Source organism: Phoca vitulina, unplaced genomic scaffold, assembly GCF_004348235.1.
Source record: "Phoca vitulina isolate PV1807 unplaced genomic scaffold, GSC_HSeal_1.0 scaffold67, whole genome shotgun sequence".
Lineage (NCBI taxonomy): Eukaryota > Metazoa > Chordata > Mammalia > Carnivora > Phocidae > Phoca > Phoca vitulina.
In genome coordinates, this window is record NW_022589770.1 from 6,938,115 (window position 1) to 7,226,472 (window position 288,358).

The 288,358-nt window shown below is 38.1% G+C and overlaps 1 protein-coding gene and 1 pseudogene across 12 annotated transcripts; both read left to right on the forward strand.

Annotated features, from left to right (window-relative positions):
* The first annotated feature begins 22,133 nt into the window (after nt 1-22,133).
* On the forward strand, nt 22,134-182,915 carry MPDZ (multiple PDZ domain crumbs cell polarity complex component). 12 transcript variants are annotated; one of them, XM_032392440.1, is made up of 48 exons: nt 22,134-22,370; nt 48,739-48,815; nt 51,182-51,348; nt 74,285-74,494; nt 74,906-75,045; nt 75,699-75,912; nt 76,640-76,768; nt 78,765-78,974; nt 81,520-81,634; nt 82,183-82,271; nt 89,769-89,952; nt 90,947-91,036; nt 92,698-92,807; nt 95,262-95,408; nt 96,278-96,442; nt 98,261-98,446; nt 99,796-100,005; nt 101,721-101,837; nt 104,195-104,362; nt 111,328-111,612; nt 111,870-111,993; nt 121,614-121,812; nt 127,786-127,890; nt 130,139-130,231; nt 139,278-139,455; nt 142,444-142,554; nt 147,082-147,180; nt 147,917-147,988; nt 150,471-150,636; nt 152,398-152,594; nt 153,933-154,024; nt 154,247-154,337; nt 156,461-156,541; nt 165,542-165,634; nt 165,720-165,794; nt 166,984-167,143; nt 169,121-169,266; nt 170,221-170,304; nt 170,448-170,641; nt 172,718-172,865; nt 173,775-173,861; nt 174,680-174,770; nt 175,664-175,707; nt 176,568-176,690; nt 177,911-178,015; nt 178,577-178,689; nt 179,495-179,618; nt 181,499-182,915. In XM_032392440.1, the coding sequence occupies exons 2-48, from the start codon at nt 48,800-48,802 to the stop codon at nt 181,643-181,645; spliced, it is 6,294 nt and encodes a 2,097-aa protein (XP_032248331.1). In that variant the 5' UTR covers nt 22,134-22,370; nt 48,739-48,799; the 3' UTR covers nt 181,646-182,915. The 12 variants fall into 12 exon arrangements, with proteins under 12 accessions (XP_032248331.1, XP_032248333.1, XP_032248334.1 ...); XM_032392442.1 differs by having other exon boundaries at nt 90,947-91,018; XM_032392441.1 differs by lacking the exon at nt 22,134-22,370 and adding an exon at nt 22,940-23,241.
* On the forward strand, nt 112,060-116,263 carry LOC116624436 (annotated as a pseudogene).
* Nucleotides 182,916-288,358: the final 105,443 nt, after the last annotated feature.

Here is a 288,358-nt window from a genome sequence, read left to right on the forward strand (position 1 = left end):
GTTCCCTCTCTCATACTTTCCAATATAGTTCAATATTCAGGGTTATATTTCTCTAGCTATGCAACTGCCATTCCTATGTAAGCTATGTGAACAATCATTTTTAATTCACACACAAACTTGCTTGTAGAAGTGTTAATCTTCTCTCAGTCTGTTTAAATACATTGTCTTCAGTGAAGGTTGCTTTTTTTTTTTTTTTTTTTTTTTATGGACTGTCCTCTAAGACAGGTGTCATCCCGGAGTCTCCCTTTGCCTCTCTTAACCAATCTCTAGCTTTCTGGCTCATATGTCTTATTCTTTCTTGATTTATTCCTTTATTCTGCTAAATGGAAGATGATATTTTGAAACACTGCACACTTGAAAAAATATTGTTAGATACCCTTAGTTGTAATAGAGAGCCGAGTTTAGATTTTTAAATTGGAAATCTTATTCTCTGGGAATTCTAAGACAAATCCCCTTTGGCTCCTGGCTCCCAATATCATTATTACTTAAGTTCAATGCCTTTGTGCTCCTTGATCTTTTATATGAAATATGTTTTTCTCTTCAGGGGCTTGTGGGCTTTTATATTTTCTCTCAAATGTCTGAAATTTCATAATTGTGTGCTTTAGTTTAAATGTATTTTGATCCATTTTGCTGTCAGAAGACTTTATAGTCTGAAAACTCATGACCTTTAGTTCTGGGAAGTTTTCTTGAATTATTTATTTGGTGATTTTTCCTCCATCTGTTTCTTTTGTTCTTTGTCTTTGCATTTCCGATTACTATGAATTTGGAATTCCCAGCCTCTAATTTTCTCCTCTTTTCTCTATTAGTTTTCATTTTATGCCTTGTGCCTTATCTCCTGACAGGTCCCAACTTAATAATCCAAAATTTCTTTTTTCTTCTTTTGGTGTAATATTCTTTTAATTTAATTTAATTATATTATGTTAATCACCATACATTACATCATTAGTTTTTGATGTAGTGTTCCATGATTCATTGTTTGCGTATAGCACCCAGTGCTCCGTTCAATACATGCCCTCTTTAATACCCATCACCAGGCCAACCCATCCTCCCACCCCCTCCCCTCTAGAACCCTCAGTTTGTTTCTCAGAGTCCATTGTCTCTTTTCTAATGCAGTTTTTCATTTCTATCATTGTTTTTAAATTCTAAAACTTTTTAAATTTTCTTTTGTTTTAAATCATGTTATTTTTTGTGAATGAAATCTTTTCTTTTTTCCTCTACCTTTAAGTGGTTTTTTGGTTTCATCTTTTGTTTTTTTCCATTTTCCTTTTCTTGTATATTTCTTCCAAGTTGCTTCTTATTCTATATGTTTAGGGTTCCTTTTCCTGTTCAAGGCTTTCATTAAACACCTGATATTTCAGGGGCACCTGGGTGGCTCAGTCATTAAGCGTCTGACTCTTGGTTTCAGCTCAGGTCATGATCTCATGGGTTGTGAGATCAAGCCCCAGGTCAGGCTCCGGGCTCAGCAGGGAGTCTGCTTGAAGATTCTCTCCCTCCCCTTTTGCCTCTCCCCCTACTCATGCATGGGTGCACACACACTCTCTCTCTTTAAAATAAATAAATCTTAAACACCAGATGTTCCAGATGTTTATATTAGCAGACTCTCCAGTGCTGGATGGTATGACCATTAACCAAAACTCCTATTTTCCCTCCCTTTTAATGTAAATGGCTTCCAATGACAGCTGCCAACATTTTTTTCCCAACCTTGTCTCTTTCTCCTCCCTTGAGTATGTATTGACCAACAGAGTCCATCAGAATTGATGCCAGTTCTAGGCATAAGCCTTAAGTGGCCTGACCATTTCCATTTTGACTGTCTTGAATGCTCTGACAACCATATAAATAAGCCCAGCCTCGTCTACTGTATAATGAGAGACCTCATGAAGGAAAACCATGATGATTTACATGATACCAACTGTCAAACATGGGAAAGAGGCCATATCGTGGCTGTTTTAGCCTCTGCTAAGTTCTTGGTTGAAGTCAGCCCCCTCAGTGAATCTGGCTTACACCATAGAGAAAAATCACCCAAATGAGTGCAGCCAACCTTTAGAATGATGAAAAGTAATACATCAATATATATTGTGTTAGGTCACTAAACTCTGAGGTAATAGATAAGTGAGGTAAAGGGTACTATATATCTCTATTTTATAACATTAGGCATAGCCATGTGATATGCTATAACCAAGGAAATGTTAGCCAAAGTGATGTCTCTCACATCTGAGCTTTAAGAGTCAGTGCACAATTTGGCATGCTCTTCTCAATCTGCAAAAGTCAGCAATATTCCAGTTAGAGGTAGTCCCCAGTAGCCTTATGTCTCATATCAAAGTTGACTTTGAGCAGAGTGTGCATTGTTATAAACAATTGCCATTTGGAGATCACTTGTTACTCCAGCATAACTTAGCTTTTCTTGCCTGATACAGACACTAAATAGCCAATGGGAAACGTGTGCATAAGACAAATGTGGGCAAAGTCACTGTAGGCAATCTAGCAGGTGTTCCCAGCTCCTTCAAAACCAAGGGTTTAATTTCCTTAGCTGTTAGGAGTGCCATCAGTTGACAGTCACCATCCGGAAGTAGCCCTCTCTGGAAATTGCCCCCAGTTGAAAAAAATTTCCTCATCAAAGTCATGCCCCCTTCTTAGGGGCAACCTGCATCCAATGATTGATCCACATGAAGGCATAAAAGCCCATAATGTAGGGCAACTCTGAAAGACCATCCCGGCTTCAGATCTCCCATGGCATCAGCTTGAGATGTGGTCTTAGCCCAACTCCCTCCCTCCGATCCTGCTTCTTCCCTTCTCTTCCTTTTATAGATGTGGTTCCTGTGAGCACTCCCTAGTTAACTTCCTGTAAGCTAATCTCCATTTCAGAGTCTATTTCCTGGAGAACCTAACCTATGATCTTTTTTTTTTTTTAATTTTTATTATTAAAAAAATGAGTTTAGGGAGCATCTAATATCAATATCTTTAAGAATTTCATCTTAGCTTGCTTTGATTCATCGATAAAGAATTTTCTAATGCCAAACTTAAGAGTGTAGGTCAGGTTGCTATTGCTCTGTGAGCTGAATTGAAGAGGAGACTATTGGGCATTATCAATTACCTTCTCACTACTCATATTCAACATCCCTATTTTTCAGTACAGTACACTGGCCCTCAACTGTGCCCAATATTCCCCAGGCCAGAGACCTTTGGTTTTTCTCATCAGAAAGAATAAACCCCCAGTCTTTTGTCACGATGGAAAAGACACAACAATCCAGGTGTGAGGAATGGGTTAGGGAATCTTGGGGTCTACTTCTGCTTAAAGATACTTTCAGCCAATCTACTATTTTTCCACTTTTCTTTTACTCTCATTTCCAGAACTACCTAGCACCATCAATTCTCAACTCCACAATGCAAATCGAGTGGTTTTGCAGCTCCCTATCTCTTTCCAACATTACAAATTTGTTACTGTGGATTCCTTTCCCAATATTGTTACCCTTGTTTATCTATGACTCCTTTTTATATGGTCATATCCATTTATTCTCATTTAAGAGGGGCTCAGTAGCAGAGGGAAATATGTATGTTTTTTATCAACCATCTTTAATCAATTAGAAGGTGCATGTATTTGTCCTTCTAAATATGCATTTGAATTATTGGATCATTTCCCCCCTAAAAACTTCTATGCAGATCTTTATTAGAATTACATTTAAATTCTGGTTTAACGTAAGAGAACTGACATGCTGCTCAGTCTTCTTCTTTAACAACAAAGCATACTTCTTCATTTATTTGAGTCTTTTTTGTGTGTGTACATTGAGTAACAGTCTTTTTAATGTGTGTCCTATGTTTTGAGAAGTTTATTCTTAGTTTTTTTATTGTATTGATTTTATAAATGGAATCTCTTCTTCCATAATATTTACTAACTATATTTGTTTACAAATAAGGAAAAGATTGAACTGATTAAATTAATTTTGTAGTTAGAAGTCTTACCGATGATGATTTGTTCTGTAACTGGAGTGTTTTCATTGGAGGGATGGCAGAACTCCCTGTCTCAGGGACAATACAGCTGACATCTAAGAGATGGCAGATAAGTCGTAGGGGTCACATTAGATGTGTTCCTACATGCCTCCATTTCTAACCCCTAATCTAAGATACTAGAACTCAGTCACAGGATTCCACTGTAGTCCATTGATTTTTACTGAGTCTAAGGACTATGGCTGGGGAGTATTTGGATCTTTCCACAGCAGCTTGCTATAGCTTAAATGGAAACTTAGGAGTACCCAATATTTCCACAAAAGAAAAAAATATTTGCTTCTTCCTCCTAGCCTACCTGTGAAAGCCTTCTAACTCTCCAATATAAGCCAACCAGAGATAAGAAAACTGTAGTCAGTTGTTTCTGAAGATTGACACAAACATCACCCCATATCACATGACCTATGTCATGTGAACTTCAAACTTCTCCAGTAAAGAGGTGGAGTCTCTTCCCCTTGTCTCCCAGTGCCCAGGCCATACCACTTGTTAAACATTTTGAATAGACTTCTGCTTAGTCTCCTATTCAGCCTCAATCAGTTGCTGATTCTGGATCATTGTGGTACATAATCTTCCTTTACTGGAAGGAAATGTAGCCATTGTAAATGGTTCATGAAAGCATCCTTTCTGGTAGCTCCTTAGGTAAGAAATAGCATTATTGTCCCTGAAGGATTTTACTAGATCAAAATTTAACTTTTAATTTTTATTTTTATTATTTTTTAAAGATTTTATTTATTTATATGACAGAGAGAGAGAGCACAAGCAGGGGGAGCGGCAGGCGGGGGGAGAGGGAGAAGCAGGCTCCCCGCTGAGCAGGGAGCCTGATGTGGGGCTGGATCCCAAGACCCTGGGATCATGACCTGAACTGAAGGCAGACGCTTAACTAACTGAGCCACCCAGGCCCCTAGATCAAGTTTTAAAAACATTATTGTAATTTTGAAAAACATTTACTACTCAAAAAATAGATAAATAAACAAAAATTTTAAAAAAGGAAAACATTTACTACTCAAAAGACATCTTGGTGCTTTCAACTTAAGACTAGCTAGTATGTTGTGTAATTGCTTCCCATCTCTCATTACTCATATTGGATCTGAATTCAAAATAAATAGGTATATGACTGTTTTAAATAAAATAGAACCAAATCATATTCTGTTTCATTTAGTTAGCATCTGAAAAATCTTTTGTGTTTGTTTAGGCTGCTATGTATTTTATCAAAGTTTTGCTGTGTTTCGTATGGTAAAAGCTGAAGCAGTTGTTATAAGATTGTTTTGTGCAATAGTAAAAGTATTTTAATGTGTTGTAATTGCAGAGTCTTCTTAGCAGTTGTTAAAAAAAATTCAAAAATGATAACATTGTAATCCCTGGTTCTACATTAAGCGCCATACTCATCCCAAGATACTAATGCATAAAATAGAATAGTAATAATAGGTACTTGAAAATTGTACTCAGGGAAGAATATAACCTTTTAAAATTACTTACAAATGGAAATCCATGCACTAGGATTGCCAAAACACATTCCATCACAACTAAAACTAATTTTCTATTCCTGCAAATACAATTATAAAATATCAAATGAATTCCAAATAGTAAACTTAAGATAAAGTTTTCTAATTTCACGTTCACGTAATAACATGGATGGTGTTTTATAAACTTTAGCTACCACAGTAGTTTCTAAACTTTCTTATAGAGCTGGAGTTTTTCTTTAAATAAAAACTTATCCAGAAGACCAAATGATACAAAACAGATTAGAAATAAGTCTTCTCTAGTTAAAGTGATGGAGGAGGGACCCAGAGGCCTGCCCAACAGACTCTCTGACTCCCAATTCTACTGATCGTTTTTTTCAGACAGGTCTATGAGGCACTTCTCAGAAATTTCTTATGCTTTTGAAACACTTAAAACCACCGGTATCTCATTTATTAGGCGTTCATAGCATATAAAAATTCTTTAATAATTTTGAAAGTAGGGGACCCCCCAGTACTGTAACAAAGACATAACAATTTATTCTCTCACCAAATATAACCATCTAGACAAGTAGGCAAAAGTCAGTATGAAAACTCCATAAAGGTCAGCAGGGACCTGAGCTGCTTCTATCTTTCTGCTCTGAAATCCTTGGTGTAGGCTTCTATACTCAAGATCACTGCGTGGCCCAAGATGGCTGCTAGATATCCACCCGTCTTACTTTATTCCAACAATAGAAAGGAAGAGGAGACAAAGAAGAACAATAACAACAGAAGCACACTCTTGCTGTCTATCTCCCTTTAGGGAAATTTTGCACAAATTCTTCCCAGTAATTTCTACTTATGGATCCTTTGCCAGAATTCAAGTACCTGGTCATATCTACCTGCAAAATACTTTTCCATAAGTCAAATCTGGAATTTGATTTTACCTAACTTACAAGCCATTAAATTATCCTGTTACTATTTCATGGATGCTGACAGAAGACAAGAGGCTTTTGGGTCTTTATTAATCATTACACAGCATATTTGTATAGATTACGTTGGCCCCTAGGTCCCATGGGAACGATGCCATGGGCTTGGATGACAGCCTGCACCTGCAATGGGTTGTATTACAGAAGAAGAGCACTGAGTTTGGGGAAACACAATGTAAGCAAGCCTGTTCTTGGTCCTGCTTGCTGCAAAAACAACCTTAAAAAATGGTTGGGGTCAAGAGCAGTCAGGACCTTGCATCCTTGGCACACCCAACAAGAAAATGCAGGCATGCTCAGGGTCCATGGCTCTCCCAACATACATTACCACCCTGAAAAAATTCAAGATTCCTTCACTAAGAAGGGAAGAATAAAATTGTACATAAAATGAGTAGTCTCTGTCACATAATCTTACTGTATTTTGTGAGATTTCTATTATATATATGTAAATTTTATTTTAGTGAAGCTTTAAATAACCCAATATATTCTAAGGTATTAAAATAAGGTATTTTATTATAATCTAGTGTTCTGGCTAGGTTGCAACTGGAACTTGGATATTTAGGGTAAAAATGTAGAAGATACTCCTTCCCAAAAAATCCTTTGATTCATGAGTTCTTTGATTTTGGATAAGAAGTTTTTTGTGCATTTTTCACTTATTTTGTGGGAGGGGATTTTTGTGGTGATGTCTTTGAGGTGAGCAGAGCAGAGCTGAGCATCATGGAGAAATTGGAATGGCATCTTTTCATGTACCCAGGCTCACTAACTGGCTTAGTTTCTCTAATCTTCAAGGTATCCCTACTGACTAATTATTGTTTATTTATTTATGCCATCTGTTTCCTACTGGAACCATGACTGATGCATTTGTCAAACATATTTCAGTTTTAGGGCCTTTCTTTTGGCTGGTCTCTCAACCTGGATATCTACAATATTTGTTTCCTTAAGTTATTCAGGTCTCTGCTCAATGTTATTTCATCCCAAATGTCTTCCAGACCACACTATCAAAACAGAGAACTCATGCACCCCTGCCATTCTTTTCTTCCTATCTTGCTTTATTTTTCTTCATTGCATTTATTACAACCTGAGATTTTTAAAAATACATATATGTTTCTTTATCCATCTCCCCACACAAGGGTGATCATATCTCAAAATGCCTGGGATTTGTCCAGTTTTAGTGCTAAAAGTCCTACATCTGGAGAACCCTCTCAGTCCTCATCAAAAAGGGACAGTTGCTTCTCCTATCCCACAATAGAATACAAGCTCTATGATAGCAAGACTTTAATTTTTTCACTATTGTATCTATCCTCAGCACTTAGAACAGTGCCTAGCACTTGGTAGTAGCACAATAAATATTAGTGGAAGGAAGGAAGGAAGGAAGGAAGGAAGGAAGGAAGGAAGGAAGGAAGGAAGGAGGGAAGGAAGGAAGGAAAGGAGGAATCAGTGTGCAAGATCACAGGGAAGGTGTGGTGGGACATAATCCCCAATAAAAGAGTTGAAAGGACCTTAGAAGTCAGTGCAAGCCTCATTTTGTGTAAGGGGACCAAAAAATTAGTGGGTATATTAAGTTTCAGGCAGAAAAATATAGCCTATGCCAGCTAGTTTAATAAAAGGAATTTAGCATGAGAAATGACCTACAAATATGTTGGAAAGACAGAAAAACCAAAGAGGGGATGGTGAGACCTCCCAGATAGTAGCTACAGCGGGAAGCCAATAGTGTCCTCAGTAAGGGATTAAGGAACAAAGGAATAATGCAGATTTACCAGAACTCAAGAGCAGGGTGAATGGAAGCTCATGGATCAGTCCAGAGGGAGCAGAAATCTCCAAGGAACAAGGCATTTTTAGATGCTGCCCAAAGCAAAGAGAAAGAGGTCAAAAACAGATTTCTCCCTTTTCTTCTGTCCTTTTGTGGAACTGAGCAGGAAGCCAGTTGGCCAGGTAGCCTGAAAAAAATGTTGTTTTCCGAGATAGGTAAGAAATGCCTCTTTTGTGGTTCCACACAAATTTTAGGATTGTGTGTTCTATTTCTGTGAAAAATGTCATTGGAATTTTGATAGAAATTGCCCTGAGTATGTAGATTGCTTTGGGTAGTATGGACATTTTAACAATATTAATTCTTCTAATTCATGAGCATGGAATATCTTTCCATTTATTTGTGTCTTCTCCTATTTCATCAATGTCTTACAGTTTTCAGTCTTTCATCTCCTTGGTTAAACTTATTCCTAAGTATTTTATTCTTTTTATGCAATTGTAAATAGGATTGTTTTCTTAATTCCTCTTTCTGATATTTTATTAATGTATAAAAATACAACTGATTTTTATACATGGATTTTGTATCCTGCAACTTTCCTGAATTGACTTATTAGTTCTTACAGTTTTGTTTTGTTTTGTATTCTTTTATTGCTGGAGTCTTTAGGGTTTTCTACATATAATATCATGTCAGCTGCAAATAGTGACAGTTTTACTTCTTCCTTTTTGATTTGGATGGCTTTAATTTCTTTTTCTTGCCTAATTGATCTGGCTAGGCTATGTTGAGTGAAAACGGTAGAAGTGGGCATCTTTGTCTTATTTCTGATTTCAGTTCAGCTTTTCACCATTGATTATGATGTTAGCTCTAGGCTTGTTATGGCCTTTATTATGTTGAGGTACATTCCCTCTATACCCACTTTCTTGAGTGTTTTTATCATAAATAGATGTTGAATTTTGTCAAATGCTTTTTCTGTATCTATTGAGATGACTATATGATTTTTATCCTTTATTTTGTTAATGGGGTATATCACACTGACTGATTTGCACATGTTGAACCAGCCTTGCATCCTTGGAATAAATCCCACTTGATCAAGGTATATGATCCTTTTAATATATTGTTGAATTCGGTTTGATAATTTTCGTTTAGATTTTGTAAGGATTTTTGCATCTGTGTTCATCAGGGATATTGGCCTGTAATTTTCTTTTCTTGTGGTGTCCTTGTCTGGTTTTGGTATGAGAGTAATGCTGGCCTCCTAAAATGTTTGGAAGTGTTCCCTCTTCTATTTTTTGGAAGAGTTTGAGAAGGATTGGTATTAATTCCTTAAATGTTTGGTAGAATTCACCAATGAAGCCATCTGGTCCTGGACTTCTGCTTGTTGGGAGATTTTTAATTGCCAATGTAATCTTATTACTAGTAATCAGTCTGTCCAGATTTTCTATTTCTTCATGATTCATTTCTCATGAAATAAACCCAAATATTAAGAAGTCTCCTCTCTTTGTGTCCTTTTAAGCCATACTAACAACTTCATACACTAAGTATTCAGGACTAAATGACCAACAAAGGCAAACTGTGGTCATTGGGTGCTATTTGTAGCAATTGCTTTGTTTTTGACCTACTCTTGCACTGCTCCAGTTTCTTTCCTGCTCCAGTTTCGGTCCTGATCCTGATACCCAACTACCTTTCCTGTTTGTTAGTTACCCTGTTTCTGCCTTTAGACTTGACCTTTATACTTGCTTTCCCAGGCTTGAGTCAGTCATGCCTTTGTTTCCTTCCACTTGAGAATACTTCGATGTGCTGACTGTACCCTAACCTTGCTGTAATCAGCACTGCATTTTTTTGTACCGTACCCTTGTGTGTGGAGACAAGGAGATGTGGGCAAAACTCCCTCAACATAATTAGATTTTATATGAAAAACAACTATAGAATTAGAAAAATATCTGGGAAAGCAAATTGTTTAAGCAAAGTCCACAAAGATATAGGCAAGGATGATGTTGTTGAAACAATCTTTGGGAATAATGTTTAAAAAGTTAGGCAAATTTCATAGACTTATAAAAGGCCAGACCACTTTCTTCAAGGTGGGACAACTCTAAAGGGCCATCTTAGTTCCAGAATTCCTGTAGGATCTGCTGAGCGCTTTGCTGCAATGCTGTAACATTCTACACCTCCCTTTTCCCAGTCCTACTACTTTCATGATCCCCTCACCTAAGTGTTGATCCCTAGGGCATTCCCCAAAAACTTCACACTTCCCAGGGAATCCAAGTGATGACAAAATGTATAAACTTAAATTTTACTTTGATAAGGAGCTACAACCAAAAAGTCAAAATTTCAAAGTACAATCATTTTGATAGGGAAATGGCTTGTTTTTGTGTAAATATTTTGGAGACACTGATCTCTAGAAAGAAAAACAATACCGGTGGAGAATAATTAAAAATTTTCAACATTTTTTTTATAGAAAAAAGATTGACATGATCAAGAGAGAAGAATTACATGAAATCCAAGAGAAGAGAAAGCTTCAGGAAGAAGATATTCTCTGTGAATTTTTGTTGGATCTGAACTAGGTCAAGTCAGGCCATTTAGCGCAGAAGTCAGTTGGATAAAAATGGCTATAGGACAATTCCAAAAGTGTAATTTTGGTGGGCGGGTCAGAGTTGGGGGTTTTCTATGATCCATATCACTCTGCAGAGATGTTGGACCTGGAAAAGAAACATGACATCAAAATGTGTCAAAACGCAAGGAGATAACTAGAAAAGAAAGGAAAAAATAAATCAGGTTGGAGAAGCTCAGCAAAAAGAAACTGTAGCCAATTTCATTAGTTTCTCTGTTTTCAAGGAGGGGAAAGGAAATGTTCCAGGATTTGATTTTTGGGGTGCATATGTCCAGTTCACACTGCGTGTGTGTATGTGCACAGAATGCCATTCGGCTATTGTCCAGACACACAGTCACTACCCAAACCAGGAAGTCATGCAGGATGCTTGTGGGGGTGGGGGTGGTCCTGGGGTTGACCTTGGTGGTGTGGGGTAGTGGATGTGATTGTGAGGCTGGTGCTCATTGCGGTGTCGGTTGCAGCAGTGGTGGTACGGGGAAGTATTGACAGTAGGGTCCTTGTACATAACATGTGTGGGTATTAGGAGATATGTCAATGGAGTCCCTGAGCAGTTTTGCTGTACATATCACCCCCAGGTCTGTAGTCAACGCTCTGTGGTGGGCTCATAGCTTCCCCTTTTCCCTCAGAACTTTAAGTTTGGATAAATTTTACCTTATGCTAAATATACTAAATATTATACTAAATATTATTCATGTAAGCCCACTTTTCACATATTATCATTTATGTTACATGGAATATAATTGCAACATAAGATAAAAGAGAAAAGCCTCAAAATTGAACTGCTGTCAAATATAAACAAACCCATACTTTTTGAGTAAACTAGAGCAAGCTTCTCAAGAATTGAACTATTTCAATAGTTCAAGACCATGGCATATAATTGCAGAGATAAAGAACCAAAATTCAGACACTATTATGATGCGGCAGAGCCCTCCAAAGTAGAAACTCAAATATTCCCTTGAAATTGTATTACTGATGTGTTAGTGTGCTCTTATCAAATTTTTCACCTTCCCCTTTTCCTTTTCTTTTAAAATATTTTATTTATTTATTTGGGGGGGGGAGAGAGAGAGAGAGAAAGAAAGAGCGAGCATACAAGTGGGGGCAGGGGCAGAAGGAGAAGCAGACTCCTGGCTGAGCAGGGCACCCAAAGCCAAGCTCAATCCTGAGACTCTGGGATCATGACCTGGGCTTAAGGTAGACACTTAACCTACTGAGCCACCCAGGCACCCCTTACCTTCCCTCTTTTCAATTTTGCAATCAGGTTACTGAACTAAGATACTAAGAATGCACCATGTTTGTTAATTTCATGCTTTTTTTTTTTTTTTTTTTTTTTTAGAAAATACAATCTCTACCTTCATTAAATATGTAATTCTCTTGCAAAAAGAAAGACCTTTCAAAGGTGAATTATTTAGTGTATGGATAATTTGAATCCTACACTTTTGTATACTTGATCACTCACTTGACACCTTATCATAAAGTAGGTTGATACGTAGCCTCTGGCTAACTGACTGCATTTTTAAAGGGAATGTCATGGAAAGAAACACATCTCAAAGCCACCGCTCTTATTGCTCTTATGTATTTGCCTCTAAAATATAGATTCCATAAAATCTGCAAATGTTGTTACCTGCAAAAAAAATACAAATAACTTTAGATTCTATTAAAAGAAAAAATAAACTACAAATTCCATTTGGATTGACTTTGGATTTTCTAATATTCTTAATTTCCATAAATCTAAGTAATTTTTCTATTAGCTAAGAAAAGCTATGAGAATTTTGAGGAAAAAAAATAGTAGTGAGAGGCCACCGGTTATTACAACCTATTACAAAGCAATAATAATTAAAACAATGTGATATTAATGCAAGAAATGAGACAGATGGGACATGATCCGGGAACAGGCACTATTATAAATGACTTTAATCTACAATAACAGAAGTGTTGGGTTGTCTGGCTGGCTCAGTCCTCAGTCGGTAGAGCATGTGACTCTTGATCTCAGAGTGGCGAGTTTAAGCCCCACATCAGATGCAGAGCCGACTTAAAAAAATGTTAAAAAAATTAATAAAAGTGTTAGTGATGTCAATTGGGGCATTTTTTGTTGTCTTGAAGCTTTGATGAAGTCCTAAACCTCAGGACCCAAGGGATATTTGCTCCACATATTCTAAACAGAGAAACTAGACACATGCCTACCAGCTTACTAGGAAACAACATGGATCCTGGCACACTTTCAGGCTACATTAAAAGAGAGTAGGATTTCAAACATTGCCTTCAAAGTGAGGCTTCCTTTGGAGAAAATTGCACACTTGGGAGAGAGTACTATGTTTTCCTACCACTCTTCATAGTAGCAGAATCTTGCTTCTTCACCATCTCCCCATAAAAGTGAGGGAAGCTTCAAGAGAATCACTCACCAAGTCTGGTTTGACTGATAGAGAGGAGGCATTTCATCACCCAGCCTGGATGCTTGCTGAGCTATAAAACTTAGGTCTTGCCTGGTGCTGCTATTAAAATAGAACATGGTAAGACTGTCTTAAGGGAAACTTGTTCTGGGTCATCTGGAGTTTGGGGAGCATAGAGAACACTGTTTGACTCTTCCATAGAAAAGTCTGGATATGAAAGGCTGTCTAGAATTGTCTTGATGGCAGGGCCAAGAACAATCTACAGATATGCAGTCCATAAAGACAACTTGGATGTAGTGAGTCTAGACTGCTGCCATTTTGAAAAAAATTCCCAAAAGAACTGCCTGCTTGGATAAGTTGACCCTAGCAGGAAGAGGCTGCGTGAGGGTGTATCAGGAAAGCAGGAGTTGAGGGAGAGTGTTACAAGGTCACAGAATGTACACCATCCCCATAATGGACAGAGGGCTGAGAAGCCAGAGTAGAGGGGGTCTCCAAATAATTCACTAAATCACCCCCTAAAAGAGGGAGTTGGCCTTTGGTTATCTGCCCTTGAAGACTCTTTTCAACATTCAGCCAAGTAAAAAGATGTTTTTGTTCCTTTTCATCTTATCCCCAGCTTCTTACTCTTGGATGAGCCAAAAAAGCAGTGAGTGAGTGAATGGAGAGGAGGGAGTAAATGAAACCAACAATATCCAGTTAAACTTGGGGGCAACGAGGAGACACTTGAAATTGAAAGGAAGATGAATTTTTAAAAATTTTGTTGGGATAGGATTTTTTAATACTCAAAAATAAGGACTATTCACTATTATCCAAAAATGGCTATAAAAGCAGTGGGATCCATGGTGGTTTAAAAGTACATCTGCAAATTTTTTTTTTTAAGATTTATGTATTTAAGAGAGAGACAGCACAAGCTGGGGAGGGGCAAAGGGAGAGGAGAGAGAGAATACTCAAGCAGACTTCCCACTGAGTGTAGAGCCCAACACGGGGCTCGATCCCATGACCCTGAGATCATGACCTGAGCCAAAATCAAGAGCCAACCGCTCACCAACTGAAAGCCATCCAGGCACCCCTTCTGCAAATTCTTTGACACTCCTTCTTTCAAGAGACAGAGTCTATGTTTCCTCTCCTTGTGATCGCTACAGTGAATGAAATATGGCAGAAGTTGCCCTGGGTGACTTCCAAGGCTAAATCAGGTAAGAAATAGAGCTGGCCTGCTGGCTTCTCTTAGGTACCTACTCTGGGAGCCTTTAGCTACCATGTAAAAAGTTCAGCTATATTGAAGCCATCATGTGGAGAGATCACGGGCAGAGATCATATTAAGAAAGAGACAGAGACAGAGACAAAAACAGAGGCTCTTTGACGGCAGGACAGCAGCTAGGGAGATTCAAGTAAGGTGAGTATGGCATTTGTCTTTTAAGATGGAGGACATCAAACAACAACAACTAGTAATTAGCATAAATCATATTTTAATGCAATATTTTTCTTATAAGTTAATGTACATGCTGAATAAAACATCAATATTTTACAGAAAGACAGGCTCAGTATTCCTGATTGTTCTTTTGGCTTCCAACTCCACGAGGGCTCAGCAGGGCACTGTTACTCATCTGATTGACTGGAAAGGACACAAAGCAACTTTCCAGGGCAATGGACATATTCTACATCTTGGTTTGGTTAGTGTCTATGTGGATGTATGTAATTGTCAAAACTTAATGAACGGTGCTCTTAAGATCTACCCATTTTATCGTTTGTAATTACACCACTCTATATGTGTATACATATTTAGAAGGGGCATGTGATCCAATTCAGTCTAAGGAATGTTGGAGGAAAGTTGCTGGAGGTTTGAGGGACAGAAGTTTTCTTACTGTGAAAGAGAGCAGCGGCAGCTCATGGTCTCTGGGGAGCACTCCATGGGAATGCGAGAGCTGGGACTGTGGTGGTCATCCAGCTGCCGGCCTGAACAGGATGCCGATGCATGGAGATGGCCGAGCTGAAAGAATCGGAGAGAAAAAGGGCCAGAGCCGTAAGGGAACTGTGCCTGACCACTGCATTTACTCTGAACCTTTCTAGTTATATAAACCAGCATCCTTTTTATTTTATAAGCCAGTTTGGGTTGGGCTCTCTGCTGCAAATTCAGAGGGACACACAGAGAAAGCAATAAACACAAGCGGTGAAGTCGTAGGGGCCCGGAGTAAGCAGAGTCATGAAGTGAATGGAAGCAGAGTGTAGACAGTGCTTGAGTCGCACCCCCAAGTAGGCACTGAGCTACCACTGGATAAAGGACAGGGGATGAGACAGATAAGATCTCTGATCTCATTGAGTTCACATTCTAGCTGGGCTGAGTGTGGGGGGGGGGCAGGAAGGGGTCAACAATAATTTTAGATAGCGATAAATACTATAAGGAAAATAATACAAGGTAATGTGATGTGGAAGAGGCTACTAATTTTACTGGAGAGCCAGAAAAGCCTTCTCCAACAGAGGTGGACATTTGATCAGTGACATGAATGAGGAAAAGATGCCAGCAGTCTGAAGCTCAAAAAAAAGAAAGAAAAAAAAAAGTTTTCTAGGTAAAGACATAGCAGAACATTCCTGGAAGACAAAAAACAGATGAAAGCATAGAAAAGATCCCTAAGATCTTTAATGTGTATATAAATCACCTCGACATCAAGTTAAAATGAAGATTCTGATTTAGTAGTCTGGGGTGATGCCTGAGATTCTGCATTTCTAACTAGCTCCAAAGTGATGCAGATGTTTCTGGTTTATTGACCATACTTGGAGTAACAAGGCCCTGGGAAATTGCTTTGTGGACAGCCTGGTCCACAAAGAAATTAAATGTTTCTTTAAAAATCTTTATAACAATGGAACACTAACCCAACATTCAGGCATCTAATTATTAGTAATTAATTTTAAGTGCATTGGTCAATGATACTTTGGAAATTAAAAGCAAAAGACAAAAAACCCGACTCTTCACAGGTAGTCCAAGAAGCACTGCCTTAGGGCCTAAAATATTACAGCGATGGAGGGGACTATACCATTCACTAAAACTGAAGAGAAGCTGGGAACATTGAAATATCAGGTATAAGGAAGAGCTAAAATAAAATTTCAGGTACAAAACATGGGGATTAAAAAAAACTGACATCACCATCATCACCACTACCGTGTACACACATGTTGACAGGCACACACACAAATAAACACACACACACATACGCATGCATACACACACATACGCATACACACAGGCAATTTCCATACAGAACTCCTGGTCACTAGGAGTCTATTTCTCAAACATCCCCAAAATACCCTCTTTAAATACATCCAATGGTTCTGAGCAAAGACTTCTTTTTCTGGAATTTAGGGGCTCCTGAATATAATGCTGCTCCCTTAAAAGTGAAGCCCATAAATCAACAAGCCTTCCTCTGTGCATAGAACACAGAGCTGTTCACTGCCTCACTGTTAAACAATAATTGTTTAAATTGGTTCCTTGAAAATCTGGTGATCCTTCATATTCTGGTTGTGCTGAATCATAATTATGGTAGAAGTGCAAAATCTCTAAGAAAACCTGGTCTTGAGATCTGCATCATCTGAACTGACCTTCCACTTCTCTCTGTGTGCTTGTGGTATAACCAGAAAGATGTCACATTTCTCCATTTGTTTCACCTATGGAAACTCTTGTCTTCCTAATAATCCTAGCTATTTTTTAACAAACTCCCTCCAACTGAGGTAATTTTATTGTGTTCCTTGACACTTGAAAGTACCTGTCTAGTTCACTGTGAATGGCTGAATATGTATATTTCATCAGCTTAAATGATTTTAGTTGCAAATAACAGAAAACCCAATTCAAATTACTTTAAGAACTAAAGGTGATTTATTGGCTCATCTAAATGGAAATTCAAGAGATGGGGTGGGCTTCAGGTAAAATGTGATCCAGTGACACAATGGTCATCTCAAAAACTCAGTTTCTTTTCTATATTCTTATAGAACATAGAGGGGTGTTACCTAAAAGCCAACTTGAACAAATTTTCTCATTATTGTTAATTGCTTGTTAATTGCTTATTTTTCTTGACCTTTATTTGAACAACTGACTTACAGTCCTACTTTGTAGGAGAGATTCCAAAATGTCATTCTAGCTTACATGAACTTCAGTCAGAGATTCTGGAACAGTATTTGGATGTATTCCACCCAAAAAATAACCTAGTCCCAAACTTTTTGCCCAGGATTTCCTCACTGCACCAGAATTCTGTGGGTATAAAAGCAAATTAACTCAAGGTCAGATGGTCATGACCTCCCAGTGCCCTTTCTTTCTTCCTCAGAGAGATGAGACTCAACCGGACACATTGTAGGTTTCACTGTCTCTATTCTTCTATAAACAGTTGTTACACAAAGAGAGACAGATTATTCTACATGTTCTCAAAATAGATATAATTTTGCATTTTTCTCATGCCTGGGATTCTTTCTTAGCCATTCCCTCCTCCTAATGGCTTTCTCCTAGACACATATATATTCATTATCCTAACATTCTTTCCTTTCTTCTCCATATTCTCTCCTTTCAATCTTGTTTGTTTTCAATGGTGAAAAAAAGTTAAAGATTGTTTCAAATGGTCTATTTTTTCTAACATTAAACAGACTGGGAAAAAAAAAGTATTCTCCTTTATTTGAGAAACTAGAGGCCAATTAAAACTATAAAATCAGTCAGCCAGTAGACAGAGGATAAAAATCGTTCTGCAAAGTGTAATAAATTAGAAATGGGTATTTGTTACATAGCTGATAACCCTTAGGTAGAGGGAGATGCAAACATGCCACCTACTTTGCACTTAAATGAAACATTAATAAGAGTCAGAGCTACTTAAGGTCTGGAAAGTCCATTGTCCCACAATTAGAATTCCCCCAGAGTCACTTAGTCCTTGGGAAAGGATTCGGTTTATATGAAGCTTTGACCCTGGAGCCCTGCAGGTATACCGACCAGTAAGGGACTGCCCCTCTTCCATACCTAGGCTATCCACTGTTGGACTGTGTGCTTGAAAGGCAACTTAAAGAGTCCTTCCTCTGTATCCCCATGGATCAAAAATTGAATTTCTACGATTTAGCTTTCTAACAGACATTAAAGATTTTTGAGCAGACAACTTGGGCCTTTCACCAGTTTTAGAGCTACAGAGGAGGAACAACAAATGGAAAATAATATTATGTATTTATGTTTGTACTTGTTGAATTTAATACAAAATAGTTTAAAACAATCCTGGAAGTCCCCCAAATCTTTTTCCTTGCAAACATGGTCTGAACATTACTCAGAATTGAGAAAAACAAATAGCTGTAGAGAATGCCTCACTGAGGATATACCTGGGACGCACACAACGTTCCTAATTCCTTCATCTTCAGATCCCAGAGGCCATGACCAACACTAAAGAGAAAGAATTCTTAATCTGTGGGTTTGGGGTGAATTTCAACCTACCCCATAGAGAAGGTCAGCTCTATTTTATCTTTCTATTTTGGCTTTCTTAGTAAGATTTTATTTAAACCTCTTGAATTTGTTCTTAAACAAGAGGAATACTGTCTTGTTACTTCTAGAAAAGCTTGGGCCCTCTGGCTTAGAATAAGCAGAAGAGAATAGAGCAATAAACTATAAGGGTTAACCTCAAAAGGGGAAGCTCCCAGGTGAAATCATCCCCAAGTGCGAGATAATTTTGTGGAAGAACTAACCTAAACAAGATGCATTTTTGTCCTCGGATAACCCTACTCTTTAAAGTGGGCATGTAGGGGGTGCCTGGTGGTTCAGTCAGTTGAGCGGCTGCCTTTGGCGCAGATCATGATCCCAGGGTCCTGGGATCGAGCCTACATCAAGCCCAAACCGAGCCCCCCATCAAGCCCTGCATCAACTCCCTCTGCCTGCCGTTGCCCTTGCCTGTGCTCTCTTTGTCCAATAAATAAATAAAATCTTAAAAAAAAAAAAAATAAAGTGGGCATGTAGGATTTGCTTTGCTAAATGAAATCAGAACAATAGTGTCTTTTTAAACAAGGTAGAATCGTTTGTTTTAATCTCATTTATACACTTGCATTAAATCAGAGAATTAAATTCCTTAAACTTGCCTCTCATTCAGTGTTACGGGCTTTTCTATAATTCAATGGAACAGACACCATTTTACCTTTTAAGACCCTCAGAACACCTGTAGTAGCTAGTTACGGAATTGTTCTCCTCCCGTGCTTTCCTAGCAGCTAGCATTTCATGCACTTACTTCCTTTGCATTTGAGAATGACCAGATTTGGAAAATGACAAATGGAAATGCTTTGCTATTCAAAGAGGAATCCTTTGGAATTTCTAAGGAACAAGGGATGCTTTGAGATGAGTCTATGGCAAGAACACAAAAGTTCTATTGATGAATTGTTCATTCTTGCAGTCATATTTGTCCCATTCCATTTGAAGACGAACTAGTTATGAAACATTTTGCTAGGCTCTGGGGATGAGACTGTGACTTGGTCCCTGCTCTCCTGGAGTTTGTGGTCTTAAGGGGCAGAGAACCACTGCATAAGTCATTATAAAACTAAATATATAATTACAAGGTAGGACGAATACTATGAAGCAATAGTTTAGAGTACAATGAGAATGTAGCACAATCGTTTTATACTAATTTTTGGAAATCATGGAGTAATCTGAGTTACTGGCCCTCCTTAAGTAAGTTCATTTTCCCCTCCAGCTAATCATGGATTGGGTAAAGATACCTAAAATTTTATCTTCAATCTAGATTTCTCTATATATCTGAGTGTTTATTTGACTTCCTTGTTTGCCTGACTCAAACCTAGGTTATCCAAAACGGAACCATGATCTTTCTGCTCAAGCCTGGTCATCTTTCACAGTTCCGTGTCTCAGTGTATGGCCCTACCATGGACATTACTTGAGGAGCTCCATCATTTAAAGGGTAGGGAGTGGAGGTTAGTTGGCAAAGGAGATTGAAGAGTGGCCTGATGTCAGGGGCAGATCTGTCTTGAAGCTAGTGAAGCTTAAGATTCTGGGTATTTGTCAGGGATGCCTGGCTGGCTTAGTTGGAAGAGCATGTGGATCTCGATCTCAGGGTTGTGAATTTGAGCCCAACGTGGGGTGTAGAGATTACTTAAATAAACAAAACTTAAAAAAAAAAAAAAAGATTCTGGGTCTTTCTTTTGCCTGGGAGGAGCCCTAGCAATGTGTTTACATGGTCACATATTTCTGTAAAGTTTTCAAAAGAAAGATATCTTTTTCTTTTCTTAAACCAGAGCCCCAAATCGTGTAAGCTTCAGGTCCCACACACTGGCCATTCAGTAAGAAGAAGGAGCAAAACTGAGGGTGTGATTATATGGAATTATGGGGTGGGGGGCAACACTTCAAGGGGGTGTTCAATAGTTACGAATGCATCTGAGAGGACAGAGAATATAGGGAGAGAAACAATTCCATTGGATTTAGTTAAGGGGAGATTATTGGTGTCTAGCAAAAGCCCTTTCAGTGCAGTGATGGGGCAGGAACCCAAGATGCAGGTGGTTGATGTCAAGAAATTTAAATGTGAAGAAAAGAGGAGAAAATGTAACTGGGGAGAGATGGGCTGGGGAGTAATGTTATTGCCTGCTTGCCTTCCTCCGTCTCTCTGTCTCTCTCTCTCTCAATGGGGAGAGTTGAGAGTGCTGATTGAGAGGTTACACAAGACAGAGATGTGTTGAAGATACAAGGGATGAGTTTTCCCTTCATCCTAACTTCACTTTCATTTTCAAAGGACCCAGAGGAGATGAATATCCACAGATGGTAAAGAAATCGAGTGAGTGCTTTTATTTCCCCAGTAGGCAAAACTACACTGATGCCTATGTTTGAGAAAGCACAATGGGTCTTGGACTGAGGACACTCTCTCCACCCAGGGCACTTTAGCTCATTTTACTCCCAGTCATTTGCAGACAACTGATCTATTTTGAAGCTTTCTGAAAATATCCATTTAATAGCTCAAATCAGCTTCCCTCTGGAGCCTCGTATGTTTTAAAAACTGTATTTCCCCTTAAATATTTGGTGAATATTGGAGAAATACACTTTTTTTTAGTAGACAAAAAATTTTACAAGTCTGCCAAAGAAATCAGAACTTTTAATTCGGGATATTAAAAGAAATTCTTGTAAATATTTTAAATTGGACTTCTGAGTATCCTTTGATGTATACCCTAATACTAGACGTATGTACTGTGAGAGGAAGCAATTTTCTTCCGCAGAAAAGATTCCTGGGACTCAGGAATTGAGGGTATCAGAAACACAATCTTAAATGGCACAAAATAGAAATGAATATGTTTCTCCTGGCACCATGCAATTCTGAACCCTTCTTTCATGTTTATTGTTTCCGTCTTTTAATTGGATATGTCTGAGAAGCACACTAATGTTCTAAAAGTTACTTAGAATGTGAGATTATTAAGCCCCCACTCCCCATGCCTCCTCATTAAAGCGCTTCTCATCATCTTCCCATACCACTTAAATAAGTTACCCGTACAGAAGGCATCCACAAGGCAGTCCACATAATGAAAAAAAAAGAAAAAAATTAAGTCCTCAAAACTGGAAATAGCGGCTACCAGTTCCCACAGGTTGCCAGATTTAGAAAGGAAAAATACAGACCCCCAGGTTAAATTCGAATTTCAGATAAACAATGAACAATTTTTCAGCGTAAGTATGTCCCAAACATTGCACGGGCCATACCTGGCCAAAATAATTATTCCTCATTATTGGACATTCCCACTTAACGGGGCGCCCTGTATTCCCCCAAGGCAACCTCACAGAACCCACGCCCCGCACCCCAGGCCCAGCGGGCGCGGAGCTAGTTTAAAACCCAGGACCCGCGGGCTGGGCCGCGCCCCCTGATTGGCCGAGGCGCGCCCGCCGCCCCGCCGGCCGCAGGCGTCACGCAGCCCCGGCAGCCCCGGCCCCGGCGCCGCCGCCGCCGCCTCCTCCTCGGCGGCCCCGGTCGGCGCAAGTGCGGCGCGCGCGGGGGGAGGGGGCGCGGCGGAGCGCGAGGCTGGCGTCGGGCCGCCGCCGGCCGGGCGGGATTAAGTTTCTCGGTCGCGCGTGAGTGTGCGCGTTTATCCCGAAGCTCCTCGCCGGGCCGTTACTTCAGGAGAGAAGAGGGCGAGCGGGAGCGAGGCGAGGCTCTCGAGTCCCCGGCGACCCCGGCTCCCCAGCCCTCCTCCCCCTCCGCGTACCCGCCCGGGGCGGCCGCCGCTAGCCGGGTAAGCGGCGCCGGGGCCCGGGCCAGGAGGCCGGAGCGCGCCCCCGCGCTCTGCGCGCGCGCCGGCAGGGAAGGTGCGCGGGCGCTGGGGGCTCGGCGCGCGGGGCAGGCGGGCGGGCGGGGTGCGTTCGCCCCACCCCGCGCGGCCGGGCGGTACCGGGAAGCCGCTGCTCCTCTGGCTCTTTTAAAAGGACGGGGTCTGGAAGTTTCCTTCGCTACTTGCATGGCCCCCGAGCGCTAGTCCCAGTCCTTTCAGCCCTCCCACCCCCCCTCCCCCTTTGCCCTTGCTTACTCTAAATGGTTTAAAAGTTTTTTTCTTTTCCTTCGCCTGGAGGGGCACAGGGATGGTGCCGGGGAGGAGAACCGCGGGCCTGGCGCGCGGGCCGGCGCTCCGGGGCGCAGGAGCCTGTTGCTCGCCGCTGGTGTGGCCGCGCCCCGGGCCGGACGCCCCCTCCACCGTTACGCTGGGCCGGGCGCTTGGGTCGTGGGGAGAAAGCCCCCCCCCCCCCAGACTGGCGTCTCTAGCCTTGTCTGTCGGACCCCGAGCGCGCCGCTAATTGGTACCCGCCCCCCATCCCCCGCGGCGCCTGTGCCCTTTCATCCGCTGCCCCCCATGGTGGGAGCAGTTCGCTCTCGCCACCCTCTTCAACTACCCCGCGCCGATGGGGCGCCTTTGTCTGCGATTCGCAGCGGGGGGGATGCCGGATGTTCCTCGGGAAGCGCTGTTCGGGAGACGCTTTGTGTCTTGGGAGTTGTGTGTGTGTCGGGGGTGGTGATGGTGTACATTTTTGCTTGCGTTCTCTGCAGAGGCACAAAGGCCGGGCTATTCTTTCCCGCAGATCACATGGAAATTCAAGCTGGGACTGCCTAACGTAGGAGGGGCCGGGCGACAGCCGGGGGGAGGGGGGCGGGTGGCGGCCGCTGCGCAGTGGCTGGGGGCGAGTCGGGGGCGGCGGGACGTCTCCATCCGTCTCCGCGGGTGGGGCTTGCAGAGCTTGCTCAGCTGGCGAAGAACCCGAGCGTGGGCGCTGCGTGCCTTGTGTGGGGAGGGTGCGGGTGGCAGCTAGTGTTTCTTAGGTAGCATCAGATAAGAGGACCATGACTTCAGCCTAGAAAGAATACTACCCATGTTCGTTTGATGTCCAGAGGGGAAGAATCTGAAAAAGTGTCTAGACGCTGTCACCCAGCTTTGGTGGACAGCTGTAGTGTAAACATCCCTTTTGTGTTTCCGTAGACATTCCTCATTTAGATTACCTTTAGCAGGATTAAAAGAAAAAACACGATCTGAAAAACTAACGAGGTGATGGTTTAGGGCTTGGGAGTTTTTACATGCTGAATTTGGGTATACGTGACTACAATGAACTTTTTTAAAGGGTCGAATCAACTGTATTTAATATACGCTTTACCGCCTCGTAGAATTTAGATTAAACCCAACAAAACTTAAGGTTCCTAGGTTTGAGCTTCTAATACAGTGTTAAGCTCTGGATGGATGCACCTGTGCCCTTGCCTGAAGGAGGGACTGAGGGTTTAGAGGGTGGTGGAGATAATCTTGTCTGGGATGCCCAGATTTCTTGCTAGCTAATGAGCTAGTTTACAAATGGGCGGGTATATCTAGATGGGACTCTGTCCTTGCTCAGTTCATATTAGGGTCTTTGAAAGTGGAGGTCTCTAAATTTAAGGGCCATGGGCCAAATTGGCCAGCAGCGCCTGTTTTTTCCTCAAAGTGTAGGAGTTATAAGTGTTTTGTGCATTTTTATATGGTTAAAAAAATCAAAAGAATAGGGGCGCCTGGGTGGCTCAGTCGTTGGGCGTCTGCCTTCGGCTCAGGTCATGATCCCAGCGTCCTGGGATCGAGCCCCGCATCGGGCTCCCTGTTCGGCGGGAAGCCTGCTTCTCCCTCTCCCACTCCCCCTGCTTGTGTTCCCTCTCTCGCTGTCTCGCTGTCAAATAAATAAATAAAATCTTTAAAAAAAAATCAAAAGAATATATCATGGTATGTGAAAATTATTTGAAAATCAAATCTCAGTGTGCATAAGTAGAGTTTTATTGGCACACGGCCACACTCACTCCTTTTGTGTATGGCGGATTCTTACTGTCTTTGGTTGCTTTAACAATAGCAGTGGGAGAGTTGAGTGGTTGCATAGTTGAGACATGGATGCATAGCCTTCAAAGTATGGAATGTTTACTCTCTTTTTCTTTACAGAAAAACTTGCCAACCTACAGCAGGCTTTAAAAGTATTGCTTAGGGTGCCTGGGTGGCTCAGTTGGTTAAGCGTCTGCTTTCCGCTCTGGTCGTGATCCCAGGGTCCTGGAATTCAGCCTGGGGTCAGGCTCTCTGCTCAGGGGGAGTTTACTTCTCCTTCCCCTCTGCTTTCCGCTCCGCCTACTTGTGCGCACGCTCTCTACCCCAACCCCTTTCTCTCCCTGTCAAATAAATTAAATCTTTTTTTTTAAAAAGTATTGCTTAAATGCCCCTTCTTTTGATGGGTGCATTGTTTAATTTCATTGTCTTTCACGCTGTTTCTGGTGTCCCCTGAACTGGCTGAGTTTTCCCCAATAGGTAGACAAATTAAGTTAATGTATTGGATTTTCCCATTTCGAAGTTTCACCCCTCAAAAAGATTTCTTAACCTTTTGGTATCTTTCTTTGTCAGAATCTAGGATAAAGTGGGTTTTCTGATTGGCAGAAATTACATGCTTAGTTACTTTAATATAGATAGCCACATTTCAAGGTGTTCTGCGGCGAGTTCTAGTGACTTCTTGCCGCCCTGCTACTTGAGCAGGTTTGAGAATTACAGTTTTGTTTATTTAGGTAGAGAGTAGCTGGGGCTAGGGGATGTCATGGATTCCCTTTTGCAGGGAAGCACTTGAGGCAAAGCTAGTTTGTGGGGGAACTTGACTCTTCACCATTCCTCTTCCCTAAATCTTTGCTAAAACAAAAAATGGTGAAGTTTATTCTCCACATATTACTGAATTGATCACATGTGTACATGCCTCTAACATGTGTTCCTTTTCTTTCTTTAGCTCCCATTGGTATTTCTTCTTTTCATTTCCCCTCTCATTTCTGATTTTCTTTCTCACTTTACTATGCTCCTTTTATCACATAAGCCTGTTGCTTGTGGCTTAGGCAGAGCAAGATGTCAGTTACAGTGTTTGTCTGCTCCAAATTCCTATCACATAGACATTGTCCTGCTTGACCCTTAAAGACCTCTTTGCATTTCAGATACCTTTTAAATGCACATATGTTATGAAGGAGTGAAGGCTGTCCTCAGAGTTAACTATCTCTCTGCAAGGTGGGGGTACTCAGATTTGTGGAAATCCTTGGAATGTAATTTTGCATTAATGCAGGCTTTTAGCCTTCAGCTGCTGTGGTGTGGAGGCTCTGCTTTACAGAGGAAGTGGACTCCTTGTCTAGAGTTAAGATTAAGGGACTTAGAAGCTGGCTTGCAACAATGATTGCCTGGAAGATAACTAACTGCCCTGAGTTAAAGGCAGATGATTTTCTTCAGATTACATCCCAAGTCTGACATCATAGACTTGACTCCCTTAGGTTAAGTAGCAGGTTGGCTCCATTTTGTATATTTGTAATATGTACACAGTACTTTGTGAATTTCATAAAATATCTTGAAGAAAAGTTGATATATTGGACTGGAAATGTCCCCATACGTGCTGGAGCAAACAACATATCTGCCAGAGAAAGATCCTATACTTCAAAATAAAGAAGCAGAAAACTTCCTATAGAATTCAGCACTGCTTGATGGCACATATGAATGATGATATATTTTATCATTATTATATTTCCCAAGCAGTTGTATGTGATTTTAAAATACATTTAGCCTGAAGTAGGAATTCATTTGATAGAGTTACATTGTTATGTACATTATCAACCCCATATTTATAACAAGAAAGGTACTATTTTCTCTTTTGAAATAGTGTCATGTGTGAGAGAGCCTCTATATAAACACAGTTGGGAAGTGATGGTTAGTATGGTAAAGTTGATATACTATGATTAAGTAATTATAGTGGGGTTCCGTGTGGGCGAATAAGAATAAGGAGATGAAGAACTACTTCTACTTATATAATCTATTGCCTTCCTGTGAAATATTTTCTGAGTAGATCTGAGGTAGTTGTTTATTTAGTAGATAATAATAGATGGATTAGGAGGTATGTTGCATTGGGTTAAGCACTGGGGAGAACATAAAATAAGATATTGCCCTAGAAACTTACTGTCTTGGTTGAAAAAAAAAATCCCACAAAGGAAAGAGTATGAAAGTTTTACACTCGGTAAAAGTTATACCATTTCAAAGAAATTAGAGATCAACAGAGGACTGCTTGCTGGCAGTTTGTAGATGGCCATCTCCCTGTGTCTCCCAGTCCTATTGGAGTAGGGGAGCCCCAACGACCTCATTTAACCCTAATTACTTCTTTAAAGACCCTGTCTCGAAATACAGCCACATTCTGAGGTACAGGGGTTAGGACCTTAACATATGTATTTTGGGGAGGTAGAGAGGAGGACACAATTCAGCCCACAATGAAGTTCTTAAAGAGACCTAGGTTATAAACTGGTAGAGACCTTGAAGAATGGACTGGTGTAGGGTTAGGGAGGGAGGTCATATAGGAGGCTCTTGTGTTAGTCTAAGCATTACTGTGGTAATTTGATGTTTGGGAAAAGAGAAACTGCTATTTGAGGAAAAAGATACTTTATCTTTGGCCTGAAGCCACTTGTTTTCTTTTTCCTGGCTTTCACTGAGAAACTGGCCCTTGCTTTTTATGGACAGAGCATTATGTTAGTTTCCTTTTTAAGTGTTTCACAAAAGCATTACTTTTTAAAGATATTTCTTATATTTCTTTAAAAAATCAGTAAAACATTAAATTTGGCAAAAATGAAATGTTAATGTTTGTAAACATTTCGTCTGAAATGTTTTGTCTGATTGAAACAGCAAAGCTTATTCTTTAAATTACATTGACCTGAAAACTGTATATACTATGCATGTTTTGTGGGCAAGTAGTTCGCATAATCATTTTTTTCCCCAGAAATTTCTTTTTTTGGAAAAAATTAGGTTAAAAAGGTAATTTATATTGTATGTTGTAAAATAACAAAAACTTTTTTAGGTTGTTGAGATTAGTTGAGTTAGAGAAATATTAATGCAGTTTTTCCAAATATGGCCCGCTGAATTAAAAAAAAAGTAAATTGAGACTTAAATTCTTCCTTATTTTCTTCTTGTTGGTGGTGGTTAAATTTGTTTAGTATAGAGAATTCTGATCTTTATTCTCCTTTTAGTTTTATTTATATCTTAGAAAACAATATTCATTGTTACTTTCTTGTAAAGAACTCTACCTTCAGATCTAAGGTGCTATACATAAATGCATGAGGGGAAAGTGAAAAAGGAAACTCTTAGAAGAAAAACAGACATTAGCTACAAAAACAATTAGGAAAAACCTATTTAGGTGTGTTGATAATTTAGTGTTGATAATTTGAATATGTTTTGGGATACTTTACCATTTACTTTATTATTTATATTTTAAAACTATATAGTAAAATCCATAAGATAGTTATTTTCTTGGTAACTTATTTAATAATAAAAACACATTTTTTTAAAATATGGAAGAGGTAGACAAGTGCAAAGAAGCAATAAACTTGCCTGTGATTCTGTCACCCATATATCAGCCCCCCCATAATGCACATGAATAAACAGCACTATTGATCACTGATTGCTCTTTTTCTCAGTGAAGATAATATGATCTGAGATTATTAAACATCCATATGTAGAATTGAAACTGATACCATCTTTGTGAACCAATGTCTGTTGACTCTTTTGAGGAGATGTAATATGGCTAACTACAATGTGGCACATAGGACACCAGTGGAGAATCAGTTGTTTAATCTTGATCTCTGCTTGAAAGTTAATGTTACAGTCTTATAGTTAATTTTGGAATAACTTTACATTATGTAATTGGGTGGCCCCTATCATGTCTTGCTTTGGGGAACTGGCTATAGAAAATGGTCATGAGGATCTCTCATTCTGTGCTCTTAAAAGACATCACAGACCTAACAAAACTGTGATGACAGAATCCTAAAGATTAAAGGTTATTTTGTAGTTTAAAAGGATCCTCTCTGATCTTTATAAGGTATGCCCAGCTTCCCTTAACCTTTGCTAGGCCCCCTTCACTGGTTCTGTTTGTCTAAGTTTGTTGTTGCTGTGTAGAGTTCGTGAAGCTCTAGGTTAGCCCCCCCACCTTCTTTGCTAACCCCATTCTTCCAAGGATATTTCATTTTAGTAAGTCAGGCATGAAGTCTGCCTCTGGGCAGCATTTATGTCCTTCCTACTGTAGGACTGCAGGGGCCTCAACTATGGGATTCAGTGGTGTTTTGTGTGCACCCCCCTTCCCACCACAGTCATGTTTTTCCTGGAAGTAGTAAACAGTCACTCTATTGCCTTTTAGAAAAGCACAACATGAGAAATGTCTCTTTGTTCTGATATAATCTGCTGAATGTATATTTTGTATCAGGCTAAATCACAGGGTATTTTTAGATGTTTTATGGCTGTGGTAGGAAAACAAAAGAAGAAACAGCCCCGAGGTCAGGCTTATTGATCCCTGGCCTGCTCTGTGAAGTTCAGTGAACATCTTTTAGGTGTTAAACTAAGAACTTTCAGACCTCACCCTTTTCTCAGGAAGGGAAGAAGGATCATTTATTTTACTGATGTGTAATTTATAATTGACATATGATAAACTGCACATATTGAGGGTGCACAATTTGTTGAATTTTGGCCTACATGTAACCATATCCATAATCAAGATAGTAAACATATTCATCACCCCTAAAAGTTTCCTGATGACTGTATGTCATACTTTCCTGTCTCTCCTACCTACCCATCCCGTCTCCAAGGAACCGTTGATCTTTCTGTCAGGATAGACTAGTTTGCATTCTCTAGAGTTTTAAATAAATGGAATCATACAGGATATTCTCTCATTTTATCTGACTTCTTTCACTCTGTATTTTGGGATTCATCCATGTTGCTTCTCTTCATAACTTAATAATGTTTATTGCTGAGTAGCTAGTTCATTGTACTGAATGGATATACCATTCAGAGGTTTTTTTTAAAAAATAGTTTAGAATTCTGTTGCATTTTGTCCATTGTCTTGTATTTATTCTTGGTTTCAACTTTGTTGTGTCAGACTTCTGTATTTGACAGTATTATTTAGTCTTAAATTCATGCCTCTTGGATACTTAAAATTTTTTAAATGCCCTTACATAAGGTTACTTGAGGTTTCAAAATATGTAAATCATATATAATTTTTTTAAAAAGCTAACAAATGTAAAATAGAGATTTAAAGTTTCCTGATCTTTAAAGATGTCAGATGATTATGTAAAAACAAAACAAAACAAAACAGACAAAAAAAAAAAAACCAGTCATGTGAGTGTTGAGGCTTTCTGTAAACTTTTGTATCCTACCTTGTGAAGTCAGCTTCAGTATTGAGCTCAAAGCTTTAAGACTGCTTGGCTAATTCTCTGACTTACTTGCATAGTTTTTATAGTCTTTATAGTTTTTGATAGATTTATCTGTCACTTCTTGTGACAAATTTATGTGACAATCATATAGTCAATATGATAACTTAAGTTGTAATTTGGTGCCTGAATTATCCAAATAATTGCCATTCATTATCTGTTACACCTAAGGTCGTCAAACATATCAAGAATTGGAGAGAAGATGATCATCATATTGTGAAGACATGTTATTCTTGTTGGCATCACTCAGATATTTTGGGCCATTTTTAACACTTAGATGTTTGTCTGTGCTTGCTAATGACTTAACTGAAATTAAGTGGCAAAACAAAAAACCAACAACAACCAACCCAAACAATGTCAGTTAAGGCAGATGTGGTCTCTGGATTATTACAAAAGTAAAAGTTGGTTTATAATCTTAATATTAACAGTTAGTCCTTTGAGTACAATAGTAAAATACAGTTAATGAATGTAGTTAAATGGTATATGAGTTAATTAAGAAGCAAATAGTCATGTTTATTGAAAGAAAATAAGACCTCTTAAAATGTTTTCAAAGAGAAAATACCAGTTATCAAAGATAGCCCTAGTGAGTCCTATGGAATTATATGTGGTAACTAAATAGTATAGCCTATTACAACTATCTGTGAATTAGTAATTGGGGGGTTGAATTGGTGCATGCTTATTTATCTTATATGGCAAAGGTTCATGTTTGGATAGGTTCTTATGAATTTGGATTTCTATATATAATTTCCCCTTGTCTGTACTACTTGGAATCTTGCCAGCAGGATGTAAATTGTCATCTCTTTTGCTGACGTTCCTCAGTGTATTCTCAGGAAGGTAGACTCTCACTGACTGACAAGCTTATCTGCTGATTTAGACAATGACATCTCTTGGCCGTCAGGAATACAAGGTTCTCTCTAGCAGTTCTTTAGTACAGATTATGTAAAACATTGCTTTTATAATTGTGAACAAATTTTATTTTCTTCTTGAGTGTATGCATATTCAATTAACAGAAGATCCAAAGGTGAATTTGTTTTGGTTTAGTATGAAGTAGAATAAGAGAGGATCATGGCTGATTTCATATTTTTTTAGATATATTCTTCTCCCTATATGTAGACTTTATTTCACCTTGGTTTTGATTCTATTGGGATTTTTAATTTACTTCACAGATGATTGTTTGATATCTATCTAAGATATTTTGATCTTAGGGTGCCTGGCTGGCTCAGTTGTAGAGCACGTGACTCTTGATCTCAGGGTTGTGAGCTTGAGCCCCACGTTGGGTGTAGAGTTTATTTAAAAAGAAAAAAAAAAGGTATTTTGATCTCTCCCAATTTTTTTTTTTAATTTTATATATTTGACAGAGAGAGACACAGCGAGAGAAGGAACACAAACAGAGTGGGAGAGGGAGAAGCAGGCTTCCCACCAAGCAGAGAGCCCAATGTGGGGCTCGATCCCAGGACCCCTGGGACCATGACCTGAGCCGAAGGCAGACGCTTAACGACTGAGCCACCCAATCTCTCCCTATTTTTAATTTGACCTTATTAAGGTTATCTTCCATAAGTAATTTGTTTTCACATTGGTCTAGGAGCCAAAGTGATGTCAAATAAGCTTTATTTAGTGTCGATATCATAAATAACCCTGCCTAGGGTGTTGGCTGTAGTGGGTGCTTTATCAATATGGTACTTAGAGTGATCAAGCATGAAGGGTTGGTCAGTCCTTCTTTCCTTCTTTCCTTCCTTCCTTTCACCCTTGTTTGTTCCCTTGTTGAAGGGCTTTATTTCTAATTGATTTTTACCTAAAATAATTCATATATATTGCATTATACTTTAAAATGTTCATGCTCTCCAGGCTTCCAACTTCATTTCTCCCTTCTTGGCAATCCGTACCTTCCTTCTGATTAATCCCCTTTATCTTCAGCAACACCTAGAGGCCAGTGATTGCCTACTCTTAGGTCTTCCAAGTTATTTTCTCCTTAGATGCACATGTGTAGTTGATTCCTTCTTTCAGCAGATATTTGGTGAGTGCCTTATCTGACCCAGCCACTATTTCTGGTTCTGGGGATATAGCCCTGGAAGAAGAAGGGACCATCACTACCACAAAATAAAACAAAACAAAAAAACCAACAAAAATTCCTATCCCCATGGAACTTAAATTTTAATATTTCCTATTTTCTAGAAACAATTCAAACTGGATATGTTCACAAGGAATGCATTTCTACCCGTTCCTCTAAAAACAAAAGACATTTCTCTTTCTACTGTTTAAGCTATGTCCTGGTATTTCTTAGTTCCCCAAATTAGAAACATTGGAAGTCAACTTCCATTGCTGTTACTCACTCATTCTGCCTGCCCCCAGCACATATCTAGTGGTCATTGAATTTTTTCGATTCCCTCTGATGAATGCGTGTATATTTCCTTGTTTTTCTGGTATCTGCCTTAATCTTGGCTTATATTATTTTTTGATTGGCTTGCTTTAATAGCCTACCATCTGATTATACTATCATAGTTCTTTCTCTTTTTCATGAGTTATTTACCCTATTATCATGATTGTTTTTACAGAATATGAATTTCAGTTACCACCTTTCCCCCCGACCCATTCCACATGCACTGCCATGCCTTCAGGACAAGGGCCCGAGGAGGCCATGAAATGTGGCTTTCCTAGCTCCTGTTTAGTTTGGTAGCCCAGTGCAATAGAACCCCCGTCATTTCAATTCTCTGGTTTCTTTATGACGACACTGCCTTAGCAGATGTCCTTCCCCCAGCAAGACATGCCGTTCCCTCTCCTGGCTGTCTCCCACATTCTCTTAGATTGTGCATCCTTTGGGACAATTCACATGGCACCCCTCCCAGTTCTTTCTGATGCATGCTGACAGCATTGGATTTCTCTGTACTCTCACAGAATTTAGCACATCATGTTGCAGTGTAATTACTTAACTGTTTTCCATTAAATTGAAAGCTCAAAAGTTAGGTACCTGTCTATATTCTGCTCTACCATATGCTTCAGTGATAGAGGCAGATACAGACTTTGGGGGCCTAAAGTTTGTAGAATTTGGGATGTCCCTCTTAAATTAAAAAAAATAAAATTATGAATACAAAATTAGATGTGAAAGTGCCTATTTATTTGAATGAGAATAGAAGGATGCTGTGCAAGTATTTCATGTTAAATCTGCTTAGGGGAATAGAAGTGTGTAGTTAAAACTTGCTGAAATAATGCTGTGTATTTATGTAGTTTTATTTCGCTGTTGATTTTCTTAAAATTAGGAAACATTATGAGTTAGCCATTCTGATGCTAATACTGCTGTTAATAATAATACTGCCTAATGCTCCCACAGCACTTCCATTTCTACATACTTACACATACTTTATCTTACGGGATTTTGACAACTGAGTCACAAGGAAAGTGACTCAGACTTAATGATCTTTACTGTGTTTGGCTGCTTGGTGGGTGACAAAGATAGAGTTGAAGTTCTTCCTTTGAGATCGATTTCACTTTGGTGGGGGAAATGATTCAGTTCTTCCTGTGCTTTTGTAACCTCAGTTAACACCCTGCTCCACCTCCTGTTTGGCTGGTGAATGTTCAGGACTTTTCTGAGAGTTTTGTAAATGATCTTGCTGCCCCTCCATCTTTTCTATTTCTTCCATTTCAGCTTCCTCGCCTCATTATTTTTTCTTCCTTTCCTGCCCTGTTTGTTTATCTGTGTCTTGCCATACATCAAACCTGTTTTCTCTCCATCTGTCTTTTCTGGTAGATAACATAATACTCTTAAGTGTCAGTTCTTTGACTAAGCTGACTTCTAAGACTGCAATGTTTGGATTCATTTCTACTCCTTTGAAGTACTGTAGGGGGTGATTTTGATTTTGGGTATTCAGTAGCACAAAAAGTGCATATAGTTTTCAGCAATGGGAACATAAATGTTCTAAAAGCTATGTACTTTCTTTACTGCATTTTGCAAGTCCCAAATCAGAAGTGATCAGTTTTCATTTGTGTTGAGGATTTACTGATTTAATAAGCCTGATTAATCTAATAGCAAATTGGAAATAGCAAAATGGAGAGATTAGTGTCCAGACACTAATAGAAGACCAAATAATAATAGCAATAGTTTTTGGTATGCTTATTGTTTCCAGGTGCTTTGCATGTTATTGTTAATGCCCACTTTACAACAGCCGCTCAGGATCTCACAATTAGTAAAATGGTAGTTTTTTTTAAAGTGAACTTTATAAGGCAGTCTAGGAACTCTGAAGGCATAGGTGCTTGGGGCTACATAATCTGAAGGTAAATAATTATTTTCTTACCTGTAGTAGTAGTATTAGAGTACAGAGCTATGTAGTGGAAAGGTCTTGGTTTTGCTATCAGTCAGACTTGCGTTAACTTTAAATAATAGCTTTGTTGCTGACAAGCTTTGTAATGTGGGGGAAAACAGTTTATCTTTCTGATCCTCAATTTTCTTAAAAATGTGTATATCTAATAAGAAGCTCTTGGCAGATTAAAGGAAAGGCATGTGTGTGAAGCATATATGCTCTGTTTAAGAACACAGATATAGGAAAACTATTTCATAAATGGTTTCATTTCATACAGTAGAAATAATGCTAGTTCATTGCCTAAAAAACTCACTCATGGAGATTATTTAATTCCATGGAAGAATTACTGTTATAGTAGATGCAATAGCACTCAATTCTTATATGCAGTTTTATTATTAGTTTTTACTGAATAGCATTTTTTAAAGCCCCAAATAACAAATTATTGCTTTAATTTATAGATTACGACCAAGCTTACATTTTAGACATCAATGGTGAATATATATTTGGAAACTTTGTCTCTTGAAGGGAGCATTTGATGGTCAATTTATATCTGAGGAATAAAGTTGATTTTTTTTTTTTAATCAGCAAAATGACATGGAAAATTAAACAGTTTGTTACTTAGGGAATCTAGTAACAGACATCCAATCTGATTGAATAAGGCTTTTAAGCCTATTATTTCTTCCTTCTTCTCTGTCCCCAAATCCTCTTGTAACTGAATTAGATTACTTTTGGCTGATACTTTCAGATAATTGTTGATGTTTTATTACATAGACTTTTCAGTACCCCCACATAATAATGGCTATAGAAATATGATTGCTTAATAAAAGTCTGAGTTATGTGACCTTGAGAAAGTTAGTAATCTCTTTGGCCTTCTGCTTCCACATCCATAAAATGTGGTGTTAGAAAGTTATGGGAAGAGTAAAAGCTCACGAAATTTTCTTACATCTTCAAATAAGGTATTTGAAATTATAAAGCATTAATAGTTGCAAAAAATGGATTGATTTCTTCTTCCAGCTGAATTTATGGGTTCTGAATTGCTCCATGAAAAGAATTGCATAACTGGGCTCAGAGAAAGCATGCTCTTTCACCAGCCCTTCTCAATACATGCATGGTACTTCTCTGTGCAAAGAGCTGGCAAACAAACCAACAGGGGGTACCGACTACTAGTCACCCCGAGTGTAGTATAGGAGAGAAAAACAGCCACATTAAATATCACTCCAATATGCTATTCTCTTCCCAGAGGATTTCCTATCAGGAACTTGAGCCTGCCCTTTTCTGAGTGAAGTTTGTAATCTTTATCTCTATTCCTATCCAAATTCAGCAGAGGGAATTCATGAGGGCCACAAACTGAATTTAGGAGGCACTGATTGATGGGGAGGGATAAAAATAATCTAATTATGTATAGTACTTAAAGCTCTGTAACAGCCAAGTAGGCAATATGATAGATGACAGTCCTCATAATTTTTGTAGAAAAGATTCCAAAACAGAAGAAACAATTAGGAACAATAATGGGGAAATGGCAGAAGTAGAGTTATTGAAAAGTTATGGGGAAAAACCCTAGAAAATGGATGTTGGGTGAAGAGGATGAACTTGAGGTAGTTGGCTGGGGAGATAAGTTGAAGCAACAATGAGGTTATAATATTCTGTGTGTCCTGTCCCCCCACCCCTCTCGTCTCTATATCGTCCTTAAGGGCTTTACCCTGAGGAATTGTTCCATTACAGTTGACAAAGCCATGTATTGTCCTGTCTCAGTATCATCACTGAGATCTCACAAACTCAATGAAAGTCCTATCTCTGATAGGGCAGACGAGAAATGACAGATATCTTCTGTACTGTCACCTCTGTGTTTCAGGGTCCCATGGGGATGCTTTGAGTATCCATGCTTTTTCTAAGCACCAAGGATACAGTTTGCCCCGGGCTCCCTGGAGAATTGCCTCATTCCAGGCAGGCAAAAGGGCAGGAGGCAGGAGCCCAAAGTAATTTCTTTGGAGAATTTGTTGCCGGTGTAGGAATTGCACCCGAGAATTCTGTGGCACAAGGTTAATCCTTCTGTGCATTTTTGGTTTCCCTCAAGAAAATTATGTGACTGGAGTGAGTGCTTTATGAGCGGCAGCTGCCTCTGGAGTCTGATGCCAACCCATTGTTGTTCCCCTGCAAGGGCAGCCCTTGGAGGGGTCCCCCTGCCTGGTTCTGTCCCAGAAATACGCTAGCCTGTTGCATCTTGGTCCTTAACACTGAACATGTGGTAGCAAACAGTGGCAAACTGCCCAACAGTCTAAATTCCTCTGAGCTTAGCTAGGGAGTGAGAGAACAGAAGAGGCTACATGTGCATTCTCGGGAGCATCGGAATCTTTTCCCCGAGTCACCATGTTTGGTGTGAGTTAACAATTGGGGGAAGGGTCCCTGTCCTTATAGGGATGTACTAAGAGAGAACATTATGGATGGAAAATATGTAAAAAAGGGTGCCCAGAGAGAAGGTATTGTGGAGTCCATAGTTCTGTGTGTGTGTTTTCGTTGTTTTTTAAAAAAATTGTGAGTGAGGGTAAGGAGAAAGGAAATAAATATAATACAGTGGACTATAAACAGAATTGATTTGTCTAATATATTTAAAAAGAAAGAAGGTTAGGGGGCGCCTTTGTGGCTCAGTCGGTTAAGCATCTGCCTTTGGCTCTGGTCATGATCCGGGAGTCCTGGGATCGAGCCCCGCATCAGGCTCCCTGCTCAGTGGGGAGTCTGCTTCTCCCTCTGCCCTTCACCCCACTCATACTCTCTCTCTCTCTCTTTCTTTCTCACTCTCTCTCTCAATTAAATAAATAAATCTTTAAAAAAATTAAAAAAAGAAAACAACTTACGGGAGAGCCTGGGTGGCTCAGTCAGTTAAGTGTCTGCCTTCGGCTCAGGTCATGATCCCAGGGTCCTGGGATCAAGTCCTGCTTCGGGCTCCTTGCTCCTCGGGGAGCATGCTTTTCCCTCTGCCCCTCCCCCTTCCTTGCTCGTTTTCTCACTCTCTCTCAAATAAATAAATAAATAAAATCTTAAAAAAAAACAAAAAGAAAGTTCAGCCTTTCAGATAATCAGTTGAATAATAGTAGCAGCCTAAGGTTCTCATCCCAGACACACCATTGATTTGTTAGTAACCACACCGTCGTGAGCTTTAACGTGTCTGTGAGCTGCATGTTTTTTGTTGTTCCTTTCAACACTAACATTGACTTCATACCTGGGTGTGAGCAGTAAATAGGGGAGATTAACTCAAAAGCATCACAAAATATAATTTGTGTGTAATTCTGGAAGTGGTTATGAATCTGGTAAATGTCTTTATAAAGTAAGTGTCTGTGTACTTTAGGGAATCTGCAGTTAAGGACAGAACATGCATACTTTTTGAAAGGACAATGAACCCTTTACATCCGGCCAACAGTCTTAAAAATAAAAGACAGTAGCTTTCAATACAAAAAAAAGTTTAATGAAAATGTTTGTTAGTATAAATATATTGTTGTGTAAGTATATCAAAAATAAAATATTCCATCTTATTTATTATATGTATTTTCCTATTCAGTAGTTTTTTTTTTTTTCTCTATTAGGAAATTACTATGCAAAGGAATGAGATGATACTATTTTCACCAAAACTTGTTTAGAGTATGTGGATTCTTGGTCAAAGGAATGATTTTGATTTATGTATGTCTACATAATTGTGGATTAATTTGCCATTTCTCCATTTTATAGTATTAGTTTAGATATATTATGTGACTATTCATTATTTTGAATTGTTATTTGAATATACATGAAAGATAAATAAGTTTTCTCTTAATTGGAACATTTATATTTATGTGTACTCTCTTGGGTTCACCCATCATTTCCAAAGGTGGGGATTTTGGTTTGTACTGTATGTACTTTCAGAAGTAGAACAGCTACGGTCATCTATCACTTTCTGCCCTGCTGCTCTCTCTTTCACACAAAGTTGGCTAATCCAGAGCCATAAGCTTCTGCTTCTAAGGCTCTTACCTAAAACAGCTTGGTAAAACTAGCAGCTGAGTAGCCATCAGGAAATCAGAATAAAGCTTTGTTTTTAAAATGAAAATTTTAAAAATGAAAATTCCTTATGAGATATTAATTTTTGAAGAAATCTTTTCATAATATTTCAATTCCTTTTGCTGGAGTTAAGTAATCTAGCCTGAACCAATTATTTTTCTGGCAGCATTTATCAATGGCAATTTTTTTTTTTTTTCCAAGTAACTTCATAGTTTGAGGTGAAAAATTTTTCCCCCCCCCCCCGAGGAAGAACGATAGGATTTCAAAAACTTTGTGAATTATAAAGAAGGAAATGATTTAATCATCTCTAGTTCTATCCTCTGTGATTAGATATTAACATTTTCACATGTTTACTGCCATCTGTTATTTTTCTAATTTTTATTATGAAAAATTTCAAATGTATGTTTTATAATGTACATATTACAATAAATTATTATTGTAGAGAATCCTCATGTATCCATCATTCATTTTTAACAGCCTTTTGTTCATGGCCAGTCCTGTTGCTTCTGTCCTCTTCCATTTTTTGGAAGCAAATCTTAAACATTTCACTGTTTTATCCATAAATATTTCAACCCATTTACTTCTTACATATATACTTTAAAAACATTCTAAAAGTTACAGTTTCCTTAAAAAAATAGAGAAAGCTAAAGTTCCCTTTTGATCCCTCTCTGATCTGAGATTACCATTTTCATCTGTCTGCCCCTAAAAGTAACTACTACTGTAATTGATTTTAGAATGTGTCCTTTTAATTCATTGTTGAATATGATGAAAATATGTGTGTATATATATATATTTATAGGTAAGCATATATTATATATATTTTAAAATACAGGTAAACAATATCAAACTATTCCTCAACTCTCAATTTCATTTTTGAAATCTGGATTGTGAATTTATTCTTAATAAGTGAGTCTAACCCATTCATATTTATTGTGAATACAGATGTTTGGATTTATTTTAGTCCCTTTGTTTTATATTTTTTGTTGACTGTGCTTTTTCCTTTTTTCTTTTTTTCTCTGTTCCCAGCCTCTTTTAGATTGCTTGAATATTCTCTGTTGCATCTTTTTTCCTGGTTTATAAATTATAGATTCCATTTCTGGTTGTTATTTTTTTTTTTTAGTGTTATTTTAAATCTTTAATGTGCATATTTGGCTTGTTTTTCTAGTGGAGTTTGAAATGAAAGTATTGTTATTCTCCTGTGACTGAAATTTGTTAGCTAGGAATATTTTAATTATTTGTAAATGTTTTTCACAGTTACTGTGGTTTCATTGATAGAATGGAACCTTGTCAGTTAGGTCTCACAGGCCTTTTTCAACAGTGGATTTGTTTTGTTTGGTTGGAACCTAGTGGCTTTTCTCCAGCTTTGATTAAAACTGAATACTTCATATTATTTTATTCACCTGCCATAGTAGCTGCTTCCCTGTGCCTTGTTTTTCTGATGTCACTATCCCTCCTATAAGGTTCTTAATTATTTCAGTGGTCCTGTTAAACTTGCCTTGGTCTGTAAGCTGCCTCAGATCTTTATTGGAAGTAGAGTGTCCAAATGAAGTAGTTAAAAGAGCAAGGGTACTTCTACAGCAGGATGCTTGAAGGGATTGGTTTGTGTGGGGTGTGGTAGTGTGGTGCTCTGCCCAAGCAGGCTGTGGTAGTTAGGTGTGTTTGAATGGAATAAAGAGCCTCTTACAAATTATCTCTGTCAGAATGGGGTTCGCTGTAAGAATGGATGTCAGTGACTCTGCATCTCAGGGACCAGTTATTCTGTTTACCACTCATTGGCTATGTTGGATCTCCCCAAGGAATACCTGCCGCTCTTACAATGTCAGCTGTGTTCTGTCTCTCTCATCTGATTTATTTTGCTCTCTCATAAATCAGGCTTGTACCTTATCTTAGCCTTTCATCCTTTACTTATCTTCGGTTTATTCTTGCAATGTTTCTCTCCTTCAGTTCCCGAGAGAGAGAGTCTAGCCTAGTTCTGCCTTTCCAGTCAGCACTTGGATTGTCTTCCTTTGAGTGAGGAGCCCAACCCTTGTTTTCCTGGTTATGGTTGGAAAAGAAGGACGTAGCATAGTGTGTAATAGCGTATTCCTTGGAGCAGGGGCAGTGGGAAGGTTGAAATCTGTATCCGTCACTTTGGGCTACCATAACAAATACCACAGATAGGGTGTCTTAAACAACAAATTTAATTCCTCATGGTCCTGGAGGCTGAAAGTTGAACATCAAGGTCTAGCAGGGTTTGGTTTCCGGCCTTGTCAATAGTCAGCTTCTCACTGTGCCCTTAATGGCTTTTCTGTGGAAAGGGGGAGAGAGGGAAGGAGGAAGGGTTAGATAGATAGCTCTTCCTCTTCTTATAAGGCCATCAGTCCTATTGGATTAGGACCATTCCCTTATGACCCCATTTAACCTTAAGTACATCCTAAAAGCCCTATCTTCAAATACCATCACATTGAAGGTTACAGCTTCAACATGAATTTTGGGGGGATACAGTTCAGTGCATAGCAGCATTGTAAGGTACGAGAACTCAGCCTTTTAAACTCTTGCTCAGGACACATCTTTATATCTGGAATAATATATTTTTTTTAGTGGTATGACTATTTCTGGCAGTCATACCATTGCCCTCTTCTTATATTCTCTTGGTGATGGGTATTCCCATCCAGTCATAAACTCAAGCAGAAACCTGGGGCTCATCCTAGACTCATCTTCCTTACTTCCACATTACCAGGTCCTGTTGCTTATAGCTTTTCATTCATTCTTGAATCTGTCTTCCATTTTCATTTATTCACTTTCATGTCTGTTTTTGAAAATACCTCTTACCTGGCTTTCTTATTTCCAGTTTCTCTTGTTTTTATAGTCTCCCACACCATTACCAGAGTGATGTTTCTAAAACAAACTTTGACCATGTCACTCACTACACCAAAATAAACTTCAAAATTAAATGTCTAAACTCCTTAAGAATGGTATGCAGGGCCCTCAGTAATTTAGCCTGTACCCACATCTCTAGCCTTATCACTTCCGACTTTCCTTTTCTCCATTCCCAATCCAGGAATAAGAAGCTCCCTGCAGTGCTCAGAAGGAGCTGTGTGCTTATTATGATGATAATGATGATGATGATGATGATGATGATGTTAATCACCATACATTACATCATTAGCTTTTGATGTAGTGTTCCGTGATTCATTGTTTGCGTATAACACCCAGGAGCTGTGTGCTTTTGCTTCCACGTGGGGAGCTCTCCTCATTCCTGCTGTGACTCCGACCTGTTCTTCAGGACACTCTGCAGGGGTATTTGCCCCCAGGAGCCTTCCCCTTTCTCTTCAGTTTGAGTTTGGTGCCCCGCTTCTGTCATTTGTATTTTTAAGTGTCCGTTCACTTGCCTTTTTCTTTTATTTCCTTGGCCCATGAGTTCCCAGACTGTTTCTTCCTATTTCTAATTCCGCCACCAACAATATGCAGGTCATGTAGTTGCCCCAGGTATTGTTGAATCGGTAACTAACAGAATTTGAGTTCTTTTCTCACCCCGTGGCCCCTGTAGCATTTTTTACTTTCGGCAGGTAATTTATCTTCCTGTTTTATAAAAGAAGGACAAGACTGTCAGTTGGTATTTCAAGTATGTTGGAAAGGTAAGGTTATTTGATACTTGATTTTTTTTTCATTCTGGGAAACAGAATAGAATTAACAAATTCTATTATTATTGAAGGAATTCAGAAAGATTCATAAATATGAACTTGAAAATAATTTTGTTCACGAATACTTTTTGAATCAAGCCTGTAGAAATGAAGGAGAAGTTCAAAAGAACAGATACTAAGAAGAGGTGGAGTGTTTTCTGTTCGAAGAGTGCACTAACATTGGTGCCTAGTGTGATGTTTCTTTTAGAGTACTAGTTCAGTAACATTTCCCTAGATTGTGAATTATGATTAGAAGTGTAAGTTTTGCTCTCATGGCCAATTGACGTTATGACAAACTACCTGCAAATGACTACAGCCTTGCATTTGTCTAACTTTCAGGTAGTGCTGAGGCAGCTGTGAACGAGACAGATGTGAAATTTAAATGCAATAAATAGGGGCGCCTGGGTGGCTCAGTTCGTTAAGCATCTGCCTTCTGCTCAGGTCATGATCCCAGGGTCCAGAGATCGAGCCCCTCATCCGGCTCTCTGCTCAGCGGGAAGACTGCTTCTTCCTCTCCCTCTGCCTGCCATTCCGCCTGCTTGTGCACACACACTTCTGTCAAATAAATAAATAAAATCTTAAAAAAAAATGCAATAAATAGATGCTGAGTGACTGTGACCAGCCACAAAGCATTGCAGCAAACTCACTTAAAGGTATACCCCTTTTGGCCATAGCAACTTTTTTCTGGATCTCTCTTGAGGCAAGGGAAACAAAAGCAAAAGTAAACTATTGGGACTTCAACAAAATAAAAAGCTTCTGCATAATGAAGGAAACAGTCAACAAAACAAAAAGGCAACCTATGGAATGGGAGAAGACATTTGCAGCTGACATATCTGATAAAGGGTTAGTATCCAAAATATATAAAGAACTTATAAAACTCAGTACCCTAAAAAACAAAAAATCTAATTAAAAATGTGCAGAAGACATGAACAGATATTTCTCAGAAGAAAACATCCAGATGGCCAACAGACACATGAAAAGATGCTCATCATCACCCACCATCAGGGAAATGCAAATCAAAACTACGATGAGATATTATCTCACACCTGTCAGAATGGCTCAAATCAACAACACAAGAAACAACAGGTGTTGGTGATGATGTGGAGAAAACACTTGTGCATGGTTGGTGGGAAGGCAAACTGGTGCAGCCACTGTGGAAAGCAGGATGGAGGCTCCTTAAAAAGTTAAAAATAGAAAAACTTTACCATCCAACAATGGCAGTACTGGGTATTTATCCAAAGAATAAAAAAAAAAAAACAACACTAATTCTAAAGGGATACATCCACCGGCTGTTTTTAGCAGCATTATTTATAATCGCCAAGGTATGGATGCAGCCCGTCAAGCCCAAGGATTGATGAATGGAGAAAGAAGATGTGGTATCTATATACAGTGGAATATTATTCAGCCATTAAACAGAATGAAATCTTGCCATTTGCAATGACATGGATGGAGCTAGAGAGTATAATGCTACGTGAAATAATTCAGAGAAAAATAAATACCATATGATTTCACTCATATGTGGAATTTAAGAAACAGAACAAATGAGCCAAGGGAAAAAAAGACAAATCAAGGAACATACTCTTAATTGTAGAGAATGAACTGATGGTTAACAGAGGGGTAGGGGTGAGGGAAGGGTTAAATAGATGATGGCAATTAAGGAGTGCCCTTGTCCTGGTGAGCACGGGGTGATGTGTGGAATCACTGTATTGTACCCCTGAAACTAATATAACACTGTATGTTAACTAACTGGAATTAAAATAAAAACTTAAAAAAACACACAAAAAATAAAGTTGTACCTCTTTTACAGTTAGAATTGTTTAAGATAACTAGAAAATTTTATGCATTTGGGACAGTTTCTCTTTCTGGGTTATTTTTAGCAGAAAACATATTTTTACTTGTTAGTTGCCATATAATCTGCATTGGACAGAATGATCTGTTTTATGTTTGAAGCACTGATTCTTTACTACTTACAATCTGTGCCCACACATTACCGGTACAACTTGTTGAAAAGTACAACGATTAGTCAATTAATCAGTCCCTGTTTCTAAATAAAACCAAATTTGACTTGATTTTTATCCCCTTCTGAAACTGGAATTGTCAACTAGTTGTTGGACAATCATTGGGTCACAGCTAAAATCTTTAGAGCTTTGGGGCACCTGGGTGGCTTAGCCGTTAAGCATCTGCCTTTGGCTCAGGTCATGATCCAAGGGTCCTGGGATTGAGCCCCGCATCGGGCTCCCTGCTTGGCGGGAAGCCTGCTTCTCCCTCTCCCACTCTGCCTGCTTGTGTTCCCTCTCTCGCTGTCTCTCTCTCTCTGTCAAATAAATAAAAATCTTTAAAAATAAAAAAAACAAAATCTTTAGAGCTTTGCAAAGGACTTGGCAACTCTGTCATTGCATCAATGTTCTACAAGAAGCATAAAGGCCTTAAATTAAAAATGATTTTTAAAATTTGATTTTTTTCCCTAAGGCAATATATACATAAGTAGGGTTGCCATATAAAATAATGGATGCCTGGTTAAATTTGAAATTTAGATAATCAACAAATTAGTGTTTAGTTATAAGAATGTCCCAAGTATCGCACAGGATATGCTTAGACTAAAAAATTAATTCATTTATCCAAAATACAAATTTATTTGAATTTTTCTGTATCCTGTATTTTTACTTGCTAAATGTGGCAATGTTATATTGATATAAAATTTAAAAAACCCAAAAGACGGGGCGCCTGGGTGGCTGAGTTGATTAAGCGTCTGCCTTCAGCTCAGGTCATGATCCCAGGGTCCTGGGATCAAGCCCTGCATCGGGCTCCCCACTCAGTGAGGACCGTGCTTCTCCCTGCCCCTCTGTTTGCTGCTCCCCCTACTTGTGCTCTCTCTCTCTCTGTCAAATAAATAAATAAAATCTTTAAAAAAATAAAAATTAAAAAACCCAAAAGAAATGCAGTGCAAAATGTTTCTCTTAGTGTCCCGTAGCCCCCCACATCCTACTATTAGTGTCTTTGGAAAGCTTGCAGAAACAGCCTGTGCTTTTATAAACATGTACATATTAATTTTATTTACGCAAGTATTTCCCTTCCCTTTTATACAGATACTAACAACTTAATACATTGTCTTACACAGTCCTTTTTTTTTTTCATTCAACAATGTATGTCCACCATATGATTTTTGCAGTACAATATGGAAAGCATGGTGTGTGATAGAGTGAGTGTGGGCTTTGAATTCAGGCAGCGTTGGATTCAACTCTATGCTCTGCTTACGAGCTATATGACCTTGAGTAAGACCTGAGTCTCTCCCTTCCTCTGTTGTTCTCTGGAGGATGGAGAGAACAATATGCGAGGCAGTGGAGGATCCCGTGGAGAGCGTGAGGATCAGGGTCCCTGCTGCCGGGATGTCATGTGTGCAGCCTGCCCTTGTCCAGCACTTAGGGCTTCATCGGCACTGAGGTCACGGAGCCACTCATGGTGTGCGTCCTGTAGTTGTGAGCATCACGGCTGCTGTAACAGCTTCAGCTATACCCACATAGTGATGTATCAACAGGCAGGAGTACATGGGCAGTAACCACACGGGCTCGTGTACAGTGGCTCTATTTTTGAGTCTATTTGAATACGCCTATTTCCATTGTGTTGAGGAATTTAGCACCTTGAAATATAACAGCCATGTTTTTTAATGTACTTTGAATATTAATATAAGGAGGCTTATCTTTCTTGGAGATTTTTCTTAAAATCTTGGGTTTCAAAGGTGATTTATTTAAACATATGAACTTTATATTAATGGTGACTATTACTGATCTTTCTTTGATGCACCTACCCATAGTTTCTAAAATACTTAGTTTTGAGTTGTTCATACCTTTGTATGGATTGTTGGTTGTGTTGTCTACACCAGTCCATTCAGACTTCGTGCACATTGGGTCTGTTTCTTCCTCTGGTTTCTCCTTGTGTAGGGCAAAGTCAACACAGTTTTGAACTTGGAAAGAGGAAGGAGAATGGTAAGGTGAATCTTCCTCCTGTTGAGAGGCAGCATATTGTAGAAGTTAAATTGTTAATTGGCTCTGGAGCCAAACTGCCTGGTCCACATATACTGGTGGTATGACCTTGGCAAGTTGTGTACTCTTTCATTGCCTCAGTTAACTTGTTTGTAAAGTGAATATTAAAGGCCTTAGTTGGATAATATGTTTTGAGTGGTGCCCAGGATGTGGTAGCTGTTGAATGTTTGCTGTTGTCACCCTTGCTTCTGCCCTGGCATTAGTGCTGCTACTTGTCCACATCTCATTTCCTCTCTTTACTGCCCTTCTGACTCACCATCTTCACTGCTAGCCTGAATTGTCCAGAAGAGCCCTGAGAACTTGGCATTTCTTAGACATGTATTAGATTTTCTTTACATCTGACCCATTGGCCATGACCCACTGTTGTCACCCAGGTACCCTTCTGTTTCCACACGGTGTTGAGGGGGGTGAAGAGGGAAGGTTGATGGTGGGGTGAGAAGGAGAACTCATGCAGTTTGATGCATGTGGATTCTATCCCTCCATATCAAAACATCTGTGGTTACAAGTGAGTATCTTTATACTTAGAGCTGAATCCTTGGGATGGGGTATAGGGCATGGAAAGGAACAGTTGTTTTTTTTTAACCTCTTGTCTCTTTGTCATGGCTACTAATTGTAAAATCTGGAAAACCTCAAAAAAGCCACATGTATTTATTTTAACGGACATCAGAGCAGAGAAGAGAAACTGTGAAACTCATTTTTTTTTTTAATCTCTGAAATCCAGAGGAATGGAGCTCTCATGTGGGAGCTAATTAATGTCTGACTTGCAGTTGAATGGACCTTTTTTTTTTGAAAAAAAAAAAGACCAAAACCTTTATGATAAGAGTTTCTCTGGGGAAAAGAAAAGTAATTCTCTTTCCACATAACTGACTTGTAGGTGAACTTTGGGATGACAATATTTTTCTCAGTGGGGAACTGCTTACTCTGTACTTTCTCTGCAGACTCCTCATAAATCAGTGGGTCTCTAAATCTATAGGCTACCTCCCCCTCCAGGTCATGAATATTGCTTGTCTTTCCAAGTTAATTTTTCAAAAGGGGGAGAAGATAGAGCTGACTTTATTGTGCCTAGCAAGCACTGATTTGTATAGTTTTACCCTTCTAAAACTTTGAATGTCATTCATTTGTGGTTAGAATTTTCTAGTTTAGGAGAGACAGACAGTGACTTCACAGGGCATTGCGGCTAATAAAGGGGCCAGCTGAAATGTTCCTTCAGGTGATCAGACTCCCTAAGTTATGTTCTTCCATTGCTAGCATTCTTCCTGCTGGGCATATATCAGTTACAGACCTTCCTTTTATTGGGGTATCTTTACTTTTATTTTTTAACTGTCAGAAGTTAGTAATTTTTTGAGGGGGACCTAATAGTATACTGTCTTATGAAGTGTCCTTGTCAATAAGAATAAAAATATGACTAGTTTATTTTAAAGATCTCCCTGTATTTTTCCCCATGAAACCATGCAATGCCTGACATTGAAATGCACATCTGTATGGGCTCAGTGTTAATTCTGAATATATATTTTACAGTGTGAGTTATACTACGATCTGGAAATTCGTATACTCTTTCTCATTTATTGCAATATACTCAATGAGTAAGTTTTCTAGGAAACTAAGGTTCAGATGGTATGGCCCTTTGCCCATACCTACACTGTTATTTAGGTTTCAATTCCAAGTTAGAGCTCGTGCCCTTTTCTTGACACGAGGGCATTTTATAAAACAAGTGCCAGTAATAGAGTTGTTTGACTATTTCAAATGGAGTTGATGTTTTAAATAGTGTATTCTAAATCAGGATAAGGAAAGTCAACAAGAACTGTTCTCTGTTATTACACAGAGCTAATCACAGGCATTGATGGATAGTCAGTGCATCTGCTTATATACATCACGGATTTCCTATTGTCCCAGATGCATTTTCTGTTAAAGAGACAACAAGGGCAACTGTTCCTTCTCAGACAAATCCTATTTTGTCTTTCAAAAGTGAGGAGATTGGGTGTGACCTTTTTCCCGCCATTGAAGCAATGACTGAGGTTTTTCTGCAAGGCAAAGGATGGGTGTGACTAGGGAGAGGATATATAAATTGTTGGACAGCAAAGATTAGGTATGGTTAGTGATTTGGACACTGTCATTGGAAATCTGTAGCTGGTACTTTAAAGAGTCTGGATAAGTATTGTCAGAGAAAGATGAGTCCGTGTGAGTCGAAGGAGTTGAAAAGGTTTATTTTGAATGAGGGAGAAGAGAATATTATAGTCAGGAGGGTATTTTGAAAACCTTTGAAAACCCTTCCTTCATTTAACATTATGTTTTTATTCAGTTTTTCATCCTTGATTTAATGTATTAGTTCCCCGTGGTTCACATCCTGCACGAGTGTCATAGTTCGTTTCTAATTGATATGTGTGTATGGTCTCCCCAGTTAGGACTGTGAGCAGTCAAGGGCAGGATCACATCTTCTGCTTTTTACGTTTCAGTGTTTTTGCTCACTGAATTTCTCATGCACAGTCAAGTAAGTTCCTTACTCTGTGGGTGAGAATCTGTACGTGAATCTGAGATTATAGTGGTCTGTGTTGAGAAGTTCTTAAAGAAGTATTTTGGATACGTCTGCCATCTTATTTAAAACAGATCGTATGCTTTTTACCTTACTATGCAGGTATTACTTGCAAATATAAGATAATTTTGAGTAAGTCCTAAAATGATTCCTTTTTTTTTTTTTTGCGTATTAAAAAAGCTATTTTAAGTTAAATCAACAAGATTTTAATGGTCAAAGGAATTATGGTAGCATCAAGTACTTTTTAGAGTATATAGTTTTAATGTTGTGATAAAACATAACTATTCCATTTTATTTCTTTTCTTCCCAGAGTTCTGTTTTAGCTGCTGTTTAAAATCACTGTAGTGAAGAACACTGAACTTCGGAAAAAAATGTTAGAAACTATAGGTAAGACCTATTCCTTCTTATTTTTCTAAGAATCAAAACTTTTTCCATTGGGATCTTTGAAATGGTTTTTCTACATAGCAGGATTTCGTCTGGTGGCTTAGTTTTTAAAAGTTTTTATCCATTAGCATTATAGCAGGGAAATGTGTTTCTGTATTTGGATGATTTAATCTGAAGTGTTATAAAAACAAACCATTTGTAAGCACAAGATAAAGACATATGAAATGTTCTACCAATTATGAGTTTTAATGAAGTTTAATGTAAACCTTATTCTAATTTATGGACCCACTTCTGGTTAATGGGTGTTTCTGGACAGCACCAGAAAGCTTAACAGTATTTTTAATACTGAAAGAAGCTCATTGCCTTCTTTATTTGTGGCAGTTGAAATACTACTGAACTTTGCTTTTAAGTTGATGATGAGCCATAACAATAATAAACATTTAGGCTGACAAACTTCAGTGATGATTTAAGGCAGTTTGATTTTACATGAGATAATGTAGGTTGAAGTACCCAAATTCACATGTTAATCTTTTTCCCCTGCTCTTTAGTTTTAGAGGAGCTGGTTTATAGAACTAGTTCCGGGCATATCAGTACACCCATCCCTCTCCTGGTGGCCTAATGCCTCATGTTTTCCCTGGAAGTTTTGGGTATGACTACTGGAAGGTATCTGGATTTCACCTTGGTGCCTTGATGATTGTGGCTGGTGCCTTAATACCTGCGTGCTTTGGGAAGCAGGATGAGAGTAGGTGGAAGGAAAAGGAAAAGGAGCTGTTTTTGTGATGGTGGGGATCATTACTCTGACTTTTCTTCCTGGTACAATGTGCATGATAAAAGTACATGGGTGTGTGTTACCTTCATCCCCCATTTTATACTAAAGTCCCATGCCACAAAGACTACTACTGGTCCACAAAGCAGAGTTCCTCATAAGAAAGTGGACAGCAAAGGGGAAATAGAGAATTATTGAAACTGTCACCTTCCAATCTTTATTTTGTAAGTTATTACTTATGTGTACACCTTCCAAGAATTGACATGGAAATTAATACTAGATTTGTATTCTGAGATACCATGGGAAATAAGACCCAGAATAAAATTCTCATGTTGTTATCATTATTTACTTTTAAAATTGTGCTTATGATGGGGCGCCTTGATAGCTCAGTTGGTTAAGCATTCAACTCTTGATTTCTGCTCAGGTCATGATCTCAGGGTCGTGAGATTGAGCCCCGCATTGAGCTCCGTGCTGGGCTTGGAGCCTGCTTAAGATTCTCTCTCTCTCCCTCTCCCCCTCCCCATTCATGCTCTCTCTCTCTCTCTAAATAAATAAATAATAAATAAAAATTGTGCAGATGAGTAAATTCTGTTTGTTTAAATGTGTGTGAACTCATGGTCAACGTTAATTCATGCCTTAATTTCCCCATTTCTATGTCATCCCACATTTGGTTCTATAAAAAGTGTCTGTGGTGATAATTCCCACTCTTTGGTTACTATAATATGGCAAATGAATGTTAATAGATGGCCTTATTACCATGGTGAATCTGTTAGAACATGTATTTGAATGGTCTTCATTCCTTTGAAACGAATTTGGGTTCACTTGTGAGAGAGTGAGAGAGTTTTAGGGAGATGTTTTTAACTGTGACTTGTCATAGAAAATCACCATCTGGTGGAAACACGCATGTAAGATGCTAGGATTATTAGGGATACACTTACTCAAAATACTTACTTTTGCAACTTTTATGCCTGATATATAAGGTGATCAATAAATATTTGAATTATTTTGGTTTGATGCATATATAGACATGCTATTTAATTTTGGGGAAAGACATTTAAAGTATTAAGAAGTGTTTTTGAAGGGTTATACATTGTTGTGATATATTTTCAAGTAGATTCTCAAGTATAGAATGTTTGTTCCTTAATATATGAAATTGTATTTTGGATGTTATGACTCATCAGTGACATCATCCACATCCACTTATTAGTGAGTTATATATCTAATTTTTCTTAAATGTAAATAAGATTTTTTGAAAAGTGAATATATCAGCATTTACAAGATCACGAAGTGTTTGGTTTTCAATAGTTTTTATATAAAAGAGTTGACAGCTGGCGTTGGAATTCAAATACAAGCCATCTGAGTTGGAGCAACACTTACTTGCATGTGGCGTATACTATAACCAGTTCTCTGCTTTCAGACAGACTCTCTCACCAGAGACTCCAGGGTCTGAGGGACCTATTTATAGGGACATGTTACAGTCCTTTTTTCTCTGAGTCAATTTTATGCTCTCGAAAGGAATAGTTTTAGGATTTCTATTCTGTAAGCGGGGTTTGATGTGTGTCTTTTGAGTCCTGTTCATGACCAGTGCTGCTCTTTGGTTTAGACAAAAATCGAGCCCTGCAGGCAGCAGAGCGCTTGCAAGCCAAGCTGCGAGAACGTGGAGACGTAGCCAATGAAGACAAGCTGAACCTTCTCAAGTCAGTCTTGCAGAGCCCGCTCTTCAGTCAGATTCTGAACCTTCAGACTTCCGTACAGCAGCTGAAAGAGCAGGTAGGACACGATTCTCCCAAAGCCGGTGTTCATGGCATGGCATAGATCTTGTGGAGTCTTGCGTTTTTCTGAAAGGCTGATTTTTGTATGTGTTAATGAATAGTTAATGAAGTCATTTAAACCTCCAAATGAGACATTCAGATTCACTGTGACTCCCCCCGCCCAGTTATTTTTGTAATGGTTGTTGCTGTATATTGTAGATGATATGACATTGTGTTGAAAGCTGTGTGGATGCTGAAGTGTGAGTCCCTACAGGATATGGGGATGATAAAAATAAGTTTAGGGTAGATGGCTGTAGGCTTGGTTTACATCCCTGCTAAGGCTCATTGTTCACGTGATCTTGTGCATTCAGATTCAGACATTCAGCACGCTTATAAAATTTCAGATAAGCCTGGATCTGCATGTGTAATCATGTGTGTGAGGAAGGGAAATCACCTCTATTTTGACAGTAAAAGAAATAATTACATTGTCATCAGTTAGAGAAATTGCAATTCTCACTTCTTAAAAGAGTGTAAGTAGCAATTGCTTCCAATGACAGCATCAGATGGTGATAAACATTAGAACTTCTAAATGTAACAGTGTTTTTTTTCCTGTAAAAATTAAGAGCATTAAAATTTCCTAGCATTTATATTAAAATTGAAACATTGCAATGACAGAACAAACACTCAAGTTAGATGCTCTTTGAACTAACTTAATTTAATCACATTTCTCAGGTTTTTAAAAAAATGTTTTTAAAATGGTTGTTATCCTTACAAGGCTTGAAGTCAATCTCATTTATGCCTTCAATCTAAGTTAGTTCTCATTCTAATGTTTTTAGCATTAATTTACTCACTATGGATGACTTGCTAACAAATATTCTGCCTTAAAAGGTTAAAAATGAATTTGAAGACTAGTTTCATAATTCAGTGAAAGAATAGCTCCAATTAAAAAAAAATGTGCCAAATGCAAAAAGAACAAATAGTGGCGATAGAGAAGGAATTTGTTTAATGCACATAACTTCTTAATCTAGATATTTTGGTAGCAAAAAATAAAGAAGAATTTTTAAAAATATTTTTCTCTAGTGAATTTTTACTTAATGATTTTAAAAATTGTGATGGTGAATTAAGAAAAAGAGTTGTTTTTGTTATATGTAGTTGTGTTTGGGTTTTTTTTTTTTTTGCAACTTATTGAAAAGATTGGTTTTAGGTACTCCTTTTTAGAATGAATTGACAAGAGTTTGGAGAGATCAATGTTCTGAATATAAGTATAATTATGATGTGGAAGATTATTTGGTTTTTCAGAGAGAGTGAAGAAGTTGAATAGATGAATAAGGGGAGCCCTTATTAGATTATGTGAAAATATGATTAGAATGAGAGGAAAAGTTGAAACAAAAAGTGCTAGTGTGTTAGGAAATACCACTAAAGAGATAACTGGAAATACCCCTTCTAGCCCTGAAAGCAGGGGAGACATAAGTTTACTGGTTGTTGACCTTGTTTTACCATTTCCAAATGGAAGTAGGATATGGGCTCTAAAACTTTGGGTCCCATGTGATTCAGCTGAAATCTCCTTGGAAACCCTTGAGCATAATGTTATCAAGCCAGGTAGTCTGTGACCAAGTACAGTATTAGTGATAGATGTTGATATATTTCAAGACTTGGTACATTGTGAGGTTTGGGTATTCTCTAGGCATGTCTCACATGTCTTTGGACTTTTGGCTAGTTGGTCACCTCTTCAGATACTGAAAAGGACCAAGAAAACCAGCTGGCTCACACCCTGTTTATTGCAACTACTTAGTGAGTTTGAGTGACTTGTTTATAATAAGGGCAGAGCCAGAACTGGAACTCGGGTTTCTTGGCTCCCAAGGCAGAGTCTTTCCCCTTTTGTGATTCTGCAGCCTGTCTCTCATCGTTGTCGTCTTGTTTTTTTTTCCTGAGGATAGAAACTCGGCCCCTAGAGGTCAGGAGTTCAATTTTGGTGAAAACCATCGATATCTCTCCTAGTTTCTGTGACTCTTCACTTTAGTCTTCATTCTTACTGACTCAGTTACCTTTGTTTGTTGAACCGTGTTTTTCTTGTATGACTAGACTACATTTCAAAACCTTGTATTATTTTCTGTTTTAAAGTTTAAACATAAATATTATAGACTTACCATGTTAGAATTAGATATTCTATGTAGTTTACTACCTATTAATTTGTTAATATTTATAATTTAATATTTACTTAATGAACCTAGGAGTGAAATTTGTTTTGTGCTTTTAAACTAGTAGCTACACCAATCTGACCAGTGGCTAGCTTTTATTTATATTCTTTTACCTGTGTTGTGTTTTCAGATATGTAATTTTATATGCACAATGGGTACAAGTTAGTGTCTCCATCTTTTTTAGTATTGGTAATACAAATTTGAGTCCTCCAACTTTACCATTACTCTCCTACATTTTAGTAAGTGAAAGGAGTGAATAATTGAAAAGCCTGAGGTAAATGCAGCATATTGGAGAACGTGATCATATTGTTGCATTAATGACAGATGCTGACATGCCATGTTGAATTAAGCTGACTATTTTCCCCCCTCAGATCCTTCTCATTACTTCTATTCAATAATGCGTAATTTTTCCAATTTGCTTCTTCAGTATTAAGACTGCCCTTAGAAATCAAACTGTTTCCCTTTGGCAAATTAAACACTTGACAGGTGTGTAACTGAGAGGGCAAAAAAGCCATGCCCTGAAGGGATGTGCTATTTAAATATTGTCAAAAATATTAACAGGTCTGAGAGCATAATTGATGCCTCTGTTTAACTCTGCCACATTGTGTATTGTTCTAACCGCCAGCTAAAAGGATGTGTGCTATTAAACCTGAATAATCTCTAATAGCTCCAGTTCCTTTCCTATTGCATGATTCCTGTTTAAGTGAAGAGAAGAAAAAAAAGAACTGTGACTGTGTGTCAATGATCTGTCAGATGCAAAGTCTCAAGTAGTGTCCTCACTGTCACCTCGTCATCACAGCTAATAACTGCAGGGCTCAATGCGTATTCATGACAGAAATCCAGCTATTGTGGAGGAAATAAACACGTTAGCAGTTTAATAATAGAAACTTGTCAGCCATGAGGATATTGGATTTGCATATTTATTCTGTGATGTTTCTCCAGTCCAGTAGAGGTGGATACGACTTTCCTGATTAATTAATTGGCTTGTCTTATGAATTGACCAGAGACAAATTAAATGTCTTTTTACCTTGAGTTATTTGTAGGAAAACTGTGAATTAAAATTATTAATTTCAGTAGAAATTTAGGACTAATACTTAGAAATTGACATCGCTGAGATTTTTTCTTTTTTAAAGCTATGGCAACCTAGACCAATTCTAAGATTGAAGAAATAATGTACATAATTCAGTGCTGACGTGGGAAACAAGCCTCAGGACTCAGCATATTATGGAGGTTTCTCCATGTCTGTGATTTCTGGCCTTTTTGGAGTATGATATTCTATTATTTTGCTGTTGTTCTTGTTGTTTGATATTTCCAGGCTCCTTGTTCATTCACCTTTTTCCCAGAAAAGTGTTAGCTTATATGCTTATTATCCAAATGCACAATGTATACATATATACATGCAAATTTAAGCCAGATTTTTTTCTAAGTTTCTCTTTGGAAATTTTATGACCTCTCTTGAAGTAATTGGAGAGATGTTGACTTAACGTAGAATAAGTTTGGAAATTATTGTTCATGTTGATTAGAGTAAGTGGATCCTTCTTTTTTTTATTTTGAAATACAGTGTTCATGGTATAAAATTTTTGTCTTGTATTTCTATGCTTTTAAGTTTTACCTGTTCACATTCCCAAAAGAATTTCAAACAACTTCTGAACATATGGACTAGTGGGCGATTCAAAGGTAAATCTAAACAAAGACTAAATAAAAATATCAGAGAACTGGATATTCCAAGGACCTTGGGTTACTAAAATTGAGTATTATCATTTAATTTCCATTTCTCAGGAGCAAAGTCAACAATAATTATATAAATATAAATATGTATATAAATATACACATACACGTGCACAGAGAGAGAGTGAGAGAGTGCTGGAGGGTTATATATTGCTCAGTGTGAGACATCATTCAGTGAGCCAAATTTTCCTTGGCAATGGGAGGGTTTTCTCTTGGGTGCTTTTTTAGAAGGCTTATAATCATTTATTAATAAAGTCGATAAAAATACTATGAATAAATAGGACAGAGGTTCTCATTACCTAGAGGAGGAAAGAGAACATACATTTGTTTTATGTAACTAAGTAAGTGAGTGGGATAAGAAAGTGAGCAGGATAAGGAATTATTAACTTTGACTACAAGAAAACTTTACATTGAAGGTAACATATAAGATGGGTCTTGAAAAATGAGTAGGGGGCACCTGAGTGGCTCAGTCGTTAAGCGTCTGCCTTTGGCTCAGGTCATGATCCCAGGGTCCTGGGATTGAGCCCCGCATCAGGCTCCCTGCTCGGCGGGAAACCTGCTTCTCCCTCTCCCACTCCCCCTGCTTGTGTTCCCTCTCTCGCTGTATCTCTCTCTGTCAAATAAATAAATCAAAAAAAAAGAAAAGAAAAAAAAAATGAGTAGGACTTTTCTGCAGTGAATGGGGAAATTATTTCAGGTAGGGGAAACAATGTTTACGAGGAGAGAGAGAAGTTGTTCTCAAGTGAAGGTGACTGGGGCATATAGCAATACGTGGATACATTTTTGACTGTTGTAATTTGGGGGTGGTAGGGGCCATGCTACTGGCATGTCAATGAGTAGACACCAGGGATATTGCTAAACATGCTCAGTGCATAGCCCAACCTCCTAAAGCAAAGAATTATTGGGTTCATGATGTGTGTTGTGCTGAGGTTGAGAAACCCTGATACAGAGTCCCCTCCAGATCTGTGTTATCAGGGCAACAGCTTGCTATGTGTGGGTTCTTGGCAAGGGAGGAAACTTGGGAGCCAGACTGTGAAAGATTTATTAAGGTAGAGTTTTTTTGGTTTTTCTGGGGGGGAGGTTGTGTGTGTGTTTTTCATCATTCCTCTTTTGCATTCAGCATTCTGTATCAGACTTTATTGTATCAAGTTGAAAGTTGTATCAACTTTATCTTTGAACACTTCTATTAAATACAATATTTAACAGTCATTTATTTTGTTTCTCTCCACATTTTAAAAATTATGGTAAAACTGCCTAACACAATTAAGGTGAATTGACATTTTGATAGATAAGACCTTTAATTATAAGCATAAAATACATGAATTGTTCTTCAAAGAAATGCTTCTTTCATCTTTCTACGAATGAAGTATACTGAGAGTCCACACTAAGAATACAGCATCACATCCTAATTTAGGGATGACTTTTCTGCTAAAGTGTACTGTGCACCATGTATGTTTTTCTGATGCTCTGTCTTAAAAGAGGAACAACTTTCAGAGAGCCTGGAGACATAAGTAGTCGATGTATATTCCATAGGGTTACTTTCAAATATCAGATGTAAGCAGGGGCGTTGGCTGGAGCAGCACTATCCAGGGCCATGCCTGAAGAGTCACTCTTCTGTGGGTACTCATTGATAAAACTGCTAACTCAGGTTCATAGCCAAACTGTTGAGCTATGTTGCTTTTAAGCAGTGGCGTTAGCAGCACTGGTAATTTTTTACAGTTATATTTTGTAGATTGATGGAAAGATGAGAATTTTGATAACTGGGCATGTTGTTGCTCTGTTCTGACTTTGGTAATCAGAAAGATACAGTTTTGTAGGATTCGTGGTAGGGAGCAGAAATGCCTGTGTTTCCTCAGCTTTATTTCTTATATAAATGGACAAAAAATCACCCTTCTCTCTACGGTTTCTAATTTGAGACTGAAATGGAAAAGATTCATCTGTAAGCATGCTATCAGTAAAGGGGGAATAACTCCTGTCTTTCAAGAATGCCTCGGTTAAATTATGACTTGGCAGTGGTGGGGGGAAGAAGTACAGAGAGAAAGAAAAACCTGCCTTGACCCCATTAACAGGAATTATCTAAAAATGGAATGGAATTCTTCCAAGTTGATGTTGCTTGTGAAAATGAAAAAATATTTTTCTTACCCCCAAAATGTTTTTTCTTTTATGATAGAGCATTGCAACTGCCTGACAGGAAAGTATCTGTTTCTTGAGACTTTAACATACATTATCTAGGAGAAGTTAAAAGAGAAGGAGTGATTCTTATGTTTTTACATTTACCATAGAGTTTATTTACTGTAGGAATTTCAAATACTTTATTTTTGGTACAATAACAGCTTTTAAATGTTTGTTCCTTTAACCAAAAGTTTGTAAATATAGAGCCTTTGAGGGACTAAAATTCTTGTTTTATCCTGGGCAAGAAGGCACTGTTCAGGCTTTTTATACAGTGCTGGATTAAAATGCAACACCATCTTGCTATTGGGTATGCATGTGTGTCTAAAACAGCAAATGGTGCTAATTGTATGGTGTTTTTGTGACAAACTTAAATGGTCTTTGGAGAAGAGGGAAAAAATGTGAGATTTACTGGGTATAACCTACATGAGTTTTTTAACCCAAGAGTTTAAAAACAATAGAGGTTGATTTACATCTGAAGCTATATAACAAAAATAACTACCATCACCTTTAGGAAGCTCTCATGTGCTGTGGACGTTGTCCCATTTCACTAGTCCATCAGCTACATGAGGTGTGCATGATCCCATTCTGTCCATGAAGAAATTGAGGCTGAAATGTCGTGTAACTTAATCTGGAGCATACAATTAGTCATTGGTAGATTTAGAAGAAGAATATACGTCTGTCTGACCCAAAGCCAGTGCTTTTTTTTACTTTTAATTTACACTGTTTCTAAACCCTTGGTTCTCTGCTATAAAGGAACAAATAGGTTGGGAAAACCGTTATTAGCATTACTAAAGAAAAATGCACTTAATGTTTAGTAAATTCAGGTTCATTAAGATTTGCCATTTCCCTTAAATTCTCCCCCAAATTTTAATCAGAGGACCTTTTTAGTATAAACCAGAACTTTCATTCTGCTTTTTAAATAATTATGCTAGCTTTTACAGTAGATGTGAACTGAGTAGGATAATAGTGGAAGGAGAGACAGTGTGACAAAGTACCATCAGTCTTCATGTGCCCATTTCTGTATATTTAAACTTGTCTGTAAGGTTTGGTTTTATTTTTCTCTAAGCAGACTGTGAACTGTGAATCAGTTTTATTTGTCTTCTGGAAATGTGGGACTGATAGGAAAAACACTACAAACACTCTAACATGTTGTTCATCTAAGTTTCCAATTTCTCTCTTTTTTAAAGATTTTATTTATTTGAGAGAGAGAATGCGCGTGCAAGCTGGGGGGAAAGGGCAGAGGGAGAGGGACAAGCAGACTCCCTGCTGAGCTCAGACCCTTCCCCCACCCCCCATTCACTGCTCAGTCCCAGGACCCTGAGACCATGACTTGAGCTGAAGTCAGACACTTAACCAACTGAGCCACCCAGGGGCCCCTAAGTTTTTAATTTTAAATTTCTATTTGTCTTGGCATTTAAGGTATATTAATTTACTTAATTTGAATACTTTCACCCCTTTGATGTAGAAAGTTTCAGCATGCTTTGATAAGAATATTACTTTTGGTCAATCTATGTTCTTTAAATTTTTTCTCTTGGAAGTTTTGCTAAGAAAGCACAGAAGTGTTGAGATTTAAATAAAGAAAAGACATTCTGCAAATACACATCAACACACATGCCTAGACCATGGTGTGTATGCGGCGTTCCACTTGCCATTTGTTCTTACCAAGCACAAAAAGGAGTTTTAGAATTAAGTGCATTTCAGATTTGTTTGAAAACCATTTACTACTTTTGGGATAAAATCATGCCATATTCATCTTTGCCTACTTTGTACCTAATCTGATATTTTACTTGTTAAATGATTGTTTAATTAAGAGATATGTAAATATTCATGAAAATTCAGAACTGTTGTGCATCAGTAGTTATCTTTTCTTGCCAGAGAAATGATTTTTAGTATAAATAAATTAGCCAAATAACTGAAGTTACTTTGAAAACCTTGTGTTTTTCCTAGTAAACGTATTGGAAAGAAGCGCCACTCATCACCATCATCATCATCATGGTGATTACCACATATGAAATTCTTACTGTGTGCCAGGAACTATTGTCTCTGTTTCATCATTGCAACAATACTCTCCAGTGGTAGATAATAGTAGATAGATGTACTAGATAATGTTATTTTCCTTATTTTATGGATAGGGAAATGGAGGCACAGGGAGGTTAAATGCTGGAGCTAGTATTTAAATGTAGGCTGGCTGACTTCAGACCCCAGGTCTTAATCATAGGGCTCTGTAGTTTTTGTTTCACTGGCCTTGTAAACAGCGTAATGAACATGATTTCAGGATATCCTGGTGATTTGAGGCCTTCGTTATGATCTGATCTCAGTTGCTGGCAGTGTAGTCTAATATGATTTGGAAAGAGACACAACCCAGATTTGTGTTGTGTCATTGATATTTATTGGTAGGTGACTCTATTTATATATGTATTTAACTTCACTGAACCTCTTTTTTGCCTCTCCATTAGTTGTAATGTGGGAACTAAATAACATGGATCTAGAAACTCTAAGGCATAAGCTGGGTGCTTACCAAGCACTCAATAAATATTGATTCTCTTCTTGGTGCTTCTTCCTCCTATTGAAATTTAATATTCTAAGGCAGCAGATCTCAAATATTTTGGTTTTAAGACCCCATTACATTCTTAAAAATTACGGAAGACCTCAAAGAGCTTTAATTTATGTGGTTTTATGCATCGATATTTTTCAGGTTAGAAATTAACATTGAGAAGTATTTTAAATATTTATTAATTCATTTGAAAATAGCAGAATCCGTTGCTTTAAAAATTAGAAGAGTGGCACTGTTTTACCTTTTTTCATATCTCTTTAATGTTGTTTAATAGAAGACTGGATTCTCGTATCTGATTCTGCATTTGATTTGTTTGGATTTGTTGTTTTAGTTGATGTATATGGAGAACATCTGGCCTCATGTAGCTGTTTAGCTGGCAAAGGGAGGAGGATAGCATTTTTGTGGATATCCTTCTTTGATAGTGCACCAAAACTATTGGTATTTTCTTTTTTTTTTAAGATTTATTTGAGAGAGAGAGCATATCCGTGTGAGTGGGCAAGCAGACAAGCAGAGGGCGGGGGTAGGGGCAGAGAGAAAGAGAATCTCAAGCCGGGTCTCGAGACCACTGAGCATGGAGCCCAACATGGGGCTGGATGCAGGGCTTGCTCCCACGACCCTGAGATCATGACTTGAGCCCAAACCAAGAGTCAGATGCTTAACTGACTGAGCTACCCAGGCACCCCTATTGGTAGTTTCTTAAAATTAAGTTATAAGGTGGAATCAGAAACCAAATCAATGAACATTTTGTACTCTATTACAGTAAAATCTATCTTGTGCTTTGAATTTTTTTTTAAACATGTATAATTTTGTAATAAATTGGTTGTCTAGAAAATTTGAAAAACAGGAAAATTAAGTTTCACATTTCATTATATATCATAAATTTATACTTGCTAATACTGCTTCTGGTATTATCAATAGTCTTTAAATTGTGGAAAGGTGTCAAGCTCAGAGTGGCAGCTAACAAGTTTTCCAAAATTCTGATTGTCACTTGAAACCTCAGATTTTACTATTGGCAACAATTACTGTCAGTTGTTTTCCTTGAAATGAGAAGCTTACTTTATTTTTGAGAAATTATCTGCCATATATCAAGTTTGTACAATCATTTTTTTGACTTTCATTTGCTTTTTCAAGTAACATGGCGCTCATGAGGAAAGTAGCTAGTTCCGCTTGCAACTCAAACAATAATACTTTTCCTCTAGATGAGAGTTATATTTTTTTTCTTTTTTAAAAGATTCTATTTATTTGTCTCAGAGAGAGAGAGAGAGCACAAGCAGGGGGAGCAGCAGGCAGAGGGAGAGGGAAAAGCAGGCTCCCCACTGAGGCAGGGAGCCAGGCACAGGGCTTGATCCCACATCCGGAGATCATGCTCTGGAGGCAGACATGCTCAACCAACTGAGCCACCCAGGCACCCCGACCAGAATTGTATTTTTTATACACCAGAACTGTGTTATGTTCACTTCTCATTTTGAATCACAGAATATTAAAAAGATGTATACCCAAGAGTCAAGATTGAAAAAAACTAATTTTAACTACTGCATCAAGAACTTTTTTTTTTAAGATTTTATTTATTTATTTATTTGAGAGTGAGAGTGTACCACAAGCAAGAGAGCACAAGGCAGGGGGAGGGGCAGGGCCAAGGAGGGGAACAGGTGGGGTGGGGCTGAGGGGGGAGAGGCAGAAGGACAAGCAAGACTCCCCACTGAGCAGGGAGCCCAACCGGGGCGGGGGGGGGGGGGCCCTTGATCCTAGGACCCCGGGGATCGGGGATCATGACCTTAGCCAAAGGCAGCTGCTTAACCAACTGAGACATCTAGGTGCCCCCTTCATCAAGAACTTTTTAAAGTGACTTGGGGGGGGGGGTAATAGACTATTGCTCTTGATGAGAAGAGCTGATAAGAATAGTGTCTTTTTCTTTCAGCCTATCACAGACACCTCTCCCCTAATAACAATAAAAAGTAAAGTACTATCAAAAAAGATCAAACAAGTATGAAAAAGAAACCATTGCTTTTGAAATTAGAGGACTTTAATTGGAATTTCAGGAACTCAGGGGATAGGTTAAAGAGTCCTGTAATATCTTACTTCATTGTAGAACCTAACATTTTTTTAAATGGTAAACTTAAAATTTATTATATAACAATAATGAAAAAAGTTTAAAGCAAAACTGACTGTTTTAAGTTCAGGTTATTTTGCAGTCTTGATACTCAAGTATTCATATGCGTTTTAAGGAAATGGGGGGGGATTTGAATCTTTTCAACTATGAGTATTTCTATAGATTTTAGTGAAATTCAGACCTTTAAAAAATTAGTTTATGGAGGCGCCTGGGTGGCTCAGTCATTAAGCGTCTGCCTTCAGCTCAGGTCATGGTCCCAGGGTCCTGGGATCGAGCCCCGCATCGGGCTCCCTGCTCAGCGGGAAGCCAGCTTCTCCCTCTCCCCCTCCCCCTGCTTGTGTTCCCTCTCTCGCTGTGTCTCTCTCTGCCAAATAAATAAATAAAATCTTAAAAAAAACAAACCTTATAAAAAAATTAGTTTATAAAATACACATGGAATACTTTGCATTACGCTGACTGAGCCTGACATTTTAGTGCATTATGTATTGTGTATTAATTCTAATTATGATGTAATTTTAAGAATAAATAAAATTTTCATAGATGCAGCTCTGAGTGAAGACTAGAACATTCTAAAATAGCATAACCTGCCATGTGGCCATTCATTTAACATGATGACATCACTTACATTGTATAGACTTTACAGTTTTGTACTTGATCTTGTCATTTAATAGTCTATGACAATAGGCATTGCTTTAGGTAGATTACTGGTCATTTATATATGCCTTTCTAAATATCAAAAGGGAGAAGATAAGAGTCTTAGGTACTCTTTAATTCATTTTTTTCTTTGCCTTTCATCTTGAGTTTCTTGGTTGATCATTTATCCTTTTTATTTAGCACGTGGGAATTTTAGGACAAATGTGCCACTGAAACTTTACAGAGACAGATGCAGAAAATTTACATTTTATTACTCAGAATGACTGCTTAACCATCCTTGGGTTAAGGAATTATTTTCTAAATTCAATAACCTTATATTTTAAATTTATCAGCCAATGATCTTCAATGGCTACTTTAAGAATATCCACAGATTCTCGTCCACTATCTGCTTTGCTATTCAACAATTCATAGCTATTAAAAGAAAGGTATTCTATCTTAGTAGGTGGGTGAACTATGCCTGGTGGAGCAATTTTATAGGATATCTAACATATTAGTGATTATGCAAAGCATTTTATCTCTTTAATTACTGTCCCACCCCCTAGAGCCCAATGTCTTGGACATTTGAAGTGCTCAGTAAGTATTTGAATGAATGAAAAGAAATTCACATGGACAATGTGAAATTATGCTTATTCCATCAGAAAATGCACCCCTTCCCGCCACCTTATAATTTGCTGCTCCATTTTCTATCGTGTTTAGTTCAGGAGCTGTGGAGGTACTTTATGTCCAAAATAGTCTCGTCACATTAAGCTAATCCCCTTTGAACATGCAACTCAATTTCTTTAATTAGCTTTAAAAATAAGGATCATTAAATCAGAGTGCCACCATCAATTACTGTGTAAGGGTTTGCCTGTTCAATAATGCATCAGAGTTGTGCTCTAATCAGTATTTCACTGAAAGATTTATGGAAAAGGAGGCCTCCCTTGCTTCCAAACTTGAAATACAGTTCTATTATGTATAAAAATTTTTTTCCTGTGATTGCTACCATTTTAGGTGCTGTATTTCATTGAATACTCTTGGTATCCTATCCATCTTTGCATTTCATATTTGGGATCAGTTCCAGAGAATGTTTTACAGCATTTTTGTAAATTCACAAGAAAATAAGCACTTTTCTTGTTCTGCAAGAAGAAAAGACAAGGTGCAGATTAAAAAAAACAGTCTGTATTTCTATGAGGTGCACCTGTTACGGCAAATTCCCCAGAGAGTGCCTTATTTCTTATTTCTCATTACGTTAGGGAGTAACAAACAAAAAACTGGGAAATTGAACTAGCAATATATGTTTATAAATTTATTTAAAGTCTACCAAAACTAGGATTGTAAAAGCAGTGGTCATTTTTCTTGCTTAATGCAAGATAATACATATTTTAGCTTTGAAATGATAGAAATATCCATCAAATTATATAAGCATTTGGGTCACTTTATTGTCATTGCTATTCTGTGCTTTCAGAATAGGTCAAAATAACAGGACCAGAAAACAGGTTTTGATAATCTGTATAAAAATGCTTTAGGAAATTCAGTTTGAACATAAGCGATCATTTTTCTAGACAATTATACAAGTACTTCTGGAAAGATTGATGTTAGCCATTAAAATAGAGCTAATAATATTAATTTCCTTTTCAGTTAACAACCCAGAAGGGATAGATGAAACATAAGAAGTCAATATTTCAATATTTTTAGCAGATTTAAATCGTTTAGCAAATCTATATATTTGAAGACGTTATATTTGGTTAAACTTAAGTACATAGGTTATATGATCAAAATATTTAAGACATTGATCTTTTCAAGTAGTTTTGGAAAGAAATTAATTTTATATAATAGGTATTGAAAAAATTTATAATTTTGAAATCTCAGATATATCAACCTTGTATGAGGGTGGGTCAAAATACTTCAGTATAAAAGTATTAGATGGCATAATGATTATTTTTTTCTTGTTGTTTGGTGTGCAATTAAATGATTACAAGTTGTAAAAACTCATAATCTTTGAGAAAGAAAAATCTATGTGTGCTGCAGAGGTTAAAATGCACTTGCTGAGGATTCATCTTGACTTGAGCACTTGTTGAAGGATTTATTCTGTGGATGGGAATTAGCCAGTTGAATCCATATCAAGCCTGCAGAGAGTCATACATCACAGTAATAGTTTTGGCTTCATCTTCAGATACCCAGTTTCTATATTCTCTTTCACTTAAGGTGAATGCCTGGTAATTGAACTTTAAATTCTGAGTTTCTGTCAGAAGATTTAGCTTGATAATACAGAGGCTGTTCAAAGCACCTTCTTTCTTTCAGAGAAGTGTATGTTTTATCAGTCATTGGAGTGCCCCAGGTTCTCTGCTCTGATTTTATCACTTACCTTGCAAACTTCAAAAAAAAAAGAGAGAGAATTAACATACAGTAAAGGGCAAAATTATATAGTTCAAGGATTTTGTATAAATTGAATGTACACATATAACTCTTCACCTAAATCAAAGTATAGAAAATTATTAACACTCCACAATACTCTGTATCCCCTTAGTTGATCCTCATCCTCTCCCCAAAATATTCACTATTTTTTTCCAGCCTGTGTGAGATAAAATTGACATATAACTGTGTAAGATATACAAAGTGATATTTGATAAGCACATATACAGTGAAATTATTACCGCAGTGAGGTTAGTTAAGATATGTCACCTCAGTAATAATGTGTTTTTTTTTTTGTGTGTGTGTGTGTGTGTGTGTGTGTGTGATTTAAACATTTAAGATCTACTCACTTAGCTTTCAAATATACCATAGAGTATCTTTAACTATAGTGACCACATTGTATGTTAGATCTCAAGAACTTACTTATAACTGGAAGTTTGTACCCTTTGATCAACATTTCCCCACTTCCCCTAAGCTCTGGCAACCTCCAGTCTACTCTCTGTTTTTATGAGATTGGCTGTTTTAGATTCCTTGTAGAAGTCAGATCAGACACTGTTTTGACTGTTATCCCATAAATAAGTATTTGAATTTTATTTAAATGCAATCTGAGTATACATGCTTTGTTCTTGGCTTTGTCTTCACTTTGTGTCTGTGATATTCCTTCGTGTTGTTATATGTAGCTGTAGTTCTTTTCCATCTTTCATTGTATGAATGTACTAGACTATATCTGTACTTTATTGATTGTAATCGTTTACTAGTTTTTGGCTATTATAAACAAAACTGCCATAAACGTTCTAACACATGTCCTTTGATGTTCATAAGTGTACATTTCTCTTGGATGTTTACTTAAGAGTGAAATTTCTGGGTCTTAAGGTACATATTCAGCATTTGTAGATTCTGTCAAATTGTTTTCCAAAATAGTTGTAGGACTATGCTCTCAATATAATGTAAGAAATGTAAGAAAATTCTCATTGTTCCACATCATTGCTTACACTTGGTACTGTCAGCTTTAAATTTCTCTTTTTCCAATTCTAGCCACTCTGGGGGGTATGTTGTAGTATCATAAGATGATTAATGATACTGAGCACCTTTTCATGTGCTTATTGATCATTTGGATATCCTCCTTGGTGGAGTTCCTGTTTTAAGTCATTTGCCATTTTTTCTATTGGTTTTTCAGTGTTACTGACTTACGAGAGAGTTTTTTTTTTTTTTAATTTTCTGAATAAAACTTCTTTGCTGGACATTTGTATTGCAACTGTCTTTTTCTGTTTTGTGTCTTGCTTTTTGACTCTCTTAGTTACATGTTTTGATGACCAGAGGTTTTTTTTTTAAATTTTAATAAAGTTCAATTTTTAAAACGTTTCCTCTATGGTATTGCCTTTTTTGTCCTACTTAAGAAATTATTGATTATGCCAAGGATATGTAGATTTTCTCTCAGAAGCTTGCTTTAGCGTCTAAATTTCAGCTGTGGTATGAGGTAAAGTGTGTATGTTAGTTAATTTTCCATTTGACTGTCCGTTTGAACCAGAATCATTTATTGTAAAGATCATTCTTTTCTCCCTTACATTGGCACACTAAATCATGTGGTCAAATATATGTGGCTCTGTTTCTAAACTTTAGGTTATTTTCCAGCTTTTTAAAATAATTTTATCATATCTTAGATGCAACTTTTTTTAAGTTTTAGTTTGTGGTTGTTTTTTTCTAGGAAATAGAGCTGCTTTTTTATATTGACTCTATCAACTTTATTTAGAATGTTGTTCAGATCTTTCATATCCTTATTGATCCCCCCATTCTATCAGTTACTGAAAGAGATAAATTATAATCTCTACTTATGTTGTGAATGTGTCTGTTTCTCATTTAGATTCTGAGTCCTTTTGCCTTACATGTTTTGAGATTATATTTTTGTTTTTATTTTATTTTTTTAAGATTTTATTTATTTATTTGACAGAGAGAGAGAGCACAAGCAGGGGGAGTGGCGGAGGGAGAGGGAGAGGGAGAAGCGGGCTCCCTGCCAAGCAGGGAGCCCTATTTTGGGCTAGATCCCAGGACCCCAGGATCATGACCTGAGCCAAAGGGAGACGCTTAACCGAGCGAGCCACCCGGGCGCCCCTGAGGTTATATTTTTAGGTGACTAAGACTGTCTTGCCTTTTACTGAATTAACCCTTTATCTATATGAATTGTCCCTCTTCATCTCCAGTAACGCTTCTTGACTTAAAGTCCACTTGTCTGATACTAGGGCAGGTGTACCAGGCTTCTTCTGGTTAATGTAGGGTGGATCTCTCTACTTTCATCTTTATCTTTTTTATTATTAACTTGTATCTTTGGTATATAGCATGTATTTGTGTTTTGTTGTATTATATAATCTGAAAATTATAGTCATTTAATGTAATTATTGATAAATTTTATTTTAATTTACCATTTATTGTTTTCTTTTTGTCTTGTTTATTCATTTTTTCTTTTTTGTATTAGTTCACTTTTTATTTTATTTTGTTCTGTTAGCATGCTATTATTCTTTTAGTGGTTACCCTAAAGATAATAGTAAGTATCCTTGGCCTATTTGAGTCAACTTTTTAAAAAAATGTTTTGTAATTTTGTAATAGTTTATTTTGTAATAATGTAGTAATAATTATAGATTCTCAGTAATTTTTCAATATTGTATAGAGAGGTCCTATATGTACTTCACCAAGCTACCTCCAGTGGTCACATCTTGGTAATTAAAGGAAAATATCAAAACCAAGGAAACTGATAATGGTTCAGTGCCTGTCAGTTTTTTTCAGTCTGTGTCATTCTTTCTTTTGCATAGATCTGTGTAATCACCATCACAGTCTAGATACTGTCCCATCACCACAGTGATCTCTCTGCGTTACTCATTAATCGCTATACTCTGTTCCCTCCCCGCCACCACCCCTGTCTTTTCTGTCTTTATAGTGGAATAATTTCAAGAATTTTATAAAAATATAGTCATAATGTATGTGCCCTTTAGAAATTGTCTTTTTTTCATTCTGCATAATGCTCTTGTGAACCATCCAAGTTGGTGTGTCTATTCAGTATTTTGTTCCTTTTTATTGGTTAGTATTATTCCATGGTATGGACACACCTCTTAAGAGACTCTTTGTTTCTTTCCAGTTTTTCACTCTTGTAGATAAAGCTGCTGCATGGTTTTGTGTGTACATAATTTTCATATCTGTATAATAAGTGCCTAAGAGGTAATTGCCATGTTGTATGGTAAATGCATGTTTAGTTTTTTTCAGAAACTGCCAAACTCTTTGTCAGAGGGGCTCAACCATTTTACATTCCTGCCAGCAGTGCATGAGCAGGCCATTTTCTCCACATTCTCACCAGCATTTGGTGTTATCACTTTTTTATTTAGTAATTCTGATAGGTATATAGTGATATTCTTTGTGCTTTTAATTTGCATTTCTCTAATAGATAATGATGCTGAACATTTTCTATGTTCTTATTTGCCATCTACATATCCTCTTTGGTAAAATGTCTTTGTTCCTTTTCTAATTGGATCTTCTTTAACATTGAGGTTTGTGTTTTTTTCTTTTAGGCCAAACATGAGTCTTTTGTCAGATATATTACCCTTAACTTATTTTGATTTTACTTTAATTGGAACTTTTGCTACTTCCTGGAAAATGAAAGGAACTTAGTACAGTTCAACCTTCTGTACCCTCCTTGTGTCTTTTGTGTAATTATTATGTACTTTCTTTCCTGTCTATATTTAAAACTCCACAGATTTTATTTATTGTTTTAAAACATTACCATTTACTCCTTTAAAAAAAAAGATTTATTTATTTTAGAGAGAGAGAATTCAAGAGCCAGTGGGGGAGGACAGAGGGAGAGAGAGAATCTCAAGCGGACTCCCTGCTGAGCGCAGAGCCCGAGGCGGGACTCGATCTCATGACACCAAGATCACAACCGGAGCTGAAACCAAGTTAGATGCTAAATAGACTGGGCCACCCAGGTGTGCCCTGATTTACTCAAATCTTTAAATCCTTTTTTGTTCTCTTCAGTCTTTTCTGCATTAGGGAAATCCATGAGGGATCTTTTGTATTTCTAAGAATTTACTTGTGTATTTCTTTAGTAGAATTCTTTTTTTTTGACAGAGAGAGACACAGCAAGAGAGGGAACACAAGCAGGAGGAGTGGGAGGGGGAGAAGCAGGCCTCCCGTGGAGCAGGGAGCCCAATACGGGGCTCGATCCCAGGACCCTGGGATCATGACCTGAGCCGAAGGCAGACGCTTAACGACTGAGCCACCCAGGCGCCCCTCTTTAGTAGAATTCTAAAGCAACACTGTGTGTATGTGTGTAGGGAATGTATTTTGAAAATGCTAAATTGACAGTTTTTTGTTTTCATTTTTAGGTTTTTTTTTATTCTATTGTCTTCTGTTTGTCATTGATTAACTTGAACGATTAGGTTGTCAGTTTTATTCTTCTTTGAAGATAAGGTGCCTTTTTGTTCAGGTGGCTTTTAAGATCTTCCCTGTGTCTTGGCTTTCAGCAGTTTTACTATGACGTGCTGTGGTAGTCCGCCTCTGGGATGGACACGGATAATCCCTGCCTTCTAGTGTTCACGCTCTTGTGTGATCTCTTCTTGAGTGTGGGGTGGGTTTATTGATTTGCTTCTGATGAATAGAATATGGCAGTGATTATTTCTTTTTGATACCTTTACAGATTTTTTTTCACAGTACTTTATATAAAGTTTCTGATTGATCCAGTGGAAGGGTTACTCTGATATAGCTATGCCCACAGGGTGAGCTTAATTGTATATAGAACTAAAGAGAATTTTTTGTCTTCTTGGAATGCTGTTACAGAAGCAGCTCTCTTAGCCCACCTCCAAATAGTGACTTGCTAAGTGAAAGGTTACTGTCCTGCGAGGCGTATGACTGATGCTCAGAGCACAAAACACTTATTTTCAGACATTTTCTTGTGTGTGCTTCTGCAGCTGTCACCAGGTGAATGTGCATTTATCAGTCATTTTTAGAGATTTTTTGCCTGTCATAATTATTTTTATAATTACGTGTCTTTGTTACGTAATATAAAAATTGATGGCAAAGGATTTTTTCCATGAAAACTTACTTAAATTCTTTTGAAAGACCACATAAATGAATTGATAAAACAATTGTTGGTAAATTGGTTGTGTGTAATCAAACTGTAAAACACTGAAGAAAGAGCTCATAAAAATCCAGATTTCTTTAATGAGATTATTTTTCAGGAGTCCACATTCTTGCTTCATCTTAAAGAGACTGAAATTGAAAATAATGTCATATTAAATGAGTGCAGTTCGTGCAAGAAAGAAGTGGGGAGCTCTCATGCATCAGGATATTTGCGAATGAATACATTCATGCTTTAAATTAAAATAAAGTACTTAAGTTATGTATTTGTCCTGTGTTATGATTTCTGCTTTATCTGGCCTTTTGAAATAACTGAACCAATTTCTGTTCTGACTGCATCCTTTTTTTTTTTTAAGATTTTATTTATTTATTTATTTGTTTGTTTGTTTAAGAGAGGGAGAGAGAGAGAGAGAACACAAGTGGGCAGAGGGGCTAGCAGACTCCCTGCTGAGTGGGGAGCCTGACCAGGGAGGATCCCAGGACCAAAGTCAGACACTTAACTGACTGAGCCACCCAGGCCCCCACTGACTGCGTCTTAAAAGAGGACTTCACCTATACTTCTAAATACTGAAGGGTGTTTCATCCTGCCTTATTACAAAGAATTTGGCTTTTTAATTGAGTAATTTACATAATCTTCATTTTAAGTTATGTTTTAGGTATTAGCATTAATTCAAATCCATAAATTAATATGTTTATTTACTAAGAACATAAAAGACCTTTTTAGATTGAAATACTCAGCCAGAACTTAAGCAGAGAACAGGTAATTATTTGGTGACTCTTGCTCATTTACTAGCAACTTCCATAAATTATACAGATTGTTTATCTGTATATAAAAATACCAGATAGTTGTGTTTTCTTCTGTTTATTTTATATTTATAAACCAAGATGGGAGTCAAGCTTTTTTTATTAAACATTTATGCTGTGTCTGCTATGAGCAGGTCTATCAAGACAAATAAGATCCATTCCTGTTTTGCAAGGAGATTATAGTTCAGAGAGCCATTTTGTTAAACAGTTACAGCAGAGTCAGAAGGTGCTTTGTGCTTTTTTCTGAGTGTAAATCTGCACATTTAAAACCAGCCCTTTTGTATGATGATATGATTAAATTGTAGTTTTTAAATATGTGATCTCTTTAACCTCTGCTCTTACATTTACCTCAAGGGCCAGGAGGAGACAGGAGGAGTCATTGACATGGGTTAAAGCTTTAACAAATTTGGAAAAAAAACCACTGATATTCAGTACTTTTATATGATTCTCATAGTACTGTACTTTTTCTGGTCCTGTAACTTTACTTCTAGAGTGCCTTCACACCTAGTCTTTCATAAAATCAGAGCTTCTGTTTCACCAGTTAACTTCATATAGATAAAATCTTTATTCTTGGAATGTGGTTTGTTCATTCTGGCTTACTGTAGCACAAGTCCAAATATTTTTCTCCTATGCAAACATACTATAGGCATTAGGTCTTGGTGTGTGGGATCCTCAGCCTGTCACAGATTTCATTATGCCATCTGCTTCAACCTGAGCGGTGTATCTTCTGCTGGCAGACTTTATTGAAGTTGCCATGGCTCAGGATAAAAAAAAAAAATCAAGTTTGGCATAAGGAGCTTGCTTTTGAAAAAATAATAATTGATCATGCCTGCTGTAGATTTTAAAATAACCATTTGAAAGGATTCCCAAAACCCTCTTCTCAACACAATGATCTCTCTTCATCGGTGGTTGTAGATAGCCAATATAATATAAGCCAATATAAGTTGGATTATTGGTAACTTTATTAATTTAACTGAGTCTTCTGTTTTAAGGACAGGTAACAAACTCTTAGGCATGGATTGGTGATGTGTTGTAAAATATTTTGATTGCCCTGTCAATGTAAATTTTACCTAATGCCTTATTCCCAGAAATGATACCTCAAGTGACTGTTATGTGTATAGTACAAACATAAGAACGCCATGATGAAAAAATCCTGGTCATAATCTACTTATTAGATGTGTGACTTTGTGTAATTTTGTCATCTGAAAAATGGAAATAATGATAGTGGGGGGGTTGTTGGGGAAATGAAATCAAAGTAGATCCCTAAGAAAATAAACACTTGTTCTGCAAATGTATAATGAATGCCAACTCTGTTCAAGGCACTCTTATAGAGAATGAAGGATATAAGAGAGAATAAAATAGTCTAATTCCTCCACTGGGGAATTCTACATTCTAGTCTGTCCACACAGATTTGGATGGACGCTCCATGACAACAGGGTCCATGGCAAGTGCCAAGAAGAAAAACAGAACAGGGTAAGCTCATGGAGCATAATGGTGGGGTGCTGTCTTGGGTAGGGTTGTCAGGGCGGGCTTCTCTGGCATAAAGTTGAGCACACCTGAATGAAGTAAAGCAACAAGCATGTAGATGTTGGGGAAGGATGTACGTGGCTGATAGAGTGAGCAGTTTGGTTTGAGGAACTGTGAAGGGGTCAGTAGGGCTGGATCCTGCTGGGTGAAGGACATAGTGCAGGAGATGAGTTCAGAGAGTGATCCAAAGTCATCGTTGATGTACTCTTTCTGATAAAAATTGTGGGTAAAAAATTACAGTACAGACGCCCTACAGAAATGGGAAATTATTTAGCTTTAACTTGATGCTCTGTATAACAGGCACATACAAGTAATCATAGAATGTTTTTTTCCAGAATGGAATGATCTTTTTTGTCATTGTTGTTACTTATGCCATTGTACCCAGAGTTAGTCAAATGGCAAGGCTTGAGGGTACAATCCTCCAGACTTCCAAGTCCGTTGGAGACTTTTGACACCAACAGCAAAGAGTTAAGGTCTAACTATAAAGTTAGAGGGAAGAATGCACAAAAGACCACCCTCACTTCTGAGATGAACTGCAAGTTCTGGATGTTCCCCAACCCTCCTCAGGTTCAATAATTCAGTATAAGGACCTACAGAACTTACTAGAAGCTTTTCTACTCATGCTTACGGTTGATTATAAAGAAAGGATACAGGTAAAAAATCAGCCAAAGGAAGAGACACATAGTGCAGCCTGAGGATTTCAAATATGAAGCTTCCATTTTCCTCACAAAGTGTTTCCTTTTCAGAATTGATGTGTAACAGTATGTATGGAGTGTTGCCAATCCAGGAAGCTCACGTGAGTTTGGTGTTCAGAAACTTTATTAGGGTATCATTTCATAGGCATGACTGACTGCCTATGTGATTTAACTTAGTGTCAGTTTGGGGCTGATATCTTGTGGCCTTGGAGCCCACCATGAATATCTGGAAACTCCAAGGGTTTAGAGGTTACTTCCTAGGAGCTGGGGGTAAACGTCAGACCTCTCTTCAGGAAAGACCAAATTCTTTTCTTTTAAGATCTTATTTATTTATTTGACAGAGAGAGACACAGTGAGAGAGGGAACACAAGCAGGGGGAGTGGGCGAGGGAGAAGCAGGTTTCCCGCGGAGCAGGGAGCCCGATGTGGGGCTCGATCCCAGGACCCTGGGATCATGACCTGAGCCGAAGGCAGACATTTACGACTGAGCCACCCAGGGGCCCCAGGAAAGACCAAATTCTTTACTATATATATTGTTCTAAAAATTCAAGAATATAAAAGATTAAATGGCCCTCTGTCTCTCAGGGACAACTAATGTTATATTGGTTGGTTGGTGTATATTCTCCCAGACGTTTAATACAAATATAAACATCTTTTTTGAATGTGCATTGTGTCGTACTGTACACATGGGTTGATAACTAGCCTTTTTCACTTTTGTGTGTATGTGAATGTGTGTTTGTGTGTGTTTTAATGAGTACCTTAAAGGTGAACACTGGAGGTAGGTTTTGAAATTTTTCCCATCTACTAAACAATGCTGTATTGTGCATCCTTATACATATATCTTTGTGTGTTATTCTCATTTTTCTCTTTGAAATTAATTTGCTAAATCAAAGGGTATGGGAATTTTGAAATTTCATATGTACTTCATTATTACCACTCGGGATGTTTTCTGTGAAATTGTTTATGGAATGTCAAAATTGTTAATAATCTTCATATTGCTCTTAGGTAAACACTACAACATTGGCAATTTCAAATGTCGAATATGCTCACATTCCACATCTCAGTCCAGCTGTAATTCCTACTCTGCAAAATGAATTGTTCTTATCATCCTCAAATAATGGGAATCTGGAAGCATTTACAGGATCTGGTACTCCACACATCAATGGGAAACCTGCTTGTGATGAATTTGATCAACTAATCAAGAATATGGCCCAGGTAAGAACATTTCTTCTTGTTAGTTATGATAGAACAGTGTAAACAAGTCCTGAATAATTGGGAGAGTATGTATATGTTTACATTACATTATATAAATATATGATATATATGGTTAAATATATTTATGAGGACATCTATAACATCTGAAAAAATTGAAATGGAAAAGAAGTGGATTTTGTGTGAGTTTGGATGGTTCAGAAATTTTTCTATTTATTTATTTATTTATTTATTTTTATTCTTCAGGATTAATAATAAAATACGTCACTCTAGGTGATGCGTGATAAATGTTATCTGAGAAAATTCTTTTAAATTTTTTTTTTTTTAAACTCAGTAATGCCACTAATAAGATAACTGTGAATGGAGTGATTAACGTTTAATTAAAAGTTATTTCTTGCTTTGTTTCCTGAACAGGGTCGCCACATAGAAGTTTTTGAGCTCCTCAAACCTCCATGTGGAGGTCTTGGGTTTAGTGTTGTGGGACTCAGGAGCGAAAACCGGGGAGAACTGGGAATATTCGTGCAGGAGATCCAAGAGGGCAGTGTGGCCCACAGGTACAATTCTTACGACGTCTTCTCCGTTTCTGATACTGTATTCAGAAGGTGTTGATGACCTTGGGAGAATTTAGAGAAAGAAAATGGATAAAAACTGAAACGTAATATAATCTGTTACTAATCAGTTTTTAGAAATCTTTAACATTACTGTGATAAAAAGCAAGTCCTCAGAAGGGAGAATGTCTTTTAAATATGGTTATAAACACTTTTTAGGAAGGAAAGGAGAATTTGAGTAGGACATTATTCTCATTATTATTAAATGGGCTCATTTTGGTCGGATTTAAAAGTTGCAATATAGAAAAGTATACGAATGACCCATGATAACTTGAGCTATATTTTATTAATATACTCACAACAACAACTAAATGTATACACCTTTGCTTTTATTTGTAGTAAATAGGAACATCTAAGACAAAACATATAGGTTGAGTGAGTAGCTGTAAAGAAGGTGGCTTTTAAATGGGAGGGATTGATTAGGGGTAGATAACTGGAGCCCAAACTTAACATTTTCAAAAGTAAAATTGCAGGGAAAAGCTTAAAAAGTGTGGACATTAGAAAATTGGCTTAAAAATAACCTGAAAATATATGCAAAGAAGCTGTCATTTTCTTGAGAGCTGTCAGATGTCTTTTACCCCTTTTTTCATTCCTGATAGAGATGGAAGATTGAAGGAAACCGATCAGATCCTTGCTATCAATGGACAGGCACTTGATCAGACAATTACACATCAGCAGGCTATCAGCATCCTGCAGAAAGCCAAAGATAATGTCCAGCTAGTTATTGCCAGAGGCTCGTTGCCTCAGCTCATCAGCCCCATAGTTTCCCGTTCTCCATCTGCAGCCAGCACAATTTCAGCTCACTCTAACCCTGTAAGTACATAAGATTTGTAAAAGGGACAGATATTATTTTTCTAGTCCTTTTTGGTTGTCTACAGATTTCCATTTCCTGTAGGTCCTTGTATTTCTTGAGTTTTTCCCATTTTATTCTTTTATCTCTCCCTAGCTTGGAATATTAGTTATTTAATTATGATTAAGTTACTACCTTCTAAATCAACTTTTACCTTTCTTTGTGTATTCTTCTAGTTGACCACATTCCTCAAAAAAAAAAAAAATTCAGTTTTTCAACAAACCTGACTCTATCTTTAGACAGAAAATAGTCTTGATTTTGCTTTATAAATTACAGAATTATACTGTTTGAGTTAGCTGTCAGTGACTTCAAGGAGTCCTCTAATTAGAAATCCTGTGAGGCAAGATTTTATAGAAGATAATCTTAACAGGTGATGATTTCTCCTTGATCTTTTTCTTTTTTAGAAGTTCTACAAAGGATCTTACAAATCAGTGCCTATCTTCAACTGGTTAAATGCGGTCACTATAAAGATGTATTGATAATTTCAAGAATGATTATATCAATAGCAGTAACAATCTGTTGAAAGGGAATTATACTAAATCAAAGGGACATTCTTAAGACTTATTATTTTTTCTGAACTCCATTATTTGATACCAATCACAAAATAATATTCACAAAAATCTCAACTATAATAAAATTTTAGTTTTTCCACCAAATTTTTTCAAATTCATATAGGAGTTTTGTTTTCAGGTTCACTGGCAGCATGTGGAGACTATTGAACTGGTGAACGATGGATCTGGACTGGGATTTGGCATCGTCGGAGGAAAAGCAACTGGAGTGATCGTAAAAACCATTCTGCCTGGAGGAGTAGCTGACCAGGTAAGCTACTCCAACAGGTGTTTATGCTGTTTTATCAAATTATATGCCTTCATCTTTTATATTTTCTGTTAGAAAGAAGAAACTTTGGCCTTACATAATGTCAAAGAAGCTGAGTTAGAACTTCTGTTTTGCTGGGCTTTTCCTAGAGTGTTTTCTTTTAGCCCTGGGAGAAAGATCTTTGAAGAGGGACATTGATCTTAAGTTACAATTCTATTTATTTATTTTTTTAAAGATTTATTTATTTTAGAGAGAGAGAGAGTGCAACGGGGAGGGGTAGAGGGAGAGAGAGAATCTCAAGCAGACTCCATGCTGAGCACAAAGCTGGATGTGGGGCTTGATTCCAGGATCCTGAGATCATGACCTGAGCCGAAATCGAGAGTCAGATGCTTAACCAACGGAGCCACGCAGACACCCCTTAAGTTACAGTTTTAGGCAATGATCTTAAGACTCTTGTAGAGCCACAGACTAAGGCCCAGGTTATGGTTTTGATCATTGTAGAGGTAGCTACCCTTTATTTTATGATCATAAATCATATTTATAAACCTAGTCTGCTGTTTTATAGTCACAAGGTATTATGGAAAGAAGAATACTTTATTATTGAGAGAAAAAACAAGATTCGACTTGTCCCTTTAGTGATGGTGTCATCTTTGTAAATGAAGCACAGCCTATTTTTATCACTCGGAGTAGTTTGTTAAAGCGTTGCCATTATGCTCTGTGACACTGTTGGAATATATGTGAGAAAAATTGTTGTAAAGTTACTGGTTATGATTTATATTTTAATTTGAAAAGTTCTAGTGTTCAGTAACTTTTGCTTTGGTTGTAACATTTTGTTTATAAAGTCTGTTTTTGCATGTGTGTTTGAACTTAAACTAGAAAGTCAGTTCATCAAATATTTCTCATATTCATATATGAAAGGCCTGTTTAATGGCAGCTTTATCAGTATTGACAGTAGCACAATAATATGCATATTTTCTTCCTTTTAAATAATAGCCAGCCTTTAACAGTATTTAATGAAATTCCCCTAGTTGACTGGTTTGCAATAAATTAAGCCTTGTCTTCAGTACAGACTTGCACTAACACTATAGCTACTTGTAGCTACTTGCTACTTCTAAAATTCAAATTTAATCAAAATTAAATAAAATGAATGCCTGGGGTGCCTGGGTGGCACAGTCAGTTAAGTGTTCGACTCTTGGTTTCAGCTCAGGTCAGATCTCTTGGGTCATGAGATCAAGCTCTGAGTCGGCTCCATGCTTAGCACAGAGTCTACTTAAGATTCTCTCTCCCTGTCCCTCTGTCCCACCCGCCCACCCCCGCTCAAGCTCGCTTTCTCTAAAATAAATAAAGAAAATTTAAAAAATTAAATAAAACAACAAATTCAGTTCCTTAGCTGGATTGAACACATTTCAGGTGCTCTGTAACCACATGTCAGTAGTAGCTGCCATGTTGGATGATGCAGAACATTTCTGTCCCTGCAGAAATTTCTAGTGAATAGTGCTCGTATGGAGGATAGTAAGACTCATCCATCTAAATTTTCATCTATTTCATCTGAAAATTATTCTTTTAGGGATATTTTTAATTGAAAGTGCAAGACAGAAATGTATTAATTCACTGCTTTTTTGTGGTCTTCCTATATTTTTTGAGTAATATGTATTTGCATATGCTTCATCTTTGCTTAGTGGCATTTTCTTTTTTTTTTTTCTATTTCTCAAAAAACTTATAAAAGGCTTATTATTTTCCTGTATATAATGGGTAGAAATCAAATTGAAAAGCTCTTATCAGCTGTTGATTTAAGGAATATTTGTGAATTTCAGTTACTTGTATCACATTGAATAATGTTAAGATGCATCAAAAGACAGTTAAAGTAACAACCACATGTTTAATGTTCCGTGATTGATAATTCACATTACTGTTTTTAAATTATTCTCTTTCCCTCATTTAGGATTTCTCTGATGAACTTAAAATATTAGTAGCCTGATTAACTGGTCTCTTTATTCAGCATGGGCGATTGTGCAGTGGAGATCACATTCTAAAGATCGGTGACACGGATCTAGCAGGAATGAGCAGTGAGCAAGTAGCACAAGTGCTCAGGCAATGTGGAAACAGAGTTAAACTGATGATCGCAAGAGGGGCCGTAGAAGAACCAGCAGCACCCTCCTCTTTGGGCATCACCCTTTCCTCATCCCCATCTTCTACACCAGAAATGCGGGTAAGTAGGTAGAAGCAGTTACTAGGAACCTCATAGACAATAGCATTTAGATGATAGTGCTGTTTAGAAACTAGACTTAATGATACTCATTCATATATTAGTGCTAAAGAAAGAAAATTCAAGTGTAGATGTGTTTCAGCACTAATAATATCTTATTAATTAGGAATTATGTGTAACATGAAAAATAGGTTTCTTTAAGAAATTCTAGGTTACTCTTTTACATCTTTCTCTAAGCAGCATGTTTATGAGGATAATCTTTTGCAAGATGATAAAATTTTAAGGAATTATTTGCTACTAATAACTAAAATGTTTAATTTTATTTTTCTTCTATCTAGAAGGCTCTCCGTTAGGCAGGCTGTGAGTTCCATCATTCTCTTTCAATACCTTTCCTTTTAGTGTCTTTTTTGGTGGGAAGAATAGGAGTGGGAGTATCAATGAAATAATTTTATCCAAAAATCTCTTAAAGATTTAAAAACAGAATTACATCCAATTTCTAGATAAGCTTTATAGCAAATGCAAGTCCTGCATTCCTTTTTCATAGATCTAAAAACATCTATGATATTTTTCTGTTAAAGTTTTTTCTAATTAGTTGCTACGGATTATTTTTTAATAGCCTAACCTCCTCTACAAGCCCTTTAAAACTTTATTAGAACACTTGAAATTTCCATGATTCTGTTGTTTTAGGATTGAGTTAGTTGCTATTTTTTGCAGAGAAAAAGAAGTAAAGAAAGAAAGCTTGTGTATGAAAGTATTTAAATCACATTCTTTTGTGGTAAACAAAACATTTTATTCAGCAATATATAAATGAATGCAATACCGAAAACCACTTGATGTAATTGAAAGCTTAGAAAAATATCTATTCTGTGCATATCATCATTTCTGAAGCTTGTGCCCCTTTTAAAACCATTCGATAGTCAAATTGCCACCCTCTAAAATAGCACTCGCATAAGTCTTATTAAAAATAGAAAACACATTTGTTTCAATTGAAGCAGATTTCATCCTGTCATTTTCTTGTAATTATCTAAACTTTAAACTTTTGCTAAGTTTGCACAGATAATTATGTGCAATGAAAAAAATAAATCAAACTTTACTATAAAATTGTATCTCACTTAGATGGACTATCAGTGAGATATAGTCAGAGTTTGCTTAAAGAAAATAAAAATAATATTACCAGCTAGCCCCAACCTGTATGTCCATCCGACCTTCGTTCTGTTGTGATCTTTGTAGGGTTCTCTGGGGAACCTGCTGGTACCATACAAGTACATAATGCCAGAAGCTTGCTGATGACTTACTGTGCTAGTCCACTAATGCTGAATTCAGAGAACCTTGCCCTTCAGCCCAATGTGTAATTAAGAATAGTTTTACGTGTGGGGCACCTGGGTGGCTCAGTCGGTTGAGCGGCTGCCTTCGGCTCAGGTCATGATCCTGGGGTCCTGGGATCTAGCCCCACATCCGGCTCCCTGCTCAGCGGAGAGCCTGCTTCTCCCTCTCCCTCTGCCTGCCACTCTGCCTACTTGTGCTCTCTATCTATCTGTCAAATAAATAAATAAAATCTTTTAAAAAAAAAAAGAATAGTTTTACGTGTTAGAGGAGCCTGCTTTCAGCTGTCTTTTCAGGGATGAAGATCAATGCAGAAAGGCATGCTTTCCTTATAAAGAGCTTTTAAGTTAAAGTCTGAATTTACAAAACAAATACAGTAACAATTTTAAATAGCTCTTTGTTGCATTTCACAGGTTTTCAAAATCATCATCAGTGTATTAATAAAATGTCTGGAAGATAGATTAACTCCTATTCCTGGTGTTAGAATCAGCTATCCACTTAAGGTAGTAGTAGCAGCAAGTTAGTGGACAGTGTCCTGAGTGGACACTATGGCTCCTATATTCTACTAGGGATCTTACACACTGCAGAGCATTTTAAGAGCAGGGGTTTTGCAACCAACTTACCTGTATGTGAATCCTGCCTCTAATAGACTGCTTACTGTTTGTCCTTGGAAAGGTTTATGTTCCTCAGTTTCCCCAGAGAAAAACTGATAGGAATTGTACCTCCCTCATAGGCTTGTTCTAAGGAGTAAATTAAGACATCTCAAGTGTCTGTTACATAGAAACTGCTCAATAAATGTTACCTGGACTTGTTATTCTTATTCCTGATAGAGAGTTGAGCAAAGCAATGATTAGAAAAATTCAGATTTGAACGTGTTGACCTGAATTCAAAACATGAGTTCTTTCAATTGTAGAAACGAAGATAAGCCATCCCTGAAAATAGAATTTGTTAATAGGAGACTATTTGATTTTTAAAATTTTGTATACACAAATCATAATGCATTTTTCTGATAAGTGGGTGTTCAGCCTTACTGCTGACATTACTTTTGAGTAACAATGTAATGCTCAGTTCATGTTGTCAAGATTGAAGGAGTAGTCTCTTCCGTAGTTTCTTTGCCACCTAATGATATTATATTATTCCTAAACATAGGTTGTTGCTTTTTGAGTTTATCTTGTTTGTATACATGTTTCTTGTTCTGCATATTTATTTACTGATTTTATTTTAGGTTGATGCTTCTACTCAGAAAAGTGAAGAAAGTGAGACATTTGATGTAGAACTCACTAAAAATGTCCAAGGATTAGGAATTACCATTGCTGGTTACATTGGAGATAAAAAATTAGGTAGTTTTAAACACTTTCTTTTTTTTTTTTTTACTTGGGAATTGCCTCTGATATCTCTGTCTTGTGAAATATTGAATCAATATGGGGCAGCTGGGTGGCTCAGTCGTTAAGCATCTGCCTTCGGCTCAGGTCATGATCCCAGGTCCTGAGATCGAGCCCCGCATCGGGCTCCGTGCTCAGCGGGAAGCCTGCTTCTCCCTCTCCCACTCCCCCTGCTTGTGTTCCCTCTATTGCTGTCTCTCTCTGTCTGTCAAATAAATAAATAAAAAAATCTTAAAAAAAAAAGAAATATTGAATCAATATTATGTATTTTCAGATTGTTGGATGAACTGATCAAAAACTTCCTTAGGAATAATTCAATGTCAGAAACTCTGATACTGTGCTTGACAGACAAAAATCATTGTCTTATTCTCTAGACTAAGTTTCTATTGGTTTTCTTCTTGTGGCTTGTTGATTTATATTTATTCAAAATTAGGACTTTATATTTGGAGAATGAAGGATGGATAGTTTTTGACTGTGCTTTGCAAAAACCCTGTTTCTAATCTTAGAACCTTCAGGAATCTTTGTAAAGAGCATTACAAAGAGCAGTGCTGTTGAACATGATGGAAGAATCCAAATTGGAGACCAAATTATAGCAGTAAGTAACACATTTAATAAGAGATTTGTTAATTTTCATGGTTGAGAAATGCATTCTCCTAGTTGACTCAGTTTTGAGAACTACAGTTAGCTCCATACTAATTTAAGCTTTTTGGTGATTTGAGGCTGTCATTACAATTACCCGTTTTGTTATTTTGTAGAAGAACATTGGATAGAAGCTTCACTGATCTCAGTTCTAAATAATAGAATAATTTCTGATATATCTGATTTCTGGTTGTAATGAATTTGTTACATTAATATACTTATACTTTAGTTGCAGACAATCTAAAGGTAAAGACCAGATATCATAATCTTTAGTGTACTTGAATCTGAATTTTGGGACGTGTGCTTTTTTTAATATCAGCAGAATGACACTGTTGTTGTTGGCTCCATGTCCAGGCCTCTTTTTAGCTCTAAGAATATACAGGAATAAAAGAAATAGATCTTAACTCCCTCTTAATCAGATCAAGCCCATCATTGTTATTGTAGTGACCTCAGTATGTTTTGAGCATATTGGTATTCAAGGCAGTGTACAGAAGAATACAACTTCACTTCAGTGTTCTCTGCAAACTGGGCTACTCTAACTACTCCTTGAAACACACGTCTGAGAGACCCTACACCAGGGGCTTCCTGGTCAGAGAAGTTTAGGAAAAACTTACAAGGTCTCTTAGGGATTCATAATGCACATTGAAAAATCTAAGACTCTGAGAAGTTATACAGTAGAGAAAAAGCTATTTTACTTTGGGTTTTCCTAAACTTTTGTAATCATGGGCTCTTTCTTTCCTCAAACATATATTAACATTCTTTGAAAGACATTTTGGAGAATACCAATTTATCTTAATATGTATTTATGTTTAATTAAGTCTCTGTTGTTTCCTTGGGATCTTATTATGATAAGAGTATAGAATGTTAATATAAGATTCCATGTTCATAGTGGCTTTATTCATAATAGGTGAGATGAGGAAGTAACCCAAATGTCCATCCATGGATGAATGGAAAAACAAACTGTGATGTGACATATCTATATATCTATACCTATATACACTGAAGTTTATGATATCTGGTCTTTACCTTTAGATTGCAACTCAAGTGTAAGTATATATATATGAAATGGAATATTATTTAGTCTTATAAAGAAGGAAATTCTGTCATATCCTGCAACATGGTTGAACCTTAAGGACATTATTCTAAGTGAAATAAGTGAGTCACAAAAAGACAAGTACTGTATGTTTCCATTCGCATGAGGTACTTAGAGTAGTCAAACTCATAGAAATAAAAAGAATGGTTGTTGCAAGAGTCTGAGTGGAGGGGAACATGGGGAGCTGTTGTTTAATTGTTACAGAGTTTCAGTTTTGCAAGGTAAAAACATTCTAGAGATCTATTGTATGACACTGAATAAACTTAGCACTACTGAACTTTATAGGTAAAAATGGTTAAGATGTTAATCTTTTTGTTATGTGTTTTCTACCACAATTAAAAAAAAAAGAGGTGCCCTTATTTCTGCCTTTGCTTCTACATTACAACTTTGAGTCTTCTTGGGCTTAGTTCTGTAAAACTAGGTACACCTGTTCACCTCTTGAAACCTACTGTGAAGATCAAGTTGTGCTTGCCACTTAAGTTGGCTATAACCTGGGAATGAGTTTTAACCACTGTATCTTCATTTGTCATACAAGGAAAATTAACTACTTTTTTTTTTAATTTTGGAGAAGAAGAGTGGAGAGAGAGTACATAGATACAGACTCTAAATCCATATCCAATACTGAATTAAAAATTAAAAACATAGCTAGTGTACTTTTTTCCCTAAGATATATATTTTAATCCATTAAAAAAGTTTTTTAAAAAATCAGCTTTATTGAGATATAATTCACATAGCCTACAATTCACCCATTTAAAGGGTATAGTTCAGTAGCTTTTAGTATTTTCATAATTGTGCATCCATTATCACAGTCAATTTTAGAAACTTTTCATTACCTAAAAAGGAAACCCCATACCCAGTAGCAGTCTATCCCTAATTCTACCATCCTCACTAGAGAACCACAATCTTTCCTCTGTCTCTGTTAGATTTGCCTACTCTGTATATTTCATGTAAATGGAATTATACAATATGTGGTCCTTTGTGACTGGTTTATTTCGCCTAGCATGTTTTCAGGGTTCATCCATGTTGTAGCATGTATCAATTCTTCATTTCTTTTTATAGCTGAATGATATTTCATTGTATGGATATACCACATTTTATTTACCCATTCATCAGCTGATGGACATTTGGGTTGTTTCCATTTTTTTGGCTGTTATGGATAATGTTGCCATGAACATTCATGTACAAGTTTTTGTGTGGATGTATGTTTTCGTTTATCTTGGGTATATACTTAGGAATAGAATTGTTGGATCCTATGATAACTGCTTAGTAAGCTGCTTTCACATACAAAATTGGGAAAAGGAAACTTCCCTTGTATAATTTTTAGGCAGACCAAATGAGTAATTAATTAAAATACTTGGTATAATACTTGGCACATAAGTACAGTTTAATTACGAAGCAGATCCTTATTAAAGGCCTGAAATAATTGCACATTTAAAAGCACAATAGTGGGGCGCCTAGGTGGTTCAGTCATTAAGCGTTTGCCTTTGGCTCAGGTCATGATCCCGGGGTCCTGGGATTGAGCCCTGCATCGGGCTCCCTGCTCCGCGGGAAGCCTGCTTCTCCCTCTCCCACTCCCCCTGCTTGTGTTCCCTCTCTTGCTGTGTCTCTCTCTGTCAAAGAAATAAATAAAATCTTAAAAAATAAATAAAAGCACAATAGCTTCCCTCCAAACTTGTCATTATTTTCTTTTTTTTCCTTTTATTATGTTATGTTAATCACCATACATTACATCATTAGTTTTTGATGTAGTGTTACATGATTCATTGTTTGCGTATAACACCCAGTGCTCCATGCAGAACGTGCCCTCTTTAATACCCATCACCAAACTAACCCATCCTCCAACCCCCCTCCCCTCTAGAACCCTCAGTTTGTTTCTCAGAGTCCATAGTCTCTCATGGTTCATCTCCCCCTCCGATTCCCCCCCCTTCATTTTTCCCTTCCTGCTATCTTCTTCTTTTTTTTTTTTTGAGTGAGACTGTTGAATCACAGACCCGTACCTCTGAAACAAATAATACATTATATGTTAAAAAAAAAAAAAAAAGAACAAACTTGTCATTATTTTCATTAGGTGGAACCTCACATAGGGTTTTGCTTAGGTAAGATCAGTAATAAAGGGAATTGTTGACTCGAAAGGAGAAACCCCCTTCTTCTGAAGGGTTTTCTTGTTTTCAATAAAGTCACTTGTCTTCACTGTCATCAGTGTTCTGAGTTTTAACTTTTAGCAATATTCTCTTACTTCAAAGTTAGGGGCCTCTTAGACTCTAAGGAAACATCATGCAATGCTTTTGGCCATGCATTAAGGGTTTGTGAAATATCACCATCTTGTGGACTTCTGAGATACTTGTGGTAAAGTTCTTCACACTGGTTGCATTTTCACAACTGCAGTCTTTGTTTTTTCTGGTTTTGTTTTGGCAGCAGCTGTTTGGAGCTATACTCTGTTTTTATTTTGTAGTTGTCCAGGCAGTGAGAAGATTGAGAAACTATTTCTTGCTATTTTGAGGAGGTATTGTTTTATAACAATTAAACTTACTTTGTTATAAGATTCCTGTTTTACAAATTGTGCTCTGTTGACCCCTAGGGTTTCGCTGTAGACATTACAGGGGACGCAATAGAGCGAATGATTCCATTTTATTCCCTTTGTATATTGGTATCCCATATAAGAATTATTTGATCAAGGGATTCTATTGTAGTTTAAAAAGTTGACCAAACTGGTCATCAGATGAAATCATATATTCATTCTTCTTAGATTGATGTATAGAAATCCTTGCTAAAGCAGAATGGAATTATGATTGATTAAAAAAAAAAAATATCGGGAGCCTGGGTGGCTCGGTTGGTTAAACGCCTGGCTCTTGATTTCAGCTCAGGTCATGATCTCAGAGTCATGAGGTCCAGCCCCTCGCCCCCTCTCCTTGCTCAGTGCAGAGTCTGCTTGAGATTCTCTCCCTCTCCACTCGCCCCTCCCCCTGCTCACCCACGTGCATGCTCTCTCTCCCTCTCTCTCTAAAATAAATACATAAATAAAATCTTTAAAAAATTATTAAACAGGCTTGTAAGTAAGGGAAAGTGTCAAATGTTGCCTTTGATATTCTGACTTTGTTAATAGGCTCAAGTTCTCTCTTAATATCTGTAAGCTGTGGTGGAGGGAGGGCTTGGCTGGCTAGATTGAGCGTACTCAGGAGCTGGGGGTTTCCACTTGTTTCAATTAGTCATTCTCTGCTCCGTTATTGTTCCTGCTAATTGTGGTGTCTGCACTGAGCATTATGAGGTTAGTGGAACTTTCCTTGAGAGCACACAGGCAGCCTCCTGCCATTGCATCTAGTTCCAGAGCACTCTTGTCTGTGGTACCACTGGGTCTGAAGCCATGTCTTAACACTCTCTGTGATCATAGCAGACCAGAGCTGCCCGGGGCCCCGATTTGGGCTTTGGTGACCTTACCTCATACGTATGACAAATGTAATGATATTTGAACAGAAACTTCTCTCAAGAGGGCTTGAAATTTTCATGTTTATTAATCATTTCTTCAGTCTGTTAATAATACCAGCTTCTGAGTTTCTTCCCAGTGTAAAGTGCTGGGTACTGTAATTTTGGGAAAACAGGTACCATTATTCCCATATTACAGATGAAGATACTGAGAAATTTGAATTGAAATCCAGTTTTAAAAGTTCATGGTTATTCCCTTATACCAGTTTCTTCTGTGCTGGTACCACCTCTGACATTTGGGTAAGGAGTATGTTTTTAAATTCAGGCCATCAAATTTTGAAAATAAAGGAAGAATGCAGTTTTTAAAAATGTATTTGAACTTTATTGGTATTAAATTGACAAAATCATATGCATTTGAGTTTTTAAAATTAAATTGGATTTTTCCAAATCAAAACCCCAATGAGATACCACCTAATACCAGTCAGAATGGCTAAAATTAACAAGTCAGGAAATGACAGATGTTGGCGGGGATGTGGAGAAAGGGGAACCGTCCTACACTGTTGGTGGGAATGCAAGCTGGTGCAGCCACTCTGGAAACAGTATGGAGGTTCCTCAAAAAGTTGAAAATAGAGCTGCCCTATGACCCAGCAATCACACTACTGGGTATTTACCCCAAAGATACAAATGTAGGGATCCGAAGGGGTATTGCACCCCGATGTTTATAGCAGCAATGTCCACAATAGCCAAACTATGGAAAGAGCCAAGATGTCCATCGACAGATGAATGGATAAAGAAGATGTGGTATATATATATAATGGAATATTATGCAGCCATCAAAAGGAGTGAAATCTTGCCATTTGCAAAATGTGGATGGAACTGGAGGGTATTATGCTGAGCAAAGTAAGTCAATCAGAGAAAGACATGTATCATATGCTCTCACTGATATGAGGAATTCTTAATCTCAGGAAACAAACTGAGGGTTGCTGGAGTGGTGGGGGGTGGGAAGGATGGGGTGGCTGGGTGATAGACATTGGGGAGGGTATGTGCTATGGTGAGCACTGTGAATTGTGCAAGACTGTCGAATCACAGACCTGTACCTCTGAAACAAATAATACATTATATGTTAAAAAAAAAAAAAAGAAGATAGTAGGAAGGGAGAAATGAAGGGGGGGAAATCGGAGGGGGAGAGGAACCATGAGAGACTATGGACTCTGAGAAACAAACTGAGGGTTCTGGAGGGGAGGAAGGGTAGGGGGATGTGTTAGCCTGGTGATGGGTATTAAAGAGGGCACGTACTGAATGGAGCACTGGGTGTTATACACAAACAGTGAATCATGGAACACTACATCAAAAACTAATGTTGTGGGCGCCTGGGTGGCTCAGTTGGTTGAGCAACTGCCTTCGGCTCAGGTCATGATCCTGGAGACCCAGGATCGAGTCCCGCGTTGGGCTCCCTGCTCAGCAGGGAGTCTGCTTCTCCCTCTGACCCTCCCCCCTCTCATGTGCTCTCTCTCTCTCTCAAATAAATAAATAAAATCTTTAAAAAAAAAAAAAAAACTAATGTAATGTATAATTAACATAACATAATAAAAAAAATTAAATTGGATTTTTAAAGAGTTGAACAATAAAAATCTATTGGAGATAAAAAATTGTACTGTGAATTTTAAGAATGTTTATGGAAACTTAAAGTTGAGATTTTTATGAGTTTTTTCTTATTTCCTTTACTATCTGATAGTAAATAACATGTTCATTTATCTTAAATTAATTTTTGTCTTTGAGGTTTAAATTTAAAATAATGTGCTATAATCTGCATTTATTCCTTCCAAAAGGTAATTTGCTTTACAAATAAATCCTTGACATATGGACTGAAGGCTCTATATTCCCATTTGGGGTGACTATCTATTGTGCAGACGACAGTATGTTTTGGTGACATCAGAACCTGTCCTCTTGGAGCATGCAGTCACAAAACTAATAATGACAGAAAATATAAAATTAAAATTATGATAAATGCTGGGAAGGAGAAATGGTAAAGGGGGCTTTGACTATAGTCAGAGACCTTAGGATAGTTCAGTTATGAAAGTATTACACTGAGATCTAAAGCAAGCACAGGTGTTTTCTGGGTGGATGGATGAGAAAGAGCATGGGCTGGAGGGAGTCCAGAGCGTCTAGACTGGGGGGAGCAAAACCTGCAGAGGCCTCCTGGCTGAGGGTAACATTGCAGGGCAGGAGTGGAAATGAGCCCTCGGGGGCTAGAGGGCACAGGGACAGGCAGCACCACCATGCCAGAAGAGATTGGTGGTAGAGCTGGGGATGGTTGACACAGGTCTTTCTACGCTGTGTTCACGGTATGGAAAGTTGGCTTAAGGAGTGTCCTATGGAAGGTAGTCTTGGGATAATATGATCATATCTATAGTTTGGGAAGATCACAGGGACATCTTCAAATATTTTATCCTTTGTGAACTAGGAAAAGGGAAAGTCACGTGTATTTTCTGAAGAGGCAAAAAAATAAAAAGGAAGATAGTTTTGTCATCTTTCTTTTTTTTAAGCCAGGTAAGTATGTTATGTAATACATCAGCACTCTCAGAGACCACTCTTGTAACTGTCTTCTACACTTTTATATCCTGCATAGTACTAGCTTCCAGACTTGACTGTGTATCAGGATCACCTGAGGAATATAAAAGAATATCCCCACCCTGGAACTATTGGTTCATAATATCTAGAAGTGAGACACCATCATCTGTAATAAATAAAACAGAACTCACCTGGGTAATTCTAGTGCATCTAAGTTATTACTGGTCCCCAAACAGGTTTTAGTTCATTCTCCAATTAGGGGAGTACTCAGTCCTGTTCATTTCCCACTAACAAGCAGTAAACATGCATTTGGTGAATCGGTAATACAAATATTCATTTATTTTTTAATACGTCTTGCTCTGATCACAGGTAGATGGCACAAACCTTCAGGGTTTTACCAATCAACAAGCAGTAGAGGTGTTGCGACACACAGGACCAACTGTGCACCTGACACTAATGAGAAGAGGAGCGAAGCAGGAGGCTGAGCTCACGTCAAGGGAGGATGTCACAAAGGGCTCAGTCTCGTCTCCTGTGAGTGCCAGCGGAAGCAAAGGTAATGCCAGGTGAAACTGGTTTTCAGTTAGACCCTTACATCACTTAGATATTTTTCTAATTCTGAAAATACTTAAAGAATGGTATTTAGTCTTCACTATTCATTATGAGCCAAATAAAAAGGAAATTTGGTGAAGTTGGGACTAACCAGAACTAGCGATGTGTCCATTCACTGTAGAATGTGCTTCCGAATAAAGCAGGTTTCTTTCTTTCCTGTTGATTCAGGTACCATTTCAGAGTTAGAAACGTGCATTTACCTTTCCATCCCTGCCTTACTTTTAGGTGCCATTGCCATGTTTTCCTCTTTAGGGAGGACCTGTTCTGCCCGGGCTAGATCTGTAAGCCTCATGTGCCTAGATGTCCAGCCTTCCTTGAAGGAATCTACTTTAATAGCACATTTAGAAATGTCATTCATAAGCTGTTGGTACATGAATATCTCTGAAAATTAGTGAAATCCCCCAGTAGCTGACTGATGTAAGAGTTTGTTGGTAGAAGTCAGGCTTTTGGTTTGAAAATGCTGTGTCATTTCTCAAACTATTGACCATTCTGGTATTTATGCCATATACTGTTTATTACAGCAGTAGGAGACAGGGAGGCAAATCACATGAGAAATTTATTCTTTTTTTTAGAGAGAGAGAGTGGAAGACAGAGTGAGTGGGGGAGGGAGAAAGGGAGAGGGAGCGAGAGAGAATCTCAGGCAGTCTCCACACTCAGCACGGAGCCTGACGTGGGGCTCCATCTCACGACCCTGAGACCGTGACCTGAGCTGAAATCGAGTTGGACACTTAACTGACTGAGGCACCCAGGTGCCCCAAGAAATTTATTCTTTGTCATGTTAACAGGAGAATTTCCCTTTTAAGTACAAATGGTTATTGAAAAGTTTACCTACAAAGAATATTCATCTTGGGGTTCAGATAAATACAGTGGGATTTGAAAATTTTCATGTGCTTGATTATATTATAAAATGTAACTACTAAAATATTCTTATCTTTAAGAAAATTACGAAAAAGATGAAGATTCTTCATCTTTGAGTAGAAACACCAGCATATTACCAATTGAAGAAGAAGGTAAACACCTGGAGCCAGGTTATTACGTTCTTTATTATTTGTTTGTTTTTTAGAGAAATGATTTTTGTGAATGTGATTAAGCCTCTATGGATATAAATTACTAAAAAAAAAACTATCAAAAAAGAAAAAGATACTTTTCAGTCCTTATATATAGATGGGATTAATTTCTCTAGTAGAGTAAAATAGTTCATTTACACCTGGCGTATTTTCTAGCTGTACATTTTTCTTTCTTACAAATTTTTAAAACCCTTTAGGAATCAATCAGTTATGTACAAGGTTTTATGTCAATCCCCTTCCTTCAGTACAGCCAACATGTCCATATCTTATTGAGCAAGCAATAATAAAATTACCAAGTGTTTTTAAAATAAACATGAGAATCTTTTTTAAAGCATAAGCTCTTAGGAATGAAACTGTCCAGTTTTGGGAGGCTTTTTCTTGTCAATTTTTCAAAAATTTGAAATCTTAATATTGGGAAGTTGGTTTGGGAAGGAAATGTATGGAGAAATTATTAAACCTTTCTGAGATTTCTTTCAGTATAAACCGAGACTCCATCAAGCTGTTTAAACATTTTTTAGAGCAGTATTGTTTTACTATATAATTATGCCAGAATATTACTGCCATCTTTAGGCTGGGAGCTGTGTGCTTTCCTTACCTGTCACATTGCTTTAGGTGCTTTAGTAACTTAAATCCACTGAACAGAGTCCAAGACTGATCTTTCATGTGTATGCTATACTTCACTAGTTATACTGATGCTTTGTGGTTCTTTAAAGTATCTACTTCATTATTAACCTTTTTTTTTTTCTGTTGAAAATTTTGATTTATTTTTATTATTTTAAAGGACTATTTGTGTTTGCCATAATACCCTGGGAGTGTGATATGTAACGCATTCATATGTGTTAATTGCATTCTGCCATTTTTACACTAGTAGGTGAAGAAATTATTTAGGCTAAAGTGAGTATCAAGAGTAGTGGGAAAGAATACAAAGGTTTTAGAGCATGAAACTTTATATAAAGTAGGGATGGGTGTAGGGGAATCACCTCGAAAGCCCAGATCATGTCTTTGCTTTGGTGAATGTGCATATGGGAGGGTTGGGGTGGGGAGACGCTCTAGACTTAGAATCAGAAGTCCCCAATTCTTTTTTAAACAAACTAAGGAAAAGCTTCTAAATGATTCTAATGCATCTACCCTAGTGCTGGTCCTCAGACAACAAACAAACAAAAGAAATTAAATAGACTCATAGATACAGGAAACAACTGTTGGTTACCAGAGTGGGGAGGTTTGGGAACAGGCAAAGTAGGTGACAGGGATTAAGATGTACAAACTTCGGTTATAAAATAAGTAAATTATGGGGATGCATTGTACACATAGGGAATACAGTCAATAGTATTGTAATAACTTTGTATGGTGACAGATTGTAACTAGAGTTATTGTGGGGATCATTTCATAATGTATGGAAATATCGAACCACTATGATATATTCCTGAAACTAATAGGATATTGTTTGTGAATTATACTCTAATATAAAAAGTGTGTAGAGAAATAAGAGTAACTCATATACTGGGTGAAAAGTCAGACTTGCTACAACAGACAGGTTCTGATCACAGTGTCTCTGGAATAGAATGTAAAAATATGGAGGTTTTTGTAGTTTGTCACTGACTTAATTGTGTTGACTATTTCAGGTTATCCGTTATTGTCAGCAGAGATAGAAGACATAGAAGATGCACAACAACAGGAAGCTGCCCTGCTGACAAAGTGGCAAAGGATTATGGGGATTAATTATGAAATAGTGGTAGGTTAGCTCAGCCTCCCTAACTTCCTAACTTGTAACTGTGGTTGAGCAGGAAGTTGATGACAAAAATAAAGATGATCTTCCTAAAGAGGGCTAGAGAAGTAGCAAATGCCCAGGACTTTTTTTGAAGACCGAAATGATTGAGGTATTTAAAAATTCAGGTTGGAGAAAGTTGGATAGTAACAAAGGAACTGAAATAAATGGAATGAAAATTTTAGGACTCGTAATTCATCAATATTTTAATATTTTGAGCAGTTTTGTATTATTTAGACAAAAGGAATGGTTTTTTTTTTTTTGATTCTTGAGTCTGGAATTTATGGAAAAAACCAGAATAGAGTGACAGAATATACTTAAAGATAAAATAAAAATCATCATGATCTTATATATAAAATTCTAAGAGGATTTTTTTCCCACTCTATCCTTACATATTTATTTTGCTTAAGGGGTTTAATTCTGCATCCTCTTTTCATACCATTTATTCCATAGTGAATGTTTTATGTTTATTAATAGTTTGCATACCTTATATAGCAATCATGACCTGCTATCCTAAAAAGAGACTTAAGAAAGGTAATGCAAATTACCAATCTTGAGATGTATACCAGCAAATTTTAGGGATTTCAAAAGGAAAAATAAAACACTAGGTTAAGTAGAGTTTTTCATATTGCTTATAATATTCAAACAACTCTAGATTAGGAGAGATCAAAGAACAGATGTCATGTAATAATAACTAGCATTTATTGAGCACTTTGTGCCAAGCAGTATTCTTGGTGTTTCATTTAATCTTTGTGACAATGATCTTTTTTTTTTTAAACACTCAAGATGGTTAACAGTCAAGTAAGTAGTAAGTACAGCTGTTTTTACCATTTTAATCAAGTCAGGGAAGAATAAAATAAGGTGCAGCTTAACTGTAGTTAATTTAGCATGAAAGGTTGGGGGATTCCTCCTGTGGGGTAGGGTTAACATGCTGGGACATATCACTGAGACTGCACTTCTGTGGTGGTAATGGAATAGTGAAGGGAACTGTTTAACGAACCACTTTGTCATAGAGGTGAGACCCAGGACCATGAACTCTTGGCTGTCCTTTGTGCACATTGTCTCTTGGTGGAACCCCCAGTAATCTGTCAGGGGTGAAATGTGCTATAGGTAAGAACCAAGCTGTTTATTGGCCTTCATCAAACAAAAGTGAGAGAGCTCTGACTTTACATTGTTTGCTGTGTACCTGTATAGCCTAAATGCAGTCATGAGAGCAGTGGTATAGTGGAAGGAAGGATTGATGGGTGTTATCAGGGAGGGACTTGGAGGGCTGCTCAGATGCAGTGATACTTACACTGGGTTTTAGGGAGTGAGGAGGATTTCATCCACAGTAGATTTCAAAATTGGATGATGTAGCTTCTGATAATAACCCTGCACATATTAGCAAGATTTGAAAGATATCTTTTTTAATTAAACACTGTTTTTCTCAGTTCCTCTTTCCCTATCCCTATAAAATACAAGGGATGAAGTAGATCATCTTTAGTATTCCTTCTGATTTTAATATAATTATTGGATTCTTTGTGAAAATGGGTGATTTCCTAACATTCTTCATTATTTAATGTAACAGTAGGAAATAAGTTCATTCTCCTATTTGAAGCTCTGGTTCACTTTTAATGACCAGTGTTGTCCGTTGATACCAGCATAGGATCAGGAGTGTGGGCTCTAGATGCAGACTGCATAAGTTTCAAAGTTCTTGTATAGCTATGTGACTCTGGGTAAGATACCCTCTTTGAACTTCATTTTCCTAATTTGGGAAACAAGGATAGACATTGCAATGATTTATGAGAAGCACGAGATAAACTCCGTAATGGGGTTAGCCCAGTCCCTCGCACATGAGTGAAGTGCTAAGTATGTGTCTTTTCTATACTGTTGTTCGAGCGCAGGCATTTGATTTCATCTGTGGCCATTTAGGCTACCCTCCATCTGTTACTAGTTTCTTTTCTTTTTTTTTTTTTTAAGATTTTATTTATTTATTTATTTGAGAAAGAAAGAATGAGAGAGAGAGAGAGCATGAGAGGGGGGAGGGTCAGAGGGAGAAGCAGACTCCCCGCTGAGCAGGGAGCCTGATGCGGGACTCGATCCTGGGACTCCAGGATCATGACCTGAGCCGAAGGCGGTCACTTAACCGACTGAGCCACCCAGGCGCCCCCTGTTACTAGTTTCTGTAGGTGCTGCACTGCACAGTATCTCAGGGGCTGGCGTCTGGCTCCTTCCTCTGCATTTGTGTTGGCTCATGAAACTGATAGATAATCAGTACTCTTTCAGAGGCGAAGCTCCAAAGCTTTGCAGCTCCACAATAACATTTTGGAAGCTTTTGTGAGAAAGTTGACTTTTTGGGGGGTGAACATAAAATATATACATGAGGAAAAAAAAAAACAAATGAAAAAAATACTAGATTCATGATGATTTTTTTCCTTTCAGGTGGCCCATGTGAGCAAGTTCAGTGAGAACAGTGGGTTGGGGATAAGTCTGGAAGCAGCAGTGGGACATCATTTCATCCGATCTGTTCTACCAGAAGGTCCTGTTGGACACAGCGGGAAGCTTTTCAGTGGAGATGAGCTGTTGGAAGTAAGGAGCTATGCCATTCCTCCATCCCCTTAAATAAAGTTCTGAAAAGGCTGCAGGAGGCTTAATGTGTAATAATAATATGCATAGTAAGTAAGTTCTTATTTTAAATTTCCTCTCCAAAGGGTACTTGAGAGAGAGATGCAAGTAAAAATCCACCAAAAGTAGAAATTTCAAATCTGTCTGTACATTGATCTTCAGACCTAATTCCATGCTGGGTGTTTTTGTTTGTTTTAGTCCAGAGAACTATAAAAACTTTTAAAAAATTTAAACCAGTTATTCAATTTTTAGACCAGGTATCACTTTCACATGTTTCAGAATCACAAAGAACATAGAGAGACCCTGAACAGTCTCTTTCTTGTGCTAATCCAGCCAGTTCTCATCACCTTTCATTAAGTAACTACCGTTACATTTGGTACTCTGCAGTCTTCCCGATATGTTTAATGAAGAACTAAGAAAATTTGGATATACTCTTTCCCCCACTTTTAAAAGCATACTGGCATACAATATGTACTGTTTTCCATTTTGATTTTTTCACTTAGTGATACAAAATGTCAATTTGTAGAATAATCTGTTTCTTTTCCCTTCATCCCTGGGTATTTTTTTTATTACTTCTCCCTTTCCAAACTACTACTCTGGCACATGAAACAGGGGTGAACGATGGTGATTTTTCTGAGTGCTTTACAAGTCCCATTTCCAACACAACTCTAACATTGTTCTAGGTCATACTACTGTAGGTAACTAGTTCTGAGCACAGTAGAACTATGGTAAACACCATCGTAAAATTCATATTTATTTAATAAAAGATTGGTTTCAAAAGAGTACTCATATTATGAAATGTTCTTTCTTGGGCAACTTCTCTTTTTGCACAGGTGAATGGCATAACTTTGCTTGGGGAAAATCACCAAGATGTGGTGAATATTTTAAAAGAACTGCCAATAGAAGTGACGATGGTGTGCTGTCGACGAACCGTGCCACCCACCAGCCAGTCAGGGTTGGATAGCCTGGACTTATGTGATATTGAACTGACAGAAAAGGTATCAGGTTTGAGACTAGCCAGAATAAATAATGGAAAGTCTAAATGGCATTCTAAAATTTTTTAAGCCTTTTTTTTCTTTCATTTGGCATTTGATTTCCTCAAAATCAGTGGCTTGTAGGAAAGACCTTGGAGTCAGACAAACGTGGGTTTGAGTCAGGCTTGGCACTTACTAACTCTGTGACCTTGGGCAAATCACTTCGTCTTTCTGAATCTCACTTTTCTCCTCTGTAAAATCTACATCATAGTGCCTGTCTTCAGAGGGTTGTTCTGTTGTTCAAATAAGTTTATATAATGATATTAGATATTATGGCACCCTTTATGCTTGTATAATTTATTTATAGTATCCCTATGAAAAATATACTCATAATGTGCCCATTTATAGAAGAGAAAACTGATGTAAATAGTATGTAGTACAAATGTGGTAAACAAAAGATACTTAATGCCTGGCACATGGTTACTGCTCTGTAAATAGCTAACGTATGGATGGACACATCCTCTCTGTGATTTTAGATCTTACTTGCATATTTTTGTACTTTTTAAATGTGAACAATTTGAGGTCATAATACTGCATGTCAGATAATATTCTGTGACATTCAGACCTCCCATTTTCCTGTTTGCTTATTCTTTTTCATTCACATCAAAATGTCAAGAAATAGAGTGCATCAGCTTTTCTGAGGACTCATAATAGATATCTAAAGTTAAGATTTGGACTTTACATAATTTGCGGTCTAGTCAAATCTCATTTAAGGTATAATGAGATATGATGCTAGAACTTGACTTACATTATACTGCAGGAATCAGTACAGTAGAAGAATTTTGAAAGCTTTGAAGAATGTAATATTCATATGAGTGGAGTAGGTTCAATAAGAGACATAATTCCAAATTGTGTAGAACTCACTCTATCACCATACATGTCCATACACATTTTTTATGTGTTCTACATGGGATTATTACAATAAAGCAGGTGGACAGATTTGTATCCATGGTCCTAGGATGTGTAATAATTAACAGCAAAGATAGTATATAAACTAGAATTTCATCATCAAAAACATGTCTTTCTGAAATTTGATACGTTCATACAGATGAAGAAAACTGAGTTAACTTAGATTCACTTTATTTTTGCTGAAAGAAGCCAACATTTTGTATTCCTATTTTTGTGCTGAGTGCTTTATAAATGTTATCTCATTTAATTCGTAACAATTCTATCAAATGGGTAACTGTGAAATTCAGGTTAAGAATATTGCTCAAGGCAACAGTTAAGAAATCATAGACCTGGTCTTTAAGCCCAGACTAATCCGACTTCAGATCTTGTCTTGCTATTGTGCATGCTAATTTATTAATGAAATAATCATGTGCACAAGTCACAACATTTGGGAACCTTTGTTTGCAGAGAGTACATTTACATAGAGCCATTTCCTCTTGAATTGTTATATATCATAAGAATTTTTTCTTTAATATCTAAGTAGATTTACAGTTTTTTTTTTTTTCTGACTACAGAGGTGACTCAGACACTGATGAAAAAAAGTGAAAACCACCCACAGTCATGCTGCTGAGATACAACCCTTGTGTATTTTTATAGGAGACCTTTGAACCATACATTTTTAATGCCTGTTCCATGTTAGGTATTTCTGCCTCTTTAACAACCTTCAGTAATTACTACCTTAATTTGTAAAAGTTTCATGATAAGCTCTTGCTCCTTTTATTTGTGAGTGGTTTGTTCTGGACAGATGCTGGGACTCTCCCTCTCCTTGTGGTATTGGTATGTGTCTGCTGGTCTAGTGCCCCTGAAATAAGAGCTGTGTGGTCTGTTACGCAGCCTCATGTAGATCTGGGCGAGTTCACTGGGTCCTCGGAGACTGAGGACCCTGTGCTGGCGATGACCGAGGCGGGTCAGAATGCGGAGGAGGTTCAAGGACCTTTGGCCATGTGGGAGGTTGATGTGCAGCATATCGAGCTGGAGAAAGGAAACAAAGGACTTGGTTTTAGCATTTTAGATTATCAGGTAAATATGTCCATTTTTAACAATTTTTTTTAAAAGATGATATATATTCAAGGTATATTGTAGATAAGAGAAAAAGCAGTTAATATTTCAGAGTTATCAAAGACATTTCTTGTTTCTAGCAAATCTTCTAAAATAATAATATATATGGTTTATTTATCATGAAGCGTTTCTTTTAACATTGAGTTCATTGAACTCTTTCTAGATTTCAGCTCTTGAAAATTTGAAGAACATACAAAATACATTTTAGGAATATCATAGAAATACAGTTTTTTTGTTATTTGGGGAGTATGTCTAAATTATTTTTATTTCCATGCTCATAATTGATAGTTCATATTTCAGTGGTAAGACTCAAAAGTATTAAATACTTATTTCTTTTGTCTGTAGTGAATTATAGAGTTCTAATTGAAAATGGATTCTTGTCATTTGACTAAATGACTAAATTTATGAAGAAACTTAAACTGGTCAAGTGTAGCGTCCTTACCCTGCATTGCACTCTGTGCTGGGTAACTGAGGAAATGCTTATGCATGTGTGAGAGAGCCTCCTCATTAATTAAGACTGGACCAGAGAGCCATCTCCAGTGACTCCCAGGAGCTGTGTTCTTTATAGGGCTTGATTGTGGATCCTTGTTCTAATATTAAGGTTGCTGTGTATCTGAAAACACTGCATCATCACATACTATATGGACTCTTCCTGTTTTTCTTCATTTCAAAAAGATAGGCCTGACCTTCTAGTACACTCACATCTACTGATGTCCCACAATAGTAACATCCTATTTAACAAATGCTGTTGTAGGGACACCTGGGTGGCTCAGTCGGTTAAGTGTCTGCCTTCGGCTCAGGTCATGATCCCGGGGTCCTGGGATCGAGCCCCGCATCAGGCTCCTTGCTCAGCGGGGAGTCTTCTTCTCCCTCTCCCTGCTGCCCCCCCCGACTTGTAGTCTCTCACTGTCAAATAAATAAATGAAATCTTTAAAAAACAAACAAACGCTGTTGTCGGTAATTCCTGTATCTGACGTCCAGCCTCAGAAGACAGTTGTAAGATTGGACAATTTATCAAAAATTAAAATTATAATTTTATAGTGATCTGTACAGTTGAAGTGGTCTACTCAGGAACAACTTGGTACTTAAGGATGCCATCCTTTAGGGGAACTCTTCCTAAACTCTTCAAAATGGAGATAGCCTTTACCTAGATAATTTGTTTAGACGTGTTGCATGAAAATTCTTTTTTGAGGCACTTGAAACAATTACCCATCCATTATAACTCAGTGGCCAATCTATAAAAACATTTTTTCAATAAAAAGGAGCTACCTTCTTTTTTATTTATTTTTTTCCCTTCCCCATTCTTTCAGGATCCCATTGATCCAGCAAGCACTGTGATTGTAATTCGTTCTTTGGTGCCTGGCGGCATTGCCGAAAAGGATGGTCGACTTCTTCCTGGAGATAGACTCATGTTTGTCAATGATGTTAACTTGGAAAACAGCAGTCTTGAAGAAGCTGTGCAGGCTCTGAAGGGTGCGCCAGCAGGATCTGTGAGAATCGGAGTTGCTAAGCCGTTACCTGTAAGAATTCGGATTTTATCGATTTTCTTTATCAGTTTGTAAACAAAATGGCTTTTAGGGTTACTTTTAGCTTCAGAAGGTGTTCTCATGAGTGAATCATGACTTTTGGTATGGTTATTGGCTGTGTGAGTGTAAAGATTTAATTTTGAGTAATGGTTTTTAAAAAAATAAAGGAAAGAAAACGAGATTCAGAAATAAATTTATAACTTTAAATTATGCTTTTATAGTATGCTTTTGATCTTTTTTATTGGATAATAAGGTCATGATGAATATAGAATTGAATATTTTAAAAGAAATATACCTTAAAATGTCTATACCAATATAGTAGGGTATTAGAGAAATTAATAGCATTCACAACTAACAGTGCAATCTTTAATTACAGTGGAATAGAGTAGAATCTCTGTCAGTGTGGTTTAAGGTCCTGCATTCTGTTGATTTCAACACATTTCTTATCTAATTACTGCAGAGCAAGAAATTGAACTTTTCACAGTGGGTTCATCAGCTTGTGGCTCTTCTCCTGGGAGGCAATCACCCTCCTGTCCTTAATTAGTGCGGTATTAAAAACAACTAATCAGTTCATGCTACATAATGTCAGTAGTTTATTAGGTGTAGTGATTACAACATAGCACTTATCACTGAATTGCAAGTAAGAGAGACATTCTCAATATTTATGGGACTTTTTTAATGTATAAATATATTTTTAAGGCAAAGGGCAAATACACCTTTTCTTAAGAAAACACAAACACATAGGTACATTTGCATGAACATCAAATAACAATTTGTTGGCTTTATGAAAGAATTTGTTCAAATAGTAAGCTTTGTTAATACATTTGCAATGTTAGATTTTCATGCCTCACTTTGTACTCCACAAAGAATTTTGGTAACCTATGAAAATATATTTATGACAACAGAGGAAAGGAGAGAAGTTCTGCATGTGTTGCTGATGCAGGGTGATGTAGGCAAGACAATCTATTTTAGGCTATTTTATTTGAGATTGGAATAAATATGTTAGGTTTTCTGTCAGTGTGATTCAGGTTGCAATATAATAGATTAGGAATGTAATTTAAGTAGATTCTGTACCTGTAGAGGTTTTTTTTTTTTTTTTTTTTTTTTTTATTTTGCTGTTTTTTAAGCTATGCTCAATTGAGAGACTCCACTGTAGGGTTCTCTGACATTCCTTATCAAGTAAATCACATTCTTTAAAATGATATTCTAGTAAGGGATGACGGAGAGAAGATGATCCTTCCTTTTTAATGTTTTTTTTTTTTTCCCTGCAACTTCTTTTATATCTTAACACCTAAAAGGTGCCTTACTTATTTTTATATTAAGAAGTCATTATTTAGCCAGAATATTTGGCAGATAAAACTGACCAGAAGATTATTATGTAATATTAAAAACTTATTGATTTTGATGATCTTTTGTAAGGAGAATGAAAAATTTAGAAGGGATTTTCATCTAACAGATGATGTATTGGTATTAGAAGAATGTCCTTGTTGTATCTTAACAAATAAAAACATTAAATATGAATATTTATCGTATTTCATGTTCATCATTCTATGTCTAAGTCATATGTTATCATTTGAAAACGTTCCCATTTTTTCCCTCTCTTCTCCTTACTTGTCTTCTTCTATCACCCCCCCCACCTTTCCTTCCTTCCCTCTTTGCTCTTCTCCCTCAAACTCATCCTCAAACACTGAGCCTCCTTCTCCCTGCAGCTTTCACCAGAAGAAGGGTATGTTTCTGCTAAGGAGGATTCCTTTCTCCACCCACCACACTCCTGCAAGGAGGAAGGGCTGGCTGACAGAGCCCTCTTCAGGGCTGACTTGGCTCTGGTTAGTGGCCACAACGTATCAAGTCTTCTTTCAGAAATCTCACGTGTCTGATGTTTTGCCTTCCAAAATATTCTAAAATCTTACTGTATACTCTTTGTTCATAATGTTTTGGAAAACCAAACATTTTCATTTCAACTCTAGTGGTTCTCATAGTTCAAAATAAGAAGAAAAACCGTAACATGTGTGAAAACTATTTGTTGGACTTAGGGAAGAAATTCAGTTAGCAAAGCATTCTGACAACTAGTAGAATTAATCTTTACATCATACCAAAAGTTGTTGAAGTAGTCGTTTGCTCTGATTTCATACTTGGGCCATTTCTAGGCATTATTTAGCTGTTTTCAGCTAATCAGTTGTTTTGGCTACCTTTTAATGAGGTAACTTACAACTATATTTTTTCCATTCAATACAAATAATATGAAAACCACATAAATTGGTTCAGTTATTAAGTAACACAAAAGCCTCCAAAATAGTCAAAACCCATGTTTTCTAAAATTACAAAATGTAATAAACATCACTGATTTACTAAAAAATTTTAAATTAAAATTTTATTTTTACTTGATCTGTATAAAATCATTCATTAGAGTAAATGTATTTGTGGCCCACTGGAGACCACTTTGATGAATAAATGCATGCATCTTGCTCCCAAGAACCTCACTGTCTGGTAGAAGAGACAATACTATAGCAATAATTAAGATATAAAGCTAAACACCAGATATAAGTAAATATGTGACATTTATACAACATAAATATAACAAATTGTACATCCTATTCCATTACTCCTATTAAAGCCATGTTCCTGGCCTAACTTTCCTTTTCGGCAAATAATGCCCAGTGTGACTAGAAAGGATATGCCCAGCTTTTGAAATCCTTGTTTCAGTTGTATCAGAATAGAGAGTGAGGTTTAGAACCCATGGCTTTCTCCATTACGTATTTATAACCAGTTGTGCACATCTTGCTTGAGAACAGAGTATGAATTATTTCTTTGATTTTGATGGTCCTAATTTTTGGGAGATCAGTTTTTCTTGTTAATATTTTTCAATTAACCAGCTCCTGAAATTGTCTTTTAGAAAGTTTTGGTGTATATTATAATAAATACAATAATATCACATTACAATATAATTAACAATCCATGACACAAAGCTTAGTTAATGCCATCTGCCTAGATAGCGATGTGAAGTATTTACTGTCTAGATTGTTGTACATGATAAACATTTGTGAAGGGTAAACCTCCACAAAGTAATTCACTAGTGAATTTGAACATGTATTTAAAATACATTATTAGAGAGAGGGTCACTTGGAAATGGCGTGTATTCTTAGCATGTTTTTGCAAGAATGTGACCTGGTATAATGTTATAATTCTCCTGGCAAAACAAATTGAAATCACAACACATAGGATTTTGCCATCAAAACAGAAAATGCCGATAATATCAGAGAAGGGTAGTATTTATGTTAGTTCTATCTATTCTAAGGTGTAACTGTGAGTGAATTATAAATAGAGCTTTAAGCTCCTCATGAGTTGATTCTTTCACTTGGTTCTGCCACAGAAGATAGTATTAGGAGTTTTAGATAATATATAGTGAAATGTTCTACTTTATATGAGTTTTCCAAGAATAGGAGTTTACAAGTTTATAGCTTCCCCACAACCATCATTAGGCCCCTTGTCTGTTAGTATAATTTCAGTATGAAATCACAAATACTCTTTTTGGTTTCTGATGATCACCAGCAAATTCCGAATCTGCAACTTGAAAGGTTTTTAAAATCTAGTTTAAAATAACTTAAAATAGGTGTGCCTGAGTGGCTCAGTCAGTTAAGCATCTGACTCTGGATCTCAACTCAGGTCTTGATCTCAGGGTCATGAGTTGAAGCCCCTCATTGGGCTCCATGCTGGATGTGGAGCCCGCTTTAAAAAAATAACTTAAAATACATTGTTTTAGTGAGCTTTAAAAATAGGTAATTGCCTAGCTGCCTTGCTGAATAATAGTTTATTTTAGTTGAATAGGAAAGGTGTTGACCTTATTCATTTTATTATAAAATTCTAGGAGTTGGGCAGGTGGTTTTAAAAAATAACGTGAACTAGAAAAAGTAAATATTTTCCTTAATTTATGGAACCACTTAAACTTCGAATGGATCCAGGCCCTTTGTTAATTGTTACCGTTGTCCTTTTATTGCTGGAATAAGGAACTGATGGCACCAGTCTGTCCTCATTCTGTTGCCTTAGTCAGTCTCTGATGTGTTGAAGAGGGTGAAGAGGTCATGTTGAAAATAGGATGAATGCCAGTATGCTTTTTAGTCTCGAGTGGAGACTTGTCATACATGTAACCAGAATTTCCAACTGATATTATCGTTTTGATTCCTAGGTGGACACAAATGAGGCCGACTTAGCAGATGAATCGACACTGGAGTCTCAGTACTCTCCTGATAATGACGGTATCTACTCCACTCAAGCCTCTATTTTATCTCTTCACGGCAGTGCTTGTAGTGATGGCCTGAACTATGGTCCCTCCCTTCCATCTTCTCCTCCCAAGGTACGAAGGAATTGCATTTCATTTACGGGAGAGCCTTGTGTGTAATTCTCTAGAGGTCAGTGTTTATGGGGGATGGTGGGAGTAGTATGGTAGAGGCGTTATGTTTTTCCAGTCGTGGATTCATTATCAGATTAAAGTGTAGTTCCATTTAGGTAGTGTTGATTGAGCATCTTGTAGACCACTAGGTACTATTTAAATCTAGGATCTGTTGTACAGAACGAGAGAGACAAGGGTCCAAGGCTTTGAGTAGGATTTATATGATAGAAAAGTTTTAATGAAATGTATTTCTCAAATTGTGTATTTAGCTGTGTCTGCTTTAGAGAAATCATGAGGATTACTTTATTTTCTTAATGGTTTTAAAATTGATTTTCACGCAGAGTTGGATAGTAAAATATTTCTTGCATTAATTTAATATTTACTAGCAAGATAAATTTAATACTGTCATATTTTTATATAAAATGATGCCAAAAAATACTTTATATAGAAATCACAGTGAATGGCAAAGTATGGTTAAGTCTCTGGATATGAATGAAGACTTTCGTTACTATTTGACATGTCTGTGCCATGTATATTTTAGAAATAGATTATTGGCATAAATGCCCCAGCTCTTCTTCATTTTCTTGGTGATGTACTTTATAATGCTTAGTAAGTAATATTTTAAAACCTACCCAATCTTTTGGGCATGAAATGGTATCTTACTATTTGCATTTGAAGTTCTGCTTTTTAGTGGGGTTGAACACTGTTTCATATATTGATCCTTCGGTTTTCACTTGTGTCAGTGACCTCTTCGTGTCTTTTGGCAATTTTTATATTGTGTTGTCTGTCTTCCTATTGATTTGTTGGAGTTTTTTTTTTTTTATATTTTCTAGAAATACAAATACAAATACACAAAACAGTTCAGTGTATTTTATGAGTATGTGTGTGAGTATGTGTATTAAAAAAGCTAAAAATGTGTAGGAATGACTTTTTTCAACTTCAGGAAAGAAGTTATTCTTTGAGAAAGAAGGAAGCATGGGAATTCGGCTGTAACTGTAATACATTATATCCTTTTACGAGGAAAGAGAGATTGAAGAAAATATGGCAAAATGTTAACATCTGGGCAAAGAGTTCATGTATGGATATAATTTCTTTATTCTTCCGTGTTGGAAATATACCACAAATAAACATTAAAAATCAAGATAAAACAACTAGACAGTAACTTTCTTAAATACATGAAATATATATTTTCCATATAAATTAAATTCAGCAGGAAGGAAATCTGCATTTTTGAATAAGATGGAAAATAGACTTTCCACAGGTCTAGCACAGTTTTCCTCCTTTTCTGATTAACAAGTAATTTTTTGGCCAGAACCTTTTCAAAGCATTTTCTTTTATGTTCAGGGTGCACCTGTTATCCTTGCAAATGATGCTGGGAAATCTCCTTGAATTGGTTTGCAAGGTATAATCTTGAATGGAGCAGCTGCTCCTCTCTCGCCACACCTGAGACTGTCTGTGTGCCTGCGTCCTGTCTGGAACGTGTTCAGGCTTTACTGGCCTCGGGGCTGGAAGCTGAGTTCATCTCCTAATGGACTCTCCTAATCCACAGCGGAGCGCACTGCTTCTTGCCAGTGGGACAGATTGCATTGTTTAACTTAGTAATTGTTACTTAAAGGGATTACACAATCTGCATACTGAGAAGCATGTATTTTACAGGGCAAATGCTGGTTGTATGCAGCACAACATATTGGCTTACTGAAGTCTAGTTGCCTCCTTTTTTTTTTTTTTTCTTGAGCAGTTTACTCTTTTGTTGAAGCAGATTTTGGCAAGCTGGCCTATCAACTGAAATATTTAAACTACAAAACAACAAAGAAGACATTAATGAGGATGTTTTAAAACACACTGAAACTACTCTGTGTACTTTCAGTTTTCTTAGAAAGTAGGACTGTTTCTGCATCGTGGTAAATCTCTGCAACATTGTTTTTTATTTTTGTTTTTGTTTTGTGGTGTCTTTATAGCACCAAGATATTTACCAGAAGATTATGTGTAAATAAAAAATTAGATGATGTATTCATTTTCCTATTTCTTCGCACTAAATTTATTTTAAAAAGACAGAATGGCAATTTGTTATGGAATTTAGAACTGGGCATTTTTTTTCTGGCCATTTTTCTTAAGAGTGCGCTCACTTTGGAACCCTCTAATTGATAACATAAAATCTTGTATGATATTTAAGACAGAGAAGCCTCCATACTGATTTAAAGAAGTGTAAAATTGAGTTTGAGGATCTCAGTGATTCCTAGGTTTTTGACTTTGCTAGATATGTAATAATCTTGGTGGTTGGAAATGCACAGATAATTTCACCTTTCTTCTTACCTTAATGAGAAATCTTTGATCTTGGTCAGGTACACTGCCAGAAGTTTTAAGAACTAATCACCCAGAGCTGGGACTCATCCTAGGAGGGAGGCCTGACTCCTAAAAGCAGAGTGTGGGCCTGACAGCAGCTTACATACCAGAGGCTCCTAGGCATATGTTGGAACTCCTTTGTCCAGAATTTTCCCATCTGGGAGACCATTCTGATTTTTTTTAAGGAGTGGTGTTCACTTAATTTGATTAATTATCATTTAAGGAAAATAACCATTACTCAAGAATCTGAAAAATACCGTAGAGCTACTTCTATGGCATTTGGACTAATAGAGGCAAGTCATTGAGATGTGAATTTTAAAGGCAAAAACCCAGTGGGTTTTCTCATTGTTGTAGGTTTAAATTTTTTTCTTTTTATCCCCCTTTCCTTGTCACCCTTAAAGACAACAAAATGCAGAAATAATTGTTTTCCAAACTTAAACGCTTGTAGACTTCTGTTTAAAAGCTCAACATGGTTTTGGGGAGAAGATGCTTTCATTTATTTTTTTCTGTTTTGGATTTTTAAATACACCCAATAAAGATTATTTATGTAATGAGTCTCCCCTTCTACTCCTTATCCACACTCCCAAGCCCCACCCTCCGTTGTATATCCACACTCACTGTCGCTCCAGGGATGAAATGACTACCAGTTGGGTGCATGTCCTTCGTTCCTCATATTGGTCCACTAGGAAATGCTGTTGATTCTAGTGCAAGTTGAACTCAGTGTTTGTCAAGCTAGAAGCCCCTCCTTGCACCTTGCACACAAAACATAGCCAGTGGATTCCATGATTTAAAAAAAAATCTCCCTGTTCCTAGAGACCTCTACCTACTGTCATTCTGTAGCATCAGTATTGCTGCCTTCACACCCATGCTTAAAATGTTTGCTTGTTTCTTTTTTTGGAGAAACAGTTAGTGTCAAAAACTAATGAAATCACTCTAGTCAAGATGATGAGAGTGATTGTGGAAGTCTTGGTGACAAAACTGCAAGCTCTCAAAGTATAAAAGAAGTCCCTTTTTTGCTCAGTAGGGTGGGTACACAAACAACAGAGGAAGTACTATACCTTACCTCAGAAAGAGTGGGAAAAGGACAGTAAGTTGAAGTGGCTGTGCTTTTAGTATGTTTTCCCACAGTGTGGAAGGCCTTCTGTGGTAGACCGCTTATGAAGAAGATCAGGATGTGTCCAGTGAATGTTTCAATACTTGGCTAGTCTATATAAATAAATCATCTGGGTAAATAGCGTGCCCAGGTATCATCCTAACTTACTAATCACCCTTAAACAGCTCTTTTCAAGTGTATTTGACATTTTTATTTAACCTGTCTCTCATTTTTTTTTTTTTTTCCAGAGAACAAGAATATATCAAGTAGAGGGGCACCTGGGTGGGTTCAATTGTTAAGCGTCTGCCTTCGGCTAAGGTCATGATCCCAGGGTCCTGGGATCGAGCCCCGCATCGGGCTCCCTGCTCCGTGGGAAGCCTGCTTCTCCCTCTCCCACTCCCCCTACTTGTGTTCCCTCTCTTGCGCTGTCTCTCTGTCAAATAAATAGATAAAATCTTTAAAAAAAAAAAAAAAAGAATATATCAAGTAGAGGCACATGTTAATGTGGATTTTTGCAAGACTTCAGTTTAGGTACCAAGTTGCACTGGGAAATTATAGTTCTTTTCGAACATCTTACAAGGGAAGAACTGCTTTTCTTTTAGATCCCTAAGACTTTTAAAAATAAAACTCAGTTGGTTGTTCAGCAACCAGAAACGTTTCTGAAGTAGGCGTATGTTGTCTGCTGTGTTGATTAGCTCTTTCTTTTCTATGTGTCTGTGTTAACTCCTTTATGAATAATGCATGGAAATTTCTGTCACACGATTTATAGTAAACCCTAGCTAACAAGGGCGGCTTGACCTCCTTTTGTGATGAAAAGCAGTTTTAATTGTTATCTTTATTTGAGGCCTGGAGAAGATGATATACTGCTAAATATTATAATTAATTTAGTAATACAGAAGCTAATTCTGTAGTAAGTGCATTGTTATTTTTCATTAGAACAAAGTCATCAAATTTGGGTGAATGGGCCAACAGGTTATTGTCTAGGTTCCAGCAATGTGGAGGATGATGGTTTCCTGTCGTTGTTCCTGAAGAGTCTAAAGATGTTCCTGGCTTGTACAATATTCCCACTTGCCTCAATTCTTTGTACCAGGAATATTTGATAATTCCAGAGAGATAACTTATGCTGATAAGAGGAATGTAATTAACTCTGTTGGAAAAATTGATTACCCTTCTAGAAAAAATAGAAAGAGATCCATATCTCACAGCACACCCTGAAATAAATTCTAGAAGGATTAGAACTGAATCTGAAAAGAAAGCATTTATAAAACAGAAGAAAAATACTAGAAAGCATTTCATTTTCTTTGTGTGGAAGGACTTGTTAAGCACCTTTTGAAACTCGTAGCACAGAAAATTTTGACGAATTTGATTATGTAAAGAATTTCATAAAGAGTTACATAAAGAATTCTTGATTACATAAATAATTTAATTTCTGCAAATATATCTATATAACGTACAAACTGAAAAGATAAGTAACAGGCTGGGGAAATACTTGTGGTATGTATTACAGACTTTACCTACAGAGTATATCAATGACAGGAACAAGTGGAAACCCCCTGATGAAAAGTTGGATATAATATATGAAGACAATGTTGACAGGAGATATATAAATGGCATGTCCTCATTAGTTGTCAGGGACATGCATAGTAAATGCTAAGGTTTATATTTATTAGAATATATTTCTTTCAGATCAAATTACCAAACTAATTTAGGGTTGGCAAGATTAGTTCACAGGTAGTCCCAAATTTTTGTGAGAGAAAATTGGGAGACTATTTGGCAATATGTACCAATATTTTAAGTGCCCGTATTATTTGGCCCATAATTTTAGGAGTTTATACTAAGTAAATTTTCTCACATGCACAAAGATGTGTAATAAAAATAACAGTAATGGCTAACAGTTACTGGGCATTTTCTGGTAAGTCAGACGTGTTATTTAGTACTTTGTGGTATTAACTCTCTCTGTCCTCCCAATAGTCCTGAATTATTTTTATGTTCTGCAATTAATAGATGAAGGGACCAAGGCACAGAGGATGCTAGTGGTGCAGTGAGCATCTGAACATGCACTCCAGAGTCTGCACTCCAGGGCCCTTCAGACTTAGGAGTAGTTTTGTGGTCATAAGAAGATTGAGGTTGACGTTTATTTACTGACATGGAAATCTCTCATGTCTAGATACAAAGATACCTCAAAAAAGAAAGTAAAAACATTCTACTTAATTAATGGTTTTGGTTAGTTTTAAAAATGTATAACTGCATGTATATGTGAGTGTGTATTTGTACTTGTACATATTTAGTATGCAAATGAATAAAAAATTCTGATAGACATTCAGCTGATTCCAGCTGTTTCTACCAGGGAAAAAATGGAAGTAGGACCCATAGGGAGAGCTTTCATATTACACTCTATATGTACACACATATATATACCTGCATGGCTTGAATCTTTTCTGATGATAATGTATCCATATGCTACTTTCTTACTTTAAAAATATTAATAAGAGAATTGTAGGACAAACATATGTTTATTCAATAGCAGTTGATGGAGCAACTGCTTGCCCAAAGCACATAAGTGATAGAATATATCTGTTGTAAATAGATGTATACATATATGTCAAACTAGAATTTTAGCGTTTCGGGAAATTTTAGAAATTAAATAAGTCAAGAGAGGTTCTGTTATGAAGTAAGAGAGCCTAGATTAGAGCCTACATCTTATTATACACCTTCTTAGTATTCCCTTTGTTTATCTTGCAGAATATTTATGAAAGTTTTCCCTATAATAATTTGAATTGCATAGCTTTCTGTTCTCCTTAAATACCTAGAAATACCTATCAAAATAATTTTTCCTTGGGCGCCTGGGTGGCTCAGTTGGTTAAGCAACTGCCTTCGGCTCAGGTCATGATCCTGGAGTCCCTGGATCGAGTCCCGCATCGGGCTCCCTGCTTGGCAGGGAGTCTGCCTCTCCCTCTGACCCTCCCCCCTCTCATGTGCTCTCTCTCATTCTCTCTCTCTCAAATAAATAAAATCTTTAAAAAAATAATAATAATAATAATTTTTCCTTGGAGATTCTTGTAAATCAGAATCAATATTCTCTTTACGTTCTTGATCTTACATAGGAACTTCATACTGATTGAAAATGAACTACTCTTTAAGACTTGAAAGTAGACGTTACTTGCTTTCCTATGTGGATTGAACTATAATTTTATTTGTGAATAGAACATAATATTGTATCTAAATGATCTCATGTACAATATATAGTACAAGTATAACCCACTTGAACATGACATACATGATCTGCAGGAAAGGCATACAAAAGCATTTATAAAAATAAAGATATGCAGAATGTCAGCTAAGAGAAAAATTTGTATGTTTGCTAATACTTCTTGAGTAATGAAAATTATATTGTGTTTTCTTTTCCACTAGTTATTCATTAAGAAATGGTCTTGCAAAATACATTGATGTAACTCTGGCTGTGATTTTTTATTGTTTGTTCTTTAATCATCAGGATGTTATTGAAAATTCTTCAGATCCAGTACTTGATCTGCACATGTCCTTGGAGGAACTATACACCCAGAATCTCCTGCAAAGACAGGATGAGAGTCCATCTTCAGTAGACTTGAGCATGGGGCCTGCCTCTGGCTTTACTGTAAATGATTATACCCCTGCAAATGCTATTGAACAGCCATACAAATGTGAAAACACAAGAACGTGGGCTGAATCTCACCTACCAAATGAAATGATATCAAGTGCAGAACTTACTTCTCCCATGCTACCTGATTCAACTGGAAAGGTAACATTTTAAGACATGTATTGTATATGATGATGAGGTTGGAAACAGTGACACGTTGGAGTATTCTGGCTGATCTCTGCATTTGGAGCAAGTGCTCTCTTGACATTGAGATTTTCAGAATCCAACCTATGAACTTATTGGTTATAGCTTCCTGCTGAAGAAGGCATAACCAATTAGAGAACATGAGTGATGTTGAAATACTCCAAAGTCTTGTTTTCCTTTCCATGTGAATTATTTATTTATTTATTTTCTGTCAGGGCTCCGAGTTCTTAATTCAGCAGAGCTCCCTGACCTCAACTGCGGAGTGCGTCATGCTCCAAAACCTGTCCAAAGAATCGTTTGAGAGGACTATCACTATAGCAAAAGGCAACTCCAGCCTAGGTAAGTGCCTTCCTTTGCACACCTATCTTCCCTCTCAACTCCCTTGCCAGACACAAAGTCTTGAGCATGGTTTCAGCATTGTTGGCCGTAAGCAGTAAAATAGATGTCATAAATGTTCCTGTAGTTTTTCTGGTTTCTCTTTTTATGTACTCTTCATTTTTCCTGAAATGGTTAACAGGTTTGTTTACTTCAGACTAGCTTAAATCCTCACTCTCTTAATTATTTAAAAGTATTCATGAGCCTCATTCACATTCAAGTAAAAGATATATGAATTGTTTGTGTATGAAACAGCAAATCAGAAAAGGAATTCTTAGAAAATGAAAAGTCAGCAATTTGGAATTTAGAATTCTTTGAAAAAGTAAATTATTAGTTTCTTTGAATGTTACCAGTTATGCATAAGTCAGTTTGTATTTAATTTATCTCATTCAGTGAAATAAAGACTAAAAAGACAGCCAGGTGTGCCACCACCAAACTATAAATGCAAGTTATTCAATATTTCTTTCCAGGTGGCAGGATTTTTGTGTCCTCTTTTACCCATAAAGGGGTTGAGGCTGGTTAATAATCACAAAACCTACCGAATTGGGCAAAGAAGATTTCCTGTAGAAATGAGATCCTAATTACAATAGCTAAAACTATATGGAGGCAGAGCACATTTGTTCTTTTGCGTTCATGACTCAGCTCTGTCCCTAGTGCTTGGTGCTGATAAATAGGATTGTAACTTAGTTGCTCTGGATGCCCAGTCGTAGCCCAAGACACTGTTTAGCTCTACATCAGAGATCTTGTTCCTTCTATCATGTAACCAAGCAATGCCCTTTGCATTGATATCTTATGGCAGTCTTGTTTCCTTGTTAAGTTTGAGATTTGGCAGTGAAGTCTAACTGTGCTTACTTGGTGAGTAGAATTCCAGTCTCTGTCTCCTTCTAAATTTTGTTCCATTTGGTGGCAGCTGGGTACTACTAACAGCAGCTAAATGGAGAATTATAGCAGAGAATTTTTACTTAACTTTACTATTTGTTACATATGACACTGAATAGAGTAATATAAAACTTAAGCTATAGAACTTTCTATAATTTGTTAATTATGAGACAGATATCATAGATATCTAAACATGTCAGAAATATTTCATCTGTTAAACTGTTTCTGAAAGCATGTTACTTTGAATACTAGTTCTATAGGATATTAATGGAAGTTATAAATGGGCTACAAGTTTAGAAGTTGGGAATGTGATTCACTTAAGGAGACAGGTTTTTGTTTGTATTACTTCTCAGTATCTTTGGTATTCAAATGTGCGTTGTGGGTGTCTAAGAAGTTATAGAATGCAGCATTTCTTACATTTAATTGACCATGGAACCCATTTTTTTTGACCTTCTTATAAGGCAGAGATTTTGCAAAGCCCAGGTGAAAATTCCTATTCTAATGTATTTATTTATTCAACTATTGAACATTTTTTGTTTTCTATATTCTAGTCACTATGCATAGACACCATGATTTAACCACTTTCCTCAAAGATCATGAGTTTAAGAGAGTAAGCAAATTGACATATCAAGTCCTAAATGCATTAAAATACTGTACATGCTCTGCTAGACATTCATAGCAAGAACATGGAAGGCGTAAAGGAGGGAATAGCAGATCCCTACTCTGAGCGTGGAGGAGTTTAGAAAGATTTCAAGGAGATTTTTATCCCATAATTGGGAAAAATTGGAAGCTGCTAGTGCTGAGGCAGACATGTGAAGCACTACTGAACTTTGTGTGGCGTGGATGAAGTGAGGTGTTACAGGGGGCGGGTGAGACGTGATGCTGACGGCATGGTGGGTGGGATGCAGTTGCTGGAGGGGTTCATGTGCAGGACACAGGACTTCTGTCCTAACACCCTCCTGCGGGAGGTTCCTATAGGCAGCAGTTGCTGAGGGCAGAAGAGTGACAGGGTCAGATTGGGTTTTAAGATGGTTCTGGCTTAGACTGGTGGAGTATTTTGGAAGCCGCTGGGAGCCTCAGTGAACAGTCATGGTTTGACCATACCCGGTTTTACAAGCCGACCCTTTGGATTGCTTGCCTATTTGTAGTTTGCTGAGAGAATGTCGAATTTTGTCAAATATTTTTCTTCTTCTATTGAGACAGCCAAATGGGTTTTTGTTTGTTCTTTTAGTATGTTAGGCTACATCATTCTTCAGCGTGGTCTAAGATACATAAAACTGACCATTTTAAATATTTCTAAGTGTACATTTCTGTGACAGTAAGTCCATTTACATTGTTGTGCAGCTGTCACCACCAAACATCTCTAGTACTTTTTCATCTTTTCCTATTGAAACTCTATACGCATTAAATAATAAATATTCTCCCTGTCCCCTAGTTCCTGGCAGCCATTCTACTCTCTGTCTCTATAAATCTTGACTATCCTAAGTACCTCATGTAAGTGGACTCATACAGTATTTGTCCCTTTGTGACTAGCTTATTCACTTAGCAGAATGTCTTCAAAGCTCATCCATTCATAGCATGTGTCAGAATTTCCTTCCTTTTTAAAAAAATATTTTCAGAATTTCCTTCCTTTTTAAGGCTGAGTATTCCATTTGTTTATTCCTTCATTTGTTGTTGGACACTTGGGTTGCTTCTACCTTAACTTCTGAGTTTTGACATAAAAAAAATACTAAGATGATTAAGCTCTTGGGGAAAAAAAGTAGTGAAAGGTGAAGTGTTCTTGCTTTCTATTACATCAGGATATTCATTTAAACCTTTATTTTATTTTTAAAATTGTTTATTTATTTAAAGAGAGTGTGAGCAGGGGGAGGGACAGAGGTAGAGGGGGAGAGGGAATCTTAAGCAAGCTCCATGTGCAGTGCAGAGCCCAACACGGGGCTCGATCTCACAACTCTGAGATCATGAACTGAGCTGAAATCAAGAGTTGGATGCTTAACCAGCTGAGCCACCCAGTCACCTCTGATTTTAAAATTAAAGCATAAGAGTTCTTTGCCACATCTACTGTGAGAGCGAAAGACCATTGTCAACACTCTGTCAACACAGAAGATGTCGACCTCACTCTGAAGGGATGCACTGGTATTGTGAAGGGTCCCAGAGAAACCCTGCGAAGGGACATCAGTCACATCCATGTAGAGCTCAGTCTCCTTGGAAAGCAAAAGAAGAGGCTCTGAGTTGACAAATGGCTGGGGACTGAACAGAACGGGCTACTGCCCGTGGTAATCTGTTGTCATGCAGAGAACACGACCAAGGGCGTTACACTGGGCTTCCAGTACAAGATCAGGTCTGTGAATGGTCAGTTCCCCATCAATGTTGTTATTCAGGAGAATGGTTCTCTTGTTGAAATCCAAAATGTCTTGGGTGAAAAATACATCTGCAGGGTTCAGATGAGGCCAAGTGTTGCTTGTTCGGTATCTCAAACCCAGAAACATGAGTTAATTCTTGAAGGAAATGATATTGAACCTGTATCAAACTCAGCTGCTCTGATTCAGCAAGCCACAATAGTTAAAAGCAAGGATATCAGAAAATTTTTGGATGGTATCTATGTTTTTAAAAAAGGAACAGTTCAGCAGGCTGATGAATGAGATCTAAGTCATCCAGCTATAGAAACAGCAAGATGCCAGATGATTTTTCAGACTTACTTATGAAATCTTAAAGATGCAATAAAAGCTGTATTGATTTGGGGCTTTTTCTTAAAATTAAAGCCTAAGGAAGCCCTTTCATTTGCTTTGTGAGACTAAACCACTTACTTGTAAGTGTGACATTATACCATCATTAGTTTACCAACTAAATTGTAATATCAAAAGTATAAGTAACTTTTAGTGTTATTTCTCTGGTTCATTGACATTATTTGAAATAATTTATGTATGCAAAATATTTACAGGGCTTTGTCCCAGGATGTTAGACTTTCTGGAACCCAGTGAGGTTTCTTTAGCATTTTGGGGTTTGCATTCAGTATGCCAAAGAGAGAACATTTCTCTATGATCTCAAATGACAGATGTTCAATATTCAGATTTTTATAGCACTTAGAGTAACTACATGTGAACGGAATCACAAAAAAGGACTATTAAAAAAAGTCTATGTAAAGCATTAAAATAATTAAAGCATTCATTTAAGCTTTTAATGTAAGAAGGTGTTGTCTTTACAACTTAAAGTAATAAAAAGCATGTTTATGTTTTAGAAAACCTAACTAGAGGCTGGCTTTGTGTTGGTAGGAGAGTATGTTACGATAGGGTCTATCACTGAACACATTTTTCTTTTTTTGACAGAGAGAGACACAACGAGAGAGGGAATACAAGCAGGGGAGCAGGAGAGGGAGAAGCAGGCTTCCCGCTGAGCAGGGAGACCAGTGCGGGGCTCGATCCCAGAACCCTGGGACCATGACCCGAGCCGAAGGCAGACACTTAACAACTGAGCCACCCAGGCGCCCCTGAACACATTTTTCTTAGATTCAGGTTCTCCCTTTAATCAACTGTGTAAGGTTGTTTGCAGCTTTAGCCTTCTGGATTATTTGTTTCTTTCTCAAGGGTTAACCAGAGAAATTATTAATAAATGACAGGTTTCCATAAAAGCTGCCACATTCTGTTTGCTTTGATGTCACAAATCACTTTTTTTTTTACTTTGTTAAATTTAAGGGAGGAATGTTATATGCAGATATACTACACATGCATATAGTGATTTTTAAAAAAAATTTGATCTTGATGATTTTTGATAAGGTTTGTGGTCCATTTGGATAATTATGTTGTATTAGGACTTAGAAAGTAAACAGAAAAGGTAAAAAAGGTAAGAAGGAAAGAAAGGTATTATCCTCTTTTCACTGATTAGGATTAGAAACATAGACAGACTCAGGAATTTCTCTGTAGGTACTCAGCTGTTAGAGAGTAGAACCAGTACTCAAACCTTAGTCTGTCTCTGATTTTCATGTACTGTATAATACATTTCAGTGCTTGAGTTACCCAAGGCTACATCAAGATTGCTCAAAGAAGTTTCATTTTGAAGCTGAATTAAGATTTGCGTTTAGCCCTTAGAGAGCAATGTAGCTTTGGATTGGGATAGAGATGCATTTAAAATACATTTTGTGAGTTTCCTTTTGTTTTTATTTTGTACTTTATTGAGCACTTTGTGCCAGGCACTTTGAAAGGAACTCCACATGTTTTTCTCAGATAATTCTCTAAACAACCCTAAAAGGGGGCATGAGTCCCATTTTACAGATGAGTAAAATGAAGCCAAGGGTGACATTAAGTCAGCTCAAGGCCACACTGATTAAAAGTGGTGGAACTCAGATTTGGAACCAGTTCTCTGGTTCTACCGTACATGCTTTGGGCTATTCTATTACACTTCTTCCAGGAAAAATTCGAGAGATCTTAGAAGTTACAACCAAAATCTAATTAGTGGCTATTACATCGAATTTGTTGAACCTACAAAATTATCATTTGGTGATAGGGGATTCTAAGCTGAGCAAACTGTGCCAACTTCTGGTTTATGTAGTTGATGTGACCTGGTGGCCTTAATAGTGATAGCTGGTAGAACTGTGAGTTAAACATACCATTAAAAATGAACTTAGAGGTCATGTTTACTATAGCTCACAGTGACTTGTCCCACGTCTGTGACTTGCTTTGTTGTAGAGTGCATGGTGCTAGTGAGAACAAGATGATGGGTTAGAATCCTGGTATAGGCCACCAAATTAAATTTTGTTTCATAGTCATGCATTTTAGTTTTACTATAGTACAGTTATTTGGTGGGTCTTGGGGGAAGGGTGGCAGTATCCAGGCAAACTAGAGTACCTATTGAAACATTTCAGAGCCACCTGTTTGCTCATAAGAAACCCATCTTGGATGAAACAGTGTCTAAACTTGTTTGTTGGTTTATGGTAAGCAGAGGTGTTTTCTTGACAATAATACATTTAAAAGTCATTAGTATTTGTCTTTCTCTGACTTATTTCACTTAATGTTCCATCCATGCCATCACAAATGGCAAGGCTTCCTTCTTTTTGATGGCTGAGTAATATTCCATTATATATATATATATATATATATATATATATATATACACACACATACACACACATTATATATACACATATACACACATTATACACACATACTCTCCACATCTTCTTTATCCATTCATCAGTCGATGGGCACTTGGGCTCTTTCCATAGTTTGGTTGTTGTTGATAATGCTGCTGTGATTTCACTTATATGTGGAATTTAAGAAACAAAACAGATGAACACAGGGGAAGCGAAGGAAAAATAAAATAATCTAAAAACAGAGAGAAAGGCAAACATAAGAGACTCTTAACTATAGAGAACAAACTTAGGGTTGCTGGAGGGGGATAGGTAGCGGGAAGGATGGGCTGAAATGGGGGATGGGCATTAAGGAGGGCACTTGTGATGAGCACTGAGTGTTGTATGTAAGTAATGAATCACTAAATTCTCCTCCTGAAACCAATACTACACTATATGTTAACTAACTTGAATTTAAATAAAAACTTGGGGAAAAAAAGAAAATTTCCCAGAAAACAGTTCTTAGGAACATTAAAATCAATAAATGTGCTTCCAAAAATTAATACAAAATAAAAAAATAAAATGTCCATTATAGTGGACTATTATTCAGCCATGAGAAAGGAGGAACTCCTGCCATTTGTCACTACATGGATGGACCTAAGTGAAATAAGCCAGAGAAAGATAAATACTGCGTGATCTCATTTATGTGTGGAAACTTTTTAAAAAAGTTTAACTCACAGAAACAGAGTAGAATAGTGTTTTCCAGGGGCTGAAGGATGGGGAAAATGGGGAGATGCTGGTCAAAGGATACAAGCCTTCAGCTGTGAGATGAGCCGGTTCTGGGGATCTCATGTCCAGTACGCTGACCATAGTTAGTACTATATTGTATACTTAAAATGTGCTAAAAGAATCAATCTTAAGTGTTCTCATACACACGAAAAAGGTAACTATGTAAGTAACTGAACTGTGGTGGTGACCATTTCACAAGGTATACGTCTATCAAATCATCACATTATATGCTTGAAATATATACAGTTTCTTTGTCAATTATACTTCGATCAAGCTGTTGGAAAAAAAGAATCTCCATGGCTGGGAAAATTGAGGTAGAACTAGCAAATTTCCCATGATGATGTAAAACAGGGGTCAGCACACTTTCTCTGTAAAGCACCAGACAGTAAATACATTCGATTATGTAGGGGATACAACCTCTGTTGTGCCTGCTCAGCTCTGCTGGTGCAGCATGGACGCAGCCATGGAAGATCCATCAGTGAACAGCCGCAGTCAGGTTCCAATACAACTTCATTTGTGGTTGCTAAAAAAATAAAGATAAAAATCATTAGTGTAAGTCTTAACAGAATATTTTAAATACATTTGATAATGGTTCATTTCTACGAGAGAACTATAGCTAGATAACTAGAGCTCAGATGTCCCATATCTAGACATGAAATATCAAGTTGGAAACATATTATAGTCAGGATTGTTCTTAAAAAGATACTTGAAACACGGGGCACCTGGGTGGCTCAGTCGGTTAAGCATCTGCCTTCGGCTCAGGTCATGATCCCCAGGGTCCTGGGATCGAGTCCTGCATCGGGCTCCTGGCTCAGCGGGGAGTCTGCTTCTCCCTCTCCCTCTGCCCCTCCCTGCTCATGCTCTCTCTCGCTCACTCTCTCCCTCTCAAATAATTAATAAAATCTTCTAAAAATTAAGAAAAAAATATTTGAAATATCATGTCTAATTTGGTATTGTTAAAATTAATATTTAGAAGAATTTCTTTATTTTTATATAAAAAATACAAACCTAAAAAGGAATTTGTGATGTCTCTCAAAGCCAGTTTTTATAAACTACGGTTATAGCTTTATAGCTCTCCTTACATTATTTAATTACATAAACTTGTTTGGAAGGAACTTTTAGCACTTGGTTTTACGTGAATTTACTTACATTAATTTTTTTAAAAAAATTTTTAAAGATTTATTTATTTGAGAGAGAGAGTGAGAGAGAGAGCACAAAAGGGGGTAGGGCCAGAGGGAGAAGCAGACTCCCTGCAGAGCAGGGAGCCCAATGTGGGGCTCAATCCCAGGACCCTGGGATCATGACCTGAGCCGAAGGCAGTTGCTTAACCAACTGAGCCACCCAGGCGCCCCTCCTTACATTAATTTTATGTAAAGTTTTAAACATAATTTCAAAAGGTTTTATATTTTTGAAGAAGTAGAGTGAGGGTAGGATGAGAAGGAAACATAAATTCAGAGGGTGTTTATTGAGAAACCCTTTCTCAGGGAGTGGTATTGAAGAGTGAGAAGGAATTGGCTGTGCGAGAGCTGCAGGAAGAGGGTGTCAGGCAAAGACTGAAGTGGGGAGAGACTGGGTGTATTTCAGAAAGCAGTCCATGAGGCTGGAGGCCGGGGAGCCAAGGGCATGGTGCTCAAGACGGGTGACGTCGGGAGGGCCAGTCCATCAGTGCCCTACATCTGTGCCAATTAGGTGTGCTGTATATGAAGCACCACAGGACGCCGGTAAAGGATTGTTAGCAAGGGAGTGATGTGATCTGTCTCTTTTGAATGGTCGCTGTGTCTGTTCTGAGAAGAACACATTGGCAGTTGTCAGGAGACCAATTAGGAAGAGCAATTAGGAAGCTCTTTCAAAAAGTGAGGCAAGGAGTGCCGGCTTGGTGTAGGGTTAGTGTGGAAACAGTGAAAGGTGGATGCATTCGAGATAAATTTTGGAGCTAGAAATGACAGGACGTGGTGATGGATTAGAGATAAGAGGTGAGCAAGGGAGTTAGGAATGAGGAATCACTCCAGCATTTCTGCTTTGAGAAATGCAGAGGAGCATAATGATGCCCTTAGCAAAGAGAGGAAGGGACCTGGTGAAATAAGGGAAGTGAAAACTTGGAAATTCAATTTTATATATACTAAGGTTGCGTTTCCTATTAGCCATCTAGGGAACATGTCAGAAAGGCAATGAAATATCCAGATCTGGAGCTCCTAGAACTTCAGATTTAGAGATGAAATGGGAAGAGGTTAGAATTAGGTCCACATCACTTCAGTTAAACAGACTACTGTACATCAGGCACTGAGGATAAGACTTGAATACAAGCTTCTTGGTGTTAGCTATGCTTTTTTCAAAGAAATCATCATAGAACTTGGCACATAGTAAGTATATAGTAAATATATAGTGAATGAAAAAATGGTGTAGAAATAAGGTGATAGCATGGAGTTTCTTAATTTATACAACTCATTTTCCATTTGTAGTCTTGCTCTTTATTCTCTTCTGTGTATAAGAGATGAACTGCTATACAATTGATTTGTTATTGTCAAAATATCTTCCTTGGGAGAGTTTTCTATTTAGGGGGCAACACATCAAATAGCCTGAGTTATATTCACTCCACAGCGTAGACCTTTTTCATCTCCAGTATATTCAACATAGAATGTCTTTTTCTAGATACAAGTTCAGAAACATTTTAAAATGTACTTAAAATATATTTTGTGTTAGAAACTTTTTTCTTTCCTTTTGATTGTTTTTTTATTGGATAAAAAAGTTACTCCTATTCTTTTATCTATGAATCCATAGGGATTATTAAATTCAAGTTAAAATGAATTTGAGGGTCACGAATTTGATACATATCTGTGCTCCTCCTTTACCATAGGGATGACAGTGAGTGCTAATAAAGATGGCTTGGGGATGATCGTTCGAAGCATTATTCATGGAGGTTCCATTAGTCGAGATGGCCGGATTGCTGTTGGGGACTGCATCTTATCTATTAATGAAGAATCTACTATCAGTTTAACCAATGCCCAGGCACGAGCGATGTTGAGAAGACACTCTCTCATTGGGCCTGACATAAAGTAAGTATCATTTGGACTCCAGTTTGGCTTGGGAAATTCGAGAATTTCAATTCATGAGTCAGAATTTTTTTTCAGTATATACTTCTGTTTAATATGCAAAAATTATCACATATTTATTAAAAATAAAACCCTCAGGAATTTGACTATTCCTGAATAGTTCTTGATTGTAGATATAGTTTCTTTAAGACTATATGATGTTGAAATATTTGAAAACGATTTGCCTCCTGTGTTTAATTTTACTCCAGTGCTTTTGCAAAAACCTGAGACATCTCTCACGGAGCAGGAGGGTCCACTCAGGATCTTACAAAGAAGTTGGCCTCAATGTAAGGGACTGTGTACTACCTAATTGATGTATATGAATCCTAGGACTAAGCTAGTTCTTTAATGGCCAGTCATGGAAAAGACCATATAGAACAGCATCAGTCTGACCCATAATTTACCGTTTGGTCAACTACCTCATGATCCAAGAGCACTCACCAGTATATTGGTATAGTCCAATTGTAGGTCACGTAGGATATTTTGTCAGGAAGTGCTTAAACTATCCCATAATCCCATAATGTGCTAAAAGCACGTTATAGATGTGGCTTGGTTTTTAAAGTTACTAAACATTTCTTGAGCCAACATAAAAATCAGTTCATGACTCTGTCACACCTCATCAGTGTAATAGCTTGGCTTTTTTTCTCTAGCATTAACCATTGAATATTTTTATATAATGTATAAGGGATAAAATAGTAAAATAAGAGCTCAGGGAAAGATTATTTACCTTAAATTAATGTAATGATTACCATTATGGGAAACTTTGCTGTATTAATGTTATTTTACTGACTGCATTCTGTATTATTCTTTTGCAAAGTATATATTGCTGGAGCTTAGATAAGAAAAAATATATATACAGTCTGTTTTTCATTCTGCCATCATTAAAAGCTGAAAAATATATACTGTTTGAAGTGGATTCTGCCATCTTATACAAAAGTAGTATTATTTGGGGGCAGAATTTCTCTAATGGGCTTTCATAATTTTGCATGCCCTTTTGACTTTTATAATGGAATAGGTCATTTGATCCTGTGACAATTCCTTAATTATCTTAATAATGTGAGTCCAAGTACATTAAAAATTTCAGTGCCTCTAAGAAAAAATAAAAACTTTAAGAGCTTTCTTTACCACTTGTGGGCCGGTGTCCATCCCGCTAGCTTCAAAGATGAAGGACGTAGACCACATGGGGATCCCTTACTGCAAAGCTTTTAGCTTACATAGTTTAGATGTAGTATAAAACACACATGGCCTGGTAATTGGTCATTTGATTTATTGCGTGATAATGCATGTCTTCTGCTATGAGCACGGGTGCAGGTCCCCTGACCACTTTTTGGCACTCTGAGCACCAGAAATGGTGCTTGGTTATCTCACTGTCCCCCTCAGTTCTAATGTACTGCAACACTTAGAAAGTGACCAAGAAATAAGACCATTGTGACATTGATTTAGCATAGTTAGGCATCTAGTCAACTCTAGGAAAGTTGTCAGGTACTTTTTCAAGCTCCCAAAGTCCTTTTTCTCCTTTCCTTCTTTCTACTGCTATTGTTATTTGCTTTGTTTGTTTTCCCACCTTCTGAGTCAGCACCAGGATGGACCCATTCATGCTTACGGCAGCTTTATTAGGACCTTTAAGGATATCCGAGGTAACTTCATAAATTATTGCCTTAGGATCCCAGGAGTCAAAATGTAATATCTTAAATTAAAAAAGAGAATAAGAAAAATCCTGCAACTTTCCCTCCTCTGGAAATCAATTAGGCAATCAATCTCTTTCTCACATTCTCACCTGTGTGTGGGCGCGCACACACATAATTCATAAACATAATCACAAAACACGTTAATTTCTTCCCACGTGTCCTACTAAGGCTGAGATTCAGATGGTTATAGTTTGACTTAGGGGGTAAATGGTAGAGAGAATTTCGAATCATATAATCCTTTTTCAGAAAAAGTGTGTGAAATGATAAAAATAAATAGCCATTTAGATTGACCAGGGCTGAGCAGCATTTTGCATGAAGTGTTTTGGCCCTGTCCCTTCCTTATCACTAGCTTTTATGTAGCAGAAGGTTTAGAATTACCTTAAGAGCTATGTGAATAATTCTCCCAAAAGGAAAGTCTAGTCCTTCATTTACTCTGAATGGAACCATATCATTGCCTCTGGCCAATTAAGCTTTGTAGTCATTACGTGGATCTAGGCTCCATCCACATCTCTTCCTCTTTGTCTCTTGTTATGAACCTAGTTTAATGTGGGATGGTAGTGGAGGAGTGTATTGGGGGGGGACTTAAAAAAAAAAGACTCTAAATGGTTCATTTTTGTAACTGATTGGTTTTAGGAAAAGCATTGCTTATTGAAGACAACGCACCCCATTTCTTTTTTGCCGTTTGCGATAGATAGCAAGGAACTTTGTGTGTGTGCATTCATGTGTGCCTGGGTAGATAATTTGAGTTTCAAGAGTTCAAGAACAGCCAGTTTAAGTTCCAGGTTTCATTATTTTTTTTGGAAAACCAGATGTGAAGCCTCACCAGAATGCATTCTGTTTCACTTCTCACTCCACCTTGCCAGGAGCTCTTATATTTCTGTAATAATAGCCAGGGTTTTGTGCTTAGCAGCAGCTGCTTCTAACATCTGCCAGATAATTACTGAGCTGAATCAGAATTCACCTGCCTTAACCTAAAGTGTGGGATGAATTCCTGATCAAGGAATAAAAGATTGATTGCAGTTACATTTTTCTATGCTTGTTAATAATCACTGCTATAGACACCAGTAAAGAGCAGATGCTTTTCTGGGGGAGGTGTCAATGGGGAGGGAGGTGGAAAGGGGAAAAAAAAAAAACAACCAGGAGCACCCACTTGTAACTACATATGTATGCATCTCACATTCCGCACAAGACACTGACATTTGTTAACACCATTGTAAAAAGATGCCGCCGCGTATGCCGCACATTCTAGATTTTCTGCAGCACCTGCTGATGATCGAGCCCCCTTTTATGTGTGAGTATCGGTGATTCAAAAGCTCATTATGGCTGTGTGTTACAACTTGTCTGTGAAAACCATTTCATGCTTTTGTAACTTCCCATTGCAGGGATAGATCCAGATAGAGACTCAGTGTGAACAGTTTGGCTTTCTTTTCTTCATTTATGTGGAAAATGTAAATACCAGCAGAACTATGAGATTGTTACCTGTTCACATTGCACTGATGATTGGGAACTCATTTGAAAATCATATTTTCCAACTACTTAGCTTTCAAGCTCCTTCGTAGGGAATGATCCCGCCTGTGTGTGCAGGCACGGTCTCTGGATTAATAGCCGGATCACATTTCAGCATCACTAATGCTGTTCTTCATCCTTCCACTCCATTTGTAACCAAAGGTTAGTTTACGTGTAAGAATCTCTAATACAGCTCTCAAAGAAGCTGTTTCAGTGTGTTTATTCAGTTCATAATTCATTTTTGGTGCCCTTCCTGGGATTCGGAGGTTTTATGTGCCGTATGACCAGGCGTGTATTAAAATTGCCTTGCATGTGCTGTTGCATTGTGGGAATCTTGTTCCGGTGTCCTCACTGTCTGTATTGGGGTAAATATTTATGAAAACTGCTTTCTTTCCTCTTTCTCACTGCTGTCTAAAATATCAGAAAAATATTTGTAAAACTCCCTGTCCCCTACCCTTGGTAAAAGGAAAAACAGTTTGGGACAAATATAGAGGAAAATTCATTTTTGGCATTGTTTGGGATAGAAACATTTTTTTCCTTCTCAAAACATTTTAAAAACACAATCCTTTGAACTGATTATTATTATCTTTGCTAGTGTGTTCTGGCTTTCCCCCTCACCTCTTCCTGACTTTAAATTATATGTTTTACCTTTATTGAATCTTCAGAAATAATACTTTTTTCTAAGATTTTATTTTTCATTTATTTAAGAGAGAGAGACAGCAAGAGAGAACATAAGCAGGGGAAGAGGCAGCGGGAGAGGGACAAGCAGACTCCCCGCTGAGCAGGGAGCCTGATAACTTGGGGCTCCATCCCAGGACCCCCGAGACCATGACCTGTGTCGAAGGCAGACACTTAACCTACTGAGCCACCCAGGCGCCCCAATACCAGTTTTCTTGAATAGGCTTTTTAGGTTTATCTTTGTCTTTGTATAAAATAGAATCAATCTTCCTGACATAATGTGTTATACATTTTTTTACTCATTATTTTGGGAAGGGATAAATTCAAATTTACTATTCAATATATTTTTAACACCATAGAGAAGGTGTTTTTGTAGATGAATAAATTAAGTAGGACCAGATTTAGAATGTGACTCTGTCTCCCAGTGTACTCCTAAACCCTCTGAACTGTGCTTTTTGTTTATTTTTTGGTCCTGGAGGTAAAAGTGTCATGAAGAGAGACTCCCAAGTGTCCACAGAGTCTGCCCAGAGTGATCAGGCATGACCAGGCTAGCTTATGCCCTGGTAAAGCATTGTCTTATATTTGTTTTATGCTTTTCAGCTACAATAGCCGCATGAAAAGTGACATCCTTCTTGTGATTGAGGATATGGAGATTTGGTAGTGGTGATTTACCCTCCCATTACACTCTGATGAGCACACAGAGCTGTGTCTTCTGACTCCAAATTTAAGTGACCTCACAGAGTGAATGCTTTTTATGGAATATCCAGTATGTCTGAAATTACGTATCTTCCTCTCTTAGTAAATTATACCAGTGGCATAATTCGAATTTTATTATGACATAAAAGACAGTCCTTTTATCCGTGCCCTCCCCTGCTAAGGTTTTATGTACTTATTGTCTTCATGGGTAAGGTATGGATAGCTAGTTTAATAGTCTTCATGATTTTTATATTGTGTAATTTTGATACATACTTCTTTTTTAGTTGCACAAGTGCAGAACCAGTTTGTAATTCAGTGTTTCTCTTACCTAACTATTCCTTAAGTTGAGGATCTTGGAGGTATATTGGTTATCTAGCCTTTTATAGGACAGCAGTAAACTTGAATTTTCAAGTATTAGTTTCTAAACATTCTCGCTGTAGTCAACATCTTGCTCAGTGCCTTCCACATTACAGGCATTCAGCCAGTACTTGTTTAATTACTAAGTGACCATTCAAGTGTAAACATCAGGCTTTTCTCTAAAACCAAAATAACTTATTACAGAGTTGCTACAAGTTAATAAGAGAGTCTTCCCATAAACTTATGCTAGTTTGAACTTCAGACTTTTGGGTTCATAACTTAATAGAGCTAACATATAATTATTATATATTTGTTAATTCCCATAATTAATTATGCATTATGGAAGAATGTAAAGTAATTTGGGGTAGCCAGTATTTTAGCAGAGTATGTGTAATTTGTTCCTGCTAAGGAACCCCAAAGTCTTTGGATGAAATTAATGTTATTACTGACAGTTATATTTGTAAGGATTAGTAGATCTTTTTTAAAAGATTTTATTTATTTATTTGAGAAAGGGAGAGAGAGCACGAGCTGGGGTTGGGGCAGAGGGAGAGGGAAAAGCAGCCTCCCCCCTGCTGAGCAGGGAGCTGCACGAGGGGCTGGATCCTAGGACCCTGGCAAACGCTTAACCAACTAAGCCACTCAGGTGCCCCAGGATTAATAGATCTTTCTAAAAATTGCTGTTAGTTTTGTCATTTGGAAATTGAAATAATGCTGCCTTTCTCCCCCATATGATTATTGGTAAACATATAGTTTATCAGCATTTTAAAGTTTAATTGTTGTTTAAAATTTAAAGTAAAAACTTTAAACTTTAATCTGTTATTTTTGCATATAGGATGCTTTATCCTTTCGAAGTTTGGAGTCTCTGCTGAGTAAGCTGATTAAATGAGTTGTGTGAAAAAGTAGGGATGAAGGGACAAGATCATTTTATTTCTGTATTTTGGAATCTTTTCCTGTTAGGCACAACTTTGCTTTCCTTCTTTTTTTTTTTTTCATGGACTGTGTTCTGTTCCAGAATTACTTATGTGCCTGCAGAACATTTGGAAGAGTTCAAAATAAGTTTGGGGCAACAATCTGGAGGAATAATGGCCCTGGATATTTTTTCTTCATCCTCTGGCAGGTGAGTGAAGCAGTGAGCTTGGTGCAGGGAGTGAATGATGCAGCAAGCTCCAAAGGAGACTTTGAAGCCAGAGTCAGCAGGACTAGCAATGAAAAAGAATGATTTCCTTTTGTCTCTTTCCAGATTTAAAAAAAAAAAAAAAATTCACCCCATCCTCTCCATTACTTAAGAAAGTATCATACAGTGTGGAAAATATATGAAAACTCAAATCAAGAAATTAAAATCATCTTAAGCCGCACCACTCTGCATAGTACTCTTCATATACTAAGTTTGGGGAATTCTCAGATCTCAGTATTATTTCATTAATTCACTAGCGCCTACAGTTTGTATGATATTGTATCATGCCTTTTCCTCTCTCATAAATGTTTTCAAACATGTTCAGAAATTTTATTTTTTTATTAACATACATACAGATTCAGAAACATTTTTAATGGTTATTTCTTACTTTTTTGGAAAGTGTTGAGCTGAACATCATGAGCATGAACAACATAAGGAATGACCAACACATTTATAGGGACTTATCTGGGTTGATGAAAGGATTCATGGATTAAAGAATCGTTTGAAGAAAATGGGGGTTTTGTATCAGAGGATTCAGGATGTTAGTCTTCTTATAGCTAAAAAGGCAGGAAGATGTAATCCACTATATCTGAGAGTGTGTCCGAGTAGCTCCCTGAGCTTGGACTTGATGGGTAAGATCCTCCCCCTCCCCGCGGCTGTCACTGAATATTTTCGGAACTCATTTTAAGTTCTCATTATTGTCTGTATTCCATACCTTGCTCCTTCTCTCCTGTTCCCTCCAGCTCTTGTTTCCCGAGGGTTAGGCTCCTGTTCACCTCTCTGCCCTGCATCTTCAGGATACAGCTTCCCTCAGTCTATCTTGTGCTCAGTCTGCTTCTTAACATCCTTTTTAAAAATCCCCTTTTTGAAAAAATAAAATAAAATTAAATCCGTTATGTGGATCCATTCCCAAAAGTCTTGTCCCACTGTCAGGCTTAGGCTATTGGATCCCAGCCTCATTCAGAACCTTCTTCCTCAACTTGCTCAGGAGAGGAATTCAAACATACAACAGTAGGTAGTACAGCTAGGCAGATAGATTTTCCCTTAACAGTTGAAAAGCAAAAATCTAACATTTAGGTCAAAGGAAGAATGACATGTTTAGGGAGACCCTGGACAGTTAGTTGCTTTCCAAAGATGTTGTGAAACATATTCAAACACAGGCGATTATTGGGTTTTATGACTTCTGATCTCAGAGTCAAAAGGTTATGTGATTTGACAGAGTTCAGTATTCCTGTCACTGGAGAATAGATATAATTTGAGTGTATACTTTCTTTAGATTATTCAGTTTCTATAAAAATCAGTTGCAAACATTTATTAAATCAGAATTTTTATAGCCTTCTTTGCTTTCAAAGGAATATGTGGACATTCATCTTTAGAAAGCCAAGTTTAACTAACAGCGTTAAGGACACACCATAATTGCTTAACCATTCTCTATTGCCCTTACAATGTCACTCATTAATACAAAGTATACCTTTGGGAAAACAAAGTATTTATCAATATGATTATTTATAGTTTAATTTACAATTAGTTAACAGACTGGACACATTTTGTTATGCCTGGCATTTGGCAAAATTGAATTCCTACAGAAATTGAAAAGTGACCTTAAATAGAAGGACATCGTGAACTGCTTTCTGTAAGGAGTATTCTGTGTGTGGTCCTTCTGGCTGGAGTGAAGTTGGACTTTAAGCATTTTATATTTTTCTTGAAGGGAAAACACTGGCCCATCCTTAGGAGACAGAGATGCTAAATTTCTGCCTTACTTGACGATAAGTTCTTTCAAGTCAGGGATCGATCAGGGCTGTGTAAGCTTATAACCCATATGGTGCTTCTACCTTTTGTATGTTGTGTTTAAGAAATACTTGTTGAAGTTTTTTCTTTAAAATTCTGATATTTTCCCCTTCTTGTTCCTTTTCCTTATTCTCCCACGTTTCCTTGGGAAAGAAACAGACTAGCTAAGAATTTTAGTGTTCAGCTCTACCTCCAGACTAAGTTATGGTAGATTGATTCTAATGTCAGGTTTTTATTTTCATTTGATTAGGTTTTCTTTCCCCCTTAATGTAAAATGGGCCAAGTATGGTGAAAATAATGAAGTAGTTCTGATTTTTAGCAAATCAGTAGTAAAGTATATATAAGACAAACTTGCACAGTTTTACTAGGATTTTGGAGTATTCACTGTGTAAATTTTTAACAGAGACATTCCAGAACTACCAGAGCGAGAAGAAGGAGAGGGAGAAGAAAGTGAGCTTCAAAATTCAGCATACAGTAATTGGAACCAGCCCAGGCGGTAAGAACTATTTCTGTCTTCTGCCTACTCAGTGTTTAAAGATAGGGAGGTGTGGTTTTAAGTACTGGATTACAACTTGGCACTGTGACATAGGGCAGGGCGTTCTAATATCCCTTACCCTCCATTTCTTCCTGTGTGCAGTGGAGAGGATACTGTGTTATTACACAGGGTCTAAACTAAACACGTATACAAGGGTTTGGCACGTAGTAGGGGCTAAATATGATTAACTAGAGAAAATTATGCATAGGTAGTTAGAATGGATAATATTTTCTATAGAGTTCAATCTTGGGTTTACCACCAAATGTTAATTTAAATTTTCTCTAGCATTTGTAACATATATATTCAAAACGTGTGTGTGTGTGTGTGTGTGTGTGTGTGTGTAAGCATCTTGTTATCACAGCCTGCAGTTATTTTAACCCATGCTCTGTCTGGAACCAATTTCATATATAGTAGAAAAATAGCTTTCCTAAATATGTTCAGATATATCGCTATGCATCACTAAAGCATATTTTTGTGTTCATGCTGAGTAAAATCAAATTCAGTTTCATAGGAATTTATTGAGTCCTGATTATGGATGCAGATGATTTTGTGAATAACAGGCAAGTATGAGACCTAAATCCTGCCTTCAAGGAAGTGTCATGTACTGGGATAGGCAAGATGTGGAGACACACAAAATAATTAAAGAAAAATGTAAGGTAAATGTAAAATATATTAAGTGTAAAATATTAGTCGTCTTGGCTATCCCCTCTAAACAGATCCACAGGTGACCATCATAATGGTTTCTTGTACTTAGGAAACACTTAATATTTATTCTACAATAAATACATAAAATACTCCAGAGAGAAAAATTTCTACTCTTCAGAGGTGTAACATAGTTCGATGGTTTTCCTTGCTTACATTTAAACATTTTTAGGTTGAGTCCTATTCAAGGTATAGAAAACATACTATGTTGCTTTCACAAAAAAACAATAAGCATTACTGACCATTTAAAATGACTCTTTGATTGGAATTCTTTAAAAAGCTATTAGCCTACTTAAAGAAATCAAGGTCTCTCTACATCATTACTCACATTGAGAACAGAATATAAATGCTAGATCTGTGGCAGAAAATATGTCATTTCTTATTTATATGAGGATAAAGGCAAAAGGGAGTTAGATGAAATTATTTTGTAGCTGGTGATCATAGTGATAAACTTGAATTTTGTTGGAGGACAGTAATCACAGGCAAAGAAAAAGATAGATTTTTCAGTTTTAATAATGCTGTTGGAGGAAAAGTAGAATTTAGAAGGCAATATGCAAAATGTTTGGCATCCATAAGAGCCATGTTAGAATTCTAACTTCGACAGTTTTTAAGATAAATTTCTTAATCTCTGCTATCTCTCAGTTACTTCACCTGTAAAATGGGATTAACAATAGAATCTTTTAAATTTGGAGAATTCACTGTGATAAAGCAAGTAAAATTTTTAGCATAGTTCCTGGTGCAGAGTGAGCACCAAGTCTCAGGGGCTGACCTGGTCGATAATCACCATCATCACTAATAACTAAGCAAATAGAAAATGTTGGACACAGGAATCACTTTGAAATTTTATTATGAGAAAAATTTGGGTGTAGTTTCTGAACTGGGAGATTTTTATACTTTTAGCCTCACTTTAATCTTCATATCAGCCTGAGATATCTCTAAAGGTGGTAACTACCTTATGGAGAGAATATGTGTGGGAGCTTCAAGAAATCTTAGAAGATACCCTGCACTCACTAACAAACGTACTTTTTTGGGAAAAGTTCACAGAATAGTAAGTGGATGCTTACCAAAATAACCAGAACTTTTAATAAATTAAGAGCAAGTGTTATGAATATGCTTTACAACATGGGAAACGTGATGGGACATTCATTTATACTGTTAAAAGAAGTTTATGTGGAAATAGAGAATATTTTTTAGAAAATACAAATTTTAAGATCGTAAATAAGCTGTTACTTTTATTTTGCATGTGATTTCCATATACAGAATAGGTAGCATACTCTGTGTATCACTTTCCAGCTTGTTACTTTTCACTCAGTCCAGTGTTTTGGATGTCTATTGTGATGACACTTCATTCAGTGTAGTTGTTGCAGTGAATTTCAATGTATGAATACACCACCCTTTATTCCCAGGTCAATATTTGACTACTTAACACTTACTACTATAATAATTCTGTGCAATAAATATCTCTATTTCCTTATATATATATCTATGAGAATTTATATAGGTATGTATCCATAAGAGGAATTGCTGGCTCATAGATTTATTTATTTTTTTAAAAAAGATTTTATGTATTTATTTGACAGAAGGCACACAAGCAGGGGGAGAGGCAGGGAGAGGAAAAAGCAGGCTCCCCGCTGAGCAGGGAGCCCCACACCAGGCTCTATCCCAGGACCCTTGAGATCATGACCTGAGCTGAAGGCAGACACTTAACTGACTGAGCCACACAGGCGCCCCTGACTCATAGATTTAAATGTACTGTTTACTTTATCAGAAGTTGTCAACTTGCTTTTTATGGTGGCTGTACCAATTTTTACTTCAATTCTCAATATATGCGAGTTCCCTTTGCCTCACATCCTTGTTACCACATCATATGATCATTGAAACAACACGTTTTTGTCAATCTGATAGTTAGAAAATGGTATCTTGTCTTAATAAACAATGAGCAAAACAGGATTAAGGTGGTGGGGTGCACATTTTCTCACTTGTCCATGTGGATTGAATTTTGTATCTTACATTGCTTCAGTAATCATAATCTCAATCATCATAATAAGAGTAATAAAAGATTGATTGATTGCTGTATGCCAAAGCTTCGTGTTGCACTTTGCATACATTCATTAATTTAATCCTCACAGTGAACCCTGATGTAGAGCGACTTACTGGCTCCATTTCACAGAGGAAGGTAAGAGAGAGACTAAATAAGTTGCAAAGGGTCACACAACTGTTAAGTAGTAAAAAATCAGGACTCAAACCCAGGGACTCAGTTCAGAGCTCAGGCAGCCTGGCCTCAGAGCCCTTTTACCTTTGTTTTTCTGAATTTCATTCTTTGTAAGCCCGTGTATAGGGCTCAAGAAAGGCTGCCATTTTTCCATACAACTAACTCTGAACATGTTCTATAAAACTTTACTTTTATAGGTCTCCTTTTTCTGTCCAAGGAATGTTTCCCATGTTCCGTTCAGTGAGGGAGTCTGGTTCCTCAGCACTGTGGTCATTTTGGCAGCTCTGTGTTCCTCTTCAATCTTCTCCAGTATTTTAAGTAGTTATGGCCTTTCTTCCAGAGAGTACACTGTATTTGAAAACACTTTGCTGTCTGCCAGACCCCATGTAAGCGTACAGGGCTATTATCCAAAGATTGTTTAACCTCTCTGCTCCTCTTCCCTTTATGAAATGGGGCTAATAAGAGTATCCATCTCAAAAAAAAAAAAAGAGTATCCATCTCATAGGGATGAAGTGAGAATTAAATGAAAGTATGTGGAATTCACCTAGAGAATAATGCTAAGCACATAATAAGCTCTTAAGTGTTTGCTGCTATTATTTTTATTATTTAAGAAATTATAAGAATCACTTTCCAATTCACACTAACTACAGAGAACCCTAGGAGACATTTTCTTTCATTTTTTTTTAATTTATTTTTTCCTTTATAAGAGAAGGGTTAAGTAGTCCTACGAATGTATTCTGAATTCTTAAATGTTTACTACAAATGGCTAAATATACTGACTTCTTTATTTCGCCTTGTTATCTTAGGAACTGCTTTCAGAAACAAGGAAGGATTTTGGTTCTTGTCTTTCACAGAATTCCCATAGTGAAAGAAAATGATGACTAGGATTTTAACTAGTTTAAACTATTCACACAAGATTCAGGAACATGGTGACATCCTTTCAAACTAAATAGAGTTTCTAGGATTTTAGATTTCTAATAAGGAAAAAAAACTCTGACCTCGGGTACCTCCATCTGACTGGGGACTGTCATCCCCTCAGCCCCCACCCCCAGTGCTCTTTTATCCCCAGCCTTTTCTTACTGGATCGCCCTCACCACACGAGAGTCCTTACTCCAACCTTTCCTCTCCTCTGGGATCTCCTCAGAGCTCCTCAGATTGAGGGCATCTGTTTGGACCAGGCTCTCTTCTCCTGTTTAACGTCCAACACTGACTCCCTTCCTGCAGCACAGAGCCGATTACAGTCTCATTATCTCAGAGCTCTCGGCTAGAGTTCTCTGCGTTTCTCCTCGCAGCCAGACACCTCACTGCAAATGTCCTTATTCTTCTGTCCCAGCCTTTTCATAAGACAGGAACTTACTGCATTCATAGCTCTTACAGCTATATGCAGTTATTAACTCTGAGTGTCTGTGTGTGTTACACGGGTGGAGGAAGTACATTCAAGGCAGAGGAGGTTAGCAAGCACCAATGCCCCAAAGCGGGAGAGCATGCCTGATGAACTTCAGGAAGAGTAAGAAGATGCTGTGGTAGCTGGAGTGGAGAGCGGAGGCCAGAGAGCTGTGGGAGATGAGTTTAGGGGGGTGGTGGTGGGATCAAATCATGAAGGGTGCTGTCAGCCCCTGCTTTCCATGCCCTGACTGTTAGTTACTGGGTCTGCCTTGGCAAAGAAGACTTCTACAGGGATAAGCCTCTGACATAGCATGTGCAGGAATGTTCTTTTCCTTGATTTGATTGCCAAGCTTAGAAGTTACCATCTGTTCAGGAGTCGTTGAATTTTTTGATTACTTAATGTCTGCAGTATTAGAGCTCCTGGAAAATGGTACTTTTATATCGGTCCACGTCCCAGCCTGGAGTGTGAGTCCAGTATTTACTTGTAACAAATCAGCTTCAGAAATACATTAGTGTTTATCAGACCCTATAAAACACATAATTGGGAAACTATTTAAAATGATTTTGTTGGGGTGCCTGGGTGGCTCAGTCGTTAAGTGTCTGCCTTTGGCTCAGGTCATGGTCCCAGGGTCCTGGGATCAAGTCCCATATCGGGCTCCCTGCTCAGCAGGAAGCCTGCTTCTCCGTCTCCCACTCCCCCTGCTTGTATTCCCCCTCTCTCTGTCTCTCTCTGTCAAAAAATAAATAAAATCTTTAAAAAACATAAAATGATTTTGTTTTACTACTGTTAAAACCTTAATAAATTGATAAAATTGGCAAAAATTAACATATTACATTTTATTACATTTTTAAAAAATTTAGTTATAATTTTTGACCATGTGAACCATTTTTAAGTATGCAGATCAGTGGCATTAAGAACATTCACATTGCTGTGTCACCATCACTACCATCTATCTCCAGAACACTTATATCATCTTACAAAACTGAAAATCTGTCTGCAGTAAATATTAAATAATAATTCCCCATTTCTGCCCTCCCCACTTGCTGGCAACCACCATTCTACTTTCTTTTAACCCTAGTTTTACTGAGAAATAATTGAACATACATCACTGTGTAAGTGATGTAAGGCATATAACATGTTGGCTTGATTTTATATATATTGTAGAAAGATTATCACTGTAGGTTTCAGGTCTTACATTTAAGTCCTTAATCCATCCAGTAGGTTTCAGGATTTACATTTAAGTCCTTAATCCAAGTTAATTTGTGAGTGGTGTAAAATATGGGTCACCTTCGTTCTTTTACATGTAAATATTCAATTATCTCAGCACCATTTACTGAAGAGACTGTCTTTTCTCCATTGAATATTCTTGCCTCCCTTGTCAAATATTAGTTGACCTTATATTCTTGGGTTTATTTCTGGGCTCTTGATTCTATTCCATTGGTCTGTGTGTCTGCTTTTATGCCGGTACTAGACTGTTTTGATGACTTAAAACTTTATAGTATAGCTTCAAATCAGGAAGCGTGATGCCTCCTGCTTTGTTCTTTTTTTCTCAGGGTTTCCTTGACTATTCAGTCTTTTGTGATTCTATATAAATTTCAGCAGTGTTTTTTCTATTTCTTTAAAAAATGCCCTTGGAATCTTGATAGGAATTGCATTGAATCTGTAGATGGCTTTTGATAGCATTTCATGTTTTAGCAATATTCTTCCAACCCATGAACACAGGATACCTTTCCATTTCTGTCTTCTTTGATTTATTTTATCAATGTCTTGTTTTCAGAGTAGAGATATTTCCTCTTTAAGTGTATTACTATTTTATTATTTTTGATGCTATTGTAAATGAGATCGATTTTTTTTCCAGAAAGTTTGTTATTAGTGTATAGAAGTGCTACTTATTTTTGCATGTTAATTTTGTATCCCACAACTTTACTGAATTCATTGATTAGATCTGACAGTTTTTTGGTTGAGTTTTTAGGATTTTTTAATATATAAAATTATGTCATCTACAAATAGAGACAGTTTTACTTCTTCCTTTCCAAGGATAGGATACTTTCTGATACTTTTTATTTTTCTTGCCTGATTGCTGTAGGTAGGCTTTCCAGTACTGTGTTGACTAAGTGTGGTCAAAGTGGGCACCTTTGTCTTATTCCTGATCTTAGAGGAGAAGCTTTCATCCTTTCGCTATTGAGTATGATGTTAGCTTCAGCCTTGCTATATATGGCCTTTATTATGTGGAGATATGTTCCTTCTATGCCTAATTTGTTGAGTTTTTATCATGAAAGGATGTCAGCTTTTGTCAAATGCTTTTTTTCCCTCTGTCTATGAAATGTTCATATAATTCTTTTATTTTTGTTCTATTAATGTGATTTGTCACATTGGTTGATTTGCCTAGGTTGTACCATCCCTGCATCCCAGGGATACATCCTGCTTAATCTTGGTGAGTGGTCCTTTTAATGTGCTGCAGAATTCTGTTTGCTAATATTTTATTGAGAATTTTTGCATACATACTCACCAGCAATATTGTGTACTGTAGTTTTCTTTTCTAGTACTGACCTTTTCTGGTTTTGGTATCAGGATAATGCTGGTCTTGTACAATGAGTTTGGGTGCGTTCCTTCCTCTTTGATTTTTGGAAGCATTTTAGAAAGATTGGTGTTTATTCTTCTTAAGTGACTAGTAAAATTTACCAGTGAAGCCATCTGGTTCTGGACTTTTCTTTGTTGGGGACTATTGATTACTGATTCAATCTCCTTACTAGTTATTGGTCTATTCAGATTTTCTATTTCTTTCTGATTCAGTCTTAGTAAGTTGTATGTTTCTAAGAATTTTTCCATTTCTTCTAGGTTGTCCAGTTTGTTGGTGTATAGTTGTTCATAATAGCCTCTTGTGATCCTTTGAATTTCTGTGCTAACAGTTATAATGTCTTATTTTTCATTTATAATTTTGTCGATTTGGGTCCCTTTTCCTTGGTTAGTGTAGCTAGGGGCCTGTCAATTTTGCTTATCTTTTCAAAGAACCAACTCTTGATTTGGTTAGTCTTTTCTATTATTTGTCTCTTCTCTATTTCATTTGTTTCTGCTGTCATCTTTACTCTCGCCTTCCTTCTGCCGAATTTGGAGTCAGTTTATTCTTTTTCTAGTTCATTAAAATATAGAGTTACGTTGCTTATTTGGGATCTTTCTAGTCTCTAAATGTTGGCATATATTGCTATGCATTTCACTCTCAGAATTGCTTTTGTTTCATCCCATAAGTTCTAGTACATTGTGTCTCCATTTTCATTTGTCTCATGGAACTTTTTACCATTCTCCTTTCTGTCTCTATGGATTTGACTATTTTAGATACATCATATAAATGAATTTGTGTAGTATTTGTCCTTTATTTCACTTAGCTGGCTTATTTCACTTAACATAATGTTTTCAAGGTTCATCTGTGTTGTAGCATGTATCAGAATTTTTTCCCCTTCTAAGGCTAAATAATATTCCATAGTATGTATATACCATTTTGTTTATCCATTCATCTTTAGATGGACACTTTGTTATTTTGAATGATTTTTCTTATGAACATGGCTGTACAAATATTTCCTCAAGACCTTTCTTTAATTTTGAGAGGATATATACCCAGAAATGGAATTGTTGGATCATAGGGTAATTCTATTTTTAATTTTTTTTAGGAACTTCCATACTGTTTTCTGTAGTGGCTACAACATTTCACATTCTACCAACAGTATGCAAGGTTCCAACTTCTCCAGTTTCTCCTTGCCAACACTTCTTTTCTTTTTTTCTTTTCTTTCTTATTTTTAAGATTTTTATTTATTTATTTGTCAGAGAGAGAGAGACAGAGAGAGCATGAGACTATGAGCAGGGGAGAGGGGGAGAGGGAGAAGCAGGCTCCCTGCTGAGCGAGGAGGCTGATGCGGGAAACGATCCCAGGACCCTGGGATCATGACCTGAGCCAGAGGCAGACACTTAACCAACTGAGCCACCCCGATGTCTGTTTTTTGTTTTTTGTTTTTTTGTTTTTGTTTTTGTTTTTGATAGTAGCCATCCCAGTGGGTAGGTACAAGGTGGTATCACATTATGGTTTTGATTTGCATTTCCCTAATCATCGGTGATGTTGAACATCTTTTCATATGCTTATGGACCATTTATATATCTTCTTTGGAGAAGTGTCTGTTTAATTCCTTTGCCCATTTAAATCAGATTGTTTATTTTTTTTATTGTTGATTTTTTGGTGTTCTCTTTATATTCTGGATATTAATCCCTTATGCAGAAAGTGATTTGCAAATATTTTCTTCCATTCTGTGAGTTGCCTTTTTACTTTATTGATAGTATTTTTTGATTAACAAAAGCTCTTGGGGCACCTGGGTGGCTCAGTCATTGGGCGTCTGCCTTCGGCTCAGGTCATGGTCCCAGGGTCCTGGGATCGGCCCCGCATTGGGCTCCCTGCTCCGTGGGGGGCCTGCTTCTCCCTCCCCCACTCCCCCTGCTTGTGTTCCCTCTCTCGCTGTGTCTCTCTCTGTCAAATAAATAAAATCTTAAAAAAAAAAAAAAAAAAAGCTCTTAATTTTGTTGAGGTTTAATTTGTCTGTCTTAATTTTGTCTTAATTTTGCCTTTGGTGTTCTATCCAAAAATCATTGCAAAACCCAGCATTGTGAGGTTTCTCCCGCCTAAGCTTTCTTATAAGAGCTTAATTTTTTTTTTATCTTTATAGGGTTGAACTTTGGAGAGAACCAAGCAAATCTTTGGGCATCAGCATTGTTGGTGGAAGAGGCATGGGGAGTCGTCTAAGCAACGGTGAAGTGATGAGGGGCATTTTCATCAAACATGTTCTTGAAGATAGTCCAGCTGGCAAAAATGGAACCTTGAAACCTGGAGATAGAATAGTAGAGGTACCCTCTAGTGAGCTTTCTGTGCCAAAGTTGTTCTTACTAAGGGAATCATCATCTTTATACTGGTCACTTGACCCAACGTGAAAGTAAAATGTTTTATGGTTAAAGCATTTCTTTCTTATATGTCCCATTTCATCCATAATTTTTCTCTTTAGTGCATGGTGACAGATTATATATCTTGATTCAGAGACTGATGTTTGGAGATACAACCATTTTAAAAAACATTGGCTCTGAGTTAAAATAATGAAGTTCTATTTGAAAGAACAAAGCAAATTTCCTGGGGAAAAAATGGAATTGTTTGAAATTATGTATACATGCACAAAATATATACATCTTAACTAAGTTCTCCAGTGAGATTTTATTTTAAGAAATGCTTTGTCATGATCATTTCATTGTAGATTAACTTTGTTGGGAAAGATTGTTTTCCAAGTGAGTCTTTATGGTAAATCTTTTATGCTAATTACCCTGATTATCTTTTACATAAATGCTCCCACCCCCACAATCCAGGCTCAGATTTTCCTCCTCCTTCTTCTCAGTGCTGTGCCCATTCATCACTGAGGGGTGTGTGTGTGTGTGTATTTACACACTCATGTATGTGTAACTTTGGTATGTGCAAGAGAAGTATTTGGTTAAATTGTTCCTAATCTCTTAATTCAAAACAAAATATAGTATTTTATTTATTTATTTTTTTTAATTTTATTTATTTTTGAGAGAGAGAGAGAATGACACAGAGAGAGAATGAGAGGGGTGAGGGTCAGAGGGAGAAGCAGACTCCCTGCTAAGCAGGGAGCCTGATGTGGGACTTGATCCCAGGGACTCCAGGATCATGACCTGAGCCGAAGGCAGTCGCTTAACCAACTGAGCCACCCAGGCGCCCCAAAATATAGTATTTTAAATGGACTTTTCTCCATGGTCACTACTCATTTGCTCAGCAAATATTCCTGGAGCACCTGTTGCGTTCCAGATGCTATGACATGCTCGGGGCATTCCGCAGGAAACAAGCACCATGCTTGCTGTCAAGTGTGACAGACTTAACAAGTCATCGAGTCACTTCAGAACAGTGTGATAAATTATTTGATCAGGGAAAGTGTAGTTTTAGTTAAGAGGGTAGAGGGAGGGTACCTGATTTGCTAAGTTGTCAGGATTTATAGAGTAGAGTAAAAGAGTAAAAGAGACAACTTCCCAGTAGAAACCAATCACTTTATTGCTATAAGAACCATTATATTTACTTTATACAAGTGATTGTCTCTCATTTTCTAAATCCATATAACTTACCATTAAAATGCACTAATTTCATAGAAGAAGGTTACAACATTTTAACCACAACTTTAAAATGAACATTTTTAGGATTTATTTATTTAGTCCTTTACTGGTTGATTGTGAGAGCTGAAGATGAGGAAGATTGAGGCTTGGGAGGACACAAGGGTCATGTCTGTTTTGTCTTGTTTTTATCTCCAACCATTTGGAAGAAGAATGATGGGCTTGTTCTCTCTTCCTGCATCCTTACCTTTCATTAGGGGATATCTTAGCCCCTTTTTAAAGAACTCTTATTTAGGATACTATCTAAAGTTCCCAACTTCAGATTATCACAGGGCAGTTTATTTTATGGCTAAATCACTGTTACATTATCAGCACCTTTGACCTAAGGAGAAAAAGTAAGAAATATTTATAATTATTTCTGGAAAGGATTGATCACAGTTGGCACCAAAATGTTGTTTAAATGTATTGAGGGAGTTAAAGCATCCTTTCAAATTGAAAAGGTATTTTGTGTGTGTGTGTGTTGCAAAGTACTCTGTGCTATTTAGCAGTGGTTTGTTGAGGGCTGTTATGTACGGGGTCTTTTCTAGTAAGTAAGAAAGCTTAGGCCTCTGTAATCCTGGGGATTCTGAAACCTACATCTGCCAAGTATTTAGACTAGACTAGTCGAGACCTACAAGGTATTCCATTCTAAGTATATAGAGTTCTTGGACTTGAGCAAAGATATTTAATGTCCTATTAAATGTTTCCACAAATGGAATATATAATAGACATGAGTACTAACTTTTATTCTACAAAAAAATGAAAGCCATTTTTAATATGCACTGAAATGCATATTACATTATCCAAGTATCAACCTGGGGGAGGTTTTCAGTTAAATGTATGTAATTCTTTTAAAGGTGACAATGTTCTATGCAGAGATCTAATAATTAATTTTCTTTTCCAGAATTGTGTCTACTCTGATTTTGCTATTTTGTTATATATATCCTATTGTGTGATAATTGGAAATGATAAAATGATAATAGTATCCTATAGTTTTCTGGCAGGATTAGCATTTGGCCTTTCAAACTATTTTCCTTCCTATTCATATAGTATGTTAGCTGAGCTGATTATCACCCAGGCAATCCATGGTCAATAAAAAGTTACAAAATAACATTCATTTTCAAGCTATTTATAGAAGAATTACTAACAAGCACAATTTCTTGGCTTCCAGCTCCTGTCATGTCTACTACAAAGATTCTTCTGCAAAACTAATCTTGCCATAACCTGATTTTTCTGAACATCAGAATTTTATTTTTCACTTCAAGCTTCCCTGTACAGAGAGAAACACACAAAGCATCGCCCACCCATTTCCCAAACTAGTCTATAATGGATCGGGAGAAAATGTGTACAGTGACTTTCATGCGAGGCAGTTCCCTTATATTATTTCTTTAATGATTTTGATTTATTGAAGGAACAACGGATAGTGTAAAGAAAGCAGAAGCAGAGCCTTCATGTCAACTGATGATTATTTCAGTTGGTTATGGGGACAGAAATCAGGGTCCAAAATAAGGGACCACAATCTGCTGGATAAATGCAAAGTTCTGGAATCTCACAAGTAGTCTCAATTATTTTTGATTCTGAAACAGATTTTCCAGGAGCCTCACCCAGGATCCTCAGAACTACAGATCCACAAATTGTTCTGTTGTTCTATAGCTTCTTGAAATGTTAAGCTGAGGCCTTCCATTGCAGGTGGATGGAATGGACCTCAGAGATGCAAGCCATGAGCAAGCTGTGGAAGCCATTCGGAAAGCAGGCAACCCCGTAGTCTTTATGGTACAGAGCATTATAAACAGACCAAGGGTAAGCAAACAAAAAGGGCAAGGTAGGCAAATCCAAACAATGTTCAACTTGGAGTCTAATGTATCAAGGGCCAAGTTGTCTCTAGGAGCAGATATCCAGTCTTGAAATCTCAGGAGACTTGTTAAAACTTTATATTGTTTTTTTTTTTTTTTTTTGAGTTGTCCTGGAAATCCCTTCTACCGTGTTTAATAAACACTTCAAGTCTATTAAAAACATACAGAAGTAGGATCCATTGGTGGCCATAGGTATCTAGATGGATAATTATTAGTATTCACCGTAGTCACAAAATATATGTTGTTAAGAGGAATGTGGTAGAATGACTTAGCTTACTAGTGTATGACCTCTGAGTTCCTGAGAAGCCAGAGAGATTACATTTTCTTATGTATATATCCTCTAGACAGAATTTCCAATGTATGCAATCCCATGATCACCTGTGAATCATCTTGAATGTATTTACCTGTCCCACTGAACATTCTACATAGTGGAAATTTAAGCAGTATGTTTATATAGGAATGATTTCCTAACTGCTGCTTCCCAGCCGTGATCACTGTATAGCTCTTCATCACTGGATAGCCCCCTGTGGACAGAAACCTACTAACCCGTTTTACCATCAGGCATGACAGGTAAAATGGCTTTAAAAATATTTTAGAAAGTACAATGGATGCATTTAATTAATGTTGTTGATGGAGAAGATACTAAGCGAGTCTTTGTGTATTTGATATGCCCTAATGATTCTGAAGATGAAAATTATGCCAAGAGTTTAAAACTATTTTTTTACTATTCCTTCTTTATGTCTCAGTGAAAAAGATTATTTGCTTATGCAGCAGTTCTTAAGCATATTTGGGCCACATACCCCTTGGAAAGTTCTTCAGAAACATACGTGTTCACTGAAAAGTTTGTGTATCATTTTAGGAGCTTCCTAGATATTCTGAAACTCATAGAGGTTCTACTTCTGGATTTTAGTGAAAACAAAACAACCCCTGTCATAGTGATTCTCTTTGAAATAGCTGCTCATTAGCTTTGAGGTTTGGTTGTCTTTAAAAGGAAAATGTCAACATATGTGAGGGAAATTAAAAGAACCATCTAAAACTTTAAAATATATAATTATTTTGTAGTTTATCATTTTAAAATTAAGAATATAAGAAATCAGTGCTCAAATGATGGAAAGAGAGTAGCAAACAGCTCTGTAGCCGAGATCAGTAAAAGTAACTTGTCAGTCTTCTGTGCAATGGAATTCACAGTGACCAAATTTATCCTGTTGGTCCTTCCTTTTGTTGTCAAGACAGGTGTAGCTGTGGTCTGGGTTTACTGTAAGAAATGAATTTAGTAGTTCTTAATGTAAGCAGTTATCTTCACATCTGCAGTTGTTAATCATTCAGTTGTTTATTGTTAGGTAATAATTATCCATTCAGATGAGAAAATCTGCCAAATGGTCGGGCTGCATCGTGCTGCATTCTCTTCAAATGGTATTCAGTTTGTTTAAATAACTACAAATCTTTCCACATTTGTTTCCATTTGTTGTGTCAAACATAGATACAGCACGATGGTATTGGTGAATGGCTGTTTAAGTTAAAACAGTTTTTTTGTGTGTGTGGGTGGGTTTTATTCCTTTTGTTTTATTTCTGATTTCCAACTTTTATATCATGTAGGACAATACTGTAAACTGCTGAATAGGATTCTTCATAGTACTTTTAGAAACTTAAACTACAAACATTTCTTTCAATGCCAGTCACATTTTCTAATGAGCTGGGAAGATATTTTTCTCATACACCTGGAAAATATTCCTGTTTTACTGTCTGAGGTATAATGACACTTGATTTTATAGCAACTATTCCAGGAGAAATCTTGCCTAGAGTGACATGTTTAGTCAAGTTACATGTGACAGGATTCAGGGCACACTGCCCCAAAATAGGGCACACTGGCATATTGAATATTTTAAGCTGAAGGAATTTAGGAAAAGAAAGCTGCTGGAATGATTCTGACCTCCCCCTTCTCCCCTGATTCAGGTCATAAAAACCCTCATGTGAAAGGTGCCTTCCCCGTACCTGGAGGAAAGGAACATCCTTACCTTCAGAGATGCAGGGGTACTGGGAGGGACCCGAATGAACACACCTTGCTAAGTTTTCCCCCGTTTCCCCACTTAGCTCATATTCTTTTGTCCTATCAAATTTCCCTGACTTTCCACTCTTCAGCAAACCTAGTGTCAAAATACTCCTGTTTAACCATTTCTTCAGGTCTTCACTATCTTTTGAAGGCTGTGTGTCACATAAAAGTTAACATTAAATCAATACATATATATACTTTTCTCTTGTTAATCTGTTTTTTATTACAGAGATCCAGCTGAGAACCTAAGATGAATAGAGGAAAGATATTTTTCCTCCTCTGCATATGCATTCAGCTTTGAGAAATCAGAATTACTTTTGCATTTAAAATGGGATATACTGGATTTTCAGTGATTTACTTCCTTGTGAAATAATCATGTCTCCAGTAATCTAAAGGAAAAAAAAAAAAAACAAATACATAAGTCTCTCAATGGAAAATGTTTTATTTGTAGATGCAATAAAACTTCAAAAAGAATCTCATAGATAGGCTGAAAAGACAGTCTCTTTGGCACATAGACTATTCAAGAATCAGAACTTCGCAGAACTGAGAATAATAATGATAGTAATATTTAGTAATAAATTCCATACTTACTGATTTATTACTGACCATTCCATCAGTTGGACCGCATTGTCTTCCCAAAGGGTAGGCCCTATTAATATGGGCCAGAGAATGTTTTTGTCTTCCCTGTGCTTCTTCTTAGTTAATAATATTTCCATTCCTATCAGCCCTTAGAACTATAAACAGGAGTTTCATCATTGATTTTTTAATAAGAAATATGGCCTGTTTCTATAATTCTTTTCATAGTAATAGATCTACCACTTCATTTGCTGTGCTCATGCTGTACTTTTATACTTTGCTATCAGGGCCAAATTCTAATCCTATAAGAGCTGGAAATTGAAACAAATAAAAAAGCAAAACAAAAAACTAGAGCTCTCTCTAAATATTCCATTTCTTGCCATTATGGTTCTATTTTTTTATTGTTCTACAGAATTATAAAGGAAATATAAAGCCTAAAAATTCTATGTATGAGGATTGGAAATAATTTTCACCTTCCATAGCATTGAGTTATTTTGCCTAGAATATGTTTTTAATCTCTGCCTAGTCATTTTTTCCACCTTAATAAATGGTCGTGTTCCTTGGCATTTGTGATCTTTTTCTTTTGTAAAGCAGGAGTTGACATTTAAACTGAAAAGCAGAGAGAAAGTTGAGATGAGCAGAAATGTCATTGTGCCCATTTCTTTTTCCCGTCTTCCCTCTGTAGGAAAAACATTGCAAGAAGAGCAGATTGAAAGGGTAATGTGGCATAAGCTTTAGTGCGGGCGTACGGAGGATAGAGGCTTTCCAGAGTGTTCTCCCAGACAGGGTGGTGTCACATGACAGCCTCTCCCTACTCTTGATGCTTGCCAGGAGGACTTTTTTATAGACAGAAGTAACACAAACATTTAATTGGAGCCAAAATGAATTTTAAATGTCTGCAATTTCCCCTGAAAGATACAGTCAATAAAAGAAAAAGATAGCGGGTATGAAAAGAAGGAGAAGAATTTATTGTGCTGAGGAAATTACTTTCCTTTTTTTTTTTTTTTTTTTTACTATGAAAATGCTAAAGTCTATCTGGCAGTCATCCTGCCTTTAATATGTATATTCAACTCCAATAGTCCTAGCTCAGGGCATATCTCAAGCAAGCACAAAATCTATGAGAATCACTCTAAGCCAGGACTTCTAATATATTCAAAGCCTCATAAATTCCCCCTAATATGGGAACTTTTATACGTAAATTAAAAAAAAAAAAATCAATGTTTCTACTCCACAAAAAGTGGGTAGAAATCGAGAACACCCACTGAACAGTGGTTCATTTCTTTAAAATTGTTGATTTCATTTTTTTTTAAATGAAAAACTACCATTGATTTGAAGCCACCTTAATCTCTAGTCTAAATATGAAAATTTTCCTTCCTGGGAAGCAAGATAAAAGAATCATGAAGGTTACCAGTGAACTAGCAGACAAATGTTTAATTTGCATTCTGGAACAGATAGACCATCTTTTTATTTTACAAAAAAAGCATAATTTGCTTTTAAAAGTAAACCAAAAAATTATGGCTTTAATTTTGATACCTGTTTACTGATATGCGTGGAACATAGATAAATACATAAAGTGGGCAAAATTTATGTACATCTCTCTGTGATAGTGAAAATAAAAGAAATTTGGTATCAATTTCCCAAACTCCTTTCCTTTGTGGCCAGATTGAGATTCAGGTGTAGATGCAGATCACTAGAGGTAAACGACTGTTTAATATGATGTTGTTATTAATCTCTAGATCTGACAGGATCTGGTTTCACACTGTTATTTCAATCAGTACTTTGTTCTTAAAACTGAGTTGTGTTAAATACATTTCTTTTGCGCTCAGCGCCTCTTATGTTTCCTTTTAGAAATCCCCTTTGCCTTCCTTGCCGCACAACCTTTACCCTAAGTACAACTTCAGCAGCACTAACCCATTTGCTGATTCTCTACCGTTCAACGCTGACAAGGTTGGATAATGCCACTGTCTTGCCATTGCCTTTTGCAAATGTTTTGTTCTTTGTTACTATGCCTTTGTCCTAGTTCACTGTTTACTAAATTTGGGCAGGGAAGAAAACAAAACCAAACAAAACTGTGTGTTTGGAGTGGGCATGCAAATCCTTTCTTAAGCACATTTTTTTTGCCAGAGCATATTTATTTTTATAGCTGAAATTAGATGGCCCTCCTGAACAGTAAGGGAGAATCGTGAGTCCAATGCCTTTCCTCAATTTTGTTGTGAGTTAAATTTTCTGATATTTAAATTTTTGCTAATTGCCAAATATATGAACTACTTTCACACAAAAGTTATTTGAAGCCTTGTATTGGTTTAATCCTTCTCAGACTTCTACAAGGTGGTCCTAAAAGCCCTTCTGTGTGTTAATCACTCCACAAATAATTGCACCTATGCAGGAGTGTGTTGAATGTTCATAAAGTGTGTCCATGCAAATGCCTGATTCAGGAAATATATAACTGTTTCAATGCTTGTAAACCTAGACGTGGATATTCTCATATAATGATGAAATTTCAAATCCAAAATTGAAACAAAAACTTACAAGAACTTGTATATTATAATTTGATCATGATAAGGAAGAAAGCTTTCAACAATTTCAGGAAGCACTTTATGAATATTCATTGGATTTTCATGTTACTGTAATATGGATAACCAAAGATGCTGTATCTGAAGGAGTATGTTTTCTGTTACTGTAGGAATTACAGAATTCAAGTAGAGTTACCTTCCGTTGTTCCCCAACTAACCCTTTTGCTCCCACACCATTTAAGGTTTGTCTCAGTGTGAAATGCTCGTGAATAAGTAGGTGTGTTATGGTGTGCTATGTGTGTGTGTTACACCTGTATGCATACACGGCATGGAGTGATTTCAAGCGCACTTTGTATATTTTTGCCGATGAAGGCTAAACGATCTTTGTTAAAGAGTTATATTTTCATTAGTAATTTTTTTATGTGACAAAATTTTTTTATTTTTTAATTTTCAATTAGCCAACATATAAGTACACCATTAGTTTTTGATTAAGAAGTGTCAACAATAAACTAATTACATGATCTCATTGAGAATGAAGGTTTAACACCTAATTGCCCCTTTTTGTAAGTACAGGCTCGTATTTTTTTATGATTAATCAGTAATGTTAGGATGCCATTTTAGTTTACTCACAGTATGAAAACATTGTGCCTAAGAAAAGTCTTGAACAATTTTTTAGACGGGCAGGTTTTGTTTTTGTTTTCGTTTTTGTTTTTTAAGGTAAATGGCAGCTAAGGAAAGTTATGAAGCAAGACCTATTACATTTGCATCCATAAATTTATTAAAATTATGGGAAGTTTAAATCAGATTTTGTTCCCCTTTTTAAAAATCAAATGGGCTTAATTTATTCTTGCTAACATTTTCTGTTACTATAGAGAAGTATTTTTTTTATTTTAACCAGAAAAAATGTAAATTACATACTACCCCCTGTCCCAACCTTAGTATGTTAAATGAACCTGGATTGGATCAAATGAGGTTTCTTGTTTTTTGGTCATTTCATTTGTACATTGTTGATTTGAGAGTTTTATGGCACAGCATTTGAGAAGATGACAGGGTTTTGTTTGCCCTGGTACTTTATGTGTGTATGGCCAGTTGTGTGTAAACCAAACACTTTAAAACAGTAGATTCTGTAACTTGAAAATCTGTTGCCTGTAAGTCTCTACCATTCAGCTCTCCTTTACTTTACTAGAAAAACAGTACTTGATGTTTATTAGGTTCATTTTGGGGCAGCTTAGAATCCTGAAGTGGTTTCTGAATCAACAAAGAAAGATCACATTCAGTGTTATATAGTTTTAGTATTAGGTATATTTTGTGGTATTCTGATTCTTGACACCAATTAATAATTCCTAAATATTTGTTCATGATTATCGTTTGATGTGTTCTATAGGAAGTTTGTTTATTTATTTATTTTTAATCTTTTTAAGATTTTATTTATTTATTTGAGAGAACAGAGGGAGAGGGAGAAGCAGGCTCCCCGCTGAGCAGAGAGCCCGATGCAAGGCTCAATCCCAGGGACCCTGAGATCATGACCCGAGCTGAAGGCAGACACCCAGGCTCCCCGGGAAGTCTTTTTAAATTGCAGTCTTTTTCCACATACACACATGTAAATCAAAATGAGGTATATCAGAGGGATTTTTGTATGTTTAAAAAGTAAAGAAGGATAGGGAAAATGTAATTTCAGGGTATCAGGGATAGCTTCATACCACAGCTAGAACTTTAATTGGGTATCTCTGTTGAATTCGGTACTCTTACTATGGAAATTGGAGGAGATAGCATGGCATAATGGAAAGCTCATTGGATTAAGAATTAAGGCAAAAGAAATCTAGTACCAGTGTGATTTTGAACAAAATCTTCTCATGGCCTCACGTTTTTCATCTGCAAAGTGAATAAAATGAACTCAGTGACTTACGGGCCTTTCGAACACTAATATTCTATTTGATAATTATAATATAAGAACTTGATACCAAGTCCTTTTTTTGAAATAGGACCCATAGCCCTCAGTGACAGCAAGTATGCCACACTTTGGGTTTGTAGCAGTGGTCTCTCATGTTTTCTCATTTACCTTGCGAGCTATCTTGGCAAGGGAAGAATGGTGTTGTTCCTTAAAACCAGCTCCTCAGATCTGAGTCTGCGTGCTCTGTGCTAACAAACTGGCTCCCCTGGTTGATGAACCTGCATGTGTAATGCTCATTTTCATGGGTTTGTTAAGGGAGTCATTTGGAGAGAAGATTCAGGTATCAGTGAAGAATTCTTTATATATATATGTGTATACACATATATATATAAAGTCTGACCAGCAACCTCTGAACTTCTTTAATTGCTTGATTAACCTACTTGTTAATTTTGTTCTAGTTTCTTGGAAGACTTTTCTAGACCCACAAAATCTTACCCAGACCCCTGCATATTTATGAAGACTTTTGAATGAGAGTTTTTTTCCAAAAGGGGAAGTTTGTACAATTTTTTCTATCTTAAGTCATTTAAGCCTTCAAATTGAAGAATTCATTGGCCTAAAATACCAAGTAACAGTTTAATGAATTATGCTCTGAACATATATTTTGTTTAGTATATTTAAACTTTACCTGAATCCTGTCTACCATTACATATATATTTTTTTCCATTATTTATGTGTCAGATATTTTAAAGCCAGTTTTTGTCATTATACTTTTATTTCTTAAATTTTTCTTCCTTGGACTGCGCATATCCACTGCATTCTTCTTGTTCCCACAGGCACCCAGTCAGTCAGAATCAGAGCCGGAAAAGGCTCCATTGTGCAATGCGCCTCCGCCCCCTTCTTCAGCATTTGCAGAAATGAGCGGTGATCATACACAGTCGTCTTCTGCAAGCAAAATCCCAGAAGACGTGGACAAGGAGGATGAGTTTGGTTACAGCTGGAGTAAGTTGTCTTTTGTGATGCATTGAGTTATAAGAGACATTAGAATAGCTTTGGGTTTCTCGAAGCCTATGTCCTGGATGGATAAGCATGTTTCAGCTTTAGTTATACATACTGCAGTTTTGTTTGGAAAAAATACTGTTTGTTTTGCCTGAATACAGCACACGTTCCCAAGGCATGAAATCGTGTTCTTCCTTTCCTTTAAATGACCCTTCCTGCTAAAGCCCACTTTGCCATTGTGTGAGCATTAAAGAGAGCTGGGCACTTTATCAGAAGGATCCGCCACCTGATGATCCTGAACAAGTCATTGCCCTTCTCCAGACCTCAGATTCCTCATTGTAGAATCTGGTTGCTGGTGATATTTTGCCTTGAACTCTGGCATTTTCTGTACTAGAGTGATAACATGGAATAATTGTTGAGATGAAAACTTGGAGCGTTTGGCAAGTTGTATGACTACTTCTAAGTCTTTGCCTGGTGGCTACCCTTCTTTTGAAAACGCAGTCCTTACCCGAGGTTGCTAACATTAAATTGAAATGTCTGAGGAGTGCTAATCACAATGTCTGATGCACAGGAAGCATTCAAAGGCAGCTGTTATTAGGATCATTGGGGTGTCTCTTTTTTTTAATGAAATAAGCCTTTTTACAAGGAAATGGTAAAAATTTAGTGAAAAATTACCAATATATCAGTGCTTTAAAAAGTTTCATTTTGAAAGTATAATTATTTCCTTTAAGAAAGCATGGTATATGCTTTTAGGAAGTGTACAGGATGTGAAATGCTAGATTCTAGAAGGAATCAGGAAATGCCAGTTTATAAAGTTGTGCAGTTAAGAATCAATATAGAGTGTAAGACATCAGCTGCATAGTAACATTTTCTAAGAGATGATTTGTAAAGTTTGCGGTTTTCTAAGTCGATTTTCAGTTAAATAAGAGTATATTGCTAATCTATTGAGGTGGCCAGAATGTAGTCTGAGGAAAACATGAGACAGAATGTCATGTCACAAGCCACCCCAAAACTTAATGCCATAAGGGAGAAGTTTATTATGGTGTCATGGTGTTGTGGTTGGCTGGCCCAGCTGGGCTGGGCCTTCAGGCTGGCGCACTCACGGGGCTGGAAATCAGTGTTGGCTCGTGTGGGCCAGGGCACCTGCATGCAGCCTTGCCCTCTCAGATTCAAGAATAAATTCTACCTCTTGAACGTGTCGGATGGGAGAGATTAATGGTCTCATCTAATGTGTCCTAAAGCTGAGACAGGGACATTGACTTGTCCTGGCCTGATGGCTCTGTGCAGTAGGAAAATGCATTCCCTTTATTCTGGATCTACGTACCAAGCAACTGCCCAACACGACGTGACACACACGCCAATCTTCCTGTGGGAGAAAAAGTTCTGCTGATCAACGAAGATAAATCCTCTGAGTGCTTCTGTTCTTCTCTGCAAATGATAAAGTGGCGCTCCATTTTGATCAGAGTCTTTGGAGAGTTTGTTAATGTGAATCACCCGGGTGAAATGATCAGTCAGACCCTCCACGCTCTGTACTCTGGATGGAAAGAAATTCCTCAGAGTTTGGGTACTCCCGGAAACCAGTCTTGATGCCTAGGTGGCCAGATTATTTGGCTTTCCTTAGCTGCCAAGGATTTACATTTTGGTCCAAGTAATGCCCTTTTGAAGCTAAATAACCTTCCATAGTAAAACATTGGCTGTAAATTAACTTTATACCTATAATTTTGTTGTTGTTGTTACTGTTGTTGTTGTTGTTGTTTTATGTAGAAAATATCAGAGAGCGTTACGGAACCCTAACAGGAGAGCTACATATGATTGAGTTGGAGAAAGGTCGTAGTGGTTTGGGTCTAAGTCTTGCTGGGAACAAAGACCGATCCAGGATGAGTGTCTTTGTAGTGGGGATTGATCCAAATGGAGCAGCTGGGAAAGATGGTCGACTGCAGATTGCAGATGAGCTTCTAGAGGTAAGTTCTTGTGAAAGATGCTGAATTTACTCTTGCTGAATTGGTGCACTGGAATCATCAGTTTCCAGAAAATCCACCCGGGCCTCCTGTGGTGACTGAGAAAACTATTGCTTGCCTAATAAAATAGATGCACTGCAGCAAATTTGGCTGTAAACCAAATCTCTGCTAAGTAGAGTCCATGTTCCCATTAACTTCCATTAAAAGGTTGTGACTGGGTAGCACCAGAAACAATTTTTGCCCCAAGACAGTAATAAAGATCACACTTCAAAAACATTTTTTGGTGTGCTGTATTTTTATTAGTAGGTTTTGAAAAGCCAAATGACCAATCACTCCTCAGTAATGAGATTGACCCACTGGACATTCTGGAAGCTGAATTCCTAACGGTAGAAGTGATGGGGGTGGGGTGCAGTGGGGTCAAGGTTAAGGCTAAATAATGAAAACAGTAACTCAGCTGTCCAAACTGAATAAATTTCTGGACCATACTTCAGAGTGTTTAGAATTGCATTTGCTTGTTTTGTTTGTCCTTGCCTTCTGGAGACTGGGACCCACATGCCTTTATATCGCCTTAAAACTCTTCCTTCCATTCTTGTTTCTCCATTGGCTGGGAAGGCTCAGTCAGCAATGGCTAAATGACTAGATGACTGGCAGTTTCCAGTAGGTACTATTCTGCTTCAGTACTTTCTGCTTCCCAAATCCCGAATCTACCTGTGGTGCTCCTCCCCGTTGCCTAGTCCCAGGGCCTGAGTTTTGAGATTAACTAAGACCTATGACCATAGCGGGTTTCCCAGGTTGATCTGTGCAGGTCATTAGTGCCTCCAGGAGAGCCTTTGCTTTGTACAGAACATGCTGGAAGCCCGGTGCCTGCCAGGAAGTTTATGCTCTACTTTTCTACAGTCAGTCCAAGTGGTTCCTCTGTCATCTGTGGAGATCAGACCCACCTGCACATCATTTTAATGTTGGCTTTAAAACATGGGCTTGTCTTTTTTAAAGATTTTATTTATTTATTTGACAGAGAGAGACACAGCGAGAGAGGGAACACAAGCAGGGGGAGTGGGAGAGGGAGAAGCAGGCTTCCCGCGGAGCAGGGAGCCCAATGTGGGGCTCCATCTCAGGACCCTGGGATCATGACCTGAGCCGAAGGCAGATGCTTAACGACTGAGCCACCCAGGCACCCCGGGCTTGTCTTTATTCACCATCTCAGGTTCATGTTCTGGGAAGGAAAATACATATAATATTTTAAAAGAAGAAAAAAATGACCTTTTTATTAGCTAGATAGGATGATGAAGAATTAGCAAAACTAAAATTTCAGGCTCAATTAATGCTATTTGTTTCTCACAGATCAATGGTCAAATTTTATATGGAAGAAGTCATCAGAATGCTTCTTCAATCATTAAATGTGCTCCTTCTAAAGTAAAAATAATTTTTATCAGGTAAGCATTTTCTTTTTTTAGTTTACTAAATACTTTTTGTTAGTCTTTCAATTCAGAGTTCTTTTAAATGAAAATAAAACATTTCTAAATGTTGGAGTGTGTTATAGTCCCAGGTCTTTGGGGTTGCAGAATTTTCTCTAATAATCCTTCTGAGTCTTCAAGTAAAAGAATGAAAATAATATGAATCATTATGCTATGATAGGTCATTGCTTTTTCTTTTAGAAATAAAGATGCGGTGAGTCAGATGGCCGTATGTCCTGGAAATACAGTAGAACCTTTGCCTTCTACCTCAGAGAATTCTCAAAATAAGGAAGTATGTATCTTGTGTTTGTTTCTCTGGGAAGATTTGATTGATACACTATGTATTAATTCAGCGAACAATTATAGAGCCCTTACAGGAATGTTAAAGATAAATGACTCCTGGTCTTGGCCCCCAAGGAGCCTAGTACAAGAAACGCTCATGTAAATAACCACACCACTTCCATGAAGAGTCTGCATAGGGAATAATGAAGGTAGAAAAAGTTGTTAAGTCTCCTTCTGCAGAGATAGTGACAGTGAATCCCTAGGTGAGGTGACATGTGAAGTATGTGTTGGAAGTAGAAGACGCGGGGGGCAAAAACATTCCAAGCAGAGGGCATGGACTAAGGGATGGCATGCAGGCTCTGGAAGATACAGGGAAGGAGAATTGCAGGGCATCACTGAATAGTGGGGGAGGCGGGGAATGGGGAGCTGGTGAGGAAAAGGTCACTGAGAAAGGGAGATAGAGTCAGATCATGGGAAGTGTGATGGAGACTTTGTCTTTGAGGCTTAGGGAACTCAAAGAGTAAGAATTGTATTTTTAAGCACTTCTCTTAGTGCAGAGAAAAATCAAAGGTTTCAAGGAAGAGAAGTTAAGGTAAAGGGAGTAAGAAAATTATCAGAGTAGTTCAGGAGAAAGATATTGAGGGCCTGAACTAATGCAAAAAAATAAAGAAGGAAGAAAGAAAGAAATGATTAAGTCAGAAGTTGCAGAAGTTTAGGATCCAACTTAGCATTACCTTATCCCTAACTAAATGTACTCCATGAGAAACCACAAGTGGTTGAGAATCTGTTTACCTGACACGTTTTTATTATCTGCCTATGCCAGATACTGCTTCTTGGGCTGGGGATAGGCTGGTGAATGAGACAGACAAGATGTAGACAGCTTCCAGAGGACTGACGTGGTGACTTAGGGGATGGCTGACTTTTACCAGAATAGAAAGAATTAAAAAGCAGATATTTGTAAAAACAGAAAACAGCTTTAGGGTGGAGTGCGGGTTGAAGAGCCTGGTAGAGATGTACATTGGGACATTTAGTCTAGAGTTTAGAGACGAATTCCCATAGATGCATATTTGTCATTTGTTAGCCATGGGAGCTTAGGCTCTTCCGTACAGAGAATACTTAGAAAGAAGAGGGCCAGTGTCAGAATTCTTTAATAACAGCAAGGAAGAAGCCTAACAAAGAGTGGTCAGAGGTAACAAGGAAGGACCAAGCACGCACAATGCCTAGCAGCCAAGGAGGGCACATTTCAAGAGGGGTATATTCTACGATCTTGAATGCCGAGGAGAGGTCAAGTAAGGAGATGAATAGAGCCCATTGGACTTGGCAACCAGCTGATTACTGGTGTTTTTTTTAGAAAGCAAGTGATGGATAAAAAATTAAGAAAGAGAAGGCAGCAGCTAGAGGGTAACATAGAGTTTTTTGGTGGGAGTTTTGATGTGCCAAAGCCTCAGATCCTTGTTAAGGATGAATAAAAGGCATAGAGAATGAAAAACTTAAAATGAGAGGAGCCATATCATTACAGTGCAAGAAGGTGTAGAAGCAGAAACACTCTCCCCTGAAGCAGTGTGTAAGCACTGGGCTGTCTACATGAGGAATGTCACTCGTTCTGGTGAGCTGAGAAATCATTCGTAATGGTGAACTGAGTTGAGTGGTTTTTCAAGATTATAAAGGAGAAAATTTTACTTTCATACAAATGGTACCACATAGAAAGTCCTTAAGAAAATGGAATATTTTTTTTCTTTTTTAAGATTTTATTTATTTATTTCGAGAGAGAGTAAAACATTTAATAGCTCCTAAATTCCTGGGATGACTAACATAGGGAAGAATAGTGGATGGGGCTGCTGCTAGTGTCCTGTGTTTCAGTGAGTCTCACCGTCGGTAGCTGGGCTGTGATTAGATTTCATTAGAGAATAAATCCAGGAAGTCTTGAGAACCGCTTTGTGTCTCTGTGTTCTGAAATAATTTTTGTCTAATCATACCTTATTAGTATTTTGAAGAGACTGTAATGTTCATAAATGTCATGAAATGTTAATAATTATAACACATGAAATAATTTTGATTAAAGTGGCCCTTATTAAGCAAACAAAAATACATAACACTCAGTTGCCCATTTTACCATTTCTTCCCCTCTGTCAGGCTGAGCCAAGTGGTACTACTTCGGATGCAGCTGTGGACCTCTGTTCATTTAAAAATGTGCAACATCTGGAGCTTCCCAAGGTAAATCTGCTTTGAATTGGGATTTTTACACCAGTGATCTAATTCGCTGGTTCTCAGAATTGTGGTCTCTAGACCAGCAGCATCAGCATCACCTGGGATCTTGTTAGAAATGCAGATGTTTGGGCCCACCAAAACCTATTGAATGAGAAATTCTGGGGGTGGACCCGCAGTTTGCATTTTTATAAGCCTTCTAGGTGATTCCAATGCACACAGACACTTGAGAATTACTGTGTTAATTGATACTTTAACAGGAACTAAGCTTTTCCTGCCTTTATGATTATCCCAAGGTATGACATTTGGCAGTCTTTCTCTTTTTTTTTTAAAGATTTTATTTATCCATTTGAGAGAGAGTGAGAGAGCACGAAAGTTGGGTGAGGGGCTGAGGGAGAAGCAGACTCCCCACTGAGCAGGGAGCCTGATGCAGGACTGAGGGATCATGACCTGAGCAGAAGGCAGATGCTTAACCGGCTGAGCCACCCAGGCGCCCCACTCCTTTGATACATTTACCAAGGGCCTGCTATGGAGGAAATAAAAAGAAGAAAGAAACAAATTATAGTCTTTGTCCTTCATAAAACTCAAAGTTCGAATAGCTAGAAGTTTCACTGATAAGCATCAGTGAAGTATTTACTTTTGAAAAGATCTGGACCTTAGGTTCAAATGACCACTTTAGAGAGGTGGTTTGCTGAACAGAAACCTACAAATGCTTTCAGGTTCTGCAGGCTCATGCTGAAATGCAGGCAGGGACAGGGGTGGATGAAGGAGAATATTTGCAGAGAGAGCAGCAAAGTGCTCAGGGAAAAGAGGAAGGCAAGCCAGGGGGTGGGCGTGGAGCAGGGGTATATTTACTGCAGGCAGAAAGAAGTGGCCAGAGGCCATGTCCAGTTCTGAGACAGTGCAGCATGGTGCTTATAGGCCTTGACTCCAGAATCTGAGTTCAGCCCTTGCTTCCTCAGGTATACATCTGACACATTATGTGATGTTCTTTTGCCTCAGTTTTTTCACCAGTAAATTGGAGATGATAATATTACCTTTGACCTAATTGTAAAGATTAAATGAGTCCTTTGTAAGTAGTTGGCATAATGCCTGACACACAGTCAGACTTTGTTAAGCAAAAAAAGACTGTGATGCTATTGATTTGGTTTTGTTTTTACAATAAATGTGTGCAAAATGGATTGCCCTGGTCTTTCTTATAGTACATTTAAAAGAAGTCGTTATTACACACACTTTGTGTTGTAGGTAGAAGGAAAAGAACAGAAGTCATTAAAGCCTTTTGCCTTTTCTACCAAGAAGTTCATACACTTCAGTTCAGGATCCCTCACTCATAAAGAGTACAGTCATTTCCCTACAATTTGTGAATTATGAAGCATTTAAATGTATGCTGGATTCATTATAATAAATGTTTTTTTAAAAAAAATATATATAGGTTTATGCTTATCTTTAGAAAAGCCCAAAATAAGATCATTTTTTTTTACATGCCTTTCATGGCATTGGCCTAATTTATTTACCTAGAGTTTAGAACATCCTAGAATATAATGAGTGCCCAGGAAATGTTGGGAGAATGACCCTGTTAAACAGTTGCAGTATGAGCAAAACACTATAGTGGTTGAGCTTGTAGACTAAAGCCAAACCTTCTGGGTCGGAGCCCTCCTTTGCCTCTTACAAGCTGCTGGCTGGGACCTTGGACAGGGTTCTTAATCTGGACAATTTTCCCTCTACCAAGTGGAGATAATAGTAGTACTCGTCTCCTACATTTGTAGTGAGAATTAAATATATATTGTGTGAAGAGTCCAGTACCTTGCACTCATATATAAATACTGCCTGTTTTTTTTATTGTTATAATTATTAGGAAAGAATAAGCTGGCAGAGAGATGTCTGACTGCTTCCTGGTACCAGTTTTCTGTGATGCTGTCTCCTCCTGTCTTAGGCTACCTGATTAAGGTGTTCTGTAGATGTTTAATCACCCTAATCCCCTATTCAGAATCTTTCAAGGACGTCCATTCTCAAACAGATAAATTCAAGTCTCTTGGCCTGGCATTCAGCAGTGGGGGGCTGTGGGGGGGGCGGGGACAGAGGCCTGCTTTGTCTGTCAGAGGCCCTTCTGAGTGACCTCTGATAAAATATTTGGAAACTTGGTCTCATTGGTCCCCACTTCTCTTCTGTAAATGGGGCTGCCTGTATCGGGGTTACTGTTGGGATTCTTTAAGCTGATGAGCAAGCTGCCTTCATTCTACAGCTGGTCTCTGCCTTTAGCCTCCTGCTGACTTAATCAGCAGGTGTCTATTATGGGCACTTCCCTTTCTGAAGTAGTTGCTGTAGGGGAATCCAAGAACTTAAAGAAACTTCAGATTTTATTGCTCACAGAAAGCTTCCATTTATACATAGATTTTAAACAAATCTAAAGCTCAGGTAACAATGTATTTTATTGATGAAGGCCAAAGTGAATAAGGGGGAATATTCAAGAATCTTTTAAAATCAGCTGACATTAGAATCAATCAACTATGACTTCAAGTGTGGGCTTTTGGAGCCACTTAACTTTTCTGGGTCTCAGTTTCCTTGTCTGTAGGATAGGGAAATAATGAAACCTTTATATTAGAAATATTTTTGTAAGGATTAAATGAAAAAATCTGTATAAAGCACTTCGTGTGGTGTCTCTCCCAGTTGGATGGGAGCCCCCAAATGTGGGGCAACAATCCTGTGGAAGCCAGTGACTCAGGAGGTGAAAGAATTCACCTGAGGCAGAACAAGGGAGATAGAAGTTTCTTGAACACACCACAAGCAAGCAGCGGCCAGGGCTGCAGAGGAGAGGTTATCTGCCAGGAAGCAGTGGGTGGGGCTGTTTTTAAAGGGGGAAGGTAAGGAGGTAGGCACAGAGGTATGGAATTTTCCCTTTTTTTGGCAATTGTGCCTGGTTGTGAGTAGCCCATTGGTCGGGTAGGGCTTATGGATATTTTGAGATGGGTCACCTGATGAGTCCATCTGTATTCAGTCAGGGGGTCGCTGTGGGCCCTTTCTACATTCCATCGCTCAAGCCTATTTGTCTGAAAGCGGCCTATGCTTCACACTGTTCAAGTCATTATTTTCCTTAATATTTTAACCATGAGGTTCTGAATGCTCCACAGAATGTGTGCTTAAAAACATCCTTTGAGGAGGCCCTTGCTAAAAATGACAGGTTAATGGGGCACCTGGGTGGCTCAGTCCTTAAGCGTCTGCCTTTGGCTCAGGTCATGGTCCCAGGGTCCTGGGATTGAGCCCTGCATCAGGCTCCCTGCTCGGTGGGGAGTCTGCTTCTCCCTCTCCCTCTGCCCCTGCTTGTGTTCCCTCTCTCAGCTGTCTCTCTTTCTCTGTCAAATAAAATCTTAAAAAAAAATGACAGGTTAAAAGACACAGCGTACTATATAAGCCTGTCCACTCCAAACCCCATTATAAGTGGACTCTGCAAACAAAACTCAAGAAAGCAAAGAAGGGAGAATCAACCAGCCTGCTAACATTCATACCTCATCCGCAATTCTTTGTCATTTATAGCACCCTGTGTTTTTAAAAGATTATGATTATTTGAAAAAAATTAATGGTGAAGTCTCACGTGCATTATGTTGTTTACTTCTCAGCCACACTGTGAGATTGCTTTTATTTTCCCCACTTATAACAGTTCTCATAACTCAAAATGGTAGAGTTAGAACTTAAACTCTGGTCTTAAAGCTCCAAGTCCCATTTTCCATTCCTCGTTTCAGCTCGCGACTGGGGCCCATTTACCTTTCCAAAACACCTATATGTTTCCTATAAGAATCTTCTACTTCATTCAAACTGACTTGTATCAGGAGCCCATGGCGATTTATTTTAAGAATTCATCCCTCCTTGCCTTTGCTTATACAACTTGGGGTACCCTTCTGCTTTCTTTTAGATTACCTAAATCCTGTATGACTCAAGATCTAGCTTAATCTCATGTCTGTTTATTTTGAAATGTTCCTTCAATATTCTGGCCTATATAATGCTTACTAGTAATGTCTTCACTTATTTGTCATTTAACTGTGCCTGGCTCAAACATGTCTCTTGTGATAAACATTCATGTGGGTAAATTTTCTATACTCTATATTGAAAACATGTTGAAAAAGAAGAAGCTGTTATATTTTTTCTACCATTATCTCATATAGTATGGGGTAGCATAGTTCATACTAAGTATGCAGGAGGGTGGAAAGGATGAAGGCTTACATGCTGTGTGCACAAGGGAAAAATGTCAGGTACAGGGGGGTCAGGAAGGAGAGAATGGTTTTCCTAACAGTCTTAAAACAGAAATTGTAGTAACAGGTCATTTGTAGTTAAGTTCTGACTCCTTAGAAACTCTCCAGACAGGTCAATTATCTTTTTTTTTTTTTTTTTTTTTTAGGACAGAGAGAGTGCAAGGCTAGGGTGAAGGGGGTGGAGTGGGGCAGAGGTAGAGAATCTTTTTTTTTTTAAAGATTTTTTTTTTTTTTAATTTATTCATTTGAGAGAGGGACGGAGACAGAGACAGAAAGAGCTCAAGCAAGGGGGAGAGGCAGAGGGAGAGGGAGAAGCAGGCTCCCCACTGAGCTGGGACCATGACATGGGGATATGGGGGCTCCATCCCAGGACCTGGAGATCATGATCCGAGCCGCTAAGGGCAGACCCTTAACCATCTGAGCCACCCAGGCGCCCCTGTAGAGAGAGAGTCTTAAGCAGGCTCCACGACCCTGAGATCATGACCTGAGCCGAAATCAAGAGTCAGACGCTTAACTGACTAAGCCACCCAGGCACCCTGATTATCTTTTTTTCTTTTTAATCCCCTTTTTTAAGTCGGAAAATAGAAGTGTAAACAAAAAGTTTATAATGTGTATAATCTGAACCCTAGTGACTGACTGAAATGCTAATTCAATTTATCAGACAAAATAATATTGAAGATTTGTTTTTAAGCAAATTTTATCGTAGGAAAGTACCTGTAAATCAAAACAACCTTACACAATTTTCAGAGATACGTTTCATGTCCATACAGTTTTATAGGGTGAAAGTCTTCAAATAGCATTAAGAAGTTTTCTTCTGGGGCGCCTGGGTGGCTCAGTCGGTTAAGTGGCTGCCTTCGGCTCAGGTCATGATCCCAGGGTCCTGGGATGGAGCCCCGCATCGGGCTCCCTGCTTGGCGGGGAGTCTGCTTCTCCCTCTCCCACTCCCCCTGCTTGTGTTCCTGCTCTCACTATCTCTGTCTCTGTCAAATAAATAAATAAAAATCTTAAAAAACAACAACAACAACAACAACAACAAAGTTTTCTTCTGAATTTTTGGGGAATCTTCCAACTTCAGAATAGCTCTCCTGATAATAATGGTGGTTTACTTCGTCCCACTTTTAATTCTTGTTCATTCTTTTCTAGCTATTGAATGATAGAAATGTTACTCCATAAATAAGTTTCCTTAATTTGTTTCACATTCTCTATATGGTGGTGTTTTAATAACTGGCTCAGAACAGTGTTTCTCAGACCTTTTTCTGTTACAAACTGGATGTCCTGTGGTAGCTGTGAGGTGGAGAGCTAAGCAGTCAGCTGGGAAACTGTACTCACACCCTATTACCCTTACTCGTATTTCATCCTACTCTTCTGATACCAGTAGATCATCTGTAGATGTGTTTATATGTGTTTATTTTTGTAGTATTTTAAGTGGGATTGGGGCATATTATATATACAGATATGTAGCTTATTGCTCCTTGTAGGACCCTGCCTGTTGCTAATAACAAAAAACCTTCCTCCTATAGGCTTAGTGAAAGAAGGGGATTTAAGGGCCCAGGTTACTGGGCAGCGATCTTCCAGGATGGTTGGTCTGTGGCTCAGGAGGGTCATCAAGAGCCAGGTCTTTTCCTCTCCCTGCACAGCCATCAGTGGTCAGCTGTGTCCCAAGGCTGGTCTTCCTCTCAGTTTTAGAATGGCTGCCAGCCATAGTTAGGGTCATGTGCTGCTTCTCTCACCTGTGGTCGGGGGGGGAAGTGGCTGTCCCGTCATTCTGAGTAAAAGTCCCGAAATCCATGCTAGTTGAGCCAGCTCCGTTCACCCGCCTACTCCTGAGCTTGGGACTGTGGCAATGGGAATAGAACTGTACTATTGAGCCAAGTCATTCAAACTCCGTCCTTGGAATTATTTATCCACTGTTACATAACAAATTACCACAAAATTTAGAATCTTAACCATCTGAGCCACCCAGGTGCCCCCAAAATTTAGAATCTTAAAACAATAGACATTTATTATCTCTGTTTTTGTGGGTCATGGGTTTGGGAGCCGTTCAGTGGGTGGTCTGGTCAGACTCCATGTAGAGTCAACAAACCGCCAGCGAGGGCTGCAGTCATGCGCAGGCTTGACCGGGGCCAAAAGATCCACATCCGGGATGGTTGACTTAAATGACCACTGATAGGAAGCCCCGTTTCCTCTCTGTGGTGCTGCTTTCATGTCCTCATATATGGACCTGGCTTCCCCCAGAGCAGGTGGTCCAAGAGAGAGCAAGGAGGAAACCCTGCTGCCTTTGACATAGGTGTGAAATTGCATACCCTTCCTCCTGCTTTATTCTGTCTTTTACAATCAGGTAACCCAAGTCCAGTGCACATTCAGGATCCCCTTCTTGAAGGGAGGAATATTAAGGTATTTGTGAGCATATTTTAAAATCCCCACCCAAAACATAGGCAGAGAGAGAACGAGCAAGAGCGAGAGCATGCTCCTGTATGTTGTTTGAGGCAGCAGGGGGAGAGGCCTGGATATTCTGACAACAATCTGTGAGCTTGCATGAAGGAATATGATAATGGTGGTAAGTAAAGAACCAGTAAATGCCCACTGTACCACTAAAGTACTTTCCTGACTACAGGTAAGTGAATAGGCAATGATAGAACCAAATCTCAGGGTTGCATACATACAGTCATCGTAGATGTAGAGCATTACTTGTTCAAACAAATATTTCTTTGTGGTAATAAGAAAGGCCATTGGTGTACAAAATCCCAAATAGAGTGTTTAGCTAAATTAGATGTATTTGGCATTGGGATTTTGTCTTTTTGGTAGCACATTCACCTTTCTGTTCATTAAACCTGATTCTTTCACCAGCTAGATCGGGATTTGGGGTGTAAAAATCCTGGCAAGTTTAGAAAATGTATCTGAAGTATATTTGATTATATCCTGTAGGGTAATAAGTAGAAGGAAGGCATGTGTAATAACAACACTGTATATAGCACATCAGGTTTTCAATCCCTTTCTTATTATACCTGATCCTCACAGCAGTCTCATGGTTGGGCGAGAACAACATGGTTTGAACTGCATGGGTCCACTTCTCTGTGGGAATTTTTGATAAATACAGTATAGGACTGCAAATGTATTTTCTCTTCCTTATGATTTTCTTAATAACATTTTCTTTTCTCTAGATTCACTGGAAGAATACAGTATATAATCCATATAACATATAAAGAGTGTTATTCAGCTATTTGTTATCAATAACACTTTCAGTCAAGGCTATAAATAGTTCAGTTTTTGAGGAGTCAGAAGGTATGCATGGATTTTCAGCTGTGCAGAAGGGAATCAGCATCCCAACCCCCACATTGTTCAAGGGTCAGCTGCATTATTACTCCTTTTTTAGATAAGAAAATTGAGGTTTAGGGGCGCCTGGGTGGCTCAGTCGTTAAGCATCTGCCTTTGGCTCAGGTCATGAACCCAGGGTCCTGGGATGGAGCCCAGCGTTGGGCTCCCTACTCTGCAGGAAGCCTGCTTCTCCCTCTCCCACTCCCCCTGCTTGTGTTCCCTCTCTCGCTGTGTCTCTCTCTGTCAAATAAATAAATAAATAATCTTAAAAAAAAAAAAAAAAGAAAATTGAGGTTTAGACATGTTATATGGCGTATCCAAATTCCTACAGCTAGACAGGAAGTAAATGAGAACCGAGCTCTGTTCACCCTACAAGTGCAGTTTTCTCTGCTTTACACATGTGACTGATTCTGCAGAAAGAGAGTGTGGTAGAGAGAGATGCATAATGACAGTCTGAAAATCATCAAACATGAATAATCTACCTCAGAAGAGCCACGATGTTGATAATCTTTAAAATGATGGTGCAGCCTTACCTTGATGTCATAATCATGATCCTAAAAGCCTGATGGCAAGTGTGGCTCTCATGTATACATTTCATAGAAACCATGGCAAAATTTCCTTTTTCTCTCTTTTGCTTTACATTTCCCTGGGTAGAAACTATAATGAAAATGGTTGCTAGCTCTAACCAGAATGAAAATACTCAAAATCCTATTTTAATTTTATTAATGTAAACATTAAAGAAACGCAAAAGCCAATACTACTGAACATTTGGTCTTGATAAAAGAAAATGTGGAAAATATAGACAAAATATATATAGCTCTCTAGGCTTGGCAGGTTTTCAGTGCACGTCTTTGGGCTCAGAGTTGAGAGTGTTTTCACTCTGCACCAAATCAAAACACAAGTGTCTGGGGAAACAATGCTGTGTATTCAGCACCAGAAAGGACAGAGCAGGCAGAAGTAATTGTAGTCTGTCTGCTAAGGGAGAAGGGTGGGATGAAGGGGCCAGTTTGGGTTGTTATTTCTTAGCTGTAGGCCAGAAAGAGGAAGCAGGATACTTTGATTTGGTTTTAAATGATTTATTTCGTCAGCCAGTTCCCAAAACTACATTGGCAAATGTATATTCATTGAGTTATTGAATGCATTTTGTTCTCTGGATATTTTGCTAAAGTTACTAGAGATGTGTAACTGGATATATATGGTAAAGACGCTAGAAATAGTAAACATATGGGAAGAATGAATACATTTGAATATTTGATAGAAGAGAATTTATTTCCATTAAAAAGTTTGAGAGTTTGCTTAAGAAGAGATTTCTATTAATGAACTTTAGAATGGTTTTAATCCGTTTTCTAGCCCTTGGGTAGAAGATGATGTTCAGAAGTTATGGTCATATAGCTTTCTTTGGATAAATTTAATCTGCTTCAAGTTTTCTAAGTTGTTACTATTTCTCTAGGATCAAGGGGGTTTGGGCATTGCTATCAGTGAGGAAGATACGCTCAGTGGAGTCGTCATAAAGAGTCTAACCGAGCATGGGGTGGCAGCCAAGGTGAGGCTTTCTCACTGTCATACAGTGGTGGGGAAGGGAATTACTTCTATAAAATCACCCCAAATCCTAACATGTTTCCATTTAGGATGGACGGCTCAAAGTTGGAGATCAGATTTTGGCTATAGATGATGAAGTCGTTGTTGGCTATCCTGTTGAAAAGGTGCGTTTCCAAAAGGAAGCAAATAACACTGTGAACCCATCCGTGGGCATGGCCAGCACATGTGTGTGCCTGTGTGTGTGTGTGCATGTGTGTGCCTGTGTGTGTGTGTCCATGTGTGTCTGTGTGTGTGTGTCTGTGTGTGTGTGTGTGTGTGTGTGTGTGTGTGTGTGTGTGTGTGGTCATAGGGAATTGGAACCATGTCGCTATACTAGACGTTATATTAGACAGATATCATTAAGGAAAAGAAGAGATTAGAAGTTCTTCAATTTCTATTTTCTATTTTCCAATCAAATGATATTGAGGTATTTTCTATTGCCTAGAAAATCCAGTGTTCAGTGGGCATTTTTGATAAATATCATTTCCTATTTTCCCTTAGAAAAACTTGCAACTTCTAAACAAAGGTCAACTTAGTGTTAAGACCAAAGGAATCTTTATGAATATTTGCTCCAATAAATATCCATTTTGTCTGTTGTTTTATAAACAGACTCAGTCATTAAATGCATTACTTTCATTGGGATTAAACAGTTACTTGTGAGTTTTCTTGTCCTCAAAAGTGGTAATACTTACTAGTAGTCTCACTTGAGGCATTTCATAGATAAGTATAAGAAAAAATGCTATGTTTCTCTTGAGATTTGGTGTGCAAATGTTTTTTATTTCTACATTGGCCAGCAAGAAGCTTAAACCATTTTTTTAAATTCAGCTTTAATAATTGTATAGGTTGAACCCTTTTAACCCATATGTCTATGTTCTAACTTTCCATTTGGCTTGACTCTTCTGTTGCATAGTTTTCTTTACCCTTCTTTTAACATAAGTGTTTCCATTTTATTAAAAGTGTCTGTGTAAGTTGTTTCAGATTCTCGGTAGAATCAGGAAGTGGGAAAAGTACCCCATATATCTTCTAAGTTTGTAGGGATCCAGCGAAAAGGATGAGATTAATTAGAAATGTCAAAAATGGAAAACACTATACTTATATAAAGAAGAATATGGCCACAATTAGACTTACGATAGAAATTAACTTTGGCCTTAATATCAGGCAACTGAGAAACTAGAAAGAAAGGACAATCATTCTTTCTTGACCCCTCAAGTTCTGATAAGGAAAGGGATACCAACTGTTAACAGTGACTTACTGGTATAAGTCTACTAATCTGCTTTTGAATTTTGTTTCCTTGCCACACCAACACCCTCCCAGTTTATTAGCCTTTTGAAAACAGCAAAGACAACAGTGAAACTTAGCATTCATGCTGAGAATCGCGACCCCCAGGCTGGGACGGCCAGTGGAGAACAGAAGAGCAGCTCCTTGTCTCCGACGGCCCCGTCTTCTGGCTCCCCAGAACCAGAGTCCATCCCAAGTAAGGGCCAGTCTCTTGTGATTCCTGCTTCTGTGGCATATTCAAACCCCCCAGTGGCAGCTTCCTATGTGGGAGCCCCCTGCCTGCATGTAACTCACTGTTTGAAGGCCATCAAGTATAAAGAGAGGGGCTCCTGAAGAAAGGTCACTGGGCTGTTAGGCAGGGGATCTGAGTGCTGCACCAGCCATAGGGCCTCAGGGAACCCACCCACCCACTCTGAGCCTCTGCTTCGTCGTCTCTAAAGCAGTGGACTGCTACTCTTTGCTCACCAAGGGTCTTTTGCTGAAGGTAGCTGTGATTCGGGTATTTGACTAATGATGTAACAACATGATTTTGAATATTCCTTTTTTATATTGAGCAAGTAATTTAACTTCTCTAAAGCCTCAGTATTCTAATATGTAAAATGGATACAGTAATGCCGCTTTACCGGTGACATCAACAGTGCGTTGCATTACAAGAAACTCTTTAAAAATAATAGTCATTGCTGTAGTAAGCATAATTGATCTGAGTTCGTCATTTAGGTCTAATAGATCCTGTCAAAATAGATGAAATGGTTGTATGTGGACCATGGAATGAGACTGGTGTGTATCATTAAAATGCCAGTATAGCAAATTAAGGCAAATTATTCCTTTAAGTTACTTCTTGAGAAGTAAAGATCGCTGTTTAATAAATAAATCACTAGTGTTTAATAAGACAGTAAATTTCAAGCTTTGCAGCATTGAAAAAAGTACTTAAACACATAGGCTTTTTCTGCGATGGGAGAAAAAATTCTCTTTTGGCCTCCAAACTGAAACATTAAGTTCTTTTGACAGGTTTTTAAGGAAACAGCAGTTTAAAACATATGTAATATAGTTAGACAAAAAAAGTCTGAAAGTAATACATATCTGATGAGTGTAATCCTTTATTTAGAAAGACTGGGTAATTCACTGACATGTTAAAAGGTTTTACGGAAATTGTCTCCTTTTTCAATTTTATGTTGATCCCAAAATAGCATTGTCTATAAAAATGTAAAATTCTAAATGAAAATGTAACATAAAAGAAAATATCTTACACCTGCTCTTACCATTTCAGGAGCGAGAATTAGTCTGTCTCTGGTTTCCTAAAAAGAGAGCCTCTTGCCTAAAGCTACTCTACCAACTGTCTCAGCTTTTTCAAAACATGACGTGTGCTATATGCTCTTTGGTATATCATAAAACATATGATATGAAGACTATCGTAAAACAAGGTGTGAAATTATACTCTCCTTGTTTTCTCATAATCTATTCTTATCTCTTCAGTCCTGAGCACATATGCACCAGGATTTAATATCTGAGTTTATAAAACATCAAGTGAGACATGCAAAGAAAGAAACTGCATGTGAGTCTCACTTGATGTTTTATAAACTCAGATATTAAATCCAGTTGCATGTGTGCACAGATTTGATTACATAAGAAGAAATGCTCTAGGATAAGAAGAAAAGGAAAACCAAAACCAAAACATAAAAAGCCTTGACATGCAGGTACCATGAGCAGAATTATTGATGTGCTGATGTGCTTTGTGTTTTGTAGTCTTCCCAGAATGTGTTTTTAGATGACCACTATATACCTCAGTTCTGAGTTGTACAAATCATAATTTTATAAGAAGTTTTTTGGCTCTAGTGAAGTGTGGAATATCAGCATGAAACTAGAGGTTCAGTTCAACTCTCTGCTCTTATTCCTTTATACATATCATCCCTAGCAATTTAGAAAATACACCATAGTGCGAAATGTAACTTTGTACCCACCTCCCTAAATTAACGATGATTGAATCATTTTGTTTGATGTTTTTAAAATATAACTAAAAGATTAAGGTAAGTCTGAAGTCTTCCTTGTCTGTAACCTTGGGCCCTTTTTCTCCTCCATCCCCCATAGGCAAGGGGCGGCGGGGCTGTGAGTTTGTTGTATATACCACCTAATCAATTTGTATTTGTATTTCATTTCATTTTAAATTTATTTTTAGGTACAAGCAGGTCATCAACACCAGCGATCTTTGCTTCTGATCCTGCAACCTGCCCCATTATCCCAGGCTGCGAAACAACAATTGAGATTTCCAAAGGGCGAACAGGGCTGGGCCTGAGTATTGTTGGAGGGTCGGACACTCTGCTGGTGAGGACACTCCCTGAGATGCTTCAGATCCAGTGAGCCCTGAGAGATCGCTATCTGGGAGAGTTCTGTCTGTTTTATTAAATGAAACATTAAGGCCTAGAAAGTTGCATCATTCGTTGTTATTTTAATTCGTAGAGCAAATACCAAAAATTGATTACTGGGACTTTTATTTTGCGTTGAGTACTGACTCAATAAGATAGTTACACTTGTGATTGTGACCTTTAGGTTCAAAATATTTCTGTTAGTTTACCTGTCTTTGCTACACTTTAATTGCCTATTTACTGCCTGGATATGGTTGGGTTGGGCCCATATTGAGAGGAGTCTGAATAACTGGATAATTATAGACAAAATTTTCTAAATGTCAAAAATCTTTTAAAATCTAATTATTGCATTTGTGGATAGGAAAAGTGATGTATATCTATCAGTTTCATTTGCAGATAGGAAAGGTGATGTATACCTATTATATGTATGTATGTATGATTTATATGTTTCATAATTTTTTCTTTAAATGTCCCTGTCATTAGAAAGATATATATAAACTTCTTTGAGCCTTGTAGCAAAAATTGCATTACACTTTTCTTTGCATTTTGATATGACTCCCTATGGATCCAGTGAGTATATAACCCTTCACATTATCTTTAAAAGTACAGTGTGGTTTTTTTTGTTTTGTTTTGTTTTTTTAAGATTTTATTCATTTATTTGACAGAGAGAGTGAGAGAGGGAACACAAGCAGGGGGAGTGGGAGAGGGAGAAGCAGGCTTCCCGCAGAGCGGGGAGCCCGATGTGGGGCTCAATCCCAGGACCCTGGGACCATGACCTGAGCCGAAGGCAGACGCTTAACCGACTGAGCCACCCAGGCGCCCCTAAAAGTACAGTGTGTTTTGACTTCATTTCTGCTCACCAGTCCTATGGAGGATGGGCTAAAGCATGAGTATGTCTTGTCTGGGCCCTTAGGGTGCCATTATTATCCACGAAGTTTATGAAGAAGGAGCAGCTTGTAAAGATGGAAGACTCTGGGCTGGAGATCAGATTCTAGAGGTACAGAATACCTTTATAATTAACAAAGAAAAAGCTACTCTGGGGAGGGCAGTCTCTGTTTCTTTCTTTGTTTCTTTCACTTCCTCTTTGCTCTTCCTTTATTTGACTCACCTGGCTCCTCACAGTGTCCCATTTCCGCACAGGTGAATGGAATTGACTTGAGAAAGGCCACGCATGATGAAGCAATACATGTCCTGAGACAGACCCCACCAAGAGTGCGCCTGACGCTCTACAGAGATGAGGCCCCATACAAAGAGGAAGATGTGTATGACACCCTCACTGTCGAGCTGCAGAAGAAGCCAGGGAAAGGCCTGGGATTAAGTATTGTTGGGAAAAGGTACGACTGAAGAGGGCAAACCTCATGATCTTTTGGAAATGACTGAATTTCAGTTCTTATAAAGAATATCATCAGTAGTCGAATCTTTATCAGCTGCTGTGTTCTGTGGGTGGCTGTTGTGATCCCGCTCAGCATCAAAAGACCTCACTTTTGAACTTTTTAAGTTAGGATTTTGGGGGATCTTGAGAATATTAAACAAAAAACTGTTTAGTATTTATTTTTTTTAAGGTTTTATTTATTTGAGAAAGAGAGAAAGCACATGAGCATGAGTAGGGTGAAGGGCAGAGGGAGAAGCAGACCTCCTGCTGAGCGGGGAGCCCAATCCAGGACTTGACCCCGGGACTCCAGGATCATGCCCTGAGCCGAAGGCAGACACTTAACCAACTGAGCCACCCAGGCGCCCCTGATTGATATTTCTTGAACACCTGCTGTGTGCCGGGGAATACATTATGTTCTGGGGAACAAAGTTAAATAAGACATGGTTCCTGACTGGGGCACCTGGGTGGCTCAATCATTAAGCATCTCCCTTCGGCTCAGGTCATGGTCCCAGGGTCCTGGGATCGAGCCCCACATCGGGCTCCTTGCTCTGCGGAAAGCCTGCTTCTCCTTCTCGCACTCCCCCTGCCTGTGTTCCCTCTCTCACTGTCTCTCTCTCTCTGTCAAAAAATAAATAAAATCTTAAAAAAAAAAAAAAAGACATGGTTCCTGACCTCAAGAAACTCACAATTTAGTCAACGAGAATTAAATATGTTCTTGCAACAAAGGATTCCACTGATGAGAGACAGAGACATACTGTGGGGGAGCTGTGGCAGCAGAGGAAAAGGGGACAAGTGACTCTATTTGAGGAAGCAGATTAGAGAAACTTCTCAGAAAAGAGGTGCCTGCGCTGAGGCTGAAAGTGATCAGTGATAGTTGGTCTATTCGTAGGGAGCAGAGGATACTCTAGGGAGAAGGATTGGCTGGAACATAAACATGCCATCAGAAGGGAACAGAAAGTAAGAGGCCAGGGTGGTAAATTGGTGAATAGGTATAAATTTAGTACCTAATTTAGTTAAGTATTTATAGATAAGTAATATTAACAAATACATGATCCAGTAATATCTTTTTCCAATATTCCAATATCTTTTTTTTTGAAGATTTTATTTATTTGTTTGAGAGACAAAATGAGCAGTGGGGAGGGGCAGAGGGAGAGAGAGAGAAGCAGACTCCGTGCTGAGCAGGGAGCCCGATGTGGGGCTCGATTCCAGGACCCTGAGATCATGACTTGAGCCGAAGGCAGACACTTAACCGACTGAGCCACCCAGATGCCCCAAGTTCCAACACCTTTATCTAAAGATGGGAAGGCAGAGGATCAGAAGGTGAAATGATGTGTTTGAGGGCCTGACCTTGGCAAGAAGAAACACAACCACATTTTCACTACACATTTCTACTTACAGTTATCTTTGTCTCTTGGCAAGAAAATCCTGGGTTGTTTGTAGTTTCCTGAATGAAAGGAAGATTGGAATAAGAATTGTATTTGTTCATTTTGCATGAATCCATCTTGCTTGCAAGTTAGATCCATAATAACTTAAAAGACATCACAGGAATGGTTCTTAAACAAATGGTTTCGGTTAGAGGTACACATTCATTGTTTATTTTCAAGAACATTAATGCTGGTGATAATACCAACATAGTTATGTAGCCACTGGTCAGTATTCATTCAGGGCTTCGTTACGGTGTGGAGAGGACCATAGACTTAGCACCCAAGAACTGACTCTTACGTCCCATTTTTCCTTTAACTGTGTGACCCATAAAGTGAGACAACAGTAGTGGTCACTTCAGCTCACAGTGCGTAATTGTTGAAGAATAAATATGCTTATGAAAGATCTGTTTAATCCATGAAATACTATAAGACATAAGCTATTATCACAGAAAATAATTCTAATAATATTGCCCCTATGTTGCTGAAAACAAACTTTTAAAGTCACAAGAATGGAGGTCACGTTTTCAGTTAAAAATGTTAGCTTTTCAATAAGTAAGCATTGCATTACAGTGGAGAAAAAATAGTCATGTTGAAATTCCAAATCATGTTTACAGAAATGATACCGGAGTGTTTGTGTCCGACATCGTCAAAGGAGGGATTGCCGATGCTGACGGCAGACTGGTGCAGGGAGACCAGATACTGACGGTGAACGCAGAAGATGTCCGGCACGCCACCCAGGAAGCTGTGGCCGCTTTGCTGAAGGTAAAGGTCAAACGCCGGCAAGGACTCTGTGCAGTAGGATGGAAGGAGGAGGAGATACTAACTGGGCCACCGCGGTCTAATAAGCACTGAATCCTCCTTATTTAAAAGGTTATCTCAAATAAGACACATTTCTAAGTAAGATGCCAAATTTTAGTGATAAATTTCTAACTAATAATAGCTTTATTATATTATGTATTTTCTATTATTAAATGTCAAGTGAAAGACTTTTCAGTTTTCAAGGTAGACACCCCTTAAGGCCCCACAGCTGGTAAATCACGCAGGAGGATTTAAACCTGTATGTCTAACTCCAGAAACCCAGGATCTCAGAACACCTCATTGTGCTTTCTCCTTAGACAATATAGTATTTTTTGCATGCCTAGGATTTATTTGTTAGAGGTCACAGGGAAGTTGTCTTCAATTCTTATTTTGTGTTTATAGCATTACGGCTTCTTTCAGCATTGTGTAATAGGTCTGTTCAGGTGCCATGTGGCAATAGAGTTTGCCCAGTTATCTGTTAAGGACAAAACAAGTTGTTGCGGTCATTGTTGTATTGTTTCAGTTTTGTTTTTTAAGCCCTGAGTTAGTTAGTACATTTGGCATATCTAACCCAGTATGTTTCATGAGACAGTTGCTCGATTCTCAGTTTCTCTTTAGCTCGGCACCAACAGTCTCCCTGTAAATCATGAGGCCATGAGACAGACGCTGGGTGTTGCCCCTGCTGCTGCTTGTTGTTACTCTTGTTTATGTTTTAGAAAAGCCTCCTTCCACAAAGGGTTGGAGGTATCCTTGACTATGGAAATCCCAAAAGGAGGAAGCCTTTCAAAAACCTAATCCTAAAGAGTGTATCTACTCCCGAAGATGATTATAGCATCTTGTTTGACCATTTTCCTAAAACAACCACTCCCCTAGTGTTCCCTAGGCACAGTGACCTTAGAAGTTGGAAGAATCAAAGCCGGTCCATTCCATTCAGAGAGGAGGCCTTCTCAAAGCAGCCAGGTGGGTAGCTGTGGGGTTCATCAGGGTGGTGCAGTCCACGCACTGGAGCAGCTCCGAGATGGCCCTGACAGTGGTCCGCACGCAGGCCGGGCCTCCGGCAGCTCGGCACAGTGGGCTGCAGACTCTTAGGCGGGGAAGAGCATCGGGTGAGCAGGGACAGGTGAACGAAATGGAGCTCTTGAGTGGTTTGCAAGTCATTCTCAGGAACTTCATTTCAGCCATTCTTTTCTTTTTCCATAATTGTACAAGTTAACCAATTAATATCTGTAATGCCTACCGACGTGATATATTTTTAAAGTATTTTATAACAAGCATTCAGCTGAAAAAAATCCCACGTAAGGTGAACTGTAGAAGCTCACCACCCTGTCTGAAGCTCACCGCCGTGTCGGTTCAAGATTGCTGGCACACTGCTCTCTTCACTTTTGTCTTCATCAGCCTGTCCTTGGAGAACCTTTACTCACCCCTTCAAGACTACCATTCATTTCCTGTTGACTGGCCCTAATTTTACAGTTTTTTCATAAGCCCCGGTCTATGTACAACATCAGTTTAAATTTAGCTTGAATGAAACTATGAAAATCCACTAAAATTTAAGTTGGTTGGAATCAATCTCATCCATTCTTTTAGCTTCAATTTATTTATGTCACTAGGCAAATTATTCCATAAAAAGAAAAAAATCATTAGATTTCAAATTATCAAATGCCACTGTTGCTTCACAGATATTTCTCTCTAGATGCATTAAAAGAATTGAATTCTGAAGTAAGTGGTATTTAGGGGATATTATTACTTCAAAACTTTCTAAAATAATTGTGTGTTTGTAGATGAGTGAAGGCAGCCTGTCATCATTCACTTTTCCACCTTCTGGATCTAGTACCTCTGAGTCACTGGAAAGTAGCTTGAAGAAGAATGCATGTAAGATTGGTTTGATATTTTAAGCATGATTTACTGGTTTGAATTTTGGTAACCGACACTGATTTTTTCCCCTGTATCAGTTTACCTCTGAGCTCTCATTCCTCAGATCATTTCATATCCTAATATGGGTGCAGAGGTGCATGTCGGCAAAAATTCTGAGCAATATGAAGCTGCGTCTTTGTTGTTTAGTTTTTCCATTTGTTGTTTTTTCTGTAAGATATACTAAACGTTAGAATCAGGATTCTGTAACTTTTTCTTACTAAGCAGACGGGTATGCTTGATTTTTATTTCCTTTTTCTGTTTAATCTAACACCAGTAATTCAGAAAATGCCATTAAGTGAAGCCTTCTTTTTCCATGAAGACTGCAAAAATTTTGATTGAGAAAATTAGTATGATCCTCCTGTGTTTTAATTACATGAAATCATGATGCGGAGGGTTTTTTGGCTTGGAGTATTGGTTGAAAGTTGTTCAAATTGAAGAACTAACCATATGGCAATCTCTGTTTGCAATGTGACTAATATTCTAGAAATTTAGCCACTTAAGTCCATGAATTCCTTTTAATGTGTCCATGACTTTATTTTTCTCAGCTGTGCACTTTCTATCCAAAGCCTATTCTGCCCTTGACTCATTGAAAGTGGATTATGCAGTTATATAATCAATGATTAAAATAAGAAGGAAGAAATGGGGTAGTGTGCACATTTTTCCAAGTGGAAAAATAAAGATTCCCTATGTGAGACAGATTTAATCATGTGTACTGGCAACTTTGAGCACCCTCTTTAAAAAAGAAACAATTAGTGTATCTCATTTAGTCCTATTCCAGCTTCAGGCGTTGACTAAAATTTAATTGAACATAAAAATACTTTAATAACCGTATTTTTTTTTTCACTTTACAGTGGCATCTGAAATACAGGGATTAAGAACAGTTGAAATAAAAAAGGTAACTTGGGGAAGAGAAAACAATATAAACTCTGTTGACCTCAGAGGCATCTCCATATATATTTTCCTATTAGCTGTCTCACTGTTTTACCATACCATCATAAAAATTATGTGTTGTATACAGTGGAAATACCACAGTAGTCTTCACTGAATTTCCTGGTCACAGGACCTTGTATGAAAAATCATTGTCGGTGTATCCTGTGTTGCCAAAAATGGCATCCACCCAACCCCACACGAAGTGTCACCCCACCTCTCACCTCTCATACTGCAAAGCAAGCCTCTGCCTTCCACAGATCCTTCTTATTCTCGTGAAACAGATTCCCCTGACAGCCGTGCACAAGAGAGAACATAAAAGCAGCTACAGTTTATTGAGCCTTTGCTCTCTGCTGAGCATTCTTGGAGATGCATCATCGTGCTGTCACCGTCTCCTGCACTATCTTCTGCAAGCCCCCTGCTAGGGCTCCTCTGATCTCCGTTTTGTCACTGAAGGTCTAGTGACTCATTAAGAGGGCTGAACTTGGTCAGGTCCCAACATTTGTAACTGTGGGTTCCTGGCTTTGAATACAGATCTCTCTGATTCCAAAATTGGGGTCTTTCTCTTCATCAGTGTACCCGCTTTTCATCACCCCCACAGCATGATTTTCATTTAATGTGTTTTGATTTCTTTTATTTCCTGGACAGATGCTTATTTTCCTAAGTCACACTAAGGACCCGTGTCAAATGAAGTAATACGGTTTTCTTGAACTTCATTTTCCTCACACCTCAAAGACCTGAGTTAACTGTAGGGCATCGGGCCAAAGACACCAAACATCAATTTAAAATACCACATTGACCGAAATATTTTGATCTCTTGCATGACAGGGGCCTACTGACTCACTGGGAATCAGCATTGCTGGAGGAGTGGGCAGCCCACTTGGGGATGTTCCCATATTTATTGCAATGATGCACCCAAATGGAGTTGCAGCTCAGACCCAGAAACTCAGAGTAAGTTCTACTAATAACGGAGGCAGCCCTCACAAATCTGGCAGAAGTTTTATAAACCCTTTGGATGTGCCACTTGCTGCAGCCAGTTTTCAATGTCTATATCTGCTTTTAAATACGCTAATCCGACCACAGCAGGGTTTGCTTTGAGTAAAGGTGAAGAAAAGGAAGAGAGGAGAATTTGCTATGGAATGCAGATTGATAAGTAAATGAGACGGGAAGATCTCCTGTTGCTTCTTAGTAGTTTTTACTTGTTTACAACTCTGAAAGAAGGTAAAACAAAGTGTTTCAGAACACCAGTATGAGATGAAATTTTCTCCTTATATGTGTCACTGGTTTAAATGCCAGTTTAACATCATTAAATTGAAAACTATCATTTATGTTGCAATTGATCATCCATTTTGCAGAAGTTTAATATAAATGTGACTTACATTGTGAAACTATACAAAACGTGCTTCAAAGTTGAGGGATTATGCTAAGGTAGAGCCCTATTTATGCTGACTGTCCAGGTCTGGAATCATGTGAATGTTCCATTCAAGCCTCAATGGCGTAAAATCTGCGTGGCCTCATGGGTCACAAAGCATCTCAAAACATAAGCACCTCTTAGTTTAGTCCCTAAACTAGAAATGGTTCAATCTCTTTTGATATCTGAACTTGTGACTGACTGACACTTAAAAATTGATTGTTGCAGGTAGCAGAAAACTTTTCTGTGCGGGACCTATCATGGATACTTGGGTCTTTGTGGGACAAGCAGGTCTCTGTGGCAGCGATTCAGCTCTGCCCTGTGAAAGCAATGAATAAGCAGGGCTGTCTTCCATCCAAACTTTGTCAACAAAAACAAGCAGTGGGCCAGAGGTGGCCTCAAGTCACAGCTGACTTAGAGTCCCAGCTAATGTGTGTAATAATAACATCCAAAGAAATTCTGGTTTTTAAATGCTATCAGGTATTTTATTCTTTAATAAGAAGCAATGTCTTACCCAGGAGAAATGAAGAGAAGGGAAGAGTGATTTTCCCCCCGGAGACTACCGAACTCCATCATCATGGACTGCTTCTTTTCATTGTGGCCACTTCTTGAAATGATTGGCTTCCTTCGTTATATTTCAGTTGCTGAGGGCAGTGTGTATGTGATGTGCCAGGTAGAGAAGGAAGTGATTGTTCAGGTCTCAGGGTCCCACTCTCCATGGCTGCTCTAGCAGATGGCTGGTTTCTTGCCTCCCTTGCAGGTTGGGGACCGGATTGTCACTATCTGTGGCACTTCCACTGAGGGGATGACTCACACCCAAGCAGTTAACTTACTGAAAAATGCCTCGGGCTCCATTGAAATGCAGGTAAGAGTTGTATCCCAGGCACTCTTCACGGTATGGGTGGCTTGAGGACACAGGAACTTTAAGCATTAAAGCAGTAAAAGTCCTTAAATCTCCTGATAGCATTTTATTCAATATTTCCTGTGAACATAAATGATTTCACTGAGAGTTCCAAGAAAGTATGTATGAAACATTTTATCCTGATGCATTCTTTGTTTCATACTTTATATCTAAAGGGAAAAAAATACAAGGTCTTAGCAGTAAATGATTAATTGCTAGAATGTTAAGTGGTATGAGTGGCTGTGTATTCTGAAGTTCTTTAAAAAATAATTGCATGTGAGACCATGTTTGAAAAAGATCAAAGAACTTTGCAGAATTGAATTACTAAAAGATTTTTGCTGTCAGTTGAAGAGGCCGCTGGACCTTGTGAAATTTCTCTTTGGTTGTATATCAGGTTCACAGAAATGATTAAGTGGACAATAAAGTACATGTTTTAATCCAAATGTTGTTTTTGAGGGAAAATTACTGATGTCTCCCTGGCCACATGAACACATGTTTTTCTCTTTCTGTTTCTCCCGCACACAGGTGGTTGCTGGAGGAGATGTGAGTGTGGTCACAGGTCATCAGCAGGAGCCAGCCACTTCTAGTCTTTCTTTCACTGGGCTGACGTCAAGCAGTATATTTCAGGATGATTTAGGGTGAGTGCACATATTGTGGCTTCTATGTCCCTACCACTCACATAAAGGTGAAGAAACAGGAGACGAGGTATGAGATACGAAAACCAAGTGTTTCTAAACTGTTAAGTAATTGTGGCATGGATTTAGTTTATCAGGTGGGGACAGACAGCATGCCACTACCCTTCCCACGGTTTTGGCTCTGAGTTTTTTGGGGGACATTTTAGTCTTGACGTCACTACCCTATGTGACATGGAACAGATCAAACCTATCCTTTTGAAATTCCAACATTGCCAACTCATTTAATAAATCATCCTTTTGATTAAAAAATTCACAGTTCCCCAACATGTGAGTACAAAAGAGATCATAAAGAGGGGAAGAGAGGGACATATGAGAATTTTTAAATAATTTGATGTAGTCTTTACATTGCTAGTAGTGGATTTTTCTCTCTGAGCTTGGGAGTCCTGATGTTTGTGATTTACTCCACGGTAGACCTCTGTGCTGTAGCCTTCTTCCTTTAAATAACCTGGGAAAAGAATGTGCATGCATGCAATGAGAACTTGTCGTGAACATGTTAGTTCAGGGGAACTGTAAATGAGTAATAGAAGTAGGGTGTTAAGTAGGATTTTTTTGGATTATGTAAATTTAAAATACTGAGCACAGCATGCACGGACAGTTCAAGCATCCCCAAAATACCCATAATATACTCACTGTCAGTAGCACTGAGATTTATACTGGTTCTAGGTGGATGTCAGATAATCCGTAACTTACAGATATGATTTTAAAAATCGAAAACCTCTTTTTTTTTTCTTTTTTCCCTTTACTGTAGACCTCCTCAGTGTAAATCTATTACACTAGACCGAGGACCAGATGGCTTAGGCTTCAGTATAGTAGGAGGATATGGCAGCCCTCATGGAGACTTACCCATTTATGTTAAAACGGTGTTTGCGAAGGTAAGCTTGCACATTTTAACCACCCCCTTGCCCCCTAAACATTCATTAATAGTGGTCAGCAGCTGGCTTATTAGTTTATGGCCTGAGGTAACGCCAAATGGTTAACAGTTGATCATTTTCTTTTGGAACTCCCTTCAGTAACAGGTCATTAAATATTTTTGTCCAATTTGAGCTTTAGTTATATTTAAAGGAAAATAGGCTCAAATTGAAATTCCATGGGAACTCTTGACAATATGCAATAAAAATATTAATGAACTTTAGTTTGACAGTAAGACCTGATTTTTTTGTCCTTTGAAAACAGGTTGCCTATGATTGATTGTCTTTTGAAAATGGGACATTTTAAATATGTATGCTGTAGAGTGCTGGCATTTCTTTTCCTTTGTGGTTTTTTTTTTTTTTTTTGGTTGTGAAATATAAAATAGACATGGAAAAGTACAGAAAATAGTTACACAGGTTAAATAACTAATAGGGCATTTATTTTGCAGTTTAATGTTATTGAATAAAATAGAAAATTTACAACTGAAAAAATTGCAGAGTATCCAGAAGCTCTGTCACCTGCAGTAAATCAGCTATTTGCAATCAGGGAATTCAGTTTTTTAAAAAATTGCATTTAGTTGTAATGATACAGTAAGTATTCTATTTTAAGGATGTTTAGAATAAGAATAAATTTATTGCAACATTGGTGAAGCCGTTAAAATAATTCAAACCCTTATAATTATTGTTAATATGTTCTTAAGACATTTTTTCAGGAGCTCCAAAATTGGACATAATTTCCTGCAGGAGAAAATCTGGAATCTCGAGATTTTACAGTGCAAAGAAGCAAACAAACCTTATGGCTGACCTATTAAACAGTTTGATCCAGGGTTTTAGATTAGTGCTGTCGTCCTTTAAAGTGCCTACCTGTGGAGGTTTCATTCCATTATTTTGAAAAAGAATTATTATTTTTAACCAACTTCAAGTGCTGTATCTACAGCAACCTAGTTATAGGCTTAATTTATGAGATTTTTTAAAAGCCATTGGTGTGTCCAAAAATACAAACAGCATTTGTCAGTGAATAGAAGAGTCATGCAGTCCTTTTCCTCAGCCTTGGAACAATTTATTTAAGGCATGCTAGTTAGAACATATTTTAAGAATTTCATCATTATGGATTCCTCATTAACTTTTCCATATTTTTAATCTTCTATTTAATTGCATAATTGCCTACTCTAAGCATGCCTTAAGATGGGATGCTTTTTCACACAGCAATGTCTGTGTTTAATCTGAACCATTTAAGGCCCATAAGAAATATGAAGACTCCACACGCCCTGGGGAAGTAAAGAACAAGCAGCTCGAGCAGCCTATTCAAAGCCACAGAAAGAATTACAGTTAGACTTTGTAGGACTCGCGTCCTGCCCTGCCCTTGTCAACGTGTGTGTGGGCTTCATGCTTCTGCAGACCTTCGGGTTCCGTGGCCTCATGCCCTTGTCCTGTAAAACTGCTTTTGTTCCTGTCTAGTCCTTTGTCGTCTTCTGTAAGCCTTCTTTACAGGATAAAAAACCCTGGATTCTATGAAATCATTCCTGCTAGGCAAATTCCCAAATATTCTTTATTAATTTGAGTTCCCACCAACTGCTGTGCTGAACAGCCAAAAACCGTCCAACTAATCTATTGACTGCTGAATTCTCTCTGAAACTGGAATCTCGGTGCTAAAACCATTTAGGAGCGAGACCTCCTTTGTGTCTGTTCATCATTGCTTAATGGCTGTGGAGCACCCAGGGAGCACCGAGAGCAGTGTGTGTGTACATGCAGAGCAGTTTACATTCTTGTTTAGATCTTTTTCTGTTGTGTAGCAGCGAGGCAGCATTTTTTGAGAAGCAAACAAGCCTGCTTTATAATTGCAGGGAGCAGCCTCGGAAGACGGGCGTCTCAAAAGGGGTGATCAGATCATTGCTGTCAATGGGCAGAGTCTGGAAGGGGTGACCCACGAAGAAGCTGTGGCCATCCTCAAGCGGACGAAGGGAACTGTCACTTTGATGGTTCTCTCCTGAATTTACTGCAGAGTGGGGCCAATTCAGCCCCCTGCTCCCATCCCACACTGTGAAGGGAATGGAACTGCTCTTGCGGATGACTTTCCCCCGCGCCGTCTTCATCAGGCTCTTCAGAACTCTGGGGGGAAAGTACCATTTAAGTTTTTTTTCTCATGTGGAAATGATTTTCTGGCAACCTAGCATCACTTTTCCTTTCTCCTTGGATTTTGTGAACATAAACTCAAAGGGAAGGACTGTGTGCATAGGTAAACCCAGTCTTCTAAAGATGTCTGACATTCGGCAGTCACATGTGCAGAAATTATGATGTGCTGAACGGGTTAGTAGAGAAAGAAAAAAATAATTCCAAAGCGAAAACTAAGAGAAATGGCTTTAGTAAATTAGGGTGAGAATGAAAATATAAAAGAAAAAGGAAAATCTCAAGTTTTATATAAAAAAATGCTTCATTTTTGTCAGTCCAACTCCTCCCCATTTCTAACTAGAAAAGAAAATAAAACATTTTTCTCTATTGAAAATCCTTAAAAATACTCTCAGTATTTAAAATATTTGAATATTATAAAAAATTGCATATCCCCTCCTTTAATATACCCATACATATTTTCCTCCTAAAATGGGTTTCTAAGATTGAGTAAACAGCAATTATATGAAGCAATGTCCCTAAGTTGGTAAAGAACACAGCTGATGCAAATCTTGATGTTCATTTTTATTTTTGACCTGTTATGAAATATTTTCATGTTTCCGTAAGTAAGATGGTGATGCCACCCACTATTGACTGTGGTTTCTCTAGAAAGCAGCCGTGCTAGCCACGGAGGAGCATGGAAGTCTCTCAGAATCTTTAATGCTGGTTTTAACCGATGCAACACTAAAAATGCGTGCTGTGCAATTGGTTTTCAATTACTATTAATCTTAATGACAGAGAAAAAAGCAATGTGTTAGTAATTATTTTGGTTGTGTGCCATTAGTAAATTGATAGAAAAATTAAGGGGATTAACATAACTTCATTTCATTGCCTTATATTAACATCTTATAATACAATAGTTTAAGACTAAGGGAAACAGATGGAGCTGTTTATTGAGACAACTGGTGAGGAATTATCATGTGTTCATTCCCATTTTAGAGCGTGAAACTCCTACATTAGAATATATAAAGTCACTTTAAATATTATCTATATTTGTAACAGAAGTAGTGTACAGATATTTTATTACAGCACTTTTGTGTAAATGGAGTACCGAAGTGAATAAATAACAAGTTTCATGGTGCACAAATAAAGAAACAGGCGTATTTTTTTGTTCTTTTTACTGGGAAAAAGCTTCACTATATTGTTCAAGATTTACAATTTAAAACTGGTTTTTATCATGTCTAACTGAACATATGGGGTCCATAGTTACCATCAGAACTTTGGACACCATCGTTATGAAAAGCTCGATGTTTCTTACATCCAGAAGTTTTACTAATACCGAAGTGTCTGGTCTGTATCTGTTTTTCTGACGTGCTATGTTAATGCAGTAATATTCTAAATTGTTCTTGGGGGTAGTCAAGAACTAAAGCGATTTCAGAAAGGAAAAGTCATAATGAAGTTATTTATGTTAATAGAGGCAAAAAGTCTGATTTGAACACTGAGCGAGGAATTGGGGAACATTTGTTCTGCTAGTTCTTGCCCTGCACTAGCTAATGCATGTGTGCATTCCGTCTGATTCACTCATCTGTAAAATGATAGGTCATCTTACCTCAAAGCTTGCATCCAGTTCTAAAATAGAAGCATTCTATGATTCTTATACAGAATGGACAGGACCACACATTGCAACAGTTCAGGAGGTGTTCTCCCCAGCACTCCATGGTAGACTCGAGAGGAGCAACTTAACCAACCAAATTAAAGTTTCAGTAAATATGTGGGAGTACCCCAAGGAGAACAGTCCCAGGTAAGTGTCTGTACTTGCCTGAGTAGCGTCTCCCCAAAACTCACAGCCACGAGGAACCATAGAATGTGATCTCATTTGGAAATAGGGGCTTTGCAGATACAGTTAAGATGAGATCGTGCTGGGCCCTAAATCCTTAAGGCCTTATCAAGACACAGAGACATAGGGAAGGAAGACCATGTAAAGATGGAGCAAAAAAAACCCCGCAAGACCACCTTGGGAGCTACCAGAAGCTGGAAGAAGCAAGGAAGGATTTTTTCTAGTGTTTTCAGAGGGAGGTTGTCCCTATTGACACCTTGATTTCAGACTTCTGGCCTCCAAATCTGTGAAAGAATAAATATCTGTTGTTGTCATCCACTCAGTTTGTGGTACTTTTTTATGGAGGCCTGGGAACACTAGTAACTGTGTCTTAAATGTTTTTATATTCATAGCTACCATCATTGGACCTGGCTAACAGAAGAGCCGTACATGTGTGTTGAGCATGCAAATGATTAAATTATAGGTCATGATTCATTTCATGGTATTAATATTGTTTTAATTAGCTAGCTGCAGCCTTTATGCTAAATGCAGAAACAAAACAAAACAAAACAGTGGGCATGCCACTGTAAGGATATAGAAACACTGAGGAAAACCTAACCTCCTGAATTGCTACTCATTAACAAAGTCAGCACAGGAAAGAGGAGGGAGGGAGGGAGGGAGGAAGGAGGAAGGAAGGGAAAGATTGAGAGGAATATATAGACGCATTAGCATTGGAGAGATGTGACAAAGGCTTATGCTTCCTGTATTATTATTTTGTGTAAATATAAGAGTTCTCTGCGGAAGAAAGTGTTTGAGCAAAGAGTTTGAGGACTTGAACCTTAACTCAAGACAGTGAATTACTCATAATAGGTGGCATATAATTGCTCATGTGATTAAATCACACTGGTGAATACTACACATTTCTGGTGTTCTTTGTGATCCCTCCCAAAGGACAATGATGATCTCTAACACTAAGGATAACAATAATAATAAGGGGTTTCATCTCAGCACCACCTAGTCTGTAGCTGCGGGAGTCGTCGAGATGTGCTGTCCAAGTCCGTGGGCTCCATACATCAGAACAGGGATGGAGTGGGGAGCATGAAAACATGAAAATTCATGAAAGACGAGACAAGATTTGGGACAGGTTTTTGTTTGTTTTTGGGCATAGTGGTAGAGCAGAGCGTGATAGGTTTGGTGAAGCAAAGGAACCTCTTCCTTGCTCTGAGGTGACCGGCCCTACGTTGCCTTAGGTCTGGTCAGCTGGCTTCTTGTCTGAGGACGGTGTGCACTGATTGACGGGCTTTCTTGGTGAGTAGAGAAGTTGAAAGGATGCCTGCAGGGAGACAGGACTAAACAGCTTTTTTTGGGGGGGGGTCTAGGTGTGGGAATATCAAAACTATCATCACCTGCTTCCAGCAGCCCTGGTGTGTTGTTTCATGCCAGTGACAAGTATTCTGGAATGCACGTGATTTATGCAAAGATGTTCCTCAATTTTGTCTACTAGGAATTAATGCTTAACTTTGCCCTTTTCAAAAGAGAGTTATTTGTAAGGCAGGATTAGCCTCTGTCACCTCAAATGGAAAAAAAAAAAAATTGTAGGCGACAAAATTTCTAAATGAAAGAGCATGAAAACTAGACAGAGCAAATGTTTTAAAGGTGACTTTTGTATACTTGATATTGCAACTGCTTTTTCCCTTCAGAATATAGGGAGGTAGTCCATATTCATTTTGATGTAAATTAGAAAAAATTGTATTATCTGAGAATTTTACTTATTGGAGAAGTACTGAAAGTTCAATAGCGGGCCCTTAGAATTCTGTCAAAAAGGAGGCAAATCTGTGGCAATGATCTCAAAATTCTCTCATTAAAAATGTTTCTTGAGGATTCTGAAAGTACTACCATCAAAAGACTGCTTTGGGCGGCTTCTAGGAGGAGCTTCAACTTGTTCATTTAACACTGGACATTTTTTCAGAGGGTTGTGTCCTTGGGAATACTTTTTGGTGATCCTTTCTCCTTCCCTCCCCCTCCCTCCTCTTTGCATGCATACATATTTTCAGAAACAGCACACTTGTCCTTGGAAAACGTACTTTCTCTCTCATTTCTTTTCTTACTGATGTATTAAAAACTATGATTTTTTTTCTGAGTCTACCTTGAATGATTTCATGTCCAAAGTTCCACTCCCCTGAACTTCATTAACCCAAAGGCACTTTATTCCATTCGATGAGACGTACAGATTTACCTTGCTTTGGAAAATCCAATGAAATAACTCTATATAAATCATTGATACTGTGCATAGGATAATCTATCAAGAAATGGTAATAGTTGTGCGTGTATTTTATATCCCGGTAGACAGAGGGTAATATAAATTCAGTAATTTTCTTTAATAGCTTTCACTTTTCATTTTTGTGTAATATTGTCCTTTTCCTCTAAAGTGGGGACAAATCAATTTATACCAAAATTTCAGTTGTACAATCCATGTTTTCCATATCCTTGTGTAACTCGTTTAATATTTAGTAATTAACAGTATTTTTTTTTTTTAAAGATTTTATTTATTTATTTGACAGAGAGATAGAGAGAGAACACAAGTAGGCAGAGAAGCAGGCAGAGGGAGAGGGAGAAGCAGGCTCCCCGCAGAGCAGGGAGCCCGATGCGGGACTCGATCCCAGTACCCTGGGATCATGACCTGAGCCGAAGGCAGACGCTTAACGACTGAGCCACCCATACGCCCCTATAATTAACAGTATTTTTAACTTAAATGTGCTTACAAGAGGAATTGTATCTCAGTACTTTAAGTGGAAAACTAATATCATTTGCCATAAGTATAAAGTAACTACAAGCAAAACTCACTTTATTAAATTCCATCAGGATACTCTTGCCTACGAAGGGTCAGAAGGCCTGCTCACTTTGCTGGAAAGGGAGAAATAAATGTTAAAATGGTGGTAATGACTCAGCAGGTAACTTTTTTCTTAAAGGAACTGAAAGAAAATACCTTTTCATTATGGGATTCCGTATTTTCTAGTGCCTTGTGATTGCCATCTACAACAGTGATCTCAGCAAACACGCCCTCTTTGGGAAAACTCTGTGATACCAAAGTCAGGAAGGTTTTGTTTATAGGCTCCTTTTTTAAAATGTGAAAGCAAGCTGGTCAATTCCTGTTCTTAAGAATATTCTTGCTAATGAGGTTAAAATTTTGTTTACAAGGCTTTCTCTAAAACCAGAATTGGGTCATCACCTCCAATGCTTTTGTTTTGGCAATCTTGAGTTTGAAATAAGGAAGAAATGACATAAATTAATGGAGTAAAATTAATGTTGTGGTGATATTAAATAAAGCTAATGCCTCTTGCACCTGGAGGGCTATGCAGATGGCAGGCTACCTAATTATGCACCCTGCTGCCTTTAAGTGTATTGATAAAAATCTCTCAGCTGAGTTTAAAATATGTTCATTCACTGGCTCCAGACAAGTTTGAGTGAGGCAATACAATACATAAAAAATACAGCCTAAAAAATAAGTATACTTTTTAAGGAAAAAAGGCAATTCTCTAAGTTAAATGAAATAATTAAATATTTACCTGATTTTAAAAATAAGTCATTACTACAGTCATAGTCTCTTGTCCTTTCTGTGAGTATTAAAATATATGTCCGCTCCATAAGAAAAAGATTGCTCTCAAACCAGTAAGGGAATACTTAAATTTAAGTTTACATTTTACTGGCTGCACATTAGTTAAAAAGATAAATTTACTAAGTGAATCCTAAAAAAGTTTACTTGATTTCTCACTGTAGGTACAAACTGGATTGGCCAAATATCACTCAGATACTCAGAAACTTGTTCAATATTTTAAGAAGTAGCTACTCTGGGAAATATGTCAGTATAATGCAGTATTGAGACAATTTGTTTTGCTACAGGTATTTCAAAGATGTCACTGAGCTTTGTAGAACTTACTGTGAGTACTCTTCATTTAAGGAATGCGAATTCTCATGAACTTCAGTTTGTGGCCATCGGCTACCTATGCAGTTAAATGGACAACCAGCATCTTCTAGTTTTAGCTTCAGAATGATTTTTTAAGTGCCTTCATGAGATTTGTTATACACACCTATTATTTCTCTTATAATCAGATATATATTTGTTACCCACATTTTAAAAATAAGACAGACTTTTCTTTTGCAGACATAGTTCCCACCAAAATAGAAGATGTGGTGCCAGGCGTTCATTGTATGATAAAGGATGCTGGCCCACTTTTGAGAAAAAGTGTGGGGGTGGGGAGAAAAGAAGTGTTTTTTTTAGTCAAAGGAGCATATAATTTCTTCATCTTTTCATCTCAAAGTTAATAAATGAACTGTACATTTAAAATTTATATTTGTAATTTTATTGCCATTTGGATAACAAGTTAGGGATTATTTACATCCTATCTACCTTAATTTCTAAGTCCCTCGCTCTTATTCCTTCTATTTGGTAGTTGATTTTTTTCTGAAGTTTTTTCTCTCTGTACGTTATGGGTATTTATGCAATGAGGTCCTCAACGTCTCAGCACCCACTTTGCCTTGCATGAATGTAAGTCATAGCTGATAAATATCTTATGCCAAAGGAACTCTAGATTTCTCGGAAATGGAGTATAGAGTATGGACCTATGGCTCCCAAGCCCTGGATTCATACCCTGGCATGGCTCCCAACAAGCAGGCAGCTGATCTCTCTGAGCCTCTGCCTCCTTGCTGTAAAATGGGAATAATAACATCTTCTTCGCAGTTCTTTTAGTATCAGATGAGATGAAGTGTCTGTACACGATGGCAGTTGATAAATGGTAAAGCCCGTGAACTCAAGGGTGATGATGATACACATAGTGGAATCGTGGGGGTCATCTGGAGTACGCTGTCACTGGTATTCATTTATATTCTGACTTTAAAGATAAACTTGGAAAGTGCCTCTTACTTGCCCATTCTAGTAATTTCCTCATAATTTCTGCTAGAATGGGAAGCAAAAACAATTCAGGAGAACTGAGAACTGCAGAGTCTCATTGATCAGTGAAATGGATGTGCCACTCCTTCATATTTAAAGAAGATGTATTTGGGATGGGAATGACTTAACCCCAGTGGGAAGTTTTATCAATCTAGCCACATCACTTGCATAATAAGTATCTAGTTTTAAAAGTAAATGGAAAATTATACAATATCCGTCACTCACGTAATCTATCTTCCTCAGTCGTTTGTGTTAAATTAATTGGGATAGATAAATTTTACATTCATCCTCCTTTTTATGTGCAGTTCCTTTTCAGAAGGGAGGAACAAAGCAGAAATTAATATGGTGGAATATGGGGTGCCTGGGTGGCTCAGTCGGTTGAGTGTCGGACTCTTGATTTTGGCTCAGGTCTTGATCTTGGGGTCATGAGATCGAGCCCCAGTAGGGGGCTCAGCGGGGAGTCTGCTTGTCCCTCTCCCTCTCCCACTTGTGCTCTCTCTCTCTCAAATAAATAAAATCTTAAAAAAGTTAATTTGGTAGACCGAACAGTCTTCTAGAAGGAAGTTGGTGAGATCAGCATGTCTGGCAGGTACTCCTTTCTTCTATGTTAGATCTTATTTCTCAAGTGACTGATACTAAATCAGTTGGAGAAATGTAAGGTGGAAATTGTATGTACTACAAATGGTTCAATTCTTTTTAAAATTTTTAATGTTTAAATTTCTAAGGAGTCAAGGAAAGGGGATTTGCTTTTAAGCAGGACTTCTCCCAAGTGATGATCACATTTGACTATAAAATAAACTTCAGGCTGTATGAAAGTTCATACTGTTTAAGATTTAGGTGAGGGTTGGGAAAATAGAAACTTCTCCTTGGGATACTACAGCACACTTTTCTTTGGGTGTGATGAAGAGTGGTGTTGTTCTGACCCTGAGAGCAGACTAGTCATTACTAAGTTTGTACATCGAATGGGGTAAGCTTATAAACATTCTCAATACCCACTTGCTAATAAAATAGTTTATGAGGACTTATAAAAGAAACCATATTTTTCAGTTATCTAAATTTTGGGAACTGTGAAGGGCCAAGAATCACCCTTAAACATTAAAGCATTGAGATCCCAAAGAATACAGTGTTTATAACCACCTGTGCAGAAGTGATCACTGGCAGATAGATGTGCCCATGTGAAGTTGTGATGGCAAGTCCTAAAGTGTGCAAGGCTTTGGTGAGCTTTCCTCTCTGACCGTGCAACTTTTTTTTTTTTTGGTGACATACTTACCATGATGTTACTCCTGAAGAGCCTCTCTATTTTTCACCTTCCACATGAAAAGAAGAAAAAGGTATTAAAAGTAAGTTAACTTTCCATATGGGGATTCTGAATACTGGAGAGAATAGAAATTTAGTTACTAAAGAATTTGAATGGGATTATGAAAAATGTTCCAAAATTCAAAGGAGGAAAAAATGGGATTGGATCCATAAATTTTTACTAACCAGATACTTAGTTTCTCTTAACGTATTTCTTCATGGGAATAATATCTTCCACCCGCGTTTTTGAAAGTCAAAAACATGTAATGGATATGAAAGTTTTTAAAGTTTTAAAGCATAGACCATTGTTATAATTAGCTAAACCATACATTTATAGGTATTTTGATTAAAAAGTTATCAAATTGACCAATGCTGCCTATATATGCTGTCATTTTCCTATTACATAGTCTTAGAAATGAAACATTCCTACTGATAAAGTGCTTTATTAATAAATCACATATATGCCATTTTTCCAGTGTATGAGGTGGTATATATTTTTTATTTTGTTGTACATAATTTTTTAAAAGATTTATTTTTTTTTTTAGAGAGAGAGAGTGTGTGTGTGTGTGTGAGCATGAGTGAGCACAGGGTGGGGGCAGAGGGAGAGAATCTTTCAAGCAGACTTCCCGCTGAGTGAACAGCCAAATGTGGGGTTCCATCTGATCCCACAACCCATGAGATCATGACCTGAGCCAAAACCAAGAGTTGGACGCTTAACCAAATGAGTCACCCAGGCATCCCTGCAGTACATGATTTTTAAAAAGTATTCACCATAGATTCACTGAAGAACAAACCCACATCCATTCCCAAGTATGAGATTTCCAACATTTTTAAAAATCTTCGCTGTGTCTTGGACATTCACATTTTATAGGAAATGATTGTACTTTGTTGCTTTGTTTTGTCCACATTATGGACTCTGTTACTATATTGAGAATAATATTAGCTCAGGAGTTCTGCTCAGCAATGGGGAGAGAGGAGAGGGAGAGGCAGAAGGATGGGAGCAAGAAGGAAAGAGTTATTTTTTTAGAAAGGAAAAAGTTCAGAGGAAAGGGGAAGATCATTAGCCCCAAGCGTATTCTGATAAAATTTCTATCATTATGTATAAAGGCTAAATAGGGGCTTCCTCAGAATCCATGGAAAACAAAAGAGGGTCAATTCTAATTCTAATTTGAGGACAAAAAGCAGAGTTTACAAAATTTCACAAATTGCATATAATTACCAAGAGCTTCATAAGTCTTTAGTAATTATAAATAAATGAGTGTATCGCTTAATCATTTAATAAACATTTAATAATCATTTTGGGACAGACTTGGACAAATCAAAGAAAAACAAACCAAGAATAATGCCAATGGGGTACATTGTTGGTTTTCATCTTCTGTCTCTTTCCCTTCTTTTAAAACTTTTTGTTTAACTTTGGGAAAATGAGACTAAGAGAACAGTGAGAAGTCATGGATATTTTTTACTCTCTGAGGAAATAGAAAAAATTGCTCACAGTCTCAAGGGCATGAAGGGCAGGTTGTAACTGCTGCTTGTCTCTGTAGGTCTCGCCAAAAATTAGGTCCAGTGGTGCTTTCCAGGGGAACGGATGGTATCTAGCTGGCAATATGGTTTAAATCTTTCTGGAATTTAATCAATTGGAGTTGCTCACTAAGATATTCTTTATCATAAAAAAGAGTATTATGTGTATCTTATCAAAATGGGTTCCCCATCTGCTGGACAAATAATAAATCTTTATAAAAAGTAGCACTTAGGCCTTCTTAATCTCCTTGACATTTACCTTAGGTAATATTAATGATAATCAGAATAGTCAATTCCAATGGTACTTGATATCATGCAAGGAAAAGGTTATTTCCTCCCTCCTTTAGCCTGTGAACCACCTGAAGTCCTCTGAGAAGCATCATGACAGATGGCGTGAGAGGAGAAATGAAGTAAAGCCAAAATCTAGATATTTCAGATGAAATTTGTTTTCTGGATTAAATTGCTAAGTAAGTGTTCCAGTCCCCCAGATAGTTTTCTAGTGTAGGTTTGGCTAGAAGTATAATCAAACTAAAGTACTAACAAAAAACTGAACACACAGGGCTATGGATTGTATATTTGATAAATAAGGTAAGAGTTGATAACCAGAGTAGTCTTTGGTTCAGGAAATATTTTTTTTAATCTATAATCTGTATGGAGTCTCTAGACAGTGAACGTTTTCTAGAAACAGATTGATTGGTAGAGGCTCAGTGACTGTAAAGATATCCTCTGTGGGATCTTCCCCAGCTTTCTCTTCTCCCCACACCAAACAACTCTCCCTTTAGTGAAGGATATTCATGCATTCTTCCCATCCCGTTAGAGCAGTACCCTTGTAATACGGACATGATTATCGTTGTTCAAGACTGTAGGAGGAACGATTCCTTGCCTCTCTCAGACAAATAAGTAGGAGCTAAGTTCCTGGAAATGAAAGGGTGTGGTCTTTGGTTTGAATCAATAGAAGTGGAAGATGGCAGTGATGGCAAGCCTTTTCCTAAGAAGGATCACAGCGTTAAGGACGCCGGTTTAGATGCGTGGACTGAGAGCTCATGGCCTAAGGCTGGGCTCAGAGGCAAGGGGCAATCTGATTGTAGCAGTCAAGGGGAGGCTTCAGTTCCAATCTGTTGTCTGACTACAAAGGCTGAAGACCACAGCTCATTCTCAGAATTTCACTAACATTTCATCTAGAAGAGGTACTTGCAACCCCTGCTTGACAAATATAAAGCAAACAAAACCCATGCAAGTTAAGTGAGTTAGATGGAGAGTTTCATGAAGTCGTATTTTCCCCCAGTCTTCCATCGCTAAACCTGACATCCCTGATGACTAAGCCTTTTCTACCCATAGCTTATTATCACCTTGCCAATCTCTTTGGCGTTTTTTTTTTTTTTTTTTAAGATTTATTTATTTTAGAGAGAGAGCACGCATGCGAACGGGGGGAGAGGGAGAGAGAGAATCTCAAGCAGACTCTGCACTGAGCAGGGAGCCCCACGAGGGTCTCCATCTCACGAGCCTGAGATCATGACCTGAATTGAAATCAAGAGTCGGATGCTTAACCAAATGAACCACCCAGGCACCCCAATCTCTTTGGCTTTCTTGTGGGTCCTCTCCAAATTTCCTATACAAATTTTATGGTAGACTTGAAATCTAAAGCTGATTTTCATAAAGGCACGATCAATAGGTAAACCACAATTTACCTGTGGTACAAATATAAATGAGCGATATTCCAAGAAGCACAGTCTGGGAACCGAAAGGAGTCTGTTTATTACATTTATGAAATCTTAAATGTTATGCTCATTAAACCTTCTTAAAAATCTTTTGATTGACTTTTATCCTAATCTTCTTCTCTCAAAGAAAGGATTAAAAATTACATCACCTCCCCTACTCATTCTCCAGCACTCTCCTCACACTACATGCTGCCCCATTTCCTTCCTCCACCTTCCAACTAGAATGGCCACTTGTGCCTGCCAGGCATTCTAGGTTGACCTAGGACTTGTGGATGACCCAGAAGTTCCATACACTCCTTGACTATCAGTGGAGGGCAGCGCAGAGTAACCCTAGGAAATACATTTAATCTCTAACCACTGTTCTTGGTAAAATCATCCCCTGGTTTCAGCACATAAATAAGTGATAGCAAGCAAAAATAAAAAAAAAAATCTGTCTATTTGGGAGACTGTAGGGAAGGCAAGGCAGGATATGTGAGTAGAGTCATGCGCAGGACTGTGAGGGGATTGTATCTGGAACTGTAAATATGTGTGTTTTCTATACATTGCTTAGCTCTCCGCCCCTCCCCCTTTTCCACCCTTCCTCTCTCTCCTAATCAAAAAGCCATTTTCCCTTCCCCAGACCACACTGAAACATAAGCAGAGTCTCAGAGTAGCTGCTGGAAAAACTGTTAGAGGAAAATGCTTGGGTGCCTACCGCACAATGTTTTTACTCCCCAAAGCTACATCAGAATAAGGCTGGTGAGGGGGAAGGAATAGGGGATGAAAGACCCGAAGTGGGTTGTATGTGTTGGGGGGGAAGAAACCTCCAGTATAAGGACAGAAAACTATGAGATAGAGACTAAGTGCCCTGCTTGCCAGCTCACATGCAGCTGACCAGTAGCGCCCTGACTCCCCCACACCATCACCCGTGGACCACCCACCATGTGCCAGAACTAGTCACTGAGAGTCCCCCAACTGATGGAGGCGGCATGGGATGACTTGGGTGAGTTTGGTGACATGGAGGGAAAAAAATCTTCCTCCCTTTGGTTAAGGAGGTGGGTGTATTTCATTACCGGGTGGGAAGTTCTCTGAGAGGTAAGACAACAAGATTCATGGCCCTTCTGTTTCCCACAGGGCAAACTTTTAAGTCCCAGTGCACAGAGGCTATCTCCAACTCCCAAGTGGCTGATGTTTCACAATTTTACTTGGGGATAGTTAGGAATGAAGAAGGTTGAAGATAGGACTTGGGACGTATTTTACCACTGCTCTAGCCGATGGCTAGACTGTCTGTATCCAGACTGGTTTGTTAAGGGAAGAATCTTCCTTCCTTGAACTGCCCTCCTCCCCTGAGCCACGTTATATGGTCACCGGCAGAGATCCAGCCTTGTTCCCCACAGGTGCCCTGAGCAGAGACAAGAAGGGAAAGAATTTACTTTCATTCTGCAATCTGCAGATCAAAATGGATATCCTGGCTACCAGTCTTACCTCGATTCAAAACCCTACTTCCTTTATGTTCCACATCTCTTTTGTCTAGCACCTGTTGTTCCTGTCCTTGGCCTTGGCCTTCATTTTCTAGTCTGTTTATCTGCTTGTCTTTGTTAGTTCCCTATCCAAGGACGGTACAGAATTCTGTCCAAAATACCAAGTCTCACTTAAGCCCCAGATACAAGATGCTGTACACTTTCCAATATGGCCTGCCCTGCATCTGTCATCATCGTCATGTGCCCAGGCTTTGAACGAGATACACCTCTGGCTTATCTTAGGGTCTCTCCCTTCTTGCTGTTTCTTTATCTGGATTGGGAGTGCAGATTGCCACGATGCCATATGGTTGTCCGCTGACCCAAACCTGCCTTTGGCTCTTGCACGAGTGTCCATCTTTCTGAACAAGAGGGTCCTCCTGCCATTTATCTGGCCACTCCTCTCTGGTGCTTTATAAAATGGGTTCCCTCACCTCCAAATATTTAACTCACAAAAGGGGTTAAAATGTTTGCAGCTTTTATCAAAAAAAATAAATAAATAAACACTGCTAATACTGTATTCTGTTACTATTTAAGATAAATTGCCTGAAAAGCTAGTGTTAAGATGTGTCAGATGTGAGTGTTTGAGGGAAATGGGGCTTCACTGAGGAGGAGGAGTAGAACACTTTTGTGGAGAATTTGAAGAAAACTGCTGGACATGTTCAAGAGCTCTAGAAGTGAAAAAAGTACTGGTTCTTTGTGAGTCCTGATTTTTACTTCCCAGTGCGTGGCTTCTATTGTCTTCGATCTATTATGTATCACTGGTAATACATGGACCAGTCGTTCAAACATACCACTTGTTGCTCAGATGCGTCTCAGGATTTCCACCCGTTAGAAAAATAAGTCCATACCTTGCTTAGGATTTGAGACATCTACAACCTGGCCCCAAATTTTCCCATGATTCCTGAGTTTTATTCTGATGAAACCTGGGCCTACTGCTCACTTTCTAATTTTCCAAATGTGATTGGCATATGCTGGCCTTCATGTTTCTATTTATACTTACCTTTTCCTCAAACATGTCCCTGGGTTACTCATTCTTCAAGACTTAGCTCAAATCCTGTATTTTTCACAAAGTTTTCTATTTAATGGGCTGGTATGCATTAAAGTGCTTCTTATGGAAGGTGTACCTAGAATATAATGCACACTCAGAAAACAGTAGCTATTACTAATCAGAATTCATCTTTCTTCTTCTTGTGCTCATAAAATTTTATCTCTGGCACAGTATTTTTCAAATGTTATATATTCACAAATCATGGTCCAAAAATAAATTGCTGGAACATTGGTTAAACCCAGTAAAAGAGATTTGTTTTATGTCCAATTTATCAGAATGTCAAATATAGCAGTATACTGTAAATCTTTACTGGGTGTAGAATACCATTTACCAAACCCATTTGACCAAAAATATCTAGTGAGATTCAAGTTGTAAGGAATATCTGTGTAGGGAGCATACCTCTACCACACTAGACTTTGATTTGCTAAAGTGATTTAGCTATATATTCCCTTCCCCAACAGATTTTGAGCTTTGGGACAGAAGGATTGGGTTCTCATTCAGTTTTTTACTCCACAAAACTTAACAGGCCATAACACTTTTTTTTTTTTTCTTTTTGAGAGAGAAAGATTTTTTTTTTTTTTTTCCCTAAAGGAACTGGACAGGAGTTGTGTTTTTATTTTTGAGGAATTAGCTGAGTTGTGAGTGGTGAAAAGGAAACCCTCTGTGCACGGTCCAGCCTGCAGGAAGCTTGGAGCTGGAAAGGGAAATATTAGGTTAGCATTTGGCGTACCCACTATGTTACAGCGAAAATAAGTTCGTTGATATTGGAAGGTTGGGTGTAAAGTACAAACCAGTCCGTTAATGGTAAAATGTTTCCAAGTTGGCTGTTCTTACTTGGTAAGTTCTTGTGCTTGGGTATATTTTCATATTCTAATTATCTATCACCTCTCTAGCTTGTTACCTTTGACCAAAACATTGACCATATCCTATGGCCCTGGCATGGTATCGTTCCAGAGGTGATCCTAAATAACATGCCTGGAACTTCTGATTTTCAATAAGATTAAAAATTTTAAATTAGGAAAGAATCCACTAATATTGTGGATGAGTCATCTTCAAAGTTAGCAGTAGTCTATGGTAAAACTAGGACTAAAACTCAAAGTTTTCTGATGATGAGTCACTGACTCTTAATTTAACACAGGTTGATGCAAATGATTTTTTTAAAAGAATTCAATACTTTAAATATAACAATAGTATCTGAGATACTTAGATATAACAATAGTATCTTACCATATTAGCTCAATTGAAGGAAAATTATCCAGATTAACCTTGGCTCACCTTGTACAATTTAAGTTCGGGTAAAGAAGATAAATAAATAATAGTAGATTGTTATCATTAACTTATTGAACTGTCCTATCAAAAGTTCAGACATTAAACCATTAAGAGTTCGTCACCAATATATAGAAATTTCCAGCAGGAAACTACTTGAAAGATCTTTCCAATTCAGCTCTTTGACAGAAGAGGAAGCTACAGATGAGCAGCTTGCTCACCAAGTATTAAATAAAGTTCATGGTTTCCTAAATTCTGTCTGTGAGTTGGGGTTAATTTAAACTTTATCTGCCCGACCCGTGGCAACATAAGGCAAATAGCCCTATCTGTTTCTTATCATGCCAACTACTAAGTCTTAGGACAGTTACATAAAAGCAAAACGAAGCAAAATTATATTTTGATTACTACTGTGGTTATTATTGGCAAGAGTTCCCTACATAACCTTGATTAAATGTCTATGTGACAATATCAGGTTACCAGACAGAACCATTGTGTGGTAATTTAATACTTTGTGCAGCTTAAAAAGCCCTTGTGCACATACAGTCAGTTGGAATTACATGTGATTATATAGCACATTCAATACATGGAGACGCATTAGAAATCGGTAAGTATAGATTAGCAATGAACACTATTAAGATGTTTTAGTGTTTCTATTGATGGCTGCATAAAAAAAGCACAAGTCCTATTTGAAGGGAAAATTTAGGAATAAAAAAATGAAGGATTAACCTATGATTTTGAGAGACACAGTAAATAAATGTAAATGATGAAATCACCTTGCACCCACATTAAAATAGAAGGCTTACCCCGGATCATCACCATTTAGCTTTCAGCAACCAAGCCTGGTTCAGGTACGCACGCACGAACAGTGCAACAGTGACGCCCCTGGGCCAGAGTTATCTTCATTCTTGAGCTTCAGAGTGTGAAAAGGACCTTAGATGTTTAGGAGAAATGAAACTAGGCTATTGAATTTGGGGGGAGAGGGGGAGAGCACTTTCCGGGAATGCTTTTATAGTGCTGATTCTGTGCTTGGGATGCTTCCTCAGTGGTCAAGGGCCAGATGATAACTATGACTGATGCAGTGACTATTCCTGAGACTCCAGGAAATACTGTCAATCGGTTAAAGACCTTTCCATTGAGTTTAAATTCTCAAAGGGCAAATAAAGCCACTAGAGAATAAAGGAAATCGGCGGAACAGTTGAGTTTTCTCTGGAGTGCATCCCCACTAGAGGGCAGTAGAGTCCACGCTCCTTTGCTTTATCTATTCTACCCTCCCCACCCCGGAGCCCCCACCCCCCCACGCCCCTCTCTGTCCCCAGCCCATCCTTCTCATTCTGAGTGGCTAAATGGATTCTTCAGGAAAGGGGCTGTTTCTCATTTCTAAAGTACTGGAACATTATATTTCCTCAGAAACATAGCCAAGATACAAAGCAGAGTAGAAAGTGATATATACACCCTTTCCCCCAAATTTGAGAGTTTGATTATATTCTTTCTGTTTCTGTTAAAATTAGCTCTTTTTTTGAAGTAAATGCTTAGGGCAAAAAGAAGAGTATATCCCCAGGCTTTTCAGTGGTTATTGAGAAAATACCAAGCACTAAATCAATTAATTGTTCAGTCAGTTCTTAAGAAAATCTTCCATTCCTGAAATCTAACTTCATGTCGGAAAATGTATGTGATAAAGCCAAGCTCCTTGTATTCCGAACAAGAAATTCTATATGAAGAACATTAGAACAATGGCCACATGAAATACTTGATACTTAGAAGGCTGCCTTTTCACTGATGCTATTACTGCACATAATGGCTAGAATTTAAAAGGGAAAAGATGACTTTTTTAAATCATTGTTTTCAGTTTTCTTTATCTTTCTCTCCTAACAAAAGGAAGATTTTCATTTCTGGTAAAAAGAAAGATTTGGTTGAAATTTTTCTTTGACTTAATTTAGACAGATTTTTATAAGTGCTTATTTTTGTATTTTACACAAGAAAGAAAGGTTATATTGTAATAATTCACTGATAAAAATAAAATCATTTTTCTGATTTCTGCTTTCAGCATAATCCGTGATCATCACTGCAGTCTAACATTTTGTGCATAAAATTTCCTCTGCAGAAAAAAAAAGTAAACTTAGCTAGTAGTTTTGGCCTTGGAACGCTTAGAATTGAATTTTTCTGTAAGCATAATTACAGAAATGGTAATTTTACCATTTGAGAAATGGAACACCATAGAGAAACATTTTGAACCAATATGAGATTTCCTTAGAAAACTCTATTAGACATGGTTAGACCTTTAGCCTATACTTTTGAATAACTGTTTATTCCCGAAAGCAGGACTGGGCATAGAGCAGAGAGTCCATTTGTTCAAAAAAATTAGTACATTATTAAGTATATCTAAATTCTAAACACTATACTGGATACTCTTATTTCTGCCTTATGGGAACCAAAGTCTCTATTAATAAATGTTTGACATTGATAACTCTAAGACAAATTAATTTTAACACTCGTATTTGCTAATGTTAACGTTTCTACTCTGCAAACGAAAGTGCTCTGTGACACATATTTTTTCTTCCAGTTAAAGAGAACTGAATTATTTTAGTGGAGAATTTTTAAACAGACACTGAGATTATTGCAAGCAAACTACAGTGTCTCAAAGACAGTACTATCAATTGCTGGCTTTGGTGATGAATTTTCTCCAAATTTCCCATACGTTATCACCAAAATTTGCTTTTAAACTCCCACAGATAGTTTTGGTATTCTGCCCCTTCTGCGTAAATTCACTTTGGAGATTTGCAAAGGATTTAATTCTGGATGTGGCCTAGGGCTTGACAGGTAACTTCCTGGAAAGGCTTTGCAAGAGGGGTTTTTTTAGACGAAAATCCTCCTGGCTCGGTTTAGCTTTCTCCTTGGTGTGTTAGTCTATTATTACTCAGACAGTGCCTGTCCTACATTGGCCCTTCTTAAGGAACTACAAGGACATGATCTTCAGGTGACAGCGTGCTCATAGCAAAGCAATCCAGTAATAATATTTTTAGAAGGGATTCCTTGGGAGACAGCCACAGTGGATTCTGACACTTCTTTCTTAAAAAAATACAAGTTAACCTCAAACATGTTACTTTTATATCTCCTTAGTGCAGAGGAGAAATCCTTAGACCTTAAAGCAGAGCCTTGGTATTTCAGGTATGAAGATCCGTGTTTGTACAGTGACCTTTCTGGAATTGGAAACCTGTCAGGACTCCTATTTATCTCATGAATGTGACCCAATTTGAATGAGATATTTTATCTGGCAACTTTTAATGAGGAAGGTGTTTTTGGTGGGGTAGAGAGGTCTGCAAAGGAGCTCTTTTCCTCTCCATCATTAAGATTATGCTTAAATGAGATGCTTGATAACACTAAACTAGAAAGAGGATAACCTTAGTTAGCCCAATGTTTAAGCCAGGTCAACTCACATCCCAACTTGTACGACTTGGCCAAGTTTCTCTCTGTTGAGTCCGAGGGCCAGGCTGCCCCGGAGAGTAACAGTTGATGACTCCTCTTGTGGTGGGGCCACAGTGGGGCACCTCAGCCATCCTGTTGTCTGCGGCGTTATTTCTGGGGGGCCTCAACATGGCAGCTTTTTGCACAAGTCTCTGATTTCCTATTCAACCATGATTTCCTCAGGGCTTAGGGATGACTCGATTCACTCAAATATGTTATGAAATGGAATGAAAATACTCATGTGACAGGGGCAACAATCTCCATATTACATATGAGGAAAATAAAGATCAGATAGTTAAACCATTGGTCTGAGGTCATACAGTTTCAAGAGAGACAGAGTACGACTCAAAGCCACATCTTCTGACTTCGTATCCACGCTTGTGTTTGCCAAGACTGTCGCTGTAGCTGCGTTCCCGGAGGCAAAAAATGGTATAAACTGGACCAAAACGGGATTGGAAAGCACAAGCCAGGCGAACTGCATGGGAACAGTGGCGTCAACCCCCAATAAGCCTTCTTGTCCCTCCAGACCCTGTCCTGCCCTCAACCACATCATTAGGGCTCGGAATGCAACTGTTCTGCTCAAGTCTTTACACAGGAAGGTTGCGCCACCATCTCCTCCAGGTAAGTGCCAGTGATACTCTTTTATAGAGCAGCATAGCAAGTTTCAGCAGCCCAGATCTTTATCGGCTTCAGCTGAAAAGGCCAGTTACATTTTCGTCTCAGTCATATAAATGTTTTGAAAGCAAGCTGGCACATCTCTAGAAGCCTTTTTTTTTTTCTTCCTTTAATACCCTTTTTTTTTTTTTTTTTTTTTTTTTTTTTTTTTGAAGTCAAGAACAAATTGAGGGACAGTAAGCAGAGAAAATGATGTAGATCTCGCTGTTGAACGGTGCTCTGGTCAGGATGTTTTATGGACTTAGACAAACTATAGCCAAAATCACCTTGAACAGGGCAGAACTGATATTCAGTAAAATGCACCAGGTTTAACTGTAGATCTTACTACAGTTGGATATACCTAGATGCCAGGTCAGATCCAATGTCCTCTAAAGTTCGATTGTGTCCCTTTTCAGGCAAGTTCCCTTCCCCACGGTGACTGCATCTGGTCACAGGCAACCATGACCTGTTTTCTGTCACCAAAGATTAGTTTTTCTTTATTAGAATTTCTATGAATGAAATCACATAAAGTATGTATGCTTTTTGTAATGGCTTCTATTGGTCAGCCTGTTTTTGAGATCATCTATATTGTATGTATCAGTAGTACATTTCTCAGTGGTGTTTCACTGTTGGGGTATCTACGGTCTATTTATTCATGCCACTATGATAGACATTTGTTTCAAGTTTTCAGCTATGATAAATAAAGACACTATGAGGATTCATGAAAAGGTTTTTGTGTTGATATAACATTTTTATTTCTTGGGTAAAACCTCCGGCTAGAATTGCTGGGTCATGAGGAATGAGTGTGTGTGTGTAAAACTTTATAGGCAATTGCTAAGCTATACCACTTTATATTCCCACAACCAAGTATGAGAGTTTCCGTTTCTTGATATCCTCACCAACACTTGGTATGGTCAGGCTTTTTAATTGTGGTCATCCTAATAGACGGGTAGCCATTTTACATTGCAGTTTTAATTTGCGTTTCTCTAATGAGTAATGATGTTGAACAACTTTTCATGTGCTTATATACTCTTTGTACATCTTCTCGAGTGAAGTGTCTATCCAAATCTCTCTTGGGCATTTAAAAAATTTAGCTTGTTTTTCTTATTATTGAGTTTTGAGAGTTCTTTATATATATTAGATGCAAGTCCTGTATTATATATATTTTCCCTCCTCATCTATGATTTTTCTCTTTCTCTTGGACTGTCTTTGAGAGAGCAGAAGTTTGACTTTGATAAAACCCAATTATTAATTTGTTCTTATATGGATCATGCATCTAAAAAAATTTGTCAAACTCAAAGTCACAATGATTTTCTTATATCTTGTTTTGTACATGTATAATAGTTTGAAGTTTTACATTTAGGTTAATGATTCATTTTGATTTAATTTTCATATATGGTGTGAGGTATATATATCCAAGTTCATTTTTTACTTATGGATATTCAGTTGTTCCAGCACTATTGTTGGAAAAAACTGTCCTTTCTCCACTGAATTATATTTGTACCATTGAGGAAGATCAGTTGTTCATATATGTGTGAGTCTATTTCTGTTCTCTTGATTTATTTTATTATCTTTACATTAATGTCACACTGTTTTCACTATTCTAGCTTTAAAAGAAACCTTGAAATATGGTAGTATTAATCCTCCAACTTTGTTTTTAATTCCCTAAGTGCTTTTGGCTATTCTGAGCACTTTTTATTTCCATAGGAATTTTAAAATCAAATCTTCAATTTCTACAAAATAAGCCTTTGATGATTTTGAATGAATTATTATGAATATATAAATGAATTTATAAATCAATTTGAGGGGCGCCTGGTTAAACATCTGCCTTCAGCTCAGGTCGTGATCCCAGGGTCCTGGGATCGAGCCCCGCATCGGGCTCCCTGCTCAGCAGGAAGCCTGCTTCTCCCTCTTCCACTCCCCCTGCTTGTGCTCCCTCTCTAGCTGTCTCTCTGTGTCAAATAAATAAATAAAATCTTAAAAAAAAATAAAAAAAGGTAAATCAGTTTGAGGTGAAGTGGCACTTTTTTTTTTTTAAGATTTTATTTATTTATTTGACAGAGAGAGACACAGCGAGAGAGGGAACACAAGCAGGGGGAGTGGGAGAGGGAGAAGCAGGTTTCCCGCCGAGCAGGGAGCCCGATATGGGACTCGATCCCAGGACCCTGGGATCATGACCTGAGCCGAAGGCAGACGCTTAACGACTGAGCCACCCAGGCGCCCTGAAGTGGCATTTTCACAACATTGAGTCTTTTAACCCATGAACCAAGTATATTTCTTCTTCATTTAAGTTTCTAAGCAATCTTTTATAGTTTCCAGAGTATAAACCTTTACATCTTTTTTAGGTTTACCTCTCCTAAATGTTTTCTGTTTTTGACACTATTGTAATTGGTATTGTTTTTTCAATTTCTGTTTCTGGTTGTTTTTTGTTGGTATATAGCAATGCAATTAATTTTATGTATTGATCCTGTATCCTGTAAACTTACTAAATTACTTATTCTATTACTTATTACTTATTCTAATAGCTTTTTTGCAGATGTCATTTCATTTTCTATATAGGCAATCATATCATCTATAAATAAAAGCAGTTTTAGTTTTTCCTTTCCAATATGAATAATTTTAATTTATTTTTCATGCCTTATTGCATTAACTAGAAGGTCCAGTGTAATGTTGAATAGAAGTAGTGAGAGCTTATATCCTTGTCCAGTTTAGTTTTTTACTATTTAGCATGAAATTAACGGTAGGTTTTTTGTTTATGCCCTTTATTAGGTTTAGGAAGTTCCCTGTTTTCTCATTTACTGGGAGTATTTATAAAACTTGGATTTTGTCCAGTGATTTTTCTGTGACTGTTGAGTTGAATTTTCTTTTAAGTGTATTAATATGGTGAAGTACCTTAACTTATTTATTTTCAAATGTTCAACCAACCTTGAATTCCTGGGATAAAGCCACCTTTAGTTATAATGTATTATGTTTTTAAATATTATTCAACTCAACTTGCTATATTCTATTTAGAAGTTTTGCATGTATGTTCATGAGGGATATCAGTGTATAGTTTTCTTTTCTTGTATGTCTTTATTCTTTGTTATCAGAACAACATGGTCCTCATAAAATAAATTGAGGAATATTCTCTTTTCAATTTTCTGGAAGAGTTTATATAGAATTGGTATTATTTCTTCCTTAAATGTTCAGTAGAATTTATTAGTGAAGCCATCTGGGGCTTGTGTTTTCTTTGTGGAAAGACTTTCAACTACAGATTAATGTATATTCCACTCTTGTTAGGTGGAGTGGTCTGTAAATGGGTCAAATTGGTTGATAATGTTCAGATAGGGAGATTGAAATCTCTTACTCAGACTGTGGATTTGTCTATTTTTTCATTGTAGCCTATCAGTTTTTGCTTCATGTATTTTGAAGTCATATTATTAGTTGCAAGGACAATTAAGATTGTTATGTCCTCTTTTTTTTTTAAGATTTTATTTGTTGATTTATTTGAGAGAAAGAGTGTAAGAGCAAGGGGAGGGCCAGAAGGAGAGGGAGAGAATCTCAGCAGACTCTGCCCTGACACAGGGCTTGATCCCACAACCCTAAGATCACAACCTGAGCTGAAATCAAGAGTCAGACATTTAACTGAGCCACCTAGGAGCACTTGCTGTGTCCTCTTGATGAATATCCCCTTTGTCATTACTAAATGAAACTCTTAATCTCTAGTAATATGCTTTGCTTTGAAATCTATGTCTGATATTAATATAGCTACTTCAGATTTCTTTTCATTAATGCTAGCATTGTATCTTTCCTTCTCCTGTTACTTTTAACCCAATTGTTTCTTTCATTTGAAGTACATTTTTATAGGCAGCATATAATTGGCTTTTACTTTTATATCCAATCTGATAACCATTTTTTTTATTGGTGTATTTAGACTATTGTTAAGATGATAATAATATGGTTAGTTTTAAATCCATCATCTTGCTATTTGTTTTTTCTCCACCTCATCTGGTCTCTGTTCCATTTTTCCATGTTTATACATCCTTTTGCACTAGTTAGATATCTCTTATAATTACACTTTATCTCCCATTATACATTATAACTCTTTATTTTGCTATTTTAATGATTTATGATATTCATTTTTAAGTTATTACACATCTTCAAATTATATGATGTCACTTATTTTTAGTATAAAAACCTACAGCAGTATGTTTTCAGTTCTCCCCTTCTGACTTCTGTGCTTTCTCATATACTTTACTTTTAAATATGTTATAAATTCCACACTGCATTGTTATTATCATTAAGAAGTCAATTATCTTTTGAAGAGATTTAAATAGTTAAAAATAAACCTCATATATTTGCATATGTAGTTATACTTTCCATTGTTCTTTATTCATTTTTGTAGATCCATATTTCAGTCTAGTATCATTTCCTCATGTTTGAAGGAACACTTTCTTTAACATTTCTTGTAATGTGGATTTGTAGGTATTTAGTTCTTCCAGGTTTTGTAAACCTTAAAAAATGTGTTTGTTTTTTTTTTTGCTTTCATTTTTGAAAGGTATTTTTACTATTTTTACTGGATATAGAAGTCTAAGTTTGAAGCTTTTTTTTTCTTTCATCACTTTAAAGATGTTACTCCCTTTTTTTCTCACTTGCAAGGTTTCTGATATCTACTGTTGTCTCTGTCTTTCTTCCTGTGTATAGACTGTCTTTTTTTTTTTCTCTCTTACTGCTTCTCAGATTTTTTCTTTACTACTGGTGTTGAACAATTTTGTTCATGTTTCCTGTACTTAAGTTGCATGGGTCTATAAGTTTATAGTTTTAATCAAATATGGATAAGATTCTAGACATTATTTCTCCAAGACTCCAGAACTTTGAGGAACGAGATTTCTATTGTTTAAACCACCCCATCTGTGGTACTTTGTCATGGCAGCTCTAACAAACTAATATCTGGCTTACATATTTTCTGAAATATGAAATCTGACACTGTTTTCATCTTTATTGCCCAATATGTAGTGTGTCCATTTTTTCCCTAGTTGCATTTAAGAATTCTCTTTATGACTGCTTTTCTGCAAGTTGATTATGGTTTGTTTTGTTGTAGTTTTCTTTGGGCTTATCTGCTTAGAATGTGTTAAGTTATACATTTCATCAGATTTGGAGAAAAAATGGTCATTATTACTGAAATAGTTTTGTCATCCATCCTTTTTCTGGGACTCCAATTATATGTATATTAGGCCACTTAATATTATGCCACAGGTTCCTCAGTCTCAGTTCATTTTCCCAATTTTTTTTCTTCCTGTGCTTTAGTTTGTCGTTCTCCGCTGCTAGGTCTTTAATTTTAGTGATCCTCTGTCTATCATTGACTGTGTCCAGTGAATTTAAGATTTCAGTTATTTTTCAGTTCTAGAAATGATATTTATATATCTTTTCTTTCTTTTTGATGTCAGATTTTCTTCTAAATCTTGAGCAGATTTATAATAATTCATTTAAAGTCTTTGCTAAGGGGCACCTGGGTGGCTCAGTCGTTAAGCGTCTGCCTTCGGCTCAGGTCATGATCCCAGCGTCCTGGGATCGAGCCCCACATCGGGCTCCCTGCTCCGCGGGAAGCCTGCTTCTCCCTCTCCCACTCCCCCTGCTTGTGTTCCTTCTCTCGCTGTGTCTCTCTCTGTCAAATAAATAAATAAAATCTTTAAAAATAAATAAATAAATAAAATAAAATAAAATAAAGTCTTTGCTAATTCTACTATTACTTTCATTTCTGCATGTTTCTATTTACTGATTTTGCTTTTTTCCTGATTAACAGCTATATTGTTTAGCTTCTGTGCATGTTTAGTAAATTTTTATTGTATGCTGGACATCTCAACATTATGGTTTTTATTTCTAGAAGTTTCATATAAATTGTTTATGCATATAAGTGTTTGGTTTTATTGTCTTTCTTTAAACAATGGTGGATGTGGTTCTGACAAGTAGTTAAATAATTTACACATCAGCTTCATTTTTTACGTCTTGCTTTTCAGCACTGTTAGGGCTGGCATAGAGTAGCTTTTATTCTACAGCTAGTTTAACTCTATTACTAAGCAACATTTTTTTTTTTTTTTAGAGTCAATACTGAATGCCCTGGTTTTATAACAAGGACTCCACAAATTTGTTTCTCAGCTCTCCGTGAGCCCTGGGAACTTTATTTTACAGGGCTTCAGTGGTCCCCCTGTGGAGTTTCATCCTGTGCACGTGCCATGTAATATTCAGCAACAGATTCAACGCAACTCCTATTCAAACTTCTGGAGATCCCTTCTGCACAGTTACTATCTCTCTTGTAATCTGCCTGAAAACTTCAGTGGTTCTAGTCTCCCCAAACTCTGATTTTTGTTGTCTGTGCTCTGTCCTGCACTAAGGTCCAGAAAAAATATCTTAAGGCTATAGTCATTAGGGAGAGTGTAGGAATGATCTCAATTATTTTTTTCCTCCTAGATCATAGTACTGCCCTGCCCATTTTCCACTATCTGAATATAACTGTCTCTTATATTTTGTTAAGTTTTATAGTTATTTTTTTTCTATAACAGCAAGATTGTAGGTCTTATACAAGTTATTTAAACATGGTCAGAAATTAAAAACCTATGCTTTGGATTTAATTTTTAAAATTTATGTGTAAGTTATACTGTAGAAATACAATAGTTCTATAGAAAGTCTGTTTTATGTCTTTGTCAAATTTCATATTTTATTTCTAAATACATTGACACGTGTCAAAATATGAATCAATGCTGAAATTGAAAATGAACCTAAGTGTTGATTCAAACAGAGTAAATGGGAATTCTAAAAATTCCACATGATTATGTTATAATAGCCATCTTCACACATTTCTTAAGCATGTATGTATACAGTAAGTAGCATATGACATTAATGTGATGAGATTTGTAATAATCTTGGTGAAAATAAAAAGAGAAAGGAGGTTATGTTTATTTTGATATAGTTTTGCAATAAATTTAAAAGAATAATACATTCAAAAAGGAAAAGGAGAAATACAAAAAATTTACAACTGGCACCCTATATGCTTTTGAATATCTACTCACATGTAAATAAAACCTAAGTGAAATAAAAAAAAATTAAAAATTAAATATTTTTTAGCATATATTATGTCCAAGGCAGTGTGGTGTTATGAGCCAAAAAAGAAGACATAGCCTTTCCCAATTAAAAAAAAAAAAATTACTGTTTAGTTGGGGAAATAAGTAACAGGAAAAGAATGGCAGGTCGTGCCAAATGAATGCTAACGTCAACAGTATACCTTGGTCTCTGTAGAGACTCAAAATTATTAATATACATTATATTCACAAGACTCCAATGGGATTCAGTTATTTAAGGCACTTTCTTGGGACCCTAAGCAATACAAATCATGATACCCCAAATCCGCCATGGCTGAATGCCATTCTCGTTTTTCAGAAAAGACTTGTTCTTCTCAGTGGTATCGTCTCTACTGTTCCTGGGCAAAGAGAGACTGCATTTCTCAGACAGAAGCTGCATCCTGAGCCGTCTGTCCAAGCTTGTGTTTCAGAGAGCCACGGACATGCACTGGGTAACACCCTTTGTTGGGTTAATCCATTTCTAAATCACGTATCTAAAGTCTTGCTGTGTGAAGACTTAAGAGGCACTCTAGGGCACCTTGAAGAACAGAAGGCGTGGCTCTAGGTGCGCAGAATCTATGAGAAAGAAGAGTTTTGTGAACAAAGGATATATAAAACTTGTCCCTCAGGCCATACTAAGCAGTAGAGATGATCTTATACATGTAACTTATATTCCCATAATTAGCTGCGTATCTTCTGTGTTCTGTAAGAAAATAATTTTAGTATACATATTATACATATTAAATTTTAACCTATTCCTAACTTTATTTATTTATTTATTTATTGCACCAGTAAAATGAGTAAGTAAAATGCCCTATAAATAAACAGCTATTATTTCCCTTTTTCTTATTGGCACTATTATCCCACACATTTTTTCTCTTGCTGCCTTCAAGTTTCTGATTCCTGACCCCCTCCTCTCTTGTTTTCCATTCTTTCCTCCTCCTTATGTATGTGCCTGATGAAACGGGTTAATATTTCTGACGGATTTTATGAGAATCAGTATTATGCATCTGAATGAAGGCAGTCTTCCACAACACTTACCTTGGGAAACTGTGCAATATGCTAATTATATTGTCATTGTTCATAATCTTTTTAAAAATCTATCTTTCACAGATCTGTTTTACCATAAACATAGTTAATTCTAGTCTTTGAAACACAAATTTATTTCCTAGATTTATAAACAGAAGTTTTCACCTATGTTACCTCTTAAGGACTTTTGTTTATTTCAGAAACTTATAGTAAAAGTTTATTTCAGAAACTTACAGTAAAAATAATGCTTGTCAGCACTGAAGATGTTCAAAAAAATGCACCACATCCTTTTAAGGAAGTACAAAAAAGAATTTTCCAAAGACTTTCATTTTGATAGCATCATCACCCAAAACTCTGGCCTCTCAAAATAAATGTGATGCTTTAAAAATGCTTTTTTTAAAAAAAGAGTTTATTTACTGTTTTAGAGAGAGCATACGCACAAGTGGAGAGAGGGGCAGAAGGAGAGAGAGAATCCCAAGCAGACTCCATCCTGAGTATGGAGCCTGGCATGGGGCTTGATCTCATGACCCTGAGATCATGACTGAGCCAAAATCAAGAGTCAGACTCTTCACCAATGAAGCCACCCAGGCGCCCCTAAAGATACTTTTTATTTGAATAGATAGTACAGAGTTTCTATATATGGCTCCCCCACCCCACCTTCACACAGTTGTCCCTATTATTATGTTGCATTGGGGTGGTACATTTGTGCTAATTAATGAACCAGTACTGACACATTATTATAACCGAAGTCCATAGTTTATATTAAATCTTATTCTTTATGTTGGATAGTTCTGTGGGTTTTTTTTTTTTTTTTTTTTTAAGATTTTATTTATTTGCGAGAGAGACAATGAGAGACAGAGAGCATGAGAGGGAGGAGGGTCAGAGGGAGAAGCAGACTCCCTGCTGAGCAGGGAGCCCGATGTGGCACTCGATCCTGGGACTCCAGGATCATGACCTGAGCCGAAGGCAGTCGCTTAACCAACTGAGCCACCCAGGCACCCAGTTCTGTGGGTTTTGACAAATGCATAATATCATTTTCCACCACTATAGCATCCTGAGGAATAGTTTCATCATTCTAAAAACCACCGATTAATATCTCCCCTCTCCCCCTGGCATCCACCGACCTTTTTACTGTTTCTATGGTTTTGCCGTGTCCAGAATGTCAGACAGTTGGAATTATACAGTATGTGGCCTTTTCAGACTGTGTTCTTTCACTTAGCAATAGGCATTTAAGATTCCTCTATGGTTTTCGTGGCTTAATAACTCAGTTCTTTTATCGCTGGATAATATCCCATTATATGAACATACCACAGTTTAACCATTCACCTATTGAGGGGCATCTTGCTTTCTTCCAGATTTTGACAAGTATGCACAAAGCTACCTAACACTCATGTGTGGGTTTTTGTGTGGACAGAAGCTTTCAACTCCACTGAGTAAATACCTTAGGAGTATAAATGGTGGATCATGTGTTTAATTTTTCTAAGAAACTGCCACACTTTCTTCCAGACTGGCTGTACTATTTTGCATTCCCACCAGCAATGAATGAGAATTCATGTTGCTTTATATCTTTGCCAGCATTTGGTGTGGTCAGTATTTTAGATTTTAGCCATTCTATTAACTATGTAGTGGTATCTTGTTCTAATTTGCAATTCCTCTCATGATGTATGTCATATGACATTTTCATACATTTATTTTCCATCTGTATATCTTCTTTGGTGAGATGTCTGTTAGGATCTTTTGCCCATTTTGATAAATGGGGTTATTTGTTTTCTTATTGTCGAGTTTTTAGGGTTCTTTGTCTATTTTGGATACAAGTCACTTATCAGATATGTGTTTTACAAATATTTTCTCCCAGCCTGAACTCGTCTTTCATTCTCTTAACAATGTCTTCCACAGAGCAGAAGTTTTTAACTTTAATAAAGTCCAACTATCAATTTTTTTCTTGCATTTTCTCATGTTTTTGGTGTCATATCTAAAAACTAATTGCCAAACTCAAGGCCCCCTAGAAGTCCTGTGTTATCTTCTCTAGGTCTTAGAGTTCTGCATTTTACATTTAGGATTATGATCCATTTTGAGTTATTTTTTGTGAAAGATATAAGGTTTGTGTCTAGATTTATATTTTTGCATATGAATGCACAGTTATCCCAGTCCCATTTGTTGAAAAACGTATGCTTTTTTTTTAATTGCCTTTTTTTTTTTTTTTCTTTTTGGACAAAGACCAGTTGACTGTATTTGAGCTTACTTGGTGTTTTTTCTCTATTTAAAAAATAACACTTATTAGATTTTTAAAATAGAAAGAAATATAAATATGAAAACATAAATGACCTATAAAGAGAAGGTTTTCACTTAAATTTGGTAGAGGATTGAATAAAGTTGGTTTTGCTCCCTTGTTTCAGAAATCACTCCAAGTAACAAGAATAATGGCGTACACAGACACAGGTTTTAACTTTGATGACAGCAGGAGATTTTCTTTTTTTTTTTTTCACTCTAAATTACAATATCTAAGGAAAGGATTGCCAATATACTGCTGGTTAAGTGAGGATGCCAGGAGACACCTAGATTTTCTATGTGGGGCTGTGACTTTGGAAACAGTTGGAATTCCCCAAAGCTGACGTACCTCCTAGGAATAATGCCTTCTTGGAACAACAGAAATGGGTAATTGGGCTAGTGGCAGAGTTTCTCTGGAAGCTATTTTATACACACACACACACACACACACACTCTCCCACACTCAACCCTGTGCCATAAGCAATTCAGTATAAACCAGAAAAACATTTCTCCTGTCTTGGAATGTTGGCCTCCCATGCATGAACTTTCATTTCCCCTCCCTGACACTGGTGCAAAGTCTCTTAACTAATATGGGAGGGCAAATCAATTAAAGATTTGGGTCTCCAGTTTCCTCATCTGTGAAAAGAGAGAGTTGGACCAGATAATCTGTAATGCCCTTTCCAGAATACTCTGATTTATAACCCGGGTCCCATTTAAACCTCTTACTGTGGTAGAGTTGCCCACAGAGAGGAAATCTTGGTCTCAAAATGACAATGAAATTCATTGAACATAATTCCCAGAGGACGGGGAAAATGGGCCAGACTTCTCTACAAGGATGTGGCATCTAGTCCTTGGCAAGAAAAGGAAGTTGTCAGACTAAGCTTAAAATATTCCTCTTCCCTGATAAAGTGTTAATTAAATCTGCTTAATCACTACTGCACTTGCTTAGCAGAGAAAATATAGGTACAGAGCGCTCAGGAGGCAAGTAGATTCCCGGAGAGTATGAGAAAATCAAGGGCAGAATGATGTCTGTAATTAAAATAGGACTTCCTCCTCTTCATCTTCCTCCTCCTTTTTAAAAATGTTATGGAATTGAGCAATTGCTCCAAGACCTTAGAGAGTGGGCTGGAGCTCTGTCCAGTTGAATGGTGCTTCATTCCCAGCTTCCTGGTGATTACCCACGGTAACTAATGCCGACTGAGAACACACACACACAAGTCCCTTTCAAAGGGAGGCCATCCCATCCACTCCCACTTTCCTAACAGGTTTTCTAAATCTTCAATAAATTTGTATTAGCTGGGAATAAATGTCTGAATTTAGGCTTCAAAAATGTTCCTTTCTCCCACTCCCCCCCCAATCTGTATAATTACTGTTTTTTTCCTGAAGCCTTTCAAAATACTATAATTAACAGATTGGCAGATAACCCATATAACTGCAGTTAAGGCAAATATAGTATGCAGCTGTCTTTGCATTAAGTGATTAAATCAAATAGCATAGTTTTGAAGTACATTTATAAAGCATAAATTTACCTCCTGGCAAAACTGTCTTAAGTAACACACCCTACGCCATCTGTTCACTCAGTATTAATACCATATTTCCCAGGACTATAGCTACGGAGAGCAGAACTACCAGCTGTGCAGAACCAAGAGGTGCTGAGGGATCCTTTGGAATACTCAGCAAATTTGGATCCTCTTAAGGATGCTCACAGTGATTGTGCATCTGAAACACCCACCCACGACGTGCATATAGATGCACCCGCACACACATGCACACGTATACACATACCACCTCAAGTTATGATGACTGTATGCTCACTTTCCACGAACAAGACAATACACTGGCATGACTTTAAATGCATTCATCCATGTACTTATTTTTTCATTAAATTATTCAACAGTGATTGATTCAATGCCTCTATGTGTTTAACTAGATACGAGGTAGTAGGATACAGTGCTTAATACTGATGGCCCTGCTCGCATGGAGCTTCCAGTCCAGCACAGGAGTCTCATTAATGGACTAACTACAATAAATGGTGATGGTCTTAAGGTCATTTAGGGTTTATACAATCAAAAGCTATAACTGTTTTGCAATTCAAAATATGTCCAATAAGCAAAAATGGTTCAATCATCAAAAATCTATTTGGCACCTTCCATGAGCAGCAGTAGACTCAGTGGACAACACAGGAAAAGTCATTTACAATCTGGTGAGGAAAACAGAAGGTAGCACTCAAAAAAGAAATGCTAAATTGGATGATTCAGACTATTGTGCACGGTTTCAGGGATATGGCGTAAGCACTAAGAAATGGGAAGCCTTGAGAGGGTTTTATGGAGCAGTGGTTTTCAACCCTGCCTGCACATTAGAATCTTCAGGGAGCCTTTTAAAAATAGTCATAGCCAGGTCCTACCCCAGCTCGATTAGGACAAAAAATCTCAGGACAGGGTATGGATATCTTGCTCTCATTTTTACATTCTTGGGGTAGTTTTAATGAGCCTTGGGTGTACCGAGCTAGAGCTGACAAACTCATAATCTACAGTTAAGAGCGACCATACGGGTCACCCAGGTCAACATTCTCATGTCATAACCGAAAACACAGAGATGCAGAGTTGCTAAATGAATTCCCCATGCTCTCACAGCTAACTCAAGCTGGATATGAAACCAGTGTCCAGGTTTTCCAGTTTCCAAACTGGGGGTCTTTTGATTATATACCATTTCCAGATTTTCAGCGTGTAATAAAAATCAAAACCAATCACAAAAAGTCAGCTTTTCCATCAAAGTTTTCAAAATGGGAGCCTTCTGGGGAGGAAAGCAAAGGACAAAAATGCAATTAATCAGTTGGGAGATAAAAATATCGATAAAAATATAAAATAATTTTGTGAAGTAAAGGGAAGGTAGGCTCTTAAATTTTGTGGTTTTATTTGAAGCACCAAGAAGGAAAGCACCTAAGCTCATCTTTTATTGCTGTCATATGCTAGTTTCGTTAGAGGTACCAATTATTTGACCTTTAGGGGGACTTAGCATTATAAAATATCTTGTCTCCCCCAGAATCCATTCCTCTCATGTGAACTGTAATGCCTCCTTATTATATAGACATCCAGCTTTGCATTGTTGTTGTTTAATCTAAAAAAAAAATAAATAATTTCCCCTTCATTAACGTCTGGGTAACACAGAGCTGTCAGACTGGACTGCAAGATTCAGGCTGCAAAAGAAGGTATTCTGAGTTTTGTTTTACATCAATATTTATTACTGTATCAGCAGCTACATTGGATGTGCTTATAATTTATTAGTAGACTTTATCTGGAGGCAGAAACAGATTCCATAATTCTTGTGAATCACATATCCTCCAGGCATTTTTTTTAATCCAACTTTTGTTTACTGTCACTTGTACTGAACATTTTGCATTGCAATTCATAAAGAAGCAGTTCACAGAAAACTAGTATCTGGCCTACCCCAATATTTTCCATTTTATTAGTCAATGGGAGTTGGCTTTAAACTACCCAGCTTATAATTTATAACCAGAACAGACAATTTAATCATTTTAGGATGTGTTCGAGCACAGCTCAAAGTTTTAACAAGGCTGCTCCCTTTATTTCAGAGCCCCTCCCTGTCAAGAAGGCTCTTGTATTTTAACAAAGACAACAGTCCTTCTTTTCAGTTTTTCCTTGAGTTAGAAGGTGTATTGAAAGAACCACTTTATGAGAAACATAAAGTGGGAAGTAAAGTAAGTCTCCAAGAAGGAAAAAAAAAACTGGGAGGTCTCTTGAGGTCATATAAAAATTAAGTGAAAAGATGGTGCAATTATTCTGACAGCAGGTGGGATCTCTAAGCTGTTAATTAAGAGACTAGCCACTAAGAAAATGAGGGCTCAAGTTTCTATACATTTACCGATTCTTTTCTGGTATTTTGAAAAGATTTGATTATATGGTACTATTTTTAAATGTCATTTTATAGCTTTAAAAAAAATGGGAGGAAGCACCTTAAAATGATCATCCCTAAGGGGACAAGAGTAAAAACCACTGTGTGCCAGGTTTTGATTTTACATAACTCAAAACTATTTACCCCATGGACAAAAGACCATTCATTATGAGAAATAGGCGATACGATGAAACATGCTTATGTGTTAGGCCAACTACTAAATTGGACAGTTCGGTGTCCTAGACAACAGAAGGATATCTTCAGCTGATGGAGTAAATAGATGGAGGGACAGATGAAGAATGGACTGATGGATAGATGGGAAGACAATATTAATGTTCATGTCAACAAATTATAGCTCATGTTAACTAGGCCATGTCATGTCAAATAGAAAAAAGGCAAGAACTAAGAGAACTGCAAACTGGTGGATGGATTGGACCCTCAATAATGACAGTAGAAATAACTCAAGGAGTACTTTGAATTCTTTCTGGCAAGAATTTTGTCTTACTCTTCTTTATATCCTCACCATCTACCATAGTTCCTCTCATTCAGTAGGAGTTCAATAATGTTGGATAAATGGAGATAAAAGAAAAGGAATAAGAAAGGAGCTCTCCATACAAATGCTATCAAATTGCACTTCAGTCAACAAGAATGGGGTTTTCCCATTTGAGTTCAATCTTAATATCACAGAAGGAAAATGAGAATGGAAATAAGTACTTCAAGACGTGATTCTGAAGCAGCCTGTCTAGAAAGCCCTGAAGAGACCTCGACGAGGAGAAGGAATATTGGAGACAAGGCCGTGGAATGGTTGCCATGTGCGGGGCCATGAAGTAGGACGACGTCAGCAGCAGGAGCAAGGAGGCCAACGATGACCCGGATGTACTATCTGTAGCTTAGTGGTCCTGGGCAAACCTTCTGTGGGCCTCAGTTTCTTATTCTATAAAAAAGAGAGTTAAACTGAATTAACTCGTAGATCCTTACCTGGGTCTGATATACATTTTCACAATCCTATGTTCCATTGTTGAAATCTCTTCTCTCACTCCCCGGAAATAAAGGTGATTCATTATTTTCTCTTTTGGGGAAGGAAGGCAGAGCACAGAAATATTGGTCATCATATAATCTTCCAGTTAGTTATGGTTCAAAAAGTTTCCCTTGTTCCTCAGATATCGTTTTATTACATGAAACCCTGAAATGCTAAGGCTACATAGGATTTCGTAAGAGGAACACCTGGAAAAAACTGTATTTGAGACCAAAAAAAATTACTTCAAAAGAAACATCTCTAAAAACATTTCTGAATTTTGGTGTGTATTTGCAACCACATAAGCCAAGTGCCAAAACCTTTGTATTCTTTCCTTTTTAATAAAAATCATTTGGTAATATTTCGCATTGGGCTACATGATAGAGCCTCATGTTTTATTGTCTCCAACTTTCAAATTGGGAGTTTCCATGGTCTTGATCAAGAATCTGGTGAAGCACACCCTTCATCCCCAGATCTGGTGGTCTGCAATTTCCAAATGCAGGTCCTACTCTCTGTGCAGTCATAGATTTCTTTCTAGACGGTGACACTGACGTACATAGAAAGGAGGAGTGGACACCTGCACCTGAATATTGGTTTCTGTTCTGTAGGATGCTGGCAACAAAAGGTGTCTGTTAGTAGAAAATGACAACTATCAGTTGATTTTCAGAGAGGAAATGAAAAATAAGAGAAAAGTACCAAAACAGGAGGCACAGTAAAGACAACACAGGATTGGTATATCCCAATGTAGAAAATCTTTGAAGAGAAATAGAATTTAAGTGAAATCTGCTTAACCCAACACTGGGAGGGCACCTAAAAGAAGAGACAAACCTGAGGTGAAAGGGCTCTGGAGGACGGCCAGGGGCAGGTAGAAGTGCGGTGCGGTTGGCTTGGAGGGGTCCGCGGCAGATGGGCATTCCGAGACGGTGATATTGACACACAGAAAGAAGAGAATGGCGCGCTCCATCTTGGCAAGAATCAATCTATGGGCTTGTAGGACTGTAGCCTACGCATTATTGAGCTGGGAGCTGTGCCAGATGCACTCAGAAAAATTGGGATCTTCTGAATAAAGACATTTCAGGTCTGCTTATCTCCTATTGATTCCATTAGTATTCTTAATCACAGCTACTATTTATCATGTGATCAAGGATTTTTATCTGTGCTTTCCCGAAAAAGAAACTGAAAAAGAAAGAGGTAAAATGGCATTTCCCAAGTCACACAGCTGGTACGTTACAGGGCAAGGTTTTGAAATCGTGAGATTAATGTGATTCTCTTGGTGTCTTTATATGTAGTATGTGTTTTTATCCCATTTGCCTTTTTTTCCAATCTTTTTTTTAAAACCCGTGTTGACAGTGTTACAACCACAGTTGTAATAAGATGATCCCAGTGTTTTTGCCTGAGATAGAAACCTGATAAAACTGTTTAAAAGTTGGAAATCCTCAGTTTCAGGATTTGGGTGTGAGCGTGATGGTGGTGGACATCAGTCTGTTCATCTCAAGGGGTGTTAAAACTCAGTGGGACTGATCAGTGGGCCATTTCTTAAAACCGTTTATTAGGAAACAATTTGCAACTTACAGAAATGTTGCAAGAATGTCCTAGTTCTCTTTACCCAGATTTACGTAGTGTTTATAATTTGTCCCTTGCTCTCTTTTTTTCTCTACAAACATTATTCTTTGTCCCAGACTTTTGAAATTCAGTTGCATACATCCTGGCCCTTTCCTCCTAAATACTTTGGTGTGTGTTTCCTAAGAAAAAGAGTATTTCCTTACACATCCAAAGTACATTTATCAACTTGTGTAATTTGATGTGAACACTGGATTTTTATAGTAGCTACCATCTCTGTTTCAATTTTGTCAGTTTATCTACCCAGCAATGTCCTCTACAGCGTATTTGTCCTCCAGTGCAGGAACCAGTTAAGGATCATATATTGTACTTACTTACCATGATCTTTCAGTCTCCTTTCGTTTGGAACAACTCTCCAGATTTGCCTTTTATGACTTTGACATTTTTTAGGAATGCAGCTGCTGGGCCATTTTTTTTTTTTTTTTTTTTAAGATTTTATTTATTTGACAGAGAGAGAGATAGCGAGAGCAGGAGCACAAGCAGGGGAGTGGGAGAGGGAGAAGCAGGTTTCCCGCTGAGCAGGGAGCCCGATGTGGGACTCGATCCCAGGACCCTGGGATCATGACCTGAGCCGAAGGCAGACGCTTAACGACTGAGCCACCCAGGTGCCCGCTGCTGGGCCATTTTTAAGGCCCATTCTTCTACCTGGAAATCGTTTTCTTAGAGCTTGCTTGTGCTCAACCTTGAAAGAGTACTTAGAGATATGGAAGCCCTCTGGCCGTTAAGATCAATCAGGGATAGAGTGAGGTCACAAATGACAATGGCAGAGACACTAGGATGTTCCGAGGGACTTTTCTGAACAAAGATGTATTTGTTTTACTGACGGGAGAGTAGATAAGGGTAGGGCACAGGTTGAAATGTAAGCCTTTTGTGGGCGGATGACTCTGGAGAAGTTAGTGATGCAGAAGGAAACTGAAAGAGAGGAGCTTCCACCTCTGGTGGGGCCACATCCCATGGCTGGGAGAGGTTTGGGAATTCTGGGCAAAGTGACTTGCGCACATTAACAACAGAATGGAAGAAACCAAAGTGAGGAAATGATATAGTGCTGAAATTCTCCAGTGTAAAATCTTTTTTTTTTTTTTAAGATTTTATTTATTTATTAGAGAGAGAGCACAAGTAGGCAGAGTGGCAGGTAGACGGAGAGGGAGAAGCAGACTCCCTGCTAAGCAGAGAGCCCAATGCAGGGCTTGATTCCAGGACCCTGGGATCATGACCTGAGCCGAAGGCAGACACTTAACCCACTGAGCCACCCAGGCACCCCTCCAGTGTAAAATCTTAAGAATGAGGCCATAGTAGTATAAATCTCTTAAATGTATGGCTAAGGTGTATACCACAATATCAACTAATTTTTAGTGACTTCATGAAAGGGTAATTGACATCCAAATAACTGCACATACTAAATGTGTACGGTTTGGTAGGTTTGAACATAGGTGTACATTTGTGAAATCATTAGCATGATCAAGGTAAGAAACAAATCCATTTCCTCCCAAAGTTAGCTCTTGGCCATTTGGTTTTTGTTGGGGTGGTGGCTGTTTGTGGTAAGAACACAACTGGAGATCTACCCTCTTAACAAAACTTTAAGAGTACAATGTTATTGTTAACTGTAGGCACTGTGTTGTCCCTCAAAGTTCTAGAACTTACTCATCTGGCATAACCGAAACATTACAACTGTTAAACACGTCCCCATTTTCCCTACCCTCCAGGACCTGGTAACCACCATCAATTATTTTTAAAAAATATTTATTCATTTATTTATTTATTTATTTATTTATTTATTTATTTATTTATTTTAGAGAGGGGGAGGAGGGTCAGAGAGAGAATCCTCAAGCAGACTCCCCACTGAATGAGGAGCCTGACATGGGGCTCGATCCTAGGACCCTGAGATCATGCATGACCTGAGCTGAAATCAAGAGTTGGCTGCCTAACAGACAGCCACCCAGGTGCCCCACCATCACTTATTTCTAATAAGTATTGAAAGACCAATAGGGATTTTGGTGAAAAGTTAGCAAGTTGATGGGAAAGATAAAACGTTTATAAAAGAATTAACTTATAGATGTGATTCAAAACAAACTGAAAATACTGCTCTAAAGGACTCCAAATACTCTCTTTAAAAGTTAGTTATGCTAAAGTGAAGGCCTCACTCACCCTCCAAATCAGGATGTGTCTGGCTATCTAAGTTTGGGTAGGGGGTTGAGAGAGCTGGTTACTCTATACAAAAAAGAGAAACTTTGAAATATTGTGGTGGTGATGGTGCAGGGACCTGGGAGAGACGAGAGAACCAGCAGGTCAGGACACTGTTCAGGTGGAGGGAAGAGAGCTGAGAGCCTAAAGTGCATAAAGGTCCAAAAAGCACTTTGGATATAAAACAATTTCCAAGAGAAGAATGTATATTGTTTGCAGTGGGATGGGTTATCCACACTTTATTACCTGTACGGAATCTTTAGTAAAGGCTATTTTGCTCACTGAGGCTTTTTTGTGTTCCTTTGGAGATGCTTGGACGGGAGGCTTTGGAATGTTTGGGTTGATGCAAGGCTGAAATTCATTATATGGAGAAACTGGCATGAAGAATGGAGGAGATTTCAAGAGTGTAAATTCCAGGGAATTAGCAGAAATTCTAGAGTAAACAGCAGACTTTCAAGGCTGTCATAGAATTGACAAGTTCAAAGCCAAGATCGCCAAGGGTAAGAGGTGGACCCAGCTAGCATCTGGGCTATATGTGGAATAAATAGAAAATTGTACTAGTGTATATATATGACATGGAGAAAGGATGGAGTGGAAAATGGTAAGGTCCAGAAAAGGGTAAGGGATCTAGTGGTCTGGATAGTGGGTGCACATTTCCCCTCCTGTCATCTCCCGCACCCTTAGGAACCTTAGTGACAGTTCCATAGCCATGTGATACAGGCCTAGAACCCCACTCTGGCATGTGTGTTCCTCAGTGCCCAGTTACCTGTGGACTCAGAGTGCTTCAGAGGTTGCAGAATGAGCTCCTTTATCCTGTGGACACTTTTTGTCCTATGGGTGAGCTCAAGTTCTACTTCCTGGGGAATTTTGATTTGATTTTCAATGTTCTTTTGGGAATATGGCTCCTCTTACTGTTTTGTTTTTTTTTTTTAATCAATATTGGGGAAAAAAACCTAAAGCAGATAAGGGAACTCTAGACCTCGAGCCCTCGAAGAAGTTGAGTCTCATTTTTCCTCTTCTTCTCACTTGTCTAAGTCATGTTGGAGCAGAGAAACACTTGGAAACTCTCAGGAAGGAGTAGAACACCGTCCTTTGAGGGAACAAGCTGGATAGGGCAGAGGTTAGAGTGGGGACTAGGATTTCATGCAGAATTCACAGACCATCTGCCTGGGTGTGACAGAGGGTCCTAGGGTCAATCCCAAATACTATTACTCATGGGTGGTAATTTGACTTTGCAAGGTATTCAGGACACCTGAGGGGAACAGTTTCTTAACACTGTTCATCAGCTGTCTTTCATGGCACGTGTCTTTGGAACAATCCTCCCCCTTGTGTTAGGGTTGACTTGGAGAGCCTCTGAAAGACTCTGATCAGATGCTATCCCAGCTGTGTTCAGGGAACAGGGTCCTACTGAATGGAGCTAGATGTTTCTAAAGATCTGAGGATCTGTGTCCTTTTGCGTAAAACTGGTGGTGGGAATATCAGCTGAGGACTTCCTAAGGGAAACCTCGGTTACTTGAGTTTTTTGGAGAAGAAACAATGGAAAATTATTTTATCCACTTTAAAAATGAGTAACAGGGAGGGAAAACTGGTCTTAAGTCATTCAATTCAGAAAAGTATATTATTCATGAATAATGAATGTCCACAGCTTGCCCAGGGAGAGAAGAGTAAGAATTAAGTCCCGGGATCTCATTCTTTCTTGTCTCAAAGCATCAACACAGATCCAGGAAGAGGACCAAAGGTGGAACATTAACAGGAAAGGTTCTGCCCATTTGACTTTGCTTTCCAAGGGTTGATCTTACACTTTCCTTTCTATGAAGATCCAGGTCCGTAATCCCCGAGGATGTCAGTTTCCAGCATGAGTCCTTCTCAGAAACAGAGCCTTCAGAAGGGAGATCCAAAGAAAGGAAATGAGGAAGTTCTGGAAAGTTCTCAGATTCCCTGCTCTGGCCATTGTTAGGAATGAAGTAATGATGGAGCAAATTGGGCAAAGGGGCTTGCCTACTTGGTGGTGGTGTGAGGTGCAGTGGGCATTAGTCAGGGTTATCCAGAGAAACAGAGCCAACAGGATGTGTTCATGTAGAAAGATTTATTTATGGAATTGGCTCCCGTGATAATGGAGGCTGGCAAGTTCAAAATCTGCAGGCTGGGCCGGCAAGCTGGAAGCCCGGGAAAGAGCCTGTGTTGTGGTTCAGGTTCAAAGGTCAAATGCTAGGAAATTCCTTCTTGCATGGGGAGGTCAGTCTTTTGTTTTATTCAGGGCTTTACCTGATTGAATGAGGACCACCAGCGTTATGGAAGGCAATATGCTTTACTCAAGTGCATTGGTTTAAATGTTAATCTTTTTTAAAAAAGATTTACTCATTTATTTTAGAAAGAGAAAGAGAGCATGGGGTCGAGGCACAGAGGGAGAAGTGAATCTTAAGCAGACTCTGCTGAGTGCAGAGCCCCACACTGGGCTTGAATTCACCACCCTGAAATCACGACCTGAGCCGAAACCAAGAGTCGGTCACTCAACCAACGCTGCCACCCAAGTGCCCCGATTTAAATATTAATCTTATCCAAAAGCGCATTCACAAAAACATCGACGCTGCATCATCATATCTTAATTTTTAAAAATTTTATACAACAAACAGCTATTTTATTTTGTTTTGCTCCAACAAATTTCAGTTTCCACTTTATGTATTTGTGACAATTCTTATTCCTTCTTTTTTCTTTATTGTTCCAATCATAATACTTACTTATCTCTACTCATATGTCTTTATTTTAAATTATAAAATTTTTCCATACTTACGTTGCTCAACTAGAAAAATAAGTTGATAATATTATCATTGTAAAAGCATTAATTTCAATTTAATTACCAATTCAACTTACATAGATATCATAACCTGTGGTGTTTTCTTAAGATGTTCAAATAAACACATTATAATGTTGCATTGGTGCATAGAAAAAGATTTTGAACTGAATTAATCTGTTGGCACTGACTAGATCAGTGATGTGCTTATTATATAAGACTCTAGAAAAGATGTACTAGCACCTCACACATAGTACAATACATTAAAGATGCAACAGTTAGAGCGAAATGCAAGACTAAAATTGTATTAAAGTAAAAAATAGCCCATCGATGTACATTTAGGTTGTTTTCATGGCTGTTGTGAATAATGCTGTGATGAACATGGGAGTGAAAATATCTCTTCGAGATCCTGATTTCAATTCCCTTGGATATATACCCAGAAGTGGGATTGCTGGATATGGTAGTTCTATTTGTAATTTTTGGGAGAGCCTCCCTATTGTTTTCCATAGTGGTTGCACCAATTTACATTCCCATCAGCTGTGCACAGTGTTCTCTTTTTCCACATCCTCACCAACACCTATTGTCTTTTGGGCTTTTTGATAATAGCCATCCCTCTCCAAAGAAGAAATACAAATGGCCAAGGGTACATGAAAGGGTGCTCGGCATCACTAATCATCAGGGAAATGTCAATCATCGGCTTTGGGCCAGGGCCACGAACTTTCTGGAAAGTCCCCAGTCATGTCTGAGCATGGAGGGGATTTCAGGACGTGGCCATTTTGGCAGGACATGTCTAATCAGCACTCTTCTATTGTACTTCCCGTTGGGTTGGCCAAGTTTGTCCAAACTCCCCTGGCCCATCCTGGCCCTCCCTCCCTCCCTCCCTCCCTTTCATAGGGTCCGATCTGCACTTTGCCTGATTTAATGGCTTTCCTTGCTCAACCAGCTTCCTTCTCCTTTTGCGTCTCTTGGGCATCATCACCCTTTCTCCCCAGTATAAATCTTTTACTTTCCAAATTTTGTTTTCATGTCTGCTGCCCAGTGACATAGTTTCTTAAATCATTTCCCTCTTCTTCCTGTGATTGCTTGAAAATTTTAGTGTCTCCCATCATTTCTTGGGGGGACTGTTAGGTTCTCTGGCAGTAGAATCCCACGTTTCTACACGTGACTTACTGAAGTCTACTTAGCGAAAGTCTATATTATCCAGAGCTCTATGATGATATAGCTATGTCCCCATCTTCTGAAGTCTTTTGTCCCTTTTTGGGTAATAATGACAAATTATTTAAATGTGACCTAAATCAAACAATTCTAGAGCTGTAGTCACCAGTCCCAACCCTGTTCTTTTATAGATGCTATGATAGAGCTGAGGGCCAGAGGGGTTGAGTGATTCATCTCAAATTGCAAGAACTATAAAATGAATTTCCTTCATAAGTTAATTGTCTCAAGAGAATTTCTTCACTTTCATGACATTTCTAATCAGAAAGTGTCAGATCTTAGCTCTCTCTACACTGCTCATTTACTAATCTTATTAAATTACTTCCTAATGTCTTTAACTAAGATTATTTTACTCCTCTGAGGTTTGATAGATTAGTTCTTTACATGTGATGAGTGCCTTCTCCTGGACAGTACATATTTCATATATCCCCGGGAAAGTTCTTTGTCACTGGCTAGATTAGCAAGCAGCAAGGTGATCATGGAAAGCCCACTCATATATATTTTATTTAATTAGGCTATGCCAGCACGTTAATATACAGGGCAGTATCAAAAGACATAAAAGTGTTAATTAATAATGAAAAATGCATTTAGATAATCTATGGAATGTGTTCTGAAAGTCTCTTTTTATTCCTTTTTCTATCCTGAGGCCCCCCTCCCCGCTCTTCATCCAAATGCTCTGATTGGCCATTATTCGATCAACAATTAACCCCAGGGAACAGAATCTAGAATTTCCTAGGAAGGCATTATTAGCCTCCTTTCCTGCAGACACTGTGGTGCATCTTGGGAAGAGAAACTCAAATTAGTTACCAAAAGGTAAGATAGGGCTGGGGGGTGCCTACTCAGACTTGGGCAGGAGGCAAGGAGGGTGGCAGTTTATAACAATTATACTTTACAGTCTTGAAAGGATTAAACACATACACACCCAGTTAATTTGCCCCCGGGAGGCATGCGAGCGATTTTCTTCCCCTAAGTAATTCTGTCAAATGTATCCATGTTTTCATTAACTGCTGAAATAATTTTTTCTATTCATCGTAGGGTTATACTGTACTTTTTTTGTGTTAATAAGTATTTATCCTCTTACCTTATACTATTACAATCATTAACTGCAGTGTGTAAATGTACTAGTTATTACTGTCTAACTTTTGTTGAAAAAAGCACAATAAGGGAGTGAAGGTGAAAAAAACATTATATAAAAAGCATGCAGCCAGAGTTTCCTGCCAAGTAGCAGGGCACTGAATTCATGACATTTCGTTTCTGTGCCCAACAGCTATGTCCTGTGGTTTTATTGAAAGAGAATACTGATCAGCCCAGGGAACATAATATTCTTGAGAATTGCACATCTTGGAATTGAAGAAAATGAGAAATCCATGAGTTTCTTTCTGTCTCTCTTTCCTCCCTCCCTCCCTTTCTCCCTCCCTTCCTGCCTTCCTGCCTTCTTCTTCTTTATTCTAATGGAAAAAAAAAAAAAAAAAAATTAACCTTGGGCCAGGAAGGCATGTCAGATGTAAGATACAGGGAAAATATGGTAGCTTCCAGGGGCACCTGGGAGGCTCATTTGGTTGAGCATCTGCCTTTGGCTCAGGTAGTGATTCCAGGGTCCTGGGATCGAGCCCCGCATCGGGGTCCCTGCTCAGCTAGAAGCCTGCTTCTCCCTCTGCTTGTCTCTCTTTCTCTCTGTCAAATAAATAAATAAAATCTTAAAAAAAAAATATCATCACTTCCAGTCAGCAGTATCCCTTTGGAAAGTTGGTTACCATGCAGAAAAAAATGTACCATTTAAGAACTAACCATAAGGAAAAGTGAAATGCTGGTAAGTGATACCAAAAAACACAAAAAAAACCCCAAACCAAAACAAAACAAAAAAACCCATGAAGGGTGAACAAATGCATGTATACATGGCTCAGTGACTTAAAAAAAAAAGAAAAAGTCTCTTAGCTGTCAAAGCACTTCAGGGATGTTGTGGATAAGCAATATCTTGAAAATGACTTTTTTTGTACACAATATTTTAAATGAAACAAAATCTGGGGAAAATATAGCAAGTGCAGCCTCGTCTCTATGCAGTATGTTAATGTGTCAGATTGGTGGTGCAGTTGAACAGCTTGAGGGAATGACAGTATTTTAATAATATTATATGGTAACCTGGCCTTTATAAGTAATCTCGGTTTACCTGCAAGATGTTATCAGCTTAAGTACATGAAATATAACTTCTATAGGTATTCAAATCCCCTTTTGTATTTGTATTAGCAAAGTAGCATTTAAGTCTTTTTCAAGGAGATGAATTAGGTTAGATTGGGGGGGAGGGGAATGTTGATTAAAATACACAGGTGAGGGTAGATTTGTGATGGTGGAATGTAGGTCCTGGTAATCCTCGATCATTGCGTGTTTTTTGACCAGGAGAACTAAAAAAACAAACATTGGCTCAACTTCTTAATATTTGCGAAGTAAAAGGCAACCAAAATGGAGCATCTTGGAAAGAGATACACGCAGTCCTGTTTCTTTCTCTTGGATCCTTCTAAAAGCCGTTTCACACATTAGGAAAGAAGGGCCATACTGGCCCGGGGTAACAGTCTGAAGTACAGAAAGGTTGTCTATGATTAGCTCTGAGCTGCACTTCTTTGTGCCTCTTGTGTAGGGTGTATTCAAAAATTCCACATATTTTTACTCCGTTGGCATGTTTTTCCTTCAAGTAATTTCTGTCTCTATAGAAGCAATCTATGTTGATCGATTTAAAATGCCTGACTCCAGATGGAGGGCGCCTCGCCGCCTGCTTCTCCACATCCCCCCAAAAGCACGTCCTCTCAAACTGCTGTAGGTCTTGTCCACCTCGATGAATTATGCATAACCGGAGGGCGATTTCTTGGCATGGAAAAAATGTGGCATGATAGATTAAAATTAAATATTGAGTAGGCTTTCTCCTAGAGACATGAATTAAAGAAAGGTGCTTCTTTCCCACCAGCGAAGTTTCGAGGCCTCCAGCTGTGCGTGTCGCACACGAAGGGATGGGCCGGTCCCAGCGTGGTGAATGCACGCATGCCGGCTCAGCCCTCCGTGCCGGGCTGGCTGCGGAAGGAAGTCCCAGCAGTTCTGAGCAAGGGCCTGGTGATCAGGGGCTTCTGGTAGGCCTTGCTGTTTTTCCCACGTGCCCCTTACGGTCTTTGGCTGAGCTGAACCCCCAGGCTGTCATTAGGGGCAGTCCTGAAGCAACTTACGGCAGTAACGATGTCAACCACGAACCTGAGACTGAGCGAGGCCCCTCTCCCCTCCTCACCCGGGAAAGCCCAGGGAGCAGGCTCGCTGAGGCGCAGGTGCCTATTGACGATACGCAGAAACAACTGGAAGTCACTCGGACGGGGCCTGGGAAGGGAAGACATACAACGGCCACCGGGCAAACTAACAAACCTCAGAAAACAACTCCCAAGTTTAGCTTCCGCGTGCTGGTTTATTTCCTTGTTAGTTCCTTCTTCCCTCTTTGTAGCAAGGCTACAAAGCACAGCCTCTACTCTTAGAAGCAAAATCAACCGAGCACCAAAAAAGAGGTTATTTAGGGTACACCAGCTGCAAACTTGACTTTTCCAAACGGAACCAGTCTTTTCAATTTCCTGGATTAGAATCGCTCAGGTCCTTCTCATGATACCTGAGCTGACAGTAAATCCTGAGACTGGGCGAGACCTGGGTCATTTCTGTGGCAGGGACGGGGACGGGGGCGGGGGCGGGGAGCAGGGTGTTTATTCCTCAGTAAACGAGAGGTCCCTTTGCATCTACAGGGCTGCTCTCTCTGATGGTGTTCCAGTGCCCCCTGAGGGCTTCTAAGTGTAATAAAAGCAAACAGACTGCGGCTTCATACGAAATAATTCACTATGCAGCAGCAAAGCTGGGTGTGTGACTCAAAGGATCTCTGAAGGAAAGCTTAACTGCCAGTCATCAGGAAGCCCAAAGTCATTTAAAGTAAAAGGTGCCACAAGCCAAAAGATAGAAGCCATAAACACATACAATATTAATAAAGCAATTACAGTAAGTGCTATAACATTCTGCTTTGCAAATCTCTTGCCACTTCAAGAAACATCTGTCTCCGCCACTGGAAATTACTGTTAAAAAAAATGAAACCAAACCAAACAAGCTGTGCTTTGTGTTTTCGCTTTTCATTCAGTATCCTGATCAGCCCGTCTGCTGCCAAAGCTTCAATACCAATTTCATAGCCTATTCCCTGGGTTGGTTTTCCAACCAATGTAGCCAATTGTGCTTATAGTAAGCAGAGGAGTCATTAGCTGATCCACCGCATTGTGCAAACTGCCTGAATCCAATCACACATAATGTCTCTGGAGGGCGAGTAGGAAATTCAAGTGACCAGATGAATCCTTATTTAATAGAAATTGGCTTGAGCCTTAGCTTCCCCAGATCTTGAAAGTTGTTGGTGCCCTATTTTTTAAAGAACACATTCTCATGCTAAATTGCAAGGCCCGTGTCAGTTACTTTGTTACTGGTCAGTAAAATTCAGGTCTGGCTGGGAGAGGGAGGAGTCCTAGAGACCAACGAACATGTCTTCAATAAGCTGCAACCAGGGCTGTATCCCTGTTTGGACGGAAACCGCACAAGCTCTCTGAAAGTTCCCTTTTCTTCATTTCAAAATAGGGAATTCAGTTCCTCCCCCGCTGTCTCAAAGGGGATCGAACTGTGTTCGTGGAGATGCTGTGTACACAGTGGAGAACTGTAACAGTAGAAAGAGCACCACGCGGGTAAGCTGTGGAATATTTTATCCTGGAATAGCACCCAGATTCATAGAGAATAATTGGGAAGGGAGGAAAACACGTCCATAGTTATTATTGAACTCAACTAGGCCTTCCATTAAAAGAGAAACAACAACAAGCAATGTGATTCAGAAACGAGAGAGCGAGGGTTGGCTTCAGTGTGAAGAAAAGTGATTGTGGTTTCTTAAATGGAAGATTATAACAGAAGGTAAAATTTGAAAGGTCAACTCAATTGGGGTTTAGATTGGGAGTGACAAATTGGGTTTAAGGACCATTCACTCAAATATTTAACTTAAAAACCTTTAGAGTCTATCCAGATTCCTTTCTTGCCCATCACAAAATCCTGATTTAATTGGACACCAAATCTCTCTTCTTGCTATGTATTTCTTAAAATGGGCTTCCTCTTTTCTTTTTAGATTTTATTTATTTATTTCAGAGAGAGAGAGCATGAGTAGGGGGTGGGGCCAAGGGAAAGGGAGAAGCAGACTTCCCGCTGAGCAGGGAGCCCGATGCGGGACTTGATCCCAGGACCCCGAGATCAGGACCTGAACCAAAGGCAGACACTCAACCGACTGAGCCACCCAGGCACCCCTGGGCTCCCTCTTTTTATTCTCCTTCCCACTGACTTTGTTCAGGCTAACTTAATTTTTTTGCCTACAATTACCTGCTGAACAATCTTTCTACTTGCAGTCTCTTTCTCCTTTATTCTGTTCTCCAAATTCAAAAATTCAGACCTGATGTATCATTTCCCACTTAAACCTTCTCAGTGCCCCCTCACCACCCACTGAATAAAGTTCAAGCTCTTTAGATGGCCTGTAAAGGCCTTATGGTGTGGCCCTTCGCCTACCATTTGGCTCCATATGACACTAAGCCGCACGTGGTCCTTTCCTTCCAGACTACTCGCAGTTCCTAGAATCTGACATTCTTTGGAGACCGGCAAAGTGTTCTTCCTTTGGCATGCCGTCCCTTCATCCTTCACTCCTGTCCAGGGGGCCAATCACTTTTTATACTCTTGTATCATCCTATAACCGGGGATAAAGTTTGCTGGTTACTTCTCTTTGTACGTATCAACTTGGGAGTACTATTCTCAATATATATGAGGAACAGCATCATAACATGGTAGAAAGACCAGAGCTTTGGGATCAAACAAACTTAAATCCCAGCTTGTCACCCACTATGGCATGTTATTTATATACGTGGAGCCCCAGTTTTCCCATTTATCAAATAGGAATAGGAATGTATGAAATCCCCAATGCTGTACTTGACTCATAGGGGCTTAGTACACGATAGCCACAGTGTGTTACATTGTAATCACCTTGTTAACTGAATCCTTTTCTTCATCTCCTTTAAACTATGACCTCCTTGTAAAAAGGGATTATAGCCTCTAATTTTTTTTCTTGTTCATCTTCCTGGCCTCAGATCTAGCAAAGTGCCCAACACACAGTAAGTGTACAGGGAAGATTGGTCGAAGGATCTACAAACACATAACAGATGTAGGAATCAGGAAATCTCTAAATCTTAGGACATTTGAGGATTTGTACCAGGGTGGGATTAGAAATAATGACATTAATAGTGTCTACAAATCTCAAGCACACTTGAAACATCATTTGATTTTCTGGTCCTTGAGTTTCCCTGTGCTGACGAATTACCACGTCCGGTAGCTGTGTATCTCCCGAAAGGACAGACTACTAGCGACGAGAAATCAAGTCTGTGTGTAGAGCACCATCCAGCATCCTCTCACTTTCTCTCTCCGCTTGTCTGGAGGTTGACTCCATGATATCCAAATGGCACTGCTTGTTGACACCGAGCAGAGCACAGCGTGTGAAAGCAGGAAGAGCTGGGGGTGGCCAGTCAACGAGAGGCCAGGGGGATGAGTGCTTCGAAGCTCGTGTTGTAACTTGGACATCACCCTGTAGGGGGTTTACCAAAGGGTTTTTGCGGGGATGGGACAGAACCAGATGCCTACTTTAGGAATATTTTCTTTAGATGATTCTGAAGGAAGCAAATCTAAAGAAGGACCATCAGTTAGGAAGTTGCTGAATCACAAGGTACGTGATGGAGACCTGGATGGAGCGGGGGTCATGGCCAGCTCCGGGGGTGTGTGACCTGCGCCGGCACAGAGGGCCCCATGCTTAGAAGGTTCCACACTCGGTTTAATGCTCTGCGGTCACCTCTTGCAACTCTTAATAATTTTAGAAAAAGAGACCCTGCGTTTTCATTTTGCACTTCACCCTGCAAAGTATGTGACTGGTCTTGGCAGAGGTGCTAGGAGAGAAACCGTGATGAATGGAGCTCTGCTCCTCTTTGCTTTTCTGTTTGCGTGCTTCCCTCGGTGTCCTCAGCCTAACCCCTGCCTGATCCGAGGGAGGTGTGGGCGTTGGGGCCAGGGGAGTAGAGAAGATTTAAGAATGTTATTATAGCAACACAAAAGGAACGAATTAATATTTAGTCTCTATCCTTCAGTAAGGAGGTTTGCAGTCTCATCCAGGCAAAGGCTAGTCAGGATTTATTGAGAGTGGAAAGAATTATCCAGGTTCTTTTATCGTTCCCTGATTAAAACATAAAATCGTATTCTATGCCCCAAATAGAGGGAATGCCACTGAAGGAATATGGGAAGCTCAGAGCCAATTCCTTTTAGCTTGAGGGACTGTGGCAGCAAGATGCCAGAGAGGAAGCTGACGGGGAGAGTGGCCTCCCGGCATCCCTGGCATCGAGGTTCCCATGCTGGGCAAGTGAACCGGCATCGAGGTTCCCATGCTGGGCAAGCGTTTACATACCTCAAGAATGACACAGAAGCAGTCATGACCGATTCAGCATCTGAGTAGCTGTCCCTGTTTCCAGAGGACTGGTGCTCGCTCTTTCCCCGTGCCCCATGCCAAACAGAACTCCTAAGCTTTGCTGCAGCAAATATGACCTTGGAGCGGAAAAGAGAAAGTCCCAATACTGATGGAGTCTGGATTTCCCGACAGCCCGTTGGGATGGGTGCTTGGAATCAAACTTAAGTCAGTTAAAGACAATAAAGTGTTCTATTTCTGTATCTGAAAAATGAAGTTGCAAATTCATATATGCATGTGGTTGTAAATTTATATATGTAAATTCATAGATGCATAAACCACTGGCTGTAAGAAGATGAAATATTAGGACATAATCTTACTCCCAAGTTTAAGCATATAAAATTTCCCCATTATATTTATTCTTTATGTGTAAGTTTAACAGGTCTTTGCATTATTAGGAGTTGTACAACCACTATATATGGGAACAGTTACATATTGTTAAAATTGATACCTTTTGCCATCTCCTAACTGCCTTAGTACGGGGTTTAGCATTACAATGCTTTTCCATACCTTTCTAACATTTTCTTTATTATAACTTTCCCTTTTATCTTTGCATAATTAAGGATTATTTGTTTTTATGGGATCTTAAACAAAAATTGTAACTACCAGCATGAGAGATTTATTCCCACCTTCCTGATGGGCATGCATAAAACGCGTTAGGAAATGCTAGGCTTGCACAATTCTTACTTACGGAAACCAAGAACATTATCTCTTGCTGCAGAAAGTACAGACCCATCACTTTTTTGCATTAATTACTTTGTGCTTTTGCAAAACTCCTCACAGAAGATTCTGACAGCAGGGCCTCTCCGTCCTGAGGTTCCCAGCTGTCCAGTGTTTTGAACGGAGCCCACTGCATCTTTTACAGACAGTCCTAATTAGGACTAACGTAAGATTGGCCTGGGAGTGGCTGCACTTCCGATAGCTGGTCTACCACGCCTGAAGCTTGCTTTGGAGCCTGATGATGGTTAGAGTCTTCTTGTTATTTGTAATTGCCCCATTGGCCTGTAAGCACTTCCCTTTATACTTGTTGTTTTGATTTCTACTTTATTTACCTGATTATTGACATAAAATATTTTCACACTAGAAAATTAGGAAATGCCAAAATCCTTAATGGAAAATGGAAAATGTCTCTCAAAAATTAACTTTTGATTTTTGGCCTGAGTTATCTTATTTTTCCTATATACTCACAAATATTTCCACTGGGAGTGTAGTCTATGCCAGGGAGTGTTCTAAGAGCTTCACGTTCATTTAATTTTCGCAACCTATGAACTTTGTAATTTTCAACATTTTTTTGATAAAGAAACCGAGCTCAGGGTGATTAACTTTTCCAGTGTCAAGTGGGAAATGAATGGCAGAGGTAAGACTTGAACCCAAGGCTGCTAAATCCTTCATTCTTAACCAGGATGCAACAGTGCCTTAGTCTGAGCTTAAACTGTATATACATTTTGTCTTTTATTCCCCATTAGTATTATAATGATATAAACAATTTTGTTTTCATTAAGCATTTTTATAAACATCATCCTTAATAACTGTGAAACATTGATTATATGGATTTTTTAAATAATTCATTCAATTAATTTCTTTATAAATAGTCTTTATACCATTCCCCAAACCAATCTAGTCTCACAATCTTTGTTGCATTGATTTAATTATAGTTAAACTCAGTTATATATTTCTTTGATTGGAGGAAGAAACACTAGTCACTAGGTGAAGTCTTAACACAGGTTTTCCAATACATCCTAATTTCAGGAAATATTATACTGAGGGGAAAAATACATTTTCTGGTGGAAGGAATATAGGAATCACCAATGGTGTCTCAGTGAGGGAGACACAAGCTGAATTCTGTGCTTCCTGACAAGTCCAGCAGATGGACCTGCAACATGGAGAGCAGCTTCCCAGCTATCTGTTGAGAGCAGCGGGGGTTCTTCCTTAACTTTGCAGCTCTCATTTTGCATTTGCAAAGATAAAAGACAGTATGCTGCAATCTAGGTATTTTAGTCACTGAAAAACCAGGGAGAGGTTGGGATCATGTGAATAGTAGTCTCTAGGACAATATGGCAGTCGGATTGCTTTCTTTAAAATGCGTCACTGCCATGGAACAGGGTATTTGAAAGAAATGTCAGGCTACCACAATAATCAACACTCTGTTTTCATGGATTTACCTTCTGACCACTGAAATATTCCATTCGGAGAGGAACACAAATAAGAATAAGAATAAACTAAAATTGAGAATATTTGAAAAGTAGACTATGCCAAATGTTTCCTTCAGTGGGGTTTGTTTTTTTCAGACTTTCTGTACATACATACTGCAAATATGTAATTAAAGTGCTTGGTGGACTAAGAGAACAATGTGGATAAAACTAGTTTGTTTTTAATTTTCAATAATTTGAATACACTGCATTAAAGTAACCACACAATATATTTTTCTATCAAATCTAGTCCACGGAGAAGTATTTAGAAGCTAACAAATAAAATGAGAATTAATTTTTTTTTTAAATAAAACTTCCAAAACATTTTTAAAGTTATGGTTTTACTTGTAAGTATGTACTTTTTTTTTTTCCTAATGTCAGAAAAATTCTTTCTCAGGCTTGAATTATTGAAGTTTTCATTTTATTATGTATATCCAAGGAAGAGTAGCTTAAATTGGACTGGATGATTTCCAAGATTTTCAAAATAAATTCTGATCTGGCTTAAGACTGTTATACATATTTTTCAAAGACAGGGCAATTTAAGGAAAATTTTAAAGATTAGAAAATGAGATTTTCTTAATAAGAATGGATTTTACAAATTAGCTATTAAAAAAGCCTGGTTACTATATATTAAATTAAATTCCAATAAAATCCAAACAAGGGTTTTTTGAGGTAGAAATTGAAAAGCTAATTCTGAAATTTATTTGGAAAAGAAATGTACCTAGGATAGCCAAAATTATCCTGAGAAAGAACAAAGTTGGAAGACTCATACCATCTTGTTTCAAGACTGATTATAAAAGTACGTAATTAAAACAATGTGGCAAGAATAGGCAAATAAATCACTGGAACAGAACATGTCCCATCAATCAATTTTCAACAAAACAGTCAATTTTCAGACAAAACTGTTTAATGGAGAAAGAAGAGTATTCTCAACAATAGAGCCAAAAGAACTTGATAAATGTGGGGGGAAAAAATGAACATTGACTCCTACCTTGCACTATATACAGAAATTAGTTCACTACAGATCAGAGACCTCAACATAAAAATTAAAACCACAAAGCCTCTGGAAGAGAATATAACATCTATGCAAACTTGGGTTTAGGTAGAGGGGGCAGAAGAAGCACAAACATAAAATAAAAAGTTGAAAATCAGACATTATCAGAATTTAACTCCCATTCATCAAAAGACACTGTAGAAAATCACTGGGAGAAAATATTTTCTATACCTATATTTGACAAATGATTTATATCCAGTTTATAGAAACAACTCCCACAAATCAATTAAAAAAAGGAAAACCCAATTCTTTTTTTAAAGGTTTTATTTATTCATTTAACAGAGAGAGAAAGGGAGGCAGGCAGAGGGAGAGGGAGAAACAGACCCCCCGCCGAGCAGGGAGCCCGATGCAGGACTCGATCCCAGGACTCCAGGATCATGACCTGAGCTGAAGGCAGTCACTTAACCGACTGAGCCACCCAGGCGTCCCAGGACAACCCAATTCTTAAATGGGCAAACATCTTAGACACCTTACAAAGGAAGATTCCTAGATGACCAATGCGTATGTAAAAAGATGCTCAACATCAATAGTTATCAAGGAATTGCAAATTAAAACGAAAATAAGATACTGCTGCACACATACCAGAATGGTTAAAACTTTGAAAATTGACAATACACAGATTGGCAGGGATTTGGAGCAACCCGTATCATAGATATTGGCAGGGGATGGAGAGGGGGGAGAGTGGGTAAACTCATTCAACCAACCACTGTTCTGGGCCCAGCAGTGTCCCCCCAGATCCATGTCCACCTGGAATCTCCGACTATGACCTTATTTGGAAATAAGGTCTTTGCAGGTATAATAATAAGGTCATAGGGAGTTAAGAATGATCCTAAAGCCAGTGCCTGGTAGATTCTTATAAGAAGAGGGAAACTAAAACACATGGACACAGGAGACATAGAGGGAAGAAGAGCAGACGAAGACAGAGGCAGAGATCAGAGTTCTGCTGCCACAAGCCAAGAACACCAAGAATCCCCCGCAACCGCTAGGAACTGGAAGAGGCAGAGAAGGATTCTTCCTAGAGCCTTCGGAGGAGGTCAGCTGCAACAACACCTTGATATCACACTACCCGATTTCAGGAGTCCTGGACTTCTGAACTCTGAGAGCATTCATTTCTGCTGTTTTAATCCGTCCAGTTTGTAATGACAGCTCTAGGAATCTAATACAACCACTTTAGAAAACTTGGGAAGTTTCTTATAACCTTAAACATATACACTTACCTTATGACCCAGAAATTCTACTCCTAGGTATTTACCCAAAAGAAATGAAAGCACACATAAAACACACAAAAACACAAGTGCACACGCACGCGCGGGCGTACACACACACTTGGATAAGCATGTTCATATCAGCGTTGGTTATAACAGCCCAAACTAGAAACAAATCAAATGTCCAAGAAGGGAATGAATAAAAAATTGTCTCATACAGCCAAACACTATTCAGCAACAAAAAAGAATAAACTGCTGATATACTCTAAAGCATGGATGAACATCAAGAAACAAAATAAAAACAGCAAAAGAAGCCAGACACAAAAAAGAGTATGTGTGCTGTATGAGTCCATTTATATGAAGACCAAGGTCAAGTAAAAGGATTCTCAGGTAATAAAAATGGGATCGGGGAAGCAAGGGATTGACTTGAGAGGGCCTGAAGGAATGATTGCAGACATTGGGAATGTTCTGTGTCTTGATTTAGGTGGTGGAGACATTAGCGGATATATATTTGTCAAAACTCACTGGACTATTTACCTAAGTGGATGCACTTTATTAAACGTAAATTATTATCTCAATGAAATTGCTCATAAAGAAAGGTGAATCTTGGAGCATTTCACCATTTACAATATTTGCCTCAATCAAAATAGAAAAGAAAATCTTAGTTTGCTTTAATGAAAATCTTTACCCTTTTTTTTGTTTTTGAAAACCACATTAATTATCTGCTTTCTAAACTTATTTTTAATTCTTAGCAAGTAGGTGATTTCCAAGTAATTTATTTTCGTTCTCTGTTTTTCCGGTCTACTTTGAATGTAGGCATCCATATGCCATGCACAGTCTCTGTAAGAGTCTACTTCTTTTGTATATGTTGTCAAAGCCTTAAGTCTCAATCTCCATCTCCTTAGTTGGGAGGATTCTAGTAACTCATCAGGACATATTTTACTCTGTTAGCTATATTGTTTAGGAAGAAGAGGTCACTTGCAAGGGCCAACCAAGTGCAAAATAAAAATACCTATATCTCAAACTAAGAATGCACAGCTTTAAATAGCATTCAAAATGTTTCTAGATTTTTTTTTTTTTAAGATGGTAGGAATTTACAGAATTTGGCTTGTCAGAGAACAAAGAACATACCAGCTTCAGGTGGGCAGTACCCAGTTCCGGTTTGACAGCTTCTTGGCGAGTATTATATGTATCAGGCGTGACTGGATGGAAAGGAGGACCTGAGGGGAAATACAGCAAAAGACTGGGGGCAGAAAGAAGAGAGGGAGGGACAGGGTAGGGCCCAGGGAATCCACACGAACAGGCTGCGTTTGTACTTACAGTGCAGCGCCAGCGCCATCATGTGGTTGTAGGTGGAACTTCAGAGGAAGAAAGCGTTCTTTCCCCACTCTTGTTTAAAGAATGGACTAATCGACCAAAATCGTCCAAAGGGCCTGAAAAACCTCGAGAAGGACATCACCCTATAATTCTTTTTCATCTAAAATCAGAAGGGATTCTTGGCCTTTCAGTTAGTATATGTGCTGCCGAAGCGAGCACGGCCTTTCAGTTAGTAATGCAGCTGGTATTGTGTTTGTTATTCAGGTAACTACGATTTGTCCTTTCTTTCTTGTAGTATTTATTGAATATATATTGAATAATGTGCCAGACACTATACAAAGCAGGAGAAAAGCAGGTATCATGGTCTAGTAAGAAAGACAGACCTATGAACAAAATATTAGCGCAATCTCATCAATACTCTAACGCAGCAATGAAAGAGCCCCTACCTACCACCATAGAAGACAAATGGGCACTTTTTTTTTTTTTAAGATTTTATTTATTTATTTGACAGAGAGAGACACAGTGAGAGAGGGAACACAAGCAGGGGGAGAGGGAGAGGGAGAAGCAGGCTTCCTGCTGAGCAGGGAGCCCGATGTGGGACTCGATCCCAGAACGCTGGGATCATGACCTGAGCGGAAGGCAGATGCTTAACGACTGAGTCCCCCAGGCGCCCCACAAATGGGCACATTTAAAATTTGCCAGATGCCATCACGCCCCCCCTTCTGACTTGGTGCTATGATACCATTGTTGCCTTGAAAGCCTGTGTTGATCCTATTGTATCACTCGCCATACCCTCTTTAAAATCTGGCCATAATTATTGATAATTCCAATAATTATTTACAGACAGCCTACTGTGTTTTAGGAGTGGTGTGAGAGCTGGGGGATACAGGTACAATGGGGAAAGACAGAAAATCTTTCTGCTTTCATTCAGCTTACCCTTGGGAAGTGAACCATCAAGACAAATGTGTCCTATATGTATATACACAAGCTATTTTCTTACTTTTTGCCCATTTAGGTTTGTTGTTTTTATTTTCTATTTCCCACCCGGGTAGTCCATTCCCCACTTATTCAATTGGAAACAATCACTCTGAACTATTTTAAGTTAGTTTGAGATTTTAAATCAGCATGGCCTCCGCAAGCGTTCTGGGAAATTGGCTTAACTTCCTGTTGCTCAGAACTCACTGGGGTTTCATGAGTGTGTTAGTCATGCAGTGGGAATTTGGGATGAGATTTCTAATCTTCGCTCTCTTAATGTTTCATTTGTCAGGCTTACCTCCCAACGCAATCTTTCATGGTCGTTTTTGGGTCCCGCATGTAATAAACGTGAATGATCTCAGAATTTTCTAATCAAAATAGCACAGACTAGGAAGTTGGCAGCAGCCTTGTGTCCACACCCAGCCCCCGGGCCTCAGCAGCCGCCCCTGTCAGGGGGAGGACTGTAGCCTCAGGCCTTCTGCCCCAACACTGGGGAGCCAGCGCAAGAAGGAGGGACTGTTCCAGTGACCTAAAATAAGAGAAGATTTGAAGAACCAGACTGAGCTTACTACCAACTTGGAAAAAGATGTGATGTCAGTGAACGGCATATATTTATTAACAATTATTGGGGAAAAAAACTGATTTTATGATTATGCTTTCAAGGAGCTGAGACTCTTCACTCAATCATGAACGCATCTCATTCTGTGTCAGATTTATTCACTCAGGCCTTTGCTCCTGTATGTGCAGCCCAGTACAAATACCAAATAGTTGGTATTTAGAATGAGGTCATCTCCCCTACAAAGAAAATTTAGAAAGTGTTCCTACAATCCTGCTTGTGCTCAATCACTATAGACTTTATATTATGCGGGAGGCGCCAGGAAGCCCAGAGTTTCCCCTTCAGACTCAATTACTTTCCCCACCAAACTAATCAGCCCAGTGCCCCGTACTTGTAAGCATAGCTTAGGAAGATTCTGAAAAGATTCTGAAAATTAACTCAAATGTACTGAGATGTTTCTAAAACTAAAGCTAAATGGAGATTGTGAGTTATTTCATATAAAATAGAACTGTAAATTCTGTGTTGTGGCAACTTTCTTTTAGTTCCAGGTGTTTTACACATTAAACACCAAACCGTCGTTATGCTCATTGTGAATTTAAAGAAAAATATCTTTCCATTCATAGTACCATTTGAGAGGAAAGAAACAGAATCTTTGCAAAAACCAAAACCAAAAACTTGTGCTCAACAAAGAAAAACATCTTCTGCCTCACTTTCTCTCTGTTTCCATGGCCTGGTTGCAGTTGTTAAAAAATATAAGTCCACATACTTCTGTTACCAAAATTGAAATATTAAAAATTTCGTCTGTGTCTCTCTCACTCAAACCTGTAAAGACATAAATCTAATCTATACGTGCTTCCTTCCATGTAGAATACAAGTCGTGGTTCATCGGAATTTTAAACAGATGTTATTGGTCACTATTAGGACAGGCTTAATTAAAATAAATGAAATCCTCATTCAAAATACATGCTAAAAATATTACCATGCCTTGCAATTTTATTTTTAAGGCTTTTGCATTTAAGACATGTGAACCGACCATTTTCCCTTTGTGAAGAGAAACTGCTCTCATCTGAGCCTGCCTCTTCAGGGTATAAGCTGCTTCCCGAAAACCATCATCAGTTGAGCCGGTGAAGCATCCTCACTGCGCAACGGAACAGGATGTACTGGCAAGATAATCCTTTCCTTTGTGAAGGGCCACTTTGAGAGATAGGCTGGATTAAGTAGCAGTTTACAACCAGCTTCATTAAATTGCATTAATGATCTTTGCAGTTTTAATGCAACCAGTAACTGGTGAACATTCTGATGTAAAATAAATAGGCATTTCTACTAAAACTGGTTAATAGTCTCATAGTCATATATTTTTGGAGAACTTCTGTCTCTAACATTTTCCTAACCCTAACCCTAATTGTGTCCAAGCTGAATCTGATGAAGAGCATCAATAATGTAAACAGTTCAGGTAGAATCTTCAGGAATAAAGTGACTTTTTTTTTTTTTTTCTGCTCAAGTCTATCCCAATTTAACAGTCTTGAACTGTCTTAAAAATTACTTCAAAATCTAGGTCAGGTCTATATGTTACTAAAGTGGCCTGATGATCAACTATTGCAAAGAAAATAACACTGTTTTGTACGTAAAGCAACGATACAGGGCACTGGTGCTTTACTATGACATTTTCCTCAGCTTGGATCTGAAAATCAAAATATAAAGTCCATAGCAATATGCATTATTTATTCATTCTCATGAAGAATAAGACGGTTTGTATAAAATTCTGAGAGTAGAAAAAGTTATTTGAAGATTATTGATCCAGTTCATTGCTTAAAAAGTCTCTCATCTGGGGCGCCTGGGTGGCTCAGTTGGTTAAGCTTCTGCCTTGGGCTCAGGTCATGATCCCAGGGTCCTGGGATCGAGTCCCGCATGAGGCTCCCTGCTCAGTAGGGAGGCTGCTTCTCTCTCTGCCTGCCACTCCCCCTGCTTGTGCTCTCTCTCTTTCTCTCTGACAAATAAACAAATAAAATCTTAAAAAAAAAGTGCCCCTCATCTATGTCATTTAAAAACAGTAACAGCAACAATTAACATAACTGTGGTCCTAGAAAACACTGTGTGCCAGATGCTGTTTTAAGCACTTCACTAACTTGTATACTAATTAGGATACTAATAAGTATCCTAACTCATGCAACCCTTGCAACGACGCTACGAGGTTGGTATTTATGATCACCGTTTTATAGAGGAGGACGCTAAGTCATAGAAAGGAGAAGTATCTTTCAGAGTCCCACAGAGAGTAGAGGGAGGACAGAGTCAGGGCAGGTACTCTTAATTAACATGTATGCTACCCTAATTCTCTCTACAATCTTTCTGTTTAGGCCAGAAATCTCCCTTCAACTTCAGATTGGGCTGCAGAACATCTCTTCCTGAATAACCCACCAGAGAGTCAAGCTCAGCATATTCTATACTGAGTGCAGAATCTGCTTCCAGATAGCTGCTGCCTCCACCCTTACTTTAATCGTGTAACCTATCTTCCCCGTATCAGTAAAGATTCCGTCGTGCTCCACTCTTGGCCACAAGCTTGGTCCCTCCCGGCTCCCCTACCCCACCTGTGAAACAGGGTTAGCCTCTCTCTCCTCTCCTGTTCCCACTGTTCCATCCTCTCTTGGGCACTACTTCCCTTTCACCTGGACTTTTGAAGTTGACCTTGAATGGCTCTTCCTATCTTCATTCTCTCTCTTCTCCAATTCATCCTACACACTAGCACCCAATGAAACCTACTAAAACATACTTCAAATCATTTCTACTAAGAAGACCCCGGTAGCTTGCCAATAAGATGAATGATAAACTCCTCAAGTTTCCACTCTGGGCCATATGTAGCATAACCTCAGCTTCATTTCAGTCCTTATTGCTGGTCCATCTTTCCATCTTTGCCTGTCTTTTGTTTGCTTGTAGAACATTATTTAATTTTCTTTTGCTATATCCACCAACTCGCTGCCTCTAACACACTCTGTACTGTCTCTCCCATGTTCCAGATGAGACTCCCACTTGTGTGGCAAAATCTTCTTTCCCAGTTTTCCATCTCTCCCTCTTAGTCTTCATTCCCGGTGCTGTTTCCTGGCTCCGGCGCTCTTGCTTAGGCTAGGATCGTAGTCTGCTGATGAGGCTCCCAAGTTCTATATCCTTCTTCAGTAAGCCCACCTGGCGTTCTCACTGTCAGGGTGACTATATCAAAACACGTCTACCTTGCAAATTTTCTGCTCAAAAATTAAAAGGGTTTCCTGTTTACTACACAACAGACTCCAAACAGGCTGCCATATGGCACAACTTCAGGGAGCCCCATTCAGGTTTTATTTTATTGGAGTCTTCAAACTTCTTGCTTTGGAATTAAGCAGTATATTGAGAACCAACAGTAGAACTGTTATTATATTACAATCTGCCCCCCTACTCCTCCACCTCCCACCTCCCCAGATACATACCACACCAAAAACATGACCTTTATGTTCAGGCATGCTATGGAAAGACTGAAATAGGTTCTCTTTAGGGTAAGACTTTCAAGCATCTTTAATATGCTTGTGTGCATTATGAATCTCCATGAAGAATCGTGATGGAAAAGGGTTTGTCTTTTCTTCCCCCTTCTCAAGCACTCTTAGATATTTCCCAGGACACCGGAATTCTACAGCCTCGACCTGGGGAAATCCTGCCCTATGCATTCTCTGCTCCAGTCCTTGTCACAGGTCAAATGCCACCTCAGAAGGTCTTCTCTGACTATCTTGGTTAAAGTTGCATCCCTCGCCTCTACCATCATCTTGTTTTATTTTCTTCACAACACTTAAACCGCAGTTGAGTGGGATGCTTATTGTTTATTCGTTTCTCTTTGTTTGTTTTTCCTCTAGGGTGTTAGATCCAGGAAAACTGGTCTCCCTATCTTGTTTGTTCCTTTCTCCACCCAGACAGGTGGCTGATACATTTAATACAGTTTGGCTATTTTTTTTTAAAGAATATATGTCCCCACCCAGAGCCTTGCTTGTCTCTCAACCTACATAAATGAATTTAGGTGTATGTGATAAGGCTGAAATAAAAGTTTCCTCATCTCTGAAATTTTCTCTGGTGCCCTGACTCATCCCCCAAAGTAATTGCTCTTACTCTACTGAACTTCTATAATGTTAGTATCTGAGCAACTCAGTTTATTTTGAACAGTTAATAGTTTTTACATAGAAATGCTACCTTATCTCCCCCCCCCCCCCCCCCCCCGCCCACCATACTGTATTTGCCTTGTGGCCAGGATTGTTGCCATACTTTGAGTATTTTTGAGGATCTGGCAGACTGGGCTTCTCAGGAAGCAATAAATATCTACAACTTGATTAAATATGATACACATAGTAGATTCTGTTTGGGTGGAGATGCTATACATTCTTACCTTTAAAATTCTTTCGTACTCTCTGAGGAAGTAGCTGTAACTGGAAGGAGTGGGGTGAAAAGGTATAATGAAGCAATTAAGGGAAGAGGGAAGTTTAGTACCAAATAATACAATGTGATTGAAAATCCTTGTCTCATGTTTACGTGGTTTAAATTCAACAGAAACAGCAAAGTCTGCCTGGTACCAGGGATCTTGGATTGAGTTGATACTTCCTGTAACAATTCAATATCCACGTGCATTTTTGTGTAAGTCACTTAAATGTTAATCCATCTTTAAAATCATCACAGCAATTCCATTTCTTCCTTTTATTTAGAAATGAGATGTACTTTGCTGAGACAAGTTCAAGTATTGGCTCTCCATCCAAATGATGTGGATTAGGAACATCTGGAGAACCTACCCTTGTTTTTTATTAATGGAAAGCTTGGAAGGCTTAGTGATTTATAACTTCTTTGTATTTTAACACACTGACTTTTTTTTCTTGGTAGAATTTTATTTCATTTGGAACATTTATGTGATCACGTAATATGCCACATGTGAAACTTTTCGTATGAAAAAAACCAATGTGTCTGCTCTATGTCAAATTTCATAGCTGGGAAAGGCGTGATTTGGAGCAGACTCCACCTGAATGCCTGGGCTTTCTGGAATGTTGTCAGGGTGCTAGTTTTAGCCCGTCTCAGAGACCATTCTATCTCAGCCTCTCCTGGGACCTGAAGATTAAATCCACCCACAGGTGGGTTCTGCAGAGCCTTAATGCTTTGAGGTACTCTGAAAAAAAAAAAAAAGAAAGGTGTTGGATTATCAAATATATTTCAGGCATTGTGGAATTCTAAATCTCCTTTTTGGACAGTCACAAGGCTTATTAGCATGTGAAGGCTTTGAGAATTTTTAGAGCTCTACAAAATTGGATCTCTCCTGCTCCCTTTGCTTTCCTGACGTCATTTCCCACATCTCCCACATTTCTCACATCACTCTCCTGTCTCTGACCATACTGGCCTTCTTGTGATTCCTCAGACACACCACCAGCATTCTCTTTACATACTTTGTTTCCTCAGCCTGAAAGTCTCCCTCTCTCCTCCTGGATACCTGCAAGGGTCCGTCTTGCCTCCTTGAAGTCTTTTCTGAAATATCATCCTTTTAGTGAGGCCTTCCTTGATTACTTTATTTTAAACTTACAAACTATCCCTTCCTGGCACTCCCTATTGACCTTTCCAGCTTTATATTTCTCGATCACACTCATTGCCATAACCACAATAATGCTGCATTAACCAACAAACTCAAATCCTCATGGTATGCAACTATAAACATTTATCTAGTGTCAGATGTGTGGTGCTTATCTGGCACGTCCTGAATTTACTCTCTGGCTAACTGTGGGTCATTCTTGTAACTGTACTGATATGGACTAAGCTCGTTCACGTGTCTGTGGCTCTCCTGGATACTGGCTTACCTAGGAGGGCCCCAAGGAGTCGACTGCGGTGTCTTGACTCTGCTGCACGTGTCTCTCATCCTTCAGCAAGCTGGCAGAGGCTCTGTCTCCCGGCAGCCACAGAGGAGAGTCAGCAAGCTTTCGGTGAGTTTGAATCAATTTGCTAATGTCCTATTAGCCACTAGAGCAGGTCACATGGCCACGCACAGCATTCAGAGTGAGTGGTCTCTACAATGTTACACGGCAAAAGGTGTGGATACACGAAGAGGTGAACAATTTGGACCATTTTTGCGAACCATATATATTAGAGCTTCTACTTCAAATGTTTGTTTGTTTATTTCCCTCGACTAGAATATAAGTTCCATGAGGGCAGGGATTTTAATATCTATTTTGTTAACTACTTTATCTTTATTTTACTTTATCTAGAACTGTGCCCAGCACATAGGAGGTACTCAATAAATGTTTGTTGGATGAATAAATACATAAAAATAAACACATTAAACTTTAACTCAACATTTTCAAATGTATTTTTTAATTGGTCTCATTTTTAGTGGAAAGCCAAAGAGAATCTCATTTGGAATCAGACACTCTTCAGATATCTCATGCCTTCCTTACTGAGAATGTAAACTCCAGTAATTAATTTTAATTTTCAGTATTTATTTCACCTTCTTTCATTTATCTAACTAAAGCTTAATCAATGACTTAGATTATGTACTAGATGCTAATGGTAAGAGAGAGCAAGAATATAGTCCCAGCTTCTGAGAAGTCTCGGTTGAGTTGAACAAAACTATAAAGCAGAATTAAGCAATATGATATGCTCCATTATAATGTTATTAAAACAGTCCCTAAGAACACAAAGGAAGAAATGTTCAAATGTGCTATTAGATACTGGATAGAGACCCTACCTGTTTAAACTGATAAAGTCACTCTTCTAATACACTCTTCTAATATTTGCAACACTTCTGTTTATACCATTTAATCTCTTCACCCATCCCTACATTTACCCTCATCTTCTTTTCTTTCTGAATCCTACCCATCCTTCAAATCTGACCAGCCATGAAACATTCTCGGACCAAGTTTGCTTACAGACCCCCAGCCCCCGAATTTATCTGAATTCTCTAGCCTTTATTGTCTATATCATTATTAATGTGTAATGGTTAGAGACATCTATTCTACTACTTTAAAATAGACTATTTAACTCTCATATTGTTCACCTTTTCACTTCTGGATGTCTCATCTTCTCAAAGAATTAATAACCATGTTGAGAGCAGAGATTTTGTTTCTTTTCTGGAATTGCTGAAAAGAATACTTGCCATGATAGGTACTCAAATAATTAATTGGAAGGCTATACTGAAAACCAAAAATTTTAACCTTCATTCATCACCTAGTTATGGTCAGTTCTGAGAATGCGTATGTGGGCTGTTGGCTGGCAGTGTAGAAAATGGTGTTTATGTACTCCCTTTATCTGTGTTGGCAACCAGTTTCTAATTTATATAAAGCTGCAAATACAGAGTAATCTTTTTAACAGGTTAAAAATAAACTGACACATTTTAAGAGGGCTTGGAAATGAATGAGAGAAAAATTTTAAAATTCCAACCTACAAATGTACAGAAAATAAAGAGATTTCTTGTTGGCAAAGAAATGTTAAAAAAAGGAATAAAGAGAAAGCAAAGATGTGTTACCTGCTGTTCTCTGGCTCCAGGGCAGAGCAGAGGCTCATTTATCTTTCAATTAGTTTTGCATTTCTACACACCTGCATATCCTATTCACCAGCCTAATAAAACTGTCCTCCAGGGGTAAATTCTGCTTCACATGGCACTTGACGTGAGGGAAACCCCCCACATAAACTACAAAAGTAACAGGTAATTTCACTTAGTTCAAGAAGAATCCACATCTTACATTTGTCTGGATGCCTTTGAAAAAGACAAAAAAGCAGCTCGACAAGTATTGTAATTATTTACTGAAAAAACTATGCTACAAGTCATAGAAATGATGATAAGAGAAAGGATAATATTAGTTTACTCAGACTTATAAGAATGAAATGACAATAATCAATTCAGATCCTATTAAAGTCTGTGTCTCACTCAATACCTTTCTGGGCAGATATAAGGCTAGGCCATTACTAACTCCTTTTCATTTAGTTCTACGAAGTTCAAGGAACTTCTGACTCCTCCTATTAAGGAGCAGACTACATAGCTGACGACTAAATGATTGCTTATTAGCCTCTTTCCTGCTTTAAATGAAGACATTCATTTGGAGGTCTCTGGAATTTGCATGGTGTGAGTCATTTATCTTTAGGTCTTATCCTTTTGCAGTGGACTGATTAAGGATGCCATCCACCTGCACAGTTGAGAAAACTGCTGATCAACTCAGAGAGATCTCTCAAAGGTCAGAATCTTGACCTGAAATGATTTCTTTGCTTCAAAGAACTGATGTCAGCTACAAACATAATCAAACACACATATATATGATAGAACACATATAATATTTTTTAAAAAGATGTTATTTTTGCCATATTCTGTCAAACTTGAGCCTCTTTCAGTCTCACATTTTCCCCTTCCTTTGTCTTGTATGTAGGTAAGGAAAAAGATTAAGCTATTTGATTACATTAAAAACCAGTTTAGTCTTAACTAATGCAATATGACAAGACAAGAAAAGAAAAGGAAAGAAAAAGGAAGGTGTACAGTTTGAGAAAGATGTAAAATTGTCTTCATTCTCAGATGACATGGTCGTCAATGTAAAAAATCTGGAAGAGGGGCGCCTGGTGGCTCAGTCTGTTAAGCACCCAACTCTTGGTTTCAGCTCAGGTCATGATCTCAGGGTTGTAAGATCAAGCCCCGTGTCAGGCTCCCTGCTGGGCGTGGAGCCTACTTAAGATTCTCTCTCTTTTTCTCCCTCTGCCACTCCCCACCTCCCTCTCTAAATAAAAAAATAAATAAATAAAAAATCCAAAAGAACTGACAAAATAACCTCTTGAACTAACGAGCAATTATAACAAGGTTGCAAGATACAAGGGTAATGTGCAAAAGTGAATCACTTTCCTGTGTACTAGCAATGAACAAGTGGAATTTGAAAATAAAAACACAGTACCAGCCCAATAAATTTACATTAGTGTCCCCTCAAAATGAACTACTTAGGTTATAAACTGAACAAAATATTTAGGCATCTATATGAGGAAAAGTATAAAACTTTGATGAAAGATTAGAGAACAAAATAAATGAAGAGATATTCTGTTCTCATGGAGAGGAAGACTCAATATCATCAAGATGTCAGTTCTTCCAAATTTGATCTATAGATTAAATGCAATCCAAATCAAAATCCTAACAAGTTATTTTATAGATACTGACAAACTAATCTTAAAGTTTATATGGAGAGGTAAAAGACCCAGAATAGCCAACACCATATTGAAGGAGAAGAACACAGTTGGAGGACTGACCCTACCTGATTTCAAGATAAGTAAGTTAGAAAAGCTACAGTAATCAAGACAGCATGGTATTGGTATCTTTGATGAAGGAACAAAAGGAATACAATGGAGAAAAGATAATCTTTTCAACAAACGATCCTTTTAGAAACAGCTAGACAATCACATGAGAAAAATGAATCTAGATACAGATGTTACACTCTTCACAAAAATTAAATCAGAATTGTTCATGGACTTAGGAGTGTAAATGTAAAACCCAAAACCGCAAAACTTGTAGAAGATAATACAAGAGAAAACTTAAATGACCTTGGGTGTGATGATAACTTTTTAGATACAGCACCAAAGATATGATACATGAAAGAAATAATTGATAAGCTGGACATCATTAAGATTAAAAACTTCTGACCTGTGAAAGTCTATGTTAAAAGAATGAGAAGATAAGCGACAGACTGGGAGAAAATATTTGTAAAAGGCACATCTGATAAAGGACCGTTATCCAAAATAGACAAAGAAGTTTTAAAACTCAACAATAAGAACACAAACAACCCAATTTAAAAAGGGCTGAAGACCTTAACAGACACCTCACCAAAGAAGACTTACAGATGGCAGATAAGCCTATGAGAAGATGCACCGTCTATATCAGGGAAGTACGAATGAAAGCAACCACGAGATACCACTAAACACCTACTAGAACAGCCAAAATCTGGAACACTAACAACATGAAATGCTGGGGAGGACACGCAGCAACAGAACTTTTGTTCATTCTTGGTGGGAATGCAATGGAATACCCACTTTGGGAGATACTTTGGTGACTTCTTACAAAACTAAACATACTCTTACCATATGATACAGTGATTTCGTTCCTTGGTATTTACCCAAAGAGTTGAAAACTTATGTCCGTACAAAAACCTGCACATGGATGTTTATAGCAACTTTATTCTAATTGCCAAAACATGGAAGCAGCTAAGACTTCAGTAGATGAATGGATAAATAAACTGTGGTACATGTAGACAATGAAATATTATCCAGTGCTAAAAGGAAATGAGCTATTATGTCGTGTCAGAAAAAGACACGGAGGACACTGAAATGCCTATTCCAAAGTGAAAGAATCCAATCTGAAAAGGCTCTAGACTGTATGATTTCAATTATATTCGATTACATATTCAATTATATCATATAGAGAGACGGTACAAAGATCAGCAGTTGCCAGGGGACAGGGAAGCATGAATCGTAGGATTTTTAGGGCTCTAAAAATATGTAGGATGCTATAATGATGAAGACATGTCATACATTTGTCCGGACGCATAGAATGTATAACACAAGACTGGACCCTAAGGTAAACTATGGACTTTGGCTGATTACGATGTGTCAATTGTAACAAATGTACCACTCTGGTTAGGGATGTTGATAATGGGAGAAGCTATGGATGTCTGGGGGCAGGGAGTATATGGTATATCTCTGTACCTTAAATCCTCTCAATTTTGCTGTGAACCTATAACTACTCTAAAAAACCCCCAAACAAACCCGTCTTAAAAAAAAAAACAAACCCAAAAAACAGTTCATTTTAAGAAACTGTAAATAAAACAAAGACCAGTATTAGAAAGGCATGTTCAACATAAAGAGCTGACATGGGTGTGTAAGAAAAAGAATACTTTCCTCCCTTCTGAGGGCAAAAAACATGAGTTGGTAAAGTTAGAAATGCAAATTTTCAAGTGTTACGCCAGCTTTTACCTACCAAACTGACAAAGGCTCTTTTGTGGTTTTTGTTGTCATTGTTAAGGCTAAAACAGAATTTTCAATGGTGACAAGAAACAGGGACTTTCATTTAGTGCTGGAACAATTGTAAATTGGACAGATTCTTGTGCCATGTTTTCATTACTTTCTGCAAAAACTTATTCTCAAACATTTAGAGATTTTAAGGACAGAGTGGAGGAGGACAAGTACAACTCAATGCTGTGGTCTTTCTCACCTTCTGTTGAGTGATAGGAATATCTAGTCAATGAAGACTGACAGAGAAGTTCATCTATCTCTTCTCTAATACAAAATTTAGATAATATGGAATTTCTTTTCCAGATGATTTTATCTTGTCAAGTGGCAAGGAGTTCCTCGAGGACACTCTAAAATCTTCCTGCCTCTGTGCTCTTGGTTCATCGTACTTCCAAGTTTCTGGCATAAACCACTGACAGAAATTAAAAGAAAATATGTTTCAATAATTTGATAGGAACATTTGCATTTTATAGGGAGAAGACTCACACATGGTATATTTGACTTGGAATTTTTATAAACTCCTTTTAGTTTTTCACTAATACTGCAGGGCAGAAACTGGCAACTTAAGAACCATTGGGTGACTGGCTAGTCAGAAAAACGGGGGACTCCTAGGGAGAGGGAATGTTCTCGTGGGACAGAGAGCTGTGTGGGTGTGGTGTGGACTATTAGAATATGCCAACCTGATGTGAACTAACAGTGAGGCGGCCCTAATGACACTTGCCCAAAGGCACATTTTAAATGCCATGGATTATTATTCATTAAACATAAGATCTCCTCACAGCAATAATACCCAGCTCTGACAAGGAAGAATTTTAGGAACTTGGACTTTTCAGAACAGAAAAAAAGGATATCTGTTGCCTACTCCAGATTTTCTTTTCCTTAGAATTCTTAAACTATGATCTTTCGTTGTCTTGTTCTTATTCAGTCTTTGATGGTGAAATTGCTAAATCAGAGAGAAACGTGAAAATCTTGTCAGGAAAAATTTCTCTCCTCAAAGAATTTATGGTGCTTTCCTCATAAAGTATATTTATAACTAACATATAAATGCCATAGTTTGATCTTAAGTACTATCTTTCCTGTGAGGATATGAATGTGCTTAATTAACAATAATTAAGCTTCATGTGATGTATATTTTATGCTCACTTGAGAGGTAGGCAAGCAGACATTAAAGTAAAGCAGACCTCAGCCTGGCCAGCATCTAAACTAGATGGCAGATACTCTGCGCTGAGTGCCCAGGACCACTCACTCTCACACGGAGGAAGCTAACCAGCTTCCTTTAAATTAATGTCTTTACTTTCAGGGAGCAAAAGAATGTCCTGGGAAAATTTGACAGGAATTAAACAAAAAAGATAGAAGCATTTTAGGAAGAGGCTTATGAGTCTCTTGGGAAAACAAAGTTTTTAAAAGCTCAAGCCGTAAAATATCAGACAAAAGCATGTGTTAAATATTAAGAGGAAATTCCGTAAACATTTTTCTGGTTCAGTATCTGTGAGATTAACACCCTTCCATGTCCCGCCTACAGCCTTCTGAAAGGAGTGATGGGGCTGGGGGTGGGGGGGCGGAGAAGAGGCACGATTCAGAGATATTTTCGAATATTCAGAAGAAAAAGGCTAGTCTGGAGTCTAGTATCTAATAATCTCTGCTTTGCTTAGGCATAAGAAAGCAATTTTTCCAAAAACCGCTTAGCTGATAAACCCACTCTTTGTTTCTTTTTAAAATTCATGATTAAAAATCTTCCTTCAATGACAGTCTATCAGGAATGCTGAAGTATTTTGGAATCTAAACGCTTCCAGCTGCTATCTTAATTTTAAAATATTTCTTCAAGGGGATTTCCAGCCTGTTGGCAGGGACCAAATAGAATTTCTGTTTTTTTTTTTTTCTTGTTTCTGTTTCTATGATTGGATTTCAAAGTGCATCATATGATTTACTTTGGCGTGACAAGAAAATGCATCATTTCGAAATTTATATAACTTCTCAATTACTCACTCAAAGTATATTTTTACATTGCAGTTGTTCAAGTGAGTGGAGAATGCTATGTTAAGTACAGTGTTCCCCTACCGAAGCTAGGAGATTATAATGGGAAGGAATACATTTTGTCAAAAGTTGTCATATGTGGAAATTTTTAACTGGGGTTAAAAATCATATGTCTTGGCCTAAGCCCAGAGGAGCTCCAAGGTTTAATTCCTGTGGTGCCCAGCAAAGTGTGTCCAGAAAAAAAAAATTCCCACATTTCTGGAAGTACTATGTAGAAACAAAGGAAAGGAATGTAATTCAATAAATTTCCTCTAATCGTGGTTCTAAAACTTTGATTAGCAAACCTGTAGACTGATGTTAGTATTACATACTGAAGATTAGAGAAGTGTCTATTGTATGTCTCTACCATATTAGAGGTACTAGTTGTATCTCTTCCCAGCCCCACTTCCTTAAGAGAGAATCTGCAAAATCCATAATTCTGAACTCTTCCTACTGGGCTAAGCTGCCTGCACAAGGAGTGAATACCAGACACAAAGAACAGGTTAGATAGTCTCTCTCATAAATTTTGGAGTAAGGCCATTGAGAGAATGAACAGATTGGTAATCTGTGGAGAACCAAGGTGGAACATTATGAGTCCCTATTATGAAGGCTGCCATTTTGGATTGGTTTTGATGATAAGCCAAGAAGTCAGTCCACAGAAGAGAAAATATCCCAGGAGAAGTAGAAATAAGAGAACTTGCAACCAGAGGGATAGAGAAACAGACAGATACTGCTCTCAAGATGTTCCTGAGTGTGTATTTTGTTCTAATGATGGTGCTCCAAGCTGGGCAAGACTTGGATATGTGGTAAGCTAATGAAGCTCCCAAAGATATGTCCATAACAAAATTCCTGGAACATGTAAATGCTACCTTATTTGGAAAAAGCATCTCTACAGATTTGATGAGAATCTTGAGATGAAGAGATCATTATGGATTATCTAAATGGGTCCTAAATGCCAACATAAACATACTTCGAAGAGAGTTGCAGGGGGAAATTAGACATACAGAGAAGGGAATTAAGCCATGTGCCCATGGAGGCCAAGATTGGAGTGATGTGGCTGTAGGTCAGGAACGCTGACAATCACAGAAGCAGGGAGCATCAAGGAACAAATTCTCTCCTAGAGCCTCCGCTGGAGGTGTGGCCCTGCTGACAGTTTGATTTTGTCTCTGAAACTCTTTCAGATGTCTGGCCTCTAGGACTTCGAGGGAGTAGATTTCTGATGGCTTAGATCACCAGGTTTGTGGTAATTTATTACAGTAGTTGTGGCAAATACATAGGGTTTTTCTTAGCATGAAATAAGATCTACTTTCTGTTTCTGGGTAGTTCAAAATCAATGAGATGAGGAAATCAAGTACCTAATCGACTAAAAAAAAAAAAATTCCTTAATAAAGGGGTTAGTTAACAAATGGCAAGAATTGACAGGAGAATGAACATATAATTTCTTCTAGTGTGTTCTAAGATGCTGTGGCAGAGATGACATTAGAACATTAGTTTGAACTAAGAATATTTTAAAATTTCAGGTGACAAAGCCCATTAGCACATGACTAGTACATTATATCTTCCCCCCTCCTCAAATTAAAACTATTGTATGAAAAACAGAGATTGAAATTAGAGTGAACTATCCCTTAAAAAACTGCAGGCCTGTGAACAATGGTCAACATGTCCAGTGATAAAGGCGTTTCTGTCAAACCTCTGCAATGCTATAAGGCAGAGCAAATATTTTCCAAATTTACAGACCAGATCAAAAGTCAGATCTTTTCTTACAATTTTATTTTAGCCTTGTCCTCTTTTTTTCCACAAAGGTGTGAAAATGCATATTTGACATTATTAAACCTGAAAGTGACTTTTCCCACCCAATACATCTTTTGGATGATCTCAGTTTTTCCTGTGGCTCATCAATGGCTTCTTCTTTACAGGAAAGGAGACAAGGTTAAATATTCATTGAAAAGTAAAATCAAATGCAAATGACCACATTAGTGGAGAAGGGATGGTGTTCAAATTCATAATAAATTAAAATACATTATTTTCTAATCTCTGGGCTGAGATGTTCCTGTTTTGTTGGAATGTGGAGACTGGAGATTCTCTAAGAGGCAAGCTCACGGAGGTTACAGCCATAGAGCACTCGCTGCCTGCTACCTGCCAGGGCTGGTTTCTGCTCATATCTGTCAGCTGTATCCTTAAGCTGATCCTTTACAGAAAGGAATTTAGTAAGTAATATGCTTAGATTAAAAAGTGCCAACATAACATTACCCATGGAAATTCCCAATGATTCTGAGACAAGTTTGGATTGCATAAGATGAAACAATGCAAGACCAACTTCCTCAGAAACTGTACTACACAAGAAAAAATACCACCACTGCAAAATAAAGAAAATAAAGTATCTTAGTTCTGAGACATTCTAATGCTTACCAATATCCAGTTCTCTCTCCTTCCTGGGCATCAGGGAGACTACCCTTCCCAGATCCCATGCCATTAAGTGGGGCCATTGACTAGTCCTTATTCCTGAAATGTGAGCTGAAAAGCCTCTGTGTGATTTTCGATTTCTACTATTCTTGGAAGGGAGTTCTGAAACGACATTCTGATTGTGAGTTTCCATCAGCTGGAGAGATGTTGTGGAGTAGAGCAAAGTGTTCTTGCATTGAACATTCAGAATTAAAAAGAAATAAGTCTTTTTGTATTAAGATAGAGCTAATTTGTTGTTGTAGTACAACCTGCAATTTATGCTCATACCCGTCAACCAAATAAAAAAATAGACAAATAAAAATTTATGTTTAGAAAAAACTGGAGAGAACTTTACTTGACTTAAAGTAGTCTGACTTTGCATATACTTTCTCAGTTTTATATTTGATTATTTCCATATTACTTTGTGTAAACACACACACACAATTCTTTTATGAATGGATAAATTATACTTTAAAAAGTCATTATCTCCAAAATCCTACTGAGCATAAATTGAAGACATCTACCTTTAACTCAGAGATCTTCGTATTCTCTCTTCTAGTCCTGTTCCTAAATGTTTGCAAATAGAATAAACTCTAAAGGTAAGCTGGCTTTTATCCATGGCCAAAATTCAGATTTAATATTGGTGGCTTCCTCCAAATGGTTTGTTAAATAATTCCAGTCTTTCTTTGAAACATACATGATATTTCTGAGCATATTGGCACTCGTGTTGTTTTATTAGCTCTCAGTAATGTTTTATATGGGAATAGAGGAAATTGTTGAAACCAGTTATTGAGGTTTGTCTTGGCCCTCCCCTTAATCTTATTCTAAGTCATTGAAAATCCCTCTGGGTTCTCTGCTAAGGGACCTGGCATCACGTGTAGCTTTCCTAGTTGTCTAGAAGTAGCAATTTTACCTTGGAACTAAGAATAATCATTGGGCGCCTGGGTGGCTCACTTGGTTAAGTGTCCAACTCTTGATTTCAGCTCAGGTCATGATCTCAGGGACGTGGGATCGAGCCCCACATCTGGCTCTGTGCTCAGCACAGAGTTTGCTTTTCCCTCTCCCTCTGCCCCTCCCCTGCCCACTCTGTCTCTCTCTTTCTCAATCTCGAACTCTCACATAAATAAATAAAATCTTTTAAAGAAAGAATAATCAATCAGCATGGAAATGTTTGTTTGTACACCTGTGTAATGGTGAACCAATTCCATGCTTGTGCTCCCACCATAGTTGACAAACACTGTGTATTACTCCTCCATCCCCAACTTTTTATTTCCGCCTTTTTTAGGTCAAGAGAGTTAGTTACTTTAAAGAGTAAGCTTTAATTGTTAAAAATGTAAAATGCAGCATTTAGGTAGCCACTGTTAGTACCCCAAAACTGTAAAGACCCCATGAAAATTAATAAAAAGTGACACACTACCCAGTAGAAAAATAGGAAAAGGACATGAACAAGCAATTCACAAAAGGAGAAACAGGATGCTCATTATACATGTAAAAATGTGTTTAATTTGATTAGTAGTCAGGAGAATGCGACAGAGAAGTACCATTTTGTAGCTATAAAATTAGACATGATTATAAAGTCTGATAATGTTTAACATGTGGAAAAAAGTGAATTCTAATACATTTTTACTGGAAGTGAACATTGATACAACCAATTTAAAGAATAATTTGGAATCATGTAGTGTTACGGCGTGAGTTGTGCCCACCCCCCAAAAAGATATGTTGAAGTCTTTATCCCCAGTACATTAGCATGTGACCTTATTGGGAAATAGGATCATTGCTGAGGTAATTAGTTAAATGATGTCACACTTGAAGAAGGTGGGCACCTCATCCAACGTGACTGATGTCCTTATAAGAGGACATCCATGTGAAGACACAGAGAGAATACCCTGTGAAAATGGAGGCAGAGATTAGAGTTGAACGGCTGTCACAAACCAAGGAATGTCTGGGGCTACCAGAAGCTGCAAGGGGCAAGAAATGTTGAGAGCATGGTCCCAAACAACACCTTGATTGTGGATTTCTAGCTTTCTGCAACCGTGAGACAATACATTTCTGTGACTTTAAACCCCCCAGTTTCACTTTGGTATCGCAGCCACAGGAAACTATTTATACACATCAAATAAAGCTGAACATGTGCCTTCTGATGATCCACAATTCTACTCACCCTAGAGAAATCCTCTCACATTCACACAAAGAAACTGGTGTTCAAACTGAGGTCTCCCTAAAGTATTCTAGGGACCTCAGTGATAGATGTTATGTGTAAGTAAAAGAAGGGGATGGGAAATGGTAAGCTAATGTGGTGTTTGGTTCCTCACTCTAGCTTCAACCAGAGTTATTTATTTTTTTGTCTGCTTAAGATTTCCCTTGAATAAAGGGTTCCATGACTAAAAATAGGCTTGAAAACAACTGGAATAAGAAAATATTCTTTTCTAAAACGATGGCATTTCCTTTATAAAATCATTTGAGCTAATTTAAGACTTTTTATTTTTGTACCTGCTTTTTTGTGTTACTGTTTTTATCTATGTACCATATACATGATATTCTTATTTTAGTGAAGCCTTTTTCCCCTTCTGGTATTTTTACTCTTAAATAGATGTCATTTTATTCCTGACATTATTGGTAGGACTAATGTATCTGTTGTATTAATCAAGATTTTATTAGTCATATTTTTGGGAACTGTTTTAAACTATTTTATTAATAATTATAGTCAATTTAGGGGCACCTGGGTACCTCAGTTGGGTGGGTGTCTGACTTGATTTCAGCTCGGGTCATGATCTCAGGGTCATGAGACAGCTCCACGTCAGACTCTACACTGGGCACAGAGTCTGCTTGGGATTCTCCCTCTCCCTCTGCCCTCCCCCCCCCCCACTCTCTCTCTCAAATAAATAAATAGCAACAAATAATTATAGCCAATTTAGATCACATAAGGCTTAGATCTCTGTTTATTATTTATTTTTACATGTGGATATCCAATTGTTCCAACATGATTTGTGGAAAAGATTATCTTTTTCCACTGAATTACATATGTACTTTTGTTGAAAATCTAGTAAGTCATGGAGATAAAAAGTACTGCATAGGGAGTAGAGTCAATAATATTGTTAAGACATTGTGTGGTGACAGTGACTACATTTATCATGGTAAGCACTGAGTAGTGTATGGAACTGTTGAATCAATAGGTTGTACACCTGAAACTAATATCAGATTGTATTTCAATTATATTTGAATAATTTAAAAAACCAAAAAACATTATATGGCTTAAAAAGATAAGAAAAGCAGTTGACCATATATGAATGAGTCTGTTTCTGGGCTCTTTGTTCTGTTCCATCGATGTATTTGTCTATCTTTCGACCAATACCACACTCTTTGACTATTGTAGTTGTATCATAACCCTTGGCATCAGGTAGTACCTGACTTTGTTCTTCTTTCCAGGTTGTTTTGGCTCTTCTAGGGCCTTTGAATTTCCATGTGACTCAAAAAATAATCTGAAATGGATCATAGACCTAAATGTAAAACTTAGACCTATGAAACTTGTAAAATAAAACCCATGAGAAAATTTTTGTGACCTTAGAATTAGGTTAAGAATTTTTAGATAAGATACCAGAAACATGATTCCAAAAGAAAACATTAATAAATTAGATGTTATCAAATTAAGAACTTCTGCTCTTCCAAAAAGCCCTGGTAAGAGAATGAAAAGTCACACAAACAAGGAGAAAGTAGTTGCAAATCATATATCTGTGAAGGACTTGAATTATAGAAAGAACTCTCAAAACTCAATAATAAGAAAACAATCTAATTTAAAAAATGGGAAAATGATTTGAAAAAATGCTTCATCGAAGAAGATGTATGAATGACAACCACATGAAAAGATATTTAATATTTTCAGGAAATGTAAATTAAAACAGCAAGGAGATACTAAATAGCACAGCAAGAATATAAAATGGTACAACTGCTTTGGAAAACAATGTGGCAATATCTTACAAAGTTACACGTACACTACCAGGTGATCCAGTCATTCGATTCCTAGGTGTTTATCCAAAGAGAAATAAAAGATATGTTTATACAATGACAAATGAACATGCAAATGTTTCATAGTGGATTTGTTTTTTTAAAGATTTTGTTTATTTATTTCAGAGAAAGAGAGCAAGAGAGCGGGGGAGGGGGAGGGGCAGGGAGAGGGAGAATTAGACTCCTTGCCAAGCTGGGAGCCCTACTTGGGGGGGGCTTGATCCCAGAACCTGGGGATCACAACCTGAGCTGAAGGCAGACGCTTAACCAACTGAGCCACCCAGGTGCCCCTATAGTGGATTTATTCATAAACCAGAAACAATCCAAATGCTATCAACAGGTGAACAGATAAACGAATGTGGTAGATCCATACGATGAAATACTATTCAACAATAAAAAGGAATGACCTACTGATCCTTGCACTAATGTGGATGGATTCTCTTCTAGCTTTTCTCTTGACAACACTTTTCCCTTCCCATGCTTCAGCAGAACTGCAGGTCTTTCATTTCCTCAACCATCATAATCTCCCTTCCATTTCTTTGTTTATGTTGTTGGGCTTTTTGTTTTGTTTTTTATTTGTTTATTTTTATTTTAAAATTTTTTTTTTTTTAGAAAGAGAAAGAGAGAGAGTGCCAGCATGGGGAGGGGCAGAGGGAGAGGGAGAGAGAGAATCCCCAGTAGGCTCCATGCTTAGCACTGAGGCCGAGGCGGGGCTCAATCTCACAACTCTGAGCCAAAATCAAGAGTCAGTCGCTTAACTGACTGAGACACCCAGGCACACCTTATGTTGTTGCTTTTATCTAGAACATACCACCTCCTTTTTAGTTAGATAAATTATACTTATCATTAAGGTTCCAGTTTATACTTTTGCTCCTCTGAGTACCTTCCCTTGACCATGAGAGTCATTGTTCTGTCCGTGTTCCTGTGCGCTTCTCCTATCAGAATAGCACGTAGAGTACAACTTGGTCTAGAAGGGTATAGATTTTGGTGTCAGGCAGACCTCTCTCAAAACCTTAAATCTGTGCTTTCTTAGCTGTGTGACTTGGAATAAGTTATACGGCCGGGCTAAGCTGCAGTTTTCTTCAGTTGTAAAGTGACCCTACTGTTTTATGAAAATTAGAGGAGATAATACATAGAAAGTATTCAGTGTGGTGCATGGTTTTTTTAAGTATTCATGATAGCTGTTATTTTACTGAGTTTTTGTTTCTTTTTAAATTATCCTTCTCTACCATAACATGTCCTGTTAGACAAGAACTATCCTTCTTATTAATGGCAGTAAAAGGTTGGCAAATAACAGGTGCATGAGTAAAAGAATGACAACTTGAGCACTTAATTCCCCGTTAGGAAAGAGCTCTCCTTTTCTCCATAAGAAAAAAAGCAGGGGCGCCTGGGTGGCTCAGTCGTTAAGCGTCTGCCTTCGGCTCAGGTCATGATCCCAGGGTCCTGGGATCGAGCCCCGCATCGGGCTCCTGCTCCGCGGGAAGCCTGCTTCTCCCTCCCCCACTCCCCCTGCTTGTGTTCCCTCTCTCGCTGTGTCTCTCTCTGTCAAATAAATAAACAAAATCTTAAAAAAAAAAAAAAAAGAAAAAGAAAAAAAGCAGCCATGGCAGTGTGCTCAGCTCCCAGACTACAGCTGACTGGCTCAGGGATTGGTCGCCACCCTAGCTGGGCCAATACATCTGTGCATTTTGATTTAACACTTTGGCTCAAGAGATAGTCGGTCTAATCTTTCTCTGTGAGGCTGTGTCTATAAAACGTAGACCTTGGGAGTTCTCAGTGACCTTATTTTTTGCTACATTGTGGGAAAAAAGCTTACATTGGAAAAAAATAAGAAAGCTGTGACAAGGGAAAAGAAGAAACAGCAGATGGGCGGGAGTGGGGCCCATGGGGGTAGCAGAGGTTGTGCAGTTAGGCAAGGAAAGACTAACGAGTAGTGAGATCAGGTAGTAAGTTTTGCTATTACTTACTTTCAGTCATTTTACCTCATGTTTGGTGGGGTCTGAGGACATTGGAGTTACTTGGGCATTGTCCCAACAACGTATACAGAGATCGCTCTTAGACATGGAATTATAGTTTCTCAAGTCCTATACCAGCGTTACTCCTTGTTGACGAAAACAAATGCTACCAATCATGGATGTTCAACACTTTGGGTTTTCCCGATTTAAGCCCTAGTTCATACAAGTGCAAAAGGACTTTTCACGGCCCTGGGGTATTGACAGTCAGAGTTTTAACAACAGTGTCCACATCTCATAATCAAGTACATAAATATTCTTTTTTTGTGTGGTGTTTAAATACACTGTAGTTATGGGCAGAAGGCAAGATAAGCTCAAGATAAGGAAAATGTCCAACTCAAATATAGAGCATAATTGTCTTGGAAGACATAAAGCAAACATGTTTTTAATTCAAGGCTAGCAGGATTAAGGAAACTACAAACTAGTTAGGAAAATCCTAGGAAATTCAGACCTCTCTGATGGGAATCTGATTTAGCCAGTAGGCTGGGACACTCATGCTTTTTAGCCATAAGTTTTATGTATTTTGAAAACCTCCAGGCACCTAGCACAAACCTTTGAAGGTTCCCTTGTCCCCAGGCTTATCAACTCTTGCAAATAGATGCCTGAGGGCCATCATTCTAACCAGTAGGCAGTCAACCCAGCCTCTGCATCTCAAAGCCACTTGAGTTCAGCTGGGAACAACCTGCCATATTCAGAATAGAATGATAGGGCTTCTGAGAAGATCATTTCTGCTGTTATTCAGGATAAATTCACATATGTTGTTCTCAAAATACTCCTATAGGCACACATCCACTGAAAGATGTAGGTCGTGTCATGAAAAGTAGGATACATCATATATCAGGTGCTATTTTTTTTTCCTTTGGGGGAAACGTGGCATGAAGAAATTCAGAATAATAGGCTAGAATTACCATCTAAAAATTCTGACTCATTCACAAACATCCTCTCCTTTTTCTTTCCCTACCTTTTCCCCATGAACCTCTGCTTCTCTGTCTCTCTTACAAATGAAAGTCTGATGTTACAAATAATGACAGAAGTAAATGGGAACTCATTGTTAACAAGAGAGGTATAGAGTACAAATAGATCTTTATTCAGACAAATTCCTTTTTAAAGAAAAGAAAGTGCCAGATAAGTCTTGTGGATTCCTGTATTCAAGTTCCACCTTTAAGAATTTTTAAAAAAATTTTATTTATTTATTTGAGAGACAGAGAACGAGATAGAAAGCATGAGTGAGTGGGGAGAGGGAGAGGGAGAAGCAGACTCCCCAGTGAGCAGGGAGCCCGACACAAGGCTCAATCTCAGGACCCCAGGATTATGACCTGAGCCGAAGGCAGATGCTTAACCAACTGAGCCACCCTGGTGCCCTGAGTTCTACCTTTAGAATCCTTGATTGGTATCTCAATCTAGATCATAATTCAAATAAACTTAATAATATGAATACATAGTATGCTATGGAATGGGATTTTTCTGCTGTCTTAGAATTTCAGCTACATTTCAAATTTAGGATAATAGATGGTAACATGTCCATATTCTAGACTAGCTAGCTGCTGGATACATGCATCTGGGACTTATTAACAAGAACTGATCCAGTGACAATGATCTACCTCTAGAAATCTAAGAGGAGGGCTCCTTGAAAGGAATATTTAGGAGAAAAGAGAGCTTTGATTTTTCTCTTTCCCTTGAAAGGGTAGGGAATGGAAGAGGCTGGCTACCTGATCGCCATTCCCATTCAGGCCAAAATCAGGGAGACTGTAGGAGAATCAAATGGAGAAAATACAGGTGCCTGTAAAAAGTAGAATCTGACCCCTCTCTGCCCGATGGGAAAGAACGAGCTTGAGCCACTCATAGAACCTGACATGTATCTATAGGAATCTGGAAGAATGATTTAAATTGGTACCTGCTTTATCTAGAGAAGTGATAGCTGGCTGAAATAGATATATGTGAAGAGAGAGGAACTCAGAGTAAACTGTAGATCCACATTTGGTGTGGCAAAGATGCTGTGGGTGTTTGAGCCATCTAGAGGGTCCTGCCTACAGGTCTCTAGTTGTAAGTGGTCAGTGATGTACCCAAGCTGAGAAAATATTTGAAGATCGGTGCACCATCCATGAGCCCACCCAGGTGCCCCGTTCTCCAAGCAACAATGTTACAACCTTGGCCTATTCCCTTATTCCCCCATCCTCTGCCCTGATAAAAGCAGATGGAAAGTTAAGGTACAAACAGAACTTGGCCTTGAATGAAATTGGATCAGACTGGACATTTTAAGACCTGCATGTTGGGATAGTCATAAGGTATGAAGGGGCCACCCCTGAAGCTCTGAAGACAGTGATGAGAGAAAAATCAAGTTGTCTGCCAATCCCAGACAAATATTGTTGCTGTTTATTTATGGCCGCTGAGTGTCATGGCAAAGCAAAACACCGAAATCCAGTTTAGGTTTGAAGACTGAGTTAACACTTTGACCTCAGAAATTAAGTGGTGATTAGACCATGATGTCTTTGCTATTTGAACTCACAGACAATAAAGCCACCTGTTCGCTCTGCATCCGCATCCTCTAGTGGTCAGTTCATATGGCGCTGCACACAAACACCCAGAGGAACAGCAGCCCGTCTGAGGACACGCAGAGCTGCCAGGCTCTATTTCCATCTGTTCTTAGATAAACATCTGTCCCACGTTTCTGGTAGGCTGGTTGGCGTGGCTTCTCTGTTTCCAGTTTGCCTCTCGTCCCGGTGACTAAACCTTTGGCATATTTCACGCATGAGCCCTTAGAGTGTGTCTTAGAGTTATGCTCCCTTTTGTTTCTGCCCCAGGAACCAGTGCTGAGTGATTCATTCCCAGTTTCACACATGGTGCCTCTTTACAAATTGAACAATTGCACAGCCTTCCAGTCCGAGGTTGAAGAGAGCGGCAGTTCTCTGGCTGAGGCTGGAAAGACAGCGACAGCAGAAAGCAGACCGTGTTATTTCACTGCTGCCTCACACCTCATTTTTAAGACAGAAAAAAAAACAACGAAACCCCAAAAAACCCAAACCCAAACGCAACTCATCCTGTTGAATTATTTGTTCATTTTCTGTCTTGCTCCGTAAGGGTCCTATCCCATCATCTAGAAAGTAGATCTCGGTAAGCTTGCAGTGAATGAACACAGTCTCTTCATGGTAAACACAGTCATGCTCACACAATCACAGATATCATTCACTGAATACGTGTGAGCTGCCAGGCACTGGGCTATAAGACATTGCATATAGGGCAGGACTACTTGATTCACACATTCACTCTTCAATGCGGTGGGGGGTTACCTTAGACTCTCGTTTCACCTGAGAAAAGTGGGGCTTGGCAAGAGTAAGTAGTTTGCGTCTGATTACCTAGCAAGGAGGGGGAATCATTGGATGAACCCAGCTAAGTTTTTCCCACAGGTCATGCTGCTAATGCATTGTAAACCATGGCTTGTTTATTTGTCTTCCCTATTTAAAAAAGTTCCAAGAAGGCCAGCAATTGTAAGGAAAGACAAGTGGAAAATTCAAGCAATGGCATAGAATCTGGGACCATATAGTACAGGCCAGATAGATTCTTAATGATACAAACAAAGAAAATACCAATATCTTATTCCCAATTTCATTTCTTTTCTTTGTGATTTAATGAAACCGTCTCAGTCACAGTCTGCTCAAGGTGAATCAAAGATTTTGACTCTTGCTGACATGACTAAAGGTTACACATGCACCTTCTAAAGTGGCTGTGAAAGATTGTGCATATAATGACCTGATGTGCACTTGCAAGTTCTGTCCAAGTCATCAGAAAGTTTAATAATCAGATGGTAGCAGCACAGCAAGCAGCTATTGCAGTAGATTGTCGTAAGCTTAGCTATTTCTTGTTCTATGAAAACCAACCATTCGGTAAATTCTTATTTAATGCTTTCACAAAGAAAAGATACTATCTCAGACTTCAAGAAATGTGAAGCGTGTAGACAATAAAAGATAATCTTTAAACATGTGAAACAAATAGGGTGTACCCTTCACCTGTATGCCTATTCTGAGAAATGCTCACTGCCTTGGCTTAGGAAGCAAACACCTTGCAGATCAGTCCTATGGGAACGGCAGATTTCCCCAGTGTGAAGCACATTATGAGTACGAAACTGGAACTCTTGTGAAAACTGAAGTTATTTTAAGAAATGAAATATTACTTCCATGGAGCCCATTTAACCAATATCTTTTCATAAAACAATAGGTCTCTTTTTATATAAGTACTGTACTGAATAGGAAAATCTAAGGTATATTTAATCTTTGTTTTATTCCAGAACCATTCCCTGTGCTATTTTAAGACGGTTACTTAAAAAAAAAAAAAAAAAGGCTGAATTTAATTTTATACCCTCTTTTTAAGCAAAAGATGGTCAAATGCAATTGAAAGACTTAAGCAAAGAAATTCCCAGTAAATTTAAAGCGAGGTAAACAGCTTCTGAAATGGATAAAACAAATGTACCTGGCAATTTTTTGAATACAAAACATTCTTCATGGTATCCTTAATTTATTTTACTCTTTCAGTTTTTTTTTTTTAAAGTCTCTAGATGCAATGTTATAGGTTGGTGATAGATAAAAAATGTGTATTTCTATGGTATGGAAAATAAATAACTTTCTGGAAAGAAGAAAAAAAAAGTAATGCTGCTGCTGAAGTCTTTTGGACTGCTTTCTTCGATAAAGACTACCAATAATTTACTTCACTGCCTTTCCTTACTGGCTTTATAAAATTTATTTATTTATTTATTTATTTATTTATTTATTTATTTATTTGACAGAGAGAGAGAGATCACAAGTAGGCATACAAGCAGGCAGGCAGAGGGAGAGGGAGAAGCACACTCCCCAGTGAGCAAGGAGCCCGATGCAGAACTTGAACACAGGACCCTGGGATCATGACCTGAGCTGAAGGCAGATGCTTAACCAACTGAGCCACCCAGGCGCCCCTCCTTACTGGCTTTTTTTAAAAATTTTTTTATTCTTATGTTAATCACCATACATCATTACATCAGTGTTCCATGATTCATTGTTTGTGCATAACACCGAGTGCTCCATGCAGAACATGCCCTCTTTAACACCCATCACCAGGCTAACCCATCCTCTCACCCCCCTCCCCTCTAGAACCCTCAGTTTGTTTTTCAGAGTCCATAGTCTCTCATGGTTCATCTCCCCCTCCGATTTCCCCCCCTTCATTCTTCCCCTCCTGCTATCTTCTTCTTCTTCTTCTTTTTTTTTCTTAACATATATTGCATTATTTGTTTCAGAGGTACAGATCTGAGATTCAACAGTCTTGCAAAATTCACAGCACTCACCATAGCACATACCCTCCCGAGTGTCCATCACCCAGCCACCCCATCTCTCCCATCCACCCCCCACTCCAGCAACCCTCAGATTGTTTCCTGAGATTAAGAATTCCTCATATCAGTGAGGTCATATGATACATGTCTTTCTCTGATTGACTTTTTTCACTCAGCATAATACCCTCCAGTTCCATCCACGTCATTGCAAATGGCAAGATCTCATTCCTTTTGATGGCTGCATAATATTCCATTGTATATATATACCACCTCTTCTTTATCCATTCATCTGTCGGTGGGCATCTTGGTTCTTTCCACAGTTTGGCTATTGTGGACATTGCTGCTATAAACATCAGGGTGCACGTACCCCTTCGGATCCCTACATTTCTATCTTTAGGGTAAATACCCAGTAGTGCAATTGCTGGATCGTATGGTAGCTCTATTTTCAACTTTTTGAGGGACCTCCATACTGTTTTCCAGAGTGGCTGCACCAGCTTGCATTCCCACCAACAGTGTAGGAGAGTTCCCCTTTCTCCACATCCCTGCCAACATCTGTCGTTTCCTGACTTGTTAATTTTAGCCATTCTGACTGGTGTGAGGTGGTATCTCATTGAGGTTTTGATTTGGATTTCCCTGATGCCAAGAGATGTTGAGCACTTTTTCATGTGTCTGTTGGCCATTTGGATGTCTTCTTTGGAAAAATGTTTGTTCATGTCTTCTGCCCATTTCTTGATTGGATTCTTTGTTCTTTGGGTGTTGAGTTTAATAAGTTCTTTATAGATTTTGGATACTAGCCCTTTATCTGATATGTCATTTGCAAATATCTTCTCCCATTGTGTTGGTTGTCTTTTGGTTTTGTTGACTGTTTCTTTTGCTGTGCAAAAGCTTTTTATCTTGATGAAGTCCCAAAAGTTCATTTTTGCCCTTGCTTCCCTTGCCTTTGGCGATGTTTCTAGGAAGAAGTTGCTGCAGCTGAGGTTGAAGAGGTGGTTGCCTGTGTTCTCCTTTAGGATGTTGATGGACTCCTGTCTCACATTTAGGTTTTTCAACTGTTTGGAGTCTATTGTTGTGTGTGGTATAAGGAAATGGTCCAGTTTCATTCTTCTGCATGTGGCTGTCCAATTTTCCCAACACCATTTGTTGAAGAAACTGTCTTTTTTCCATGGGACATTCTTTCCTGCTTTGTCGAAGATTAGTTGACCATAGAGTTGAGGGTCCATTTCTGGGCTCTCTATTCTGTTCCATTGATCTATGTGTCTGTTTTTGTGCCAGTACCATACTGTCTTGATGATGACAGCTTTGTAGTAGAGCTTGAAGTCCGGAATTGTGATGCCGCCAGCTTTGCTTTTCTTTTTCAACATTCCTCTGGCTATTCAGGGTCTTTTCTGGTTCCATACAAATTTTAGGATTATTTGTTCCATTTCTTTGAAAAAAGTGGATGGTATTTTGATGGGGATTGCATTGAATGTGTAGATTGCTCTAGGTAGCATTGACATCTTCACAATATTTGTTCTTCCAATCCATGAGCATGGAATGTTTTTCCATTTCTTTGTGTCTTCCTCCATTTCTTTCATGAGTATTTTATAGTTTTCTGAGTACAGATCCTTTGCCTCTTTGGTTAGATTTATTCCTAGGTATCTTATGGTTTTGGGTGCAATTGTAAATGGGATTTACTCCTTAATTTCTCATTCTTCTGTCTGTTGTTGGTGTATATGAATGCCACTGATTTCTAGGCATTGATTTTATATCCTGCCACTTTACTGAAGTCCTGTATGAGTTCTAGCAGTTTTGGAGTGGAGTCTTTTGGGTTTTCCACATAAAGTATCATATCATCTGCAAACAGTGAGAGTTTGACTTCTTCTTTGCCAATTTGGATGCCTTTTATTTCTTTTTATTGTCTGGGCTGTGGCTAGGACTTCTAATACTATGTTGAATAGCAGTGGTGATAGTGGACATCCCTGCCATGTTTCTGACCTTAGGGGGAAAGCTCTCAGTTTTCTCCCATTGAGAATGATATTTGCTGTGGGTTTTTCATAGATGGCTTTTATGATATTGAGGTATGTACCCTCTATGCCTATACTCTGAAGAGTTTTGATCAAGAAAGGATGCTGTACTTTGTCAAATGCTTTTTCTGCATCTATTGAGAGGATCATATGGTTCTTGTTCTTTCTTTTATTAATGTATTGTATCGCGTTGATTTGTTTGCGGATGTTGAACCAACCTTGCAGCCCAGGGATAAATCCCACTTGGTCGTGGTGAATAATCCTTTTAATGTACGGTTGGATCCTATTGGCTAGTATTTTAGTGAGAATTTTTGCATCCATGTTCATCAGGGATATTGGTCTGTAATTCTCCTTTTTGATGGCGTCTTTGTGTGGTTTGGGGATCAAGGTAATGGTGGCCTCATAAAACGAGTTTGGAAGATTTCCTTCCATTTCTATTTTTTGGAACATTTTCAGAAGAATAGGTATTAATTCTTCTTTAACTGTTTTGTAGAATTCCCCTGGGAAGCCACCCGGCCCTGGGCTCTTGTTTGTTGGGAGATTTTTGATGACTGCTTCAATTTCCTTAGTGGTTATAGGTCTGTTCAGGTTTTCTATTTCTTCCTGGTTCAGTTTTGGTAGTTGATACATCTCTAGGAATGCATCCATTTCTTCCAGGTTATCTAATTTGCTGGTATAGAGTTGCTCATAATATGCTTTTATAACTGTTTGTATTTCTTTGGTGTTGGTTTGTGATATCTCCCCTTTCATTCATGATTTTGTTGATTTGGGTCATTTCTCTTTTCTTTTGATAAGTCTGGCCAGGGGTTTATCAATCTTGTTAATTCTTTCAAAGAACCAGCTCCTAGTTTCGTTCATCTGTTCTACTGTTCTTTTGGTTTCTATTTCATTGATTTCTGCTCTGATCTTTATGATTTCTCTTCTCCTGCTGGGTTTAGGCTTTATTTGCTGTTCTTTCTCCAGCTCCTTTAGGTGTAGGGTTAGGTTGTGTACTTGAGACCTTTCTTGTTTCTTGAGAAAGGCTTGTATTGCTATATACTTTCCTCTTAGGACTGCCTTTGCTGCATCCCAAACATTTTGAACAGTTGTGTTTTCATTTTCATTTGTTTCCATGAAGTTTTTTAATTCTTCTTTAATTTCCTGGTTGACCCATTCATTCTTTAGTAGGATGCTCTATAGCCTCCATGTATTTGAGTTCTTTCCGACTTTCCTCTTGTGATTGAGTTCTAGTTTCAAAGCACTGTGGTCTGAAAATAGGCAGGGAATGATTCCAATCTTTTGGTACCGGTTGAGACCTGATTTATGACCTAGGATGTGATCGATTCTGGAAAATGTTCTCCATGGGCACTAGAGAAGAATGTGTATTCCATTGCTTTGGGATGGAATATTTTGAATATGTCTGTGAAGTCCATTTGGTCCAGTGTGTCATTTAAAGTCTTTATTTCCTTGTTGATCTTTTGCTTAGATGACCTGTCCATTTCAGTGAGGGGGGTGTTAAAGTCCCCCACTATTATTGTATTGTTGTCAATGTGTTTCTTTGCCTTTGTTATTAATTGGCTTATATAATTGGCTGCTCCCATGTTAGGAGCATAGATATATACAATTGTTAGATCTTCTTGTTGGATGGACCCTTTAAGTAGGATATACTGTCCTTCCTCATCTCTTATTACAGTCTTTGGTTTAAAATCTAATTTGTCTGATATAAGGATTGCCACCCCAGCTTTCTTTTGGTGTCCATTAGCATGGTAAATGGTTTTCCACCCCCTCTCTTTCAATCTGGGGGTGTCTTTGGGTCTAAAATGAGTCTCTTGCAGACAGCATATATGGGTCTTGTTTTTTAATCCAATCTGATAGCCCATTTACATTCAGGGTAACTATTGAAAGATAGGAAATTAGTGCCATTGTATTGCCTGTAAGGTGACTGTTACTGTATATTGTCTGTGTTCCTTTCTGGTCTATGTTGCTTTTAGGCTCTCTCTTTGCTTAGAGGACCCCTTTCAAGATTTCTTGTAGGGCTGGTTTCATGTTTGCAAATTCCTTTAGTTTTTGTTTGTCCTGGAAGCTTTTTATCTCTCCTTCAATTTTCAATGACAGCCTAGCTGGATATAGTATTCTTGGCTGCATATTTTTCTCATGTAGTGCTCTGAATATATCCTGCCAGTCCTTTCTGGCCTGCCAGGTTTCTGTGGATAGGTCTGTTGCCAATCTAATGTTTCTACCATTGTAGTTTACATATCTCTTCTCCCAAGCTGCTTTCAGGATTTTCTCTTTGTCTCTGAGACTCGTAAGTTTTACTATTAGATGTTGGGGTGTTGACTTATTTTTATTGATTTTGAGGGGGGTTCTCTCTGCTTCCTGGATTTTGATGCCTGTTTCCTTCCCCAAATTAGGGAAGTTCTCTGCTATAATTTGCTCCAATATACCTTCTGCCCCTCTCTCTTTCTTCTTCTTCTGGGATCCCAATTATTCTATGTTGTTTCATCTTATGGTATCGTTTATCTCTCAAATTCTGCCCTTGTGATCCAGTAGTTGTTTATCTCTCTTTTTCTCAGCTTCTTTATTTTCCATCATTTGGTCTTCTATATCACTAATTCTCTCTTCTGCCTCATTTATCCTAGCAGTTGACATCCCCCTTTTTGATTGCACCTCATTAATAGCCTTTTTGATTTCAACTTGGTTAGATTTTAGTTCTTTTATTTCTCCAGAAAGTGTTTCTCTAATAACTTCCATGCTTTTTTCAAGCCCAGCTAGTATCTTTAAAGTCATGATTCTGAACTCTAGATCCGACATCATACTAATGTCCATATTGAGTAGCTCCCTGGCAGTCGGTACTACCTCTTGTTCTTTTTGTTGAGGTGATTTTTTCTGTCTTGTCATTTTGTCCAGAGGAGAATAGATTAATGAGAGAACAAAATGCTAACAAGGTAACAATGTCCCCAGAAAATATACTCTAAACATATGATAAAAGACCTGAAGCCAGGGGAAAATAAAGGGAAAGAAAGAAAAAAGAAAAGAAAAAAAAAAAAGAAAAGGAGAAAGATAAAAACAAACAAATACAGAACAAAACAAAACAAAAAAACAGAATATGATTAAATATGATCAGGCTGGTGCATAGATCAGTGCCACACACTAGATTTTGGGCGTATTTTGGTCTGTTAGAAGAAAGTGCTTCCCAAAATTTTACAGAAAGAAAAACCTATATATGTACAAAAATACGGGTTGATATGATGAAGGGATGGAATATGACTGTAAGGATGAAAATTATAAAAAATTTTATAATAGGAATTGATAAGAAGTTGTTTGAAAAAAGAAAGAAGAGGATTTAAAAAAAAAGAAAAAAAAGGGAGAGAATGTGATCAGGCAGGAGAGTAGAAAAAAACCATACACTAGAGATTTAGGTTATTTTTGATCTGTTAGAAGAAACTATCTCAAACTTTTAAAGAGAGAACAACTTATATATATATGCCAAAAATAAGGGTAACTACTATGAAAGTATAGAATATGACTCTAAAAATGAAAAATAAAAATGTTTTTTAAAAAAGGGATTGATAAGATGTTGGTTGAGGACGCCTGGGTGGCTCAGTTGGTTAAGCGACTGCCTTTGGCTCAGGTCATGATCCTGGAGTCTCCGGATCGAGTCCCGCATCGGGCTCCCTGCTCAGCAGGGAGTCTGCTTCTCCCTCTGACCCTCCCCCCTCTCATGTGCTCTCTCTCGCTCTCTCATTCTCTCTCTCAAATAAATAAATAAAATCTTTAAAAAAAAAAAAAAAGATGTTGGTTGAAAAAGGGAAAAAGAAATATTCAAAAAAAAAAGACAGTTAAAAAATAAAATTAACTATGAAAGACTAAAGAATCATGGTAAAAAAGCCATGAATTCTATGTGCAGTATTCCCCTAGCGCTGGAGTTCTGCCGTTCTCATTGATCGGTAAACTTCATCTTGGCTGGCTGTCCTCGCTGATCTTCTGGGGGAGTGGCCTGTTGCTGTGGTCCCCAAATGTCTTTGCCGGAGGCAGAATTGTCCCGCCCTTGCCAGTCCGGGCTAAGTAATCTGCTCCGGTTTGCTCTCGGGAGCTTTTGTTCCCTGCAAGCTTTCTGTGCAGCTTTGGAGGATGAGAGTGAAAATGCCAGCCTCCCAATCTCCACCCGGAGGAGCCAAGAACTCGGGGCCCCACTCCTCAGTGCACCCCCAGAGAAAAGCAGTCAATCACTCCCGTCTCCCCAGTCTCCGGCCGCACCACGTGCTTACCCAGCCTGTGACCCAGCGTTTCTATCTCTGGCACCCGACCCCGTGTGGAGTCTCCAAACCCAGCAGATCCCTGCGGTGCACTCCCGCGCCGCTCCTCCCGGGGTAGGAAGGTGAGTCTCCCCGAATCTGCCGCTTGTTGGGTCCCTGCTGGAGGAGCAGTGGCCTGACTGTGCCGTGGATCACGGTTTATGACAACCCTGAGCTGAGAGCCCGTGCCTTGGCTCCATCTCTGCAGCCAGCTTCCCTGCTCCCATACCTGGGAGCTCTGCCACACTCAGGCACCCCCGGTCTTTCTGTGATCCCGAGGGTCCTGAGACCACACTCTCTCACGAGGGTTCCACGCCCCCTTAGCCACTGGAGCGACGTCCCTCAGCGGAGCCGACTTCTAAAAGTTCCGATTTTGTGCTCCTCGGCTCTATCACTTGCCAGAAGTGGCCGACAGAGGCCCCCTCCCCCGCCATCTATCCTCCAGAATATCGCCTCAGATTCACTTCTCTGCACGTCCTACCTTCCAGAAAGTGGTCGCTTTTCTGTTCAGAGAGTTGTTGCTATTCTTTTCTTCGATCTCCTGTTGAGTCTGTAGGTGTTCAGAATGGTTTGATCCCTATCCAGCTAAATTCCTGGGACCAGACGAAATCCAGGTCTCCTACTCCTCTGCCATCTTTCCTTACTGTCTTTTAAGCTTTCATCCCAAATCTGAAATCATATTCAGACTGTATCTGGAGAAAATGTCATGTATTGTTCAAAATTTTTTCACTTGATTAGACAAAACAGATAAATAACGGCTAAGATATTTGCAGTCACCTGACGTAACTCAAAAATAGAAAGACAATAAAAAATTTCCACTCAAGCCAAAACTTCTTGTGCGAAGAAACCCTTTAAATGTGAGCTTAAATAAGGGTGAGGGAGTAGTACCTTCTTTACGTATAGTCAGTGCTCTGATAGCGAAAACCATCTTTCCAATAGAATAAAACAACTTAGGCTTTACTTTGGTTCCATAAACCCTGGTAACTGCGGATTTATTCTGCATACTTGTATTGTAAAATACAGGCTCACATTAGTTTTTATCTCTGCGATGGAACAACATTGGTAGAGTAACACAAGATCGCTGGGAATGCATTTGATACAGGTAATGACAGTGTCAGTCTGGTTTGCCTTCAAAGTATGACACATTAGTCATTAGACAATAAAACTGCTGACCATATTAAATGAGACAATCTTCGGAGACTACCATTCTTATACTTTTTACCTAGCCACCTAGTTTTCTGTACCCATCTCACTTCTCTGCTCAAAAATCACCACTTTCTCCTGACTCCACAATGAACTCCAAACCCTCCACTTCTCACTGAACCCTCCAGAATCTGGCTCCAACTTGCCTATTGTCTTAGCATCGGTTCCTGTGTCAAATTGTATTTTCCAAATTGTCTGGAACAAGGTCTCACACCCCACGTGTTATTCTTACAGTAGGACATTGACATCCCCCCCCATGGAGTTGTGGGGGTCTATCTGCCCTGCCCTGGAAACTAGGTGGCCCTTTGTGATGACTTCAGACCTTAGAGTGTAGTAGAAATGACTGTATGTGACTCCTGAGGTTAGATCATAAAAATGCCATGCACCTCTTTGTTCTCTTGGAATGTCCCAGTCATGCTGTGAGAAAGTCTAATGAGCCCATGTGGAGAGACCACATAGAAAAGCTATGTTTAGATGTTCTGGCGAAGAGCCCAGCCAATAGCCAAATCTACCAGATGTATGAGTGGTGACACCTCCAGATGATTTCACACTCCAGCTGTTGAATCACATCTAGCTTTCAAGTCTTCCCAGCTGAGGCCCCGGATACTGTGAAGAAGAGATAAATGGTTTCCAGTATGCCCTGTCCAAATTCCTGATCCACAGAATCTGTATGATAAGATGGTTGCTTTACACCACTGGGCTTTGGGATGGTTTGTTACATAGCAACAAAAACTGAAATAGTCTCTTTAATTGCAAGTAGCAGAACTATCGTTCAAACTAGTTCAATCCAAGGGGAGGAAATTCTTGTGAAAATACAAGTGCTTCTCATCATAAGGACTTGAAAACAGAAACTGAAAATTCATCAGGAACAAAGGCAAGCATTAATTCCATTTGTCTGTGGGTCAACCTATCCATCGGAGATCTCATGGTCTGTAATCTTTGTTCCTCTATAAATCTGATTTTTTTTCCTCCTAGCAGTCCAACTTTCTTTGCTTTTCAGTATACATGGTGATCTATACTTGGTGATCTATGTCACCTCAATTTTGACTGCAAGAGGAGACCGAGATTAGTATTTATCAGCCCAATTTTATATTTATGGGAAAGAGGTATTATCTCAAGTTTCCTCCAGTCAATTTTGCCAGTAGGTCAAATGCTGCCGTACTAGAGTCCGTCTCTATGGAGGGACAGTTAGAGAAGGAATAATCAAAGTCCTCTGAGAAGTAGAGCCTCAGGCAAGGATTATAGGACTAATATTTTATTTAGGAGATAACAAGCACAGGGTGGAGGAAATGTAGGGAAAAGAGGATATGAAGCTAATAAAGAGGCAAAGCAAGGTGAGTAATACCTTACCATGCTGTTACCATTTCATGGTAGACTGGAGAGAGACCAGGGGAGCCATGCAGCAGCTGTATCAGCCTGCACTGGCAACTTACCTAGAGAGATTCACCCTACAAGGAACAGACTTCCTCACATTTCAGGTTATCTCATTTGGGCCCTCATTGGTCACTTAGGAAGCCTAAGGTCAATGGCCTTGGTGTCATATTTCATTTTAGACCAAATATGGAAGGGCCACTTGAATGGGAAGGATGCTGACAAAGAGAGAGAGGAGGCAGCCAAGGGAATCTGAGAAGGTGTATAAAGTAGGCCAGATAATGGCTTTCTGAAGACATCCATGGCCAAAACCCTGAAACCTGTGGATATGTTATATTACATGGCAAAGAGACTTTGTGTGTGGAAATAAGGAGATTATCTTGGATCATCTGGGTTGACCCATTTTAATCACATGAGCTCTTAAAAGTAGAGAACTTTCTCTGGCTGTACGCACGGGAACATGGCAGAAGGAGGAATAGAGAAATTTGAAGTATGAGAAAGACTTGTCTGGCCATTGTTAGGGGGGCCACATGGAAGATACGAGAAGAAATGCAGGCATGCTCTAGGAGCGAAGACAGTCTTCTGTCTGGCAACCAGCAAGGAACGGGCACCTTAATCCTATTCCTGAAAGGAACTGAATTCAGCCAGCAACCTAAAACCTTGTAAATGGATTTATCCTCAGAGTCTGGAGGAAAGAACACAGCCTCAAGAATACCTGATTTTAGCCTTTGAGACTCTAAGCAGATGACCCAGTTGAGCCACACTGTATGTGAACTTCTGACCTACGAAACTAGCAGATAATAAATGGATGTTGTTTTAGGCCTCTAGATTTGTAGTCATTTCTTATAACAGCAATGGAAAAGGAATACAGTGCCTTAGGTTTAAATCTCCGTATAGGGCTCAGATACTCTAAGAGGTGTGTCATATCTACCTAACTTATTATCCTACCATTTTTCTGCCTGACTCCATTGCTGTAGTGTGGTCTTTCTGTTCCTTGTTCATCAGATAGAATATCTGCTGTTACATCTTAGTTCTTGATCCTTTGCCCACATTCTTCCACAAGCTTCGAAAGACCACCACATCTCATATCTTTCTACCTGAAGCCCGCTATGCCATTTGGTTGCACGTAAGTTTCAAAACCTATAAAGATTTTCTTTTTAAATATTTTATTTGAGAGAGAGAGAGAGAGAGAGAGCAAGAGAACACGAGCAGGGTGCAAATGAAGAAGCAGGCTCCCCGCTGAGCAGGGACCCCCAATGTGGGGCTCAATCCCAGGACCCCAGGATGATGACCTGAGCCAAAGGCAGACGCTTAACCGACTGAGCCACCCAGGCGCCCCTAAAAACTATATAGATTTTATACACTGCAGTCAAGTAATGAAAAAGATTGAATGGAGAGGGAGAAGCAGAGAAAAGACAATAAATCAAATCAGAGTTTGAATGTGAAAATTACCCAGGAACCCAGGTAAATCTGTTCTATACATTTTCATATTTATAATCATAAGTTTAACAGAGAGCAGTAAATTCAATGCACCAATTTCCCTTTTGTTTTGATATTGTTTCCTTTTCCTTTCATTGTTTCCTCTCTCCTACCTTCCCTTCCTCAAGAAAAGCTCACGGAAGTATAATATTAACTATCACGAGCTGACATGCCAACTCACTATGGGAAATTTTGACTAATGAAACTACCAGGTTACCGGATTTCTCCCTTTGTAGATACTTTTTTGGTATACATTTGAATAAATGCATGATAAATTGATAAGATTCAAAAAGTTTAGTTGACACCAATCATTACTGGGAGCATAAGAAACTCAGCAGAGTTTTCTAAAATGCTGCTTGCCTAGTGCCTTCTTGACTGTGTCTTGTTGAAAGTCCCTGAGGTAAATCACCTGCCCGCAAAGTATAAGAGAACAGCATACATGCCCGTGGGCCTCTCTTAATTCTCAGCTATTAGCTTAGTTGCTATTCTAGTTTAAACAGGCTTATACTTGGAAAGGCTCTGAGATTTGTGAAGAATGGTATTATATAATTCTAGAGCAGAGTCCATACTTAAATGATTCTTCCAAATTGTGTTCCTACATTTCTGAATGTTATCAAGCATCAAACTGTACCTTCCAGGAGTTCACAAAAAGTCAATTTGAATTGTTACCTGTCATTGTTCAGTTCTCCTCCTTTGACAAGGTTTGACTCTGCATTTCTTCAAAAGGTGGTGATAATCGGAGGGAGCTCATAAATATCTCAGGCAGGACTCAGTGGATGGCATGGAAAGAAGGGTGTTCATGCGTTAGAAAGCAACTTTATTTATATATTAGTTTGACACTGTTTCTGGAAATGGCAGAGCAAGTATGATGAAAGTTTTGTATTTTTTTTTTCAAAAATTCAAATCAGATCAGATTGGCAACAGAAGTAAAAAGTGACTCCTGCATCGCCTGGTAAGAAACATTTCTTAAACTTGTCACATAAAACATTCTGTTATGCTTCAGGCTGTTGAAAATAATTTCATGCACAGGGGCAAAGTCACCTGAGGCAATTTTGTTGTTCAGCAACAGCCTTAGGACAAATGCACAGCTCAGAGATGGAAAATTTGGGTTATCATGTAATTGTAATCATTACCCAAACTGAATGAGCGTGAGTCAGTAGAGTGGGAATGATAGTGGTGTGAATTAACCTACTTTCACCTTTTAATGACTGTTTTTTCCACCCGAAAGAACAGAGTATTTGTCATTGAGAAAATTTCAAATGTTCTTTAAAAAAGCACATTTATTTTTTAAAAAGTTGATCTGTTGTATATTTATTCCACAGGATTTTGAAATGTAAGTATTCTGTTACCAACATATTCGCTGAATCATCTAGGGGAGAGCCTGTCAAAGAATTTAAGGACTTCAAATGCATTTAGGCAGAAAGAGAAAAAAGCTGAAGTCACCTAGGCATTGGCATAAAGGGTTCTTGTGATATCTCCAAACCTAAGTATGTCCTTGAATGCTGACCTTGAGAAAGGGGGTGGAATTGAAGGCACAGAGGAGGCAGGAGACACAGACAAAAACAATTATGCTCTCTCTTTTGCCTCAGAGATTTTGCCTACCTATAGGGAAGTAGTGATTCTGACACTGAGACTTTTCTCCAGGTTTAGCTTCATTGAAATGGTCAGAATCAATAACTGGTTGTAGCAAGTTCAGAGTCAAATAGAAACAGGGAGAAGTTGGCTGAGCTGCTGCATTTCCCCAACTCTTTCTTCTGTTTGTATCAGCTACGGAATCCACTCACACATGGCCAGAAAATTTAAGATTGATAAGAGGAATGGAGACTCAGGGGTTTGTCATCCCAACTATTGCCTCGAGAACATTCACAGAATATTTATCAAAACCCATTAGCTGAATGATACTATACAAATTTGGTGCGAGGCCTTTACAAAGCATAAATTAAATGGACAGAAGGCAATACCAAAATTATTTTGCATTTCTGCATATTATTAAATGTGCATTATTTTGCCCAAAGATTAAAAACAATTAAGAAATTAATGAGAAAATTATACATATTTTTATAAATTGTGTTGCCATTTAACCTTGTAAATAGCCCAGTTATTTAAATCAGTGTTGCTACCTGGCTTTAACAAGTACCAGACTTTACCATGCTGACAATTTTAATCAGTCAGACTAGGTCTTGAACTGTAACGTATGAAACTCGGTAAAAATACAGAGGGTTAATTAGACTATTACCAGGGGAAGTGTTAGCCAAATTCAAGACTTTCCCTTACATGTGGGGCCATGGTGGGGCCTTATTTTTTCTCCTGGGTTCAGTGAAGAGACCAAAAAATGTAGGAGAAGGGTCAATGAGCTGAGAGAATTCATGGCGGCTTCTCCAGAAGAGATATGGGGGGGATTCTCTTCTGCTTTCCTCCAGTTATTCTGTTTATCACCACTATTCCATTAAGCCACAGGGTGCAGAATGTGTCTCAGAGCGTATAGAAAGCGGAAAATACCCAGGAACATTGTAGGCAACATGGAAACCTTGCCGGAGATTATCTAGACTTGGAACATGGAAGGCCCCATAAGCACCTTGGGTGACTCTGGGCAAAGAGAAAACCTCTGGGAACTAGCACATGAGTTTGCTTGGTAGGATATTCCATTACAGACAGTCTGCCAAGATAGCTTCTACTATAAACACAAGTTTTGTATACTCATGGGTATTATTTCTGTTAATAAGTAGAATATTGTAGCCATGAAGAAGACTCCGGCTGCCTACATTTGGATCCTTCCATGCTACTAATGAGCTGTATTTGGATAAATTACTTAATTTCTATGTGCCTTAGATTCTTCATTTAAAAATTGGGATAATATCATAGTGTTTTGAGGAGTCAAAAGGTTTTTACATATAAAACCTTTAGAACAATACCTGGTGAAGCACTGAACAAGTGCTTTATTATTATTTTATTTATTTATTTATTTAGAGCCAGTGCAGGGAGGGGAACAGGCAGAGGGTGAGAGAGAATCTCAAGCAGACTCCGCTCTGAGTGCAGAGCCTGACATGGGGCTCGATCTCCCGATCCTGAGCTCAGGACCTGGGCTGAAATCAAGAGTCAGAGGCTTAACTGGCTGAGCCACCCAGGTACCCCAAAAAGTGCCTTAATATTATTATTATTATTACTATAACATGCTTCTTTATGGGTTTTTATTTCACAGTAGCAGTAGTAACTTATTTTTAATCAACAGACAGCTTTCTGGGTCATTAGGAGGAATGAATCAATCCATTGGTAATATTCTGTGAATATTTCTGTGAAACTACCCAGAAAATTTATGGAGAGTCCTCTTATGCTGATATAGGCATTAGGCTACTTTTTCTATTCCAACCAACATATTTGTTGTTTCATTCTTGACTTTACAATTAGTTATGTAGAACAACATTATCTTGAGAAGTCATTCAGCATATTAAAAATCTGTAAACTTACATGATGGCTTTCTGTATTTATTTTATTTTATTTTATTTTGTTCCTGTACTTATTTTAATAGATGTTGGTTTCCAATTACTTTCTTTTGTCCAAGAATCTGACTGGAGGATTTTAATGAGTTTTAGATATTTGTTTTAATTACATGAGTATTTCATATTCCTCATAAAAATGAGAAAATATAAATAAGAGAAGAAACTGTTGCCCAGAATGTAACCAAATTATGGCCGCTGTTAACATCTTAGTGTTTGTTGTTTTAAGTATTGTTTCTCTGAATTCCCTCACATGCACACAATGCATTTTTCTCCCCAAATTGCATTTTATTTTACATATTATTATGTAAACTGATCATCTCACTTTGCAATACCTCATGAACTTAAATCCTTGCCTTTACAGATTTATAGAATCCCTTTGTCATATTCTATTTTGCGGATGTACCATAATCTTTTAAAACTACTGTCCTCTGTCAGTCAATCTGTTTTGAATGCTGCACATTATAAACAAAGTTGGGACAAACATGAAAAGAGATTAAAAAAAGAATATTTTATCAATGACCTCATGATGTCTGAGTTCAGAGAATGGATATAATGTACTTGAAGTATTTTCCATATGTGGATGAGTTAAATGACCCACTTAATATGTTATTAGTTAAAAACAAGGTTGTCAGAGACCTTTAAGCCATTTTAGAACATCTGATGAGATTGATAAAGGAAGGTTATGTTTATTAGTAATGACTTCTAAACATAAATTCTGATATGGAAAGTTCCTTTCTTTATTACAACTCAATTCTATGCTAAAAGTAGGGCGCACCAAAGAAGAAAAATGAAACACAAATAGATTCTAGGATTAAACAGACATTATATTACAAAATGTAATTAGATATGTACTTGCTGGTTTTGACAATCACAGAAAATAGCTTGTGTGACCTGAATAAAATAGCAACTGTAAATAAATCTCTCTTGGGTGATCATTTCTTCAAGAATGTATAAAAGAAATGTATTTCATATACACTCAGAATTTTTAAAACTTTTTTGAAAATTCTTTTTCTTTTTTGTCTTTTTGGTTCAGAAAAATTTGCTCTTACTACTTTGGTTGATTTAGATACCTCCTCAGTGAGCACATTGATTTCAATATTTACTTCTTATGCTCATGGATCTTGGAGCTGGAAGGGGCCTCTAATGATTTCAGAGATTTTTTTAAAAGATTTTATTTATTTTTGAGTGAGAGAGAGAATGAGTGGGGGGTGGGAATGGACAGAGGGAGAGAGAGAAGCAGACTCCCTGCTGAGAGAGGAGCCTGACGACGATGTGGGGTTTCATCTCAGGACCCCGGGATCATGACCTGAGCTGAAGGCAGATGCTCAACCGACTGAGCCCCCTAGGTGCCCCTGATTCCAGAGTTTTAATTTATATTAAAGTCAGCAAAAAAAAAACAGGTAAGATATTTTCAAAAGAAAACAATACAGCAAAGATGCAAATGTTGGAGGTGTATTACAAGAGAACTGGAAATGAACCTTGGGAATTTTACAGGAATTTAAAGCACAGACTTCTTAAAGATTGTTTTGCTAAAACCTTGAAGGAATCACACACATACCCCAAATTAGCCTGAGTGGAATTTATTTTGATCCAAGATAATATGAAAGAACAAAGCTAAGGAAGTTTACTTCTATGCTAAACTTTGTTTATTATTTCTCTCTGAGAACCTCATCAAGCAAGCTAGTGTCTCTTTGCTAACCTTGTACTCGATTTCCACAGTTTTTTTTTAAGCCCCTGCACATCCTGTAGTGACAATTTCCTTCGTTAACTCTTTTGGGAAAAGTACTGTAAGATAAATTACACTTGCTTCCTTGAGTTAACTAGACGTTTTGGAATCAGGATGCACCTGGTCCATCTTCAATGATAAGTTTTGACCAAGAAATTTCGGATACAACTGGAACAGTCAGCAACTTCTACTCATGTACAAATACAATACCTTTCGCTTGACAATCCCAGTGATTCATAACCCTGACTGAACAGGGTTAAATATTGGTTTTAATTTTTTCTTTTTTTTTTCTTTTTATCAAGATACAACTTACATACAAAAACATCCATTTACAAATTTTGACAAATGTATACAGTTGTATAATGGCCACCACAATCAAGATTTGGAATCTTCATCACTCCAAAAGTTTTTCTCGTGCCCCTTTTCAGTCAGTCCCCTTCCTCCATTCCTGGCCGCTAGGAACCACTGATCTGTTTTCTGTTTCCAGAGTTGTGATGTTTTTAGACTGTCCTGGAGTGGAATTGTACAGTGTTGGTTTTTTGTGACTAACTTTCCAAGCTTTCTAACTTAACCAGTAAGTATTTTATAAGCATTAACTTAAAATGCTGTCAAGAATCATCCATTTTGCTGCACAAACTACTTAGTTTGTTCCTTTTATTGCTGAATGGTATTCCACTTATGAATAAATCAAATTTATCCATTGGTGAATGGTTGAAAGACATTTGGGTTGTTTACAGTTTGGGGCATTTAAGGCTTAAGATGCTACAGTGATTGACATACAGGCTGTTGTGTGGACATGTGCTTTCATTTCTTTTGGGTATATACCTGGCTAGTAAATGTATGTTTACCTTTATTTTATTTTATTTTTTAAGATTTTATTTATTTGAGAGAGAGAATGAGATAGAGAGAGGGAGCATGAGGGGGGGGAGGGTCAGAGAGAGAAGCAGGTTCCCCACTGAGCAGGGAGCCCGATGCGGGACTCGATCCCAGGACTCCAGGATCATGACCTGAGCCTAAGGCAGTCACTTAACCAACTGAGCCACCCAGGCGCCCCCTGTTTACCTTTATTTTAAAAATCCCAAACTGTTTCTCAAAATGACTGTGTCATTTTGCATGGCGATGAATGAGAATTTCAGTTTTTTCCACATCCTAACCAAAATTGGGTATGATCAGTCTTTTCATATTAGTAATTTTAGTGGTTGGGCAGTAGTCTCTCCTAGTGGTTTTAAAACTTTTGTTTTCCTAATAATAGCAGATGAGGATCATCTTTTATATCCTTATTTGCCATTCTCATATCTTCTTTGGGAAGTTTGTTGTCTTGTTGAATTTTAGAAGTTATTTATGCTTTTTTCTAGAAGTTTAATTTTAGGTCTTCCTTTTTGGTGTATGATCCACTTTGAGTGCTGGTCCCCCTCTTTAGGCAGTCAGAAAATGGAGCAGCGAATAATCTAAAAAAGCTGGTTTTCGGAGACATACATATAGACACAACTCTTTGGGAGAAGTCATGCTTGTTATTGCTTCATATGTAGGTTATAGCTCTTTTGCAAGAGGAATCTGTGTTAACACAGGCATGTACAATGCTGATCCCTATAGCTTACAGGGGCCAGTTGTGCCGTTCTTCAAATGGTGTCCCACCTAATCAATCCAATAGGTAACAGATAAGCATGATTTATTTTTCCCTAAATATCTGTTTGTTGTGTAACTGAATTGGGACCTTATCTTCTCTTTTTAGGGGAATTTTATGATTACACAGATATAGGTGGCCTTGAAAAGAAATATTTGGGTTTGATTTCTAGAATAATTTACTGCTTTGGAATACATTTTTATTGCAAAAGTAAGAAACGAAGAGGAATTTTGTATATGGGAGGCATCATACTCACTATTTTGCATGTTTATTTTAAGCATTTTTGTGTGTTCCTTTTTATGTTGCAATTGGCTGAAGTCCACAAGGATGACTTTCTATATTCAGCTTCTGCAGTGTTCAGATAATTTAAATGAACTGTTAGGAATTAGAGGATCAACGGTTTCTCCTTAAAAGGAAAAAAGATTGTGAAAGGATAGCTGCTGAACTTAATAGTCTCCAATTCAGAAATTAAGATGCAGTTGTTATTTGCAGGAAATCCCTGAGAAACTCTTTCATGATATCTAATCTATCTATTCATGAGCATAAACCAATGAATAGATTTTTTCATGTGCTAAAGATAGGCAATCAGTTATCACCTAGAATAATTTGTAAACTGTGTCAGCTTTGAAATTTTTCCCCATTTGACTCTGTATGACATGATGTTAAATGTAATGCTTAATTATAGTAACCTTTTCATTAATTCATATTTGTACATTACATACTATGTTTAGGTAGATCTTGCAGTAATTCAAAATAAATCAGACATAAACTCTATATTCAATAGTTTATAATTCATTAAGGAAGAGACACTATGAACCCAAACAATTACAGGACAAGTTAGAAAGTTGTAAGTTGTATTTGAAATCACTGAGACAATTGTTACGGGCCTTTGAGGTATGAAAGATTAATTCCAGCTGGGAAAGTGAGGGAAGACTTCTGTATTCGAAGAATGGATGGGATTTGGATCTATGGAGATAATGGACAAAGGAATTCCAAACAAAGCAAAGAGCAGATTCCTGGCAGTTGTTAGAAGTGGCTTTGGAACCAGAAAGACTTATTCTCACATGCCCACATCTGAAATTCATGTCCTCAAGAATTAGTAATACCACTTAAACATATGGGCTTCCATTTATTGAGCAATTACTGTATCTGTGATGCTCTGTCAGTTCCTTTTCGCACGTGTGGTTTATCCATGCTCCCTATAAGGTCAGTACTCCCACTGGTGCACTGAGACCCACATTTACTTTCTGATTCAAATATTGCTCTTAAAATTGTCCCCAGACTCACCATCATTTTTTCTCTTCTGCTGCACTATTCCCATTAGCAAACATGGTACCATATCTCCCACGTTAAAGCAAACAACAGTAAACACTGGCAAAAAAAAAAAACACCTTTCTGTATCAGTTTGGTTTCACTGAACCTCCAAAATCAGTGGCTGAAAACAACAGCATGTTTTTAGCTCAGTTCTGTGGGTTGACAATTAAGGTTGGGCTCAGTTGGGTGGTTAAGCTCTTGACTGAGCTCATTCATGCATCATGGTTAACTGTCATTTGGCTAGGAGGCTCTGCATCTGAGGCTTGGTTGTCTGACCACTGGGTGACAGAGTGAGGTAACCAAGGAGATGGAGTGACTGGGACACATGTCTTCATCAAGCTCAGGCTTGCTAACATGGTGACTGGGCAGGATTTCAAGAGAAAGAGCAGAGTGTGCAAGGTGGCTTGATGCTCAGAATAACACCACTTCCACTATGTTCTCATGGCCAAACAAGTAACCTGGCCAGCTCACACTCTATCTCTTGATGAAAAGACCTGTAAAGTTACAATGCAAAGGGGATGTGGGTAGACAGAAGGGAATAATTACAGCCATTTTACTTTATATCACATTGTTGTTCCAGCTCCTATCCCTTTTCTCTGTTTCCCTTTTCAGAGCAAAACTCTAAAAAAAAAAAAAAGTTCTGAAGACTCACTTTTGTCCCTTCCTCGCCTTCATTCTTTTTTAATTAATTAATTAATTAATTAGTTTATTTAAATATTTTATTTATTTATTTGACAGAGAGAGACCCAGAGAGAGGGGGAACACAAGCAGGGGGAGTGGGAGAGGGAGAAGCAGGCTTCCTGCCGAGCAGGGAGCCCAATGTGGGGCTCAATCCCAGGACCCTGGGATCATGACCTGAGCCGAAGGCAGACACTTAATGACCGGGCCACCCCGGCGCTCCTCCTTTATTCTTTTTTTTAAAGAATCAGAACTTTGGGGGACCTGGGTGGCTCAGTCAGTTAAGCGTTTGACTCTTGATTTCCACTCAGGTCGTGATCTGAGGGTCCTGAGATCTAGCCCCGTGTAGGACTCCTCAGTCAGCAGGGATTCTGCTTGGGATTTTCTCCCTCTCCCTTTACCCCTCTCCACCACAAGCTCTGTCTCGCTCTCTCTCAAATAAATAAATAAATCTTAAAAAATAAAAATTAAAAAAAATAAAGAATCAGAATTTTGTCCATAGAATTCCTCTGAAATTACTACTATAAAACATCACCATGATCTCTACATTGCCAAATTCAAAGGTCAATTTCCAGTTCTCATCTAATCAGCCTGTTACCAGCATTTGATTCAATTGTTGTCCCCCATCCTTTTTGAAAAGATTTGCTCATTTGCCACCTGACATCCACCTCTGATGGCTCTTCATCTACTCCATTAGCCATTCCTTTTCAATTTCCTTTTCTCTTCCTTTTTTTTTTTCTTCTAACTTTTAGACTTTGAAATACCTCAGGACTTATTTTCTGGAACTCCCCTGGGTTTTCACCTAGTCCTAAACAATTTTACCCAATCCCATGGCTTTAAAAACTGTATTTTCGGGCGCCTGGGTGGCTCAGTTGGTTAAGCGACTGCCTTCGGCTCAGGTCATGATCCTGGAGTCCCTGGATCGAGTCCCGCATCGGGCTCCCTGCTCGGCAGGGTGTCTGCTTCTCCCTCTGACCCTCCCCCCTCTCATGCTCTCTCTCTCATTCTCTCTCTCAAATAAATAAATAAATAAAATCTTTAAAAAAAAAATAAAATAAAATAAAAACTGTATTTTCATCTCCTAAACTCAAGTGTATATCTCCAGTCCAGATTTTTAGACCAATATCCAAACCTTGGATATACAACTACTTACTTTGATGTCTAATATGATTATCAAACTTAGTGTCCTCAACAGACTCTTGATCTCCCTCACAAATGCCCTACTCCTGCATTCTTTCCTATATTAGTAAATGGCACCATTATTTTCTAGTTGCTTCAGCCAAAGTTTTTTATATCAAAAACCTATTTTTCTCTCATCTTCACTTCCAGTAAGTCAGTAAATATGATGGCACTATTACTCAAAGAGATTCAAAATCCAACCACTACTCACCGTCCTTATAACTAGTACCTGGGTCTTTGCTATTATATGGAACACTCTCTTGCTTTCTGCTTTTGCTCTCCTCTCTTGTGTCTATTTTCCATACAGGAGCCAGAGTAATCCTTTAAAACACATGAACTAGGATATGAGAAAGGGAACCCTTTTTTCTCAAAGCATTTCACTCAGAGTAAAATATAAAATTTCTAACGTAGTCTACAAAGTCCCACATGCTGAGTCTCCCATGACCTGTCTGACCTCATTTCCTAAAATTTTTCTCCTCACTCACTGTATCCCAGACATACTAGCCTAGTTGCCATTTCTTATACTCACCAAGTCTATACCTATCACAGGGCCTTTGCACCTGTTTCCACTGCCTGGGAAGTACTCCCTTGTATATTCATATGGCTAGTTCTATAACTTTCTTTAATGTTTTGCCCAAATATCACTTTTTCCTAGGATGTTGTCTTTGATCACTCTGTATACAATAGCTGCCAATCACTCTTCATTATCCTTATCTTATTTCAATTTTCTTCATTGTCACCACTTGACATAATGTTCATTTAGTCATTTTTGTTTTATAGTTTCCCTTCACTAGAATGTTCGCTCCATGAGAAGAAGAATTTTGATCATTCTGTTCACTACTGAATCCCTAAGGATTAGAACAGTTTGAAACATAGGTGCTCAATAGAACTTTGTTGAATCATTGAGTTGTAATAAACTACCTTATTTTAGTGTTCAGACCCACCTAATGAGGTGCATACTGAATTGCCACCTCCATTCATCTTGTAGGTAAAAATATTAAGGACCAAAAAAGCTAACTAAATGTTGGGAGTTGGCTCAACCACACCTGATTCTAGGTTTAATCTTAGCCACTACACTGCGTGTCTCCTGCTGACTGAGCAGTGCTGGAGAAACAAATGAGATAAAATGAAAGTGTTACCTAGCACAAAATCTGATGCAATCTAGGTGCTCCATCACTCTCCATTTCTTTACCTTTCCTCCAGGTTATTCTTTTTATTCTTATTTTGGTATTTCCCTTAAATACGTTATTTTATACATGCTTTTTATTGTACAGTGATTTAAATTATCTTTAGAAATAAGAATGTTTAGGGCGCCTGGGTGGCTCAGTTGGTTAAGCGACTGCCTTCGGCTCAGGTCATGATCCTGGAGTCCCTGGATCGAGTCCCGCATCGGGCTCCCTGCTCGGCAGGGAGTCTGCTTCTGCCTCTGACCCTCCCCCCTCTCATGTGTTCTCTCTCATTCTCTCTCTCTCAAATAAATAAATAAATTCTTAAAAAAAAAAAAAAAAGAAATAAGAATGTTTAAGAGTTATGAATTAAATTAACATTGGCTTATTTATAATAGAAGAATCCTCTTCTGTGAAATATACCCATAGTATGTACACAAGACTAGCCAAAGTTAGTTCTGGAACAAAGAGCCATTTAACATGTCTGGTCATAAGACTGCATCCCAGACTTAGAAGAATCTTGTGATAATACAAAACTGATTAATATTGTGCTAGATATATAAAATACAATCATAACTACATAAATAGAACAAAGTAGTAAAGAATCTAAAGTGATGTAAATCTCTGAATATGACATAAAGCATAAAGTCATTTTTAGAAGACCAGGTGGTGAGAACAAACTGAATAATTAACATAAAATAGGAAAAATTGGAAGCCAGCCGTGGAGTGCGTGGACAATAATATTTATAATAATAATGTTACTTAGTGCAGAATTCCACGTGTGAATGCCCCAGGGGTGAAAGACTAGTCACCAATCAGTGATGCTGAGGAGTAGGAAATCAGATGATGCTCTGTAGCACCCTCAACAACATAATGACATGCACAAGTGAGATTTTAGATAAGTTAATTAACCTAGTTTGCCAATTGCTGTAGAGAAGTGTTCTTGGGTTGAAAAGGGTGGAGTTTCATAAAGATGAATGACATATAAATGAAAAGGAAAGAAAGTCCTCCTTTGTTGTAACAAGTGTTACAACAAATTATATAGCTTCCCTCAGTAGGAAGAAATTTATTGGTTATTCTTTTGTCTGTGGGT

Bases quoted from the DNA above. Each gene is read 5' to 3' on its own strand.
- MPDZ (XM_032392440.1), top strand. The intron at 75,913-76,639 runs GTAAGTACATAA...TTTTGTTTTCAG, and splicing joins TTTCAGCTCACTCTAACCCT to GTTCACTGGCAGCATGTGGA. The intron at 165,795-166,983 runs GTGCGTTTCCAA...ACACCCTCCCAG, and splicing joins TTGGCTATCCTGTTGAAAAG to TTTATTAGCCTTTTGAAAAC.